Here is a 287,134-nt window from a genome sequence, read left to right as displayed (position 1 = left end):
TTGAGGAGCACACATACACACAGGTCCTGTGTAATACTCAAAATGTAAGGTGCAGAAATAGGGAGGACTGTTTTCTACATTGGGAACAAACTCACATTTAGTGAGTGTTCTTTACATTTCAGATTTCCAAAGATGAACTGTGTCAGGCTGGTGACGTGGATTCATGCGGATTCTGTTCAACCAACCCTTGCAGAGGTAATTTTGGTCTCCATCGACCAACTTGTTCTTTAAAATAAAGTAATTGAAATGATATTAAGTACTGTTCAAATACATAGGTGTTGTGTAATACTAAATATGTTAGCTGGATTAAAAGGGAGGACTGAGTTTTGAAATTACTAGTATAGAAGAATGAAAATTACATTTAGAAGCACACATACACTCCTGATCAAAATCTTAAGACTGTCATGATCCGTGTTTCTATGTGTTTATTTTCTAGTTTCTGTGTGATCCTGTTCCCTGTTAGTCCTGTCTCTGCGTCTTTCCCCGTTGATTGTCTCCCAGGTGTGTCTCGTTCCCGTGATTACCCCGTGTGTATTTAGTCTCCCCTGTTGTCTGTGTTCTTCGTCGGGTCCTTGTCTACTGACTGTCAACTGAATGTCAATTGATGTCACCTGTCTCCGTGTTGCCAGTCTCCTCGTGCTGTTTTCCCCGTTGTTCCTTGTTAGTTTTTGTCATTAAATTCATCATTTTCGCTACATCCTGGTTCCTGCCTGCGTCTCTACTCACCACAAACCACCGCCTCATGACAGAAGGACCCGACCACTAAGGGTGAGGAGCGCAGCCTACTCCGCCATGGACCCAGCAGACCGTCGTTCCCTGTTAAGGGAAATCAGGAAGTATGACGTCGAAATGGCAAATCCGAGTTCCCTGTTCAGCCGTCTCAACGCCACCACACGTATGGCGGTCCACCTGGACAGATGGATCCCATTTCTTCCTCTGCTGGGCTTGGAGGACTTCTACAAAGAGGTAGAGCAGGAACGGCAGGCAGTGGTGGCGGCGCTGGCTGCGAGACCTAAGCCAGCTCCGTCTCTTCCCACAGCCTGCCCGTCTCCAGCCGCCACAGCCTGGTCACCCTGTCCTGCGCCCGCTGCCGGCGTGCAGCTCCCCGAGCTTCCTGCACCCGCTGCCGGCGTGCAGCTCCCCGAGCTTCCTGCACCCGCTGCCGGCGTGCAGCTCCCCGAGCTTCCTGCACCCGCTGCCGGCGTGCAGCTCCCCGAGCTTCCTGCGCCCGCTGCCGGCGTGCAGCTCCCCGAGCTTCCTGCGCCCGCTGCCGGCGTGCAGCTCCCCGAGCTTCCTGCGCCCGCTGCCGGCGTGCAGCTCCCCGAGCTTCCTGCGCCCGCTGCCGGCGTGCAGCTCCCCGAGCTTCCTGCGCCCGCTGCCGGCGTGCAGCTCCCAGAGTCCCCTAGCGTCCCTCCAGAGTCCCCTAGCGTCCCTCCAGAGTCCCCTAGCGTCCCTCCAGAGTCCCCTAGCGTCCCTCCAGAGTCCCCTAGCGTCCCTCCAGAGTCCCCTAGCGTCCCTCCAGAGCTTCCTAGCGTCCCTCCAGAGCTTCCTAGCGTCCCTCCAGAGCTTCCTAGCGTCCCTCCAGAGCTTCCTAGCGTCCCTCCAGAGCTTCCTAGCGTCCCTCCAGAGCTTCCTAGCGTCCCTCCAGAGCTTCCTAGCGTCCCTCCAGAGCTTCCTAGCGTCCCCCCAGAGTCCCCTAGTGTCCTCCCGCCCGAGCTCCCAGCACCCGCAGCAGCCGGCGCTCCGCCCGGGCTCCCAGCTCCCGCAGCAGCCGGCGCTCCGCCCGAGCTCCCAGCTCCCGCAGCAGCCGGCGCTCCACCAGAGCTCCCAGCGCCCGCAGCAGCCGGCGCTCCGCCAGAGCTCCCAGCGCCCGCAGCAGCCGGCGCTCCGCCAGAGCTCCCAGCGCCCGCAGCAGCCGGCGCTCCGCCAGAGCTCCCAGCGCCCGCAGCAGCCGGCGCTCCGCCAGAGCTCTCCGAGTCCGCTGCCGGTGCGCAGCTCCCCGGTGCTACTCCCGAGACTCCAGCCGGCCGTCCTGCCGGTTCCCCGGCCTCTGCTCGGTCCGAGCCCCAGTCTCCAGCGCCTGCAGCAGCCGGCGCTCCGACCGGCCCGCCGCGGCTCAAGCTCCGCCTCCAGCGTCGCCTCCAGCGTCGCCGCCCACCGCGGCTCAAGCTCCGCCTCCAGCGTCGCCGCCCACCGCGGCTCAAGCTCCGCCTCCAGCGTCGCCGCCCGCCGCGGCTCAAGCTCCGCCTCCAGCGTCGCCGCCCGCCGCGGCTCAAGCTCCGCCTCCAGCGTCGCCGCCCGCCGCGGCTCAAGCTCCGCCTCCAGCGTCGCCGCCCACCGCGGCTCAAGCTCCGCCTCCTGCGTCGCCGCCCACCGCGGCTCAGGCTCCGCCTCCTGCGTCGCCGCCCACCGCGGCTCAGGCTCCGCCTCCTGCGTCGCCGCCCACCGCGGCTCAGGCTCCGCCTCCTGCGTCGCCGCCCACCGCGGCTCAAGCTCCGCCTCCTGCGTCGCCGCCCGCCGGACCTCCCACGAGAGGTCTACCTCCTGTGCCGTGGACGGCCCCCGGAAGGGTTTTTGTGTTTGGATTCCTGTTTGGATTTGTTTTTTTTGTTTTCTGGACTCTGGCCCTCCTACCGTCGCCCCTCCGCCCACCCTGTTGGGATCTGGTTTTTGTTTTCTGGACTCTGGCCCTCCTGCCGTCGCCCCTCCGCCCACCCTGTTGGGTTGTTTTTTGTTTGTTGGACTTTTTCTTGTTGGGCGCCTGGTAGTCGCCCCTTGAGGAGGGGGTACTGTCATGATCCGTGTTTCTATGTGTTTATTTTCTAGTTTCTGTGTGATCCTGTTCCCTGTTAGTCCTGTCTCTGCGTCTTTCCCCGTTGATTGTCTCCCAGGTGTGTCTCGTTCCCGTGATTACCCCGTGTGTATTTAGTCTCCCCTGTTGTCTGTGTTCTTCGTCGGGTCCTTGTCTACTGACTGTCAACTGAATGTCAATTGATGTCACCTGTCTCCGTGTTGCCAGTCTCCTCGTGCTGTTTTCCCCGTTGTTCCTTGTTAGTTTTTGTCATTAAATTCATCATTTTCGCTACATCCTGGTTCCTGCCTGCGTCTCTACTCACCACAAACCACCGCCTCATGACAAAGACCAGTTAAAAAACTGCAAGAATTTACATTTCGCACTATTGGATCTTAAGAAGGTTCTAAGTAGAGCTTCACAATGTTAAGAGAAGAAATCAGCATAATAGACAAAAACTTTTGAGTGGGGAATTCATTGAAAACTGCATTTACACTCAAACATGATTTTTTTCAGCTGATCAAAAGTTTAAAACCATAGCTCAAAAAAACCAGAGAAACCCCCCAAAACAGAAATCAGAGTGTCAAAAAAAGGACTCAGTAATGAGTAGCTCCACCATTCTTGTGGAGCTACAAGAATGGTAGCTCTTCAAGAATGATTGAAGTTGATGACTTCAATCATTTAGGCATGCTTGATGCCAATGTTTCCAGGAGGCTAGTGGAAACGTTGCTCCAAGTGTTGAAGATGGCTTCACGAAGGGCATTCACTGTCTGGAACTGATGTCCAGACTAAACTTCCGTTGCCATCCATCCCCAAATGTTCTCAATTGGGTTTAGATCCGGGGAACATGCACGATGGTCAAAAAGAGTGATGTCATTCTCTTGGAAGAACTCCCTTGTCAGGCAGGCATTGTGAACTGCAGCATTGTCCTGTTGAAAAAACCAATCATTACCACACAGACAAGGGCCCTCAGTCATGAGGGATTCCCGCTGCAACATCTCCCCTTATGAACCTGCACAACCTGAAGCTCAATTGTTCCATTGAAGTAAAACGCACCCCAAATCATGATGGCGCCCCCACCACTGTGCCATGTAGAAAACATCTCAGGTGGGATCTCCTTGTCATGCCAGTAACGTTGGAAGCCATCAGGACCATCAAGGTTAAATGTTTTCTCATCAGAGAAGATAACTTTCTTCCACCTTTCAATGTCCCATGTTTGGCGCACCCTTGCAAAGTCCAAACGGGAAATTTTGTGGCGTTAAAGAAGACATGGCCTTTGAAGACGTTTTTTGTGTTTTGTTTCTGAAGCCCTTCTTTCTCTCGCAGATGCGGTCTGATGGTTATTGGGCTGCAGTCAGCACCAGTAATGGCCTTAATTTGGGTAGAGGATCGTCCCGTGTCTTGACGTACAGCCAATCGGATCCTGTGACTCAGAGCTGGTGAAATTGTTTTGGGTCTACCACTTGACTTTTTTGTTCCATAACCCTCAGGATCATTTAAAAAATGCAAAATGACTGTCTTACTGCGTCTAACCTCAGCAGCGATGGCACATTGTGAGAGGCCTTGCTTATGCAGCTCAGCAATCCTACTACGTTCAAAGTCAGTGTGCTTTTTTGCTTTTGCCATCACGAGGTCTTGACAGTGTAAAGACTTGACAGAAAATGACATGGAATCCAGAGTTTGGCACATCTTTTGGCTTTTAAAGACTATGGTCTTAAACTTTTGATCAGCTGAAAAAAATCATGTTTGAGTGTAAATGCAGTTTTCAGAAAATTGCCTGCTCAAAAGTTCTTGTCTCTTGCACTGATTTTTTCCTTTAACATTGTGAAGCTCTAATTTGGACTTAAGATCCAATAGTGCAAAATGCAAATTCTTGCAATTTTTTGACTGGTCTTAAGATTTTGATCAGGAGTACTCACAGGTCTTGTGTAATACTCAAAATGTAAGGTGCAGGAATAGGGAGGACTGAGTTTCGAAATTACAAGTACAGAAGAATGAAAGTTACATTGAGAAGCACAAATACTCAGGTCCTGTGTAATACTCAAAATGTGAGGTGCAGGAATAAGGACTGTTTTCTACATTGGGAACAAACTCACATTTAGTGAGTGTTCTTTACATTTCAGATTTCCAAAGATGAACTGTGTCAGGGTGGTGACATGGATGCATGTGGATTCTGTTCAACCAACCCTCCAGAGGTAATTTTGGTCTCAATCGACCAACTTATTCTCTAAAATAAAGTAATTGAAATGATATTAAGTACTGTTAAAACACATAGGTGTTGTCTAATATTAAATATGTTGGCTGCATAAAAAGAGAGGACTGAGTTTTGAAATTACAAGTATAGAAAAATGAAAATTGCATTTAGAAGCGCACATACACACAAGTCCTGTGTAATACTCAAAATGTAAGGTGCAGGAATAGGGAGGACTGAGTTTCGAAATTACAAGTACAGAAGAATGAAAGTTACATTGAGAAGGACACATACTCACAGGTCCTGTGTAATACTCAAAATGTAAGGTGCAGGAATAGAGAGGACTGTTTTCTACATTGGGAACACACTCACATTTAGTGAGTGTTCTTTACATTTCAGATTTCCAAAGATGAACTGTGTCAGGCTGGTGACGTGGATGCATGCGGATTCTGTTCAACCAACCTTGCAGAGGTAATTTTGGTCTCCATCGACCAACTTATTTTCTAAGATAAAGTCTTTGAAATGATATTAAGTACCAGTGGTCCCCATCCTTTTTATCACCGCGGACCGGTGAAGACTTGGCCATTTTTCTGTGGCTCGGGTTCTTCTTTTTTTACCCCGAATTTCCCCTTACAACAATCTTAGAACGTTGCTTGCGATAATCGTAACCATTCATCCTGCCATCTATGGCATGCTAAGACTGATCGCATCCAGTCGTTGGAACATTGGGACTGCTCCGATCTAAAATCGGGCATATTCTCACAGCTTGTAGGGTTTTCCTTGATTGGGAGCTAGAACTCAACCTGTTCAATTTGACAGGCAGCCAATCAGAAAGCGCTGTGACGTAGCTCATGGAGGGGAATCCCAAACAGCTGAGCTGACATGCCCAAAATGAGTCCGGTGGACATCGGAGATATGTAGAAACAGCATGAATGTTTATTCAGCATTTCGTACAAAGAATATCCACAGAAATGATGACGAGTGGAGTTGGAGCAAAATTGCTACCACAGTTGATAAACCCAGTAACTTTTCAGCTATCCATCATTAAATTAACGTGACACAAGGCTATTCATTCAGTCAAGGCTTGATGCTTACACTAGCTATATGCATTGCAGGTAGATTGTAGTTGTGACATCATTTTGTACTAAAGCCTGCTCACATGGCAAGATTTGCTCCTGTTATGTGGCTGGACACATAAACCTGTTGTAATTTTATCAGCTCTGTGGTCACAGAATTTGGAAAATCGTCTGACAATCCTAAAATCTTGCCATGTGAACCAGACTTAAGACTTACAAGCTGTACTCCTCTTTTCTCATCTCGATCACTGCCATAATGCTCTCTGACTCTAGTCGCTATGCTAACGTTCACACATCCCTTCAATATAAGATTTGAAAATGCCACAAAAACGAATATTTATTTTCATGAAAATTTTAACTTACGACAATGACAAATTAATGGGAGTCCTGAGCTTGTTTCTCTGCAATGAGATGATCCCACCTTGGAAACGATGACACACAATGCAGAGGGTGTAATGGCAAAGCAGTTTGAAGCTCCATTGCCTCATTTGTAAGCCGGTACATATTATGCAGAGTGGGCTTGGAACATGGGAGTCACCTACAAGTCCAGGATAAATCCACTCTCCTGTCTCTGGTCCTTTTCCCCTATTCCAAAGAAACTTTCCAAACATATCGCTTTCTTACTCATTGTGGGCTCAATGTTGGTGAGCAAGACGTAACCGAGAGAATCCGGTTAAAGGGTTTTCAAAATAAACGATCCTCCATACTCAGACAATATGTAACACGAAAATATTTTTCTTGTGCGGCCCGGTACCAATTGGTTCACGGACTGGTACTGATCTGTGGCCTGTGGTTGGGGATGACTGTTAAGTACGGTTCAAATACACAGGTCTTGTGTAATACTTGATATGTAAGCTGCATAAAAAGGGAGGACTGAGTTTTGAAATTGCATGTACAAAAGAATGAAAGTTACATTTAGAAGCGCACATACACACAGGTCCAGTGTAATACTCAAAATGTAAGGTGCCGGAATAAGGAGGACTACGTTTTGAAATTACAAGTACAGAAGAATGAAAGCTGTTTTAGAAGCGATCATACACACAGGTCCTGTGTAATACTCAAAATGTAAGGGGCAGGAATAGGGAGGACTGTTTTCTAAATTGGGAACAAACTCATATTCAGTGAGTGTTCTTTATATTTCAGATTTCCAAAGATGAACCGTGTCAGGCTGGTGACGTGGATTCAGGCGGGTCCTGTTCAATCAACCATCCAGAGGTAATTTTGGTCTCCAACGACCAACTTATTTTCTAAAATACAGTTTTTGATATGATGTTAAATACTGTTCAAACACACAAGTCTTGCATAACACTTGATATGTAAGCTGCATAAAAGGAGAGAACTGAGGTTTGAAATTACAAGTACAAAAGAATGAAAGCTACATTTAGAAGCGCACATACACGCAGGTCCTGTGTAATACTCACAATGTAAGGTGCAGGAATAGGGAGGACTGAGTATTGAAATTACAAGTACAGAAAAATGAAAGTCACATTTAGGAGTGCACATACACACTGGTCTTGTGTAATACTCATCATGTAAGTTGCAGAAATTTGGAAACCTGAATTTTGAAATTACAGGTAGAAAAGAATGAAAATTACATTAAGAAACGCACATACACACAGGTCCTGTGTAATACTCAAAATATAAGGTGCAGGAATAGTGAGGACTGAGTATTGAAATTACAAGTACAGAAAAATGAAAGTCACATTTAGGAGTGCACATACACACTGGTCTTGTGTAATACTCATCATGTAAGTTGCAGAAATTTGGAAACCTGAATTTTGAAATTACAGGTAGAAAAGAATGAAAATTACATTAAGAAACGCACATACACACAGGTCCTGTGTATTACTCAAAATATAAGGTGCAGGAATAGTGAGGACTGAGTATTGGAATTACAAGTACAGAAAAATGAAAGTCACATTTAGGAGTGCACATACACACTGGTCTTGTGTAATACTCATCATGTAAGTTGCAGAAATTTGGAAACCTGAATTTTGAAATTACAGGTAGAAAAGAATGAAAATGACATTTAGAAACGCACATACACACAGGTCCTGTGTAATACTCAATATATAAGGTGCAGGAATAGTGAGGACTGATTATTGAAATTACAAGTACAGAAAAATGAAAGTCACATTTAGGAGTGCACATACACACTGGTCTTATGTAATACTCATCATGTAAGTTGCAGAAATTTGGAAACCTGAATTTTGAAATTACAGGTTGGAAAAAAATGAAAATTACATTTAGAAACGCACATACACACGGGTCCTGTGTAGTACTCAAAATATAAGGTGCAGGAATAGGGAGGACTGAGTATTGAAATTACAAGTACAGAAGAATGAAAGTCACATTTAGGAGTGGACATACACATGGGTCCTGTGTAATACTCAAAATGTAAGGTGCAGGAATAGGGAGGACTGTTCTCTACATTGGCAACAAACTCACATTTAGTGAGTGTTCTTTACATTTCAGATTTCCAAAGATGAACTGTGTCAGGCTGGTGACGTGGATGTATGCGGATCCTGTTCAACCAACCCTCCAGAGGTATTTTTGGTCTCCGACAACCAACTTTGTTTCTTATATAAAGTCATTGAAATAATATTAAGTACTATTCAAACACACTGGTCTTGTGTAATACTCATCATGTAAGGTGCAGAAATTTGGAAACCTGAATTTTGAAATTACATGTAGAAAAGAATGAAAGTTAAGTTCAGATGAGCACAGACACATGGATCCTCTGTAATAAACTGGATAGGTTCATATATTAGGTGGACATTGTTTTATTTTTAGAAACAATCATTCAGTGTTTATCCCTTCATTTTAGCTCTCCATAGAGATGCCTTGTCAAGCTGCTGAGTTGGATGCATGCAAATTATTTTCTGGCAACTCACCTGACATAAGTTTTATCTCAATGACCTTTTTATTTTCTAAAATAGTCATGAGAATACTAAGTACTGTTCAAACACATGGTTATTGCGATTCAAAACAATTAATCATAACAATTAATTGGTTTTGATACCTACACAAGTGTCAGGATCAAATTCTTATTTTAAGATTACACTTTTTTCGGTTAACAGTGGTTAACTGTGTGTGAGATCATGATATCATCCATGATGAAATGTCAAGTTTAGAAAAATGTTTTATTTGAAGGACTGTTTTCACCTCTGAAATGGAGTGGTGTGTGATGTAAAGGTAATTTTTTTGAGAATGGGAATTGGGTTCATCTTTTGAATATGATCTTCCATGTCTAGTTGTGCTGTATGTTGAAATTGAGTCATAGTGCAGCACTGACTTTTTAAATACTTATGCTACCTCCCTTTGTCAATTCTTACTTTTCTCTGTCTAGTTTGCAACCAGTCCCTGCACAAAATGTGTTATTGTAAATAAAAGGAGGACATCACTGGTAAGCTTTTAGTAGAAATATTCTTGCTGAAACGCTTTCAATGTATACAAAATATGTTTTTAATCAACAGGTCTGTCCAGAACAAAGTTCAAGTGAAGCGATATCATCAGAAGAGGAGTATGCTCCTGATTCCGTAGATGATTCAGACATCTCATGGGATGACAAATGCACTCCACAGAAATATGGACTAGTTATAGTCCATATTTCCATTTTTGGACTTCTTAATGCACATAAATTTTATGTTTTTTGTATGTGTATGCCATGGTCCTGATAAATAAAATTGGCCCTGACAATTACTGTTGGTGTCATGGGCGGAGCCAAGCACCTCATTATCGTTTGTCCTTTTAATACAGCATTGGGTCACATTCTTGTATTTTGAGTTCTGAAGTGTGTATCTAAATTTTTAAGTGAGATCTATGTTGTGTAGCTCTAACAAGATTTTTGACAACTTACTACGTCTTTCTAGCATAAGTGGAAAGGGGTGTCCGTTTAGTGTTGCAAAAAACTGGTTTGAAAAAAGTGTCCTGCTAGTACACCAAAACCAGTATAGGTGTGTGTGCGTGTGTGTGTGTGTGTGTGTGTGTGTGTGTGTGTGTGTGTGTGTGTGTGTGTGTGTGTGTGTGTGTGTGTGTGTGTGTGTGTGTGTGTGTGTGTGTGTGTGTGCGTGTGTGCGCGCGTGGGGGGGTGCGTGCGTGTGTGTGTGTGACAGTCATTCTACTGTCCTGTACATTAAGCTAAGTGCTCCCTACCGCTCCTGCAGAAGTAAATGGAGTCTCATGGCTTGAGGGGGGGTTTGTTTTACAACAGAAACAACCACAGCAAATAATGGCACAGTCCTAAACACCAAGTCACTACTTCCTGGTTCAAATTCAGGTAAAAAAAAAAAAAAAAAGAACAAACTGCACTTTTCTTTTTATCCATGCATTTGCAAGCGTTTGTATTTCCCGTTTACACAGTGTTTCTTTATTATCCTGTGATGTTTGAAGCGAAAATGATGCACTCTCCTATCTTTGGTGTTTGCACCAGAAATAGCCCGACCAGATACACAATCATTTTTGCAGTGGACAGTGCAGCAGAATCTCTAACTGTGTTGGTGTAGCTTCAAGCCTTCGGTGGTATGAATACTGTAGAGCTGGATGTCCTGGTGCTTGCATCAGTTGGCTATTCCCCTCATTTCCCTCCCTCTATTCTCTCAGGGAATCAGTCTTCGGTTTCAAAGGCATTAGGATCGGAAGTACCGGGTTTAAAGGGAGTCACTGTTTCACACTTCAGCTAAAGAGTCAGCTCATCTATTGAGAATGCTGTAATGTATAAAATAGCAGTAAAAAGAAGAAGATAGACTGTATAATCTCTGTTATTTGATATTCAGTAGTTTTACTCTTCAGCTGAGAAAAGTGTATTATGGCATCTTATGGGAACTTTATCTATGAATGAAGTTAGAGAATGCAGTTTTTTTAATGTGATCAGATTCCCGGAGCAAAGTCTGGAGCCAAAAACTTGTTTTTCCTTAAGTTGAGAGAACAATATCTATAAATGTTAATATTGGCCTCATGAATTGTTAATAACGATAAAGTAGGCAATCAGTTTCAGTCACGGAAAAATTGCAGATGTTTCTCAAATGAGTAAAACTTTTCTCAAATTGTTCAACATTTTTTCTTCAGTCCCAGGAGATAAGAGAGCATCGTTCACATTCCTCAGCTATTTTGTGATTACAGATTTTGGGGGTACTGGAGGGGAGGGTTGATCTGTGATGCAGATGCTCAGCTGGAGTCTGCCGCTCCAAGGTGGCGCTGCGTGGAAATAGGTGGCGTTTGGTGAGAGCAAACGTTTTACGCACTCTGAATGGTTGCCAAGGGAGATTAAAGGATTCCTCTAACATCCACAAAAGAATCAAAGTAGCACTACATGTATATTTTTGATGAGTGAATAACTTTATAACGTGATATGAAGCTGAAAAAACAATCTACTTTCATTATTATGTACTTTATATTATTACTCTTATTTTGAATGCTTTATGTTTATGTGTTTTAGACACATTTGTAAGAGCTGCACAGTGGCGCAGTTGGTAGAGCTGTTGCCTTGCAGCAAGAAGTCTCTGGGTTCGATTCCCGGCCTGGGGTCTTTCTGCATGGAGTTTGCATGTTCTCCCTGTGCATGCGTGGGTTTTCTCCAGGCACTCCGGTTTCCTCCCACAATCCAAAAACATGACTGTCAGGTTAATTGGTCTGTCTAAATTGTCCCTAGGTGTGAGTGTGTGTGTGCATGGTTGTTTGTCCTGTGTGTCTCTGTGTTGCCCTGCCACAGACTGGCGACCTGTCCAGGGTGACCCCACCTCTTGCCCAGAACGTTAGCTGGAGATGGGCACCAGCAACCCTCCCGACCCCACTGAGGGACAAGGGCGAAAGAAAATGGATGGATGGACACATTTGTAATTTTTTTTTAGACAAACAACTAGAAAAGCAAAAAAGACAAAGAAACTAAATATTTTTTTCTACAGATCAAATCTAGTGAATGTTTATGGTGTTGAGCGTATTGTGCTATTTTCCCCCCCACCAGATATGCCACTGATCTCTTTTCCATTTTATTATTCAGAAGATTATCTACAATTAGGGTAAAGGCTTAAAAAGGTGTTTCAAAAAAAGTGCTCCTTTAAGAATGATGCACAGGTTCATATTTAACTGTGCACCTGGATTCTGAGAGAAGTGGTGACAGTAATGAATAATACATAACAGAAGCTTTTTAATTGAGGCCCAAAACCGAACCACTCAGCTGCTAAAATGCTCAGGTGTTGATCTGTTTACACTACGGACGGTGGCAGAGATAAATATACACGCAACGTGCAGCTACAGAGATGCTTCCAAGGTGCAAAGTCAACTTCCAAATAGTGTCTAGCATGAACGATTAAGGCTGATCCAGAAAATCACAGAAGAGAGACAAAAAGCAGAACATATATGCGATTGAAAGAATTGTGCAGAATTTGCAAAAATAACCCTCTACTTATAGTGAGGTCAGCTTATTTGCTCAAAATATTAATTTAAAAAACGGATCTGCAGCTGATAAACAACAGAGCTCAGATATATCCTATCAATTCTGAGCAGCTTCTCAGGCTCATTGGAAAAAAAAGAAAATCCACATTGCATGCCACTGCCGCTACCATACTTCACTAGGGATGTCGTTGAGACTTGCAACAAAACGTACATTTCACCTTTGCTCCTATATTAGCCCAAAACATATTGAGCTGGAGTTCAATATGTTAGAGAGAGCCAGCAGCAGCAGCAGCAGCAGCAGCAGCAGCAGCAGTAGCGGCTCTTCCCGATTTCCAAAATGACACATTTCCTTCTCTGTTTAGCATTCATGCGTTGCAGCTTTTCACGTCAGTCTCCTAACGAGATTGTTCCATCAGACGGAATTACCCGCATCACTCAATGAAATACAATTATTGATTACACTGCCCCCTCTCTCTGGCTCTCCTGCAGCCACACTCTCTCATCTCCCGAAGTGCTGCATGCAGCCAGAGAGGACTGCATCGGAGGGGGGGAGAAAAAAAAAAAAAAGAAAACCCTGTCGTGTGCTGGCAGTTTCCTCCGATCCTGCTTCTCATCGGAGGGGGAAAAAAAATCCCAGAAAGAGCTTCACTATTTACCATAAAGGGATAACGGGGTGTGATGCAATGGGTTACTTTCAGCTCAGTCCACTCTTCACGCCATAAAGACGGTAAGGAAAGTACTTTTTGTTTTAAAGCTGCTGAACGTGATGACTAAAGAAGAGCATGAGTTGGTGGTTTTGCGTGCGACCCTGTTTGCACTTTTCCAGCTTCATTTCCAAACATAGCGGATGTTGGGATAAGTTTTTTTTTCTTTTTTTTTTTTTTTTTACATCGTGATTTATTAGAAGTTGGTTTGTTTCCTGTTGTTAATCTCCGTAAAGCGAGGATTTCTGCAAAGAAAAAAAAAAAAAACTGGCAAAATGATTAAGTATATAAAATACGCGTTGTAGAATCCAGTATATTTTTTTTGTATATGCCTAGTTGCAAACATTTTTTTCTTATCTCGCTCTAAATGTCCAGGTTGTGTAGTTTGTGATAGACTCCGCTGTACTGTAAGTCTTATCCGTGGAGCGGAGCTGGCTGCGGATCGTTCATGCTTTTGTGCCGTGAAGCCACCTGCCCTGAGGCGGTTGAAGCACTCTGCACTGCCGCCAAAAAGAGGAGAGAGGATGTGAGAGCAGGCAACTGAGTCATCCCTGAATTGCACCTCAAGAAGCAGCGAGCGATTGACAGGCGCACAGCCGGTGAACTGGAAATATGTGGCAAAGTGCTTTGTTTGCATCGCTATGGCTGCCCTGCTGGGTTAACACTGATGAGAGCACTCGAAGAAAAAAACAAAAAAAAAACAAAACACAAAACTTTGGGTAAAGTGACTGCAAGCTGCTGAATGCATTATTTATTCCTACTTAAAATTCATTAAAGTTTTTGTCTGTAAACAGGAGTCTGTTTACTTACTCTGTGGTGGTTTTATATGGACAGTATGGGTGTCCACTCAGGGTGTCATCCCTTCTGAAGGGCAAAAGGAAGCAAGAAAGAAAAGTTTTAGTCAGTTAAGGTTATTTTTTCCATCAACTGTGTGGAGGTTGAGTGTTTACCAATCTGTGTCATTCATATTGTAAGCTTGGTAAGAAAAGATGGTCTTACACCTGAGCTGCCTAATGAAGCTGAAGTTAGTATCTGATTCATCCTTCCTTCCGTTTATCCAGCTATCCTGCGAGTCACCTTTGGAAGCAACTGTGTTACAATGTTTCACGGTACATTCTTACTCTGTCTAAAGAAAAAGTACTATTTTACCTTTTAATTGTTTTTCTTGAAAACATATTTTAAGAGTTGTAAAACCTTCATTCTGTTCGTGAAAAAACAAACAAAAACATTTATTCAAAGATGTTTAACTCAGCCATTGTTCACATTCATTGAGGCATTCGTTGTTACAAGGCAAGACAAGTGATAAACCATTGATTTATAATCTAACAACAGTATTTCAAAGTTTATTCTCTGGGCCAGAATTCCAGCGTAAGGCCTGTAGAACTGCGTTGATGTGCTCTGTCTTCTTGGTTTTATTGAGAACGTGAGCAGCAGCGCTCTGGATCAACTATCCTTTTAGGCATTGTTACAATATTCAACTAAAAATTGCAACCCATGGTGACTAAGACAGAAGTGGACTGTGTTATGAATAAGTGCAAACCTATTAGTAAGGAATGGTTACGACCAGTGGGGAAGTTTTAGTGATGTAGTAGCATTGCTCGAAGTCAGTTTAATGGTTTTTATTGCTAACTTGCCAGCGAGCTTAGCTTTTGAGACAGTCATCATTACTAATAATCTAAATCTTAGCTGTGGTTAAGTTTAAAAAGAATACTACTTCAGCCATTTCTTTTGCCTTAATCACAAACCAGAGTTTTATAAAAGATGTGGTTGTGAGGAACGGCTTTCTTGTCATGAGGACAGAACAGAGATGTGTAAGGAAGGAGAGGATCTTCTGCATACATTATACATGTTTGTACAAACAAATTGGCTGCAGCCATGAAACTCTGTTTTAGTATCGATCTATCTGAGCTTGAAGGTTGTAAATGTGTATTTAGGAAGATGATCTGGACTGATTTTAGATGCGTGCTGTTATCATGTTTATAAACTTTCAGTTGTGCAGATGCTTTCTTTTCACTTCCATTTGATTAATAAGATACAATTGAAATTGTTTCTTAATATAAAAAAACGTAATATAAAAAGTTGAACAATTAGACACTTTTGTAAAGAGATTTTATTTATCAGTTTGAGTTGAAAATTTAAAAATGAATTTGTTTTGAACTTATTTTCTTAATTAAGTACATTTTATAAATTATATTAAATTATTTAAAAAAATGTCTTTTAGCTGCTGGACCTATGCAATTTCTACACATAGATGTTGAATAAAATGACAAAATATATCAAAATTCTACATCAGTTAGTTAAACTCCACCTCTTGTGGTTTATAACACATCAGTGACAGAGAAGCTTACACCTATATTTTCCTTTATGTTTTGTGATTTAAAAAATTCTTTTTTTATTTTTTTATTTTACAATGGATCAGAAGATTCCATCATATAAATTATTAACCTTCTGCTGAAATGACAGAAAATATAGGTTTAATGTTAACATTTCTTACTTTGGAAAGACAAATGTCAGCCTGTTCTGGGGCTCCACATATTTTATATGTACTGTAGCTTAAAATCACTTGATCTTGTGAAGTCACTCATAATTCGTGGGATGATACAATTCCTATGAAACACCCAGCGTTAAACGTTTCTTTACTTTCGACAGCCATCCTCTCTTCTTTGTCTCTGGAGTCGGTAATAGCATCAGCGTTTGATGAAATCTCCTGACGTCATAGGCTGCCTCCGCTTTCCAGATGAGGTCACGAGCTTTCTCTGTCGATGGGATCATGTGCGGTTCTATCCCCTTAGGAAACGGACCTGCTTTTTCTGATGCCGATGGAGCAAACCGCCCATCGGACCTCGTCTTTGAAAGCAGCAGGACAGGTCGGATCTTACTGAGGTTGCAGGAATTCCTGTTTTATCGAGGGACATTAAAGTATCCCATCACAGAGAAATAGTTTTAACATGTAAGGAAACAAAGAACTTTGCTTATCAAAAACCATCACTGTTTTGAACTTTCGCCACTTTTGACAAATGACAGAGAGGTCAATAGATAAATTTTATGAAACTCATAAAGTCTTTACATTTAAAGTATAACATTATTTTCTTCCTGAATGAAGACAATTGGGTATGCAGCTCTGAACCTCGAACATCTAAATCTTTCATCTTCTCTTGATGGCCACATGTTACTTAAAGTAACGTAAAGTTTCTTTAAAATGCATTTGTTCACCTAGCTCACTTAGCTTTACTATAAAGTGAAATGATCATAACATCCAGTCATCGAAAATGAACCTGTAGAAAAGGAAAATAAAAGCTAGAGAGCTACAAATTGTAGTTTGAGAAAACAGAAACTAGAAATGGCAGTGTCGGGGTCACAGGATTTGATTGTGATTGCTCAGGCTGTCTGAGATGTCGGGGTCTCGTCAGCTGTGGTCAGGTGAGGGCGGGTCGCCCGTGTGCTTGCGGGTGTCCTCAGAGCTTCATCACAGCTGACAGCACGCCTCACCGTACACTCGGCTGATTCCCTGAAAGACAGGGTTCACCCAGATCCACCACATGCTGTGTTTATTAAGCTAAAGTTGTCCATCTTGCCTTAATCCTAAAGCAACAGGTGATTCCGGTTCAGTGACTCTTTGACATGTGCAATTAAGAAGTTCTGAAGTCAGAATTTAGTTTGCTTTCCTTAACAAGCTTGTTTCCTCCAAACAAACCTAAGATGTATCCATTAGAACATTTCTGGTTGCTTAAGGAAAGGAGAAAAAAAAACCCTAAACAGTATGCACCTATTTGGAAGGATCAGGAGTGAAATTGTTGTTGAAAAGAATAAATTAGATTACAAAAAAAGCTGCAATAGTTAATATTGAAGGCCAACCTCAATGCAGACACCATCGGTCTTTGAGCAAAGGGGGTAGTCGTTACTACAAAACCCTTCCTTTGAGCCAAAAGAGATTAGCAAAGTCACCTTGAATAAGCAATGTCATTTTGCCCAGTAAAATTGCATTATGGAAGCTGGAGACGGTCCTGTGATTTGTGTCCTCCTGACAGGGCTTCAGTGTTCATTAGAGGCTGCAGCAAGGAGCTCTTAGACTCACTGGAACCACAGACACAGCTCTGAGCATCCCCACCCTTCGCATAATTATGCAGCTTACCTTATGAAATGTTTTTGACAAAAACATTTCATGATTCTTTTAATATATTAGAGTCTGTGATACATCAACAATGGGGGCAGGACATCTTTAGTTTTTTAATGTTTTATGTTTAGTTGCCATCACTCTGATCTTTAGTTCCCAGTGCAGACACCTCATAAAGCGCTTTATAAATAAAATTGCATTTTATTGAAGTCTGAAATTCAGAAGAAGAACTCTGTTCATTCGTCATGTTTAAATTAATTTACACATGGATGTAATTGCTTTATATTTTCTTGGTCCAGAAAATATTTGGTATACTTTCAGTAACATAAACATGTAACTCTTCAAATACCCTGACTCTATTTAAACACGTTAAGTGGCTGCCTTTTGATCAAAAGCTGCTAGATGTTTTGTATCTACCATAAAAATAACATAAAAAAACCTCTGGTTGATAAAGTACAAATATTTTTGCATTATTATTTTTTTAATCTTAAGAAGCTTTTATTTTTTTCAGTGAATATGTAGCCTTATAAATTTTAAAAGTTTATAAGGCTGTTTATAATTTAATAGTTAGATTCTCTGACACCTAGATGCCTGTGGATAGTGAAGAACATGTGCTAAGCTACAATAAATAAATAACTTATGAAATAATTATTTAAAAGTGTCATTAATATTGCACAGAAGAACCAAAGACAGCAAATACATCGACCCAGAGTTTTGGCAAACTTGTAAGAAAATGTCTAATCCTGCCCACTGGATGGGTAAAGTTTACAGGTTAAATTATTTAATGTTGTGATCCAGAACAGGAACATTAAATGATTTATTAAATGGTGAAATAATTACATCTAGCCTTTAAAATAAAATCTAGACATTTAATTGAGGCACACATGATTAATTCTGTATTTATTTATGTATTTATTTTCTGTATTTATTTCTAGTAAAAAAAAATTATGACACATTAAAATAATTACTTTGGAAGTTATTTATTCATTGGCACTCGTCGCTCTCCATAGTTTCCACTCTTTTCTGCTGCATCCTGCTAACTGTGTCTTTACACGATTAATATGGTCCTTAGCCCAGTTTAGTGTCCACTGGCTAAAAGCAACATTCCTCTGTCTCAAGTCATATTTACACATTTGTAAAACAGAACATAGTTTAATTGTTGGATGTTCTAATGAAATGCTTCAGGCTAGCAAAGTCGATTCTGTAGGAAATAATTATGTGTTAATGTGGTATTTCCTCATTCCTGTTTATTAAATGTTGCCTGTGAAAGTCTGAAATTTTCTGAAGTTATTTAGTGTGAGTTTGTTTCTTTAATAATGTTTTTTTTACTATTAGTTTTATCTATAGTTGAGCGCTTTACAGATCACGCTTAGCCATGACAGTGAATTAGTATAGAATGGTGATATATGCGCCTTTAGCAAATATGTATGACGTACATATTAAGTCATTTGACAATGACATTATACAGTCACTGCGATAAGCGCACAGATGCGTGCCTGCGCCCCATTAATTGCATTTCTTACTGATCCTTGTTTATTAGATTCCTTTTCACAGACCCGATTGTGAGTCAGCAGATTCAGCATTTCAGCCTGAAATAATCACCGCCTCAGAACCAATGCCAGCTCATGAAATATAGAACAAGGAGAGACTCTCTGGAAATTGAATTTTTATTTAAATAAAAACTGAGCTTTACAAAAAAAAAAAAAAAAGTGTTGCTGTCTCACATCAATCCAAATGATTAAAAGGCCTAGGAGAAGAGTGTGAGGATGATTAAAGAGGCTATGAGCCGTCGGTGGGAAGTTGTCTTTTCTTAGAGGATGATTATGGATGTAGTGGTGGTATCTATTAATGATCTATTAATAATCTCACTAGATCTGACTCTCTTTCTCTTTTGTCTCCAATCTGTCCTTCCCTGCTCCCTTCTTGTACTTATTTGTCTGTTGTTTATCTTCCCCCTGTGTCTTTTAGCCCAGCTGATGACGGTGATTGCCGGAGACTTTGAGGGTTATCTCCTGTTGTGACTCAAGAGTGCAGCATCTCTAGATCCTCCGATAGCCGCAAATCTCCATCCTTCTGCACTCAGCCCTCCAACCTGCCAGAAAAGGTCAACATTTAGCGCCACTATGGAGGACACGTACAATAACAGGACTTCTCTGGTTAAGGGAGCCAAGGACATGGTCAAGGAGGCCAAGCGGCACACGGCGAAGAAAGTCAACAAGGTGGTTGACCGCGCTGCCGACGAGTACTCATCTCATCGCAACTACGCGCGATTCCAGGATGAGGAGGACGAAGACGAGGATTTCTACCGCAACCAGAAAGGACACGAAGGAGAGAGTTACCGTGACAACGAGGAGGGCTCCAGCGATGCCACGGAGGGCCACGATGACGAGGACGAGATCTATGAGGGGGAGTACCAGGGGATCCCCTCAGCCGCAGACAAGAAGCATAAGGAAGGCCAGGTGGCGCTGGGACAGCCGACGTCGGATGCAGCGAGGGACCGCAGTGAGCTGGAGCAGGAGAGGGATGCAGATGAAGAGGAGCTGGCCCAGCAGTATGAGCTGATCATGCAGGAGTGTGGCCATGGGAGCTTCCAGTGGCAGCTGTTCTTTGTACTGGGACTGGCGCTCATGTCAGATGGTGTGGAAGTGTTTGTGGTGGGATTTGTCCTGCCCAGTGCAGAGACAGACATGTGTGTCCCAAACTCCAGCTCAGGATGGCTCGGTAAGATCCCAGTGTTCAGATTTTGCTTTTCTACTGATATCATCCAGGAAGGCAGGCAAATGATCCACACTGTTAAAGTACTTATGGCACTAAATCTTTTTTTTTCTTCACATTTTATCACGTTACAATCACAAAGAGCAATGTATATTATTGGAATTCTATATCAGACCAAAGGAAATTAGTGCTTACTTGTGACCTGAAAGGAAAATAACACATCGTCTCAAGCTTATTAAATTAAAATTTGAAATGTCTGATTTGCATTTGAGGTGACAAACAACCTGACCCTGAAGGATGTTTTCTTTTTTTTATCACCATGATCAGAGAAGTTGCTAAGAGTTGATTTCAAGATCGATAGAGCCTTTTCTACCAGTAGGACACAAAACCCAATACAAACAGTCAGGACTGCAAAGGATTGGTGAGATCAGAGTGTTGGAATAACCCTGTCAAAATCAGGAGCTAAATTCAATTGAAAGTCTGTGGCAAATGTAAACAGCAACAAGCAATCTGACTGAGCTTCAGTGTATGGCAAAGGAAAAAAGGGGAAAAACTTCAGGTTCTAGACTTGTAAAGCTGGTTGAACCAAAATATCTGCAGCAGGACAGGCAGCAAAAGCTGTGGATCCAGGTATGAATCCTTGTGCAAGGCCCTGCTCAGCTGGTATGATTCTGAATCAGGTGAATGTGTTTCATTGATCCACACTGTTACTGGAGCTCAGAGGACAACATCCACCTGACTGAAAAATAAGATTAAACGTCAACCCAGCTGAAGATTGGTTAGAATCCTAAATGTCGTGTTGGAAGTGTTTCTGTCCAGTGGTGTCTGTGTGTTTTGTGTGTGTGGGTTTGCGTGTGCGCGTGTGTGTGTGCAGCTTAAGAGACAAGCTGGTATTCCCTGTGTAACTCTGTGAGTTGAAGTGGAGTTTCAGCAGTCCCAGTAGCTGCAGGTGTATAATCCATCACTGCAGAGCTGTTTACAGCGTTTGACTTGCTGTGACAGAACCAGAGTGGAGAGGACGTTAAATCGGACTTACAGCCCTTAGATACTAACCGCTACGGCAAGGCATGACAAAGCAAAACACCTGACGCAGACAGAGTCATGGAAACGTTGAAAATCTGAACTACAACCAGGAAATGTATCAAAGATGGGCATGCAAACTCATATTTGTCTTTATTACTACCTTTTTTGTTAAGTCATCTTAAAGAATTTGAACACAATTTTTTAGTGTTCGAAAAGAGAAACTGAAAAAACAGGCATGTTTTGAATTGAAGTGACAAACATAGATGTGCAGCAACTTTATATTGTAAAAAGTGTTTTGAAGTATCACTGTACTCCACGATAAACCTCGTAGATATTCATGCTCTCTGCCTCCTCTTGTTTGTACCTCTCTCCTTTATCCCCTGTCATCCTCCATTTAGTGTGCCTCTCTTTTCATCTTCTGTTCTCACCCATCCTTCTCATCTTTTTTCCTCTGATTGCCCCCTATGCCCCTCCTCTAGTGATGATCACAGTAGGTGTGTGTGCGTGTGTGTATGCATATGTACTCACATGATTGCTGTGACCTTGTTGCTACCCATTTTGTGGCTAGTTTGTTGTGCAACTATACTGTAGCATAGTTTAATCTGCTTTCGGAGTGTTTTAAACATTGACATGAACAGGTAGTTTCCTTGGTCCTTCTCAAAAAATGTGCATATTGTGATAAAGTTCATTATTTTCCATAATGTAATGATAAAAATTAAACTGTCATATATTTTAGATTCATTGCACACCAACTGAAATATTTCAGGTCTTTTATTGTTTTAATACTGATGATTTTGGCATACAGCTCATGAAAACCCAAAATCCCTGTCTCAAAAAATTAGCATATTTCAAGCGACCAATAAAAGAAAAGTGTTTTAATGCCAAAAAAGTCAACCTTCAAATAATTATGTTCAGTTATGCACTCAATACTTGGTTGGGAATCTTTTTACAGAAATGACTGCTTCAGTGCGGCGTGGCATGGAAGCAATCAGCCTGTGGCTCTGCTGAGGTGTTATGGAGCCCAGGATGCTTCGATAGCCTCAAATCTTTTCATGATATGCTAATTTTTTGAGACAGGGATTTTGGGTTTTCATGAGCTGTATGCCAAAATCATCAGTATTAAAACAATAAAAGACCTGAAATATTTCAGTTGGTGTGCAATGAATCTAAAATATATGACAGTTTAATTTTTATCATTACATTATGGAAAATAATAAACTTTATCACAATATGCACATTTTTTGAGAAGGACCTGTATATCTGTGGGTGAATATACAAAATGAACAGATTTAAGTATTTCATCAAGTGGAAACACAAACCAAGATTAAACAGGTTTTCCAATAGTAGTTATAGTAGAGATAGTTTTCACCATCTCAAAGTTAGTTTTAGCAGTAGTAGTACATGATGCTTGGTTTCCGTGTACCATATAGCAGATTTAACATTTTGTTTTTGGCGCTGTCTGGAAAACAACAACAAAAAAGATAGAAGCAGTGTGAAATAAGTAAAAAAAAAAAAAGCAGTTCTTTTGTTTGATGCATTGCAAGTCTTTTCATCCATTAATATGTCGACCGTATCGGTTTTTGATTTCCCATGATTTAGCGTGATTTTATTGAAGTGGAAGTACTGATTATATCATATAAAAAAAAAATGCAGTTTCTGCAGGGTTGGTTGCTCTGTGATTGAGGGCAGCCTGGACGTTACACTGACAGGGAGGGATGGTATAAAAATACACAGGCACAGAACTTGGTGATCAATAGGCAACACACAACAGATAAGTCTAACACAATGTAAAAATAAATAAGTAAATAAATATCATTTTGTTACATTTGATTTTTTTCATTCTTTTAGTTTAAAGTAAACCTGTAACACTGGAATAATATTCAACACAAAGTACATAGCAAAGGCATTTACCTCTTTGAACTCTTTCACATTTTGTTATGTTACAACCACAAATGTATTTTATTGGGACTTTATTGTGAAAATGTTGCCTAAATAGGAGGATAATAGAAAAAGCTCAATGTTTTTCATGATTGCATAGTTTGCATTTCTGGTATGGAAAAGGAAGCAGATTAAAAGCTATTGTTGAAGAAAGCTACAGGAAATCCTGATGACTGTTTTTCACAAGCCACGTAGAGCAGAGAGCATGCAGGGAAAAAAATGCTCTCAAATATAAGCATTACAAAAAAAAGTGTTCTTTCTCATGCCATAATTGTCTCTTTTTTTTAACTGAATACAGTTAGATCTTTTTTCAGAACTACAACAATAGATTTGTTCCTAATAATACAAACATTTCCTGAGTTTTGCTGTGCAGCCTTTATTTCTGAACAACCTGGGTTAATATGCATCTCCAACATTTACTGTGACAGATGGAAATAAGGAAGTGGAATACCATGTGTTGGAGAGCGGGAACGTGTCTGCGTGTAGAGTTAGCTGTGAAGGTAATTGACCCATGCAAGTTAACCGCAGGCAAAAAAAGATTTTCCTCTGCCTACCAAAACATTAATACATTTTAAAGTAAATTAGTGGCTAAACGGCAAATTGTATTTTTTATTTTCTGGACAAAAGCAATAAAAATATGGAGAAATTAACGTTTTGAAACACTTTGATTGATTCTATCTGCACTAGTGTCATGTGAACCTCGGTTCACCATAAAACAGTCACGCACAAGCACAAGGACTCAGCTGAAATAAAAGGGATAATTCACAAAAGCCTCTGCCGTTGACTCAGAATGCGTGATGGCACTGCAGGTTTGCAGGGGGGTGGTTGCTGTAAATACCACAAGCAAGAATTATGGATAAGGAAAGGCACAGAAAGGAAGAAGAACCATATGCAGTGCAGCACGTGAAAAAAACAGGGAGGGATGTAGCTGGAGAGAGTTTGAAGAGGAGAGATTACCAAGTCAGGGAGGAGTAATGGGGTAGGAGGTGTAGGCGGACTGAAGTGGTGAGGTGGAGACTGATAGTATGTAGTACACCAACACAGTGAGGGAGAGGCTCAGCTATTATCTTTGACACAACAGACAAAGGGATTGCATCACCCTATCATTACTTGTTTCTTCTTGTAGGCTGACTTTTTCCTCCTGAGACTCCCCTCGTCTCATTTACTTTCGTAAACTTAACAGTTTTTATTTCTCTTCATTTTTGTCTTGTGTCAGCTGACCTCGTGTACACTCTTTGCACGCTAGCTTCTCTCTTTGGCTCCATCGCAACAGCACTCGTACTATTTTTCACTTTTTGGTCCCGGTGTGAAGCCTGCTGGTTGAATGTGTGGAGCTTGTGTGGCCCTGGTGCAGCTGAGCGTGGCTAAACTGCGGGAAGATCCCAACGTCGCTGCAGATATTAGGCTGCTTGAATAGTGCAGCTAGCTCTGGATTGTGTGTGCATGTATGTTGAATTAAAGTAAAAGAAATTCTTTTTTTTTTTTTTCATCTTCACCGTGTGGAGGGCTGGGCATGGAAAGGGTGTGTGTGACGGGACTTAATGTGGCATCTTAAAGAAGAAAGCTGATGTCTCCAGCACGCTCTGCAACAAGCCTCATGGACAGATTTTGTGGGAACCCTGAGAGTGAAAATCCTTAAAATAAATTCCAATTTCACTATATTTGCATCATTTCACACTAAAAAAGAAAAATATGTTTTAAATTCTGACCTTTAAGCTGAATATTTATCAGAAAAAGAAAAAAATACTCTACGTTAGGAAATAAATTCTTTCTATTTTTTTTTTTTTTCAAAAATCCCCAGTGGTGCAATTTTGCTTACCTTCAAAAACCTCTTAAAATAAATCTAACTGAAAGAATTAATTAATTTTTTTTAAAGTAGAGCAGAGTTTTGCAAATTTTAGTCATATTCAATAAATGTCTTTTTTCTTGGGGCAAAACTATGACATGACATATGAGGCCATTTTTGCTAGCCACTCTTCACACATCACTTGCAATTCAAGTGATGTGTGTTGATCTTCATGAGTTGATAAATGGTTACAATATAAAATTACTTCTTGCTTGGACTTTCCCATATCGACAGTCAAAGAGTGGATCTTTGATCCTATGGGCCACCAGATCACAGGTGATTCAGCACCACTAAATAAATCTCCTCTCATGATATTTCAGTCCCCAGACCCAGAAGTCTTGTTTGAGCCACAAAATCACAAAAGTAAGCTGATTAGATTTTAGGAGTCCCTGCTTTGTAAAATGTAATTGTTTTATTGGCTGAATTAAAGAAGTACAATCTTTAGGTGGTACAACAAACTTTCACAGGTTGTAAACAAATGTTAAGCCTTCCTGGAAAACTTTATAATGGGTTTCTGTCTCTGTCAAACTGCCTTTTTTTCCTCCTCTCATTTTCGACCATGCCTGTATTTGTATCTGGAGCCCTCTGCGATGACTGGCTGAACACTTCAGTTTTGTTTCACTGCGGAGGTGGCAGGAAGCAGAAGGGATGAATCCCATCAAAGTGGCACGATGTAGTACAAATATGATTACATGCTGCTCACGCATAAAGGAGCCGCCGATGGTGCAAAAAGCAGAGAGGAAACTAAAGCAAATACTCTAAAACAGAGAGGAGATCGGAGGAGTGTAAACTGTGTGGAGACAAGAGAAATAAGTAAAAAGCAAACTGAATGAAAGAGAAAGTGTAAAAATGGAACACAACACAGAAAGGGTGATAGATACAGGTACCAGGGCGATGCCACAGGGCGTGCGACGTACAATGTTGTGTGAATAAAACAGCACGGCTGTTTTTGTGTGGTGCCGAAACGGTTTGTGTTGCTATGAGTGAAGAGCATCAAAGCATGAAATCACAGAGGAGGTGGTGATGCAGCTCGGCACTCGATCGTCTCGGAGGGGCTCCTTGGTGACAGGGCAGAAAACAACGAGTGGGGGTCCGCCCTCACCCTTCTGTCGTGGCTGTGCATCTTTTGCTTGTGCCTGAGAAGTCTCCAGGCTCTGACAGACTATACGGGTCTCCACCTATGAAGTCAGCAGCTTCATTTATGCAGGGATATCGAAATATTGAGCTTTAATCTATACGACTTGTCTCCTTGAAAAAGGCAGCAACTAAAATTCACAAACTGGGTCAGCTGACTTCCGGCTGCATGCAGTCATTGTTAATATGAATGTCGTGCTACTTTTGGGGTTCTGGTTGGTTTTCGAGGTTGAACCGAGAAAATATTTGTTTTATTGTTGCCAGGTTTTCAATTTATTAGGGATTTTCTCTAATCCACACAGATTTGGCTCACATCCCCAAACAGATGCAGCAATGAACTGCAGTAATGTATTTTTAGTTAGAGCTGGTTGAATTGGTTCATTTCCTTTATAAAGTTTTTTTTTCCATTTATTTTAATGTAAACTATCCAAAGCCAGTTTTGATGTGAATTTGGTATGATTACTTGTTTACCAAACACTTGTCTTCAAAATGACTTAAGGTGTCGCTCAGTTCACCGGTAACACTTTATTTGAAGGGGTGTGCTTAAGACTGACATGACACTGTCATAAACATGACATAACACCTGTCATGAACATAAAGAAGTCTTTATGAATGTTTATGACAGTTGTCATGAAGTGTCATTCGGTAAATTATGACACTTTTAATGCAAAGTTGCTCTAAAAGTTGCATTGAAAGTCCATTAAAAATGGCAACTTTGCATTAAATTATCATAATTTACAAAATCATGCAAAGTTGGCACTTTTGATGGACTTTCAATGCAACTTTTAGAGCCACTTTGCATTAAAAGTGTCATTATTTACCGAATGACACTTCATGACAACTGTCATAAACATTCATAAAGACTTCTTTATGTTCATGACAGATGTTATGTCATGTTTATGACAGTGTCATGTCAGTCTTATGCACACCCCTTCAAATAAAGTGTTACCCAGCCTCTAGTGGAAGTTTAGGGGGGAGATGGTGCACAATATCTTTGCCGGAGTCTCGTAGAAAACAAACTGAATTGTGTTAGAGGATGTCTGTGCTATTTTTGGATTATATTTCACTACAGTGCAGTAGTCTCCTCTTGGTCGGTGCCAGCCCTGCTGACAACATGCTGAAAGATACTGTGGAGCTCGACTGGGACAGAACATCAATAATTTCATTACGCAATTGAGTGTCCTGTGAGCAATGTACTCACAGCTCCACTGTTTGGGGGGGATTCTCAAGTTTCAAAGGAAATAGATCCTTTTTTTGTACTTCCCTAAAATGTTCACTGAATGTGATATATGGTAAATATGTGAATTTTTATCTCACATAAGCCTGGAGCATCTACCGGAGAGGCCTGTTGTATTTGAAATTGAAAGATGTCACATTTTTCAGCCAGCTCAGCTAAAAGATCTGCAGTGAAACTGTCAAACAGGCGTCTGCTCTCAGCAGAGAATACACCTGCATGAATGAAGACTGAAAGTCGATGCTTCTTTCTCCTTAATACACTGCAGTGGCACAAACTGAGCGCCATCATGTCTGAGTAAAATCTAAAATATAATGTTTCTTTCTGAAATTGAAGCGTCTAAAATAGAGAGAAATGCAGCTGATGTTGCTCTTATAGCAGCACAAAATCACACACAACAGCAACCGAAGCAGCGCTACGGCCTTTTTCTCCTCGGGGCAAATTCATGATGATCACTGAAAGAAATCAATGCTGTTTTGTTGGAGCATTGATCTTGTCAGTGATGACCAAGATTAAAAGAGAGCCGAGGCCTGTTTTGTTAAACTAACCTGGATTGTAGTTCACATTTGTCTTTTTATTGTTCAAAGTCTGGTTTTTTATTTTATTTTGTCCTCTTCGTTCTGTGTTTGTTGTTGCATAAGAAGATACACACACCAGCACTTTTTTCTGTGGATTTTTTGAACAATTTTTCATTGCTTAAATAAAAAAAGAAAAAAAAAAGAAAAAAAGCTTTTCAGAAATGGGTTTGTAGTAGAAACAATTGTGTTAATGTTGATCCAAAGTAAAAAAAAAAACAAAAAAAAACTTCTGGATTCTAAGTTCGTTCTAATTCCTTTTCTGCTTTGAAATAATAGGAGTCTCTCTGCATGATAATCTAAAAATTAATCTAAGAAGAATAATTTTAATAATAATTGTTATCTTCTGAATAGCCACATATTGTTGTTAGCCACCTTTTGTTGGTCTTTAAAATAAAATCCAAACAGAACTAAAGGACTTTTGTGGTTGCAATGTGAAAAAATGTAAAATGGGTCAAGAAACAAATATATTTCCGCAATGTGGTTAATATACTATAGTGAATACATGATAGATTAGAATAACAAATATATGAGAGTTCAATCTGTTAGTATACACAGTGTGTAATTTGTAAAGGGAAATAAAAAAGCTGCTTTGTCTGCTCTTTTTCTAGGCAGCATTGTATACCTGGGAATGATGGTTGGAGCTTTCTTCTGGGGAGGAATGTCTGACAAATTGGGCCGCAGACAGTGTCTCCTCATTTGCATGTCCACCAATGGCTTCTTTGCCTTCCTGTCATCTTTTGTCCAGGGATACGGACTCTTCCTTCTCTGCCGTGTAGTCGCTGGCTTTGGGTAAGTCTGATAATGTCAAGGTCAAGACGCAATCTTGTAAAGTAGCGGACGGCGACGCTAGAGAAATCTGCTTCGACGTCAGTGGGACAACTGGCGGCTCACTGATTTCAGTCGGTCAGAGGTTTCATTTGTGAGACAAATAATTTAAAAGTGGGCTTCCCAAATTTTTCTTCATTCTTGCATTCAAAAATATTCGACAGGATTCCTTTGATTATACTTTCACTTCATTCATCAGTTTTGATCCTGTGAAACTTTGCTTCAATATTTATTGGTGTATCATTTTTTTATATTTATTTTTTAAATCTAAAACAATGGTTATTTTTCGTTCGAGCTGTATAGTGTGTCCTGCACTTACATCAGACACTTGACAGACTGTGATTTAATATCTTGGCAATGTTGCTGTTCGTTAAAGAGCTAATTCAGTAATTGCACCTACATCATTCTCTCCAGAGACTCTCAGAGTAATTGAAACAGCGGCCAGAAGGAGATCTGTCCCTGAATGAAGGCAAATTCGTACTCAGGCTTGTTTTCTGCCATGTTATATGAAAACAGGCCAAACAGTTTCACAGAAAAAAAAAAAAACAACACCAAAAATGATCTTTGTAAACTGACAGATTTGAATGATATCAATAAACGTATCATAAAATAGATAAAGCAAGTGTTGTATTTGCTGTTGTAAAAACGATGCCTTTTCAGAATCTATCAGGGACAAAGGAGACGACCTGAGTTATAAGAACCACATATAGCACAACATCCCTACACAACCCATGTTTTCAAAAACCAAAGCAATCAATTGGGGGCCTACCTGTTTATTCAGTTTTAAACGAGTTATATTCAGACAGCTTGAGTATTTTCAGTACTTGAGATTAATAAATGGACACAAGAGTCTATATTACCATATGATGCCCTTTATTTTGTTGTAATTTTCTTAAATAAACCTAGTAACGACCTCACTGCCATGTTCTAATGCTTAAAAAACCAAATGAAAGAGGGGTGCTATTTGCATTGTAAAAACTAGGTATTTTAGGGAAGTTCGACAATTTTTTTCTGATTGGTGCGGAGTTGCGCTTTCTTAAGTGATTTTCCTCTCGTTCTTGCAGGATAGGAGGTGCTGTGCCCATTGTTTTCTCCTTCTTTGCGGAGGTGTTGTCCAGAGAGAAAAGAGGAGAACACCTCAGCTGGTTGTGTATGTTCTGGATGATTGGAGAGATCTATGCATCTGCCATGGCCTGGGCCATTATACCGCACTATGGTGAGTTCACAGGTCCACCCAAATAAAGGAGGCACTTAGAGTTGGGAAAAAAATAGCTTAAAATGAAATGGTTCTGTTAGTTTCTTTTAAAGACAATCAGCTCATTAATAGCAGAAAGCACACAGACTTAATAAATAAAATAAAAGCTGAAGTATGCTGCCGGTTATGCTTTAAAAAAAGCCTTGTTTTACAGATTGAGTGTAGCAGCACACAATTTAACTTATGTGTCAGTTACCCATCTGCCCCTGCTCTCTCCGTAATTAAAGTTTGAGGTGTTTGTTTCCTCTGCCGTGTGAATCAATCACCTAAAAGCCCTCGGTGTCATCCAACTGGGAAAGGTGGGAGTCAGGAGAGAAACATATAGAGGTTATTAGAAGATAGGCTGCCAGGGTGATGTCTGCAGACTCCAGTTTTAAATGTAAGTGAGGTCATTTCAGAATACGGCCATATTTCATGGAACACTTTAACAATGTTTATCATGTTTGTTAACTTGGACGGCTGTTAAAAATTTGGGAAATTGTGGCAGTACAGAGAATGAGAATATTGTGCTATAAAAGTGTAAATGTGGCCTTGAAAGTATAATTTAATATGTAAAGTGGGCTGTGATAACATAAAATCCAGGGTGTGATGAAAACAAGGCTAATTGATAAAGAACGCAGTGTCCTGCCAGACTTTACGTTTATTCAGTTCTGAAGGAAGTTATTATTATTTTTTGCTTTGTGTTCTTTACTTCACGTAAACGAGATGTTTCTGACTGTGCAATCCTGAAAATTTTTTTTTATTGCAGTGCAATGCAATAAAACTAGTTAATGTGTTTTGTACTTCAATGCCAGACACATAATCTACTTCGAAAATTTTACACAAGAGCTCTGATAAGGAAGACATGAGGATCATTCTAATACTCCTATTAACATTGTTTTCTTCTCCCAGTTAAAGGGAATAATATGATTTACCAATTTCACCAAATTAACAAAAGGTTCAGGTGATCCCAAAGGTTTGTTAGATCTTTAAATTGTATGCTATTAGATTAGAAAGCACCATGTTGAAGTCAAGATGGCAGCATATTGGGGTTGTTCTATTGCTTTCATTCTGCTTTATTCTTTTTAAAACCTATCATTTATCATTTTTTTTGCTAAAACATTGCAGTTTTTAAAAAAAATATTATTTCTTCTTGATTTGGATGTTGCAAAGTTGAAAGGATTTTCACTTTTGGACAGCTGCTGTGAGGCGTAGCCATGGCAGCGAGGTGTTTGTTTTACATTCAGGAGCAGCTGATTAACATTTCAAAAGATCAAATAAAAACCTCAACTTCAGGTCTGTTGCAGTACTGACAAAAACAGGAAATCCCACAGCTACAACTCTTTGGACAATATAGGACAATATGGGTTATAACAACAGTCAATTTCCCTTTTGGATTAATAAAGAATTTTTGAATTAAATATGAAATTAACTGAATTATCCCCACTATCGTGTTTCAATAGGATGGCAGATGTTATTTTATGGTGACTTTACAATCATGTTTTTGTGTAGAGCACAGTTTTCACACTAGGACAGGATGATTTAAAAAAAAAAAATTGCTGTTCTGGATTTTGTTGAATTTAAATAGCAGAATAATAATAATAGCTAAAACAAATATTCTGTTGAAAGAGGGGATTAAAGAGTTTAGGTTGCGTGTCACCTCATTAAGAGTTAACTAGGAAATGCCTGTCTATCTCCCTCCACCGCGTGTTGTTTTTATTTCTTGCCTGGGTTTAAACCTGCTGTTCCTTCCTTTTACTGGATGCTATCTCCCCCTGCTTTGTTCCCTCCGCAGCTCCCCGTCTAACTCCATCCCTCCTTTTATTACCACTCCTCTCTCCGTCTCTGCAGAGTGTTCTTCTTGATCAAGCATAATTAGATTTTTCTCCTTGCTCTAATAGGACAAAGCTACATCTAGAAGTGATTTATGACCAGCCTATGCTTTAGCCAACCCATGACGTCACTCAGACAGAAGCGCAGTGTGTGTGTGTGTGTGTTGTGCATATTTGTGTGCTCATGCGCCGCTACACGTTGCAGTGGGTGAGATTTTACGAGTACAGCAGACACAGGTCTTTCTCTGGGAAAGTGAAAGAAATAAAATCTGACACTGGAAGAGGTCAGACGAGTTAAAACACACACACACACACACACGCACACACACACACACACACACACACACACACACACACACACACACACACACACACACACACACACACACACACACACGCACACACACACACACACACACACGCAGAGAGAGAGAGAGAGAAAGAAAGAGAGAGAAAAAGAGAGAGAGAGAGGACCACTAGTAGAGTTTTAGTTGAGGGCTTGTTTTATTACATGCTATTGCCTGAGCTCTGCTACAGATTCTTTCATCAGGATGGGCAGAAGCACACTGATATAGAGTTAGTATGATAGCCCTCTAAAACCAGAACTTGACACGTCTTTAGAAGGTCACTGTGCTGTCAGATCTGTTGTTGTCATATTAAAAGGATAGTAGTCGCCTCACTGTGCTCTTATTCTTAACTCGGCTACTTAACGTAGATTGTCTCTAAAGAATCTATGCATTACACTGCACACAAGTCAGTCTGCACTTGCAGTTTTTTTTGTGTTGTTGTTGTTGTATTAGTCAAAGAACTACACTCTGTGCGACCAATTTAAGGAGGCGTTTAAAATTGAACCCCAGCCCCAGTTCATCCAGGCTCTAGCTTAAAGGCAAATAAAGTGAAATTTGAGGTGCAATGTGTAAAGCATGACTGCCTCCTTCATGACTCTGCAATGGATGGATGGATGGATAAACCATCTTAGTGGTCTTCCATGCTCACTATATCAATATTTTGCATGTTAAAAGACTGAGATCCAATATTTGAGCTTAACATAACCTCTACATTGAGAAACCATCTAATAGCCAGCATGACAAGATTTAAATGGCCAGACTTAATTTGGCTTTATTTTTTATTTGCACATAAAGAACCTCGTCAGCTATTGTTGGAAATGTATTCGAACAAACATGTTGTGAAAAAAAAATTGCGTTGGAATTTATTTTGCATTATATATTCTCTCTTGACACAACACTGCTCAAACTGGATGACAAAGTTTGCATCACCTGTAGAGGTGACCTCATATAAGACCAAAGAAAAGAGAAATCGAGAAGAAGCTCAGCATGAAGGTGTGCACACTGTTTTACGTGACATTTAAGGGAAAACTGTAATGTAGGAATTCCAAGTATGAGCTACAATCTGAGTGGAATTGTGTGACTTAATTAAAAAACCTTATTAAGCAGGATCACACTGAGACTATTATCCCTAAATACTTAATTTTAAATAACTCAGATCAGTATTAAGGGGAAAAATTAAGACAATTACATGCTGAGGATGATGCAGAACAACTTTGCTTGTATTTAATGTGCTGAATGAAATATGTGGACGAAGATATCAATGTAGGACTCAAGCCTGGAGACATCCTCTGGTGGTGAAGGCTGTAGATTGTAAGCCACGCCTCGTTGTTCCATCAATCACAGCAATGAATATTTACACAACCTGCGATCCTCGGGTATGAGAAGGAACCTCAAAAGGGGGATTCGTGGTTGTGTTTTTATTGTGGAACCATGATATGAAACAAGCTTAAGATATTTATGCTTTGCATGTATTTGAACCTCAGACAGGAAGCAGATATTCCCAAGTGTCAATTTTATTTCTTCCAAGACATCAGGGCCCAAAAAGACGAGGTTCCAACATATCCCGAATACAACAAAGGAACTTTCCGCATGTCTGTAAATTACATAAATCCAGTCCTACATATAACAATGTTTTAAAAAACCCACCCTATTAAGTCCATAGATGTAATCTTGAGACCGTAAAGAATGGATCCATCTGCCCATCTATCTGTTCATATTTAATCCAGCTATCCATCTCAGCCTGAGACTCGGACATCCTCAGACAATTATGTGCCTAATTCCTATAATGAGATTTCCAGTAGTATGAAGGGAACACTATCCCTCGGTGGCAGGAAGTTGTACTATATTTCTGGAGATAGCTGAATCTGTTTCTCTATCTTAAGCCCTTCAGATATAAATATCAAAGAGCTTAAAATGCTGAGCATGACATTTGATGCAGTCAAAAACTGGCTTCGACTGCATAGTTTTGGTGCAAGATTTACAAAACTAGATATTTCTTTGTAGTTGTAGTATTTTATTTTCAATTCAAACGCACTACCTCTCTCCTTCAGGATACTGCTGCACATTTCTTTTTACAGTCAAGTTTTGTTTTTTTTACTATGTTCTTTGATAAAATGCCGCAAATGAATCTGATTACATTATAGATAAAATACAAATAAAATCAGAACTGACTTGAATCAAAATTAGCAGGTCATACAGAAAAGAGAAAATTAGTGGATTCTGTTTTGTAGAAAAAATATTTTGCTGCTACTGTAACCTGAAAATTTCCTTCCCTTCGGTATGATGCTGCCACTTCCATTTTTCACCATGAGGGTTGTGTATTCATGGTACTATGCACATGTTAGCTATTGGTCAAGTCTGAGCCGAGCATCTTCTTCCATATAAAAAACTGTAAACACAACTTTTATGGTTCTCTTTCAACTTCAGCTTCTCTTTCTTCTAGTTCAGATTAGTAGGTTACGCAACAAGAAGCTTTTTTCCAAAGTAACAATGACTTTCTTGGCTGATTACTGCCTGCCTTGTGAATTTAACTATGCAGCGCATTTCATTGACGCACTGGTAATACAAATACATTCAGTGATAATATCCACTTAATGTGCTACAGGTGCATCACAATAAAATTAAATTTCATTGAAATTTTCATTTATTTCAAGAAGTTAATTCAGAAACACAACATATTATATAGATTCATTTCACACAGATTGTTGTTTTCAAGCCTTCATTGCAGCTTTTATGGTTACTTTCCACATATAGCTCACAAAAAACAATATTAGAGGTCAGAATGTTTCATCAGACCAATTAAAATGATGATCTATTATGGAAATGTGGGCTTAGTGTTTAACTTTAAATCGGGTGTGTTTAATACCTGCTTAAAGGTTGTTATATTCAAAAAATATCATCAAAACACAACTGATTTACTGAGAAGTACCTCTATAAGAAAGTATCTTGTGTCTCCTTTAGACCGGGTGTTTAATTTTATTTCTATGTGAATAGAATCTGTGAAACAAATTGTATTTTAAACTGTCAGCACGTTCATCAAAAACTCTTACAAATGGATAAAAATCTGCTTACGCTATTTAATGTGTTTTAGGGAATGAGGCAATAATGGACACTTTAATGAAAATTATTATACCATGCTAATGTCTTATTTATTTATTTTATTTTTTTTACCATTGCAAGTCATTGTTTGGTTTTTACCTTGATAACAGTTGTTTTTAGCTGCCATCAGAACTGGATTTTGACACACTGTGGGATTATTCCCAAACAGCCGTTTTCTGCCAGAACCATTAGCATTAACCCCCTCCCTACCCTGTGGCTCCCCTCCTACGCCTGTTGATGGATAATGGTGCCGCATTCCCTTTGGAGCTGTATCTCCATGAGCCACGATCTGTGGAGAGACGTGGGAGGTCACGACGAGCATGCGGGGCCCCCCCATTTTTCTGCATCCTGTGTAATTTGTTTTAAAAAAGCGAAGTCACGAAGAGCACTCACAAAAGTCAGCGTGTGGCAGACTGTTCGCGTTGAAGTTTATCCTTGCTGCTTTTAAACCTACTCACACGTTTACAAGTCCATGGATAAAATAAAATGGGTGTCAGTGTGCAAAACGCCACTAGAAGTGTGTGACAAGGCAGCACATGTGCAAACTTAAGGGCATTGCTTTGCTTGATGCATTTGCGAAGCTCCAAATTGTTAATAAGCTTAAAAAGATGCAAATGTGAAATTGTTTCATGAAATATCCTACACTTTGTGAAATGATTTGCACAATAGAAATAAAAATATGTCTTTGAAGTTGCACAAAAACTGAAAAACAATTTATGACCTGCAGATGCATCTATTTGCGTTTTCGTAGGTGGAGAGTTGACATGGCATTATGGTGTGTCAGTATAATCTCTGTGCGGTTATCCATCTTATTTATTTCAGTTCTGCTATTCTCCGTTAGAGTGTGTACCCACACATTTACACGCACCAGTGTGTGTGCTTTTCCCCCTGCATGTTGCAATGATTAATGAGTCTGAGAGACTGCCTGTGGGCTGAGATCAGGTGCAACAAGATTTAACTCAGCAGAAAACACTCAATTCTATTCCTACGCATTCAATTAACCCGTCCCTGTGTTTTTTTTGTTTTTATTTTACTTTTCTCTGCTTACCCTGCAGACTCATTCATCTCTGAGTGTTCCCATCACTCTGCTTAGTCAGAGTCATCATGTAAATGTAATTTTTATAATTTCTTTTCTCAGAATTAGACTCACTCTTGTACATGAGCTATTTATGTAGCACTTAGCCTAAATATAAATATTTTAAACATCTTTTTTTGAGTAATTTATGTTTACGTGTTTTAGGTTGACCAAAATCTCTGGAAAACGTTCAATGGCAAAATAATTGCTCCAAAATATGTGGCAAAAAGACCCATTCATACATTATGTTTTTTTAAATTTCTTTTCTGTTCAGCGCTGCTGCCCACTGAGGGAAGCTAAGGTTCTTTATCGATAAGACTTGATGAGAATGGATGTAAATAAACTGATTTTGAAAATGACTGTTTTCCACAAACTGCAGGTTGGAGCTTCAGCATGGGGTCAGCATACCAGTTTCACAGCTGGAGGGTTTTTGTCGTCGTTTGCGCCCTGCCGTGTGTGTGCGCTGTGGTGGCTCTTACCTTCATGCCGGAGAGCCCCAGATACTACCTTGAGGTAATGAGCCCTTTCTGAATAACTAGAAACCTATTGTTGCTCGGCTGCGTGTGGTTTGTTAGTCGTCATTTCTACAAAAAAAAAAAAAAGTTGTCCACAACTGTTCAAGAGCATGGATTTTTACAAATTCATGGATTTGATCAGACTAAAATGGTGTGAGTCATGCACAACTGGTCTCCTGTATGTTTGGAAAACAAAAGCATCGAGATCTCTACCAGCTGGCTGTTCTGCTGGTGGATTGTTATCCTGTGAGTCGCCTCTGTCGTGAATCACCGCCGACGTATCAAAGGACCGACTTCGCGCACAGTAATTGCTGACGTTAAGTTGTTGCTGGAAGACGCGTCCGGTGAATGTGTGTCTCGTCTTTGCCGTCACCCGTTTCTCTCTCCTTCCTGACAGGTTGGGAAGCACGACGAGGGCTGGATGATCCTCAAGCAGATCCACGACACCAACATGAGAGCACGTGGGCAGCCGGAGAAAGTCTTCACTGTGAGTGTTTGCGACGGACGTTTCCCAGTCTCGGCTGGGTTTTTCCTATGCTTAAGGAAGCAAAGAGGCTTATTTTCTGCCACCACAGGGACAGGTTTGGATTCTTTCACTAGGCAGGATCATGTCTGAATTACGATGGGGTCTAAGAGCCGTTTCTTGTCATTCAGACTTATTTGCTGCTTGGGCTGCACTTTGGGAAAGCTGCTTAGTCAAGACAAGTTTCTTGAATTAATTCTGCACTGCATATGCATATTTTTGACTTCACTGATATTTCACATTGAGTCACATGGAAAGATGAAACCATACTACATAATAAGCACACGAATTGTCTAATTAGGTACAATAGTGTTGTCCGGCGCTCTGCTGTCTAATTAGTACATTAGAAATTGGGAGAAATGTAAAATGTTTCACAAAAAAACAATTTGCAACCATAGAATATGGCCTATTTGTTGGGGTTTTCTGGGAATAAGGCGTGCATAACTATGGAAGTAGGATAATTTAAATGGGTGGTGCTGAGTTGGCTTTACCCCCCTTTACTCTGAAAACCCAAAATAAAACCCAGTTCAACCAATTTAGATTCAAATTTCCCTACATGTTAACTTTTAGACGCCTTAATGGCTTAATGGCACCACATTATTTATCTGATCTGCTTCACTCTCACAATCCAGCCAGCACACTTGGATCAACAAGTGGCCCCCACTCAACACAGCTAAGCTCCAGATGTTGCAAAACTTTTTCTATGACTTTGAAAATCAGAGCTTCGCAAACTGCAGATCAATTTAAGTCTGCTAGAACAACATTTATTTTCAGTGGCTTTTAACTCGAGTTAAGCAGTTTTGTGTGTGGTTGTACTGCAACTTTTGATTATTCAGATATTTCTTTTTACTTAGTAGTTCAACATTTATTTTTAGCAAATTCGTCAACATTTGTATTTATCTATTTAATTTATTGACAACGTTATTGTATCGGATCATACTGAAATAGTTGTTCTTGTAATACTTTAATGTCTAATTACTGTGCACCAATTATTGAAATATATTCTAAGACATTCATGCACTTGAAAAATATAAAGACACCATCCTGAACTTAACTATTGTACTGTGAATATTTATGACTACTTTTTATTACTAATTCAACAGGTAAACAGGATAAAAATCCCTAGACAACTGGATGAGTTGGTTGAAATGGAATCAGAAACTGGAAACCCAGTTTCCAGATTTTTCTTCAGGATGAAAGCTGAAATACATGGGGTAAATATATTTGCTTTTCGTCCTCCTCTACTCTGGTTGGATAATATGGTTTTATCACAATATGAATGTGAAACGTAATCTGATCTTTTTTTCTCTCTTTTGTTTTTAGATCTATCTAAACCTCATGAAGTGCTTCAAGTATCCTATGCAGGAAAACATGATGCGACTGGCCATAGTGTGGTTCACTCTGTCCTTCGGGTGAGATGTTCTTCTGATCCAATCTTTGGTATAGATAAAAAAAAAGAAAAGGTGTTTCCTTTTGGTCAGATAATAGCTTCAGGGCCACATCACAGTTCTGTCATCTTTATCTCTCTGCTGTTCAAAAGTTGGGCAGTCCAGACATGAATCAAACCCCGTGTGTCGATAAGGATCCACTGGAGAGGCGGAAAGACGTACAAATAAAAACCATCAAATCACATTTTAAAAAAATGGTGTCCACTGGTCTTCCACTACCTGCTTGTTTTTTATCAGACCATATCCTATCCCCAACAATATTTGGTTTTACCTGATATTTGATGTGGAGCAAGACTATTGTCTTTTACCATTGCAGGTATTATGGTCTGTCTGTTTGGTTCCCTGATGTCATCAAGCACCTTCAGGCGGATGAATATGCTTCCAAAGTGCAGATCCACATTAATGAACGCATTGAAGGCTTCACCTTTAACTTCACCCTGGAGAACCAGATCCACAGAAATGGGACATTTATTCACGACCAGTAAGATGTCTGTTCAACTACATGAGTAGTAGATGCAATATCTTTAAGAAGTATCTATATTAAAGTATGACTACTCTGTATGTAGACTATAAATTTAATTATATGTTAACCGCTGTACCAATGTCGATTAATTTATTCATGATATAATGGTTCTCATTTAGGTTTGTCAACATGAAGCTGAAATCCGTCACCTTTATTGACTCCACGTTTCGTTACTGTACCTTTGACGATGTGACGTCGGTGGGTTCCTTGTTCAAGAATTGTACATTTATTGACACTTTCTTCTTCAACACAGGTGAGAACTTTCCTTCAATCATAAAATGCTGTAGAGGTTGTGTCAAAATAATATAAAACCTCACATTACATGCACCTCATGTCATAAAACTCATGACTGACACGACCACATTTCTAAAAAAAAAAAAGTCTATCCTGATTTAAGAAGTTGCCTCTTTCAGGAAACATTTTGCATGTCTCAATAAAACAAGTCCAAAATGTTTTCTTTTCCATGCGTCGCAGAAACATTGGTTCTTCAAAAAGGTTTTTCTGGAATCAAATTCAGACGAGGACTCAGTTTTTAACACAGAAACATGTTTGATTTGCTTTATCTGCAATATTCCTGCTAATGATAGTTTTATCGTCATTTCTTGTCAGATTACTAAGAATCCTTAAGATTTGCTTTGCTTTGTTCTCTCTGCAGATATCGATGAATCTAAGCTGGTAGAGGGCACAGAGGTGATTAACAGCACTTTCACCCACAACAAGACTGGCTGCCAGATGACATTTGTTGATGACTACAGTGCCTACTGGGTTTACTTCATCAACTTTCTGGGAACACTGGCTGTTCTTCCTGGCAACATTGTGTCTGCTCTTCTGATGGACAAAATCGGGCGTTTGTCCATGTTAGGTATGAAAACGGGTTGGATATGTCATTGATTAGCCTTTTTTTTTAGCACAGTTGAAACCCGATATTTACATACACTAAATAATAAGGCAAAAATATTTTTTCACTCTGGTGTAAATCAGCCCAAACTTCTTCTTTAAAAGTTGGTTAGGGTTGTCAAATATTACTATATTTGCTGAATTCCAGAATTACGGAGCCCTCCAGGGGACATGGGGAATTTTTTTTCTTTTGCGTTCCCTCGCAAAAGGTTTTGTGTTCCCTCGCAATAATCTACTGATGACATGCGGCATAATTGAATACTGTAAGCCTTTTTTACAGTGGCTGCCGTACTTTCTGCTTTAATACAAGCTTATAAGGTTTTTCCATGGACTATTGAGTTATTATCGCGGGGTAATAAGTCATCTGATTGTGTCTGTTGTGTTCGTGTCTGAATGGTTTAAAGGGCTGCTTTCAGTGCCGTTCCATCTTAGCCTTAACAGACATGAACATACAGTAAATAAATCGATTTTCAATCAGTTTTTTGCACCAAAGAGTTAACTTTACGACTTGGTCCACTGTCTTAAGAATCCTCTAAAGACAGGATTCTAAAGACGCCTCTCACGCCTCTCACTTGTTTACTGGGATTTTGGCAGATTAATGTTGCTGTTACTGGTCTAATCTGCCAACAATTTTTCTATGGGACTAAAATTAAATCTTTGTGATGTCCACGCCAAAATACAGACTTTGATGTCCTTAGGTCACTTTGTAACTAATTCAGTTTTCCCATTTGGAAAAAGATTATTTTTCCAAACAGAAAAATTGTCTGCCCAAAGTTTAACCCTCTCGATGATGTCTTGGCTGTTTTTTTTTTTTTTTTTCAGATGTTACTCTTTCCATGATGCTGCCACCACTGAACTTTACAGCTATATTATTTTCAAGCTTGCAAGCTTCATTTTTTTAAATTAACGACTTGTAGTTTCCAAAAACTAAGTTTCATCAGAAAATTGAAGGTATTTGTCCCTGAGTACATTTGCTTATTATACTCTGGCTTTTCATCTCATTTTGGGAGCAATGATATCTTTCTCTTGGAGTGGCCTTTTGTTCTGGATCATTAACTTATAATACCAATGAGCCTAAAACAGGATAAGTTAATTTAATTGAATCACATATATCTCTATTCTATCTAGTTCTTATCTTTAGATATTGACAGTTAGATACTAAACTGACAGAGATGAAATAAAGTGTTTTTATCTGGTCATTTCCATCAGGTGGCTCCATGATCCTGTCTGGTATCAGCTGTTTCTTCTTGTGGTTTGGCACCAGTGAGTCCATGATGATTTTCATGTTGTGCCTTTACAACGGTCTGAGCATTTCGGCCTGGAACTCCCTGGATGTGGTCACTACGGAGTCTTTCCCTACTGTCAGGAGGTGAGGAGAACAGGCAGATTAATCAAAGATGTTTTTTGATCAACTGACATTTCAGATGTTCTTTTTTACCTTTGTTTCCATTAACTCTCATTTTGTTCCTGACATTTCTCCCTGCAGAGGAACAGGCTTCGGTTTCTGTAACGCCTTGTGTAAGCTTGCTGCTGTCCTGGGGAACCTGATCTTTGGTTCACTTGTTGGCATCACCAAGGCCGTCCCCATCCTCATGGCCTCTTCGGTGCTCGTTGGAGGGGGGCTGGTGGGACTGCGACTTCCCGACACTCGGTCAAATGTCCTTATGTAACTCCATCAACTTTGATGAGTCCTATAAGTTCTCAAGAAGGCCAAAAGAGCTTTTCATAGGGAGTGCAAGTGGCTTGGTTTGCCCTGAGTGTGTTAATTTTAAGAAAAAATAGGATTTTTTTCCACATACTGTCATATTATAACAAACTTTATTTTACTAATTGGAACTTACGTGACAGACTAACAAAGAGGAAATCTGAAAATTGTGGTCTTCATGATGATGTTTGTTTGCTAATGCAAAACAGAGCAGGTGCATTTATATGGAGACTAAATTACATACAGGTGGACTTTATTCAGTAGTGTCTGCAGTCAACTGATTTCTCTGGATTGTATTAACGAGGATCAAAGTAAAGGAACTCTGTACTTCTCAGAATTTTTGAAAATTTTGAAAAATCGTCCATAATTTTGTCTTTTATTTTGACTATATCCTACTTTGTGTTGGTCTATCACAAAAAAACAAACAAAAAAAAACAATACAAGCATTGACGTTTGTAAGGCAGTGGTGGTGGATATGAAGCACCATGTTGTAATGTTTGGTTCTAGGTAGGAGCAAAGTGCAGATAACAGGAGGCAGCAGGTGGAGTGCAGAGGCTTTATTGTTAAATCCAAAAAAGACTTCCAGCGAGGCACGAGAAACCGGCAGGGAGCCGACCAGAGAGCTTGTGAAAGGAATCGCAGAATATCACAGAGTGCAACAGAAGGATCCAGTGGAGACCCGACATGTACTGAGGAAGGAGTGCAGAATAATATGACCACCAGAAGAGGTAAACATGAGTAGGGAAGAGAGGAAAATTAGGAGATATGCATCAGCTGAGCTGAGAGACAAGTCAAGGGAAGGAGGAGCATAAGTAAGGGAGAAAATCAAACTAAATGAGAAACGATTAGCTGCTTTTAAAGCTAACAGCAACAAAAGGAACACTGATCTAAGGAACCCAGATTTAATACTCAAATAATAATAAACCAAGATGTAAAACACACAGAATAAAAAAGATCAGATTTAAGTAACTATTAATGATTAAAACTGAAAACACAAATGAAGCTAAATGTCCAAATAGCTACACATCATTACAACATAAGGCAGTAAAAAGTGCTTACTAAACAAAAAGAAAAAAAACATGTTTTTTTCTGTAACATAGAGCTTAATTTGTCAAGCACAGAGAAGAAACAACTATTAAAATGCAGATTTAAATCCAAATTTGAATTCAAGTATAATTTTGAATGATGAAGAAAACAGTTCATGAGTCAGATTTTTGAGTTGAAAGCTGCATTATTAAAATGTTTTTTTGGTCATGATTTGAAAGAAGTGACACTTTCTGCACATCTCAGGTTTTTAAAAAGTCTATTCCAGACACAAGGAGCGTAGAAACAAAATGCTTCCCCTCTGTCAAATTCTGGAAAAGTTGACAGTCGTAACGTGACAAAATTTGAAAATGTCCAAGGTTTTTTTTTTTTTTATACTTTCGCAATCTTCTGTACTTCTATTAAAGCCACTCACTAGTAAATCACATCTTCACAAACCCAGAATACTTATTTGAAGGTTAACATCTGCTCAGTTTTTTTTTTGACCGATTGCAGCCTCCAGCTCCAGTCACAACCTTGCATAGAGACGCAAGCTTGAGGCTTTTAATATTGATACAGTCTTATTAAGACGGGCCAGATGGGGAGAAAAGTGAAAAACAAGCTGTAATGAGCACAACCAAGCTGTTGTGCGACAACATGGGAGCTCCTGATCAGACAGAGAGGACTCATTGACACCTGGCTCACCTGCAGGACTCGCACTCTGAGCAATGAACATTTGTGCAGAAAGTTGTAAGTAAATAGTGAGAGATGAGTAAACTTCTGACATATTGACACACTTTTATTCATCTCTAAACCTGCACCACCTAATATATTTTTTTGAGTATTTTGCTCAGACTAGACCAACATTTGAAAGTAGATCATTTATTCAGGGAACCAAGCCATTTGCATAATCTCAACCTTGAATTGAAAAGACCATAGTATAAATTATATTTTCTTGTACCGTTAAATGTATGTGATGTTAAATATGAGGATGACACCTTTATTACCCGGTGTGTGACTGTGTAAGCTGAAAAGGTAGTAGTTTTACTGCAGATATAGATATTTTCCATTCTGTTCAGAACTTGTTTTCTGATGTAAGTTTTGTGTTGAATCCTGTCTCTGTGACTGTTCCTGTCATTTTCTTAAAAAAATAAGATAAAATAAATCATAAATACTGAATGGCCTTTTTTAGGATGTGCCTCTCCTTGACAGGATCAGTTTGCCCATAGTCTTGCACTTTCCAAAGGTTATAGGAAAATGAGAGAAATAAACCTGAGGATAAATGGACATACATAAATTAATGTTTTATTTATTTATTTATTTATTTATTTATTTATTTATTTATTTATTTATTTATTTATATTCTGTCTTGGATTATTCAAATTTCCAGTGATTTGCCAAAGTGTTTGTACTCTGTGATAGACCAACGCCAAGTATTGCATAATTTCGAAGTAGATAGAAATTTACAAATGACTTCCTTTAGTTTGTTTTTTAAAAATTCGAAAAGTGTGGCTTTCATGTATATTTAGCCATCTGGATCAATTCTTTATAACTTGCCAATCTTTATTGACATGTCTCTTCCAGCTTTAGCTCCATCCATTCTCCCATCAACTCTGACTGGCTTTTATATCCCTGCTGAGGAAAAACCTCCCCAAACAATGACACTACCACCACTATTTTTACTGTGGGCGTCGTTTATTCAAACTGTAAATTTTCGTAGTATTTTACATGTAGGTCAAAAGGCTACATTATCATTTAGCTCTGGTTTGTTTCTCCCATGGTGCATTTTATTTTTTGTACACAATTCCTCCTCTGCCAGACGGTCTTGCTACGGTTCCAAGACTGTACCAAGACGGTCTTGGACCCGTCCTGGAGCTTTTCATTTGTTTTGTGAATGTGACCTGACCCCAAGTCGACACAGCTGCCACCTAGGCATTCACTACAAGCCTGAGCAAAATGCCAGACTGCCGAACGAGTTTTTCTTAGAGCATAGACCCCCATTCAACTTTAGGATGTATTCTTAAAGTACATTTGTGAATAGCTATAAACAGACTCAACATTTTTGCCTAGTTTGTAATGCCAATTTTTGTTTTGCTTGAATTTTGTGAAAAAAAGAAACTAAACCACAAAATAATTACAAATAAAGTCGATGAATTTGAACTAATAATATGCAAATTACAAGTTAGAAAACACCCTAAATTACACACCCAGCTTGACTAATTTCAAATTGCCAAATTCAGGTGACTTCTTAAGGGCGCGGGTTTAAACAATTTATTGGTACCAGAGTAAAAGGGGCTGAATACACATGTATGGCACACTTCAATATATTATTTGTAAAAACCTATACTGATTTCTCCTCCTCTTCAGTTATTCAAGACTTTATGTTGGTTTATCACCAGCATTGGATTGTATTGGGATTATAAAATCCCAATAGAATCCAATGAGGTTTGTGTTTTTGATGTAACAAAATGTAAAAATATTGCAAGGATGAATATTTTCACAAGGTACTGTGTGTGCTATATGTATGTTTGCAATTTCAAAACAAAAGTTGTTCATTTCAAGTAGATTGTTGTGACAGTTTCCTATAATGTGCTTTTAAAAAAGTGACACACTTGTGAGACTCCTTGTGTTACAATATTTTGTTCTGTTTCCTCAATACTGAGACCTCCAATACACTGTTGAAGAGAAAATACGAGAAGAGGTAAGACATTGAAAATGAATAAAACTATGTTAAGGTCATGTTGCTATTTCCATAGTTACATAACTCCAAAATTGTATTTTCTCATATATTGTTTCTCCTTTTGTTTGAAAGGGTAAACTGACATTCTCATTCTTTCATTCTTGTTTGTTGGGTTTGTGCCTGTGATCTGTTTTCTGTATTTCTCTATTTCCCCACATTTCTTTGTCTTTGTGGTATGTCGACTGTAGTTGTAGGACACCCTTCACTGAAGCCTTCTTACATAGGGCCACTTAAAAAACAAAGAACCCCCCCCCCACCCTCCAGGCCCCACTATTGTTTGTGTAACCTTCACATTTATCTCTATTTTGCAAAATGGGTTGAAAATATATACTGAAGTATTGCGCTGTTGCTCAGCCAGTCCTGCTTTAACTATTCTTGAACCAAGAGCACTACAGTCAACAAAAAAATAAATACAATGCAATCATTAATACCCAGCACTGCTGACTGCTATCTGTAGCATAAGTGTGAGACCAACCCAGCGATCTGCCTGGGTGTGGATATATTAAAGGCTCAGTGGCAGATCAGGCTGGTTTGGGACAAATGATCTGTTACCTGTCAGGACTGAAGGATTTGGTATAAAAGCTACATGTACTGTATTTGTGTGTGTGTGCGTATGTGTGTATGTACATGGATGACTGTATTCTAAGAAAGACAGAGACTGAGCAAACTGTGTATGTTGGTGTGTGTGCGTGCGTGTGCGTGCGTGCGCGCGTGTGTGTGTGTCTATATGGATGAATGAATGTAAATATTCTGTACATATCAAAGCTAATATATGTGAATTTCTGAGTTAAATGTGTGCAAGCTTCCTCTGATTCATTTGTCTCCTGGTGATAGTCCCTTTATTGTCCTGTATCTCTGTTGTACATCTATGTGTGTGTGTGTGTCTTTGGCTTTCACCCGCTATTGCTCTGTGTGCGTGAGCAAACTTGCATGTTTGTAGGACCAGCTCCAGGGTTCATTTCTTTTTACCTTTGTGTTGTTGCTGTAAATTTTCCTGGCAGAAAGTGATGGCAACACTTTGAGTTTGGTGAGGAAAAATGTGAATGTATCTCTCTTGTAAGTTCTGTTGATCCTTTTTTTGTTTTTGAAGGTAGTCAAACGTATGTGGAGAATCAAGCCGTCAATAATATTGCAAAGGCAGCCAGAGGATGACTGAGATGTGTGTTCAGGTGTTTAAAAGTGTAAAAAAAAGAAAGAAATGTGAATAAAGATTTGCCAAATGACTAGCTGTGTACGATATGAGACACTGGAAAGACAGAGGCTGCTGTCTGGGTTGCTTTTGAACATATGCAGTATAATAAAAATTATGTTCTCTTCCAAACCATGTTGTGCTTTCATTTTACTACCTTAATTTGGTAAATTATATGATGACATAATACACTGCCCAAAAAAAATAAAGGGAACACTTAAACAACACAATATAACTCCAAGTAAATCAAACTTCTGTGAAATCAAACTGTCCACTTAGGAAGCAACACTGATTGACAACGGGGACCCTCGTCGGGTCAATCAGTGTTGCTTCCTAAGTGGACAGTTTGATTTCACAGAAGTTTGATTTACTTGGAGTTATATTGTGTTCTTTAAGTGTTCCCTTTATTTTTTTGAGCAGTATATTTGTTTTGATTTTTATTGTATTTTACTTCACTTAGCCTCTTACATTTTTCACCAGTATGGAGTTCTGTTTGTAGTTTGCAGAAAATACACAATTTAGCTCACTAATACAGTTCCTTTGTTCATCCACTGATTGGTTTTGCACATGCAAACATGTAGAAAACCATTCTGTAATGTTTTAAAAAGTGAAACTTGAGAGGTTTGTTGAAAGACTTCCTCATAAAAGCCTGATTTTAAAATAAGTATTTGGATCTGAAAGTTATATCAAACTCGTACATTAAATTTAGGAACTGCCATATGTAAACTGCCAGATGACGGAGTGAAGAGAAATTTTAAAGTGTTATGTTTTCTGTCGTAGTGTTCATTAAGCTTGAATTATGCTGCCACCTACTGGATAAAAGTTGAGTAATTAAATCCAGTTAATTGCAGCAGGATTTATATATATTACACCCCGAAATATATTCAGTTTTCCATTTATGTGCATTGTTCAGAAACAAATCCCTTGCACTGTCTTGTAAATACAGGTAAAGCACATAACTCTTGAATCTTGAATTCAGCTTCAGTCCCAGCTGCAAGTCTTAAGTATAACGTTACCACTTTTGAAAACTTAGAGATTGAAATTTTCTCAATTTAGCTTGAGCTCAGTCACATTTAGTCAGAGAGCAGAACAAAATTTTCAGTTGGTTGATATTTAGGATTGTTGTCCTACTTAAAGTCAACCTCAGCCTCAAATAAAGTCATTTTAGGCATCTTACAAGCTTTTTTTAAAATTAACTTGTATTTAGCTCCATCAACTCTTACCAGCTTCTGATTTAAAAAAAAGCATCACCATAGCATGATGCTACCACCACCATGTGCTATGGTGGGAGTGGTATGCACATGATAATGTGCAATTAGTTTCCTATAACACATTGCGTTTTGCATGTCGGCCAAACTGTATGCAAAACTGACCAGAAAACCCCTTTTTTGGATGTTTGCTGTTTATGTGGCTTTAAATGGGATTTCTAGTAATGAAGGCTCCAGTACTGCAAAACCTTCATTAGGTTTATTTTCTCCTTGCATATTTCCATGTTGTTGACTTCAAGGTTGCCAGACTTTGTGAAACAGAACAACTCAAGTCATAGACACAATATCAGTAACATCTCTGCCATAAAGAACTCCACTATACAATCCTTTTAAAAAATCAATTTGTGTCCCAAACCTTTTCCTGATGTTCTGCCAGTTTTGCATCTCACCTTGTCATTGAGTTCATTACTTTATATATCACATTACATTTAAAGTGTTTGTCTTCCACTGAAGTCAAAAGTAAGTGCTGCTAAATGCAATATGGGGTTTTTCATTATTAGATACTCTATATGCTCTATTTATGTATGTTTATCAGTAAAGTATTAAAGTAATTACCAAGAGCACTGATTCCAAAATGTATACTGATTCTCATATTATGGTTTTCAGAAACATGTGCAAATTTAGCATCTGATCCACTGGGAGGTCATTAATATGAACAGGTGTAGCTGTTAAAATTAATAAACATGCTTTTATTGTTAGACTGTAACTTACAGTTATTGTGAACATGACAATATTTTTTGTATTGGTAATATTTTTCAGATTAGTTAATCATGGGTGAACTAATCTATGATTTAGTTCATGAGTTGGAAAATACAAAAATATTTGTAGGGCTGGCATGCAGTACATGAAATAAAGACTTGCATGTAAGATAGTGGACTAAGCATGTAAAAAAAACAACAACTATATATTTAGAACGACATTTTTCAACCCAACAGCTGATTAAAAGCAAAAAGAAAGAAAAATCTTGAGCGAAACTGTAATGATTCCTGCATGGAGTTTCATTCTTTAAAGTGTTATCACACCCTTTGGCCACCAGGTGTTGCAAAGGTGCTAAATCTACATTCACTGTCCCGTCAATCATCTCATGTCAGCTCGTAGTGGAGGACAGATAACGCAACCAGGAGCACTTTGGACAGGACTCAGACAAAAGTGGTGCAAACCATGGGGGCTTAACCACAGGAGGTCGTAGCGCAGGCACTTTATAAAACTTTTTAGTCTTGTTTTCGGCGTATTCCTCGTCCACGCTCCGCCGTCCCAGCAGTTTCTTATTCATCTCATCAGTACATCCTGAGAGGCGCGGCTCTCTGCTGGTTGTCTGGCTGAAACGTTAGCTTCTTGGCTGAAGTGGTTTCCAGTTCAGACGAGTTTACGAGTGGAGGAAGCGAGGCAGGATGTACCATGAAGAAACCACAATGTTGCAGAGGCCACGCTATGGAAGTAAGTTGCATGTTTTCTATCGGGTTTTGGCGTTGAAACGCGTTGACAGGGAACTTTGCAATGAGGCATAAATGCAGGCTAATGATAGAGGGATATGATGAGCAGCAGGTGGTTCACCTATACCTGACTGCACTTAGCAGCTGGATGCTTTTACAGTTCTTCTCTCATTAGCTTTTGTTTAATGGGAAAACATATGAAGAAACGAATTATTGGCGATAAAAACGATATAACATTGACATTTAATTTCTTTTCTTCCCACATGGTGTCCCTGAATGCACCACAATCATTTTTACCTGTGTATTTGGCATGTGACAACACCCAGTAAATCAGCATTTCCACGCAGCAGGCTTTTTCTCATAGGTTAGCCATTAACTTTAGACTTCTGCTGCTTTATTGAATTCTGCAGCTGACTCTCAAGAATGCAGGTGAACTGATAAGATTTTTTGAAAGCAACAAAGTACAGCATTGTGACACTGATCAATGACCATCAATATTTTTTTCCCCCCTGACGGGAATCTTGTGACACGGACTTAGTTGCGTTTTTCATTTTCAGAAAAAAAGGGGGGGAAAAAACAAACAAACCAAAGTTACCTTTGTCATGTGTTTTAACTTTACAGCATCATTTTGGGACAAGTCACTTCTAGGTGGTGATGTCATAACCCCGTAGTTTATGAGTTTCTTTTCAGCATCCCTCTCTTTTCCAGAAAAAAAAGAGATTAAAGGGAACCCACTGCAGCCAAAAAAAGCATTAGTCATAATGACATCCCCCTGTGATCCTTTGACATACAAAAGCATTGAGCCCTAGTTAAATATAAATTTGGTGCAGACGGGCTCTTCCAGGAAGTGTGTGACTGAGTCACTATAGGCTGTTTATAATGGCTGCTGCCACTGCCTCAGCAGTGAGTGCTCGCACACATTTTTTTCACCCATGTCATCTGCACAGCTGGGTTGGCTAGCACAGGCAAATAATATGTTGATTTCCGTGTTGGACCTTTCAGCCAAGTGGCGGAGGCAGCCCTGCACATGCGTGACTTGCGTCTGTCCTAACACGTGAGGATTGTATGTCAAGCCTCTGCTAAGACTTGGCAAATGGATGAGTCTGCAGGTGGCTGCCAGAATTTTACAGAGTGAACCTAGAGAGGTTTAAAAGATTCAGACTGACCTCAAACAGAGTTTAGTTTACTTTCTCAGCTTTGAGAATGTTTTAATTTCCACATCATAGTTAAAGATGCAACAACCACATACAAGATAAAAATGTAAAGCAAGAATGTAATATAAAATGCATCATCTGCTCTATTTTATTTACTTTATTTTCATTTATAGGTATTCTTCTGTCATTGCTGAGGTAGACCAATGACCAATTTTTGAAATGGATGCTGTATATTTTGGAGGATTGTCACAGAAATTGAGTGTTCTTCATACACAACAAAGAACTGAATGGAAAAATATCTCTTACCAATCGTGTCATTATGAAAATGTTCACATGGAAAACCTTTAAAAATGTGTCTTTATGTAAAATAATTGATCCTTTTATGTCGCACTTGGATAGATATCTAAAGATCTTTGGAGCCATAGGTTGCAGATATTTAAACCATTCTTTTCTCGTTCCTGTTTTATTAATGATAGTTTTTCTGCTAGGCCACAAATCTGCACCCATTTCTTAAGTCTTTCACAGCCTTTAAACAGGTTTTCTTTCAGAATTGCTGAATTTAGCTCCATGTTTTTCCCATCAGCCATTCATGTACCTACTCAATAGAAGCATCTCTACAGCATGATGTTGCAATCATGGGTCATCTTTAGCATGGTGCGGCAAGGATGATGATGTGAAGTTTAGCTTCCCGACACACACATTCTTTTGCACAGAGGCCAAAATGTTGGATCCAACAGTTGCCTGACAGGTTTTCGTGTCGGCCGATTATTCCATATGAGCTGTGGCTCTCTGCAGCTCCTCCAGAGTTACCATGAACTGGCTGCTGTTTTACTGGTTAATGCGCCCACTATTTTAAGTGAACTGACATACGTTTGTAGCTTTGATTGTCATAAATATGGTACAGTGTATGAGTGTATGAATACTTTTGCCATAGTAGTTTGCTCAAATTAGCTGAGCAGAGCAGCAAATCTTCCTGAGTGCCTTGACCGACTGGTATATTGAGCTACCTCTATTTGTGTATGAGCAGAAAAGATATTTTTCAATACTTTTTTTTTTTTTCAGATTTGCTTATCTTAAAGGAGCTTACAGCTGGGTTTGTTTGTGTGAAGTTCTTTATTGACAGACTGAGAAAACCCTTTTAGCCCCTGGATCTGAGATTGTATGTGCACTCAGTCAGAAGTAAAAGGATTTAATTGGATTAGAGTTGAGGTGAAGTGCATAGGGGGGAGGAGGCGATCTCATTAAGCTGCAGGTGTCGGTCAACTCCCAGCAGAAGTCACCTGGGTTCCTACCCAAACCATAACTATTTGTCACACAGTTTTTCATTACAGCTTCTAATTTAAAGCTGCAAACCCACTTTTACAGGAACTGCTTCCATAGTTTTAGTGATCTGGTTGATCACTAAACCAAAAAAAAAAAAAATGGAGCATCAATAAATTTCTGACTGAAGCTGTCACGCAAAAGGAATTTGTGATTCAATCACCGTTTCTAAAGCCGGCCCAAGATACCGCGAGTTAAAGGACTGCTTAGGCCCCAACACCATCAGGCCCCCTTGATGCATTTGTTGTGATGCATCAAGGTTTTCACATTTTACACATCTGTTTCAAATTTATCAACAAAGGTGTTTGTCTGCAGATGTTACTTTCAAAATATTTAAATTAATATCCCACACTTAAATACCGTTGTGCATTTCAAAATACAAATTAGAGCATCTTCGCTTGCTTGCTTCTACTGTAAGGTTAAAATATATAAATGTGATAGCACCAGTATGGCATAAACTAATTACAAATGACACTATAGCAGGTATATTACACACATAGCATAGCTAAGGAATGATAAAATATCCGGTGTTAAAATGTTGGTATGGGGGGGCCCCAAGTTAAAATTTGCTAAAGCTCCAAAACGTTTTTGCCCAGACCTTACAATTTCACTGTTATACTTGTTTTATTGTTTGACTGCAGTTTTATAAATGCTGCTAAAAGCAACAATATATCCATTGAAATTGTTCGTAGGTTTTCAGATTATTGTTAAAAATGTAGTTGTGAGGTATTATAGTGCAAATATGAAACAAATAAAGCTGACCTGCCAAAGAATAGGCCTGTAATTTCATTTTTTATCTGCTTGTTTTTTTTTCTCCAGCGATTGAGGATGATGAGAGACTGTCAGCAGAGCAGATGGATGAGAGAAGGCGACAAAACATTGCCTATGAGTACCTGTGTCACCTAGAGGAGGCCAAACGGTATGACGTCATCCCTTTTGCCCTGGTTCATCCTACAATTTTCAGATGCCTGAAAGTTCAACAGATCTGTGTGAGGCCTGGTCCGCAGCTCTTTTTAAAACAATGTAGCAGAGATATTCATTTTTATAAAATAATCCACACTTGATTCGTTTAAGAAAGGTTTTCAGTGTAGAGCAAAACTAAAACCTATGTCGGCCAATCATGATTCCTAACTTCCTTTTGGGAATTAAACGCGGCGCCAGGAGATTAATTTGTGTGGACAGACGGAGAGGTTGGACTACTTTTAAATTCCATGGATGGAATATAAAGTTAATAAAACGCAAGATTGTGTTGGCTGGGAATCATGTAAAAGCAAGTGTGCATTGTGCCTTTATTGGGAGGGACAGCTGATGCTTGAATCCCACCATTAAGGAAAGGAGATTGGAATGTTTTTTGATGCAAAATGTGTGTCAAGGCTGGAACAGAATCAAAACGCATAAAGAGGCTTACTAAAGCTGCTGTATGAGTCTCTGTCTATACTGAAATTGACTCCATACTGACATGGACTGAGAAGGCACTCGGAGACGAAGAATCCATTTCTTCTGCAGCACCACAAAGAAGCCCAGTTATAGTTTGTAAATGCATCCAGAGACCAAGATCTTTGTTTTTCGAGAAATATTGTTTGGTTTGAAACAAAAACCATAGAATTGGCCAAAAATAACTGTTACTTTTAAGAGAAAAAGGGGCTTTTTCTTTTAAGTCCAACACCATACCAAGTGTGAAGCACAAAGGTGGTAACGTGTGATATTTGGCCCTCTTCCCAAATGTTCAAATGGAAGGCGTATTGACTTTTTTCTGAAAGATATTTGTCTTTAGCCTTCACAAAATAGACGACATGACAAAGAAGATTGTACAGCAATATTAAAGCAGTATCTCAAAATGTCAAATAGAAAGTGGAAGTTCTAGCAAAGATAAGTTTTTCAAGTGAAGAATAACCCCTCAGCATCCCACAATATTGTTCATAAAGTTGGTTAAGGACAGCAAAGTTAATGTTTAGGCGTGGCCATCACAAAGCCCTGATCTGAGGCCTTTACAGAATTTGAGGGCAGATCTAAAAAGATGTGTGGGAGCGAGGCAGCCTACAAACCTGACTCAGCTATGTCAGGTCTGTCTGGAGGAATGGGCTAAAATTAAAGAAAACTATTGTTGGAAGCATATGAAACTATACCAAAACATTTGACCCAAGTCCTTCAATTTAAAATTAAATCCTACCAAATACTCCATATGTATGCATCTTTTTGAATTTTAAGAAAATGAAATGTTTCCAAAACATTCCCTTTTTATCCCAGTATTTAGAAAATTTTAATAATTTTGGTAATTTTCACAGACGTCTAAATCATAAAAAGTGTAGTCTGGTTTAATGTCAGACAGTTGAGAATAAAAGTTGTCTTTTTGTTGTGTATTTTAAAATCTGTATGCCCATTCAAAATTTAGAGCTGCAAGCTTCATGAGCACAATAGTGAAGTCGGTGAGGTGTGAACCTGATGGAAAAACTTGTCTAACTGTATAACAGCACTGATTACACCATAAACTTTGATTTTTTTTTTTTTATAATTGGGCATGCCTCTCCGATTTCAAGTCAGCATAAGTCTTGTGAGTCTTACAGGGACGCCTGAACAAAGTTTAAACCACTTCCTGCCTTCTATTCAAACGCATCCTACTGCACAGGAAGAAACAGGCAGCCTGCTTGTGCCTCTTCTGCCATCGTGACACTCCCTTTTAGACAGATCCCCCTCAGCTGCGTTGCATCTCTTTGCTGTCTAGTGGCGACTTCTTTCTCTCTACCATTGCTCAGACATCTGGGCAGTCTGGCTAACCTGGATAATCTGCTTATGTCACTGGAAAGTGAAGGTTTACTAGAGATAGACTGATCAGATTCAGACATCCATCATAGATTACAACACTTTTTATAGTTTACTGGGTGAGCTGTAACAGAATTGCTCAAAACGGAAAGCTGTCTGATGAAATACCAAGGCTAACCAAAGAGACCACATTCAGTGGTGTCACTTTCATTCACCTGCTTCTTGAATTTAATCTCAACTGCACTGACTTTCTGTCATCTTTATAAACTGTAGTGTGGACATTGTTCCCTCTCATGTGTGCCAAGTTGAATTGGGATTAAAACAGCCCTCATCCACAGGGAGCAGAGGATTAAGCTCTGGGCTCGCAAGTCTGTTCTTTAAAATAAGATTTATAGTTGGAACAGCAGTTTTGTTATAGTCGCTTCTGCTGACCAGTCAAATTGTTCAAGGGATTTTGTTTCTTGATTTCTGTTTTGTTGCCACAAGGAGAGTAACTGTAAATAAGACATCTTAGGAAAGACGGTTCATCTTATTTACCGTTTTTAAACCCAACATTAAGAGTCTGCCTTAAGATAAAGAGGCCCCAAACGTAAGCTTAGTGTTGTCCAAATCTTGTACTGTCCACTAGATCATTGGTGCCCAAAGGTGACAAATACATTCACAAACACTCTGCCTGCTGTAGCTTCCATGGAGAGAAAAACATAGAGAGAATGTAAAGTTATTGTTAGCAATCACTGCACAAATGGAGAAGAGTTGGAAAAACCACAGAGAAAGCTCAAGCTACTCAGTAGATGGAGTGTCTGCTTCTCAGACTAAAACTAGGTGCTGGTTCCACAGGAGAGGAGCCTGATGATTAAAAGCTCTGCCTCCCGTTCTACTGTCAAACCCTCTGGGAGCCATCAGCAAACCTGCTGTCTGAGAGCAAAATGCTCGGTTAGGAACATGTGGAACAATTTGGTGTTTGATGAAGACTAATTAATGAAGCAAATGAGGAGAAGACTAAACTCAAAACACAGAGATGCACTGATCAGAGAGCTGCCAAAACCAACATTAGCAGATTGGAAATTTTCAGTAAAAGCTATTAATAAAAAGTGTTTGAAATAGGTCTTTCTATGCTTTCTGCTGTAATATAACATCTTTAATGCTTGTAAAAATATAAACATGACTTGTTAGTTTTCCTGTAACTAGTACTGTAGCTTCATTATGCAGCTATAATTTCAGGATCGAGCAACAATCATTCTGCTAAATTAGTTCAGTACTGAGAGGGTATTTGGTGCCAAACTAACGCTGATACACAGCAGATGTTTGAAACATATTCATTGAAGTTTTTTTCTTACCAAATCCATTTTGGGCTGCTACTTCTGAAGTTGTTGATGTCCACATTAAAGGGGCTTCTGCAAACGGTAACACCCAGATAACGAAAGAGGAAGAGAATGCAGCTGATGGCAGGCGTTTCTCCACAACTGATACTCTACGAGTCAGACTAAGGTCACTGTTGCATCACATATGTATGTACCTTTTGCAAGTATTAAAAAAAAAAGAGAGAATTGAGAATTTCATTTAAATGATGAATGATCCAGCTGAGACCTTTTACAGAAGTCATAATAACCTGCATTTTTCTGACCATTTTGAACTGGGTTCCTATGTCACATAAATATTCTTATGTAAAAATTCCAAATCTTTTAGTTTTTAATTCTAATTAGGTGGTTGTTTGACTGCTCTTTGATCAAAACATATCAAGAAACCACTAAAATCTCTGTACACCAAATTTACTTGGTCTAGAGTCGGAATTAGTTCAGACAAGTTTAAAAAGTAGAATTGTACTTTAAGTAGATTAATGTTTTAGATGTAAACAAAATCATTTTAAAACAACTTCTATATTTGGTGCCAAAATTGTGAAGTTCTCTGTGTGCAGAAATAACTTTGTTAATCAGTCAGCTACAGACAAAGCCAGCAGAGACGGGATATTAACCCAGTTTGACTTGCCACAGCCATCTATTTTAAAGTTAAGTTTGATAACTTTTCTTGGCATGGTTGGGACAATTATGTGCAACTTGGTATTCCAGGAAAATGCCCGGCTGGATTTTGCAAACATTTGAAATGACATCAAGCTTCAGGTAATAATAGCTCCAAGATGAATGGGATGTTTTTATTTTCAAACAGTCTGGACAGACGTGAAGGCATAGAGCTAGTTGTTCTTATTGGTGGTTACTTTGTCGTAAGAATGCATAGGAGAACACAAAGTTGCATATTAAGGTTGTTCGGATCTTGTTAGAAGATTACTTTTATTGTTTATTGTCTTAGATCTATAACTTCATTGAAGAGTTGTTGGTTTAAAGACACACCCTCCTAGGGACCACACATGCTCCAGTTTCTAACAAGAGACTTTGTACCCTCACTGGAGAGTAAACAAGAGATGATTTACGCTCGTAGCGTGTTTTGTTAACTGTGAACCTTTATGACAGTGGTCCCCAAACTACGGCCCGCGGGCCTAATCCGGCACGCCTCCACATTTGGTCCGGCCCCCTGAACATTACCAGAGAGCATTCAGATTTTAGTTTAGTTTAAAAAAAAAAAAAAAAACTTTGGGGTTGTGGCTTATAGTCCGGTGCGGCTCATAGTTCGGAAAATACGGACTATAATCCTTCCTGGATTTATTCTGTGAAGAAGGTTATTTGGTCATTTATTTCATTAATAGTGTTGTTATTTATTTCCTGACTTTTGTTATGTGAAGAACCCAGAGAGAGTTATTTGATTGTGCTTTTTGGAAAACGATACATTTTTACATTTAGGCACTCCTGCAATCGTCACTTTTTCTGTTACAAACTGACTCCGACCCCCCACCAGAAAAGGGAACAGTTATTTGGCCCTCACAGGAAAATGTTTGGGGACCCCTGCTTTATGACTTGGTCTTACATATTCACCCATGTCATCTTAAGGACATGCCCACTTTACAACATGTGCTGAGTATTTCTCATGATCCTCACATGTTTGAATCATCTGGATCAGTTATACTGCACAAGTGCAGTCTTCCTGATGGATTTGGTTGAGCTTATGCATTTCGATAAGTTTTTTTTGCTCTGTATCTGCCACTTTTATTCAAAGCTTCCTCTTTTTACTCTGCTGATTTTATTTGGGAATTTCTTGCAGGAAGTTGTGATCCATATTTTAAAAAATTGGGCTCTTTGTTTTATTTGTATGTTGGATTGCTTGCTCTTTTATTTAGGTGCCAAATAGTTTTCTGTAACTGGTCAAAGATGAGTTTTGCCTTTGTTTCCTGGACATGGCTGGTCCTCTGAACTTTGTTCTGATCTCGCCGCAACCATTCAGGCTATGCTTGGTTCAAGTGCAGAAAGAAAGACTTTCATAAACAGTTTCTTTTTTAATACTTCAGCCTGGAAAATGTTTCTCAAAGGCAGATAAAACAGCAAATTAATATTATCACTTGATACAAAGACTTCAGATGGATCACCCCAAGGCATACACACAACTCATGACCAGCATGATGAAGCTCTGTGACGCAGGCTTTCATTAATTTCCCTCTGTGAACAGAAATAATGCTGCTAAACGCAAATGAGTCATTTACTAATAAGGTGCCAACATTTGGAAATACCTGGGCTCTCCAGAAGGCGGTGTTTTGTTTTCCACTTTGGATCGCAGCTTAGACAATGACAGGAAGGCCTGTTTTTTGGGACTGTTGTAAACACAACAAGCCTGTCCTGCTTCAGGAGACAAGTAATTCTTTGTTTTAAGTACAGGAAGTGACGTTTAGCTGGAGAAATGTATAACCCATGCAGCATGTTCCTAGGATTTACTGTCACGCTTCAGTCAGCTCCTTTTTTCTTTGTGTTTTTGACTATCGTCAGCATTATTTATTTGATTAAATTTGTCTTCTGTAGAAGATAAAATCAAACTTGATGTTTGAATTAGCCGCTGATTATTTAATCTCATCATTCTTTTATGCTTTTAGAGTTCTTATTTTGTACTCCCTTTTTTTATATGGAAATTAACCTTTATTAACGTGATGCTTTGAACCATAACCCCATTATGAACTGGGTTGCATCACTGCTTTGACTACATTGACTGAGAATACACGGTTTCTATGTGTTTGTATCTGTCTAATTATTACTACGTGCATAATAGACACCAGTCTATTGCATCAGTGTTGTGTGAATGCTGAACAATATAGTATATTATGGCTTTTAAAAGTATTCATACTCTGAGATTTTTCACTTTGTAACCACAAGTTCCAGTAGCTGGGGGTACGACTTGGGCAACTTAAATTTCGACTTTGGGGGACATTACAGTTTTTTATTTTATTTTTACTTTTTATAGAGACGCACCCAAATAGACATGTAATGATAATTGCAATAAAATCAAGATCAGAAAAGTATTCCATCAGGTGGATTAAGCAGAAATACAGCACATTTTTAAGAGTTTGTAAAAAGCTTTAAAAACCATCTTCAGCCATTTCCTCCCACCTCATAATGACTACCTTATGAGGTAGTTCCTTGTGTTGGTCTGTTGTTCAAAATCCCAATAAGACGCATAGGAGCTTGTGGCTGTAATGTCACCACGAGTTGAACGAGCTCAAAATTATTGAATGGTTTTGAAAGGCAATTTTATAGTGATGAAAAACATCTTGTGAGAATTTAAATGGGAGCCAAAACTCTTCAGTCACCTTTTCGTTTCCAAATTAGCCTTTGACAGGAGTCAGAAAGTAAAAGTAATTGCTGGATATATTTCATGCTATGTTACTAATATAAAAACATCCACGTTGGATGTAGAAAACTAAAGCAGACTTTCCATTTCAGTGTGTAGTTCAGTTGTGCTTTCTGAGTCATCTGAACCACTGGTCATTACCATCAAGCTATTTGAACACATTATTCCTCGGGGAGCCTGATGCACATACTTCATTGGCTTTGATTTGAAAGTACACCGTGCACCTTGAAATGCTGACACATATTTTGGTAAACTGCCTCTGAGCACCTGCACTGCCTTAATGAATCTAAACAAGGCGCCCTGTGCGTGCATGTGGGAGAGACTGCTAAAAGTGAAAGGAGGTTTGATTATCTGGCATGAATTAAACCCATAAATGCAGCATAAGCAAGTTAAGTCACCATGAACTGCTGTGTCCTTGCAGCCTTGGGGTAACGAGCAGCAAGGTAATACCTTGGTAAGATTTGGTGTTATTAGGATCGAGGTAAAAGCATTGTAATAAATAGTGACATCACTTCCAAGCTGAAAGATAACGTGTAACATGCTCATACAACAATGATTCACCATGCTCACAAATCATTCACTAGTTTTTGGAATAATTTTTTTTTTCCCCTGCTGATTTCACTGGAGATAATCTGGTAGAAACTGTGTCCATGAAACAGCTGTTGATCTTTTAAAGGAAATTACATCAATTTAAAGTGACAGGAGCAAATACGAAACACTGGTAAATATGCTCAACATTTAGTTTAAACAAATGTTGTTGATCATTTTGTTGTAATAAAATTCACTTTTTTCATTTTTGTCCTTCAAATGCAGAAAGTTCAAAGGAGTGACTGTAAAAGTGTCTGCAGCCTCCTTCCCAAAGCATGCAGGACTCTGTGTGGGGGTGTTGTCTGTAACAATGCCCTTTTCCTCTACACTGGTACTTCAACACAGTGTTTAATTTTATAGAGAATGAATCATTATAGCCCTTTCAGATCTGAAAATTACCTTTTAATGGGTGTTCCAAGTTGTTTTTTTACTTGCTCAATTCAAAGAACAAACTTAAGGAATTGTGCAAACATTTGTTTGTATTTTGATTTAGAATTTATTCGGTTCTGCACAATTTCTTTGACATTGTTACCATCAGAGTTCAGATATATTTTGTGATTTAGTTTTGGACGCACAAAGCGAAAAATTTTCCAGTTTTGCTGGAACATACAGGGCAGCAGGTGCAGGAAAATCCAATATTGACTCGTTGACGACATGGAGGCATCCGACCGCCAAGCGTCTGTGAGCTGGAATGTGTGGATTTCAGATGGTTGTGTAAAAACAGAATAGTAGCTGAAGCACTGCTTGGAGAGAAGTAGAAAAAGTTCACATCAGTTTCAACTCGTCCGTATTTTAATACATTACAGCTACAAACTTCAATGTATTTTACTTGGATTTTATGAGAAAAGAAAAACAAAGTAATGCGCAATTATGAAGAGAACAGGAAAAAAATTATTTTAGTTTTCACATCTTTAAGTTTTTTTAACCCTAAAAAAACCCCAAAAAAATTTTTAGGGGAAAAGAATTTCGTTTTTCCATGTGGAAAATAAGTTTTTCCATAAGTGGGAATATATATATACCTGTAAAATTAAATATATATATATATTTGTTAATTTTACAGGTTTTAAACAAATCTGTAAAATTTATCTGATTTGCCAATATGTGCAAAACCATCTCTTTTGAAATTCCAGCTAAGTTTTTTTGGGTGTACGTCTGGGGATATTGTTACAGTGTTTCACATTAAATCTAAATAAAACACAGTGTGACTTTGAAAATGTTAAATGTTCAATGTGTATGAATGCTTTAGGAAAGTTATGAGCCTGTTTTACATAAACTAACTGGGCTTCTCTTATCCTGTGGAGAAATTATTTTATGATACGGTCATTTTTCATGTCAAGAGTTTACAGTAATGAGTTCAAAGCAGATTTATGCTGAATTTGCTCAGGTTGAAAGCGATGTCTCTTAAAACCTTTTGCGTTTTTGTTTTTCTCTGCAGGTGGATGGAGGCCTGCTTGGATGAGGGCTTGCCCCCCACCACCGAACTGGAGGAGGGACTCAGGAATGGAGTTTATCTGGGAAAGCTTGCTAATTTTTTTGCCCCTAAACTGGTGTCTGCAAAAAAGATCTACGACAGAGATCAGGCTCGTTATAAGGTAAATCGTTCAACTTCTCTTAATCTGCTTCATCTAATCAGATTATAGACTGCTTGGTTTCACAATCGTTTTACACTTCCTGACAGGATTCAGCCGAACTGAAACATGCAGCTTTCATGCTGGGAACCTTTACATTTTTTATGTACACATTGCATAGCTTTTACTTCATCTAATAGGTTATTGCTTTTAGCTGTCTCAGATTGAAGACTAGTTGAGCACATGCTTTATTTCTTGTCCTTCACCATTTTTTTTGTCCTCAGAGCAAAGGGCTACATTTCAGACACACTGACAACACAGTGCAGTGGCTCAGAGCCATGGAGTCAGTGGGCCTTCCTAAGGTAAGAAGATGGTCTCTTTTTAGCAACATAAGCTTTCAAGTAGCTCCAGTTAGTTTTGTTAAAAAATTTTGGGAAATTGGAGCAGTAGATTTATAGACTGATTTATGAAGTGTGTGCCGTGATACAAGGACGGTACCAGTCTTTTGTAGTGAAGAGAGAGCCGAGGTGAAACGCAAAGCTCTCGATTTACCTACTAGCTGATCCACATTCCTGCCCTCACCTATGGTCATGAGCAGAGCTGGACTTTATGGCCATGAGTACTTACGATATGCAAGTGTAAGTGTAGCAGACTTCAAGGAAGAGAGTAACCATGTTAAAAAATGTATACACTTTCTTTACTCGGACACTTTCATCTTAGGAGAGTTGGCTACAGTGTCACAATTCCCCATCTTGAAAGTGGAAGAAACACTGATGGAGATGAGATTTCATTGGATCAACCCAATGTCTTTCAAGAAAATCCACCAAATTGCAGTTGTGGTCAAAATACAACTATTTATAATAATATTTTTTTTGATAAAATTATGACAGCTCTTGGCCCATAAATGTACAGACGCCTCTCTGGTGATGTGTTCTGGACATGTCTCACCTTGAGGAAAACTCAGGACAAGTTGGAAGGACTGGGAGCACCTTGGGATTTTCCCAGAAGAACTGGCCCAAGTGGCTTGGGAGAGAAGTCTGGGCTGCTGCCCCTGCGACCCAACCCCTGATTAACCAGAAAATAATAGATGGATGGAATCTGAGACAGAAAAACAACATGATAACCCGTCTCCTTCCTGAATATTGCATCTGAGCATTCCCATGGCGGAGATCTTGTATTTGTTGTTCTTGTATTTTTACCTTTTTATTTAAAGACTAGCTAATTTTGGTCTATAAAACCTACTGGAACATTTGTTGTTCTGCTCTTACTGGAAAGATGTGATGAACATAGTTCCCCTGTGGTAGCATATTAGTTTATAATACCAATTATGGTTTCTTATTTCAGATATTTTATCCAGAAACCACAGATGTGTATGACCGCAAAAACATGCCCAAGGTGGTGTACTGCATACATGCACTGAGGTAAGATGGAAACAGATTCTTTTTATGCATTTCTTTGTTCTTTCAGATAAAATGGAAATTAGTTACTAACTAGATTCAAATAAAAACTAGCTTATTTTGTTCAGCTGTTTGCTTTTTATGTTCTTGGCAGTGACACTTGGTCTAAATGAGATTATGTTACCTTTACACTTTTGTTGCTGTGAAAAAAATATTTTGGGCTGTCATGAAAAGATTTTTCCATCCAAAAAAAAAGAAAGAAACGGAGCCAAGAAATTTAAGTGTAGCCATGTTCCAATGCTGAGTTTTTGTTTTTGCTTTAAAATACAGCTCACAAAATGGCCTAGGATAAAGTTTTGCAAGGACCTACAAAATTAGGCAAAACCTTCCACAAATTGGCTCACTGAGCGTGTGTAGACATAAGGATCAGACTGTAGCGTTGTAAAGTCTGATGGAATCATGGATCAGGAGATAAGATTAGTTAGAAATACCTTTACCCATATAAAAATAAACGGTAAGATAACCCAAAAGTAAATAAAGATACAGCTTAAAAATACAGACCTAATAAGCATCCTCCAGGATCCATTTAATGTTATTTTAAAAGCAGAAATGGTGCTGGGAAGGGATATGAAACTGAAACTGAAAAAAAAACAACTGTATTTCTGCTCTGATAATGCAGTGGGTTCACTTCCTGTCCAAGAGACATTTTACAGTTTGTAGCAAATGAATATAACTCATACATGACATCCTATGGAAATAGGATGGTAATACAATTTTCTGTTTCACAGTCATTTTCTAAGTTAAACATTGTTATAAACAATAATTTAAGTCTTCCAGCTGATAAATAAAAAAAAAAAATTCTTTATAAATTTAAATTTGTACAGTTTATTGTTTAAGCTGCAGAACAGTTCTTGTCCTTATAGCTTCATTACTTGGTTTCCTTTTTGGTGTTTAGGAATGTGTTTAGGGTAAAAATAATTCTTACTGTTGTAAACAAATGTATCCTTATGTGAGCCGCTTACTTTTGATTTGTGAAAACCAAATTAATTACAGGATCTATTTTAGTCTTTTATCCATGTGCTCATCCAAACTGCGTTTTAGGGAGTGGGTTTGTGAGCTTCCTGGATTGTTTTCTGTGTTGTAGTGTTTCGGTCAGGTCCTGGGAGAATTGGTTTCCTTCCCTCCATATTCACACACGTGCACTTCCTTCCTGCATGTCCAACAAAAGTCCTGCAAAGCAGAGAGACAAAGTAAAAGCAGTAGGTGTTTCACACGTGGACTGTTAAAAACTGAAGTGAAACTAAAATTCACTTGAGAAACATGGTGTATTTTGAACCTCTGCTGAGGGCACTATTGGAAAATAATAATAATTAAAAGCAAACAGACTGGGGAGAGGCAGTCGCTCCAAGCCCTGTCAGGTAATTGTTAGCGCTGCCTTCATTACCCTGAGTCAGCTGTTAGCATCGATGTCTGAACCTAAATCAGCTGCCTGAGTGTCAAAACACTACCCTTTGTATAAGCAAATTTTAAATGGGTGTTTGAACCCCCCCATGTTCCAAGGACAGAGTGCAGCGAATGTTTACTCAGACACGTACAAAGTGATCAAAGGGCAGGATAGTTACAAGCTGCTGACCTACAACTCCTCTGTTTAGAGCTGTCCTGATGCCAAACCTCCACAAATATCTATAATTCATCACCACTTATCAGATACCTGAGGGAAGATGAAAGTTTAATGCAGTTTCCAGTCACCTGCCTGTTGATTTCACAGCTTTGTATGTAGTCTGCTGGCTGTCCTCAGGTAGTGCACTGTGTAACACGATCCAATGCTACCCTCCAGTGGTGTAAGGCAGGTGGGCCTCAATAGCAACAAGCATGAGAGAAAAACAAACATGGGTTGTTCAACTTTGTGTCAGTGCTCCTTATTGTTGAGGCTTCTGATTGCTTTTAACCCAAGTGTTTTGTGTCTGTCACGGTTTGTCTCAGCTTGTACTTGTACAAACTGGGGATTGCACCACAGATTCAGGACCTGCTGGGGAAAGTCGCCTTTACAGGTAAGAGAATGTTGAAAACATGGACAGCACATAAAATATTAAAAAATGTTCTTAAAGACAAAAGTGAACTATTTATTACTACCCTTTTAGATAACTGTTTTGCTCTGACTGCATGACACCCGTTTGTAATGTGTCTTTAGGACAACAATCACTTAACGAAGTTCGATTTGTTTCATTAAACAGCTCATGTGTTCACATTTATTGATACATAATGATGCCCTCATTGAATAAACGGTAAAAAAAATACTGAAACTATACCAATAATACGGACAGATTTTGGGATTTATTGTGAAAACGATAAATCTAAATTATCATGATTTTATTACGATAAATGATACACAATACAATAAATGCTCACCCCTAACAGAAGCCATCATAAACTATTACCATTCTAGAGGACAGTTATCTTTTCAATCAAGTTTTCTTTGTTTTTAAATTTATTTTAAAAACATAAATCACAGGTGCTTTCAAGCATACTTTGTGTGAGAGGGTACACATGTTTAAACAGCTTGTTACTATTGGCTGTAATTAACTTAGAAAATTTTCTCAATGACAAATGACTTTGGTTTTCCCCTCTGTGCCCTATTCTGAAAATTTGTAATAAACTCTTTAAACAGTTCTTAAAACAAACGGGGGACCCAACCTGGTACAATTAATTCACCAGATAAAGTGGCTGGTGAAAGTATCTGGTAGTTTTAATGAAACAATTTTGAAAATGATGCATTTAAAGTTTTTGTATAAGAGCTTTGACTACACACACCTGTTTAAGGGAAGTGTAAAATGGAGCCTAATATTTTGAGAGACATGTTCTTAAGTCCCTCAGACAAACTGTAAAAGTTACATAAATAACCCTTCATATAATGTATTGCAGCATTTAATATTCATATTGTGACTTTCTGTCTTGTAGAGGAGGAGATCAGTAACATGAGAAGTGAACTGGATAAGTATGGTATTCAGATGCCAGCTTTCAGTAAAATTGGAGGTATTCTGGCCAATGAGCTTTCTGTGGATGAAGCTGCTTGTGAGTCATTGTTGCTTTTTAAGAATTTAATGACATATTAAATTAACTATACAACTAAGACTAATTATTTTAAACACACTTCTGCTGCAGTACATGCTGCTGTGATTGCCATCAATGAGGCAGTCGAGAGAGACCAGGCATTGGTGACGATGGGAGCGCTACAAAATCCCAACGCGATGCTGAGGAACACGCAGGAAGTCCTGGCTCAAGGCTACCAGGATACACTGAAGCAGGATAAGGCTCGGAAGCGAGATCAGTCATCAGGAAGGGTGAGAAGACAAACCTTTTACCTGATTTCATTGTTTTGTTTTGTAGCATTGTAGGTCTTGCTGTAAAAGATAGAAACTGTAGGTCTGTAACTTCTTGTTTAGAAATAGAAGTGCTTATCAGAAATGAGCCAAATTTGAATTAAACTCTAAAGTATATGAATCTGAACATTTAGGAGGAAACTTGTAATTATTTTTGTCTTACCAGTAGAAGTAGAGTGTTTGTCCTGCTGTGTCAGCTCAATTTTTCTCCAACTTGGCCCTTGTAATGTTTACTGACTAGTTCTAAAAAGGTTAATGTAAACATTTTTCTCATAAGTCATGTCAGTTTATGCTTTTTGGAACCGTTAAATTGTAAAGCGAATCCATCTGAAAATACAAAAATACAATTACTTCTTTCTTATTAGCATATTAGCAGCTGATATTATGTCTGCTTTCCATGGACTTGGTGCTAATAACCTTACTATAAGAATGTATACCTCTAGATATTTTGCTCTAAAGTCAAGTCAACAAAAAAAACTAGACAAAATTCACTGTTTTAGGCCATATAAGTGATTTTTTAAAATGAATTATATGAGGGATCACATAATTAAACTGAAGTAGTTTTTCACTCCGCATCCTCTGCTAGCACATTCCAGTCTCTGCAGTGTCAGCTGTATTTACCAGACTTTAGACCTCCACTGTGCCTCCCGTCTCGCCTCCCACTCTCTTTACAAATACTGTACAAACAGGAACTTTGCATTTTCTTCACATGACTTCAGATGTGATATGTGAAATATGAAAGCCACTGCAACTCCATGTGAACTACAGTTTATGGAACAAATGTAAAATAAATGTTAACCTGTATATATTTTTATTTTCTGTGTTAGCGATCTTCAGTTGCTACAGAAGAAAGAGATGTTTATGAGGAGCTGCTCACTCAGCAGGAAATCCAGACTTGCATTGATTGTGTCAACAGTAAGGATGTGCACACATGACATGCTTATGCTTCCCAAAGCATTTGTCTTTGCATGAAGTCATTATTCCCATGTATAAAATTGATCTACTTTTAAGTGAAACACAAAAAAATTTAATTGGATTTTTTTTTAATTTTATGTAATGTTGAATGAAAAGTCTGTTGTGCATAACTAAGTTTTGTCTCCAGCCCAGGCAGCAGTGCAGAACGTGAATGAAGCAGTGTTGCTCCAGGATGAAGCTGCTCTGCTGGCTGCTCTCAGACTTGAAGCCCTGTCCCTGCTGGGGGTCCAGGCTGCAAACAGTGGCTGGTATATGGAACATTTTACGGCTTACATCCAGCAAAAGTCAAAGGTACAATTATTTTTGAGTCATTTGCTGAAATTATTACATTTTAAGGCTTCAGAAGTCTTCTTTGCATGATTTTTATTTATTTTTTATTGCAGTTTTTAAAGAAACTGCAATAAAATGGTTGATGGAAGTTGTTCACTATGACCCTGAGTACAATCATTTGATTAAGTTAATGTTAAGATCTATGGGGAAAAAAACAACACCATTTTATAAATTTCACTGAATAAATACCACTGATTTGCAGAAATAATTAACTATAGGGTAAAAGTGTGAAAAATTCATAGCATAAAGCATTTTTATATATAGAAGTATAGTATCACAGTGAAAACAATAAAAGGGTTACTGGTACCCCTAACACTTTAAATTAAACATAACTACTGCAGATTTTTTAGATTATGCCTTCCTTTTTTATTTTAATCCAAGTTTTTAGAAACCTTTAATTAGTAATCAATCACTTTGTCTGACTGGGGTATAAATACAACCATGAACAGAGATACATCATTTCTATCTGCTGCCTGCTTGGCTGGATGATGATCCATGTTTATTCTGCCATTGCATACAGTGGGAAGGATCATGGAGAGCTCTGCATTTGAAAGCTGTAGCAAAGAGAGGCATCATATCATCCCCAAGTCTCCATAGTAACCATTAGAAATTGTCTACACATCTTTATATTTTTATCAAGAAAAAAAATATTCTGTTCCTCTAGCACAAGTGTACATTTCTAAAGTTTGTTAAACTCTTGTGGGTCTGTGAGATTAACAGTTTGTCAGGTGACATGAAGATTAAAATGCCAGATGCAAGAGGGGGACAGACCTTCTCTTGCTGATTTAACAAATGCTGAATAATTGAATTGTCTTACTAATATGTTTGAACCACAGAATGGAGGGAGGTCAGTCGTCCTGGACCAAGAAGAGATTCACAGAATTATCAGCACCTGCAATGATTTTGCTGAGGCAGAAAAACGAAGTGAGTCCAGTTCACAACTTACCCACTTTATTTCCAGGTGATAAAACTTAAGATTTTCTCAATAATTGCTAAATACAGAAACTGATTGCTAGTAAGGTTTAGTCAAATTCCCATCAATACTTATTTTCCTTTTTGTGTTTCTATGTGAGATTTAATGTTCACTCTACAAGAATAGGTCCAAGTCCTATTATTAAAAATGTATCTTTCTGCAACAACTTACTGAACAGAACTCGAGGCAGTTGCACGCATCAACACAGCCATTCGTCTGGGCAGTGCTGTGGAGACGGTGGAGGAGCTGCTGAACCCTGAGGCGCAGCTGCCAATCGTCTACCAGAGTGCTGCTAACCTGTATCAGGCTGAACTGTTCAGTTTGCAGCTACAAGGAGGACGGGTGAGTTTGAGTTTAATACTGCAGCTCTGTGCACATGTAAGTGCTAAAACACCGTTTCATTTAATAGCTTTTCTTTCATTTCAAAAAGGCAGCGTTTTTCAGTGATGATCTGTCGTTTGTGTCTTAACAGTCTGGACTGAGTCATGAGGAGCTCAGCGTCGCTGTGGAGATGCTGTCGGCTGTCGCGGTTCTAAACGAGGTGCTGGACACCAAAGACCCGCAGGCCGTTATTGAACAGCTGACAGACTCTCCTCTGGGCTTCACAAATATAGAGCATGACAACCTCAACAGGTATGACAGATGGGAGTAAATTACTGTAAAGTTTATTTTGTCAGGAAGATTTCTCCGTGGGTGGTTTTTTGGAGATCAGTAGACGTTTGCCAACCCCTGGTTACAGTGGAAATGAGTGGATTTTAGAAGAGGAGGGAATTATCCATCCATCCATCCATCTTCTTGCACCCTTGTCCCTTAGTGGGGTTGGGAAGGTTGCTGGTGCCCATCTCCAGCTAACGTTTCGGGCGAGAGGCGGGGTACACCCTGGACAGGTTGCCAGTCTGTCGCAGGGCAACACAGAGACACACAGGACAAACAACCATGCACACACACACTCACACCTAGGGGCAATTTGGAGAGGCCAATTAACCTGACAGTCATGTTTTTGGACTGTGGTAGGAAACCGGAGTACCCGGAGAAAACCCACACATGCACAGGGAGAACATGCAAACTCCATGCAGAAAGACCCCAGGCCGGGAATCGAACCCAGAACCTTCTTGCTGCAAGGCAACAGCTCTACCAACTGTGCCACTGTGCAGCCTAGGAGGGAATTATTTTCTGAAAATTGTTTTAGAACCTTTAGAAGGATCCAAATACAATTTATGATTCCTCTGTGGAATCTATTTTAAATTCCACATAACTCTTCTTCATAGGTACGCTGACATGCTAATTGAAGAGCGAGCTGAGACGCTTTCCAAGAGCCAAGAGTTTCTCACTTGGAATGATGTTCAGAAATGCATCGACATGGTTAACATTCAGGTCCAAGAGGAGCATGAACGTAAGAAATACTCATTTTTGGTTCTAGTTTTTTCCTTTTAATAATTAACCCGTGTAACCCTGTGTTAACATTGTTTTTAAGCATCCAGGGATGTTTAAAAGAAAATAGACTTTGATGGGTTTTTTTCTCAAACTTTCAGGTATAATAGCTATTGCAGAGATTAATGAGGCCCTCAACTCGGGGGATCATCAGCAGACTCTTGCAGCTCTGCTTCTCCCTACAGCCAAGCTGACAGGAGTAAACCCGGCCACATCGAAGCACTACCATGATGTCCTTCATTATTCTAAACATCTTCTCTGCCAGGTAACATAACAACCACCTTGATCAAAATATTTTAGTTATTTGGAAACTGGCTTTTGAGGCCTTCAAGTGCATATGAAAGATTTAGCTTGGTGCAGCTTAAATCTGCAGGTTTTTAAAACTTCATCCACATAACTTACTGCACGAAACACATGTTGTGTTTTTATTAGCTGTTTCCAGAAAATCATCGCCAACAGAAAGCTGAAAAACATCCGTCTGTGTGTATTTAATCTAGATAATGTTTTCAACTCAACCCCAGGTGTCCCCACTGGAATGAGTTACTTAATTTAATACTTTTTTGTATTATTGAAATTCATTTAATATGGCTGTATTACTGGCAAAATAAAACTTTACAGATTTTTTTGTCACAATGATTGATATATTTGACAAAAGAGTGGTTTTCCTCTTCTCTCTTCTCTACAACACTCAAGGAAGCGGTCTTCTTTTTTCCATCCTGTTAGAGATAGAAATGTCCAGTGTCATGCTATAACTGCTGGCCTCCGTAGTATCCTATTACAAGAGATGAATTGTATCTCTGAGTCTCCTGTCAAGGAAAGGAGCATGCACAGGAAGGGATCCAGGCAACTGTGGAAACAGCAGAGACAAACTGCTAATCTATAGTATCCATACAGTGTGTCATCCCCACTGGAAAACAGGCGGATGTAGTGGGCAGCATGCAGAACACCACTGGGGAGAAAACACACCAGGAAGATGATAAAAACCAGAGTGCTCACTCTGGTGAACAATTTCCAGTCGCAGGAACTTTGCTCCAGGTGGTAAATCACGGCGACGTGGGTGTAAATACAAACCATGAACGGCAGTAAGAAGCCTAGAAAAACTAGGATCAGTTTGCACAGCACCAGCGGCGAATGGGAGGGTTCTTCTAGAGGAAGTACATCATGGCACGTCGTAATCTCCAGCCTTCTGATGTGGTAGCTCTGCTTGACCAGCAGCTCAGGCACGATAGCTGCTCCATACAGAAGCCACACGACCACACACATCCACACTGCCAGGCTGGTTTTAGCCATCCTTCTGTACAGAAATGGCTTGACCACGGCCAGATAGCGCTTCAAGCTGATGCACGCGATGGTCTGAGCCGAGCAGTAAACGTTTCCAAAAAATAAAGCCGTAATAAGCCGACAGGAGATTTCACCAAATATCCAGTTGTTTCCGCTTAGGTGGTAGTGAACTCGCAGAGCAAGAGACAGGATGAGCAGCAGGTCCGACAGGGCCAGGTTCAGGTACAGAACCACTGTGGATAAAGTCTTTGAAGTGAGTCTGACTCTGAGGAACGCCAGAATGTAGGTGTTGGATGGGATTCCCACGAGGATCGTTAGGATGTATGATGAAGGTATGATCCAAGTGCTGATGGCCCCAGTGGTGTATGCTACCACTGGGCCCTCGGGTTCCACATCCAGGTGAGGGACGATGGTGGAGCTGAAAAGGTCAAGCTGCTGGATTGTGTCGTTGGATTTATCGAAGAATCCCTTCAAACTCTTTGGTGGAGCAGTCTGTCTCCCTTTTCCTATATTGAAAGAAAAAACATATCAATAGTTTAATTAAGTCTTATGAAAGCAATCCTGAACTTGAAATTGTTGTTTTAGTCCTCATAATTCATGTCGTTTATGGTCTTGTTAAATCATAGATACCTTAAAGTTATGCACAACATCATTCCTACTCCCAGCAGCTTTCCTACAGAAACATATTTCTGTAGGAAATGCATCTCTCAGAAAACAGTAAACGTGTATATATATATTTTTTACAAATGTAATTACTTACCTTTGACCTGACTGGTCAGAGCCACCATTAAACATAACAGGAGTCCCCTCAGAAGGTTAGCCATAACGCTATCAGACTGATTTCCCACGCTTTCCAAAGCTCTTGTTCTTGATGATGGTTCCCTTCAGCAGTTCTCCACTGGTGAAATTTGCTCTTCTACATCTCTGCAGCTCAAAAAGTTTAATCAATCGTTGTTTGTTCTCCAGTTCAGCTCTTCATTTGTCTGTGTGGCTTGCTTATCGGTGCGTGATGTTGTGAGCGCTTTTCCTGCTCTGGCCTGAAAATTGAATTCCCTTCTGCCTGCGTCAGGAACTTCCCTCTGACTCACAAAGGGTGTGGAGTGGCTTTGTGCCTGCCTATCAACAACTGTGAACAATAAGCAAATGACTATTTCTTTCAGTATTTTTTTAATAAGGTTTGGGTTGTTTTTAAATTTTTCATTTTTTGCTGTTTATTATTGTTTCTGGACTATAGAATAATATAATCCTTTTTTTTTGTTTTTCTGGAAAGATTAAAAATTTTCCAATGGAAAGCAACACAATTGTGAACGGTGAATTTGGATACTTGCTGATCTCTCAGCTTTAGTCGCACTGTTGAGTTTGTTAAATTCAGACAAACAAACGGCAGCTGTTTGCTGTCTTGCGGTTTTATAACAGTTACTTCCTTTCTCAGGAATCTGTGGTCAAGGAGTAACCTTTGACTCAAACAGGGGTCTCTAAAATTAGCCTGAAAGGAAACGGCCTCTAAGCTGTGTAAACAAAGTTTGTACTGAGGGGATCAACAAGGAGTCATATTTTCTCGTTTTTGAGATCCCTCAGTTGATTATCATGTAGTTACTGTGATGCAGTAAAATATAATCTGCTTTGTGCATTAAAATGCCATACTGCAGATGCACTGATCAGAATTTTGTCACCGATTTCTGATCTCTAGTTTTTGTAAACTTTTGACCTGCCAATACCAATTTTAGCAGATTGCTGTTTAAAAACGATCTAAAAACTCATTTATATTATTTTACCAGCATACCAGTAGTGAGCTAAAAATTATGAAACTGAATAGCTTTCTAGTGGCCTGCTTAAAGTCTTGTACTCTATTGCTCTCTCTCTCTTTCTGAATAGACAGCAGAGATGTCTTGATATGTCAGAAAATAGTTTAAATGGCTTCTGACATTTCCTCTGACTCGATTTTAAACACATAACCAATGCAGAATGAGGCTAAATCTGAGTCGTTTTTTCCCCAGTAACTGTGTCAAGATGTTGCTGTCAGTACAGCTAGTTTGTGGTCAGATGTTCTGATCACAGACTGAAAACAAGTTTGGATATTTCAGTTTCCAACCAGCTAATCACCAGTCAGAGAGAGTTGAGCTGGAAATTGTCCGATTTGCATTTCTAACCTGAACAGAAAATTAATTTAGAGTTTGAATTTTATTTGACTTAAAACCTTGTATATTTTTAATGAACTTGGTGCAGTTTGAAAACTGAAGTGACCTTTGAGCTTTTTCCTTATTGTAGAGCTCTGGAGATGAATCGGCAGTGCTCTGGTTGGACCAAATCCAAGAAGCTATCCTAACAGCCAATCAGGATGAAGAAGAAGCCCTCACCAGTATGCATCAGCGGTTTTGGGTCCCTCATGAACATCTAAACTAGTTAATTGTTAACTAGTTAATTTCTCTGTGTGCCAGTCACACCTGAGTGTGTAGACTGAAGTTTTTTTCAGTTTGGTTTTGATAAAATAACCAGCATATTTTATTGAGTTTTTGAATCTCTACAAAATTCAATAGCTTACACAACTGCTTCAAATTCTGGCATAAAATTAAATACATTATTCTAAACTTTTCTACACACTGGCTAAACATTTGTTGTTTTAAACCTTTTGTGTTCATGACTTATCTTGTGTTGCTTCACCTTTAACATACCCAACCCTGTTTCCTGCAGTGAATTGGTTTTTATTCAGTTGATCCTTCCTCTACCTGATCTTGTATGTTTCTAGTGGCTGGAGCTGTTGCTCATATTAACATGACTGTGGAGGAGGGAGACTCCCAGAAGACCTTGCAAGCTTTGCAGATCCCCAGTGCAGGACTGAGAGCGGTGCATCCCGACTGTGCTGACGCATACCAGGCTGAACTGGCTCAGAGACAAACGGCAAATGCTAGTAAAGGTAAAGAAGCAGGCGTCATGTAGTAGAAGAAAATAAATTAAACTTTCACCCTCGTTCTGCTAAGTTCTATGATCTATGCTAAGCAAAACGTAACCGTCAGTCTATCCCGTGTTTTCTACTTCCTGCAGTAAGAATGTTCATGTAAAAGAGACAGTTTAAGAAAAAGCATGACTCTAACCCTGAATAAACAGGGTATAAATAGAGCTCATAAAACCAGCAAAATGAAGTTTGAGTAATCGCATGTTGATATTTTTACATTCTTATGTTTTATACTAAATTGATGGATTCAGAGGAGATTAATTGCTCTGCCTGTAATTATATTTTATATTCAATTTAAATTAATATTTCATCAAAACTCACTTAATGTATTTTTTCATAGCTCTGGTTGAGAACAGTTGAGTGTGAAAAGAAAAATCCAAAATCAAATCAACAACCATTCAAAATGCAAACAAACATTTAAATATCAAAGCTAAAGTCTGGGAAAATGTTCATAAAACCTGCTAGATCATGATTTATTTTTAATTCTCCCAGAACGTTTATTACAAATTTTACTCTGTGCTTTAAGTATCCTCATCAGTTTCATGTTACCTAGATTTGTTTGGAGACATGTTGTTATAACATTTACTGTATCACCATGAAAGATGCTGATTGTTGGATAAACTGATCCAGAAGCAGTAGAAATTTGTGAAATATTGAATTGTCTACTTTGCTCTAGGCAGCAGTGATGGAGTTTGGGTCAAACACAGCATCAAGGACAGGTACGACTACTTCTACAATCTGGAGTCGGGGCAGGGCAGCTGGGAAGAGCCTGAAGGATTTGAACAGAAGGCAGATCAACTCAGCAAAGAGGAGATTCAGGTACAACTCTATGGTTTTAGCAACCAATAACATTTTACACAACCAAGTAAGGACACTTAATTGTTGTATTCACAAAGATTCAGTAGTGAGGCTGCTACTCAGATTGACAGGAACATTGGTCTCACTACTTCTGGCACTGACAAAACTTGTTTTCCTCCTTTCTGTCAGAGTGTAGTCAACTATCTGACTGCAGAATATAACCGGGAGCAGCTATGGTTGGCAAATGAATCCTTCGTCACCCAGCTGCAGGCAAGGATCAGAGGTCACCTGGCCAGAAAAAAGTATTTGCAGAGGATGGAGTTTCTTCGCCAACAAGAACCTCATGTAGTTAAAATCCAGGTAATGAAATTTCAGAAGGTAGAGCATGGACTATTTTTGCTTTTATCTTTCAATATAGTAGTGTTCATGGACCAGCTGATGAAGCTCACATTTCAGCTTATGTGCAGGGGTGGGCAACTCCAGGCCTCGAGGGCCGGGCTCCTGCAACTTTTAGAAGTCTCTACTTCAACACACCTGAGTCAAATAATGAGGTCGTTAGCAGGACTCTGGAGAACCTGACTTCACTTAGGAGGTGATTCAGCTGTTGGACTCAAGTGTGTTGGACCAGGGAGACGTCTAAGAGTTGAAGGACACCGGCCCTCGAGCAATCCCTATAACAGGATTGCCCACCCATGTTATAGGGGACGATATAATAAGAATGCATTCGTATTATTGTTTAGAAGGCTATATGTCTGCTATTATACAAAACTATTACATACAGTGGCAATGAAAAGCTTACTAACACTTACATGGGCATGAATTTTATACCTTTAGGTATACTCTTCAACAATCTTTTTTTAGTGGTAGATTGTATTGCTGCCTCATAGCATTTTTGTCTCTGACTATAAAAACACATGAGGTGTTTGGTTTGTTCTGTGGGCAGCTGCAAATTTAGGTCGTGCTTAAATCTGTCCATTTTAGACCAAAAGATTCTGTTTTGATCTTCAGCCTTTCAGATCTGTGGTGATGTAAAACTGTCCTTCCTGTTTAAAGTGATGCTGATGTTCCATATTCTCCCATTTTACCATTAGCTAGGGTTATTTCCTGATCCAGGATTCGAATGCATAAAGACTGATTGACATTAGGTTTCTGGAAAAGCCCTGACCTTGATGATGGATCATAATTTATGAACTTTGCTTCCAAGTTGAATCTGTGCAAACAGCCTTTCCACTTCTGTTTAGAAGAGTGGTCATCCAAATATGCATCCAGAATTATACATATTGTGTACAATAAATTAAAATTGATTCAAGTACATTAATCGACCATTTCACCCTGAAAAACATTTGACTCATAACGAGTGCATGTAAACCCTTTTCTGATGCAGTTGAGTTGCCGTCTCCGAAACTTGTAAATCCTGATACATTTGTTGACCATTTCACCACATATACATTTTATATTTGTTACATTTTAAACAGATTTGATAAATTGCTTTGGCTTTTATAGGTTTAAAAAAGACCTATAACATTAAGAGTGTTTGTCCCTTTCCACCTTCGCCAGCTGATCATGTGATGCCATTTATTAAATGTTTCTTTTATTTTAATGCATCTTTTTCTATTTTTAGGCTTGCTTCAGAGGTTATAAACAGAGGAAAATCTACATAGCTAGGATCAATTTGCTTCAGAAAAGTGTTGCATCTGTGGTCAAGGTAATTTTTTACTGTTAATAGTATTGCCTTAATTTTTTATTTTTAAAATACATCCGTAATTAATTATACAATTGCTAACCCCCCCCCCTCACCCCCCCAAAAAATACAACTATATCAGCAATATCTGTATGGCATCAGATATTTATGACTTGGTAAAAAAAGTGTACTTAAATAAAAAATTTTCCAATAAACCTGATGACATATTCTGCTGTTTTCAGATTCAGTCTATTGTGAAAATGTGGAAAGCAAAACGCAAGTATAATCAAAGGCTGCAATTCTTCAGAGACCATGTGAGTGATCATAGTTCACAGATGTGTTTTTGAATTTCCGTACATTTTTCCTTCTGTTAATATCACTCTGCTCTCTCTGTGTATAGGAAAAAGAAATTGTGAAAATCCAGGCTTTCCTAAAGGCAAACAAAGCAAGAGATGACTACAGAACCCTAAGTGAGTCAATAATACATTTATACTTTTTAATCACAGCACCTTGTTTACCACTGCAGCTGAGCTTTTTTGTGAAGTTATAAATGCTTTATTTTTGTCAAAGTTCTTAGTTAAATTCATATTTTCTTGGTCTAACTAAATAAACATGAATATAAAAGAAATCCCCAGTGGTTCTGGATGATATTGTAGATGCTAAAGTATTTAATATACAGCCGTATAAAACATCTTGAGTGACTGTGAAGCAAAACCTATTCAAGGTTTTTATTTTTGGGAGATTCACATGGTAGAATTGGAGCTTTAAGATTTAACACGTGGGATCAATTACTCAAATTAAATGATCAAGTATGTTCTAATGTTTTCTTACACTTGTGACTCTTTGTATGTGAAACATTAATAACAGTAGAACCACTAAAAGGAAACCGCGGTTCTTGTTTTAAACATTTTAGCTGGAGCCAGTGATCCTCCGCTGTCGGTGGTCCGAAAGTTTGTCCACTTGTTGGAGCAGAGCCCCCTGGACCTGCAGGAGGAACAAGAAGTGACTCAGCTCAGGGAAGAAGTCGTCACAAAAATCCGCTCCAACCAACAGATGGAGAAAGACTTGAATCTGATGGACATTAAGATCGGACTGCTGGTGAAGAACAGGATCACCCTGCAGGTTGAGAACTTTTAATGAAACTGTTTGGTTAATTACACTGGACTGGAAGTATAACATGTATTCATTTAATTTATTTATTGTACAGGATGTCGTTTCACATAATAAGAAAATGAAGAACAAGAAAAATAAAACAAGCAAAGATGACCAGACGGCTGGAGACGGACTTGGGATTAAAGGTCTCAATAAAGGCAAAAGAAGGAAACTAGAAGCTTACCAACATCTCTTTTATCTGCTGCAGGTATGGTGGCTCTGCAGCTTAAACAAATGAATTTGAATTATGCAGTGGCAAAAAAAAGCTTACCTTTTTTCTATTCAAACAAACTAATTATAATTTTTTTAATCCACCACTCTGTTTCAGACGATTCCCTCCTACCTGGCTAAACTGATCTTCCAAATGCCTCAAAACAAATCGACAAAATTCATGGACACAGTGATCTTCACTTTGTATAACTATGCTTCCAACCAAAGAGAGGAGTACCTGCTGCTCAAGCTCTTCAAGACTGCACTGGAAGAAGAGATCAAGTGAGAACTTTAACTCTGACCTAGAGATCATAATCTCAAATTTGCAGCCAATGATCCTCATTTATTGAATGTGTGTACTAAAGTAGTTGTATGCTGACACGACTAGATATTAAGCAATATCTGCAGAGATTTTGTGTGAAAAGCTACATCACACATAACATCTATCATTTATTGGAGTCACAAAATTTGTGTGGGTTGGGCGCATGAAACTGTGAACAAGTATCAACATCCATTTTGTCATACCTTGTGATTGGCTACTAAATTCACACAATTCCTCAATAATTTGTTTTTTTTATTCTTATTTCTGAAGCAGTTTCTATCATGGGTCATTTTGTGTTTGTCTCAGTTCTAAGGTGGATCAGATCCAGGACATAGTGACGGGGAATCCTACAGTCATCAAAATGGTGGTGAGCTTCAACAGAGGGGCACGAGGCCAGAACACCCTCAGGCAACTGCTGGCTCCAGTAGTCAAAGAAATTATTGATGACAAGAGTTTAGGAATCAACACCAATCCTGTGGATGTGTACAAAGCCTGGGTCAACCAGCTGGAGACGGTGACTGGAGAGGCCAGGTAGGAGCAAAGACGACGGGTGAAAGGCTTAGCTTTAATTGGGTGCAAGTTGCCTTTGTTTGTCCTTTGAATGCATAGAATGTCCTATTAATGCTTAGCAGGCAGCCATTGCTTTTAGCCAATTAGATTCTTAAAAAAAAAGAAAAAAAGATAATGAACCATTATTAATGCTCAAACAGTTCTTAAACCTGCTTTTCGTTGCTACCCTTTAGCAAGCTGCCATATGAGGTGACTCCTGAGCAGGCCATGTCCCATGAGGAAGTGCGCAACAGGCTGCAGGCCTCCAGTGTGGTTCTTCGGTCTGCAACAGATAAGATGTTGAATTCCATTGTGTCCTCGCTGGATAATATCCCGTAAGTTTCAAGATCTGTTAACCATAACTCTCGTCTTTTAACCTTTTTTGTGTGACAAATCTGCATGTTTGTGACTGTTTGTGAATCTCCTTTATTTGCTGTGGTATGCGTCTGTCTTTATGAGGTCATTTTATTTATGCTTTTGTTGCCCCTTATCTTCCTTTTGTTCAGAAGGCTCTGCTCTTTGCCAGGTCAAATCTGCCTTGTTAAATAAAGTTAAGATAAAAATAAACACAATTTTCCTCTTTTTCATCTTGCTAAGCATTTGAAATTTTTTTCTTAGCTTTTGTTTTTATTTTGACGCATTTTGTTTTTAATTGCAAATATTTTTGCACTTGTTGCTAAGGTCTGACCAACCTTTTAGGGAAATTATTGCAGAGTTAAGAACTCTGCATTGTGTCTGTTCTCTAAACTTTACCACCAGGTGGTGCTGTTTCACTAATGGCAGAGTAGAAGGAGAAAACACTGAAACCCTTCACATACTTGAAGAGCTAATTGTAGTTTTAAAGGGCCATATACCTCCTCAGTTTCCCTCTTGCTGGGCTTGTTTCACCATTTGCCTTATTGCATGTAGCTGCATGTTGTTTTGTGTTTGACGTCCTACCAATGCTTTTTTTTGTTTTGCATGCAGTTATGGCATGAGATACATAGCAAAGGTTTTGAAGAACAGCCTCCATGAAAAGTTTCCAGAAGCCTCAGAGGATGAGCTGCTGAAGGTAGAAGCATTAAAATGTCGAAATCAAATCACAGATAAACAGTGTTGATACTTGATTTGTGACCTATTTTCTGTATTAGATTGTGGGAAACCTGCTGTACTACCGCTACATGAACCCAGCCATCGTGGCACCGGATGGCTTTGACATCATCGACGTGTCAGCAGGAGGCCAGCTTCACGTCGACCAGCGACGCAACTTGGGATCCGTTGCGAAGATGCTGCAGCACGCTGCCGCGAACAAGCTGTTTGAGGGCGAGAATGAACATATGACACCAATGAACAACTACATATCTCAGACGTATGAGAAGTTTAGGTAAGACGGATTAGATGAAGGTGCCTAACCTTGCTGTACTGGGAGAGATTTGTGTGACTTTATGGCCATATTCCAAAAAATTCTGTCAGAGGAAAAACACAAGTTGCAAAAAAGAATTGACCTTTCTACAAAAACAAGGTCAGGAATAATAAAAAAATGTGACACAGTGGATGCAGAGGTAACCCTGACAACAGAAATAACTATGTGCCGTTTCAGCAGATTTTAGGCAGTCATCTGTCAACATTAACTTCACTTCCAGATGGGAAAGAGAACAATGCGTGTATGTGTGTGTGCTGCCATCTGCCCCACTTTGAAAAGTAACTGACTCATCTTTACTGGAAATCCACTTTCGACCCAATTTTCTGGGAATCTTTCAGTTCGAACTATTCACCCTGTCTGGAAAATAGATTATCAGATGTTTTGTTGATTGATGTTTTTTTATTCTAGTGTTATGTTGTTTACTTTAACTCTACAATATGTTGGTGTCTAAGGCAACCTAACTATTGATCTTCTCCATCAGGTTATTTTTCCAGGCTGCATGCGACGTCCCTGAACCAGAGGAGAAGTTTAATGTTGACGAATATTCAGACATGGTGACTCTGAGCAAACCAGTCATCTACATCTCAATAGAGGAAATCATCAACACTCATTCGGTAAACCCTGATAAAACGCACAGATCCTTCAAAAAATAAAAAAAAAATCCTGTACTGCATCAGTAGGCTGCTTCCTTTGTTATATTTCCTCAAGCTTTCCTTGGAAAACAATTAAAAATTTGGGATAAAGCTAGCTGTGTTCTTTGTCATAAGATTTGCTCTACACAGGAACTACATTGAGATAATTGTTAAAACTGATGGGTTTTTTTTCACATTAGGACAACTTCATAAAATATTCATTCACTATAATATTTAGGGAACAAATAAATTTGAGTGGAAACATGTATTCCCTGTATATCCATTGCTTTAACATTCATTGCTCAACTATTAAAATATGAAGTAGTTTACATCCATGTTAACATCTTGATTTTCAATTCCAGCAACCTTGGGAGCACTCTGTCTATTTACCTGGTTCTTTGTGCTTTCTCTGTTCTTTAAGTAGCTAACTGCAGGCGTGTAGATAAATAAAACCCCATATCTGTTTTTACACAGCTGCTTCTGGAACACCTGGAGGCCATCTCTCCAGACCGAAACGACTTGTTGCATGAGCTGCTGCAGGACCTGGGAGATGTGCCTGATGTAGATACTTTGCTCGGTATTGTAACAAATGACCATTTTATTTAATTCCAGTTTGTCCACATTTTGCCTGGATTCACTAACATGCTGCTTTATATTTTCAGGTGAAGGCGCCGTAGACCCAGATGACCCAAACAGAGAAGTGGCTCTGAGCCAGCTGGCAAAGACTGAGATTTCTCTAACATTAACCAACAAGTTTGAGCTGCTAGAAGGAGACGACAAAGACTTGAAGACTCTCATGACAAAGTAAATTTATTGTTGGAACTGTGCTAGAAAAACTGAGCATAATAATTTTTCAAGTATGTTGTACTTGAAATTATTTCATTCTGAGGCTTCAGACTTTGGACGCTGCCGTGGTTATAGAACCGTTGCCATGAATCGCACTTAGTCAGCGCTACTCTGTTAATATTCTGTAATCCACTGACTGTATTAGAACAGTTAGTGCGTCTTTGCGGTTGTCACTCAGTCACATATCTTTGTTGTCTTTCCTGCTCCTCTATCATGTCCTGTCACAGAGGAAGGAGTAACAAGGTTAGGACTATCTACCCTGTAAACCTGCATCCGTTTGGCCTGCTTTCTGAAAAAATCCACTGCAGTGTTGCTCTTTTCCTTGTTTTCCCAGCAATATTAAAATATTCCTTTTTCTGACTGAATACACATACCTATTAAAAAAGCAAAAAAGACTATCTTACCATGTAGAATGCAAAACAAAGCATTAATTTTACCAAAGTAGCAACTTGTCATCAGCCTTGTTTTTGTTTACCTTGGAAAAAATAGTAACTAAAATACAATCAATAAAAAGGTAAAGTAATAAAGCTTAAGCTAAGACTAGTGACAAGATATCACTCCAGTAACGCTTAAAATATGAAGTACTTTAATTAAGCAAGGCTGATCTAAGTGCTGCACTGGACAACCAACAACCAGGAAAAGCCCAGACCAAAAAGATAAAACAAACATAAGAGACATGAAACATTTTTTTAATAAAACACTAAACAAGAACTTTATAATAATTAGGCCACAGTCAAAGCCTGAAAAATAAGTGAGATTTAATACAGTTCCTGTTTGACATACGAGTAATCCACAATTTAGATCATTACCAAGACCATAAGTTAAGTCTTGTTCTAATCCAAACTAGCATTTTGTTTAATCTAAAGTTGCTTCTTTTTTGTTTCTCAGGACAAAGAAGCTGATAGTTGATGTGGTTTGGATTCAGCATGGAGAGACGTTACCAGAAATACTTGAGACCCCAGCTACTTCACCACAGGTCACATGTTTTCTTATTTAAACTCCAAATATTGTTTACCAAAAGGAAACATTTTATGCAGTTTGCATTATTCATTCTCTCTTGCAGCATAGTGCGATAACTTTTTTTGAACCTTTGTTTCTGAAGGAGTCGGAGCATACAAAGATTGTGCAGCGCAGGGCGGACCAGGATGCTCAGACACCAGAGGGACTGAAAAGCAGTCCAGCCGTGTTGGAGGACAGTCAGCTGCCTCTGGAGCAGAAGAAGAGGAAAATCTTGAGGAATCTCCGTAACCTTGAGCAGGCTGGACTCGTCACCGCCAGTAACAAATACCAGGACCTTATAAACGACATAGCGAAGGTTTAAAAGCACTTAACCCTTTTTTTTGTCTGAAAATAACACAAAGCCGTATCAGAATCTAAGTGAAATCTAAATCTCTGACCAACAGGACATTCGCTATCAGAGACGCTACAGACAAAGGAGAAAGGCAGAGCTCACGAAGCTTCAGCAGACGCTGATGGCGCTCAACTCAAAAACTGACTTCTTCCAGGAGCAGATGAACTATTATGACACCTACATCAAGACCTGCCTGGATAATCTCAACCGGAAGTCAGTGTGGATTTCCAAAAATAAAAACATTTATGAAATCAGTGTGTTGTTTTGTTTTTTTGGTGTATTATTTTTGCTGAATTGTTATATTTCTGGCTGTTTTGTCTTTAGGAATACACGGAGATCCATAAAACTGGACAGCAAAGGGGAGGAAAAGGGCAGTAAGAAGTGGAAGCCACAGTCTCTGAAGTACACGGCGGCCAGGCTGCATGAGAAGGGAGTCATCCTGGAGATAGAAGGCCTTCAGACAAACCAGTAAGTTACCTTCTTATGGTGACATAATCAAATTTACAGTGCTTTGCAAAAGTGTTCGTACAGCTAGATTTTGTCATGTTACAATTGCAAACCTTAGTGTATTAAATTGGGTTTGGCTTTATGCCGTAACACAACACAAAGTAGTGCAAATTTATGAAAATGATTCATAGTTTTTATAATTTTTATAAATGAAAATCAAAGTGTGGTCACTCTGAGTCTGCTGTATATACATAAACCACCTTTCATTGCCATCTTGTGAAATTCCAACAAACTGTAGTGAGGTTTTGTTTTGAAGTGACAATTTGTGAACAAGTTTATGAATGTGTTTGCAATATGTTAAAATGCATTGCCTTTCAAAATTGAACAAAAACATGCTGTTACATCTAAGAACAGGTGTCTGTGGATTGAGAAAGCACTTCAGGTTTTTTTTGTTAAATAGATCTAGTGTAATGATTTCAAACTGAAAGTTAGGTCTTTATAAGTGTAGTCGAACCTTGAACTACTTTCATTCTTTTCCCTGAACCAAAGGCAAAGGTGTGAAACTGAATTAAAATGATAGTGATTTGCCTCATCAGCTCGTTTTCCCATTTCATGGAAAGAAGGTTTTTAGGATAACCACTCCCACCTTTTATTCTCACTGCAAAATCACTGTTTATTCAGGCATCACCAGAAAGGAAATGGAGAGAAATTACACATCCACTGTTAAAATTTTAAATGTTCTTTACAATTTCATTTGAAGCTATATCTTATGTTTCTATTGAAATGTGAGATTTTGCCATCAAACATACTGCTTTCCTCATACCATTTTCTGAGTTTTCATCTTTGTCTTTCTCACCTCCAAAGGTTCAAAAATGTCATGTTTGATATTTCCCCCACGGAAGAAGTTGGAGATTTTGAGGTGAAGGCCAAATTTATGGGGGTTGAAATGGAAAAGGTCCAGCTTCACTTCCAGGTAATTATTTCCCAAGTGTGTCTGAGTTCCATGGAGAATAGCCAAAAAAAGACATAACTAGAGCAGAATGACAATCGGACAAGTTTCCTGTTTGTCGGGGGATGATGGCAGGAAGTGCGTGGAAATGAAGGCATTGTTTTCTTTTTTTTACTCTCCTCATGAAGCAATAAAAATTTATAAAAAAAGAACTGCTTTAATTTAGTTCATGAGCCAAACGTCTTTAAATCATTCATAAGTTTTCTACTTTGTGTCCAGGACCTTCTTCAGCTGCAGTACGAGGGCGTGGCTGTCATGAAGATGTTTGACAAGGCCAAAGTAAATGTTAATTTACTCATCTTCCTTCTCAACAAGAAGTTTTATGGAAAATGAACGTGGAAGAGAAAGCAGGAGAACTGTTGGGAGGAAACTACTTGTGCCTTCACAAAACATCTCGTCGTTTCGTCTGCTTTTAATTTAATGGATCACATCCAAATGAAATGTCAATTTATTGTCCAGTTTTTTTTCTATGTCTTGATTGTAAATGTAATGTACTTTTAAAAGTGAAATTGTAATGATATTCATGTTTTATATGTAAAAGACACGCCTTCCAGAAACCTTTGCATTTTGAGGAAACTGTCAGGGTTTTATGAACATTATGGAAAAAAGCTGCAGCACCATCAGGTGAAAAGTGATGTTGCGACATAAAAATGTGTAATTCTACAGTTTATTAGTGCCTTTTAAAATGTCTAAATAAAATGTTTTAATTCAACATTAAAGCTAATAAGATCTATTTTAATGTTGCTATTACTTTATAATTATTTCTCAATCTTTGACTGATATCCAGAATAAATTACATTTGTGAATAATTTTTATTTATCAACCTTTATTTCACCAGGAGAATCCAGTTGAGATTAAAGAGACCTAAATACCTAAAGTGGTATTTAAGTTTCCAAAGTTAATTCAAGGTTGTCTTATTATAAAGGCATTGCAATAATAAAGAATTGAGGAAATGGTGCATTTTAAAGATTTTGCCATTTCAGGAGAAAAATATTTCTGGTTTCATATTGATGCTTCCTTTGTTAGGGGAGGAGATCTATGGAGTTGAGAAGGAGGAGGATCCTCATGACTAATTTGCTAAATGCTCACAGACAAAAACACTTTAGAAACTCATCCGGGAAACTGATCATTTCAGTTCACTGGCTATTTGGAGGATGTACAGCAACAACATGTTTCCTCTAGCGTTCGGCTTGCTGGTTTTGTCTTTAAGTCAAAGCTCGGCACACTCCTCAGAAAATGGTAAGTACTTCTTTTAAAACACCTGACATGAGAGCATAATGTGTGCAAATTTAACATTCAAACTTTCATTCTTTGTGTATAGAGCGATCCTTTAAAATGCGTCAAGTTGACCAAAATGGCATTTTTCTTTGTAAAATAGCGTTGCCATAAAATGAATACTATGTACCTCAAATGCAAGTTTCCATTCACTGCTGTGGTCCATGTTGGTCAATTTGGACTGAAAATGAAAGTGAACTCAAGAAAAACAGCACATTTTATATAATGTACTGCTGGAATGCAAGTAACTTTCTGGTGAAAGAATCCATTTTGAATTATTCTACAGAACCGTATCATTCTGTATAGTTAAAAAAAAACTTGAATATAATTCAAACGTTCAGCCAAAGTCTACTGTAATTCCCTTATTATATTTTGCATAAACCATGTCTATCTGTTTATGTGGGGTATAAATGTGATGGGACATGGAGATCCATTTTCATTTAGTCTTTGGCGTGTTCACTTGTAGTCGTCTTACTGTTTCTTTAAACCTCATTTTTAAATGAATGTTGGCATCTTGGGGTCTCTTAACAACCAATGTTGACACAAGCAGGTTGAATAGGAGTGACGAGAGCAAATCTGTTTCTGTTCTACCATCGTGAACCGTTTTTGCCAAATTGAGATTAAAAATGATATGTGGAAAAGCATCAGATGCCCACTACTGCAGTACCAGCAGAAAGTATTCACCCCTTTGTCAAATAAGTCAACAACATTTGGGTTATTCGACAAATTTTGCAACAACAAAAATTTTAATGTCGAAATGATAAATGATTTCTACAAAATCACAATGCTTAAATAAGAGTTTACGTCCTTTAAAGAGATTGACCTAATTCAACAGAGGTCCAGCCAGGTGGCGCTAGAAGACTCTCAGTGAGTGGGAGATCATCCGAGTGCAGTGACAGTAGCATAATACAAGTGACTTTAAGTGGAAGTAAGCTACCATTACCACTGTACCATTAAATCTGAAATTTAAAAAATATATATATTTTTATCATTTACAATGTAACCATTTCACCAACCAAACCAGACTTTCAATATGATGCAATTCAAAGAGTATTTCAAAGTTGTTTATGTATTTATACTTGAATACCTGAAATGGGTCGACGGTTATTTCGTTATTGCTTTGTGTCTCTCTAAAGGCTCCGTGTTGCTCCCTCGGACTCTATCGGGCCGCTTTGTCCTGGTGACCGAAGAACCCATGGAATACATTGACCTGTCTGCTTTGGACAGTTTGAGTGATGATGACGACGGCTCAGGTTCTGAGACGGAGCAGAAACTGTTGAAGAAACACGACCAGCATGATCGCTTGCAGAAGCGCCTCGTCGTGTCTGAGGAAGCCAAAGAGTTCCTCCAGGGTCACCTGGCGACGGCGTTCATCCCCACCGTTTACGTCCTGGTCTTCATCATTAGCGTGCCTCTCAACCTCCTGGCCATGGTGATGTTCGTCCACCGAATCCGTCCCAGAAAGCCTGCGGTGATCTACATGCTGAACCTGGCTTGTGCAGACCTTCTGTTTGGCCTGCTTCTCCCCTTTAAAATTGCCTACCATTACAATGGCAACAACTGGATCTACGGGTCCTTCATGTGTAGGGCGGTGACGGCGGCTTTCCACTGCAACATGTACTGCTCCGTGCTGCTCGTCATGTGCATCAGCGTGGACCGGTTCCTGGCCGTGGTTTACCCCATGAACTCCCTGACGTGGCGGAGCCCTCAGACTGCTGCAGCCATCTGTGCAGCCATGTGGCTCCTCTCCCTGGGAGGAGTGTGCCCCCTCCTGACCTCAGAACAGACGCTGCATTTATCAGACCTTGGGATTACCACTTGCCATGATGTGCAGGATGTGGAAACCCTGCAATCCTACTATCTCTACTTCTTCCCCATATACTCCTCCGTCTTCTTCTTCGTACCTCTTGTCTTCACTACCGTCTGCTATGTGCGAGTCGTTCAGGCTCTGGCAGCAGCCAACTTGGAGAACCGCTCCAAGAAGACGCGGGCAATCGTGATGACTGTGGTGGTGCTGCTGGTGTTCGTTGTCTGCTTCGCTCCCACAAACATCATCCTGATGATTCACTATGTTCAGATCAGCCACACGTCCAGTGACGGTTCCTACCAGGCGTACCTGCTCTCTGTGTGCATAGGCAGCCTCAGCTGCTGTCTGGATCCTCTCCTCTACTACTACGGCTCCTCTCAGTGTCAGAAGCAGGTGGCTGCAGTGCTCAGGTGCTCGCCACTGGCACCAGCAGGGAGCAGCATGGACACGCGCAGCACGCAAACGAGTGGATCGAGCAGCAGATCCTGCAAGATGGAGGGTGTGTACAGTGGCCAGTATAACAAGCTGGTGACTTAAGGAGCCTGTTTCTGAGAAATAATGCAAACTTTCACAAAAGTTTTCATAGCCTTTTTAACTTTTTAACATTTCATCACGTTCCAGCAGTATTTAATGTGTCATTCTGGGAGTTTCGTGTAACGCAAAGTGGTGCATAACTTGGAACTGGAAGGAAAAGGATGTGTGGTTTCAGTAAAATAGATGAAGCTGTAAAGTGAAACATTCTTTCTTTCCATCTCCTCAGAGTCAAAAGTCTGGAAAAACATCAAATCTGAAAGAGAGTATGTGTCTACTGGCTTTGTTTGTCAAGAGGGTGAAACTTTTGCCCATTCTTCTTTGCAAACCAGATCAAGCTAAAAAAAAAAAAAACCTTGGATGGAGAAAATCTGCGCAGAGCACCTCTCCCCAATCCTCAGGTCCAGACTTTGACTGGACCATTTAGTCTTATCTCCCTGCATTCATACAAACCCATCTATTCTATCTCTGGCTGGATTTCGGGGTTAACCTGTATTTAACTCCATCCATCTTCTTTCTCATCAACACTGTTTAGCTTCTCCAGCCCTTATGATGAAAAGCCTCCCTGCAGAATGATGCTGCCACCTTGTTACTCCCTGGGGATGAGGTTTGCACTGTACACTTTGTAAATGGAAAAAAAAAAAGTTCCTTTTATGACGGCATGCTCATTGTTTCCCTGCATGACTTGTAACAAACTTTAAGCAGGACTTCTTTAGCCTTTCTACTACAATGTTGTTTTTTCTTGAGGCAAAAGTTTCAGAGCACATGGCAAATAACCAGCATTTTCTTTCCATCTGAGCTGTGGATCTGCAGCTCTCAGTAACTCCCTCCTGACTTACCATGAGCTGACGGACTCTACATGGTAACTCTGCAAACCGATGTTAGCTGACGGTTTGCAGTTGTTTCGTACTTTTAACATTTTTGTATGATGGATTGGACTACGATGTTCACAGAGCAGCTGTGGTTCTGCTGAAAATAATCATACTCAGGTGAAATCTGTTTACTATTTGAGGGTGTCAGAGTTAAGGGGGTCGAACCCTTTATATGTGTAAGAGAGAAAACCACCCTTCCACTTTACACTTATGCACTACTTTATCTGTCATAAAATCTCAAAACATTAAAGTGTGTGTGTGTGATGTGACGACATGTGAAAAAGTTCAATAGTGCTCAAGTTGGATAAAATAAATTCTTGGTTTGGGGTTTATACAGAAAGCTTTTACACTGTATCTACCTTATAACTCTGTCACTGATTTTGCTTTCCTTGTCTTCTCTATCAGGGAATCAAACCATCAGTATCTGTTTCAGTATCATACAAATTACAAGTTGCAAACATAATGTAATATTTAATAAAAAAAATGCTGATAATGTGTGATTATGTACAGGAACTATGTAAGAAAAAACCAACAAAAATGCCATTTGAGTCATTTAATTTCTTTGGTTGTACATTATAGGCTCTGCATCAGAAGAGTAACGCTCCTGGCCTGTTTTTTTTTTAATTCCTCACTTTCCGAGTGTTTTTTGTTCATTTAAATGACACTGACATAATACGGCCAGATGATAACACAAGCATATTCAAACCTCAGAGTAAAATTTCTCTTCTGAGAGGCAAATTAGTAAATTATTGGATTTTGACAAACCTTCAGTTTCCATGAATAGTTTAATGTCGTAACTTTATCACCTTTAGGTAATTAGTGGAAAAATAATGTTAGGAAAGAGCTTCACTAAACTGTGAATGAACTTGCTTGTGGACGTCCACCTCTCAGTTTGAACATCTCTAATGAAAGACAGCGACTGAGTCAAAGATAAAACTGTATGTTTGGGTTTCGCCTCTGTGACTCTGCATTTTCTTTTATTGCTGCTCAACTTTTCGTTTCTTTGTCGGGACACAATTCTGTAAGACAAAAGAAGGGAAGAATGATGCTTCATCAAATAAACAATACATTTGAGAACCAACAGCCACTCGTGTCTGAATTCTTAATTTCCAGGTCTAAGACCTTGTGGTGGTTTCTGCACTGACCTGCTGTGGTGTCGTAGCTGTGGAAGTTCTCTGGGAAGTTCAGACACTCTGCTTGCTTCCTAAAATGTTCTACATCTGTGGGATGTATTTTTCCAGTCCTTGCTGCGCAAAAAAGGAATAAATGTAAAATATGCATGTATATTTCAATATTTTACAGAGATGTGCAGAGGACGGCGGCTCTTACTAAACTGCATGATGTATCTGCCTGTGACGTCCACGTTACGAAAAGTGTCCGTCCACAGAAGGCAGTCGGAACAGGTCTGCAGGAGGTGTCCTTTGTGGTCCGACAGGTTTTCTGAGAGTGCAAGAAAAAGTTGAACTTATCGTGAAAGGCCGTAATCTGTTGGAGGCAGATGTTTTTTGTTTTGGAGGTAAAATGGAGGACAGATGTTTGTGGTTGACGTACTGCGAAATGTGGCAGTGAGTCCAGAGACGGTTGCATTTACTTTCCCAAAGATGCAACGGTGACTGAAAAACAATACAAGTTTTATGAGGCTGGTCAGAGATGAAATGAATGAAGCTAAATGCAGGTTTTTTTTTTTTTTTACCTCAATTGAGGTAAAAAAAAAAAGGGTCAAGATGTTTCAAACTTGAATGGAATGGTTTAGATAAAGTATCTATTTGTTTGAGCCACCTAGCTTTTCATTCAAACCACAATATGCGAAAATACATGGAAAATGTCAAAAGTGAAAAACAAAAAATGAGGAGAGATGCTCCAGAAGACCAACATCTGCAGTAAAAGATGTTTACATGACCACTTTGAATCAGATGTGTTGAATACACATGCACTACAAAAACAGAGAAAAAACATATTTTTTTAATTTCCACTTAACAATTGCAAGGCAAACTTGGTTAACATAAAATTAAAATGTACATAAAATCCCAAGAAACGTGATAAAAGTTAGTGACTAGACTTACAAGCAGTAGTCCCCCCATCGCAGGGTCACAGTCAGGTTGTCGGCGGTGGGCTGCAGCTCAATCCACGAACTTTTCATGTACTCCAGGGCTTTGTGGTACGTCACTGGATCGCCTGCTCCCATCACATAAATCCATTTTCCAAATAACTTCAGCCAAAAGTGTGAAAGAAACACACACGAGCTAAATGATTCTCTGAAACCGTCTAAAAATAATCATAATAACAATTTGGAGAGGAGACAAAAAAAAAAAAAAATGAGCAGGACTCACCTGCTCTGGCTCCTCTGGCATGTAAGGCTGGACCAGATCCCGGCAGTCCGGAGCAGACGCTGCGCTCAGGGAAACGAGGGTCAGCAGAAAGCCAACGGCAGACAGAGCCATGGTCAGACAGATGTTACTGATCCTGCAACAGAAACCTTCTGATGCCGACTCATTTCACCTCCAGGCTTTCAGACAAAAAAAAAAAAAAAAAAAGTTGTTGTGTAAGTGCTAAAAACAAGGGAGGAGGGAGGGTGGAGGGCGTTGAACGCTCAAACGCTCCTGCAAAGTCTTTTCCAGGAACCACTCGGAAACATGCAGATTTCTTTTGGACGGCTCTGAAAGAGCGGCTCAATGGTCCTCTGTTGCAAACGCCTCGGCTCCTGAATGAACTCCGGCAGAGAGCCACAACCTTTCAAATGTCCAAATAAAGGATCGGACTGAGTTTTTGCATCAGCAGAGGAAAAGGCAATTGTCTTGCTGGGGCATCTTTCTCTCTCCCGCTGGGTGTTACCCGGCGACAGTCTGTGTCGCATTAGTTTTATTGAGTAGGGAACTCTGCACAAAATGACCAGGCTGTGAAGAATGGAAAATAAAATAAAATAATAATAATAATAATAATAATAATAATAATAATAATAATAATAATAATAATTTGCCAGAACATCATTCAGGGGGATTAAAAACTGCTTTTATTCACCGACAAATACATCAACCAGGAAAAAAAAAATAACACAAATTAAATCAGTTTTAATGAGATTTAATTGTTCAGGCTAAACTACAGCGAGTTGATCTACTGCAACACGATCATGCAGTTTAGTGAATGTTAAACTGGATCCATGGAGGCTCCCCGCAGAGCCGGGACGACTCTGGGCTTTAATCCTCAGCTGGCCGATTCTCGGCTTGACCCGTCTCTGTGTTCCTACCAGCAGGTGGTGTGCTCCCCCCCCTGTCGTCTGGACACAGATCTGAAAAAGAAAGAAAGAAAGAATGAAAGAAAAAAAAAGAGAAAAACAAGGAGAAAATAATCACAAAATAATTAACTGTTTCCTCTGAGTCTCATCCTCGTTTGAGGTCTCGGGATAGGGAAAAAAAAAATGGCTGACCTGTGCTTACGAAGTGATACTCTGGGAGAAATCCGAGGCATTCCGCTTGCTTTTTGAAGGTTTCCAGCTCAGATGGCTCCAGAGCTCCGGTCCGAGCTTTAAAGAAAGGAGACGTGTCACATTGTAACCCCCCCAAAAAACACGCTGCGTTTCTGTTAAACGGCTCGGTAGAGAGGATAGGTAAACTGTCTCACTGAACAGAAACAGGTATCGGCCTTTTGATTTCCCATCAGGCAGTAGGGTGGTGTCCTCAGACAGGAGGCAGTCGCTGCACGTCTCGTAATATTTCCCATCGTGATAGGAAGTGTGACCGTTGATTATAACTGGGAAACATGGGAGAAATTGTTTGTACAATTTGTACTTGTAAAAATCCACCTAAACATTTAAATGTGGGTCCGTGAGCACGACACACCCGCATACAAACGAGTCAGCAAGACAACGTTTCCAAAACAAAAAAAAAAATACATACAAGTGGTGTGGCTTGTTATTCCCGATATGGAGACATTTGCTGCACCCTGAAGGCACTTCTCTTCGCTACTGTGATGAAAAACGACAAAAATCACACAGGAGATCATAAACCACGAGTAACTCGTATGACTATCCGATAAGGCCATCGACGTTCAGCAGAGCTCTTACAGACGGTCGGCCCAGTACAGGGAGATGACTCCGCTGTCGGAGGTGGGGGACAGCTCCACCCAGGAGCTGTGCACCGACAGCAGGTCGGTCTTCAGGTCGTGCTTGTCCCAGGAGCCGACATGGAGCACCCACTTTCCATAGATCTGCACACATACAGCCACTGCACCTTTGACTCAGATCTAACCCGCTTTCTTTATTTATAAGCGAGTTATTGCCGCGATTTTTGAAGGGGTTTGGTTGCACCCTCTTTTACTAACTAAATTCTAACAGCGTGATTACTCTCGTATAATAATTTTATTTATTGCATTTCTGTCTTAACTCACTTATCTTATTGTTTGTTTCACAATGCTGCTGTAGTTGCTATGTCTGCAATACCTGTTGGGCTTTACAGGTGCAAAAACAATCATTTCTGTTACTTTAAACCCCAAACGATACACTGTGACCTGGGAAAGAGAGGGAAAGAAAACAATAACAAAAGAACTAGAAAGTTTAAAACAGTGGACTGACATATATCCTTGAAACTGAAGTTTCCATTGAGAATAATAGAATAAAAGAGTGATTAAGTAAAAAAAAAAAAGAGAGAGATTAAAAGATTTTTGACATCATAATAGATCCTTCCTCGGAAAAGTAAATAGTACGAGATGCCGTGATGCAGGCTAATGCAAAACTGTATCTGTGGCAGAATTTAACAGTCAGAAACTTGAAGCTACATTTTGCTTGAAGTAGCTATGTTATTTGTAATGTCTGCTTTTATAACAGAATATGAAGCACAATGTTGCATGTTATTATCTTCAATAAAAATCACTCCTGATTCAAATGAGTTATTGAAAATCCTCTTTCTCTGTGTGTGTGTCAGCTGTAACCTCCCCAATAAACCTCCCAATAAATGTCCGAGTCCTTTAATCAGAGCAAACGGTCAGCAGTCGGTTGTTTGGAGGCTCTTCACTCATGTCATGATCTCCTAGCGAGCCATGTCAGACATACTCACAGGGCTGTGGCTGTCCAGCACCAGAGGCTTCACCAGCTCCTTGCAGTCCAACTCGGACGCGGCGGCGCTCAGGGAGGTGAAAGCCAGCAGAGCTACAACCAGCTGTGCGGCCATGGTTGGAGACAGCAGGCAGCCGGGGAGCAACACTGATGTCAGGGATCCTGCTGCCAGCTACAGACCCCTCAAAGGAACCGAGGGACGCCTTCTAACAGGGGGCTGGGCCACACACACAAGATGGGAGCTTTGTACCCAAAGATGTTCATTTTTTTCCTCCCCCCCCCCTCTCTGCTTGTCCTTATGCACCCCAAGATCCCATGAAAGAGGTGATGTCTGTTTTAACTTCTTAATAAAATAATAAAAATAATAATAATAATAAAACAAATGCTGTTCCCGAAACACAGTATCACACAGATGCACAGCTGAGTACACGTGCTTTGGTCTCTGTGGGAAACGAATGTTTAACTTTTCGCCTTCACTCAGCAGGAGTTTGAGTCCTATTGATCTTGTTACATAACAAGCAGCTGGCAAAGTGTGAATAGCAGGACCCCCGCATGTCTCAGTGTGTGAGCAGAATGTCGCACAAAGTGTCAGGCACTTTCACATACACAGAGACACAAGCGCATGGACCCCCCCCCACTCTGGCTTCATTTCTTCTGTTCCTAGCAAAAAAAAAATTTAAATCTTTTAAACTGTTGAAAAAATGAAAGAAAAACTGACCAACTTTTCTGATTTATTCTTTATTATTCTGTTTCTGATGAAACGCAAAAACAAAGCACAGTGCAGATGAGCAGAATTTTCTCGATGCGAAGCGCTTTTCATTTCTGAAAGGGTCGACACGGCTGGCTTGGCACGGGGAGAGAGGGAAAGCAAAAAGGGAACAACAAATTGCTTTGCATTCAGGCCACGATCCTTAAAATTAGAACCAAGATGGAGAAGTTTTCTGATCTTGTGACGGCTTTGTTATCTTAGAATATTATATATCTATATGTTTTCTGCATCTCAGGACTCTTGTTCGTGCCAACAATGAGAATCTGCTTTGAAATTTAAACTCTAACTTTACTACAAAGCTCTGTTTGTAAGCATTATATCTTGTAAAGCACAAACTGCTGTTTTGACAGTTCTTTCTTACCTTTTTTTTTGTAGCGCACAACTCAGTCTTGCTGACTAATCTTGTATGAATAAATTGTCCAACAAGTTGCAGTTCTGCCATCAAAAGGATATTGTTTGTGCACATCTTGGCATATCTGGCTAAGTGGAGTGTGAAAGGTGTGAAAGGAAGGCAAAAGTTGGAAGGATAAAGATACTGAAAGACATTTTTACAAAAAATCCCCACAGTGAATGGGAAGTCAGTGGAGAGATTACATGTTGTTTTTTCTCTTTTATCTCTTTTCTCGCAATAGAACAGAAGATGCAGGTCTTTCCTTTTCTGCTCTGTAAATCTGCTTATTGAACTTAATAGACTTGTCGTGAAACCCCTGGCTCACAGAAAAGACAAAACTTGAATTAAGGCTTGTCACAAAGTATCATACAATGCCACTTCCTTTCATGCTTAGTCAGACAGAACTGTAGAGTTTGAAGCGTAGTTTGTTACAAGCAGGGTTCCCCCACGCTTCTCATGTCAAAAATCCATTCTCTTTCTCACTCGAATCTAACACTTTTAGCCAATTTAAAACTGTAAATGCAAAACCTAAGAAGTTATTTCCAGCCGATACTTGCGCATAGGTTTGCGCAATCAGCAGATTGAGGGATGGATGGATGGATGGATGGATGGATGGATGGATGGATGGATGGATGGATGGATGGATGGATGGATGCTGTTCAGACAATTTAAGGCAAGAAATATAAATTTGTCCTCACAAAATTTCTTTGTCCATACCAGATCTACGAAATTGTCCAATCAAATTTAAGACATTTCCAGATTGCGCAGAAGCTCTACTGACAAAATAATCTTCCTCTTAGGAGGGATAAGCTACCTATAAGGTACCACTCACGGCTTCTTTACCGCAAAAGAAAATATATCAGCATAATAACTTCTGTTTTACATGCATCGCCAAGGTTTATCTCGAAGTACAGTAAACAGACAGCAGCGAATGGTTTGCAGCAGACTACATAGTTTATTTCCAAACAATTAAAACAAGTTATGCTTCAGAGAGTTAACTAGGAAATCGCATGTGAATAGTGATTAGATCCAGAGAGTTCAGGAACAGCAGGCGCGGAGGCGGAAAGCAGACGGTAACTTGTGTTCTTCTATTGTTCTTCCGTGTTTCCCTCTGTAGGTGCAGTGGTAGGTTCCCTTTCCTCATGACAAAGGTCTGAAACACAAGGGAAGGCAAGTTATGGTAAGTACTAAATACCGCAGACAGCCAAGTGCAGACAGAAAGACCGAATCTTACCAGTGGTCTCCAGAAAATAGAAATCAGGTAAGAGGTTCAGACACTTGGCCTGTTTCTTAAAAACCTCCATGTCGGAGCTGTCCAGTTTCCCCGTCTTTGCTGATATTTGTGAAAGGAGAAGTTGAACATTATTACAATTTAAAAATAACTACTAAATCTGTTGGCTTTTTGTTTTGTTTTTCTTTGGATTGTAATTGTTGAACAAATAAACCTGGAACTCACTGAAGATGTAGAGGTTTTTGCTTTTTCTCGTCTCCCCGTTCACCTCGGCCACCGCGTCGTCCATCCACAGGACGCAGTCGGCGCACGTCTCCAAAAAGCGCCCGATATGCTCGTATGTGGTGGAGTTATAGTAAACTGGACCAGATGAAACAGAACAACAAACATGGTTTTATGCTACGAGAGTTGGTGGTGCAGCGCATTAAAGCAGGGATCTTACTTACAGATCACCTTGGTCGCATTTCCTGAAGTGCTGGAGTTAAGGGCCCCACAAACACATTTTCCTTCACTGCCAAAGGGAATTAAGATAGCTCACACTTTAAAATGTTACCTCGGTAAAGCATCGTTATTAAAATGATGTGATAGCAATTTCCAAGTGAATATATACATTTTGTCCATGTAGTGCATACTGAATTCGTCGCTGTCAGGTATGGTGGCGAGTTTAACCCAGGAGCTGTACACAATCTTTTTTGCATTCAGGTTCTGTTCGCTGTCTGACGCTCCAGCATGTAAAACCCATTTTCCATAAATCTGTTCAGATGAAGGAACAAGTGTTGACGTTACTTTTCAGGAAGACACACAAGAACCCCCCCCCTCCGCCTCCCACCAATGGTAAAAATCATCCAGTTGTTGATATAATGATTTGTTGATTCTGAGCTGCAGCTGCTGCCCTGCTTACCTTGCTCCGGTCCTCCAGAGGTTTAATCAGTTCATCACAGCCTGGATCAGACGCGGCAGTCAGAGAGGAGAGAGCCAGCAGAGCGAAGCAAAACTGAACAAACATGGTGGGAAGCTGAATGGAAGTCAAGTGGATGCGGTTGCAAGGACAGGACAACTGAGCTCTTTTGGGAGGGCCAGGATTAAGACTAGGAGACAATAATCACGTAACGGAGAGAGAGGGAGAGGTTTGATGTGGGCGGGCTGTACAGAAATGGGACTATGTGATATAATCATTTAAAGTTTACACCAGAGACCAGATCTAATGCCAGGTGCTTCTGGAGTCTTAGTCCATGTTGACTACATCTCATTTGTTCTTGAAAAATGTCACGTAGTAAAATGTTGAATTTTACCTTTCTGTAAAAGGAACTATATTTTTATACCCATCTCAGAAGTGTGTTTAACCAGTACGCAGCAGTACCTGTTTGGAAGCAGCATTATATGAGATTTCATGTAGTTAAACTTTGCATAAACACAACATTACCAATATGTCAGCGATGTTTTAACCCGAGCATCAATTTCATGAGTTTAATGAACTGTGCGTTCAGTCAGTCTGAGTCCCATTAACTCAAACTGGCTGCACTGAAACAAAGAAGACGGTCTGGTATATTCTACTGACTGTTTTCACAGTTATGGATCCAAACAACAAATCCTTAATCTGAGCTTCTGCAGTAGCTTTAATATTTCCAAATTGATACCGATATCTAGACATGTCACCTGTTGTTCTCATATTTCTTTTTTTTTTTTTTTTAACTTGTAGAAACCCATTTAAAATTCACACATTTGTAGTTGGTGTAAAGGAGGCAAAATGACACTAGTAAAAATAAAATAAAACAATACTATGCCTCTAATATGGGCTTTAATTACATCTTACCTTTGTTGAGCTGTGGAAACAGAAGTATCTTTTGGCCTGAAAGTCATATTAAACTTTCTAATGTGACAAATTAAGTCTGGAATAAAGGATCATGAGTGACATTTCAGCTTACATAACATTTAAATGAATACTGATTAAGTCATTAAGATGAACTGAATGCACTCACTGCAGGTCAGACCCTCAATTCAGAGGATCTTAAAGAAGAAGATGTAACCAATGCATTGCTTACATGTAAACAACACATATACAAAGTGTGAATAACATGTGCTATGTCACAGAGTGCTTCACATAATTTGGCCCTTCCAGGGTTTTCCATCCAAAGCTAATCATGTTCATTTGCAATGTTTCCATTTTTATAACTTCTTTTTTCTTTCATAAATACTTGGAAGGTGAAAATAAATTCAACATGTATGCTGAAAGAAGGCAGAAACGAATCACTAGGACACAGGTTGTTTTCAGGAAAAAAAAGATAAATGTTTAATCACATTAAAGACCATGCTTTAAAGTAAAATACATTTTGCAGGGTGAAAGAATCGCCTGACTTATTCCAAGAGATTAAAATCATATGCTTGAAATGTCCTCTAGATGTTTCTAACAGTAAAGCCAAAACAATATTGTCATTCTAGACATTTGCAGCATAAGGAAATCAACAGAATACATCAAGAACATAATATTGGATTTGCACCTGACAAGAGATTTCTGCATTTCTGTCTAACTATGAATGTGTATCTGAGCAGATTTATTTCAGGCTTCAGAAACAGAAACAATGAAGGGAATGAAGGTGATAACTTTATTGTACTTCAGCGTTTGCGTTTGCTGAGGCAGCGGTGGGCTCACTTTCTTCAGGACACAGATCTAAAACAGAAAGGAAATCAGGACTCATTACATACTAGAAAACACAGACAGTTTTGGTACAAGAGACAAAGAAGCAATTTTACTTGTAGTTTCTGGAAAATAGAAATCTGGAAGGAGGTTGAGACACTTGGCCTGTTTCTTCAAAGTCTCTTGATCGGACGGATCCAGTTTTCCTGTCTTCGCTGAAGGTTACGAAAGGAGAAAATGGACATCATTTCAATATCTACAAAAAAATGGCGTTTTCCTTTTTTTTTAGTAAATCATCTCAAGCGGTAAAATAATAGTAAAGCAGGAAACTCACTGAAGAGGTAGAGGTTCCTGCTTTTTCTAACGGCCCCGTTAACCTCCGTCAAAGCCTCGTCTGACCAGAGGGCACATTCGGCGCACGTCTCCAGATAGTTCCCAACATGCACAAAAGCAGTGGAGTTAAAGTGAACTGTAAAAGACAGAGCAGACGGTCAAACTTTCGTCATGCAGCTCTAGTAGGTTACGGCCTGCAGAGCACTGCTGTCTACTTACAGACCACCTTGGTAGAGTTTCCTGAAGTGCTGGAGTTAGCACTACCATAAACACAGTTTCCTTCACTGTTGAGTAGAAATAAGAAGAAGATAAACATTAAAGATGTAAGATGATACTCTTTGGAGACAATCACTGTTTAATCAACTAATTATAATAATATATAGTAATTTTCAAAGGACCACAGCTTACATTTTGTCCACGTAGTGCATGATGAATTCGTCACTATCGGGTATGGGTGAGACTTTAGACCTGGAGCTGCTGGTGATTTTGTTCAAGTTCAGCTCTTCTTCATTGTCAGATGTTGCAGCATAGAAAATCCATTTTCCATAAACCTGCATGTAAATAGGGAAAGGTGATTTTTCAGGAAAGCTTCCACCAAAAAAAAAAAAAAAAATCTGGTTTAAAAATGAGAACAATCATCGTTTTCTTTTCAAACCAGATTATTTTAACAAGAAAGGCATCAGTCTGTGAGGCAGTGAGTTCAGCAAATTCTGAAATTTCTTCTGTTCCTCGCGTTTACTCAGATTATCTTTGAATATTTCAACACTTCACCCAGATCAATTGTTTGTGTTGTGTGAATGCATGGAACCACAGACCCACCGAACTGAAATAAATCGATGTTATTGTTGGACTGAACAGGAACTGAACTGTCAATGGGGCCTGTTAGACAAAATGCAGCTAAATTCTGCTTCACACTGTCAGTGCAAAGCACCACTTACCTTGCTCCGGTCCTGCAGAGGCTTTATCAGTTCATCACAGCCTGGATCGGATGCGGTGGTCAGAGAGGAGAGAGCCAGCAGAGCGAAGCATAACTGAACAAACATGGTGGGAAGCTGAAAGTGGACGGTGCTGGACGGACAGGACAACTGAGCTCTTTCAGGAGGGTCTGGACAAAAGACTGGGAGACAATATCTTATGTAAGAGAGAGAAATGGGAGTTGGCAGAGGGAGGTCTGTGCAGCAATGGGACTGTGCTACATAATCACAGCAGTGACTCAGATGCCCATTTATTTAGGTCATTGTTTTTTTCTTTTAGCTGATATTTGTGTGTAGAGGACAATCTTTATTATCTGGTCACAATTAGCAAGGCAGTCACGAGGATTCCTTTGCAACTGGCCTGTTGGATGGACATTTATGGGATTTTCCTATGTAGTCTGCAAAATTTGTGGAGACCATAATCAAAATAGATCATGCTGGTTTTAAAACTATGAGTTTTACTTTAATTCAGCTGAGGGTTTTAAAAGTTCTATAATAGGACACATATAGTTTTTTTTTCCTTTTTTCAAATGGTTTTCTTTTCTGCTCTTCTGATAGTTTGTATCTCATTAAAGCGACTGCACACTATGCTGTAGAATCTGTATTTGTTTGCACGTCATCGTTTAAACCCATAAAATTAAGTTATGTTTTACAAATTAAGACCTGATTCGGAGTCATTTAGAAACAAGGTTAATTAATTGTCGCCATTAACCTGTATTTTAAAGTGGTACCATCATCAGTTTACCTTACCAGGTTTATTATTTCAAAGTTAATTTTCACTGACATTCTACTGCATGTCAGCTTACTGCTCTATCAAACATCACTGCTCTCAGGGGAGAAGCAGCAAATCTGTGACGACATAAATTATCCTTTAAGGCATATTCAGGTTTTAGCAACCATAAAACAAGATTAAGACCAAACCAAGACATGATGATGACGTAAAGCACCTTGAACTGCCTTGCTGCTGAAATGTGCTACACAAATAAACTTGATTGATTGATTTGTTGCTTGATGACACAATTTGGAAGGAACATAATTTCTGCTAACAAGCTGCAAACATTCACTTACAGCCACATCAACGCACTGATTGAAAAAAAAAGACACAAATGACTAAGGGAAGAGAAGCTTTATACCAGCAAATTCAAAACCCATGAAACTTCTCCGCTTATTTACAAAAACATAATACAAGAATAAAAAAGAGAAAAATGAACACATCACAAACGAAGTCCCACATAGCGTCACAAAACAGAAATGCGATCTAATTTACAAACTTATCTTCTTGTACTCCCACTTTATGGCTTCAGTCTAACACACACGCACGCATACACGCACGCACACACACGCAAAAAAAAAAAGATTAAAATGTCTCTTTTCAGCTGTGATGGTGGCTTATCAGTCCATTCCTCCCACTTCAGTGATTCTCTGCAGAGTAACATTCAAATAATAATTACATCAAATACACATACAAGAGAGAGGAGCTACATTTGTGACCTGTACATGTTGAAGCATGGAGAGGAGCATGTTCACACAAATATTGACCTTTGTACATAGTGGCAATCATGGGCACTGGAAAGTATTGTTTTTTTTGGTGTTTTTTTTAAATGAGTCAAAACAAGCTTTTAGCTTTCTGTACCAAATCACATTTTAAAATCATATTAAAATCACAGTTTAACCGGATGACAATTATTCAGGAGTAGTCAGTGCGTTCTGAGATCAACATTTGCCATTCATCCGTGTCTCAGCTGGATACAGAGAATTAGACCCACTGTGCATTCTGTGGTTCCAGGATGTAGACGCAGGAATACTGTGAAGCAAAATATTCAAAGCAGGAGAGGTCAGAGAATCCGCAAAAAATATATATATATGCAAGTTCTAGTCGCTTTCACTGAAGACAGTATAGGTTTTTACCAACTCTTGTTCAAATGTTGTATTGCAGGTGAACAGAGAACAAAGCCCGACACTATGAGCATGTAGATCATGAGTTACATCACAGCAATGATTTTCAGCTAAATACAGAAAGAGGCCAAGTCCCCTCGCTTGGAAAGCAAGTGACAACTTTCTGACTGCACAGTAGTATTGCCTAAAAACTATAATCAATTATCTTTGCTGCTCTTCCAAATTATTATTTTTTCTTTTACAAATGAATTAATCAAAGCATAACATGATCCATTACATAGAGGTCAAGTGGATATTAAAAAAAAAGTAAAGTAAAGGTGGCAGTCTTTTGTTTCCATAGTAACTGATTGTTGTCATTAGAAAATTATATTCAGAGCGAGTGTTGAAATGAAAATTTGGATCATTGCTGATTGTAATCTTCTCTCATTTGACCTGTTTTGGTGAGACGAACCGAAGGATTTGTGCCATATTTGTGGTTGAGTTCAGAAAATATCCAAACTCATTTCTTCAAAGCACAAATAAATAAAACGATGCAACGCTGTAGACGAGCACGGGTGTTGAAAACGTGTCTTAAATAACTGCAAAAGACTGAAATAAGGCTAAGAGGCTTGTGACTGCGGTGGGTTTGCTTTTATGCTGTAGTACAAAACAGAATTTATCATTTAAAAAAAGGCTGAAAATATGTTTAACATTTAGATAAATTAAAATGAAAACAACATTCTGGATACTGTGGTTTGTTTTCATTGATCTTCAGTAGAATGTATTCTATCAGTCATTTGTTGGATGTGCATATGCTGCTCCAGACACATCGGATGTAAATATACAAAGAGTTCTCCCTCTTGCTCCATTCAGTTGGTTTCCTTTGTACAGTCTCGTAGTTGTAAGAGGAAGAACTGATGAATGTAGCAGAGTCACCACTTTGAAGAAACGGAAAAGAAGAGACAAGGGCAGAAACCACGCAGGGTTTGGGGTAACGGGGCGCCTGGATGTCAGGGAGGGGGGAACGATGAGTCACTGGCCTAAATGATGTCAAATTGTGTCTCTCTGCTTCATCATCTGGATTTCCCCAAAGACAGGTTTGTGAGCGACTGAGAAAAACCTGCTTTCTGAGTCTTCACACGCTCATCGTCATGTTCGGAGAATACTGCTGAAAGGAGATAAGGACAGAGAAGAAGAGAAGTGTGATTGTTGCATTGATGGGTAACAAGAAGCCAGTCAGGATTCGCAACTGCCTTGCAAAAAAGTATTCATATCCATTTTCACATTATAGCATTTTACAATTGCAAATTTGTGGTATGTATGAATTGTACCCAACTGGTCAATGCAAAGTAGCACGTACTTATAAAATAAAAGAATAGTTGGTTTTATAAATAAAAAAATGAAAGGAAATACCAGAGCCCTTTTCTGGTAATCAGGGGTGAAAGTAAGGGGGTACGGCAGGGTACTGCGTACCCCTAAAAGATTTAGTGGGAGTACCTGCAAGAGAGGGGAGCGGCTGTCTGCTGTAAAACATCAATGGGTTCACTGTGCAGCCGTCAGTGCACCTACTAATCAGCCGTGACTGATTAGTTTTTCAAGAACAATCTAAAACACGACTTAATCAGTTAATAAATCACTTCCCCGCCCCCATTTTATATTGTTTCTGAACTGTTCTTTGTTAGAGCAGGGGTGCAATATGCTGATTGCGGAAGGTTTTGAGTCGATCTCGGCATTAAGTGACAAACTGAACGCAGTCAGGAGGCTGAGAGCATCACGTCCTCCTCTGAATCGCTTAAAACGTTCATAACTTTATTACAGAACAACAACAACAAAAAGTCAACAAAACATTTTCAAATTAATGACCCAACAACAATAATAATCTCAGTGATTATTGTTTCTACAAGGTGTTGCACAATTCTGTGTGTTTCGGTTCCATTACCAAAATAACTAGCAGAGCAGGAGTTTAAAATTAACTAATCAACCACCGCTGTGTTCATGAGAGGCTTATTAATGATCGCAAAATAAATATAAAGCCTGAAAACTTAATATATTGTAACGGACTGAATGTTTTAAAAGTAATCTGTGCTGGGCTCGAGGGGCGAGCGGTTGCCACAGCAACGGGTGTGCTTAAATGACAAAGAGAGAGAGAGTAAAAAGGTGCGAGTGGTTTAGAGTTGATCACCTGTTCAGTTATTTTACCTTTGTTTACCTTTGCTGTGGCGCATCACAGCCGCTTTAGTTTCTGAACGTTCAATAAACGACAAACTTGGACTAATTATCTCGTTCGTCTGCGGGTATATTTCATTCACAACAAACATCAAACAAGGTAAATATGTTTAATTAAATATTTAACAAACAAATGGCTTTTACTGTGATAATTATGTTAAATTAAATTGTCTAATTCAAAAATAATAGTTTATTGCTCTCTGGCATCTTGCTTTGAGCTCAGAGTCTGAGACATTTTTCCTCTATCAATATTTTCTTTGGTTCTTATTTTGTGGAAATATTGATGTTGATGAGATTTTCTCCAAAATAATAACCTTTTTCAACCTTTATAGCTCCACTGTTGAAAATGAGGCTCTAACATTCACAAATGACATTGAAATAAAATCCAGTCCAACATCTGGTTTGAGGTGATTCCTCTGGAACCTGTTGGAGGAAAAATATCCCAACTTCAGAAGATGAGCTTTAACTTAACCCTTGTGCATGCGAGGACTGAGGCAAACGTAGAGGATTGTGGCAAATGATACAAGTTTTACGTGTATGGGGTTGGTTGGACCCCATTTCTAAACACAAGGGTTAACAGAGCTCTGTGGTTCCTCCTATCAGTATGAGAGTCAGGGTGAGGAGGCACCATGTTAGGAAGAGAAGTGGAAGCTGTAGGATCTTCAGAACAAACAGGTCATGATGCTGGGCTACCGATTATCCCTCTGTCTGGACACAGGATCAATAGAACCAGTTTAAAAGCTAAAATACATGGTTATATGCCAGACATGGAAAACTGGGATGCACTCCATGCCATGATGTTCAGGATTTACGTCTCATGGCATCTCAAGGTGTCAACATTGCAGCCAGTGGGCTGAAGGACATACGGCTTTATTTTGGAGCAATTCAAGAGCTACTCAGCTTTTATTGCTTCGCAAAAGAATTCATCAGCACAGAAACTCCAACTCCAAAGCACACAAAGAAGCAGTATATATATATATATATATATATATATATATATACACTTTTGTCATAGTACCCCCAAGAATTTAAAACTACTTTCACCCCTGCTGGTAATCAAAAAAGAAATCTGGTGTAAACAAATATACATATGGAACCTACCTCATTAATTAAATATTAATATACATGCACCTTTGAAGGCCTCATAGGTTTAATAGAGAACATTAGAGAATAAAGAAGGGCAAGACTGTGACCTTTCATAAGGGCCACCCACACACAAAAATGAAACCATTTATTTTTTCCACTTTAGAATTAAGCACAGCCTTGTGTTGGTTTATCATGTAGAAATAAATAAAACTCATTAAACTTTTCAAGTAGCATCAGAAAACGTGAGGCGTTCATGAGGCTTGTACAGTTTCTCTTCCTGAACAAACTTTCTCTATGGCAACCAAAAAAACTAAAGTCAGGAGCCGCTGAGCTTGGCAAAAAGAGAAAGTTTGTTTCTATCGACACCAATGTCAGCAAATCAAAGTGCCACATCGTGTTTGTGATTGAATGTTACTTTGTGGATCATTACCATCGCTGTGAGACTGCTAGGCAGCCAGCAAAAGATCGTACAAAAATGCATTGTTTGTAGCCGAGGTGGATCAAGTAAAAACAACATCTTTGAAAACTGATGGAGTTTTTTCTGGGAAAAGAAAAAAGTTACTCCCAACTTTTCTGACACATATGAAGAAAACCTCCTGAACAATAAATAACTTACACTTTCATTTTGAAATGGATTAAGGAAGTTTCCTCCCATCTCTCCATCCTCTCTGGGCGTCCCTGGTTGGTTGCTCATGCTTAGGTTACCAGGAGAGTTCTGGGAGGAGTAAAACATGTTGAAAGAAAACGGGAATTTTTCGAGCTAGAAGAAGACAACACCTTGATGTGCTTTACTAACCTTGGAGAGACTGTCCATGTCGCTGGACCCTGAAACACAGAGCAGTCTATCACAACCCTGCATGGATTTTATGTGACGCGACAGGAACAAACACGATCACAAATGTGCAAAACATACAAACTGCTCGTCCTTTTACCTAAAGATCCATTCATGTGATGCGGCTCCATCCCTGCCATTCCCCCCAGTGGTCCGTCGCTCCCGCCTCCCATTGGGAACTGAGCCGCATGTATGCAGGAGAGACGGAAGCAGCAAAACACACACACACACACACACACATCAAGATCTGACCTCATTCTTTAACAGGTCACACATAGTGTAGAGCAAAGAGATGAAAAGGTCTCACATTCGGCCGGCTTCCACCAGGAGGGACTGTGTTTATCATGGTGTACATGTTGTCACCAGAGTTGGTTGAATCTAACAGAACAAAGAACAAAAATCGTAAAGGGAAAGATCTTCGACATACAGACATGAAAAGATGGACGCAAGGCTCACCCGCTGGACTCGGCATTATTGGGGTTCCAGGTGCACCCCCTCCTCCTGGAGGTCCCTGGAATTAAAAGTTTGGTTTTTATTGTGTGAATTACCAAGCAGCAGGTCATACAAAGAGTGCAACACAGTCTTATATCTGTCATACGCACCACATAGCTGCCTGGGGATGCAGACGAGTAGGGAGTCTGGGAAAAAATAGAGAAGAAGAAAATCAAAGTGATGAAGTCAGAACTTATTTTTTAAGGTCTTTTTGTTTGAGGACTTACAGAGTTTGAATTTGGAGGATTTGGCCAGGGTCTCCCACCTCCAGGTCCCCTGCAACACACACACACAAACACACACACACATCGGCATTCTGCTTTTATGCAGGCCTTGCCGTTTCTGGTCAGAGTTGGCAACAACAACGTGTTCTGATGCCAGAAGAAAAGGTGGTGGGAACAAGAAGGAGAGAAAAAAAGCAAAAGAAAAGAACTTTGACAAAAGAAGATAAAATAGTGGAAAGCCAACTCCTGGATCCACCGTAAATAACCAGAGAAAAGAGTAAAAGTCTGAGTGTGGGGACAGATTTAGAATATCTGACATTTGTTTTTGCTCTTTAACCGAGAGAATGTGTCATTTAATTTACGGTTTGAAATGCAGACAAACCGTAAACTGTGCTGGAGCAGCACAGTGCTACTTTTATGCCAGCACCCGCAAGCTCTGCACATTTTGTCACATTCCACAACACAAGATACAATTTATTTTATTGGAACTTTATGTGATACACCAACATAATGGGCCATTATGTTGGTCTATAAAGCAGAAGGGAAAACACTTTGTCAACGTTGTGTTCGTCTAGTTTGTACAATTCCAATAAAATACATGACGTTCACAGTTTAAATGTCATAAATTGAGTACAAGGTTCAGGATGTTGGGATATGTTTTCCACTAGTATTACATAATGATGTGTCCATCACTCACATGCTCATACCAGGCATCCCAGGACCCACCAAAGCATTCAGCGGGGGTCTCATCCCACCTCCATAGTTCTTAAGAGCAAAGAAAAAAAAAACAACCACTCAAAAACACATTGCTTTATGTAGATCCTCATTTGATGGTTTCCCTCGTACCTGGGGCCCCAGAGGTACCATGCCTCTAGGTGGAGTCATCCTCTGCATCGGTCCTCCCATGCTTGGATGCCCTGCAACATGAACACCACACAGTCAGTGTTAACTTGAGACTTTGGACTGAAGGTTAACAGGACCATCAGATCAGAAACATTTTCAGCAATCATGTTCCTCTAAACAGAAGGCCATAAACTGAAGAATCTCTTTGTCAAAACACTAAAACGTCATCATATGTATTTTACATTTGCTCCTTTAAAATTAAGAAAAAAGCAGCTTCCTATGGTTGATTTTCATCTCAGTAAATTTGAATAAATCTTCCAAGAGATTTGGAAAATTTCATATTTGAAATTTAGCCGATATCTGACAGGCCTGCATAAAACCTTTTTTGCACAGCGAGCTCTATGAGAGCCAATTTTGCTCTTCAGTGATCAAAGACATAATTATGCAACCAAGCTGACTCTGATGACAAAAATTGCCTACCAATGCAGGAGTGTCACTTTTCATCATTTTTTTTAAGTCAAGCAAGCTTTTAGCTTTGTCAAACTTTTTAGACTGATTTTTTAAAAATGGTATTTGATCATTTGTTAGAATTTCAGGTGATTTGGGCTTTGCGATCACACAAGGAACCATAGAAATTATAATTCTCCTGCTGCATTAAAATCAGTTTTGTTTTGGAGCAAGTGTGACTCATAGAGTTATAAACTTTGTTCTGTAAGCTTTGAGTTTCACTTTCATGTCAACACTTCTCTCAAGCATTGATCTCAAAGAAGACACTGGAACAGAAAAGTGAAGTCATGCCAGCTCTGTGTATTGTAGTAGTAGGGAACCTTGCTGTCTTGTGGGGTCCATCCCGGTAGGTAACATAGGCTGGCTACCTGGAACTCCTCCAAGGCCCTAAAGAGAGAACAACGTCCACAAATCAACCACATCATCAGAAATGCACCAGAGACTTCTTGTTTCAACCATCCAGTTTTTGTGTCAAAACCCCCACTTTTTTTCTTTCTTTTTTGTTTTTTTTTTACCCTGAAAAGTGAGGCATGCATATTTATACAGCCTGATACCAGAAGTCTTATTAGTTAATAGTAAAGATAATTCATCTGCGTGTAAATTAATTTCAGTTTAATGCAACTGTTCAATGAATGTCTCAAAGTTCATTAATGTTATCTAACATTGGTGAACTAACATAATTATGGCGTCCAAGAAACTCTAGCAGCTAATATCTTAACATCTGGCAGCAGAGATGGTATTCCACAGTAACATGTCCTGGATGACACCACCGTTTGTTAGAAATCACTGCTAATCCACCCAAGTTGCTTTTGCTGCTCCTCTTTAAATCGCTATTAGAAAGCATGGCTGGATCAGAGAGACGTTGGAAGTGGGATATAATCTTTACCCATTATGACTACTGGATGTAGTTGTTTGAAATTCCTCCTTCTCTCTTTGGTCCCACAGTCGCCCTGGTCAAAATCTAGACCCAAACCCACAGAGAATCTGTACAGAGCCTTAAGAAGTGACACTTCCCATTCATCCCGGCATAGTTTGAGATGTTTCGTAAAGAAAAATATCAGTTCTAGATGCAATGAGCTTTTAGAGACATACCCAAAAAGATTTGCAGCTGAAATTTCCTTCACTTTTTTTTCACTTTTTTTTTCACTACTCTGTGTTGGTCTATCTTGTGATGTATCAAAATGTGAAAAAAAGTTTAATAGGTATGAAAAACTTTTGCCATAGGCCTGGAACTGCAGGTGTCAGAGCAGCCCTCACCTGATTGGGTAGTCTGAGGGGCGGCCTGGGTCCTCCAGGGTATCGAGGTGACATGAAGGGCTAAAAAATAGGAGGCATATAAAGCATGAGTCTGTCAGATTTTCAACAAAACAACCATCAGGTTAACCTAAAACAAACAGCTTGAGTTGTCAAGCAAGAGGATGATTTTCCTAAAAGGAATTTATACAAGCCAGGGACGACAGTACAGATATAGAAGACAGTATAGATAATGCATACGGACCAGCAGCAATGCTGTTGCTGTCAAGTTAACTTCAGTGTGGTCAAAAAGGCCTTCCTGCAGTGTGGGGGGGAAGCAATGCTGCAATGTCCCACTAGAGGGCAGTAGTCCTCTTTCTTTGATCAGGACCAATCATTGAAAGCAAGAGTAGAATTAGATCAAATCTGAAATTTGTTTGGTAATGCTGTATATTGAAGTACCAAACCAGTCCGTGTAGATATATGTAAATATGAAGAAAACCTTCCCTACAATACACAACTCATCTTCTGTCCAGACTCATGTTTGATTTTCTAAATGCAGGAGTGGAAAATGTCTTGCAACGGCTATTGATCTGAATGTCTGAAGCCGTCATCTGAATGTGACTGATAATGACAGATAATCAATCATTCAGAGCTGACATGAAGCACCGCTGCAAGTGCTTGCTACCTTGACTTTATTTCCACTTTCAGACCATTTTTCTTTTCATCATGTGGGCTAGCTTACACATACAGAAACCGAGACTATAAAAGCCCTTTGTGTTTAGTGCCGCGAAAGATTTAGAAAACTACAAATCCCTCAAACTGCACCATCGGGAGACGCTCTCTTTCACTTTCTGCACTTTCTGAAATGCCTTGTTTGCTGTTGAGGTTTTTCCTCCTTTGCGAGTGTCATTCCAAAAGAAACATGCTTAATGCATGTGTACATTGAAACAAATAATGAGTCGTTGCCTCGTCACTCTACAGGATCAGTGGTAGTTTCTGATATGGGCGACATGGGCAACAGCCCAGGGCGGCATCCTGTGGGGACCAGCATGAGCAAAGCACTGTCAAACAATGTGTAAAAATGATAATTCTTGCGTTTTGCTTGAAGTAATTTTGGAAGACAGACAAAAATAATAAAAAGAAATTGGCTAACAATTTATTTTAAAGACCTAGGAATCCCAAATGCCATATGTTTACTAAAAAGTAAAACAAAACAAGACTGTGTGTGTATGTGTGTGTGTGGGTGTGTGTGTGCGTGTGTGTGTGTGTGTGCGTGTAAATTGCACACCTGAAAAAATCCTGGAGGAACCGGCCCCACTGGCATGCTCTCTCCTGGGGTAAGGTTCCCTAGAACCGGGCTGGGAGCTGCAGCAGCACTCTGAACGGGTCAAACACACAAAAACAGAGTCTTAAGGCACCTTTTTGACCACATACTGATTAAAAACTACAGCACATCGCAAAAGTATGTATACCCCTTTTGTAGTTTTCCACGTGTGGTCACAATGAAACCAAAAGTGTCAATGTATTTTATTGGGAGAGCTTTGTGTGACAGAACAACAATAACCGAGGATAATTGTGAAATGAACAGAAGTGGAAATGGCTTTAAAAATTTCTAATTTGAAAAAAACCTGAACATTGCAGAGTGCATTCAGAGGTCCTTTACTCTGGCCTCATAGAGAAACAAAAATAATTGCAGAATGAGAGCCTTCGGTGAGAGCCCTCGTTCACAGCTTACGACAAGCCACTTAGGGGCAAACAGATGGAAGGAGGAGGTTTGGTAAAACAGAAACTGAAATTTTGGCATGAATGGAAATTTCAGACAGAAAACCAACACTGCCATGACCATGAAAACAATATAATCACTGTAAAGCATGGTGATGATGGCATCATTCTGTGGTAATGTTATTTTTTTTTTAGCATGGAAGAGAAAACCAGTCAGTGTTAGTGGGGAAATTAATTTATCTAAATACAGTACAAACCTGCTGCTGAAAGGTAATCTTTCAGCAGTGATATGATCCTAAACATATAGACATAAACATATAAATTAACCCTAACCCTACAGTGGAATGGTGTATGTCAAATAATATTCAAGTCATAGAATGATCTAGTCAAAGTTCAGCCCCAACTCCAACAGAAAATCTGTGCCAAGTTTTTAAAATGTTGCTCAAGGCTCTTCTCCCAAAAGACTCGCAAGCCTAATAATATTTATTCATCTCAAGAGCTAAGATTTTCTCAGTTAATTATTTGGATATCCCAGCTCTGGTATTTTACAAGTATTTCAAAATGAAAGGCACCAAATATCAAGTGAAATTTGTAAAAAAAATAAATAAAATGGGTGTCATCTGTGGCTTTCCTGCTGTCTCTCCCTTAATGGGGTGTTTCCTGTTTCTACCGGTGCCCAGCGATGCAGGCCCAGGTTTATTTTTGTACTTTGTAATTTTTTTTCTGTATGTGTTGTTGTGCTTGTCCCAGACGGGTGGCGCTGGATCATTTCAGTAGAGCCTCCTGACTGCTTCCTGTGGTATTGTGCTATTAACCCCGTGCTACCACCGAGTCCTGGCCTCTCGCCCATCCTATTCAGGAGTCCAGGGCAGGAAACAACCAGACGTCTAGGCAAAACTCCCAACTGTGTCTAGATGACGACGTATGGAGTCTGTGTACACATGTCCTTTGTATCTGCTGCGAGTTCTGTGTTTCTGATCTTCTGTCTTGCTGTGATGGATGGATAAAAAGAAGAACTCTGGCGAAATTCAGCGACAGTCTCTGAAGTTTCCGCCAGCTGACTTTTTAGGTCAGACAGGAACAAGGTTTAATCAGAGCCGAGATAAAAGCAAACTGACGACACTCCTGTATCCTGCGCTGCTCCACCCCGCCACGCTCGCTGCTCCCCCTGCCTCCTTCACATCTCTCCGTCATTAATGTCGGGCAGCAGGGAGCGGGATCCGCAGCAGCTTTTGGATTTTGTGTTCTGCTGCAAACATAGCCTGGGTTTGTCCCAGCGGACGAGTGTGCAGATGGACACAGATGGCTACTGTGTACCTCCATCGGTTCAGCGATGACTGGCTGGATTTGGTTTGTTTTTGAGCTTGTGTGTGTCTGTGTTCTGGTCTAGTGTTTAACATCATGCACATTGTGCTTTTTGTAAGTCACCCTCTTCTTGTTCTCACACTCTATTCCCATGCAGAGTGGATTACCCAGCATGCCTTGGCTCCCCAGCAGCCTGGAGGTCTGCTGAGTTTGCCTTCACGTTCAGAGGAAGAGGCAGGGAAAGGAGGACAAAAAGGGAGATCACAAGTGTATGCGTGCATGTGGAAGAAAATGTGTACGGGACCAGAAAAAACTGAAGGAGAAGAGGAAAAAAAACAAAAAAAACAAAAAAACATCTACCTGAACTGCTGACAAAGCAGCATTTTATGAATACAGCAACTAGCACAATTTAAATAGTTGCAACAACGAGAAGACGAGCATGTTGGCTCCCCCAGAACAGCGAACCATTCGATCGTCTATAGTAAAGAAGAAATCAGAAATTCAAGCAGAAATAAATTAAAGGTTTGTTCTGATGGCACAGATAAATTGTGGGAGTCCACTGGTTTCCATGGAAACGAACATGCGCAACTCATAGGATGGAACTTTGAGATCTCATTGGTAAAATCACTGCCCGTCACATAAATTGGAAACTGATTTGTGAGAAGGTAAAAATGATCTTCCATAATCAGTAATTTTGTGTAGTGAGTCAAAGACAAGTGAGGACATAAGACTCTGGATGAACTAAGTGTTGCAAAAAAAAAAAAAATATATATATATATAAAAGGATGGGCTAATTGGTGTCCTATTGTTCAAAGTATGACAGTTTGGATAGCAGTAACGGTGCCACAAGTGATTTTATTAAAAACAAATACTAAGCTATATGAAATGTGCTTCCCACTTACTAAATGTACTCAAATTAAAACTTGTACTGATATGGAAATCATCCTAAGTGTCGCATACTCACATAAAGGCAATTCACACGTTTTTGATAACAATATAGTAATAAAAGGAGCAGAAATAATTACACTGGCAGGAAGTCAGTTCACTGAATGAAACCTATAGATTGATTACCTAAAGTGTGATGTTTTGATGTCTATTTCTGTTAATCATCACGATCTTCCACTTTCAGTGACTGTAAATGCAGCATTTAAGATTAGAAAATTCCATCAGACCAATAAAAACACTTAATTAATACAGAAATGCGTTAATAAAAATCATTTTTAATACCTGCTTGAATAATGTTATTTTCAAAAGGTGTTTTAAATCTTACAAAACACTTTTTGTTGGAGTCTCATTAGAACATATATTCTAAATTTGTTGAATATAACTGCATCTGCATCTCCCAAAGGCTGAATGCTGCAGAGACTGATCTATGCTCACATTAAAAAACAATCCAGATGTAACATTTGCGAACAAGTCACACAATATTTTCTTACATTCGTTTTTTTGTTTTGCCAATTATCTTTGCAAATCTTGCCAGCTTTTTCCAGTGTAGAAAGGCAGTGTTGAGTGTGACCTGGCTGTGATTGCTGCTGTGTAAACAAGGTGCAGACATTGTTCAGCACCAGGAGGAGGAGACAGGAAGACATTCACTACTTCAGATGCAAAAGAAAAAAAAAAAGTTTTCTATCCCTTAGCAGTGTAATTTACCTACACAACGAGAACATATAGAAAATTATTGCATAATCAAAAGAACAATTTAATCTAGAACACTTCCTAGAAACTGTGGTTAAAAATAAAACTCAGTATAGACATATTTCTTTTTACCCATTTTGAATGTCAGTAAAGATGCCATCAGGTCTCCGAGATTGATGATTTGTTTTAAACTCCAGCTCTGATACACTGGGAAGTTCGCTTATGAACCTCTGAGGTTACATTTCAAATGCCTGAAGTTTCTGGCATGATGGCTGTTTTAAAGATTTTTCTGAAAAGGCTGCAATAATAGACAACTGTTAGAGAAGTCAAAAAAAGCGTTTACTATCTTTGTTATTTCAGAGTATTTTACGGTTTTATATCCTTGAAAAGTGTAGGAAATTGTTTTGCATTCAGTTAAAATTAGAGAAGGTAAAGAAATTATCCTTTGACGACTGTAAACTAGAGGTATTTCCTTTAATTTTGGGGTGGAAATTTAAGAAAAGAAAACGTAGAATGTTCTCTCCAAATAACTCAGATTTACTCAGACCACAGGAATTTAATTAAACACAGCGGCATTTGAACATCTTTAGTTTTTAATTTTAAAACAATGTCAGGATTTGATTTGTTAAGCTCTTGTTTGCCAGCTCTGTGTAAATACCAACTCCCAGCCAAGCTTAGCTTATTATAGCACTTAACCTCCGTCAACACAAATGGCCCACAGATTGTTAAACACTGTTAATGAGTCCATCATTTTTGCACCTCTCTTGCATGAAAGTTTGCCATGTGAGGAAAAAGTGCAGAGCGAGAACAACAGCAGCAGGAAAAAAATGCGTGGCAGCTGAACAGATCGTCACTATAAGACAGTGGAACTGGGTAAAGAGTCTTTAGGTAAATCTCTGGGTGAACGTAAACTGCAGATTTTTATCACTCTTGAGCTGATCAAGTTCACTGCACTTTCAATTTGTGCACACATTGTAACAGCCATTGCAAACCCTGATTGTTCACAAATTAAATTCTAAGCTGTTAAATGAAAACTAACTTATATTTGTTTTTTACACTTCATTAGATTTAATGAAGCAAGTTGTTTCAACCCTCCTCCAAGTTATCTGCCCAAATACGTCCGTTTTTTTGTTTTTTGTTTTAAACAGTTTTAACGCTCTACTCTTTGTGCATTTGAAGCTCCTCGCAGATTTCCTCTCTCTGAGCCATCCCCCCAGAGACGAGCACAACGACTTGACTGAAGTGCAACACTTCTGACAACAAGCTGATCTGCAATTTTGTGCAACGTTGTACACAATAATCCATGCAATCAGTTTTTCTCATCGAAAGCTGTTTGCAATAGATTCTGAAGCATTGCAGAGGCACCAGTCTGTTCTCAGATAAACACCTGCATCTTCTGGTAAAAAAAAAAAAATGTTTGTTTCATAAATTATTCAAAATACCATCCCCGAGGCAAGTATCACAGATACGCAACAAGACAGATCCTAGTGAATACAACAGCCCCACGAATGGATCTGCAGGAATAGTTCAGAAAACAGTCAAATGAGATTAGTGTATTAAAGATGTAAATAAATAAATAAATAAATAAATAAGGTGATCAAGGATTTTTAAAGCAGGGAAGACAGTATTCTATTTTCCTACACAGATAACTTAAGACCCAGTTAAATATTTTGGTAAATACTGTCTTTCTGCAACCCCCCCCCCAAAACTCTAGGAATGTTTGAACACTGTGCTGTTATTTGTCTTACAAGAGGATGCAAACCATTCATGTTTGCTTTTTCATTTAGTAACATCTTTTTCTAAGGTTTGTAGTACTAATGATATTTATTGCTTAGTAGATGGACAGGAATAGGGGCAGAGAGAGAAGACATGCAGTAAACGGCACAGGGTTGGGACTCCAATCACAAACAGCTGCGTCGAGGATTTTAGCCGCAGCATATGGTGAGGCTGCTACACCATGGAGCCATGTGTGGCAACCCTAAAGCCACCACATTGTATCCTACTGGGATGGGATGTGACAGACACAAAGTAGAATGCATTTATGAAGAGGAAGGGAAATAAAAATGCAATTACAACTTTGAAAAGTGTGCCAATGCATTTGTTCAACACTGTAGAACTGACCATAAAACTGCAATTACAGCTGCAGATCTGTTGGGGTTCGTCTCCACCAGGTTTGCGCATCAAGTAGTTTTAATTTGTAAAATATCTCAAGCTCAGAAAGATTCTATAAATTTGTAATAATTGCAGAGATCCATATATCCTTTTCATTCAACTTTATTATTATTATTATTGTGACAAAATGTGAAACAGCTCAGGGGTTATGAGTAGTTTCTCAAAAAAAAACAATGAATCGCGTGGTGAAATCCAAATAAATTACTTAAGTAATAAGATTCTGCTGAAGACATAAAACAAAAATGATCCAATGCTCAAATCACAAATAACTTTAATGCAATAAAAGCTCATTAGCTTTATTTATGGAGCATTTCTGCCATTATGGAAGGAACATGTTCAAACATCCACTTCCAATTCTGAAACAAAACTACGTTTCAGCTCTATTCACTGAATGTTACTCTACTTCAGCTCGTCACTTTACGACTTCATTAGGCTTTCTTTATACTGCACTCATGGTACACTAACCCTATTACATCACAGGCACAGTAATGCCGAACGAGATAACTTACAAATTCTTCCATCCCTATACGTGACCAGATACTGTCCTCTTTAATGTGTATGCTTAATGCATGTGTACATATGCGTGTGTGTGTGATGGTGGGGAGTCATTTTCATTCAATACTGCAGAGACTGAGAGCGAAGCGTGGGCGGAATCTCAAAAGACTGTCTGTGTCTATCTTCCCTCACCGTCTCAACCTGCATCGCTGTCGCCGTCTGCTTTCTGCTTTCTCCACTCCGCCGTCTCTCACGAGAACACAAACCAGGCCGATCTCACTTTTGTGCTCATATATTGGCCCCTTACTGTACCAATGACTTTACATTATGAGCACATAAATAGAAACATGCGAGGTCATGCGGTATTACGTGCTTTTGTCTGGCCAAAGTCTGTCTGTTTGATTTTTGTTCTTTAAATAAGAAGTCAACAACGTCGCACCTGCTCTGACCTTCATCATGAGCAGTGTATCTTTTTTTTTTATAAATCTATCCACCACATGTTGTTCAGCTACAGAAACTAAAAGTAGAAGAGAGAAAAACTTGAAAATTGACACATCTAATTGTATCTTAAAAATACAGTTAATCATGAAACCTATATGTATAAACCCAAGGAAGTAACGGTGAGCTAACAGTCTACAAGTAAAGTTTGCTGCAGGGCCCATCAACACAATTTGTGCAAAGCCCTGAGACAGCATGAGGGGCCAGGCTGGGATTAGTCATATTTCTGCTGATGATGGCTGAAACAGGCTGCCTTTAATAAATGGCGGCTGCCATGCTGTTTCACTAGCTTTTACTTTTCCCCTTTTTTTTGACTGAGAGGCTTTGTGACTTTATTTCTTAATAATTGTAAGGAGGAAATAGTAATTCGTCAGGAGAGATCCTAAATGGAAAAAAAGGGCAAGCTTCATAAGTTTCAGCTTGGTAGAAACAAAAAGCAGACTTTGGTTAAATTACAGGGTAGAACATATTTGGTGTGCAAAGGAACTTACTAGACAACTGGGATATTATCAGTGGCTAATCACACCGCTCCAATGATTGATACCGGTATCAGGCTTATTACACAAGCTTAGCATGTAGTGACAAAGTATTTTAGGTTTTCCCCAGAATAACTCAGAAATCTAAAACTGCTTAACTAAGCAAAGGTTGGGCTGCAGCAAGCATTTTTGAGCTCAAGTCTAATTCTATTTTTCTATTTTGCTTAAAATCAGTCTAAATTTGAACTAAAAGTCAAGTGGGAAATCGAAATGCAATAGTGAAAAGATGGTTTCAATTAACCAAAAACCTAACCAGTCCTATTGATTTCCTGAACTCACCTGAATTGTAGATTTAGTGTTTGAGATGGGAAAGCCACTGCTGTCGAGCTCTGACTGGTGATAAACATTATTCCCACAATTAGGCGGTGAGTAAATGAAGCATTTATACTTTTCAGGGCAATAAGAATGAGTTTGTGGGCTCGACTTGGACTGCGGTCAACTGGTTGATGAACACACTCCGTTTTGTGAAAGCAGAGCTATTAAGAGTAAAACTTCAAAAAGAAAGGAGATTTGCTAAGATTGCATTTCAGATATTCAAAAGAAAATCAGATTATACAGTTTTGCTACCCCAAATGTCATGGCTTTAACTGAATATCAAGAATATACATTGAAATTTATTTCAAGAAAACCTGTAAAATGCATGCATACTTTTTATTACTGTTTTTTGTTTATTCATAAAGCTTCCTTTTTTAGCTGTAGCAGTTTTTTTAGATCATTTGCATATATTTGTTCTATTAGAAAAAGTGATTATATTAATTAAAAGTATGTTTTCCTAATAACCCCTAAAAGAAGTATAATTTAAAAAAAATAATAAATGTTTATCTTAAACTTATACAAAATGTTGTGGGTTCTTTAAATGTTTAATGGACTTTGTTTAAGAAGAAGGAAGAATTCATCCTTCAGACACATTTTAAAAACATTTAACACCAAGTTTTTGTGTTCTAGCGACTACAACACTATGAATAATGCCAGTTCACACACATTTCACTCCTCTGACCTAAGCCTTAGCAGGAGGCCTTTACTATGCTAAAGTAAGCTTGATCCTGCACATTTCAACTCTAGAAATGAAAGTGTTATGATTTTGATGATGACAAGTTAATGACTTGTCATAATGCCGTTTAAAGTGAGCTCATGCAGCAGATTAAAAACTTAGTTAGCTTTTCTAATGAGCCATAATTAATTTGTGATCAGTTACAACTTAAAATTATGATTTAGATCAGTTCTGAATGCACACTTTAACTCAGATCTATTTAGTTTATTTACAAAGCACTAAATAAACACACTTTACAAGAAACCTTGAGGCAGACACGTCTCTGTTTATTCTTAATGTTTGAGTTTCCTGAAGATATTCTAATCCAATAATTAAAAAAAAAAGCATTTCTCTAAATCTATTTTCAATTTTACCATTTTAATGAGGACATGATGTTACCACGGTCAGAGCTGAGCATGGTGACAAAGAAAATGGTCACGCTGAGATGTACAAGAGCCACAGCACAAAAAAAAAGCAAAAAAAAAAAGCCCAATCCAAATCAAATTATGCTTTATCACTTTTGTGCAGAAACTGGTTGCAACAAATAACTGTTTTTCTTCATTGTAGTTTTTATTACTTTATTTTTGAGACTATGGTTCAAACTTTTTTTCATAATTTGACTGTTTCTGGTGCAGCTAATGTTTGGGTTTTTTTCCTCCTTGTGACACGCTTTTTTTTGTTCTTTTTTTTGACTGACGTGCTAAATGTTAATTTATACTGACGGACATGAAACAAGGATAAAACATTTTTGTTTCCAGCCACAAGGAAAGCTGAAAGCAAGATGCCCAGAGGTGGAGGAATGAGTCCACAGATGCCGTGTGTCTGGTTGTTACCGGCAACGCAGCACAGTCGTTCTGGACCACCTTGGTTTAGAGTACGGATATCAGAGCATCAGAATCTGCCAGGAGACTTTCAAACCAAGGTTGACAGTTTTCACAAGTTTGTTGAACAGCAGCTATCAGAATACAACTTGCCACCGGATTATATTCATTAGCATAGACAAGGTCCCCCTCACGTTTTACAATTTCTAAATAATTGCAACTTATAGTCCAACACTACTATATTATTTCCTTTTCTTTTTTGACTGATTCGGCTAATACTGCAAACTGACTTATAATCTGGAAATTCTGGGGCTTCTTCAAAGCTTCTGCAAAGTTTTGTCTTGCAGAAGCAAGACAAAACTTGCTTTGTCTTGCAAGTTTTGTCTTGCAAGACAAAACTTGCTTTGTCTTGCAAGTTTTGTCTTGCAAGACAAGACAAAACTTGTCTTGCAAGTTTTGTCTTGCAAGACTGATCGCGACTCTACTAAACTTGCTTTAGTACTAAACTTGCTTTAGTACTAAACTTGCTTTAGTACTAAACTTGCTTTAGTACTAAACTTGCTTTAGCGATCAGCACGCGTGCTGATCGCGACTCTGTGGCTTTCTTTAGGAAACTTCTCAATTGCATCCGAATCCAGAGTGAAGAACCACCAAGACATCCAGAGACTATACCAAAATAGAAAATCTGCACTTCTAGAGCGACAAAAATGCTGCTAAAGCTGCTACTGAAACAGACCTGAAGGTGGTTTAGAGCACAAACGCTTCTGACCCAGTAAAGAACCACTAATATAAGTTGTGCGTCTGGTGATTCTAATTCTGGAAACTGACAAATGCAATTTTATAAAAATGTAGTTTTTACCTATTTGTTAAAGCTACCACAGTCAAATATGAAAGAGATAATCCACGAAAAAGCAACCATGCTCCTCTGTCTGTTCCCCATGGTCCTATTGCTGCAGAACTGCACTGCTGTCATAGAAAACATTATAGCTGCAATCATCAGATTATTTGAGCTGAAGAAACACTTTATAGCTAAGCCCAAAGTTATTCATACCCCTGGCAGACTGGATGAAATATTAATATTTCATCCGATGGAAGGAGCTGTAAAAGATTTCTCCAATGATTTATGAAAAGGGACAAAATAATTTGACATCCAGTATTTTTAGGCAGCATGTAATAATTTTTAGCTTAAATGTAAGATAAGCCAGACAAACCTTGATGCATTATTATAGTTTTTGTAGTTTACTCTTTGTTACAATGTTCATTCATATAGTTTAACATAAGTTATCAATGCTACACACTACAACTAGTACATGTGCCTTTAGAGCCTGTTGTAGTGGTTCCTCCAGGGTGTTGGGTTTCCGCAGCTCCAATCGGAACAAGAGTCAGTAAACACCCACGAGAGCAAAGGAATTTGAAGTGGGACTGGATGCTGATTAAAGCCAATTCCAAATAAACAAAAATCAAATTCTGGCATGCGTCTGAGTTTGTTGTGTTGCGTGAATGAAGCTGTTTAAGATAGCTTAACATGGTGTAGAGTGGTTAGTGTTAAGTCTGTGGGCCACATGGAGTACATCAGGATGTATAAATGACAAACCACGCAGGAAGGAACTCCATCTCTCCTCCCTCACGCTTTTCCCCTCTCCCTCCATCCTCTCAAATGCCATTAGTCCACTTCCTGAACGAGGGAGGCAGGAATGGAAAGAGGAGTTGCTGTTATTCTGCGTAAGATACAGTCTCACTCGTGTGAGCATATATGTGCATACATGTGGAATTAAGATGAGCACTAATTTAAATGTGCATATTAAAAGAAAAGAAAACTTAAAAACAATGTTTTGCCAAGCATTTGATCAAGTATTACCCCCTTCAACCAGCCAAAAATGCTCCACTAAGCGCCACATCCAGAAACAATGATTACCAAAACTAAAGGTTCAAATTTAAAAGCAAATATGGGACTCTCTGATACTCACTGCTCCCTTTCTTAACCAACACATGCCATATGGTACAGCAGAGAAAAAAGTTGCTACATGATAAAAAAAGGGCAATTTATATATAATTATGCCGTGACTTCACTGTTGAGCCGTACTATACAAAAGCAGCTAAATTACACAAGAAAACACTAAAATCTGTTGAATCACTCTGTCACATCTCAACTCGTTTTGTCACGATTCAGTAGACATCATGACAAAACAGGTTTATGATCATGATGTAAACTTTAAAAAATATATTGCCAAAAAAAAAATAAAACTAATAAAAACTCCTTATCCAAAATCATACCACATTCATATATATAAACAAACAAAAACTATTATCTGTCAGCACAAAACAAAACAACAAAGGTCACGACAACAAAGCAGACTGGTATCCCCAGAAATAGTATTGGATTTAGTCATTAATGTGCTGCAAACTTGAGAATACCGTAAAAAAATGTGACATTTTAAATACATTCAAGGTTGCATTCACCAGCATGCAACCACAATCTTCCATGTAAATGCTTCTTCTGATTAACACCTCTTAAGTGTGTTTTTAATTACAGAAACTCCTGTAACTTTTGTAAAAGAATCTATCAGGGTAAGAAAGAGAAAGAGGATGTTACATGAAACCTCAGTGACAAAAGAGTTTTCCTTTTTTTCTTGCACATAGAAATAGCCAAAACCAAAATGCAGAAAGTTTTGTAATTTTCCAGCTGCTTTTTGCTGCCTTTGCTGAATTAAGAAGTCCTCTACACGATTGCTGAGATTAATCAAAAAAGGAAAAAGAAATAAAATAACAGTATCAAAATGACTCAACCATACAAGCTACAAATATGTCTGAGAAAAACAAAATCCTGAGTAAGATATTTACATGAAATTATTTCTCTATCTATCAGCATAATAGAAGTACAACTATTACATATAACAATGCATTAAACGAGTCTCTGTTTCACTTCTACTAATGAATGAAAGCGTCTTTTTGAGACTTCAAAGGAGGGCTGAAACTTAGAAATGTCAGACTTTTGCAAAGATTAAAGGTACCATGGCTTATTTACTTTAGTGGGTAACTTGTGATGTGAACTTGAGGTTTCTATGTTAGCTAGTTTTATATCATATTTTTATTACTATAACAAAATACAGTCTGGCCTTATAGTTCACTGTAATTAGTTCCAAAATATTACATTAATGTTAACTTAAATACATAAAATAGGACTGAACTATCTAAATAATTACTTTCTTATAGTTGAGAAGAGACAAATAAAACACACATGCAAGAAAACATTCCTAAATCTTCAACTGATGGTTTTTGCATTCTTAAGTCCATATAGCAGAGCATAATTAGAAGGTAAAGAAACTAAGTTTGTGTGTAGTTTAAAAAAAAAAAATAAAAAAATCAAGCCTTCCCTTTTATGCATTTCAAAATTAATCTTGATCCAATCAAATCCTTGCAGTTCTCATCACCTCTGGCAAACATTACCCTGTTCAACAGCATTCCCTGCCACATTTGACACTCTCCTGTGCAACATTACAGCTGATTACCAGGTAAAATGGAAGCAGAGCACTAATCTACTTGGTCTCGCCGGGCGACTGCAGGTACGGCGATATGAGCTACACAGTGGGACGGCAAGGAAAGAGGGGGAACATTGGCTGTGTTTCCCTCATTACTAACATCATTATCGACCCATGTAAACATCCCCGAGGCTGCGGGGAGCAGCATGAGGGGAGCCACAGGTTGATGCACTGTCAGATACTCATACAAAGCTGAAAATGATAGTCACTTTGTGTCTGGGGAGTCACTACTCCTGCTACTATCTCACGTAGTTCCACAACAACTGAAGAGATAAGCGAGATGGAGTGAACGCAGAGGAAATACAACACAAGCAGATTTAAATGTCCCAGCTGGAGATGAAGAAGAGGGACGACTATCAAGGTCTTTCCTATCTAGCAGATCATCGCGAAGGCAGAACACAGACTCTGAAATCTACAGATGGTGTCTGGTTTATCACCATTATTTTAATTATTTTAAAATACCAAGCTGCTAATGCAAAGTTCATGATGTTGCTAGATGGACACGAAGGGAGAAAAAAAAAAAAAAACTGCCATGTTTTAAGGTTTCTCTAGTGCTGGAAGGCCAGGCACAGGAGAAAACGGTAGATAAGAATATGGATGTCGACAACAGTGAAAAACCCACAGAGGTTAGTTGGGGTCAAAGAGATAACGTGCCAGACTGATCGAGTCAGCATTCTCCTTTTTACTCTTCTGCTTTCCTGGTACCGTTCAGCCACAATTTCAACAGCTGAAAGTCATGATTATTCACCCGGCTTGCTAGCAGAAACAGCCTCTGAAGGTGCTTCAGACATTTCACATATTTAATTGCATCTTCAGAGAAGGCCAGACATGATTCTAGAGAACACAGAGTGGAAAATTGCTGAAATATTTGATTTTAAAAAACACACCAATATGAAGCATCATTTTGGCCACAGAATCTAATTCTGACACTTGACATTGGAGTCTGAGGTCTTCCTGACAAACAATACAACAAGGACATGTCTTATAGAAGCAGTAATTCAGAGTATCACAGGGAGCTTTGACAGGCCTTGATGATGAACATACTACTAATACCTTTGTTGGGACACAGCAGGGGTGGCTATATGTGTATGAATCACAAATATGAGCCGAGTAGCTCACATGGACCTCTATGTGCCATTTGTTGCAATTTTACTGACTTATTGTGAGACAGCATAAAAATTTCTTAGAAAGATTTTAACTTCTGAAATGCATGCATGATCTGTAACCTGAAAAAAACAACAAAAAAAAGGCTTGACACAACTTCTTATTTTAGTAGATCGATTAGAATCGGCTCGGAAAGTTTGCGAGTTTGATCTAATCGTTTTTTCTCTTGCTAAAATTATTCTTTTTCGGTTGAAATTACTATGACACAAAATCCTGTGTTTAAATGCTTACTGCAACAAATGCTCTATGACAAAGGAAGACTATTGAACTGGTGTTATTGGGGAGAGCAAATCACTGAACATAATGCAATGGGCATAGAGATGCAGGCTGGACTTGCAAAATATATATATATATATATATATATATATATATATATATATATATATATATATATATATATATATATATATATATATATACCGTTTCCGGTGAGAGTTGGACTCCGCCAAGGCTGCCCTTTGTCACCGATTCTGTTCATTACTTTTATGGACAGAATTTCTAGGCGCAGCCGAGGTGTTGAGGGGATCCGTTTTGGTGGCCTTAGGATCGCATCTCTGCTTTTTGCGGATGATGTGGTCCTGTTGGCTTCATCGGAACGTGATCTGCAGCTCTCACTGGAGCGGTTCGCAGCCGAGTGTGAAGCGGCCGGGATGAGGCTCAGTGCCTCCAAATCCGAGGCCATGGTCTTGAGCCGGAAAAGGGTAGAGTGCCTTCTCCGGGTCAGGGGGGTCGTCCTGCCTCAAGTGGAGGAGTTTAAGTATCTGGGGATCTTGTTCACGAATGAGGGAAGAAGGGAGCGGGAGATCGACAGGCGGATTGGGGCAGCGTCTGCCGTGAAGCGGGCGCTGTACCGGTCCGTCGTGGTGAAGAGAGAGCTGAGCCAAAAAGCGAAGCTCTCGATTTACCGGTCGATCTACGTTCCCACCCTCATCTATGGTCATGAGCTTTGGGTCATGACCGAAAGAACGAGATCACGGGTACAAGCGGCCGAAATGGGTTTCCTCCGCAGGGTGGCTGGGCTCTCCCTTAGAGATAGGGTGAGAAGCTCGGTCATCCGGGAGGGACTCAGAGTAGAGCCGCTGCTCCTCCACGTCGAGAGGAGCCAGTTGAGGTGGCTCGGGCATCTGGTAAGGATGCCTCCTGGACGCCTCCCTGGTGAGGTGTTCCGGGCACGTCCCACCGGGAGGAGGCCTCGGGGAAGACCCAGGACACGCTGGAGGGATTACGTCTCTCGGCTGGCCTGGGAACGCCTTGGGATTCCCCCGGAGGAGCTGGAAGAAGTGGCTGGGGAGAGGGAAGTCTGGGCCTCCCTTCTGAAGCTGCTGCCCCCGCGACCCGACCCCGGATAAGCGGAAGAAAATGGATGGATGGATATATATATATATATATATATATATATATATATATAGATAGATAGATATTTTTGAGATCCAAAGGATTTTCATGTTGGGATGGAAAAAAATGCTTTCCCAAACACTGGTTTCAAGCACGTCAGCATTTTACACAAACACACACACAATATTTTAACGCTCTCATCTATTGAGGTGAATAATAACATTGGATATCACCTTTAAAGACCCTCATTTCAAAGAAATGCCCTCTTTAGACGCTGCTGCTTTAATCAAGCTGCAGTATGATTATTAGCTCAAACAAAAAGTTTCTAATTACACCTGTTCTTAATTTCGGAAACAATCGGTATTTCCTGCAGACAAACCAACAATAACTGCTCCATCCTAAAGCTCCGTCTCCGGCTTACTCTCACACCTTCCTTTCTGTCCTGTCCTTATTTAACCTCTCCACTCCGCAGCATGGGTTCATCTTTGCTCCAGCCCACTGCAGAGCGGCAAAGCATGCACAGATCAGCATCACACAAACACTCCATCTTGGCATGTTTAAACACGCATTTGACATGACTCAGCGTAATCCACCAGTGGAAAACACACTCCTCTGAGACTGGAGGGCTGCGTGCGACAGGCTAACAAAAAAAAAAGGGGAAAAAAAAGAAAAGAAAGAAGAAAAGCACAGCAACAGACATTCAGTCAAATGTGGAGCAGAGGGCAGAGGGAGGCAGAGGGAGTAAAGGGTGCAGCAAAAAAAAACCCGCTGATGTAAAAAAGAGAGAACGGAGCAGAGCAAAGAGGGATGGAAACAGAGCAAGTGATTATAATGATTTTTTAAATTATTTTATTGTAGAGTGGATTCAGATCTAAAATATAATGTTTTTGTACGAAAAATGATCTGAACATCATGATGACCCTTTCTATCTTGGTAAAAGTGTGGAAATACCCTTTCTTTCTTTGCTCCCCTGTCTTGCATTGCACTTGGCTCCCTCTTCATTGCCATGGCAATGATGTTACAGTGAGTCACCTCCACATCTCCCTCCTCCTCCTCCTCCTCCTCCACACAGCCAAGGAGGAACATGGGAGCGAGAGAGAGGGAGACAGACAGAGAGATGTGGACAGAGAAGACGAGAGAGAGAGAGAGAGAGAGAGAGAGAGAGAGAGAGAGAGAGAGAGAGAGAGAGAGAGCTGGGGGTGCAGTTTCCGTGGAAACAAGAGCGCGGGGGTCTCTCCCCAAACCCCATTGGTTCCCTGCTAGTTGGAATCAGCTTGCTCCCCACAACATATGCAGCCAACAGAGTTACTGTTTCTGGGTCTCTGTCCACTCTCCTTGTTTCTGCAAATGCTTGCAGACAGGAAAAAGAAATGGTCAAAATCTCGTTTTCTCTTTCATTCTACACACTGCAAATTTGCAGTGTTGGTTTTATTAAGTTCCCCCCTGATCAAATAACATCATTCCCAAACTGAAATTTCTTTAGGACAATGCTGCTTTCCAGAACAAGATTTGCAACTCTTACAATCAAACAAAAAAGCAAAATCCCACAGTTTTTCAGATGGGAAAGCTGGGAGAGACTATACCCCAATTTGCTCCTTCAGCCTCCCATTAGCAATGTGAACTGATCCTGCAGGGGTTGGAGCATATTCCATCCTTTTACCTCTCGGTTGTTATGTAAATATGAAAAAACAATTTCCATGTGTGAGAAGAAGAGTATGAATTTAGGATGTATGAGCATGAAAAACATCATTTTCATCAAAGATTGTTGCTGCCGGCAATCGCTCTTAATCTCCTCTTCTCCTCCGACTGTGACGCGTCTGCCGTCTCCCACAGTGATACCACACAATGACACCGGGTTCCTCCGCCCCTGCTATAATACGTCTCCCTGTAACTCTGCTGTCAGTCTGCAGCACACTTTTCATGTCTGCTTCTTCTCGGCTTCATCCACCTCTCTCTTTGTTCAGCTTCAACAGTTTAACCTTGTGCAGGACGCCAAAGACGGACTTTCGCTGTTGCTGTTTTTGCAAATAAAGAACTTCCCAAAACTCTAGAGATGCACTGATCAGGCTTTAAGTGGCCACTGCTGAATAACAGGTTGTTTTTTTTTACTTATTTATATAAAAAAATCTTGTAACTGAATAATTCATTTGTACATCACTCTTGTTGCGTATTCGTTTATTTATCAGCTCTTAAAAACAAGTGGATGAAGTCAACTGAAGTAGCTTACAGGTTCACACTTCAAGACAAAAAAGAAAAAAGAACCCTCCACAGTTTGATGCCGAGTGACGTGGCAAAATATCTCCACAAGTACTTTTCACTCACAACAATCACTTTTTCCAACCTCCGACTTGCTTCGGTTACTGAACGTTCTTATCTGGAGGCCGCACTGCATGACCGGTACGACTGTCAGATACTGATAATCTGCTGAAATCGGGTGGAAGAACTGTTTCTCTGTGGAGCTCGTTAACAGTCTTTGACCCCACCGACACTTTTTGCACCTGGATCTTAAGAATTAATGTCGACTGTGAGAATTGTGTTGGGGTGGAAATTTACTCCAAGCTCCTCAGTCAGGCACATAAACACAAACAACAATACATTTTCAAATCAAGTAAGATATTGTCTGAAGCAAATGAATCTGGAGTTCTGCTAAAAGTCACACAAAGACAGAAACAAACTGAAAGGCTTAGATCAGACATGAAGTTATTGCTAATGGTAATCCATCCAGGAGTGTTTTCCAGCTACAGTAGAATGTCTTGCAAAGTCTTTATAATTTCTGATCATTTTCTCATTCTGTAATATTGTAAACTATGCTGCTACCGAATTCTGGAAAGTGTGATTTGCATATGTTTTATTACCTTTTGTTATGAAGCTCACAATGAAAATCAAGTCCAATTAATTACCTTCAAAGGTAACATGTTTGACGGTGTTGGTAATTTGAACTAAGTATAAAGACCTCAGAGATTTGTTAGAGAACATTAGTGAGATAAATAGAATAACTAAGATGGAGGAAAGTTTTGAAGACGATTAGGTCATAAAACCTGCATTTCTATTTTTAAATACCTCACAAGCAATTTGCATTCCACCAAATGAAAATAGAAAGACTGTGGCAGCTGCAAATAGAGGTAACATTTTATTTGAACTGAAGGGGGTGAATAAGACCGTCATGACACTTTCATAAACATGACATAACACCTGTCACGAACATGAATAAGCCTTCATGAATATTTATGACTGTTGTCATAAAGCGTCATTCGGTAAATTATGACACTTTTAATACAAAGTTGACATTATTCAAAATGTCTTTGTTGTAACAACTTGACATTAACCAATAAATCATTACTGTTCAAACTTTACCTTAATAACATAAAGTTACCTAATTTTTAAAGTGCAATCAGTAATACTTTTATAACAAATTTATATCAGTATGTCATGTTTATGACAGTGTCATGTCAGTCTTATTCACCCCCCTTCAAATAAAGTGTTACCAAAATGGAAAAAATATGGCCATCAATCTCAGGACAGGAAGATTTCTCTGCAGAAAACCATCAATAGTATCTGTTGATGAGCTGAAGGGATCCGTCAGTCTGGTAGGTTAACTATTAGTTGTGCACTTAAAGAATCTGGGCTTTGGCCTTCAAAGGAGTGTCAACAAGAAAGCCATTAGTGAAAGAAAGTTAGAAAGAGTCCAGTTGAAAGCTTATAAAAAGCCACATAGTGGCCACAGCACAAGAACATGCTCTCGTCAGTTTAAAGTAGAAGTGAAGGTGGAGCTAAACACGAAGTAATCCGTAGAGGTTGCAGAAGACTTGAGACCATGACGAACATTCACCCTGCAGAGGGACAAAGTCTTAAAAACACAGACTGGTTAATAAAACGGCCCTGTCAAAGTCCAGGCCTAAATCCACCTGAGAATATGTGACAAACTGATGTGCAGAGATGCTCTTCGCCTAATCTTAATAATTTTAATTTAGTTTACAATTATGCTCTACTTTGTGGTGTTGGCCTTCCACATAAAACCCCAAGTAAATTCATGAAGGTTTGTCGTTTTAAAGGTGAAATTCTTTTGGAAGGTACTGCATTTCAAAACGACAACACAGCTCATGTCTAAAAATGAGCACAGCTTTGCATCTCATTCCGTAGAGTTAGATTTTGGCTTTTGTCTCCAATAAGGCCATTTCCGGGGCAGGAATTTAAAAATAACCTGTTTTTATGACTGCAGTAGCCAGAGCAAATGGAAATTGCTCATTTAGTATTGAGTACACAATTTACAAAGCACTTAACCGAACTGTAAACGGCCTTTCTGATGTCTGTAGAGCCTTGCCCCAGGACAGAAATCAATAACATTTCTTCTGCTTTTTTTATTTTCTTTCATCTGACTTTTCTTTTTCTTCTCTTTTAACATTAGACTAATGTCCCAGAAGGCTCAAACCTAGCTGTGGGAACAGCGTCTCCATTAAACCAATCTCCAAGAAGTAAATAGAGACGAGATAAAAATCCAAGTGAAACTCCTCTCTAAGACAAACTCAGAAAGCCAATCGCAGAAGCAATAGACGGTTAAAAGTGCGATAAATGAAACCGATGACGGTGTGATCATTTCATCAGTTGTAAAATAGAAAGGAACAAAAGGGCAATTCATGTGAGCTTTAACGTCTCCCAAGAATTACTTAGGGTTTCGCTCTTTAATTAGCAATCTGAAAATAATTACTAAAACAAATGTCTGATAGACATCTCTATTCGTTTTGATGTTGATAGACTGACAGGGAGACACAAAATCTGAACCGATGTTTGCTTCTGCTTTCCTCTGAACTTGCCCGCTCCTGGTTTAACTGAGGGACGGATACGAGCCAAGTCAATCCGACCTGGGCGTGCGACACTCTGCAGCACTGAAACAGTTCATTGAATGTGACTTTGCTCTAATTGCGATTGTACTAATTGTAATTTCCCCGTTACATCCTGGTAGTAAATGTAAGAATAAGACACTGCCGATGGCCTTTTCTATCGATTTGAAGATGCACTGATATATCCTCAGTGATATATTTTTTAAATTAGGCTGAGTCTAATCAGAAACTTAAAACATTTCTAGTATCATCAGATTGAATCAGTCGTTTTTGTTTGTCGTTTCCCTATTCTTGTTAACTATCCCAGTGCTCTTTTGCTTTTCCCTCCCCAGGATATTTGTTTCACAGGGCTGAGGTTATGCTGCCCTCCAACTTTAATTCCCAGAGCCAGAATGACATCATCACAATGCTGCCTCATTCAAGGAGTGCCTATTCATCACCCTGATCATCATCACCAGCATCAGCAGCTTCACCTGCATGCACACTCATACGCAAAGCGCACACACCTCGCTGGAAGCAGATAAAAGACATGAGAGCCTCTGCCAGAAGCAGACAACTGCAAGCCGCAAAGAAAGAAAGGGAGAATGAGGAACAAAGAGCGAGAAGATCCTGCTGGGGTAGGCAGAAACCCCTGACCTTTGCACTTAAAACAATATATCTCAATGAAACCTCCGTAGACAAATCTGATGAGTCAGACTTTAGGCTTCAGAGGGAAGAACAACAACATGAAAAGAAGAAGAAGAAGAGAGAAGCCCTGCATCCCGTCTAAAACACAAAAGACGCACAATTCCTCCCTCAAACATCCAGAGCTCTGTGTTCGAGTTGCAGAGCGCTGAGCATGATTATTTGCATAATCAAATATTTCTGTTTTGTTTTTCTTTACATGCATGTGAGCATCGTTTTGTGCTTTAGCGACTTGTCTTTGACAATAACCTGAAGTCAGAAACATCAGTGCAGACTCACGTAGTCATGGAAGGCCTTGGCTTCACTGGAGTGTTCACACGTGTCTCTCCTCTCTGGAGCTGCACAGTAAAGGTCCCAGAAAACACTGAAACACACAGGAAGTGATGCAGAGTCAAAAAAATAAATATCAAGAGAGAAAGAAAAAAAAAACCCAAAAAACATAAGGTAAGAAAAAAACAGTTTGACCTTCTTTAATGTCAGAAAGGAACCAGAGAATGTTAACACATTTGCTTGAAGCAGTTCATTTTAAAGGCAAACTTACCACCACCATGAATGGAGGAACCCTGGAGGTTCTCCTAACGTGATGTTCTTCTCCCATCGGATCTTGACAGACACAAAGAGAGAGAGAGAAAAAGAGAGAGAGGGAGAAAGAGAGAGAGGTACTTCAGAGACATCCTGTGTATAAAACATGTCTGACATCTGAGTGACGTGCTCTAAAGGATTGAAAAGGGTGCAAGGAAATATCTATAAGATGTGCCATTAGGTAATTATGTTATGAATCTCTTGGATTCAAGAGAGGATAAGTGGGCCTATGTGTGCCCTCGAGCTTATCGACACATATTTGAACGCGTGCGTGCACAAACGAGTGTGTGTGTGTGCGCGTGAGCATGTGTGTGTGTGTCTCTTGAGTCAGAGTGTGAACAGAGCATAAGGTCAGAGACATGTACCAGCCTGAGGAATCCACTCAAATCTCTGAACAACCCCCCCCCACACACGCACACAAATCTGGAAGCTCCACACCGACTTTAATTTCACTTTCAGATCATTTCGATGTTTAGGCTTTTCCAAACGTATGGCCTGTTTCTATCCTAGCTTTAATATGCAGTTGGACGTTATTTACTTCAGAAATGATCTCCATCTTGAAGATAATTCATGTTGACACACAAAGACCACAGTTCTGGATCTAAAGAACACAAATCCGTGCAGCCATCAGTGGCAGACGACTCCAATAAAGCCTGGACACTTATTATGTCTGAGGATGCCTCTCAGACCTTCCCCTCCTTGAAATGTTTTATCAGTGCCAAATAATAAAACTATTGTACCACCTGGTCCACCAGCAGCATGACCAAGCACTAGAGTAACAGGAAAAACTGAATCACCACAGTTTCAATCAGACTGTCCTGACCTCAGTTCTCGAACAGATGATGGAATGGCATGCTTTGAAGTCTTTCTCAGGGAGGGTCAGGAACTGCCTCCATTTGTTTATTCCACATTCTTTGAGACCCAGCAAGCAGTTTCGGTAAGTTCATCTGTCGGCTCGAGATACCGGCAGGACATTTTCCTTAATACTTGGAAAAAAGTAGTTCATTTTATTCTACCACTGACTAAATAGCAGAAAATGTATAATTGTAGGAGCTTCAGCTCAGTCCAAATAAGATTACAGGCAGTTCATGTCAGGACATTCTCTTTCACGCTGCCGTCATTTGCAGAACGTTTAAAAGAAAGCACGGTGTGTGCCCGCATATCCTGTTTTTTTGTGGTCTGAACTCCTTGGAGTTTCTTTCATTTACCTCCGACGTGCTACAGTGAGATTCCCTCAGCGTGATTACTGGCAGATGTCGACAGGCGGTTACGGTTTTCTGTCTTACCCTCCTAAAGTTTAAGCTTACAGTATAATATACCTGAGCTACGGTGTTAAATTTAAAAGCAGATTTTTTTTTCATACTGCTGCTCTATTTGGTTGCGATATAGCATGTTAAGTGTGGACATGAGGGCCTGATTCGCAAATATCATTCAGGTGTCTTCGAGGAAACACACTGGATAGCAAAAGAGAAGAATACACCGGGTCATTTGAGCCACACATTTTCCTGTTGCAATACACTTCATAGATTTTGGAGTGATTCCTAAGTTAAATCATCTGAGATTTAGGGATTCGAATTCAAGAAACTATATAATGATAATGTACAGCACTAAAAATCAACTGGTTTCATAGATGTGCTCACTGTCTGCTCTGCATCTTTGTTTCTGTTTGTAGTCATAAAAAATAACATTTTTATAGAAATGATCTTAACCTTTAGGTTAAGATCATCGCAACTTCGCCTTCCAAATCGCAACTTTTAATGTCAACATACCTACTAGCACAGAAAGCTTTTATGCAGTGAGCCTCAATTTGGTCATTTTTCTATTATTCTCTGTACATTCACAGTTTTTTTTAAAGTGTGTACTTTGGAAAGCATTTCTCTTGGTATACATTTCAGTCATCAAAAATGGGAGAGATTTGTAAAAAAATGCAGCAGAAAATATTTGTTTAAAAAATATCAGCATTAACATGGACAGTGCCTTAAGCAGTAAATCCCACTAGTCCAAAAGGAGATGCATTTTAGCTAAATGCATACCCAGTTCGCTTGCACTGGTGAGCATGTGAACTGTACATCAGCAGCTGTGTTTGTACTTTGTGCATCAATAGCTAATGTGTTCCCACACTTGAATGTAACATCAACCTATCCTTTGCACCTTCTGCTTTTGCAAAACTGTGGACAATTGATATGGCAGAGAGGAAAAATTGTCAGTGTGAGCACACACACAGACACACACACGCACACACACACACACACACACGCACACACACGCACTCATGAAGTCAGAGTGATGAGAGTCAGTGCCAGCTGATGAGGTAACCTTTTCCACCCCCTTCTCTCAGTTGCTCTTGTCCCTCTGGCTGATGTACAACAAGCCTCTAGCTGCTGTCTTCTGCATTGTAATTTGCAATAATTTACTCCCAGAGCAGAATGATCAAGTGGCCTCAGTTTCACCTCGTCCCCTCGTAACCCAGCAGAATTAAAGTGAAAATGAGGTTGCATCTCAGAGCAGACAGAAGAGTCATGGACATTGTGAAAGGCGGGGATAAAGCTGCACCCAAAACATCAGCTTTAGAATCACAAAACTCCTCTCATGCTCCAGTTCAAGCCAAACTAAATGCGGCGTTAAAAAGCCTCTTTGCTGCACCAACCTGCTGGCACAAGCCCAAAGCTGAGCTGATTCACTTCATTGTAGCGCGAACTGGACGTATCGAAAGAGACAACCCTGGAAACATAAAGTCTGTGGCCCGCTGCTTGACAGACACAAACATGGAAAGCATTTTTGTGACTTACCTCTGAGAGAAAGGTCTGTGCCGACTTCTGTGCTCCTACATGCAGCAGGTACTCATACACGTAAAGAGCCAACCTGTGGAAAGAGAAACGAGAGACGATGAGCTTCAGGTTGTTTATGAGGAGTGCAAAAGCTTTTATTATGGAGGCAAAATCGTTTGTTCTTTTGCATTTGGAAAATATATGGTCGTTTATAAAACTATTTATGCCACTTGAACGGGCACATTTTGTCACATCACAACCACAAACTTCAATTTAAATTATCGGGGTTTTACGGTAGAGACCACCAGAAAGTGGTCCGCAACTGCAAAAGTGGGAAGAAACATGTTCAATTACTCCCCTTCGCTCACTAAATAAAATCCAAATGAAAGTAAATGCCTTTCAAAGTCCCCAAATTAGAAAATAGGGTCAGTCTATGTGTTATTTAATCTCAGTAGAAATGGAGGCGTTATGTGAAGGGCTAAGCGGTTTGGCAGAGAACAAACAGTCTCATGAAGACCAAGGAACACAGTAGGCAGGTCAAGGAGAACGATTTGGAGAAATCTAAAACAGGTTATAAGACACTCTTCCAAGCTTTTAACATCTTAAAGGGCCACTGTTAAATATCTCTTCCAAAAACAGAAAAAAAAAAGCTGAACTGCAAATCCACCAACACATGACGGTGACTCCAGACTGGAGGATAAGGGCAATAATCAGAGAGGCTGGCAAGAGGCCTAAGGTAACTCTGAAGGAGTTCCAGAGATCAACAGGTCACATACGAGAAATTGTTGAATGGAAAACTCTTAGTTGTAAAGGCAAAGAAGGCGGCTATGCTGAAAGAAAGGTAGGTGTAAGAAGTCTCTGCTTTCTGTCAGCTGTACAGGTGACATGTGTAAGACCGTGCTCCGCTGTGATGAGAACAAAACTGAACTTTTCCTATAAACCACACAGTCAGGGAGAAGGGAAGATGGATGCAGCCAAACACAGGGTGCAGATGTTCTTACTTACAGATGAAATTGCAGCAAAAGGTAGTTTCACAAAGTGTTAACTTACAGAGATGAATACAAGACAAACAATTCCTTATTTCATTCAAATGTAGAACAGTGAATAATTTTTCCTCCAGATAAACAATTATGCGCGACTTTATTTTGATCCATCACATAAAAATCCTAGAAATGCGTTGTAGAGTCAAATGTGAGCAAACATCTGGATAAAAACAAGCCCAGGATGCAACATATGGTCGCGTAGACTCTTAATGGTTGATCTAAAATCAACACATAAAAAAACAAAATGAGGTTGTGATGATGCTGTGAAGACCTCATCTACGTGCCCAGTTGTCTACATGGACTTCCTCCCACAGGTTGGAACAGAGTGAGTATTAATTACACCCTTGATTTGTAAATCAATGATCCTCCCAGTGAATCAGTGCTGGTCCTTTCTTAAAAGCAATTTAAATGCCTGTGGGACAGGTTGATCCAATAGTCTATAAACGGTACATAAAAAGTGTTTGATACAGGATCCACAGCACCTACTCAGTTCTGTTAAAATCTATGTGATGCTTGGAATTAATAAAATATTAAAGGGAACAAAAATAAAGTTTACTCTAAATCAAGAAGTAAGTTAAATGACATCACGCCGTTTATTTTCTCTCAAGGAAGAAGATGTTAAATAGGTCTAAATATCAGATTTCAGATGCGTGGTACAGTGCTTCAGACTCCTTCGACATGTACGAAAGATATGTTGGAGTCTGGCTTAGTTTGTGATCATCAAACTGGCTGCTACAGCATCAGAAGAGAAAGAAGGTGAGGTTAGAGCGTTATTTACACCAGTCACATTCTCAGGGCATATCTATAATAAGCAGGGACATAAAGTTATAGCGGGTACATTAATAAAGTACCTATGGCACTACTGGAGAGACCTGAGTGTGTGTTCTTCAAAGTGCTTTTATTTCACAGCTACAACCCTCCATGCATTCAATTAGTTTACCTGAAAACTTGCAATATATTAACTGGTGTTTAAAGTTCAGATTTAGACTCAATCATTTTGCTATTGTCTACATAAAGTAAGAAAATTAGATGTTATGTAAAAAGAAATGTTCAACAGCTAAAACACGTTTTCGACTTTACAAAGCAGCACAAGCTATGACCTGGGACTTTTTATGTTTGTCCTTGTGTGTTGGTGTTGGTACTGAAAGTCATGAGAGATGTTCACACTGGGACGACATCTGTTCAGGAACCCCCACTGAAAGGTGCTACCAGCTTGGCAACCCTGATCCAGACTCTTGCCTTGAGGTAAAAATAAACTCAGACGACAGTCTGAACATTATCCCGCTTCTCACACAGGTACAATCCACCTCCGTCCATCTTTCTCTATCCCATTCTTCTCCATCTTTTCTCCTCCTCTCTCCTCCAGTTTGTTTTTTGGATGTTTTCCACAAGTTACTTTACTCTTATGCATTCTTTCTTTTTAAAGGAAGACAGAACAGAAGCTATCTTTGTTGTTGTCTTTCCTACTGTCTTTCATTCTCTTATTTCCTTTCCCTCGTGGCCTGAAAGTGATGTTTAACCAAAGAAACAGCGACAGGACATTTTACAGGGACAAGGTTAACGGAAAAATGAGAGGATTGACAAAACTCTTGACACCTTGTCAACTGAGCATGAATAAAAGATGTGCTCTTTTTTTTTTTTTTTTCCAAGGCACTGTACGGCTCAATGTTCAAGGAACAAACGTTTTCTGTCTCTCTGCCCTGCACATCGTTTTCCTGTCAACCCATCAAAATCTGTTCCCCCTCCTGTGAACCGCAGTGCCGACAACAGCAGCGTCAGTGTAGAACAATTTAACATCACTGATAGAGGTCACACATCTGCAGTGGATACTTTGTCATCAATGATGAGGATGCTGACAGGTTGCATAAATGAATTCGGTGCCTCAATGGGAAATATTAGGAAACAAAAGCACGTCCTGAGGAGGGATGCGGCGAAATGTATTTCCACATAAAAACACATCTCTGCTGCCTTGGAGGCAGACTAAGAGGTTTAACCTGTAATTGATTTCACAGAGTCTCCAGGATGTGACCTTTGCAATTATGATGGGCGAGAGGAGATGGATGTGAAGAAAGTCAAAACAGGTGAGGCCAGAGGTATGGATCATTCTGACACTGTAAAATAAATCAAAACACTAGTGAAGCGGAAATAAAAGATTAAATCACGCCTAAGGACAAAGGTCAAAAAGAGAAATAGTGGAGATGGACTGAAGTTTTGATGGATCTCAGATTTGCACGACTCACATGTTTGTGGTTATTTTGGCACTCTGTGAGTTTATTTACGTAGCTTAATAATTGTGATAGAAGTGGGGAAAAGGAAGAATAAATAACGTGTGATTATCCAGGGTTCGGTTTCAGGCTAAAGAGTTTAACTTTAGAGCTCAGCCATGTTAAAACATGGCATCTCACTGGCAGGCGTCAGGCTCTCCACACCGAGCCCACAACATGTTCATCTCTGAGACACAGAACCCATCTGCTTTGTGAAAGACATGTGGACATTACATGGTGTTTATACTCAACTGTTTCCACAGACAAAAAGGAAATTAGGAAATTCTTCCCGATATTGTGGCTGATTTCTTTCGATTTTCTCATGATTTCAAAATAAGGAAGAAGTCTGTTTGCGGTATGGCCTTAAACTACAGCCAGGTGGATCTACTTAACTAATATATTCTAAATTGAACATCATTACGTGAGATTTCCTAAACTGCCTGAAGGCATACTAGTCTGAGTGTGTGTAATCGTCATAGTTTAATTCTCCAAACGAATTATTTTAGGATTCTATAAACAAAAATGCCTAATGCGTTCCAATATTGTCAGAATCTGAGCTTTCAATAGTGGGGTCAAACCATTTCTTCCTTTAGTCTCTCTATTTTTTTATTTATCACAAGCCAACAATAGGAGAAGCTGATCCAGGAACAGAAAGTAACAAAAGAGTATACTTTGCTAGCATCCTGTATCTTCTAAACTTCACTTAAAGCTTTTAATAATTCAGTAATATGCTTTGAAAACAAAGCATATGTTTGACCCTTGTTGATCTGCCCCTTGTTTATGTGAACCATCCATGCTAACAGGAAAAAGTAAAGTACATGGCGCTGGACTGACAAAGCAGCGAGCAGAGTTAAGGTTTAAGGACAAGAGACGGGAAGAGACGTTGAATGTTAATAAGCTGCAAAATGTGGACGCATTAAAAGGAAAACAATTATTCTAGTACATTAAGCAAATGATCAACTTCAATTGTCTTAGCAAGCAACAGAGATAAAACTGAAGAATGTTTGTCTGTAATCTGTACAAGCTCTATAGGGCTTTATATGCTACCCAGATCTTGTGGAAGCACGTCAACGTTTTCATTATTACCCGTTCATCCGTGCAGTTTGTAACCGACTTATTTTCTCTCAAATTCCAGCAGTCAGGTTTTTAAAGAACATCCTCTACCCAGCCCTTAGCTGTAAATCTGACCCGACAGCAGCAGCGAGCTAAAACAGTCGGAGTTGATCTTAGTTTAAAGCATGCAGCTTGCAAAAACACTAACTGGCTTCTGTGCTGGGTTGTTTTGAGGCCAGTGGGCCGCTTTTGCTCTTACTGAATGGTTGTGCAAAGAGATTTTGAAGCTCAAACACAGCGTCAGCTTAAAGCAAATACATGAACTTCTTTTCCCAGGATCAGCATTTAAGGAGACCAGTAGATCACTGCTAATCAATTTACCGCTGAGGCGATCAAAGTCTGGCAGCACTTCAAATCACAACGGGCATTTGCTTCAGTGATTGGATTCGCCTGTTATAGATTAGGCCCGGATTATTTCACCCTTGTTAGAGATGAAATGGAAAAGCGATTATCTGAATCGACATGTTAAGTGACATATTTACAGGACCTGCCACTATGCTGACATAAGAAAATGTAATTAAATGCTTAGTGTAAGCAAGAAGAAAAGCAACAAAAGCCTGGAACAAATGCAGCATAAAACCAAAAATCTTTCTAAACAGGCTAAAATCCTATCAAACATTAATGTTGAATCACACATCTGTAGCCACGCTAAAGAAGTATAAAAAGTCATTTGAAGTTTAGTCGTTTTGCCAGTAGTAAGGGGAAATGATCTGTTCTCAAAGTAAGTCCTTTTCCCAATCTGCTCACCGTCCCTCCCTGCTTCCTTTATCAGTTCTGTTTCAAGACACCAAAACACTAAAACTCCTCCACTTGAGCAGAAAACTGACCCTCAACTCGTAGGAAGCCGTCCACCACTTCCTGGTGGAGAGCCACAGCCTCTGGCTGATGGAAGCTAAACCTCATGCTGGCCTCTTAATGCTACCGTCATGCAATTAATCAAATTCATTGTTCAATTTAGATTTTTGCTCCAACCAATCACAAAAAAACAACTTAATCTTAAAAAAAAACAAAAAATTATAATTATTTATTATTTCAGCATATTCCTTGTAGCAAATATCTTATTTTGCAATGTCTTCCGTCTGATGTGGCTGAAATCACATGCTTAGTGCAGTCGTTTTTTGAAAAGTCAGCAAAAGTGTACTTGGCACGAAGAGGAGCAACAACAGCTTCACAGTGAACAGTTATGAAATGAGGTATAGTCGCTACAAAACACAGCAAAAAGAGACCATTTCATAGCAAAACGTGAAAGCCAAACAACCAAAATGGCAGAGGAATGAAAGGCCATCTGTAGCAGCAGCATTTAGCAACCAAAAGAAGAAAGTGTGTGTCTTTCTGTGTTCAAACATTTGGTTTAAAGCCACAGATGCTTGATAATGTGCAAGATTTGCTACTCTGTGTTGTCTGCATAACTTGACAAGACAACAAATCTGTTCAGCAACTTAAAATTCATAGATGCAGGGATCTAATACGGAAAGTGCTAAAGTGTACTTTGCCAAAGAATGGCAGAGTATCCTTGCCATTCTTAGGTAAATATAACTTACTGAACTAATTTACGAACAGATTTGTTTAATTGCAAATAATTGCATATTTTGTACTATTTAATAGGGTTAGGGACTTTGCTTTTTACCAAGTGCCATATTTGTGTTATTTTTCCGTATCAAATGAATAATTTATTTTTAAATAATCATTAGTTTAATTTTAGCCTAAGTAAGCCTGATGGTAATTTTTTTCTTTAGTGGATAGGGCACCAAAATTGGCTCCAGCCCAGGGGCTCTCATCCTTATAAATCCAACCCAGTATGGGACCACAGAACAGAACCAACATGACAATGACTGGAGCAACAGTCATTGTCATGTATGGTGTCTTACATAAATTACCATATTTTCCGGAATATAGTCGCACCGACTAATTTTTTATTTTTTTTAAACTGGAAACTTACACATATAAGCTGCACCGGGCTATAAGCTGCTGGTATCTGCACCACTCTCGGTTTTAATAAATCTGTTAGGATGTAGCCCTCCGTCTCCAACGCCGAACCATGGAGTCGTTCACGCCAAGCTTACCAACTTAAAAGCGGCATCATATGAACTTCTTTGTGTGGTTTCCATGATGAGAGGGTATGACTTTGAAAACATTCATTCTTCGTGCCTGCTGCTAGCATGTGCTTGTTCTAAATGAAAATCAGCACTTTCTTCTTTGATTTCCAATTTTGACTTCCAATGATTCACTTCCTGCTAAAGAGCCCCCTGGTGGTTGAAGAAAAATCCACAGAAAGGCCGCACTGGGCTACAAGCCGCATGGTTCAAAGCGTGGGGAAAAAGTAGTGGCTTATAGTTCGAAAAGTACGGTATGTCTTTATTTCGGTTCCAGTAGTGCCCAGAACCAAACGGGACATTAAGTAAAGAGACAACAGATTCTCACATACGATAAAATTCAATGGGTTAATGAACTGTTACTCCTAACGCCTTCAGCTAAGTTTGCTAGCTAAAACATACAAAAAACAAAAACTGGTCATTATCTTAGCTGTTCAGATTTCTAGATATCCAAATTGTTTGAATTCAAAAGCTCTTTCACAAAATTCACAAAAACCTCTTTGTGTAGAGACTAACCTGTAATGTCTACACAAAGAGGTCAAACAGGTTCAATTCAGCAACCCCTGTTACGTCAAAGTATCCAAAAATACATTCAGTTTTTATATTTGGGTAAAATATACCAAGTGACTTATAATAATAGCCTATTGAATATAAAAAAGTAGGAGCACGAAATAGCCAGAGATTGAACTACACAACTCTCTTTGGGTCCAATATGGAGTAAAATTAGCAAGATATTTGACAGAATCAAGAGTGTTAGAGACCAAGATAAAGGGATGTGAGACAGAGGAGCAGGGATTAGAGAGAGAAGGAAAAATAAGATGGGTTGAAGGTTATGAGTGATATTGGGTGAATCCCAAGAGGAGTACTCTTTGAATCTATAAACTTTCATATTCTAATGTCGAGTATTCTCACTGAGCCGACTCTCAGTTAGCCCAGCATCCCTGCTGTGACCTCCTTCGGTAAATTAACACAAAGTGCCATGCTGCGAATACTCAGACTGAACCAGACAGCTTTTCTACTGTTTTCAAATAGGAAGAAAAAAACAAATGCTTGTCTCATACACAAATTAAGTACTGAAAACCATCAATATAGCAAGCTTCATCTATCTATATACAACAAACTTGCTCATATTTTCCTAAACAAATGCCATGGACTTCTTTAAGATGTGATTATAATTGCAAAATAACCTACATTTGGTGAATAAGTTATAAAATGCGATTATCTCTTGCATATTCATCTGACATTACTGTTTTTTTATTTTATCCATTCACGACAAAGAATAATGTCTACAGAATTATATTGTAAAGCATCTGCAGCAATGTTTTTGAAGCACTTTGTTTTCAGTGAACAACCAAACTAACATAACAAATCATAGAGAAGGTTCAAACTGAATTGCTAAAATCACCTACAGCAATGATTCTCAAACTGTGGTACAAGAATTTCAGGATCAAAGTAATACAAAATAACAATATCTGTAACAAACACAAAAATATATAATATTTGCTTAATCTGAAACTATTCAAGGGTAAGATATACACATTTACCCCTTGAATCAAGAAAATACATTAAATTCATCCCAACAGTGTTCCAGTTTCTAAATTTGAAAATCAATGGGATTTGCAAACTTATATGATTATTTACTAGACTAAAATTAGCAATGCAAGCTAATAATGTATTGCTTTGCCTTTTGTATTTTCAAACTAGGTGGCAATGAACACAAAGGTTTTAGGCTCAAGCTGGTGAAAAACCCCTGAATTTCTAATCTATAAATTTTATCTGTTAGGAAAAAAAAGGAGAGCATAATGAAACCACATTCTTTAGCCACGAAGGGCTATTTTTCACATAAAGCATTAAACTGGAATGTTGTTGTACATCATGGAAAGATATGTTGCCTCAGTTAAATAATGTTCCAGAATCACCTTCCTTTGCATTTATTACCATTTTTTGTTACTGAAGCACAGGCCTTCACAACAGTAAGAAAGCTGTTGACGCAGCCAATATGTCAATATTGTCAACAATATTGCCATTGCAATATTGTCGACTATACTGATTGCAATTAAAACACATCTAATCTTTTTATCGTGGATGTATCTTCACAGCTCTTCCAGAGGTTTAGGATCTAGATGAGCAAAATCCATACAAGTCAAGGGCATTAATTATAATGAATGTCACCTAATGAATTATTGGTGAGCAGAGTTTTAATGCAAAGCACCTGAAACATGAAATATTGCATCTAAGCAATCTTCTACAGTTGCAGAAGCAATGCAATAGATTGTGCAGTTCAACTGAGGGGGACGTTACTAGAACCAAATGAAAATAACACTTCCAGATTGGTATTAATCACAATACATTTGCAAGTCCATCTTTATCAACTTTAAATGAGGTATGGATGTTGGGAAATACCAGGATTTTTCCAACTTCTTTCGTTGATATGTTACATAAGTTTGCAGCATATTTGACTGATGCAATACAGACAGTGACAGCTGTAACTGCAAGTACAAAGGCAGCAAACTTTCACCAAACTGGGGCAAAGATAAACAAGTTAAATGTATACATCAGCTGTATCAATCCGAAACTGCCAATAAAATGCAGCCTGACTGCTGCATATCTTAAGCAAGTGATTCCGATACATTTTTGCCAATCACAGAAAAATATCAGGTTTATTTTTAAAGAACTTAACTTTCAGACGCAGACCGAGACTCTTGCTTTCAATCTCCAGAAGCGTTAGCAACTAGGGCCCCTGACAGCTTTGGTGAGAACAGAGCGGGGACCCCGGCGCTAAAATAAAGAAAGTACAGCTAGTGAGTTGCTGATCCTGCACAGGACAGGCCTGTGTGCGTGTGTGTGTGTGTGTGTGTGTGTGTGTGTGTGCGTGTGTGTAAGAGAGAGAGACAGAGAGCCAAACACTCTCCCTGATTAATCAAACCCAGCAGCAGGGCTTTATGTGCCATTAAGAGTCCTGCTAAATGACTTCACTTCATTCATTAATGTGAAGCATCCTCTGTGGGTGAAGAGGCCCCTACTTGCCAAACAGACAGAAAAACAGACACGTGAAAGCTGGAAGAGACGCTGGCGGGGCAGCAATGATGGTGGTAGGGGCACCGAGGCAAGATAAACAACGACAAATATAGACCCATTACGTTGCTGAATAATTCATTGTATGTACGTAGGGCTTCAGGAAAACAACGGAGGAAACGAACAGGAGCCCAAACAACCTTGGAGCCTTTACATCAAAGTGCAGATTCAAGACAAGACGTTTCATGCACACACCTCGCCTGCACCAACCCCACCAAAGGTGAATCACTTCATAGAAATTATTGGGTTAAAGTAGACAAAACGCACAAGTTTTTTTAGTTTTTTTAAAGTCAAAACTTTAGCTTTACTGAATGTAGAGAAGGGTTAAGCAGGTGAATGTGGAGGTGATGCTCTTTAATAGCTTCCTTTGAACAACTCCATCAACTTTTGCAAAAATAATGTCAGCCTTTTAAACTAATAAAGCCATCTGGGAGGATATGAAACGGTGAGATTTATATGCACAATAAAAAAATTAAAAAAAAACTAGAGGACGGATTCATTTGAACAACTCAGGAAGGGAGACCCAACAATATGCAAGAATGTCTAAATTCATTGGAAGGTTGCTGAAAAGTTTTTTTTATTTCAATAATTCTGTTAAAAATGCACATTACATAAATTCAGTACAAATAAGGTAATAAATTCAACAGTTTCTATTCGTTTTCATGATTATTACTGGAGATGAGGTGTTAAGAAAAACTGTTGACTCATTGTGTCTTGACAAATACTCCACAAAGTCTCTTTGGGTGTTTAAGTAAAGTAAAATCACTGGTCAAGTACACATAGAGATACCTTAGTCATGTGACAGATTGTATGTTAATAAAACATATTTTGGGATTTCATCTGTAAGCTAAAATATTCAAACTTAATGGAGATAAATGCCTTAAATGAACCGGTCTGTGTGCTTTTGAATCAAAATTGTGTTAAGTCATACTCTAATTTATTGAGATGTCCCTGTGGACCTGACAAAATGTGAAAGTTTGGAAAATAAATCACCATTCAAAGAAAAGATAGAGGGTGAAGTGAATGAGAAAGACATGAAGGATACGGAGATTGAGAGGAGGAGAAAGACTTCTGTGAGAAGTAAAAGAATGATGGTGAGAGTAAATGATTGATGATATAAGCTGAGGGAGGAGGAAAAGGGTTGATGCTGCAGCATCTGAGCCGAACCAGGACAACAAAATAAACAGCTTCCTACTGACTGCAACACTGGATTTTGAAAATCACAACAAAAGTCAAAAGAACAGCACACCTTTCCCCTCTCTTTCGTGAAATAGCCTTCACATCTTTGTTTTGTAATGCAAAAAGCTTTTATGAACAAGTATCCAACATAAACAAAATAAACAAAGATGAAGTTATTACATCTGTTTTTTGTAGATGTAACAAACATGCTTGGCATTAATCACCTCCTGGCAGTGCTTTGCAGCTATCTTACTGGCTACCCCCACTGATGCTTTTCTAATTGGCATTTTTGCTGATGGTCACAAGTTAAATCTATATTCTCCATTACCCTTCCATAGTGTCCCCTGGGATTCCTCTAATGGCTCATTCTGAAGACAGACCACTTGAATGAGAGTTATTCATATCAAGTAAACTCCCTCCATCTTCAATGCTGACTTTCCTCTGACTTCAGCTGCTGCTGCTTTGGTTTGTACTGAAAGTAAAGAGAAGCAGTAAACCTTTAACTGCAGCTTTGAAGATTAACAAAGCACATGTTGTAATCCAGCATAAAAAAAACCCGTAGCCCGAAGTGAGACACTCGTAGTCAAATAAATTAGATTTTTTCGTGTTCTGCGTTTTGTCATTGCTGTGTAAATGTTTGCCACACCCATTGTTCCTCTTCCACATTACATAAAGTGAGGAAAGCTGGCAGATCTTTAGTCACTCCATGGCAGCTCTGTCATATGTCATCACTAACACAGAGCTTTTGCACATACATATACACAACATACATGACAGGGGGGGAACCCAGACTTTAGACACCAACAGAAGTTTTGACTTCTACTTTATTAAGACAGAGTATAAAGGGTGCGACGCATGACAGGCATGAGAAGAGAAACACACAGCTTCAGACCGTTGCTCCAATAGTTTGATGTAGTAGTAGAGGAGCAATCACCAGGGGAACACACCCAAAGCCACAGGTGTATCCCACCTTCAGTTCAGTCGGCCTTATAGAGACCAGAGCTGGACTACAGCCACTGACAAGCGTAACACTTTTGCTCAGAGGCTTGTGTAATTTGTGATAAGCAATGTTTGGAGGCTGGTAAGCTCTAATGGTTGATTCATACCTTGTTAGTGTTAGATGTGCTTAATGTTAATGTGTGTTGTAGGACACATCACCAGTTACAAAGTACATCATGAAATATTTGCTAAGACAAAACAAAAAGTAATTTTAGTAAATTGTTTATGACGTTACTATATATTTAATTCCAATTCTGAATTAAATTCAATTCCGATTTATTTACTGCAGTAAGTAATACATAAAGATCTTCAAAAAATAATTTACTTGATATGTAACAATTTCAATATTTTGTTTTTATTATTAGATTTGCATCACTTTTAGCTTAATATGGCAAGAATATAATCTAGAAACAGTTCTACACAGGACAACAACAAAAAAATCCAGGTTTTATTATGTTTCTCAATGCCACCTAAAGCACATATAGTGACATGCGACTAGATACAATTTCCACATATAAAGGATAAAAGGCTTTTTTTAACTGCCTAAAGATTTATTCTGTAAAGAATTAGAAAAAAACATCCTGATTTAAATTAAAATTTACACTACATTTCAGGAATATGTGTGAATATATCACTCAACAAAAAACATAACTTGACTTCAGTTAAGCCACAGAACAGCAGTCCTAAATAAACTCAGGTTACAATTACAAAGCTGCTTCCTTTGTATTTTTACATGGTTTGTTGATAATTTGGCTTAATAACATATTTTCATTCAGTTTCACTGAAGACAAAACATAAAGGAAATATTTTGTCTACTTAACCAAATGGCTTGAATGTCATAATTTTTTACTGTTATTTATCTTTAACAGTATTACTGCTGTGATACAGTTTTACGACGGAAGAATGCAAACATAGGCTGACTGGCTAAAACTGCGATAAAAACGTGCTGAAAGTGGTTCCAGTGAAAGAATTCGCCCAAGGTGAAAAGTCACACATAAAAGTACAAGTCAAAAGCATGAAGCTCATATCCTGACAGAGAGGGGAGAGCATTCCTTGGATCACCTCAGAGCAGACCTTGTGTTTACCTTTCATTAACTGGAAATCCCACAAGTATCTCCTCATCCCTTTGCCCTCAGGACAGTCTAGGACAAGGTGAAAATAAATGCTTTGAGAACTACTTTAGAAGCAAATATTATCACAGCAAAGTTTGAGTTGTAAGCTCTTTTAAGGGTGCCCCTCAATGCATAAAGGACAAGAGACAAAGTGGCACCTTGTATTACAGCAGAGCTTGACACAAGATGTAGCCGGAAGCCAGAAAACGAGTCTTAAAAATTTGAACTACTTATTATACTTCGTTAAATTTCAAAAGTTTCCTTTTTTCTTTAATTTTATTCAATTTCGCACTAGTTGACTACTTCTTATTGCAACATTCCCTTCAGCAAAAGGGTTATTATTTTCAATACATAATGTTGTCTAGATGGAATTCAATTTAAACCGATTAGATTGTTTGTGTGGCAGTACAAATACAGGCGACATTAAGCAGGAACGCCACGACTTCCATACCGACGACAACAAATTAGAGCAGATGCAATTAAAAACTTGAACAGACAACGCATTAAAAACGAAGCATCTCCCCCCCCTTCTGCCCGAAGCGGACCCAATCAGACAAAGTGAAACAGCTTTAGTTCAGTCAGCAGAGCACAGACTCTACTGTCTCACGGAGCAGACAACAATGGCCAGAGCTGAGACAACAGGAAATGCCTACTTATCCCAGGGAGGGAGAGGCAGAGAGATAATGAGAGGGCGTGATGGGTATACTCGCTGTTTACCAACAGACTGAGCAAAAAAATAAATTAATAAAAATAATATTGTCCTGTCTATAAAAATCTGGCATTTGTTCAATGTTTTCCTACAACTGTAATTTGTTTCGAGGAGCATGTAAAGTGGATGAATCAAATAAATGCGGTGGGAAATCCATCATTTTCTTAATTTGAGTTCCATTTCATTGGCTTTGATTTGTTTAGATTGAGTCACCTCTCATAGGGAGTTTGTTTAATTTCACAGTTGAAAGAACGGCAATGATTTTTTTTCCCTTTTTTTTTCCCCTTTGCTCAACTTTCTCTACAAGCTATTACAGTAAATCTCCAACACAATCCAGCCATAAAGTCCAGAAAATTAGACACGTGTTTACAGACAGAACTTAAATGGCAACACCTATTGATCATACAAGGTTAATTACCCTGTTATTTAACATGTATTTATGTTATTTACTTTTATAGGCACACTGAGCTGATCAAAATGCAACCAAAAATCTCCAACTGTGCTCGCTTTACTATAACTCATTATGATATTTTATAGCATGTACTAACAGCTCAGATTGGATAATTTACTTGTAAAAACTGGTGTGTAAAATGTTCATTTCATCAAGATAACTTCTTACAACTGCATGTGTTTCCCAGCAATCTCCAAAATATGATGATTATATGACAATGCTTGTGATTTGTTTGCCAAAGTTATGAGACAGTGTTGTGCATGCAGATGGTTGATTGTTTTAGTCCCTCTAAGTCATGGATGTAATAGAAAATATTAGTAAAACATTCTTGTAATTGGCTGCCTAATGTAACATATGTCTTGCATTATTTTGTATCCATCTCTGATTGGTGATGACTTCTGGAAGCAAAAGCGTCTGAGCAGAGAATCATCTAAGTTCACAAAGACAAAACCATTGAATGAAATAAGAGGCAGAAAGGCCTGATCAGCCTTTGAGAATCAGTGCATAAAGATTTTTTTTTTTTTTGTAGTTTGCTTGCATCATCATGTGCTACGCTGCATTTTTCCTGATTTCAGACTAAAGTAAGGTGCTCAGTCCTTTTTTTCTCTTTGTGGTGCTGGAAATTGTAATTCTTCCTCCATTTATTCTCCCCCTTTTGAGATTAAACATGAGACTACAAACAAAATTAGACAATACTGGGAATAAATGTATTCCCAGGAAGGATCTTTTAAAACTTTAGATGTTCAATTAGCTAAAAAAAATCTGCCCTTTAATCTGAACTGTAGTATTGGAGGCTGTTTTGCTCTTTAGATGAGTTTGTGTTTGGTTTATTTTAATAATCATTAATGAGTAGTAGTAAAGATGAAAATCTATTACATAATTTATAATCATCCTGAAAAATTATCATATTTGTAGAGTTGTATTCAGTTATTTTTGTTACTTTGCCTCATGCAAATATGGAATCCTCTGGTCACTCAAACACTTTCTGTCGCATTAAAACTAATTTGAACAGTATAACACGTTTTCAAGGATATTTCAGCAGCGTTAAAAGAATACTTAAAATCTTTTTTGATGTTTGTTGCTTTGATGTGCGCTACTATAATAATAATAATAATAATAATAATAATAATAATAATAATTCCAGATCCATACATCATTGTTCAGTCCATCAACTATTGCTAAAAGAAAATCTACAAAAACATAAAAAGAAATAGATGAGAGTAAAAAGCACACCACAGTAACTTCTGCTGGGCTTTAATATGCTTCTACTCTTTAAAGAATAGAGGAGAGAGATCTAAAAAAAAACCTGATATGGATTAAAGCCATCTGAAGCAATTTGGGAAAGAATGGAAAATGATCGAGCATGCATCACTGCTGAGATTACTTAAAATACATTTTTATTAAGAATCCAACAAAGAGACAATACTTAAAGACGCCATAAAGTCAAGTACCGTCAGCAATTTAAATACTCCAAAAGTGAACTACTTTGCATTCATTAGGTAGAAAATGCGATTGTGGATTTGAGATGTTTTATGTTGTTGGAGGATAGTGCATTCACTGAATTTAGTCCTTTGCTCGAGTGAAACATGGGGAGAGGTGCAAGACACTGCGGAACTGAGGTACGGTGAAGGCAAAGGAAAATAATCTGTGTTTTTAGGGGTGAAAATTGGAGAGAAGTATAAAGAGAGAGAGACTGTCTGAAGCAGTTCCTAAGCTTGGGCGTCACGCATGCTTAACCTTGCGCCAGAATCTGTGCGATGCGTCTTGCATGTCAATGACAGAGAAATAGCAGCAGAGAAGCTTCCAATCAACCTCCAGTGTACTTGGCGGGGGATGTGGGGGGGGAGAACACAGCAGGATGTGCAGTTATGCTAAGGTATTTAAAATTACAATGTAAGTTACACTGGTAAAACATAGAGTAGTGGTCGCTACCACTGAGAGCGATGGCATGCAAATTAGGAACTCTGGAAAAACAGCAAGCAGCGCTACGTGTCATGTACTTTGAACTTTTTTGTATTTTATCAGGATTTTTTGGGATTAACCAACACTATTAGCCATGTATAGTGAGATGTAAGGAAAAGGTTACATACAATCTAAAAATTGTGGTATGTATTTATATTCAGCCCCCGTGAATATAGATATTTTGTACAACCACTTTTTGTTGAAATTACAGGTGTAGGTCTTTTAGAGTCCCTTCACAAGCTGTGAATCTCAAGACCAACATTTTTACCCATTTTTATTTACAGAATTGTTCAATCAGATAGGATGATAAGATTGTGAATATCGACTTTCAAGCTGTGCCGAAGATTTAGGAGAGGATTTCAACAGGGTCATAGTGTAGCATTTTTCATGTGTTCCTAACGACTTTGATGGTCTAGCAGTATATCCAGGAACCTGTTTATTTACTAAAAAAATGCAACCTCTAAATAAAATTGCTCACCCTGGATTTCATGGCGGAGCATCAGATTAAGATACATTTAAAAACCACTTGTCCTTTGCTTTTGCTATTTATAGATAAATAGATAAAAGGGTGTATGACTGTTGTTGGACAGAAGCTTAAAAAAAGAGAAAAAACTCAAAGAAATTCTTTCACCTCACCCGACGGACAGAACAGTTTAACTGAGCCTGCATGTTCACCGGCAGCTTTCTGTTTTGGGAGAATCTTCTCAGGTTACAGGAAGTCTCAGGGAGGGAGAGCATCCCTGACTGCGCTGTGGTCTTAGGGCAAAACTGAACATGTTTGGAGTCACCATGGGCAACAAAAAAAACTTCCCGACTAAACCACAGGAGCAAGCACTAACAAGAACAAAACCAGATAGTGGTTTCCAGTCACGGTCAGCAGAACCTCGACCTCATGCATGGCACACAGCTCTGAATCCTTTACTCCCCAAATGTCAGTGTCTTTATCCCACTGCTAAACTTGGTGCACTCACCACTACCAAAGATAAAGTAGGAGAAAGAGCAAAGAAGAAGACAGAGATGAAAAAAGGAAGTGACTGCATTTCTAATTAAAACAGGAGCTTTCAGGGACAACGATGGGGTCTTGAGGGAGCAACGTGGTGTGATAAACTCACTCATCCATAAACCTCTTTTTTTTCTTTCTTTTTTTTTTTTAAGGGTCGTGATGAAACACTACCAGGATCCTGAGCTACCAGATTGAAACAGAAGACATCTGTCGCATCATTTCACCTTAAAGACCACGACCCATTTTGCAAGTGTTTTAAACACTGTGCTGCCTGCCATCCTATTTTTCAGCCTGCGTCGATCCCAGCCTGTCTCCGTTTGGCTCAATAAAAAAAAGGGCCCCTGCTTTGATAGCACTTCTGTGGAAAGTTACATCTCTGACAATGGGGATGAGAGGCAGACATAGGGATGCTTGAGGATAAAAGAATACTGATAACAGCCCCTATACATTAAGAAAGCTGTTTTCTATCAGTCATTACTATAAAGGGGAAGCATATGAAGGCTTTTTTTTTTTTAGCTTTTCTTGTAATTCCAGACAAATGATAGTAGTTTGAATTTTTGTACCCTCTCACAAAATATCAGAGCCAGTGAAAGACAACAACAGAGTGGAGATAGTTCTCCGTGTTCTCTCCACTGTTCACGAGCATCCCTAGAGAGCTGGAGAGGCTATTAGCTGTGTAATAATCGCTGGATGTTGTAGTTTACAATCACACAGAGGCAACATGATGGGCAGACAGACAGACAGAGGATGATTTTTGAGGGCCCAAACATATGGGTAAAGTGCTATGAACAGACACCCCAGTCGGGATTACAAATTTACACATACAATATGCAACCCGTTAAAAGTCACGACAGACTTGTGTTGTTGTATCTGGACTTGAACTGAGAGGACGTTATTTTCAAACTAAAGTCCAGCAGGTAGTTCTTCTGTACGGGATGCAGCAACTTATATAACCCAACTGAGCAAAATATAATAGACTTTGCTGTCACTGTGCGTCAGAGTGCAACAAAACTATGAATACACAAGAGAAAAAAACCATTCAAGAATGCAAATATGCAGAATAAAAAATAAGAACGTACAAAAATGACAAAATAGTTCAAAATATACACGGAAACTAACTTCAGATGGTGCATGCTCAACAGAGCAATTGGGATTTTTGTCCTAAGTTACAGGTTTTCCTTTATAAATTATTTGTATCCAGATTTCAGACAAAATTTTGACTCAGTACTTGTTGATGTTTTTTCTGTGATTGTGTCATCTACATCTCCAGTAAGCCAAGCAACTTTGTTACACACAAGGTTTAAGCAATCTGGGTCTTTAAACAAATGCACAGCTTGCAAAATTGTATTTTAGGCTGTGCCCATTATTTTATTGATGTAACAAATTTGTGGTTTTCCTTAAAAATCTAAGCGTCTCCTTTGAAAGACAATCTGTCTCGTCTTTCCCAGCTTCCTGTCTGCCTGTGTGTCAAGTGGCCTGCTCTGCATACTGCGTTCAGACAGCTTTCATGGTGAGGTTGAGCAGCTGGAACAATAAACTCAGGATGCAGCAATTAGTTTTCATAATCCAAGACATCCACTACAGTAATCCCATTAATCTAATTAGATCAATATTTTTTTTCCTTAAACTTTTCTTCAGAAGTAACATTCACAGCTCTGTGAAGTAATGACCCCCTTCCACAGTATGCAGCTTGTGTTTATGCTGATTATTACTTCAGTTAAGTTCAGCAGCAGTCATTGGTCAGCTCTATCCAAACTCTATTTGAACAACAAACATGGCAGACTGAACGTTCAAATCTGTTCTTTTTTTTTTACATTTCGGTATGCCAGTAATTCAAGTGCAGCGATGATAAATGCATGTTTTTGGCTCCTTGCAGAGTTTAATAGTTTAACATGGAACAAATTCCCACCATAAATGCCAGATGCCAATATTGAGCAGACAGAAAATATATAGTAATTATCTTACGCTGCTGAATGATCTCATTGTATTTCTAATGCATTTTTCACTGAATTTATGTTTGAACAATCTTTTAAACAAGAATGTGGGTCTACATCTGGTTGTTTAAAGTGGTGCCTGTCTGTTTTGTTGTGCAGACATTATGTGATGTAGCACACAATATCTGTTTTACTTCTGTATTGTTTCAGCACATTAAACGGTTCATGTGCAATCTTAGTGCAAAATATTTAAAACAAATTTATAAGTAGGGCTGCAACTAACGGTTGGTCTAGCAATAAATGTTCTGTGTGCATGAAAGGGTTCCCTCCAGTTACATCGCTTTCCTCCCACGGTCCAAAAGCTTTGCAATTAGGTCAATTAGTCTCTTTAAATTTTCCTTCGATGTGTCTGCATGGCTGTTTATCATGAGTGTCTCTATGCAAAAAGAGTTGAAAATTATCAACAGCTACATCACATATTCTGTGTTTTTGATCCATGTATCCCCATTAAAAATACATTCTATTCTGTTTTATAAAGCATTTGAAAAACAAAATAACTCAAAAACAGTCAATAATTTAACTTAAAAAAATGATTTGCTAGTTGCTGCATTACTTGAATCATAAAATTTCACAATGCTTAAAGTGATAACTTCTTCACATAGTTGAAGAGTGGCAAGACACAAGTCGATTGAAGAAGTGCGTGTCAAGTCACGTGTATTTTCTGTGCACTAAAGATAAAGCAGTGCCTGTTTTAGGTGATGTGTAGCCAGAAATTTCCATACTGTTTTTAGCTGAGTTGTCTCAAATTAGAGCAGCAAATTAAAGCTGACCTGGAGCAGCTGCATTGGGACAAATGATCAGTCGCTGATCAGAGGATGTAGCATCACGAATGTCATCGGTGAGTGGCTGTAACACTGATGAAATATAGGGTAATATTTTAATGCAGACAGCTTTGATTTTATTAACTTTAAGTACTATCGGACTTGGATTCTGTATCAAAGACGCCTAAACTCAAACGACTTGCATTAGTATCGAGGAGAAGAAAATCCTGAATAGAAAAAAAACAACAAAAAAACAACAGTCCCATATTGTTTTTCTAGAAATATATTTATCCTCTGGGTACAATATTGTATTTATGCTACAAATTGCATTCATGTTTTTTCTAATGAGCACATCTGTGATAGTTTTCAGAGCCAATGAACAGCATACCAGTGTATGTGTGTGTATGCAGATTTATTTTTATTGTAGTTCTCCTGTAATGCGACTCACACAGAAAGCAGGAGTGGCAGCCTGAATTGCTTCTGTCAGATAAACGCTCCCATCATGCACTGCTCTGCCTCAGTCTGTGAAGTACTGCATTGGCAGCCTACTAGAAGGATCCTGAGGTGTTTCAGTTGCGAAGTAGATGTGTGTGTAAAATGATAATCCTCACCTAAACCAACAATCCGTCATCTTCACCAGATTTATGGATGGCAGATGAACTAGGAACTTAGCAAAACGACACATATCGTAATAGTACTAAAACTACAAGTTAGCCATTTCACATACTGACTTAGCAAAAACAAAGTGAAGAGTTAAATTTGGGAAGTGAGAGGGGGGCGGGGGATTACACGGAACAATACGTGCTCTGATAAAAGTTAAGAAATAAAGGCCCTCCAAGTATTCTTGTGTCTCCCAGGCAAAGTTTGTTTTTTGTTTCGTAAACACAGAGAAAGGAGGAAAAGAGGAATGTGCACTATGTGCTGCAATGCTGTTCAGTCAGGACCACAAACCCAGAGCTATGTGGAATGTGTCCTCTGACTGCCAGTGACTGAAACCTACACTCATTGAACAACTGCAGTACACAGTCAGTGGTTGTGTACTGTCACTTCCTATCAAAATCAAATGCAGACCATAGCACAGGTACAGACAGAGGAGGGGGGTGGGAGTGCCATCTGAACGCTATGGAAGGTGCCCTTTGGACACACAGGTGTGAAGACTGCCATATACTCTGCGATACGCCGACACAAACACATGCAGGCTGGTTAAAGTTGGATATCAAGGTTTCATGAAACATTAAGCTTGTTTTTTTATTTACTTCACACAAGATAGAGGAGATATTGCCTGCATTTTGGGAATGAAACTACAGTAAAAAGTACTGATATACAAATATATATATATACACCACAGCACCAACACATTGAACAGAAATCCATAAAGGCCAGCTGGTTTCAGAGCTCTACATCTACATGGGCTAGATGCCAGAGCCCCTTGTCTACAGGGGTCCATTCTAAGGTCAATACGACAACACTGTAAACTAATGATCCAGCAAATTCCCTCAGTCCCGCTCCGTCTCCTCCTCCTTCGTTTTCCTCAATCTGTTGCTACCCTCCATCTCTCCCGCTGTCCGATCCCCTGCTGCGCCGCAGAAATGAGAAGCGACTGAGGGCTCAGCAGTGGCGGGCCTGCTCTGCTTCTCTGATACAGACCACAGATAAACAAGTCTGCTTGTTAACAGACAACAAAACTTTGCCTCACTTGATCCCCCCCACCCTTTTCATCTAATGTCTCCTTGCTGCCCAATCCTTTCTTCTCCTTTGTGGCTTGTAGCCAATCGACTGCGACTTGTACGGTGAAATGTAAACACAGATAATGAGTCGACCTGCAGCAGCATTACTTGAATTATTAACTGGGAAATTTATACATTATTTGCATAGTTTTTTTTTCCTCTCTCTCTTATTGTGAAATGTAAGATCGTATCAATAAATATATATGTAGGCAAATACATATAAGAACTTTATATACTTTTGATATATTAGGGTTATACAAATTAATTATTCAATCAATTTGTACTTCGTTACTGTACTTAAGTACAATTTTCGTGTATCTGTACTTTACTTAAGTAGATTTAATAATATAGTGGAGTAAAAGTAGAAAGTAGGGTACTTTCTACTTTTACTCCACTATATTTTACAGTAAGTATCTGTACTTTCTACTTCACTACATTTCTACAAAACTGTCGCGTTACTCGTTACGTCCAAGTCGCGTTGCTTTTTTTTTCCGTTAAAATGTGAAGTTCAGGGACTTAAGGTGGCGCCGTAAAATCCAAGCAATAACGTGACTTAGTGTCTGTTGTCACCCATAGCCTCCACCTTTACTCGCACGCGGAGCTCCAGACATGCGCAGTGGTTTCCTCTGAGCGGGAGGAGATGTCTGTCTAATCGTCAGTAATGTAATAGCTGCATAAATCATAAGATATGGCGACATGTAAAATCAGCAGCGCTTCGCTTTCACAGACGGTGGGGACTTCGTCCAATTTTTAGCGTCACTTGGAAGGAAAGCTTAAAGAAAGGTAAGCTCAATGGACGTGATGCTAGCAAAGCTAGCTGTATTGACTGAAACACATGTTGCATCTGCCATGAAAAAAAGTTGTCACTCATGTGCTGAATTACTGTGTGGAGGTGTTGACTGAGGTGTTGCACATATGGGACAACGCTGTGACCAAAGTGCAATATAGTAATATGACATTCATGGACGATCCGATTCTTCTGGACGGATCTTGACCAAGTCCTATAGTGCTGAAGCCTCACTGAGAGCCGTTCTTTGTTCTTGTAATACTCTGCGTACACTGCAGTAGCTATTTTATTTCATTAAAATATCTTTATATTTAATTGGCGAATAAATAAAACAAGAACGTAAGAACACAGAGCATGCTCATTGCTCTTTGTTTTTGTCACCTGTCATGGTGGCAGACGTTGCAGCAGGAGGATGAGAACAGTCACGGTGCTCCTCCTGCTTGGTTACTTCTTGCTTATTGGGCCTTGGACAGTGTTCATAGTTGAGCGTTGTTAATTGCTATGTTTAATGGTGCAATTTCTGACATTGGCAATATGGGCAACCGCCCAGGGTGTTATTTCTTTAGGGATGGCAGGAGACCTCTCTGTATTGTGGCACAGAGATGAAAGCAAAACAGAATGAAGAAGAGTTTGAATTGTCACTGGTTAAATTTATTTCAGCTCTAAGTATTTAATATCTAGGTGTTTTTATGGGAAAGTGAATCTTTCAGATCAATTTGAGAAGCAATTTTGATAGGTGCACTTAATTTTATTGTCATGTAGCATGGGGTGCTGGTTTTGATTTGGTCTTGGGTTCGGTGGTCCAGACTACAACTCTGCTACGAGGCTCCTTGGTTCTATGTCCTCCTCTGCTAGTTGGATTTCTTTCAAAATAAATGTGTGGCAAAAAAAGTGAAGTTCATGTTATGTTAGGACAGGAGATGAGATGTTTCCATCCCTGAAATTATGATGCATAGAATCACATATCTAAGTCTAAACTATGTTACAGAGTAAACTCAATAAAAACATGCTTTATCTGTGGCATTGTTCATTAAAATGGCACATTACTGATGTATTAAAATTAAATACGATTGGTACACTTAATGATAGTAGTGATTAGGTAATGCATTCAGCAAGTACTTTTACTTTTAATACTTAAGTATTTTTAAAAGCCAGTACTTTTTTACTTTTACTTAAGTAAAATGTTAATGTGGTACTTTGACTTTTACTTAAGTACATTTTTGTCTGTGTATTTGTACTTTTACCTTAGTACATTTTTTGAGTACTATCTCCACCACTGGTTATAATATGCTCACTCAAAGTGGGTAGAATGGAATATTCCAGTCCAATATCAGTCACATTGAATTGCGACTGATTTTCATGTGGAAATTATTTTCACAAGTGTCTACAAAAATGCAATGAACATTCAAGTTAAAATTTGTAGGTCTAACAGCAGCCAATCAGAGTGGGAAAAATATTCTTGTTCTTTTCCATTTTCTAGTTGTTAAATATTACACAAATGATAAAAAGATAAAAAATGTACAACATGTCAGTTTAAACTTTGAACTATTTGCAAACGACTGAGCTCTGCAACATTAAAACATGGATAGAACTGTAACTACATTAATCACAGCTCTTCTTCTCTTCAGTGTTTGTCAGTTTCTGGTGTTGCAGCTCTGTGCTGCCTTCAGGAGAATGGGACATCAGAGTATCATCCATAAAATTTCACCCACATGGCATTTATTGTGCAAACCAGAGCTTTCAGTGGAGAAACAAAATTTCCAGATCCTTTTAATGCCATACAAATATGAGACAGAAACATGGATTATATCTTTATATAGATCTGTCTATTGATTTATAGATTGATAGTTTTACTGGGCAGAAATTACAAAGAACAAATCTGGTTCTTAATCAAATCCTAATGAGTGAAATTGAAAGTGTCATGGAGTCGTCAGCTTCATGACATTAACACTGACATGAAAAATAATATTGAAGAAATAAATATATCAAATCTAATTAAAAACATAAATACGTGATAAGTTATTTACTGTTATGGTCTGTAAGATATATTCATTCTCAGTACTAGATGTGGTCTCAACAAACCCATGGCACTTCAACAATATTATTTTACCATTTATCTGGAAATAGTGTCGGTTTATTCTTGCCATAGAGTCTCTGTATTAATTATTGCTTGAAAGGTCTTGCCATACCACTGTATTCCTCTGTATTTACTTTAGTTTCTTAGTTAATTCTTGCATTTTGTTCTTCATTCATTTCCATTTAGTTTCCTTTGATTAGTATTGTCCTCTCTTGGTTTATTGCTATGTCCACTTTAGTTTCTGTCCTGCCCAGGGGAAAAAAAGTATACTTTAGTATACTTCAAACATACTTAAATTTGTGAAAGTACACTTTAAGTATAATAATTATTAAGTGCACTACCATAAGTATATCTGAACATACTAAAAATACACTTGTACCAATTTCGAAATTAGTACTTCAAACTCACGGAAACATAATTGTACCAAAAACACTTTTAATATATTAAATAAAAGTACACTTTAAATAAACAAAATATGAATGAATATGTATGAATTTTTAAGTGCCTTAATAATCTTTTACTATTTATTAAAATTGCATACAATAAAAAAATGATAATCATGATGTAATTTTTAAGAAAGTATCCAATCAATTTTCAGACGTGTGATGTAAAACCTTGTAATCAACGGCATTAGCTCCAGTTCATACTCCCGACCAGATGGTGGCGGTATTGCACATTTTCATTTCTTTTAAAAACGCCACAAAAAGAAGAAAAAACTTGAACGCAGGGAAGATAACAGACGCTGTTCAAATTCGCCATTTTTACTCGCATAATATTGTCTTCAAAGTAGAGAGGGCCTTGACAATAGTTACTAATTTTGGTAAATTCAAGCTGGTGACGTCCTAGTCCGAATTAGACGACAACACAACGGGACAACAACCGATGGAAATGAAATGTGTGTCACAAAAGGAGCCCGGAGGGACGAAGGCTGCTAAGTGTTGCTAGCTGGTGGTAAGTTTGCTTATTAATTATCTTCATTTAATTATAAACAGTGCAGTAAAGATATATAACTTACGTTGGTTTCATAAATAATTATTTTATCAATTTTATTGTGACGTATGATTATTACAATAGGAATCATTCAGCTTCATGTTATAACTGCATGGAGGCTGTTTGTTGCGACTTATACTTTAATTCATAAACTAACCTGGTTTTAATTAAACTCCATAAGACAGAGAGACTTTGATATTGTGAGGTTGTTGTTTTAACTCGTTCATCAATGATTTTATCTTCAACATATATTTGCAGTCTAACTAAGCAAATGAAGACGAAAGAGGAAGCCAGATAAATCAGGTGTTAGAAAAACTAAAGACTTTCTGTCTCAGAAGAAGCTCTGACTCCACCAGATCACCAACCAGCTCTAAGGAAGAACCTTCACATTGTCTTCATGATGTAAGTTTGTTTTTTCAATGAGGAGCTAGCTACATTTTCAACAACAAAAACTGGTGTGTTAGCAAAACCAGGTGCTTAATAAACATGATTTGATTTAAAGATAACGGACAGACTTTTCCCCTTGTTAATCTAACATTTATCTTTCTTTTTTTTATTTGTTGCTGACTTTTAGGGCCCTGTGATGGACTGGTGACCTGTCCAGGGTGAACCCTGCCTCTCATCTGATGGCTGCTGGAGATGGGCACCACCAGCCCCCCCTCACCACCCTGTAAGGATCAGTGTGTTCAGATCATGGATGGAAAGATTTTAAGGTAGTTTGTCTCCTTAAGTCCACACTTAAAACAGCTTCATGGTTAATGCCAACATCAATGACATTGCTGACTATTTTTTCTACTTCTAACATAAACAGGCAAAGAAGACACCCAGAAATGTTTTTCCACTCCAGGCATCTGGTCCCAATCATCATCATCAGTTCTGATGGTGTCACATACATGGCGAGTCCGCAACGTCTCAAAATTGTATTATTTTTTAATTTGCCATTTTTCTGTTCTCTTTAAATACAAATATTTTCTCTGTTTAATTGCTCTATTGTTCTTTTTTGTAGGTTCCAGTAAGATGCAGTGAATGGGAATGTTCTGTCGTTGATCCTCACTTTCATGTTTTATTGTCACACTTAAATTTTCATGTTCATGTGTTCACTTTTGACCTGAACACTTATAATTTGTTAAGTTTATAATGTTTTGTTTCAAGTTAGACAGTTTTAAAATGTCTGTATTAAAACAATATTTGAATTACCTTGAACATCTTGTGTAATTAATCTTCCCATGTAATTTTAGCCTAAAACGATGTAAGTACTGTAGTGTGGTTATGCATGTCATGTACAAAATAGGTACGTAGGAATAAAGACTTTGATGAGTAATTAAAATTGTAGTTTATTATCAATAGCAGGAAATCAAAAATAAAAATTAAGTGTAATTTAAATACATTAATAATATATTAATAGTATATTTAAAATATATTTGAGATATATTAAATATATATTTTTAATATAATTCTGAGACAGAATTGTTACACTCAAAATATAATAATTATATCAAAATATAATAATAAAGCTCTGAAATATTATATTTTAAAAAGTATACTTTTAAGTACACCGAGTACACTTGACGTTGTTCCAAAAAAGTACGTATAGTATACTAAAATATACTATTAGTTGTAATTTAATACTATTTAAATACTACTAAAGTATACGGAGCACAAAATTTGTTGTTCCAAAATAGTACAGTTTAAGTACATCGATAAAAGTATACTAAAGTATGTTAAAATTTAGCATACTAAAGTATACTTTTTTTCACCTGGGTGTTGCTAGATTTATTTGATCGTTTATTGACGCTCACCATCAGTAATCTTCACTCATCACCTGCTGCGCCGCCTAATCGTCATGTGTTGATTTTTCACTGTTCAGTGTCGGATTCTCGGTTTTTATGCCATCATTCACATCTAGTTCGTTGCTCCGTTTCATGTCCCAGTTCTCCTGTTTCAGAGTTTTGCTCAAAGTGCGCTTCATCTTTTATTTTTTATTTTTTAAACCCCTAAGGTGCAGGGCGTATCGATGGGGAAAAGGCAGACTCACATAAACCTTTTAAAACTATGGAAACAATTTCGGTATCTTGATTATTGAAATTTAAAAGTGCTGTGGTACCGTTGTTCTATCACACCCGTTTCATACTGGACCACTTACAGCACCGGTGTTAATGCTATAAAATGAACGCTCTCTATTGTGGTATCACCCATGGAGGGCTTTCTTTATTTAAATGAGTTCATTTTTTCAGAGGGATTCAAAGTGAGGGTAATCGTGATTTTAGTAATTACATGTTTATAAGTGCGATTTTCTGTTGTCCTTCCATGGAAGCGGGCAGCTTTCAAACGGAAATAAAACACGTTTTAATATAAGTTGCTGCTTTGACATGATCACAGCACTGCCAAAACATATGTACAAAAATCCTCAATAAAACATGAAGTATTTTAAAATCAGACTCCAGACAAGCGAATCACAGCAACGTCATCAGCCGGTGTAACGCTGAACTGTTGGTGAGCTGTGTTAGCGTGGTGAAGCTACCAGGAGCAGGAGCGGAGCTGCGCCAAGAAGCTACAAACACTGAATAGAAGAAGAGCTGCCATCGATACCGTTGCAGCCAAGCATGTTTTAATGTTACACAATACAGATTTAGAAAGTTGCTCAAAGTCTAAACTGGTATTGTTCATATAAGGTGTGAAGTTTACCTTCGACCAAAAGGCCCCCCCAAAGGAATCTTTTGTAAAAATGTCCGCCAGCGCCCCCTGCCGTTGGCCCACGTTGAGAACCGCTATTCTAAACTATTCTGTCATACTCCGGCTATAAAGGTTACTTGTCCTACTAGAAGGTAGAACCCAGTCTCATGCCTTCATCTTCCCATCAACTCTGACATCTTTCTCCGCATCTTCTAAACAAAACCACTCTCACAACATAATGCTGCCGCCACCACATTTCACTGTGAGGGTGCTCTTGGTGATGTGCAGTGTTAGTTTTAGACCACTTGTGTCTTGCATATAACCAAAGAAATGCTTTCATTTGGCCAGAAACTTCCATAAACCTTTTGCAGCAAAATGCAAATGGGTTTTCTATGGATTGTTTTTTTTTCCAGCACACACTTTTTTTCTTACTGTTCCTCAATAAAAGGCCTGATCTGTGGAGTGCAGAACTACTATAACAGATTCTTCCACAGGAGTGGTTTTGGCAGTATGGTAATGGGTGGCCACACAAAAAAGTAAAAGACAAGTTTGGCATATCATGAAAGAATGAAGAGTGTTCATGTGCAAAAAAACGTTTATACTTTTAGATTATTTTAGTATTGCTGATATAATATAAAATGTAAGTTGTCATCAATATCAATCACACTGTTTTCTTTATAACACGTACAGATGTTATTTGTCACAAACCCCATGATATGAAGGCATCACTGTACAGATGTTCTGCATGTCTCTAAGCAACTTCTACAGAACAAGTATCAGTTCGTGTCCTTCCAGCAGAGATGCAGCGTTCACAGGAAGTGTCTTTCTGACCTGCAGCAAGCTCTCCACCACTGCCTCAGTCAAAACACGCAATAAGCCAGTGACAGAGCAGAACCCACTGTTCAGTCCTTTTTATATTGATCTAGAATAAAGAACTTGGCTAAAGGTCTGAGATGAACACTCAGTCACACTGTTTACCTACTGGATTCAAAGCACACAACAAATGACCAACAGTCATTAATCGTGCATTAATGTAGCCTTTTATAGACTTCTCCTTGGATTTTACTTAAACAGGAGACACAAGCATTTTTAACACACACACATTATATATATATAACTCAGACATTTTGGACAAGCTTTCACAACTCTTCAAGTTCAGGAGGTTTGAACACTTAGCCTCATCATTAAAACATCACCCAAAATAAAGAGAAAGGTATAGTGATAGTTGGACCACAGGGAATCATAGAACTTCATAATAAAAATAAAATAGCTATCTGTTCAAATTCAAGGAAGCCAAAGCGTGATTTTTGATTTTCTAAAAATAAAATTTTAAGTCATCATACTGATAGTCAAAACTCACTGTCAAACTGTCTGATTATCAGCAATATTTCACCTCAAACAAGCTTGGATAATTAAAGTCTTTCCTCAGGAGAAAGAAATTATTTCAAATAGGATTTACAAAAATAATTTAAACCCATGGTTCTTGCATAAGGAAAAAAACACGATGGTCATATAAAATGAGTGTTTTCATAAGTAGACCACAAAATTAACTGGGGTGTCTTTTTTTTTTACGTGTTAAACTTGAACCAGGCTATAGTCAAACAAAATATATAAACTGCAAGTTTAAGTAGGAATCAGCTGCTAAATTTCTGCTCAAAGACAAGGACCGGATGACTGCTGTGTGTTTGTATGCGAGCATGGTTTGGTCATTATGAAACACATTTTTTGTAAGTTATGGTAAATAAATAATGGGTGTGGGAACTTCACTTCACCTTAAAGTTAACTATATGAACTGAAGGCTCAGGCCTGAACCTCCAAAGTTATCGGATTACGCTGGGCTGCTTTTCTGTTCCTTGGTTTTGCAACACTCTGTGAGAGCCTTTTCAGGCAAGACATACGCCAAGCTGTGTGGGTTTGCAGGTACACCAGAAATGAGCAGAGAAATAATGTCACATCTAAGTCCATTCTGTCTCTACTGATTTTTGTCGCAGACAATTGTACAGGTAAGTTCAGCGAGAAATAACTTCACAGTGCTTAACATGGGCAACAAAATAGCCTCATTAGTCCACCAGAAAGTCTTTATATAAGCACTGTGGAAAATGCAGTCCTTAGAGAACAAGATGTAATTCTATTAAATATCTTATTGTGCAATGACATTATTAAGATACTAATTCATTATTTTTAGCTAAAAAGAACATGATGAATGAATGAGAACTAGTCTGTGTGGCTGTGAATTATGTGTGAACTTATAACAAGTTCATGTTAAGGGTAAACTGGCACAACGTCAGTGATAATCAACCTTGTCAAATTCCCTTCAATTACTGGTCTTACAAACCATCCACCCTGTCAGAAAGGTTATTTTACTGAATTAATCTTTTATCAACAAACTCTCTTTTGTTGCCAGGTTTACTCTATCCTTCCTTTAGTTGTAAATCATCAAGTGTGGATTTTTCAAGTTTTTAAGTGGTGTAAAACAACTACAAAAACTGTACTACAGGCAAACGCAAACAAACCCAACCCTGGCGATTGCCTATATTCAGTTTCGTTCGATTCGCATCTGCCTTCAGTGCTCCGTCTAGGATTTCTACCATTGTACTACCAGTGGATTTCTACAGTTGTGAACGATTGATGTTAATTTTCTGTGCTCTTTTTGACTTGCAGTCTGCCTGTGGTTGTAGTTTAGCAATGACAGAGGAGGAAGAGAATGAGCTCATTCAGTCAGTGTTGGCCATATTTCCAAATATTAAGCAATTAAAATCAGGGCAAACGGAATCTATAAGACATTTTTAGATATGGGCCAACTCCCCACGAGGTTGTTTGCACTTTAGAGCACGTGCAACTTCTGGTGAGCTGTCTTAAGCTGATGCATTACATACATTGCTGCCAAACGATGGCAACTGCATAAAATCAAATCCAATCATTTAAAACTTCAACACAGTTCACGCCTCCAGCAAGCAATAGCTCCAAAAGGTCCAAACGCTTTGTACAAAAAAAGCCTAGAACCATGTGCTGTTATTTAGCAGGCTAATAAACTCTTAGCATTTCTACAGACTTCAATACAAAAATATTTGTTTCTCTACAACTTAAACCGAGGGTGTCCAAAGTGGAACCCTGGGGCCATTTGTGGTGCTTTGACTGAATTTGTGCGTCTCTCAAACTACAATCTAAGAATGATACAGAATTGTTCCGTCCAGCACAGGGGCTCGTTGTAGACGGAGACCTTTTATTTGTAATAATGGTAAAATGATGATAGTGTTCTTAAAATGGAAAATGTTAAGTACGACAAAATTTTAATCTTTTTATAACCCAGTTTTTATCCAGTGACTTTTACTGAAAAGCTGACTTTGCTGCACCAAACTTTCATCTGATTTATCCAACTTGGCCAGCTAACATTTTGAAAGAAAGTGATCCAAGTCCTGTTCTTTTACGGAGAATAAATTTGGACAATTGAGCCAAAAACAAATTGAAAACGAGATGCCTTTCTTTTAATACAAAATATATTTTTCTTTACTTTTTGGATCTACAATGAATAACATCCCTTTCCTGCAAAAGAACAACTTTATTTGCTTGATTTTTTTTTTTTTAGTTTAGTTTAGTTTTTTTTGCTTGGTCCGTGAGTACCTTTGACTCAAAATTTTGCCACAAGTGACAAAATGTTTAGACATTGACTAACCCTAACCCTACCCTAACAACAACAAAAAAAAAGTTTAACAGGATAATTTAAAAAATGCTCATCTATATAAATATAGATGTACTAGAAAATCGGCAAAATCTAAAATGTTTATATTGGCGCAGAAATAAAGGGCACTAAAGAATTTAAACCCGCAGCCTCACAATGGTGATGCACTAAAATGTTTAGCCTCTACCTCAGAGTCAGACGTAATACATCAATGTAGGTTAAGTATGCATAATAACAATAAACATTCTTTTATATGAGCAACTTAAAGAGCTGCAATACAAATAGCTGAATACAGGGGCACTTGCATAAAGTTTTCCAAAAGGTGAACTGAGGAAAGGGGGCATGCACTAAAAACTTCAGGTTGGTATACTGAACCCAGTGATTTTATGATGTTGTAAAAGCTGGTAGGGAGCAGAGCTGCGATGGAGTGATAGCGATTAAAAAGTTTAAATGCTACACAAAACAAACAAAAAAAAGACATAATGAATAAATACTTATATAAATAACTCAGTAAATAAAGCCAACTAAAACATAAAAAAAACTCATTGAACAATCTTTGAAAATTAGTGGCGATGTTAATTGGGTAATGCAAATTCTCATAAACAGATGTTTAAATTGTCAGTTTCGCCTTTTTTTATTTATTTTTTATTATTTTTTTTTTTACCGAAGCTACAATAAAAGCTCCCGTCTGATGGGCATCCTGGGTCAAACTCAATTTGAAGATAATTAAGCACAGCTCACACAAAACAAACACAAACACCATTTCGGATATTTTCAGGTCAGCCTAACAGAACAACATCTCGGTCTGCTGCCACACATTTCACCCATCGCTGCAGGTGAACTGACCGGCGTTGTCTCAGCGAAGCGACCCCCCCGAAGAGCCACACATATAGCGGCGTCTGGGAGCCGAACGCTCCGACTTTCTCTTTGCTCCAGTCGACTGTGAGCGAGCAGAGTTTCGCTCCGCATGCTTACAAATAAACTATTTATGTAGCTACCATCAAATCCATACCAGTGTCGCAATGCCAAAAAAATACACCAAATATGATTACCAATTGCCAATACATGTTACAAAATATATATATATATGCGGAGAAAAGCAAAGGCGTCACAAAGAAGGACGCTGTTGGATATCAATTAAAATCGTCTTAGAATAAATAAATTTAGGAAAGTCTGAAGATTAAACTAAAGACGGCTTTCTAACCTTCCAACCCTACCACCGTCTTAACCTCCTGACAATATCTCTATCTTTTCTCAAATAAAGGAAGCGGTGAACTTTCCAGGGCTTGCAGAGCGCTGGGCACAGAGCTCCGTGCAGCTGACTGAGTCTCGTTGCGCCCTCCCCTGCCGCAGCTCAGTGTGTGACTGCCCCCCGGCCGCTCATGAACTTCCCTCACAGCCGCTGTTTCCTCCCCCATAAATAAAACTTACTTTTCTCTGGCTTGGCTGTCGGACGGCACGTTGCTGCTCTTGCCTTTGGCGTACATGCTTACAGAGAGCCTCCGATTGTCACGCACCTGTCAACCCATCACAACCTCCTTGGGCACAGCCCCGTCACCATAGCGACACAAGCAGCGTCGACTCCCATTGGATGTCCCGCTGTGCAGGACCGCCCGCTCGCCAAACAACCACCGCTGATTGACAGTTTTAGCCCCGCCCACTTTAAATTAACCCCACCCCTCTCTCTCTCTCTCTCTCTCTCTCTCTCTCTCTGTGTGTCTCTGTCTCTCCTTTCTTTTTCTCCCTCTCTCTACCCTGTAGATCTGTGTCTCTTTCTGTTTGTCTGTCAGCATCTCTCTCATTCCTTCAGTGACTGGAAAGGCTTTACTGACATATAGAATCCGGCACACATGTACTTCTAGAAAACATGCTCACATACGCACATCTGCAGTACCTCCCTCATATTCTTCACTCTGAGCCGAGTGGGGGATTTGAAACCGTCCAACAAGGATTTTGAACGACTGGCTTTGGCTGTTCCCTTTATAGTCAATCACACCCTCTGCTGACACACACAGCACAAACAGCACATCCATATTTCCATTATTGTTTTACACACAAGTGTAAGGTCATCCATTAAGGTGTGGAGCATGCTAGGAACAAGACAGAAAAAGCATAGTCTATATATTGCTGCTGCAGTGTGAATGGATTCTGGTCAGTTCCAAACCCCCCTTTTGCCAATTGGTACCCCTACTGTTTTCCCACATGTTGCAGTTTGTTGCCATCATTGCTTCATCCATTTCAGGTTGATTTCAAATCAAAAATATGAATTGAACGGATACACTACTTACTATTTGACGGTTCATGGGATGCACCATTAAGCTATTTCAGAAAAATGGTTAATAACTTCATACACTTCACTGGAGAAAGTTAAAGATTCACCTAGGAGAATTTTCTAATTCAAGACAGATTTAGAAAAAAAATCTAATTGAAATATATATACATGCTTTACATGTTATAACAACTTGTTCAAACATTTTGCATGCTAAGACTTGTGCAATGACCTTAAGCATACATGTGGATGATGGGACTATTCAGCAGATACCAACACAATACATTCTGATCAACATGACGACAAAAGCAAATGAAAATGTTGGAAATGTTTAGAAGAGGATTATACAGTATCGTTTTCATGGATGTACCATCATAGCATTTGCAACTTGTTAAAAAAAAATGAAAAGCACCTTTTTTGATGTACATAAGTGACACAATAATTTAAAAATTGAACAAGTACTTTTGAGAATTTCAATTCTGATCTTAAAAAAAAACAAAAAAACAATGACCAGAGCGACTAAGAAAAATGTAACTGAGCTTTTTCCATAGGGTGGAGAATGCACCTATATCTATGGTTCTCATCGTTCCAGATAGGGTGAGGAGCTTCGTCATTTGGGTGGTCTCAGACCAGAGCAGTTGCTTCTACACACTGAATGGTGTCGTTTGATGTGTTTTGGGGTATAGAATCAGATCAGAATGACTCCTGGATGCCTTCATGTGGAGGTTTTCTGGATTTGTCCTGCTAGGAGAAAAGCCAGAACAAGTTGGAAGGATTTTATTATGATTCTGGCCAAGCAACACCTCAGGTTCCCCAGGAATGAATGACGCCAGGGAAAGGAAAGCTGGAGTTTTCCCTCCTTGACCTGTTACCCCCCACATCCCGATCTCAGTTAAGGGGAAGATTGTTGATGAACAATACACCAGTTGCCTTACAACAATCTAACGTCTCCAGAACCAGTGGCGTGGTTGTGCTTTCTGATATGGAGCTTCAAGTGCTGTGTCATGCTCCTGTCCAGTTTGGCAGTTAACAGACAAGATAGTTCACTCTGCTGCCATAATGTACTCAAAATAATTCATCCAAGACAAAAAAAAAGGATAAAAAGAGAGAAAGATGAGAAGAAAAACTTAGTTTGATGCCATTCAAACGTTATGAGCACGACAGACTGTTGTACAAGGTGCCTGATTCCCAGACAGAAGTGAGTTCTGGAAAGACACAGATTGTTGCAGTGTGATTGTGTGAGCGTGCGCGCGCTAAGGGTACAGCACAGGGGCAGCAGTGTTTATGCTTACGCAATGCTCCTGCGATGTGACCTAGTTGGAATGGATGTATGCTGCCTCATTCCCTCCTGTTTTCTCTCTCTGTGCCTGTCTCTCCCTCTTCCCCTTAATGTCTCATCCATTTTTCTTTTCCTTGACTGAAACATATCACGTTCTCTTTTCACCTCTCTTTGTTTCACCCCTCTTCCTCCTCCTCAAACACGCAAGAGCAACCCCCAAAAACCCCGACCCCGGAATAAAAAAGTGATTCAGACGAGCAAAACTTTCGGTTTTGGGATCAGTCCCCGAGGGTCTATCGCCATGACAACCAATCAGAGGTGATAAGCTTGAGTTTCAGAGGATGGAGGAGGAAAAAAGAAGAATGGCATAACAGAACAAACTGAACTGAAAGTGGAATGTAAAGAAAATATAGAGGTTATTAGGTCATCTTTGGGAAAATATGTCATATGGACGAACAGAGGGATGGAGGATCGGATGATAGACAGACAGACAGACAGACAGACAGATAAAAACTCAGTAAACTGTAATTCATTTTCTTATTTGTTGAGAATAAATATAATAGTCAAATTCAGTTGTTTGTTGAGAAATTCCTGCTAGACCTTTATTCCTTTGCCTTTTCAGTTTTAGTGTCCTACATGATTTTTTCTGAAATACAGTGGAACCGTCTACTGCAGGAGGTTTTGTGTTGACCATATGTCAGGTTTTGCTGACAGGAGTACATTCTGTACCAACCTTGAGAACAAAATAATTAAAGTAAATTCTTATGTTCTGCTGATAGTCTAGATTACAGTCGTCTCAAACCTGCAGGTCCAGAACCATGTGTAGTTCTTTGACCTCTCCACTAGGGCTCTTAAAAAAATCAAATTAGAAAAGCTTTTAATTATAAAGGCAATAGAAAAGGGCGGTTATGCATTTTTTGATATATCTGAATCAAACATTTACAACAGAAGGGTAGCAATGGTATAAGGCTTTTGGAAGGAATTGTATGGGGTTTTTTTTGTTGTTGTTGCTTCAGACTTTGTTTAGTTTAAATTCATTAGCTTTCAGAATTATATTCAATACCTATTTATAAACTCTGTCTCGTTTTGTGGCTATAGACAGGACGCAAATACCAAGGTGGCCAGAGCGGGAATCAAGCCGGCGGCCCACCAAGTGCAGGGCGAACTCCTACTGCCATCGCCCCCAGTGTCACATGAACAATATAACTAGACACAAAAGTCATTCAAGATCGCACAGTGGAGCAGTTATTAGGACTCGGACCTCCAGGTGCTTCCTCCCAACAAACTAACCAAAACATGCATGCTTTGGCTAATTTGCTGATCCAGTCTGCCATTAGGTGTAACGGTGTGAATGGACGTTTGTTTTTTCTCTGCATTACTATTACGGCCTTTAATGGATAGGTACACTGTACATGGTGCACTCCACCTCTTTGACATAAACTTGGAGAAGAGCATTAACTTCCCATAGTCTTGCAACATCAAAGCTGCTGTAAAAATGGATGAATGATAAGCTCTTTCCAGTCTTGTCATTGGTAGCCCTAAGCTTAGACAATGTGCACTTGATCTTTGGAATTGAAAACCTAGTCCGTCACTCAACCCTGTTGTATCAAATCAACCCAGGCTTGGATCAGTTCAGTAGATACATATTACTAGTATATTCAGAGAAACATATTTACCTAAAATCAACTGTAGGAATATAATTACTATTATTATTTATTATCCTTTACCAGAGTACTTTCTATTTCCCTTTTAATGCCACACACGACTTCCCCAGCTTTTCAACAACTACTGTGAAGTTTTGGCAAACAGCCGTTGTTAACTGAGTCTGTCGATGGGCTATGTAATCGTATATTTCCACTGAGAGTGTCAGTTAGTGAGGACGCTAATTAGCAAACGATTAAGCCTTCACACTAAAGAGCTTCTTGAGATTAATTGTTCTGGAAGTTTACAAAAGCACGAGGCTCAAAGAATACATTTTGTTGCATTGTGGACGCCTTATCGCCTTTTTGTGATTTTCAGTTTTAGTTCTGACAAGGAGCAAGTAATAGTGATTTTTTTTCTGCGCTCAGTTTAAATCAAGGCGTAAAAACTTCATTTCACAGTGAGAAGTGGGGGGGGGGACCTACTCTTTCAAATGCAAATATTACCAGCTGCACTTTTAGGATCTTCCAGCATAAACTCACTAATATAATACTCACAACACAGATGGGTTGCATTGCCACAATTTACAAGATTGTCACGTATGACTCACTATAGCAAACATGTACAGATGTGGTGACTACACATGCAAGAAAAAAAAATGGAAAGGACACAGAAGGAAAGAAAACAGCCCCTTGGTCATAGCCTCCTCTGGTCATGGGGCATCTTGAAACTGCCTCCTCCAAACAACATTAGCTGTTCCCTCCACCCTCTTCTGTCTGCTGATAAAACACCAGCCCCAGCCAGAGCTTTCTGTTAATGACGGAAAAAGTTACAAACCCCTTACATCTGCCTGTAAAGACTAAAATTGGATGGTATGAAAACTGAAAACTTCCAATACAGCCTATTTAAACAGCATGCCTCTATAGGTGTGTGCTGCTCAGGGTAAACAGAGTCAACTTGTAAATAAGCTCTGTAGTTTATCGGACAGGAGTCAGCATGACAGCGCGCAGCAGGGGGTGAAATAAACTCAGCATTCGAGAAAAAAGATGTTTGCTCTCAAAGCGTGATGCAATGGGAAAGCAAGAGATGAGAATATTCTAATAAGTGTGATTTCGAACCTCGCTGATTACATGATATGAAAAAGTTGACCGGTCTTCTGCTTCCCGCTGTGCCAACCCCTCTGTTCTTATGCTGGTTCACTCAGCGGATTAACGCACGTCAGGTCTTTGCAGGGAGTCAGCCGTCTGAGACGTGTTTAACTTGGAGGACTAGTTCAAGGTGGCGTGTATTACACAAGCAGTGTCACACATTGTGCATATTTCCGTCAGCGCCGCATCGAGTTCAGCACGAAATCACACAAACATGTTCATAAAGACAAAATAAAATACCTAAACAAAACCAAACACAGTAGCTGAGTAGTTCTGAGAGCTGAGCAAAAGCATTCTCTGTACATGTGCCTCTCGTACCGCCAGCCACATCTGCTACTGATTTCTAAAGAGATGCAGCACATCCAGCTCTTAAGGTGCTTTGGTTGATAGAAAAATAAGAAGCAGGAGATTATAATAAGAGATGGGTGCATAAACTTATTGTCTATGTCACGTATAATGATTCATGTAGAAACGACAATTTAGAGTGACCAGTTAACCCAACAGTCATGTTTTTGGACAAGGGGGAAGCTTGCGTCCCCGGAGAGAACCGGCACATGTACAGGGAGCTCATGCAAACTCCATGTAGACATACTGCAACCAGGACTTATGCTCCAGAACTTGGCATGCCATACAACTTGTGCAGGTATACACAAATGTACATGCCGACCTGCTGCCTCATTTCTCCCTGATTCCTTCTCTTTGCAGGAATTCTCAAACTGTGAGTTTTTGTCTATGGGAACTGAGAGTGTCAAATAAAAAGTGGCAATAGCAATTGTGCCACCAGTAATTTTTCTCAAAATAATTTTTGTGTCCATCACTGTAAACATAACATACATAAATTGGTTTTCTTATTCTAAAAGTATGAGACGGTACTGCCATAAAAAAAACCATAGAAAACTAATATATTTTAGTTTCTGACACAACTTCATCTGAGGTCCAATTTTTTGCTTGTATATAAAGAATTATAACGGCTGTGATGCAGATGTTTGCATAGCTGGTGAACCTTTGTAATCATTACAACATTATTAGAGTGAAGACCATGGTCACAATTGTGATTCAAATATACTCCATGTATTCTATCTTATCAAGGAAGCAAGGAATCCAATCACTGTCATTTCAACATGCAAAGCAGACTTTTTGGAGATTTAATGTCTTAAGTTAATTACACCGCTGACATGAAAGAGCATTTCATCCCGGGAATAAGTTGAGGAAAAGAGCAGTTGAGCCAAGGTGGAAAACTCCAACACAATTAGATGCATGCAGAGCCCTGTTCTGAATTCTGAGCAGGCTTTCCATCCGCGAAACTCCTGATGATCTGAGCCGGGGAGAGCGTGTGCTGGGTGCTGATGTGACTGACGGAACAGCAGTGGAGCGCTGGTCGGGCTGCCGCAGAGGACTCTGGGTAATTAGGCTGCAGATGAGTGTGACCCAAAAAACAACGCAAGAGAGGGGGGAAATGGATGAGGACATGTGTGTGTGCGTGCGTGTGTGTGTGCATGTACAGAGGAGGCACCTCTTGTGCTGCTGGTCAAAAGCACATTTTTGTGCAGCACAAAAAGGACAACATGCCAAAGGATTGGATGCAGTCTTCAGGTGGTGTATATATTTGTGAGGAATACTGACCATCACAGCATGGTGCTTATTGTCAATCCTTTGTTAAACTTAACGACATGTAAAAACTAATCCAAGCGTTCTCCTTAAATTCTAGCAGAGCAGCATTTCCCCATGTGTGCTAACGACAAAAAAAATCAGCTTTTCTTCTATTCCTATTTGTCTGAACTTGCTATTTTTTAATAGTTAGAGCACAACACATTTATTGTCAGTACTTTGCAAGGTTAAAGACTGAGTTTCATCATTTCTGTAGTAACAGAGGTATAAAATTGTGTCAGGAATTTCCTTTACCACTCTGACCCTCAGTAGTTATTCTTGGTAAAGTTTTGTTTGTAGACCAGAAGGCAGAAAGCTATTTAGTGTACAAACCATACATACCGACGCTACACTGCAAGACAAGCTGCTGCTTGAGTGATGGTTACCACTAATTCCTCCAGTGGCAGTAAGGATGTGTGAAGTATATTGTTCAAATAACATTGATACACCTCGCATAATCAAGTGTTTCTTTCACTTAGCCAAATCAAAAATAAATAAATAATGCATTGAGCTGTAGCAGTACACATGAAGATTACATGAAAAATTTTAGCTTTTAATGGACACAATTACAAACGAATAAATAGTGGATGAAAATGATCTGGTTGCCATAAAAACACATGGGAGTTTAATTTAACTCTACACCATGTCCATGCCTGCTCATTTTATTTCAAATTAAGTTACTCTTTTTCTGTCATATTTATTGAAGGAATGGAGGTTTGTTGCTTTTTGAACATCACCAGACCACTGCATAGGCTAGATCTAGGTCTAGTCATACCGATAATGCCTCAACAGGTGTGAACTAAAGATATATATTTTCTGCTTAAAAATATTGTCTGAACCTGTCCACTTTTTAACCTCCTTATTGGCTGATGGCATGCTATTCTTTTAGTGGAAGATGAGCTGTTGGTGCATAAGCAACTTTTCCATCAGAGCAAAACTTTGAAAATGATGCCTAACACTTTTGGAATTATTGAAACTGATTAAGTCACCACTGATTAGTCACCACCACCACTTTTAGAAACTAGAGATGATGGATAATATGGTGTCAGGCTCAGCACAGTGGTTGTGGTCCAATATCAAGCACTTTCTTTGAAAATTTGAGGGATTAGCATGAATGTGCTGTTTGTGTCAGAATGACCAACACAAGTACACTGGCTGAGTGGTAACAAATACAAGGAACGAGATCACACCCCACAGCAGTGTGTGACCAGTCTGCTGAAGATCATGGAGAGCGGTGTCAGGGCTGTGTATCATTCTCCTTCTGTGGTCTCTGTTTGTTCAATAAATAAGTTAAATAGCCAGTTTGACTAGTTTCTTCATTTTGATCATTTTATCCAGGAAGCGCCACCAAACCCAACCCAATAGCAGAACAAGCTGTTTGGCATTGGCAGAGCTGACTTGGGAAGTTTTTCAAAGGCCCAACTTACAAACTGAAACAACAAATACACTTCCTTACAAATGTGACACTATTTCAAGAAAAATGAATAAAATTTCCAACCACATAATATATATTGCCATGAGGGATTGTTGCAACAACAAGCAAAAATAACCAAGCAAACAATTTCCCTCGCTTTTTGTGCTAAATATACAAAAATCACCTAATATAGCTGCAGTATGCAAACTAGCTTTTACATATTTGTTGAAACGGTCACAAGTGTTTCCCCTCCCATCATCTAAGGGTGGGGGCCACTCCCTGCCAACAAGACCGACCCCTCTTAACCCCCTCAGAAGTCCCTGAATGCAGTAATTCAAGGTATTAACAGTTAAAATTATTGACCTTATTATTGGGCATAAATGATGCAAGCATGCATAATTTATGTGGAAGCTCTGCCCAAGCCACACTGCTTATTCAGCTAGCACTAAGTGATTGTGAACTTTCTAAGCGCCAATGACAAACTTGACTAAAGCTGAAAGAAAACATGCACTTAGCGCTCATGTGAGCTAAGTCAACTGCGCTTGTATGCAGGTGACTTAGCTAAGTTATGTGCTTGCACATGACTTTGCACCCTTTCATGTAACTTAGCATGTGCAAGCGCACGTCTTTCCTCTTCCACAGCAGACAGATAGAAAAAATCTGCAAAAACTTTCAACATATAGGCAGGTACAACAGCGCTTTTTTAAATGTGCCAAATTTTATTTTGATGGTAGCACTTGCTCTCCTCTAAGTAGTAGCGAGAGTTACTCTTCTACTTATGGTTCATATAGCGAAGGTACAAATATAAATAACCTAAGTTTTTACAAGACATGTTAAAGTACTTCTTCAATTTCTTCAATAGCTGTTAAATGTGTTTTGTTTATATTAATGGTCATTACACAATTTCTCTTCAGACTTATTGCTGTTATTGAAGACAGATTATCTGTTTGTTATTACACTGTCACAGCATAGTATTAGTTTTAACAAAATATGTAAACAAACGTATTTCTTATGAAAGTTACATGCTGCAGTTTTAACTAACACCTCCAGTGTGTTGTAAAATAGTATAACGATTTTCTTTAATCTGGTCTACCATTATTTAATTAGTGAACATTAGATTTGTAACTGTTTAAAGTCACCAGAAGGTGACTCTAAATCAAATTAATGGTTTAAAAAAACAATATAGCACTGGCATTCTGTAAACTTTGTGGTCTAATGTGTTTTGGATTTGTAACCACTGAGCGCCGCTTAGTCCACTCAAATAAAAGAAAATGTAAAATAAAGGTCAAACTTGATATTTGGGAAGACTGATGTGACACATTTTCTCAGTTAAACCCCTATATAATTGGTACCAACCAATCACCGCACATGCTGCTGCAGGAATAAAGGGAGTCGTAATGTTTTGCAAAAAGCTTGAGTTACAGCCAGCAGAAAAAGGAGAGCGGTTCAAGCTTTGCCTGTGGAGCGGCAGTGTCTTCACGCTTCACTGGCTGCTTTAAAAGAAAGTGTTGCTCTGTTCCTCACCGAGGTCTTTGGAAGGTGAACGGTAATTGCTAAGGGAAGATTTAGAATGACGACGGAACAAAGCGCCTCCTTTGTCTTACAGTCCCAACTCTCATGATTTAAGACGCAGCAGTGATTCAGACACAAACTACAGACAGTAACATGAAGCTCCTCTTCGTGTGGCTGTGTCAGGGAGTTTGTGTGTTGACCAGAGACTGACAGAAACTGATTTGCAGACTACATGGTATTGTTTCTGACTCATTAGCTGCTGTGCCGGCGCTGTGGTAACATGACATCATGGTGGCATTGGCTTTTAAAGTCTGACCACAGGGTAAGACGCTCTGTTAGGAATGACTTCTTTCGATGTGACTTCATCATGTAAATCTCACTGGAAACCCCAAACAGGTCGCCTCCATTGTCTGACTTGTGTGTAATAAAGTTGTTGGGAAGACAAACCGTTTCTGAACCACCCGACAGACAGGCTGACTTAATCAGATCCCACGCAAAACAGACGAAAAGAAGTATATGAAAGACATGATTTTATGTATAACGTTCTCAACAAAAAAAAAAAAAACAAGAACAGAGAAAACGGTTTAGCATATAATGTGCTACAAATTAAAAAAAAAGGAAAAAAAGGAAAGGAGCAACAGAGGATGTGAAAGACTGGGAGGCGAGACTGTTAATGCCATCTTTTCCTGCTCCTAAATGAGCCTGTCTGCGTGTTAATCAGTCAGAAGCTGACAAAGAGCCGGGTTCTGCCTGGTTGTCGGATCTTTCAGCACCCTTCAGGAGCCTCCTCTGTCCTGACCAGCATTGTTTGGGAAGAAGAAAGCTATCAGAGGATCTGCGCAAGATTAGGGCTGCCAACTGTTCCCTCTGTGGCTTCCTGTTTTGCCGCAGGAATTCTTTTAGCGGGTGCAAAAAAAAAAAAAAAAGGAAAAAAAAGCCACATAAGTGAACAAATCCAACAGATTTAACCCTATCCAGCAAAAAGGAAGATATTTAAAAGTGCTTGTTTGGGGAAAAAAATCCTCGATTAACAAAGTCTACAAAATAAAGTGTTTCATATTCAGAGTTTTTCATATATATATACATATAAATATGTATAAAATAAATAGATTTTTTTTTCAACGCCACATAATCTTGAATTATAAAAAAAATTATTTATAGTTTTTAAAACTGTGTTGGGCATTTTTTCATACCTGTGTTTTGCCACAGATGACATGTTGTGTCTATGCAAAATAGGATCACATCTTGCCAGAGCACCTCTCTTCAGATGTTTGCTGTGTATCTTCTGCTAGCATGTGGTCATTTTTAACCTGGGCATCTTCTTCAGACTTTCCTTTAAGGATGGATTTCTTTTGGTCTCTCCTCCTTTAAATCCAAATATGTGGAGTGAACAACGAATAGTTGTTGTCATGTTAGCAGATTTTCCCACCTGAGCTATGCATATCTAGGTTTCCCAGAATTACCATGGATCTCTTAGTATTAGCTCCAGTTCATACTCTCCTTGTCATCCTTTACATTTTTTGGGTAGCCTAATGGATGAAAAGTGCTCTAATCTTGTTTAAAAGAACTTCACAACTTTCTCCCTGACCTGTCTGCAGTGGCTCTTGGTATCACTGATGGTACCTGTTCACTAAGGTTTGCTAACAAACCTCTGGGGCTTCAGAGAAGAGATACATTTATACTGAAATTGAATGCCATTTAAGAGGACTCTATATACTGTTACTTTTGAAAGCATTTAGGTTAACTTGATTTTATTTAGGGGTTTTGGAATAAAGGGGATGAAAGTTAGATCCTCCACATTTTTCAAGATTGTATTATTTGTAACAACATGTATCTTTCTCCTACTTGCATACTTTGTATTGGTCTATTACATGGAATCCCAGTAAAAAAAATACATCTAGTTTGTGTAATGTGACAAAATGTGTGAAAGACAAAGAAATATGAACACCTTTGCCAGACACTTTAATCTACTTTCTAGAAATGATGAAAAATTACTTTTATTGTTATAAATGCAAAATATATAAGATTTTACCACCAAATCTAAAAAGTCAGGTGTGTGGTTCATCTTATATCATTCTGTTTCCCTCACTCCATCTATGTTCCACTTTACCAAGTATTTTTTTCTTGCAGTGCTTCCACACTACCGCCTTTTTCTTTTCCATCCTCTCTTCTCTTCAGCCTACTGCTGCTCACTGTCAGACTTCTTCATTTTCCTCCAGTTTTAACCCACCACCTCCTGCTCCTCCCTCCCCTTTCCTCTCCATCTAAATTGCAAATAGCAGCAGTGCCGACTGCCAGAAGAGCTCCTCAATGTCATTAGAGCTGACCCTGTGGATTAACCAGCGGAGGGAGGTGCTGTGCACAAAGTACAGATCAATAAAATGCTTATCCTCTGGGTTCTTTTACTTCACTCTGGATTTAGATCTAACTATCTCAAATGTTTACTCCAGTCTTGAAAAAAAAAAACAAGCAGCCAAGGTTATAAATGGCTGATGCAGTTTGAATGTTAATAAAAAAGCATAAAGAGCGAGGAGTGACGAAAGGATGGGTCTCTACGATCATCATTTGGCCGCGACGGTGAGCTTTGTAATAATGACTGAAACAAGTTGCATGGATCTGACGGATCAATGAAAACGCCAGTCACTGTTGTCAGGATCAGCCAACTGTTTCATGAGGACATTTAAAAGTGAAGATGATGAACCATGGGGGCATTCGTCTTTGTGTGGTTGGTGTAAACTCGTTGGCTGACCTAGACGCCATTATCAGAGACTGATGAAGCTAAGTGCAACAAGAATGCATTAAACCATTTTCTACAAACACATAGAAACAAACCCGCACAAGCCAAATGGACATGGGGAAAATTTGTTGCCACTGCAGGTAAGAAAAAGTAGAGCTGTATTGCAGCAGCACAACGTCACATTGTTTTTGTTCTTAATAGATTTGCTTAGCAGGGACAAAATGTTAAGAGTAAATATTGTTTAAGACATCGCTTGTTGTACAATCACACATATGCACGGTTCTCTAAAATCTATTGGCACTAATTAGAACCATGTGCTTTACTGATGAATATTTGGGATCAGTGATGCTGCTTGTTTCTCTTTCAAAGGTTCTGAGTGCATTGGAACGGAATGATAAGCTTTCTGAAATATCACAACATCATAAATAAAAATATGAGAACCCTGCCTGAAAGCTAAACATTTTTGGTTGTTGAGTCATCAATAAAAATCAAATATTTGAATATCCAGAACTTTAACTTTACAGCAAATGCTTTTTCAACTTAACTGCACTAGCGTTAGTAGTAGCGTACCAATCAAACGCTACTGCTGTATGTCCATACACTTTTAAAAAACATTCCAGGTCAGCTTCATCTTGTTCTTATTACAAACGACAGGACTTTGTTCTGGCTGAGAAAGAGACAGGAGGTAAACACAACAGATCAGCAGAGTGTCACTGTAAAGATACTGACTTCAAGTACAGTCAAGATTTATAGAAACCTGTACCAACAGATGTATTGTGCCAAAGCAGTGTGTTAAAACACTGCTCTGGTCTAATCCTGAAATATATTTAGTTTGGCAAGTCTAAAAACGAGAACAACAAAATATTATATCAAAGGTTTATTTTTCTGAAACTGTTGTTACTGGAAAAAGAGCAGGTAATAGATATAATGAAGGTTTTTTTGTTTAAAAGGCGACACTGTGACACATAGTCCATCAAGTTCTGTGCTGATACTAGTATCTAAGTGTTTAGGGCCATCTAGTGGTTGATTTTAGAAGAGCCAAACAAGTACAGAAAATAATTTATTAACATTTGATATTATTATTATTATTATTATTATTATTATTATTATTATCATTTAGGAGGAGGGAAAGAGCGTTGTGTTTACATATCTTCAAGGAGATTAGAAATATGCAGCCCTTCCAAGGCAAAACAGGAAATTCCAATTCATAAACAGAAAGTCTTAGGTCGAGAAGATTATAAATTTCAATCTTCCCTAAAGTCTCTCCGATACATCCGAGTTCCCAATTATCCAAATCAGTCTGGTCGTTCCACTGAGCCGAAACTAGCAAAAGTTCTTAATTTTAATGTTTGAAAATGCCACAGAACATTGCATCATGTTATCCATCTTTGAAAACATGAGAGGAAAGTAATGTTTTCAAATGATTGTACCTTAGAAGAATCAAATTTAGTGTTCCCTCTTCTGCTGTTTCCCCAGAATGTTGACTAAGCTACCCTCCAGCATGCATGCAGTTGTAGCTCCAAAACTTAAAATTTGTTTATTCAAATTGTTCAGACAGGTCATCTGAAAAAAAAAAAAAAACGCCTCCTTCAAATCCCAGATTAAGTCACTGTCATCCTCATCTTTGATTATGGGTAAGTTGTTCTTTAGCTCATTTTTCAATTTTTATGTTAAACGTGCCTTATGGAATATCATCCCAAATATTTTCTCACAAATTTGATGAAGATTGTTGCCATGCCTCAATATTTCCTTTGAAAGAAAAAGCGTTTGTTTTACAGTTCTGCTCATTTTTCCAGAGATCTCGAGAAAAACGGAGATTTGTGTCCGATGCAGAACTCAGACTTAATTTTGCTGCAGCTCCATTGCATTGTTGTTGCGCTCTTGGTGCCATCTTAGTGTTTAAAATTCTCAGGAGGAGATTCAGTGCTCCATCCACCATGCAGCCTATGGGCCGAGCTCACGCAGAACATTTCAGCTGGATTCATAGGAGGAGATTTACCTGGGTCTGATGACCTTCTTCCAGAATGTTTCTCCTCGCTTCCTTCCTTCTGTGGGTTAACTTACTAGCTACCGGAGTTAAATAATCTGCCACAAATCACAACCGTTAACGGTTGTTCTCCTCATTCACTTGATTCAGGTGTATTGAAGGAGGAGTGCATTGACACGTTGCTGGATAGCAGACCTTGAAGGCTGGACTTGGTTACTCCTCTTTTTTTAAATTATTGATGACTAGTTTTACTGTCCATTGGCATACATAGTTATTTGTCAATATCCTTTATAAAAAGTGTTATTATAGTGATCAAACTTTTCCTGTACTTGTTGCTGCTCTTTTGTTAATGCATGTTTCCACAGGTGTTTTGATGATTCATCTTTGACGATGAGCCCCGAATCTGAGGTTGGATGACCTCTCTGCCATCACTGTGATCTTTAACTCTATCTAAATATACTTTGGGGTATTACCAAATATTCATTTTATTTATTGTCAGAAGGAAAATATTTTAATTTTTTTAGGACGAGGAGTAATTTACAGTAAATCTCTCTATACTGCTGTAGATTCTTTTGCACCATTTTTGACTGATGTTTGTGTGGGAGAATCCTTTGGAGCTTTTGTAACCTTTCGTAAAATCATGGTTTTAGATCAAAGCAAATAAGCAAATGTCAAGAATGAGAGAAAAAAAATTATGCTCAATAAATTGATTATATATACAATATTTTTAGTGGGTCTACAGATAAGGAGATGTTAATTGTAGGGCCATTTAAACTCCTTTTAATACCAACACCTTGTCTTAATTGGGCTTCAACGCTTATGTTTTATCCAGTGCTATGGTACAGATTTGCATGTTGTGTTTGTAGCTTTTTCTTTAGGCCAATATTTACCTTTCTTCATAATTGTAGCATGAAAGAAGAGGGGCTATAGAGTTTCTGTGCAATGTAACTTAATTGAGATTGGATTTATTTTGTTTGCTCTGCATGACGTACATCTGAACTATTATGAAAGAAAAGATAAACAAACAACTGGAGAATCAAACCTTCCAGGTTTTCTGCAGCACCTCTGTCACTGTGATGGTTTTCTGCAGGTGCCGCTCTCAGGATCGAACTTCAAGACATTGTGCTCCCTGTGGTGTGCGTCAGGTCCCATCACAATGACAGTCAGGTGGGAGAGGAAAGCCTTTAAACCTGGTATGATTGCCTTCCCCGGATCTGTTACTTAACACACCACAATATATAATTATTTTAATTTAATTTTATTTTTTCCATCAGGAGAAACGGCAAAAGCAATGTGCATTTTTAGCAATGCTTCATCTAGAACGGTTACTCCAACTGTCACGCTCCAGCAGCACCAGACGTTCTACACCCACAACAGGACGAATTGGACAAAGGTGGTCAAGCAGCTAGCCAGTGTCACTGGGAACCCCCTCAGTGCTCACACATCAGATGTGCAAACTGAGATGCCGCTCCTTATTCCCTCATCTGCACCCCCGACCATCTCGAACTGCATCATCCTGCAAGTCGAATACATTTTAGAGGTTAGTTCCCCAGAAGGATTTATTATTTGATAACTCAAAGTTGTAAGGTGATCTGGCTCGCCTCAGCTTTGTCTCTGCTGTTTTATTTGACAAGAGCTAATTTCGATTAGCATGACGGTATTCATTTCCCAGAGCCTCAGGGTGTTCTTGTTTCTTGTAGGTAAGCCTCTGTCTATGGGGATCACGTGACGTCACTGTGGTGTTTCCCATCGTGCTCTGTGAATTGCCGGCATACTGGCATCCAGCAGGGTATTAGTGAAATGCATAAATGATTAAATGAATTCTAAAAGTTATAGAATGTAAGAGGAGATCCACTCAATTTGTCTGCTTACAAGGTGAGATGTTGTATTTAAAAGTTAAAGAAAACACAATTGTTGTATTACATCTTTATCGGTGTGTTCAGATTTTTATTTTTGTGCTGGTTTTATGTCTTTCCATTGTTGAACATCATCTATGTCTATTTGTATTTGAGTATAATTTGGAATACCTTCATAGTGTCACTAATTTGTTCTCCTCTATTACTACATAATGGCTGTTGCATTTTTTTTTTCACCACTATTCTTCTACACTGTGCCTTTAATCTTTTCAGTTATTTAAATGCTTTTGTAGATTAAGATTTTAGTCTGAATGTAATTCCTAATGTCTGCAGTTTTACAAAGACAACATGCCAAAAGCCTGTGACTGTGTGTTATAAAGTGCCTCCTTATTTCCTCTATGCTATTAGCTAAAGGAAGCAAAACAAAAACTCTGTTGATTACTAAATGTCTAAAAGGAATAATGTGGGTCGACATGAGCACATCCTGACAAGCAGCACTTTCATTGTTGATCCTGCATTGTGTTGGTGGGAAGTTTCTAAACATTGTTCAGTAATCCTGCCAGAACTGTGTTTGACACATATAAACAACTTTTTAAAACAGTTGTTTATATGATAGTGTTTTTAAAAAGTTGCATATAAATAATATAGTGTAGTGGAAAAAGGAATTCTGCTCTAACTTGAAGATGTGCTCTTTGTATGAAATTAGCAAAAATGTGCTTTAAGTTTTTTTTTGTTTTTTTTCTCTCTGGGTGCTTATCTAGAGATAAGATGTGCTTTCGTATTGTCTTGGTCGTGTGTATCGCTTATTATTTAAAGTTAAATATTGGATAAAATGTTAAATATTATTGCCACACATTATTTTTAAACTATCTTCATCTATCATCTTTTAACTATCTTTTTTCTTTCTCTTAAATTTTATAGTAAATATGACCACATCTGTATAGTTACTTATGCTCAGTAAGACTTTAAGCACTTTGTGTTGCCTTGTTGCTGAAAATGTGCAATATAAATAAAATTATCTTTATCTTTAATGCACCCAAATGTGTTTTTCATTAATTTATTGGATTTGTTCTTATATCTGAGAATAAACTACATAAATGTTTTTGTTTAGTCAAGTTCAGAAGAATTTGCAAACTGGATTTCTTTCTAAGAAGACAAACATTCAAAACAACTAGACATAATTTAAACTCAGTCATGTTACTCGCTCAAAGCAATATGTTGTATACCAAAATTAATTTTGGTTTTATGCACTTATGCATGCTCATTAGTGTGTCATGTGGTTTCTCTTGCATGGTTGACGAAGGTAATGTGGTTTAAATATTAGCAAAGTGTTTGTATCTTTATTTTCCGGCACACCTTGGAACATAAAATCGCTGACTTTATTATCTTGCCTTGCTCGGCTTTTGTTTGCTGTGTCATCATGTTTGCTAGTGTAAAGACCTTCTTTTAAACTAATATACAAGGATAGTTGTTTCTGTGAAATTGCTTCCCATTCTGTATTTTTAAATATATGGTAGTTATGACATATGCCACCACATTAGAGCTTTCAATCTATTTTATAAGTTTATTGTAGTAAAGGGGAATGAATACAAATATGGACATGCCACAAGTTTAAATATGTAACCTATCTCTTTTCTCCCAATTGTCTGTCAGTCCACCCATAAATTGCTATTAAAACACCGTAGAGATTAAAGTTAAAATATTAGAAAAGTTCAAATTGTAAGGCACTCCTTTCTGAAAAATCTCCACTTACTCGAGCAGCTAAAAGCAAATAATAAAAGTACTTAGTTCATTAATGAAATTACACACATTTCTCTATGATCAGTCATTAAATCAACTTTTAATTTCTAATACTGTAATCAAAGCCATTGGAAGCCGTTTTCTCATTCAACATCCAGACCCTGTTTAGATTGACTCACAAACATTCATACAATTTACTTTCAAATGCTAAAGTATTGGAGATGAATTATAAACAAGTCATTAAACACTAATGAGTATACATCAAGTTTACAGCAAATGTTCAATCATTACCATGAACACACATTTATTGAACCAAATCTGTAGCTCTTGATTTTAGGAACATAGCAGCTGTCGGTAAATGTGATCTGTTAAGGGCAGGTCATTAAAAAAAAATACAATTTCACAATACTATAAAGAGGCTGATTGACCATATGGAAATCTTTATCACGTGGAAAGTTTTTATTGTATGAAGATAAGATAATATTTGAGACATGTTGGAAAGTATTGACCAATAAATGCAAAATAATATGTCCTAGATTTGACTGCTAAAACTTGCTTTACTAAAGACAGATAGACTGTAGAAAAGGTAATACATTTGAGTAATTTCTTAATACAACCATAACTTTGCATAACTCTCACCAGCTGCTCATTTTGTGAATTTTAGCATTTTAGTATGTTGTAAGGATTAGTAAGGATGGGCTCAAGATCTAATTCTTTCCCCAAAGTCTCAGCTTTTATCAATATAAAACAACATTTAAGATAAGACAATGGCTTACTGTGATGGCAGGAGGCGGCGCTGCACATAAATCAATCCAGTCCTCTTCTTTGTACAGACACGCCCTCCTACTGTAGGCGGAGGGAGACGCCTGCTTTTAGTGTCAGGTTTCCTCATCTGCCATCGACTTTGGTGCGTAAATCCTGTCAGGATGTCGTCGTCAATAAAGAAGATAGAAATTACTTATAACCCCATCAATGTCAGCAATACCTTTACAAACGGAGACATTGTTTCTGGTCAAGTTTCTGTGGAAGTGGCCAAGGATTGCCAGATCAGCTCCTTCTACATCAGGTTTAAGGGGAAAGCTGACGTCTTTTGGTCGGAGACCCACGGTCAGACCACTCATACGTACCACGCCAAAGATAAGTACTTCAGCGTGCGGCAGTACTTCATCAGAGACTCAAACAGCAAGGGTGAGGCTTATTTCTCTGGGTTTTCTTAGAAACAAAGATGACAAAACAAACAACCATAAATAAATAAATTTAAATAAATAAATAATTTGTTCAATATTATTTTAAAACACAAAATAATATTGTGTTTTAGAATAAAACACAATATTTTAAAACACAATATTTTGTGTTTTAAAATGGAGCTCCAGTTGTATTTGGAACTGGAGCTCCAAATACAACTGGAGCTCCAAATACAACTGGAGCTCCAGTTGTATTTCTTTTTGTTACCCAAAATGGATAGGAAGAAACTTTTAAAGGTAGTTCTGCTTTCCTCATGATTAAATCATGGCTAACATGAACCAGAAAAAAAAAAAGAAAAAAAAAGATTTTTGTTAATATCGCTAACCATACAAGCAATTCTGCGAACCATCATTTATTGGAACTTTAGGAAGCGTTATTTCTCCTTTGACCCGCCATTAAATGATAATAAGCGCAGAGTTAAGCGTCAACAATTTTGCCCTAATAATAAAAACAACAACAACAACAACAACAGCAACAACAACAACAACAATAATAATAATAATAATAATAATAATAATAATAATAATAATAATAATAATAATAATAATAATAATAATAATTTTTAAAACATGGTTTCAAAGTGCTATACATTACATTGTAATAAAAGAATGCATAAAACACACAACACAGGTAAAAATATTGTCCAAAATCAGCAGTAAAAAACCAAGATTATATCACTATAGAGATATAGTGATATAAGCGTAATTAATTTGTAATAGAAGAATATGAGATGGTCCATAAATGATGCTGCTGATATTGCAGATGAAAGCTATGTTCTGTTTTAAATATGGCTGAAGCTAAAAGAAAAAAAAAAGTTAAGAGGAGAGTTTAACTATTTTGTTAACAACTATTCAACATGTGTTTCACATGGAATAGTGACCAGCTGTATCAAGAAAACAGGAATGATCAGAATGATTCACAGCAACTTGCTTCCTCACGTTAAACATTTTTGCACAATGTTCTGGATTCTTTATAATAACAGGTCACACTGTGAAATATTCATAAAACAGTTTTTGTTTTTTGTTTTTTGCCATTAAAAAATATTTATTTTAAATACTGAATTTTTGGGTCGAGCTGGTTTCATTCGTTGCATTGTAATTCCTGTTTGTCTGCAGATGACCAGATTCCACACCAAAGTGGAGAAACTTGTAAGTCTTTGTATTTCTCTGTCAGGCTTTTGTTTTTTTCTTTTATTACAATGAAAACATGCCAGTGGTTTAACTTTGCTTTTTGTAATAATAACACACATTTTGACATGCGTCCAGGTTAGAAAAGCTTTATATGCGTTGGTTTAAATGAGAGCTGCAGAGCTTAAATGGAATTTTATCTGGAAGGCCATCCCAAAGCCCCCCACAAAGGAAAATTAATTGTGTTTTCTTATTTTTCTTTTCTTTTGTTATACTTCTTTGTTTTGTATTCCTTGTTAGACTCCAATGTTGTGCGTCCACGAATCCATGTGTATCCATTCACCTTTCAATTCCCTCTCCAGTAAGAATCAATTCTGATTGTTTTTCTTTTTTTTCGTTAGTTATTATTAAGGCCACAATGTCCTACATATGCATTATGTTGTGGTGGGGTTAAATAAGGACACTTGAATTAATATACCATCTAACATTCTTTTTTTTCTGTTTTTTTTGCTTGTCACTTTTAAACCTGTCTTTCATTAAGCCATTTATAAAAAATTAAGAACAAAAAGTGATTCTCACTGTTATCTGTCTCTGTGTTTTTCCTCGTTAGGAATATTCCCTCCACCTTTACAGGTGCAGACGGTACAATTGTGTACTTGCTGGAGGCTGTTTTGAGCAGGTCGATGAGGATGGACAGCAAAAAATCAACCATGATCAACTTTGTGGGAAGAGGAGACTTGAACCCAGTTCCTGGATTAATGGTATATTTGACATCTGTGCCATATTCTGTCTCTTTAGATGTCAGGAGCATTAAAAGATGATTTAATGTAGTCCCCCACACCCCCCACATAGTGCCTTTAGCAATATCTTCTAAAATAAAAGGTATTTTCTACATTCCACATCCTTTTAATATGAACTCATCCAATTGTACAAACATAGATCTGAACTTATTCACCTCGGTTTTACTTACTGTATATTTTCACATTAAAAGTTTGCCAGTATACGCTTTAAGTGTTACCAACCTAATAACTGTAGAAAGCTACAAATGATAGCCATGAATTTTTCACTTGGTTAAAAGTGTTAGCATGAAAGTGATCACTTTCTGCCCTTTGTATTTTAGATCCTGACTTGACCAAAATGCATGTTACTTATGTTGCCTGCCCCTTGACATCTATCTGCAAACTTTACAACATTAGAAAGACTGTTATGGTGTTTAAGGTTCCCACTTGTTTTCTATTTGCATTTATTACCTGAGCTGTGTTGTAGGAACCCCAACATGAAACTATGGATAAGAAAATGAAACTTTTCACCTCAGGAACTGTTGCCATGGATGTAAATCTTGAAAAGTCGGGCTTTTTCCAAGGTGAGACACTTTTATATTTGACAATGACTGCGATTCTGGAATAGTCTTATACCAGCTACTCTGACCATTTTCTTTTTCTCACAGGGGAAGGATTAAAAGTTAAGGCCTTCATTAAGAACGATTCATCTCGTGAGATCAAGCCCAAATACTGCATATACCAGAAGCACAGCTTCTTTGCCCAGGGAAAGAGAAGAGTTCACACAAAAGACCTCATTAAAGAGGTTGGAAAACCCATCCCTGCTAAAGCCTCAGAAAATGTCACACATGTCATCGCCATTCCTCAGGATGTGGAGCCCTCCATTCTCAACTGCAGCATCATCAAAGCAGAGCACAGACTCAGGGTTAGTATCAGCATTAAAGATATTTGAATTGCAACAAAAGCTGTGTTGCAGAAGCCACATGTCAACTCAATGCTTTTCAGCGCCTGGTCTTATAATTTATGGTGCTTTTCCAAAGGCGTGTCTTATGTGCACAACACGTGAAGAAAAAACCAGGGCATAGGTTGATTACCGCAGCTCATTCAAACGGAGCAGATAAATAGGAACTGTAATAACACCTGCATTTCCGAATTATAATCAGTTCTATTCTGAGGTTAAACATTTCCAATTATCTAGAAATAACTTTTAATTATTTCTAGACAATGTAATGGTCAAGAGAAACACCATGTGATTGCAGCCTATGTCTTTGTGTCTAGTTTTTACTTTTAGAGATTTGCCACCTCTTTTCAAAAAACCAGAGCATTTTACATCCAAATCTCTAACTTTTTCTGATTCCAAAATCCATCCATCCATTTTCCATACACCCTTGTCTCTAGTGGGGTCGGGAGAAGTGCTGGTGCTTGTCTCCAGCAAACGTTCTGGGCGAGGGGAGAGGTTCACTCTGGACAGTCTGTCGCAGGCCAACACAGAGACAGACAGGAAAAACAACCATGCACACACACCTAAGGACAACTTAGAGAAACCAATTAACCTGACAGTCATGTTTTTGGACTGTGGGAGGAAGCCAGAGTACCCAGAGAGAACCCACGCATGCACAGGGAGAACAAGCAAACTCCATGCAGAAAGACCCCAGGCCAGGAATCGAACCCTGGACCTTCTTGCTGCAGGGCAACAGCTCTACCAACTGTGCCACTGTGCAGCCCTGATTAAAAGTGTTAGATTTAAATGCTTTGAAATTTTCTTAGAAGCTGGAATCCATAATAAAAACAGCATCCCTCTCCCCAGGTCTACCTTGATGTGAAGTACGCGTCAGACCCAGAGATCAAATTTGACATCGTCATCCTGCCGGTCCATCAGGTCCCTGCTGTGGCAACGGCACCAACAGCTGCTTCTGACTTTGGAATCGGACCATTTGGGAGCTATGGAAATCCAAACCCTCCCATGTGGGGCTTTGGACCCCAACAACCACCACCAGGGTATCAACCTGCTGGTCCTCCTCCTCCTTATGGGGCACATTGAATGTACCCTCCTCTGAATGAATTTGCTGATAAATATTAAACACCTTTACTGTTGCTTTTAAAGAGGAGAAAGATAAAACCAAAAATATACAGCAATTTTATGTAGACAGAACATTTATCACTGATTCTCTGTGCTTTCAATTTATATTTGTATAGAAATGTAAACTGCACAACGCCATGTCTTATAATAAATGTCTTTCTAATAATAATTGATTTCAAGTTGTGCATTTGCAGTTGAATGAACAGATTCTAGTCATTTTTTACTACATTTTTTTATCCATTTCCATGTGATTCTTTTTTCAGTTAGAAGCAACAGGACAGTTCAGGCTATGATTCAATATCTTCTTTCTTTATGGATTTATTTGGCCAATGACAAGCTAAAGTAACCCAAATAAAAAACTACAAGCAAGAGCAGGTAGAGGGATTGCTGCAAAATTAACAACATAATGCAAGCAATTATCTGCTCACCAGGAGCAGTGAGTGCTCCTGCTGCCCAGAAAAATTAACCAATTTGAAAACTTAATACACTGGACCAATAGCTAGGACCTATTAGGATGATTTATTATCATACATCCAATTAGGCATGCAATGCCTTTTACAAAGTGCTTTGAGATGACGTGTTGTCAATAGGTGCAATAACCTATTAAATTAATTGAATAAAATTAGAGATATTAGTTAGCTGGAAAGCGCAACTTCTTCACGGCATCTCTTCCAAAGCACAAATACACACAATTATGTCGTCATTCAACCTTGTTACACATTTCCCTTAGTGTTCAATTTCTATGGGTTTAATTCAATGCGTGGTTTACTGTGGTTTTTACGAACACTTAGTGAGTTTTATGTCCATAGTGCAAAATGGATTAACCAAGACAAAAACTGATGTGTTCAATACTTCTTTTCCCTGCTGTGTCCTGGGTATTGAGCCTAAAAGATCTAAAATACTGCAACGCCCTATACTACCAGAAGAAGGTGCTGCATGCTCTATACTACCAGAAGAGGGCGCTGCAGCATGAACGTGAGAGGTTCTGAAAAGTCAAATGTACTATAGACTCTGAAACAGCTAAATACCTTAAGCCTCTCCAAGTCCCTGCATTGGTTTCCTGTTTGCTCAATGATAGATTTCAAAACTTGTTGCTCTATAAGCTACTGAATGGCCATAGGAGAAAAGATATTTCAGTGATGCTGGTAAGGTAGATCCTCTCGTCATCGGAGACTTTGTCCCTCAGTGTTTTCAGGACAAGAACTAAACATCTAGTTTTTGTTTGAAAAACTTTGGCTTCTTTAAATCAAGTAGAAAAAAGCAGGACTCATTTCTGCAGTTTTCCCATGCAGCTCACATATGGACATAGTCGTTTTTTTCCCCCCTTGAATTTATTAACTCTTATGTTTAATATTTTTATGGGACGCTTAATTTATCTTTAATGTTTCAAGTGTCTTTAAGGGCTTGCTTGGAAACATGCTTTACCAACTAGACATAATTTAACCTCAGTCATGTTCCTTACTCAAAGCAAGATGTCGTATACCAAAATTAATTTTGGTTGTATGCACTTTTTACATGCTCATTAGTGTGTCTTGTATTTCTAGCATGATTTGCGAAGGTAATGTGGTTTAATTATTAGCAAGGTGTTTTATCTTTATTTTCCAGCACACCTTAGAATAGCGGTTCTCAACGTGGGTGGTACCGCCCCCCGGCGGGCGTTCAGAGGACGGCAGGGGGCGCTGGGGAACATTTTTACAAAAGGGGGGCCCTGGGATTCCTTTGGGGGGGGGGTTTGGTCGAAGGTAAACTTTAAACCTTAAATGCACAACAATACCAGTCTAGATTTTGAGCAACTTGGTAAAACTGTATTGTGTAACATTAAATCATGCTTGGCTGCAACTGTATCGATGGCAGATCTTCTTCTCTTCAGTGATGGTTAGCTTCTGTTAGCTTTCTGGCACAGCTTCGTTTTCCCTCTACTGGTAGCTTCACTGCATCAGTTCAGCGTTACACCGACTGATGACGTTGCTGTGATTCACTTTGTCTGGTGTCTGATTTTCAAATATTTTATGCTTCATTGAGGAGTTTTATATATATTGGCAGTTCTGTGATCATGTTAAAGCAGCAACTTATATTAGAAAGTGTTTTATTTCCGTTTGAAAGCTGCCCGCTTCCATCGAAGGACAACAGAAAATCGCTTTTACAAGCATGTAATTACTAAAATCACGATACCCTCACTGTGTCTCCCTCTGAAAAATGAACCGATTTAAATAAAGAAATCCCTCCATGGGTGATACCACTATACAGAGCGTTCATTTTATAGCGTTAACACCGGTGCTGTAAGTGGTCCGGTATGAAACGGGTGTGATAGAACAACACAGCACTTTTAAATTTCAATAGTCAGAATACCAAAATTGTTTCCGTTGTTTTAAAAAGTTTATGTCAGTCTGTCTTTTTCCCATCGATACTAACCGACCGCCCTGCACCTTTGGGGGTTAAAAAAAATGATGCCCACATTGTGCAAAACTCTGAAAGAGGAGAAGCGGGACATAAAACGGAGCGACGAACTAGATGTGAATTATGGCATAAAAACAGAGAATCAGACGCTGAACAGTGAAAAATCAACACTTGATGTGAAACACATGACAATTAGGCGGCGCAGCAGGTGATGAGTGAAGATTACTGGTGGTCAATAAATGATAAAATAAATCTAGCAATAGAAAAAAAACTAAAGTGGACATAGTTTCACTTTATCCCCCTCTTGTGGATAGTTTTATCCACAAGAGGGGAGTAAAACTAATAAAAAGGAAACTAAATGGAAATGAATGAAGAACAAAATGCAAGAATAAACTAAGAAACTAAACTAAATACAGAAGAATAAACTGGTATGGCAAGACCTTTCGAGCAATAATTAATACAGAGGATCGTATGGCAAGAATAAACCAACACTATTTCCAGATAAAAGGTAAAATAATATTGTTGAAGTGCCATGGGTCTGTTGAGACTATATCTAATACTGAGAATAAATATATCTTTCAGACCATAACAGTAAAGAATGTATCACTTATTTATGTTTTTAATTAGATTTGATATTTCTTCAATATTATTTTTCATGTCAGTTTTAATGTCATGAAGCTGACGACTCCATGATACTTTCAATTTCACTCATTAGGATTTGATTAAGAACCAGATTTGTTACTTGTAATTTCTGCCCAGTAAAACTATTAATCTATAAATCAACAGACAGATCTATATAAAGATATAATCCATGTTTCTGTCTCATATTTGTATGGCATTAAAAGGATCTGGAACTTTTGTTTCTCCACTGAAAGCTCTGGTTTGCACAATAAATGCCATGTGGGTGAAATTTTATGGATGATACTCTGATGTCCCATTCTCCTGAAGGCAGCACAGAGCTGCAGTACCAGAAACTGACAAACACTGAAGAGAAGAAGAGCTATAGTTACAGTTCTATCCATGTTTTAATGTTGCAGAGCTCAGTCGTTTTGCAAATAGATCAAAGTTTAAACTGACATGTTGTACATCTTTTATCTTTTTATCATTTGTGTAATATTTAACAACTAGAAAATGGAAAAGAACAAGAATATTTTTTCCACTCTGATTGGCTGCTGTTACCGATTTTAAGTTGAATGTTCATTGCATTTTTCATAGACGCCTGGGAAAATAATTTCTATTCCCATGGCTTTTTTGTTCTCTGGGGAATTATTTTTGATGATAAATACAGAAACAAGCATAAAAATCAAAACATCTACAATAGCGATAGTAATATTAATAATATAATAAAATGATAGTCAGTGTAAAGTAGCCTACACATTCTTTGGTGGGGGGCGGTGAGGAACCTGGATAAAGGCCCAGGGGGGCACTGGCCTGAAAAAGGTTGAGAAACACTGACTTAGAACATAAAACCGCTGACTTTATTATTCTATTAGTTTCGAAGTTACCAAATTGTTCTGTTGTACAATCTTTTCACACTCAGCTTTAAGTCTATCAGACTGGTGTTACTGCTTTTTTGGAAACACTGTAGATAAAGTAAAAACAACCAAAAGATTCTTGACAGATTAGATTTTAAATGACAAAATGCATCAATGATTCCTTTAATTATTCGCATGAAGACTGTTGGTCCTCATGCGAATAATGTTTTTATCTTCTTTTTTTTTCATCTCTTTCAATGTCACATGTTTTATTTTTACTTTTTAATTTCTTTTAATTTATCTTTCTCACTGTTTCTTTTTCTCACTGTTTATTCAATGTCACATGCTGTTTTAATGTAAAGAACTTTGAAATGCCTTGCTGCTGAAATGTGCTATACAAATAAAATTTGATTGATTGATTGATTGATTAAAGCAGAGGTCATTTTTCAGCTTATTACCAAGTCAGAAGGTGCAAATCAAACACAATCTTCTGCATCGTTGACCACATGGGGTGTCTGGTTTCTTACAGTACTACACACACAGCAGATGGTAGCAACTCTCCATTGGCTGGGTGAGCAAATCAGTGACACAAAACTTGTTTTGCATGTCAGTGAAGAGAAACTCTATTAGTTTGAGTCCCATAAGTTGCACCCTGGAAGGAGAGCCACATTGCACACAGACCCCTGACCTCAGTAGGAGTCAGTAAGATGCAAAAGAACCTTTGGACCAACAGGGATCTGTTGAGTTCTTTATGACGTACGCACAAATGACTAAGCCCAGAAAGGTGAATCTGTATGTTTACTTTTCTGATGTGCAGATGCAACTTCCTCACAGCACTGTTCAAAATGGAGAATGAAGCTTATTTTAAATTATGTTAATAATATGGACTTGTCCAGTCAAAGATAAAAAGTTGAATTATGTTACCTTGACTTTTTTTTTTCTTAAATACACGTTGGCTTAGATCATCTGATTTTAGTTAACTGCGATGCATTATGTTGTTAGCTTACTGCTCTGTCATTTTTAACCTTACATGATGAAGCTTTGTGAACTGATAAGTGCCAGTTAAATACCAACTCCAAACAGCATGAATTATGTTTACATTTTACTTGTCGTTTCGAAAACCTATTTTTCCAAATCCAATTAGATATGCAGATCTGTATACAAATACTGTAAAATACAATGAAACTGTGCAATCTGGACAAAAGTGAAATTATTCCCATAATAAGAGCAGAAAATGTTTGCATAACTCTCACCAGCTGCTCATTTTGTGAATTTTAGCATTTTAGTATGTTGTAAGGATTAGTAAGGATGGACTCAGGATCTAATTCTTTCCCCAAAGTCTCAGCTTTTATCAATATAAAACAGCATTTAAGTTAAGACAGTCGCTTACTGTGATGGCAGGAGGCGGCGCTGCACATAAATCAATCCAGTCCTCTTCTTTGTACAGACACGCCCTCCTACTGTAGGCGGAGGGAGACGCCTGCTTTTAGTGTCAGGTTTCCTCATCTGCCATCGACTTCGGTGCGTAAATCCTGTCAGGATGTTGTCGACAATAAAGAAGATAGAAATTACTTATAACTCCATCAATGCAAGCAATACCTTTACAAACGGAGACATTGTTTCTGGTCAAGTTTCTGTGGAAGTGGCCAAGGATTGCCAGATCAAGTCCTTCTACATCAAGTTTAAGGGGAAAGCTGACGTCTTTTGGTCGGAAAGGCACGGTCAGACCACTCATACGTACCACGCCAAAGATAAGTACTTCAGCGTGCGGCAGTACTTCATCAGAGACCCAAACAGCAAGGGTGAGGCTTATTTCTCTGGGTTTCACTGCAGGAAGAAGTTCAAAACTGAAAAAAGTAGGAAGTAGTAAGCTGTCGTTGAAATAAAATGTTGTTCGGTTTTGTTTTAAGACACAAAATAAGAGCTTTTAGATTTATTTCGTTTTGTTACCCAAAATGGATAGGAAGAAACTTTTAAAGGTAGTTCTGTTTTCTTCATGTTTAAATCATGGCTAACATGAACAGAGTTTTTGTTAATATCGCTAACCTTGCAACCAATTATGTGAACCATCATTTATCGTGACTTTAGGAGGCGCTATTTCTCCTTTGACCCGCCCTTACATTGTAATAAAAGAACGCATACAACACATAGCACAAGTAAAAGTTGTCCAAAATCAGCAGCTAAAAACCAAGCCAAATAATAGTAATATAGTGATATAAGCGTAATTTGTAACAGAAGAATATGAGATGGTCCATCAATTAATCTGCTGATCTTGCAGATGAAAGCTATGATTCGTTTTAAATATGGCTGAAGCAAAAAGGAGAAAAAAAAGTTAAGAGAGGACAGTTTATTAAATGCCTCAGAGGTTTTAACCCTTTAATTTAAGGCAGTCATATGACAATAATTTCTGTTAACAACTGTATGAGAATGAGTCACAGCAACTTGCTTTCTCATATACAATTTTTTGCATGGTGGCGCAATGATCTGGATTGTTTATAATAACAGGACACACTTTGAAACATTCATAAAACATTGTTGTTTTTTTTTTGTTTTGTTTTTTCCCCCCGCTGTTTATAAAAAGTAGTTTTTTTAAATACTGACTTTTGGGTCAAGCTGGTTGCTTTTCATTTATTGCATTGTAATCCCTGTCTCTTTGCAGATGACAAGAAAACCTTGATTGCACACCAAAGTGGAGAAACTAGTAAGTAACTTGTAACTTGTATTTCTCTGTCAGATTTTTTTTTTATTACAACGAAAACATGCCAGTGGTTTAACTTTGCTTTTTGTAAAAATAACACATTTTGACATGCGTCCAGGTTAGAAAAGCTTTATATGCGTTGGTTTAAATGAGAGCTGCAGAGCTTACATTAGATTTTATCTGGAAGGCCATCCCAAAGCCCTGCACAAAGGAAAATGAATTGTTTTCTTATTTTTCTATTCTTTTGTTTTACTTCTTTGTTTTGTATTTCTTGTTAGACTCCAATGTTGTGCCTCCAGGAATCCATGTGTATCCATTCTCCTTTCAATTCCCTCTCCAGTAAGAATCAATTCTGATTGTTTTTCTTTAGTTATTATTAAGGCCACACTGTCCTACATATGCATTATGTTGTGGTGGGGTTAAATAAGGACCCTTGAATTAATATACCATCTAACATTCTTTTTTTTCTGTTTTTTTTGCTTGTCACTGTTAAACCTGTCTTTCATTAAGCCATTTATAAACAAATAAGAACAAAAAGTGATTCTCACTGTTATCTGTCTCTGTGTTTTTCCTCGTTAGGAATATTCCCTCCACCTTTACAGGTGCAGACGGTAAAATTGTGTACTTGCTGGAGGCTGTTTTGAGCAGGTCGATGAGGATGGACAGCAAAAAATCAACCATGATCAACTTTGTGGGAAGAGGAGACTTGAACCCAGTTCCTAGATTAATGGTATATTTGACATCTGTCCCATGTTCTGTCTCTTTAGATGTCAGGGGCAAATACTTGAATTAATTTGGTACAAAAATATGCTGCATGCTTAAATCAACAAAACGTGCACAGACTAATCCAGATATCCTCAGACACATAGATCCAAGCACACTCAGTGTGAATTTGAGAGCATGTGAGGAAATGCCAAGCAACCACAATGCTAATTGGTTCACATCACACATAATTTGTGCAGATTTGTGCACTGATTAGATGAAACATTTCCTGTTTGCATTGGAAAAGGAACTGTTTGTTTGTGGTTTTAGCTGTATGTGTGCAGTAGCTTCAGTTGCATTTGGAAAACTGTCTTTTGCTGCAAACGATACCTTAATGTCTGTTTGTACAACAATGCTACTTGGATTAACCAGGCTGACAAATGGTTTCTCACCACCTGTGACTGGCCACAGTCCCAAGCACAGATCCAACATAATTGTTCTAGAAAACATAAACAGCTGATGAGTATGGCATCTTGGACCAGGAGAGTAACAGCGGTGCCTCAGGACAACTCCAACTTGCCTCCTTGCAGCAGCCTGGTTTTATTGAAAGTGGGGTGGGGGTCGGTCATAAAACAGAAACTTAAAGATAAGGAGTAGAGGGTTCCCTCTGAACTACCTGAAACCGGTTTATCCAAGGACAGGATGGTGTACCCCACCGTGTTTCAGCTTAGAGCAGAGAGACAGACAACTTATTCATGAGATAACTATTTGCAAAACTTTGACACCTCTCGTACCGTTTACGTAGCCCCCTCCTTTAGCAATATCTTTTAATTGAGTTGAAGCCATTGTCAATAAAAGGTATTTTCTGTGCTACATTTAACATTCTTTCATATGAACTCATCCAATTGTGCAAACATAGATCTGTAGTTTTTCACCTTGTACCTTGGTTTTGCTTACTGTATATTTTCACAATATTAAAAGTTTTCCAGTATATGTTTTGAGTGTTACCAACCTAATGACTGTAGAAAGCTATAAATGAATTTTTCACTTGGCTAAAAATGTTAGCATGAAAGTGATCACTTTGTGCCCTTTGTGTTTTAGATCCTGACTTGACCAAAATGCATGTTACCTATGTTGCCTGCCACTGGATATATATCTGCAAATTTTACAACATTAGAAAGACTGTTATGGTGTTTAAGGTTCCCACTTGTTTTCTATTTGCATTTATTACCTGAGCTGTGTTGTAGGAACCCCAACATGAAACTATGGATAAGAAAATGAACCTTTTCACCTCAGGAACTGTTGCCATGGATGTAAATCTTGAAAAGTCGGGCTTTTTCCAAGGTGAGACACTTTTATATTTGACAATGACTGCGATTCTGGAATAGTCTTATACCAGCTACTCTGACCATTTTCTTTTTCTCACAGGGGAAGGATTAAAAGTTAAGGCCTTCATTAAGAACGATTCATCTCGTGAGATCAAGCCCAAATACTGCATATACCGGAAGCACAGCTTCTTTGCCCAGGGAAAGAGAAGAGTTCACACAAAAGACCTCATTAAAGAGGTTGGAACACCCATCCCTGCTAAAGCCTCAGAAAACGTCACACATGTCATCGCCATTCCTCAGGATGTGGAGCCCTCCATTCTCAACTGCAGCATCATCAAAGCAGAGCACAGACTCAGGGTTAGTATCAGCATTAAAGATATTTAGAAAGCTGAAGAAATGTATTTATGATTTTAAATATTTAACAGCAAACCAAACTGATCATATCAGCCAAATGAATGGGTTTGGAAAGTGAAAGTAGATGGACGCTTTTTTTTTTTTTCCATTTAAAGGCTTGCCACAAAAGCTGCGTTGCAGAAGCCACATGTCAACTCAATTCTTTTCAGCAACTTCTCTTTAAATTTATGCTGCTTTTCCAAAGGCGTGTCTTATGTACACAATACGTGAATACAAAACCAGGCTGATTACCGCAGCTCATTCAAACGGAGCAGATAAATAGGAACTGTAGTTGTAATAACACCTGCATTTCCAAATTATATTCAGTTCTGTCCTGAGGTTAAACATTTCCAATTATCTAGAAATAACTTTTAATTATTTCTAGACAATTTAAAGGTCAAGAGAACCACCATGTGATTGCAACCTAGATGTCTTGCTTTTACTTTTAGATTTAGTACCTGTTTTTAAAAAGAACTCTTAACTTTCTTTGATTAGAATGTGTTAGATTTAAATGCTTTGAAATTTTCTTAGAAGCTGGAATCCATAATAAAAACAGCATCCCTCTCCCCAGGTCTACCTTGATGTGAAGTACGCGTCAGACCCAGAGATCAAATTTGACATCGTCATCCTGCCGGTCCATCAGGTCCCTGCTGTGGCAACGGCACCAACAGCTGCTTCTGACTTTGGAATCGGACCATTTGGGAGCTATGGAAATCCAAACCCTCCCATGTGGGGCTTTGGACCCCAACAACCACCACCAGGGTATCAACCTGCTGGTCCTCCTCCTCCTTATGGGGCACATGGAATGTACCCTCCTCTGAATTAATTTGCTGATAAATATTAAACACCTTTACTGTTGCTTTTAAAGAGGAGAAAGATAAAACCAAAAATATACAGCAATTTTATGTAGACAGAACATTTATCACTGATTCTCTGTGCTTTCAATTGATATTTGTATAGAAATGTAAACTGCACAGCGCCATGTCTTATAATAAATGTCTTTCTAATAATAATTGATTTCAAGTTGTGCATTTGCAGTTGAATGAACAGATTCTAGTCATTTTTACTACATTTTTTATCCATTTTCATGTGATTTTTCTTTCAATTAGAAGCAACAGGACAGTTCAGGCTATGATTCAATGTCTTCTTTCTTTATGGATTTATTTGGCCAATGACAAGCTAAAGTAATTTACAACTCACTGCTCACAGTGAGTTGTGCAGTTTGTGACCCAAATAAAAAACTACCCAGATGTTTAGCCACTGATCTGTAGATCAGTTGATATAAGAAGATCAACATAGAGGTTAAAATGCTTTTTCACTACAATAGCAGTAAATCATAGGGATGCTTCAATAAAAGAAATGTTTTTATTTGAGAGTTTATCTGTACTTCAAATGATTCAGGAAATGAACTGAAATAATTTTATTCAAATATACAGAAAAAGCAAATGACAATTTTCAGCTGCCCAAGACCAAGAGTGTATAACTACGCTGAAATTAGTCACACAGTTCATACATTTATGCCTGGTTCTTATTGTGTTATCAGCAGTGGTGGAGAAAGTACTCAAAAAATGTACTTAAGTAAAAGTACAAATACACAGACAAAAATGTACTCAAGTAAAAGTAAAACTACCACATTAACATTTGTACTTAAGTAAAAGTAAAAAAGTACTGGCTTTTAAAAACACTTAAGTATTAAAAGTAAAAGTACTTGCTGAATGGATTACCTAATCGCTAATATCATTAAGTGTACCGATCGTATTTAATTTTAATACATTAGAAATGTGCCATTTAATGAACAATGTCACAGATAAAGCATGTTTTTATTATGTTTACTCTGTGTAACATAGTTTAGACTTAGATATGTGATTCTATGCATCATAATTGCAGGGATGGAAACATCTCGTCTCCTGTCCTAACATAGCATGAACTTCACTTTTTTTTTGCCACTGGTGGCTTTTATTTTGAAAGAAATCCAACAGAAAGGGGATGGAACGAAGGTGGGTGGGAGAGGACATGGAACTAAGGAGTCACATAGCAGAATTGTAGTCAAGACGACCTACCCAAGAAGACCAAGTCAAGACCAGCACCTCGCGCTACGCGACACAAAAAATGTAGTTTTACCTATCAAAATTGCTTCTCAAATTGATCTGAAAGATCCACATTCCCATAAAACACCTAGATATTAAATACTTAGAGCTGAAATAAATTTAATCGGTAAAGATCCATCCAGAAGAATCGGACCGTTCCTGAATGTCATATCAATGCAGACTTTGGTACCAGCGTTGTCCCATATATGCGACACCTCAGTCAACACCTCCACACAATAATTCAGCGCATGAGTGACAACTTTTTCTCATCGCAGATGCAACATCAGTCAGTACAGCTAGCTTTGCCAGCATCACGTCCACGGAGCTTACCTTTCTTTAAGCTTTCCTTCCAAGTGACCAAGGGCGTAGGAACAAGTTTATCATTGGGGGGGGGACACATATCGGAAACTTGAAAGATCCGTAAATAGCTTGAGCAAAAATGTCAAACAATGGTGTTATCAATGTGTTACTCTAATCTGACCCCTTGTAACCCGTAATCTAACTTTTTACAATCCAATAATCAGATTAAAATTACGTATCCAAGTTAAGTATTTGTGATTATTTTTAGAAAACACATATTGTTGCTTCTTTTTCCTTGGGGAGATACGTTTCATATGTAACACCAGCAACACAAACGTAAACGATGGAGGGAAAAGAGATGCACATTTTCTAGCTGATGGATGAATTTTTTATTGAGTGATCAAATTACTCTTTCAAAGTAACTATGCCATCCATGGCAATAAACTAACTACACTATAAATCATATGTGTGTTGACCTGTCACAATAACACATTTTGATTTTTGATAAACAATATTATTATTGTTTTTAGACCATTTTTAAGTAATAAATGTTAATGGGAAAATTATAATGCAAGAACACAATCTGAAAGATCAGTAAACTTAAAATTATAAAGAACATTTAACACTGCAACTGGAAGATATCTCAAATATCCAAAATAAATAAACAAAATGACAAAAATAAAATGAATTTTGAAGTCTTTGTAAATAAAAATTTCCTTCAAAAAAAGGTTTAGCTGAGACCAAAGCACCAACCTGAAAGCTTTTATCATACAGTTTTTTGTAGAAAGAAAGAGAAATAAAAAGAGAAGTGATAAATCATGCCAATGGAAATTATTGAATTTGTTTTAATTAATCATGAGCACGTAGCTCGGTTCATTGTGCGCGTTGAAGGGGACACGCAGTGGCACAAGCTAACGCCGGCGCATGCGCAACGTGTCGCAGCGCTTCGTGCATCTCTGGATCTTTGCAACTCGGTGCGGATCACGCGCGCCGCTCTCCCAGGCGGCTCCAATGTAAACCTTAACTATAAACCTTGGGGCTGATACAGTTTATAATCAGTTAACTCACACATTGTGATTAACATTAGAGTTGCTACCTGCAACTATCCTGGCTCCCTGGCTGGGCTGGCAGTTTTGGCGGGTCTGAATCGCTGCCAACAAAAAACTCCGCTTCATCTCCAAGACGACGAACAAAATGTGTCCAGTTTTTGGCTTTACCTTGCTCTCTGTAAAATAAGTGGTATTTCAAAAGAGCGGGAGAAACATTATATTTTTTTATCAATAAGGATTTTTTGTTGCTACGCTGTTAATCTGTTGCTTAGAGATGATCGCGTTTTCTGGTAACCAAGTTCCACAAAGTTCCATAAAGTAAACGTCTGAGAGATAGCAGAAGAAATCCTATGTTTTTTGAACAATAACAATTTTTTGTCGCTAATCTGTTGCTAAGAGATGAGTGTGTTTACTGGTAACCAAGTGCCACGAAGTGAACTTCAGATATTTACTTTAGCGTAATTTGCCAACGGTAAATGTCTTGTATCTAATCAGGTAAGCGTTATTTCAAAAGAGCTTTTGTTTTATAAACTACTTGTTATTAATTTGGTTTTAAGAGATAAGCGGGGTTTTTCTGGTAACGAACTGCCACGAAGTATAAATCGAGATTTTTACTTTTGTGTTGAATGTGTGTTTAATATAGCCTATTTGCCATTAATGACAAAAAAATTACTTTTCTGCAAAATTGACCAACTGCACAATTCTTGTTAGTGTAAAATAAGTGGTATTTCAAAAGAGCGGGAGAAACATTATATTTTTTTATCAATAAGAATTTTTTGTTGCTACGCTGTTAATCTGTTGCTTAGAGATGATCGCGTTTTCTGGTAACCAAGTTCCACAAAGTTCCATAAAGTAAACGTCTGAGAGATAGCAGAAGAAATCCTATGTTTTTTGAACAATAACAATTTTTTGTCGCTAATCTGTTGCTAAGAGATGAGTGTGTTTACTGGTAACCAAGTGCCACGAAGTGAACTTCAGATATTTACTTTAGCGTAATTTGCCAACGGTAAATGTCTTGTATCTAATCAGGTAAGCGTTATTTCAAAAGAGCTTTTGTTTTATAAACTACTTGTTATTCATTTGGTTTTAAGAGATAAACGGGGTTTTTCTGGTAACGAACTGCCACGAAGTATAAATCGAGATTTTTACTTTTGTGTTGAATGTGTGTTTAATATAGCCTATTTGCCATTAATGACAAAAAATTACTTTTCTGCAAAATTGACCAACTGCACAATTCTTGTTAGTGTAAAATAAGTGGTATTTCAAAAGAGCGGGAGAAACATTATATTTTTTATCAATAAGAATTTTTTGTTGCTACGCTGTTAATCTGTTGCTTAGAGATGATCGCGTTTTCTGGTAACCAAGTTCCACAAAGTTCCATAAAGTAAACGTCTGAGAGAGAGCAGAAGAAATCCTATGTTTTTTGAACAATAACAATTTTTTGTTGCTAATCTGTTGCTAAGAGATGAGTGTGTTTACTGGTAACCAAGTGCCACGAAGTGAACAAAAAGCAGAGCACAAACATTTCTAATGTAACTATTGCCCACATTAAAAGTAGGCTTTTTCCTAAAATAAGCTTTTTAGCTATTTTGTTTATTTATTAACCATGTTTAGCACACTGAATGGAGGAAGTCAATGTAAGACAACATGCTAGTTATAGCCCACATGCCACTGGCTGCATTTAGGCTAATATTACCATTATTCGATCTTGATATTGCCTAATGTTTTGTGATACCAAGTATAGGCTACAGAACAAAGACAGAAATATTTACAAAAAGAGATGTTTAAGCAGAATCATTGCAAAGGCAGAAATGAGAAAAAAAACACAATTTATCTTAAACTCCTAGAACTGGCTTTAATTCTTGAGTTAAAGGAATTCTATTAAAAAACAGAAACACCTGCTTTACAAGCAGACTTAAAATGTTCCTTTCTGTGAGCATCCAATGTATCATCTGATATTGTTCGGACAGGTTCAGATCTGATATCACTTGCCTTGTTAAATTTCCTGTTCCTAAGTTCTCTGACGAGGCCCAGAAATTTGATAACGAGTCAGATTTCTAAGTTTTAAAATGTTATCAGAAAGGTAGAAAGTTTGCAAATTATTTTCCTTACACTTTACAGTTATGCAGCACTTTGTGTTGATCTGAAGTAATCATCTTTGTTGTAAAATATCTTGGAATTTGTGGCTGCAGCATTGCAAATGCTAGAAATAGTTATGGGATGTAAGCACTTCTGCACATCATGGTGCTTGTTAGAGAGCCCTAAATATTGTATGTTTATGTTATTTCCCTCAGTTACTCAACATATACTGTTACAGAAACTCACAGTTTCAGTGTTGGGGTCACATTGTATTTGGGAAACGTTTGATAGTTGTGCACATAAGAAAAAAATAATGTAGTTTACTGCTAGGTGAAACGCTAGTTAAAATCAAACCTACTTAGAGATACTCAGACAATGTGTATATATATTTATTCATATTTATATAAATTCCCTTCTCACCCTTCCGCAGGTGGACTCTTTCATCCTCTGAGCTTGGGTCCTCTACCAGAGCCTGGGAGCTTGAGGGTTCTGACAGTATCTTGGCTGTGCCTAGAACCTGACATTTCTGGACTGAGATGTCTGATGCTGTTCCTGGGATCTGTTTTAGCCACTGTCCAGTTTGGGGGTGACTGCCCGAGGGCCCCGATGACCACAGGCACTACCACAGGTCCCTGCGCTCCTCGGCCCTGTAGACGCAGGGTGAATCCTAGCAACCTGCGGCCTCTTTGCCGGGAGCACCGGATGCCACCTGATGGTGTAGACCCGCCGATTTCTGCCAGGATCAGTTTGGTAAATGCGAGGTCGCTGACAAATAAAACTTTCGTCATTAGGGATTTCTTTTCCTCTTATTGATTGGATGTTTTATTAACAGAATCATGGACAAGTGGTTTGGTGACTCCAGCATTTTTAATGAACTTGTACCGCGGTACTGCGGCTATTTTAATGCTCCAAGGATGTCGGGGTCCGGTGGAGGTATAGTGACTGTTTTTAAAAGCAGTTTTACTTGTAAACAGTTGCCTCTGGCCTCGTTTAGTAGCTTTGAGATCAGCCTATTTGAACTCGGCAGCTCTCACACTGTGCTGTGTGCAGCGGTCTATCGGCCACCGAAGTACAACAAAAACTTTATAAATGACTTTTCTGATTTCCTGGCTGATATTATGCCAAGGTATGACCGAGTTCTCATTGTTGGTGATTTTAATATTCTTGTCTGTCGTCCTACTTCACCTATGGCTCAGTCATTTCTTAATGTTACCGATTCTTTTAATTTTGTGCAGTCTGACTGGTGCTATCCATGAGCATGGTCACAGTCTTGATCTGGTTTTATCTTATGGTCTACCAGTTTGTAATTTAGTGATTGGTGACTCATTATTTTCAGACCATATGCCTGTTTTATTTGAGATAACGCTGTCCTGTGCTAAAGCTAAAGCATGCGCTGCAGCTCAGTTCTATCGTGTTCTTAACCCTTCTACTGATGGTCAGTTTTCTTCTGTTTTTAATCAATTTATTGATGTATAAAGTGATTCATAAATAAAGTTGGTGTGGGATGGTATGGTACTGTGGTCTTCACCTTCCAGGCCTTTTCCAGTTCCTCTCTGAGGCCCTGGTATTTCTGCAGTTTCTCGTGCTCCTTTTTCCTGATGTTGTAGTCACTTGGTACTGCTACATCCACCACAACGGCTTTCCTCTGTTGTTTATCCACCACCACAATGTCCGGTTGGTTCGTCATTACCATTTTGTCTGTCTGGATCTGGAAGTCCCACAGGATCTTAGCTCAGTTATTCTCCACCACCTTTGGGGGTGTTCCCCACTTTGATCTTCCAGTCCATATTCTGCAGATGTTCCTGTACACTATGCCTGCCACTTGGTTATGTCATTCCATGTATGCTTTCCCTGCTAGCATCTTGCACCCTGCTGTTATGTGCTGGACTGTCTCAGGGGCCTCCTTGCACAACCTACACCTTGGGTCTTGTCTGGTGTGGTAGATCTGAGCCTCTATTGCTCTGGTGTTTAGGGCCTGTTCCTGTGCAGCCAGGATGAGAGCCTCTGTGCTGTCCTTGAGTCCAGCTTTTTCCAGCCATTGGTAGGATTTCCTGATATCAGCCACTTCAGTTATTTGTCGGTGGTACATCCCATGTAGGGGCTTGTCCTCCCATCATGGTACCTCCAGCACCTCATCCTCTGTTCCCCATTGTCTGAGACATTTATTGAGCACATTGCCTGTTGAGATCTTGTCCTTGGTGTATTTATGGATCTTGGATGTTTCATCCTGGACAGTGGCTCTCACACTCACTAGTCCTCTGCCTCTTTCCTTGTGGCTAGTCTCAGGGTGCTGGATTTGGGGTGGGACCCTCCATGCATGGTTAGTAGGTTCTGAGTCTTAACATCCGTGGTGTTCATCTCCTCCTTTGGCCAGCTAATTATTTATTTATGTATTTATTTTTATTTATAACAGACAGAAAAGACAATCAAGAAAGAAAAAAATCAAATAAAATAGAATGAAACAGACTAGAGAAATAAGAGGTAAAACAAATTATGCCCAAGTGACATGCACATTTTATATTTTCTGTTTGAAAAGGAGCAGAAGATGTAATATCTTATAATGTCCTGCCCCTTTCATACTTATCAATTTATAATCAATTAACTGTCAAAACATCAAAACGAGACAACTTGTTTCCATTTTACATGACATTTAAAGATGTCTCATTATTTAAAAAGTATTTATATCATCAATAGTATTTACAGACTTTAAAACAGTCATCTTATAGAACATTTTGCAATAAGCTCCTTTTTAATCAGTTTTTTAAGCTGGTTTATATTTCTACTTTTTTGAACTCATCATTCAATCCATTCTATACATCTACTCCACGCACCGATAAACAAAAACTCTGCATGGTTGTTCTAATACATTGTTTTTTAAAATGTCCATCACCTCTTAAATTATAACTTCCCTCTCTGTCACAAAACATTTTCTGTATATTGGGTGGAAGTTGCTGATTTCTGACCTTAAACATGAATTGTACAGTTTTAATATTTCAGTATTCTGGGACCTTGTTGCTCTGCTTGGGTTCCCCAAGGTTCAGTTTTGGGCCCACTCCTCTTTTTACTGTACATACACCCAATAGGTTTTATTTTAAATCGCCACAGTAAAGGATTCCAAAAAGGTTTGGTTCCCTCAATTAAGAAAACTCAAGGAATCACCTGCCTTATTTACCTTCCTTGTTCCAGAATGCTGGATTTGGGGTGGAGCCCTCCATGCATGGTTAGTAGTTTCAGAGTCTTAACATCCGTGGTGTTTATCTCCTCCTTTGGCCAACTAGCTATTCCTGCAGGATCTCTGATTACTGGTAAGGCGTAGCTGTTTATTGCACTGATCTTGTTCTTGCCATTGAGCTGGCTTCTCAGGACTTGCCTTATTCGTTGGAGGTATTTGGCTGTGACTCCTTTCCTTGTGACCTCATCGAGGTTGCCATTTGCTTGTGGTATTCCCAGGTACTTGTAACTGTCCTCAATGTCTGCTATTGTTCCTTCTGGGAGTGAGACCCCTTCTGTGTGGACGACCTTCCCTCCATCCGACCACACTTCTCTAGTCCGAATAACATCCCAATGTCAGTGCTGTAGATCCTGGTGGTGTGTATTAGTGAGTCGATGTCTCGCTCGCTCTTGGCGTACAGCTTAATGTCATCCATGTAGAGGAGGGTTAGGGTAACATTAATGGTGGCCCCATTCTTGAGTCGGTATCCGTAGCCAGTCTTGTTGGTGATTTGGCTGAGGGGGTTCAGATGTAGAACAGCAGTGGACACTTGTGCAAGTGGTTTGCAGTTTGCATTATATATAAATAAAAAAATAAAATAACAAAACTGCATCTGCAAACCAATTGTGCAAGTGGTTTGCAGTATATATTTAAAAAAAAAAAAATACATAAATAAAAAACTGCCCTGAGACAGACTGGCGACCTGTCCAGGGTGTACTCCGCCTCTCGCCAGGAACGTTAGCTGGAGATAGGCACCAGCAACCCTCCCAACCCCACAAAGGGACAAGGGTGTAAAGAAAATGGATGGATGGATGGAATAAATAAAAAACTGCCTGCGACAGACTGGCGACCTGTCCAGGGTGTATCCCGCCTCTCGCCCAGAACTTTAGCTGGAGATAGGCACCAGCACCCCTTCCCCCCACTAAGGGACAAGGGTGTAAGAAAATTGATGGATGGATAAAAAACTGCAACTGAAAACCAATTGTGCAGTTTGCAGTATATATATTAAAAAATAAATAAATAAAAAAACCTGCAACTGCAAACCACTTGCACAAGTGTTAATCAAATGGGGCAGAAATCAAAAACTCTGGAAAGAATCATAATTCTTTCCAGGAAACTCTCTGCCCCCACTGCTGTTCTGCATAGGTCTGAATCCCCTCAGCCAAATCATCAACGTGAGCCATCCCGTCCTTCCAAACAGACTCCAGGATGGTGGCTCATGGGATCCTCCCAGTCAGAGCCGTCATGCACTCCCGCGACATCTGCCCCCGACCCGGAGTCGGTTAGGCACCTTCTGTGGGAGTGTAGCGCTGCTGTGGACCTGTGGGCAAAGGCCGGCTCCTTGCAATTCCCATACTTGCCAGTAAGGGAGGTCCTCGACACGCAGCTAGTGCTGCATAGGGTGAGCCACCGGAAAACATAAAAAAGGGCCTCATGGAGATGTGGCTCACCCTAGCCACCATATGGACCTCCAGAAACCTGCTGGTAAGCAGGCGCAGGCAGATGCCCACCCACGTTTCTGTGATCCGAATGGTGGCAAAAAAAAGAACATACAGAGCTACAGGTGGCGCGCCTGTAGCTCAAGGACACAGGCACAAAGAAGAATCGCCTGCGCCTCTTTGGACGAAGGAGCAGGCGCTCCACGGACAGAGGTCCCAGCAGCAGCGGCTGCCTGGCTCTCCGGGTGAGGCAGGTGGGAAGGAGCAATGAGGGAGGAAAGCCCCTCTGAGCACCATCGCTGTTTGGAAAAACGGGATGGCTCCAAACTTCAACCAGACTGGCCACGGATACCGACTCAAGAATGCAGCCACCAAAAGTCTCCTCCTCTACATGGATGGCATCAAGCTGTACGCCAAGAGCGAGCGAGACATCGACTCACTGATCCGCACCACCAGGACCTACAGCACTGACATTGGGATGTCATTCGGACTAGAGAACTGTGGCGGATGGAGGGAACGTCATCCACACAGAAGGGGTCTCACTCCCAGAAGGAACAATAGCAGACATTGAGGACAGTTACAAGTACCTGGGAATACCACAAGCAAATGGCAACCTGAATGAGGTCACAAGGAAAGGAGCCACAGCCAAATATGAGGGGGTACCCAAAAGTTTCCAGAATGACGCTGCTGCACGCGCAGTTTTCGTAGTACACGATTCTGCCTCTAGGTTAGCGGTTCTCAACGTGGGCGGTGCCGCCCCCCAGGGGGCGTTCAGAGGACGGCCGGGGGTTGCTGGCGGACATTTTTTCAAAAGGGGGGCGCTGGGATGCCTTTGGGGGGCGTTTAGTCGAAGGTAAACTTTACACCTTAAATGCACAACAATGCCAGTTTAGACTTTGAGCAACTTGGTAAAACTGTATTGTGTAACATTAAACCATGCTTGGCTGCAGCTGTATTGATGGCAGCTCTTCTTCTATTCAGTGTTTGTAGCTTCTGTTAGCTTCTTGGCGCAGCTCCGTTCTTCTTCTACTGGTAGCTAAAATCACGATACTCTCGCTGTGTATCCCTCTGAAAAATGAACCCATTTAAATAAAGAAATCAAGAAATCCCTCCATGGGTGATACCACGATAGAGGGCGTTCATTTTATAGCCTTAACACCGGTGCTGTAAGTGGTCCGGTATGAAACTGGTGTGATAGAACAACACAGCACTTTTAAATTTCAATAATCAGAATGCAGTATAGCCTATATGTGCTGCATCGCTTTTCCCCATCGATACGCTTCCCGACCGCCGAGCACCTTGGGGGCTTAAAAAAAAGACGTGCACATTGCGCAAAACTCTGAAACAGGAGAAGCGGGACATAAAACGGAGCGACGAACTAGATGTGAATTATGGCATAAAAACAGAGAATCCGACACTGAACATTGAAAAAAATCAACACATGATGTGAAACACATGACGATTAGACGGCGCAGCAGGTGATGAGTGAAAATTACTGACGGTGAGCGTCAATAAATGATAAAATAAATCTAGCAACAGGAAAGAAACTAAAGTGGACATAGCAATAAACCAAGAGAGGACAATACTAATCAAAGGAAACTAAATGGAAATGAATGAAGAACAAAATGCAAGAATAAACTAAGAAACTAAAGTAAATACAGAGGAATAAACTGGTATGGCAAGACCTTTCAGCAATAATTAATACAGAGGACTGTATGGCAAGAATAACAGACACTATTTCCAGATAAAGGTAAAATATTGTTGAAATGTCATGGGTTTGTTGAGACCCCATCTAGTACTGAGAATAAATATATCTTACAGACCATAACAGTAAAGAACTGATCACTTATTTATGTTTTTAATTAGCTTTGATATATTTATTTCTTCAATATTAATTTTCATGTCAGTGTCATGAGGTTGAGACTCCATGACACTTTCAATTTGACTCATTAGGATTTGATTAAGGATTTGTTTCTGTCTCATATTTGTATGGCATTAAAAGGACCTGGAACTTTTGTTTCTCCACTGAAAGCTCTAGTTTGCACAATAAATGCCATGTGGGTGAAGTTTTATGGATGATACTCTGATGTCCCATTCTCCTGAAGGCAGCACAGAGCTGCACCACCAGAAACTGACAAACACTGATGTAGTTACAGTTCTATCCATGTTTTAATGTTGCAGAGCTCAGTCGTTTTGCAAATAGTTCAAAGTTTAAACTGGCATTGCTGTACATCTTTTATCTGGTCATTTTGTGCAAGATTTAACAACTAGAAAACGGCACAAAATAAGATTTTTTTCCCACTCTGATTGGCTGCTGTTAGGCCTACAAATTTTAACGTGAATGTTCATTGCATTTTTCGTAGACGCCTGTGAAAATAATTTCTATTCCCATGACTTTTTTTGTTCTCTGGGAAATTATTTTTGATGATAAATACAGAAACAAGCATAAAAATCAAAACATCTACAATAGTGATAGTAATATTAATGATAAAATATAGTCAGTGCAAAGTAGCCTGCAAATTCTTTGGTGGGGGGCGGTGAGGGACCTGGATAAGGGCTAGAGGGGCGCTGGCTTGAAAAATGTTGAGAAACACTGCTATTTGTTCAACCACGCCTTCTCAATCAGTGTGCCAAGCGGCGTTGATGTGGAAGGTTTCATCTACCCGCAGTGAATTTTGTTGTAAGAGCTGTTTTGTCCAGCCGTCGTTTTTCTTCATGGAGAAGTTTGCGTGGCTGAAGCTTTGCTTCCTGCTCAGGAAAAAAGCATCGGAAACCGTTCAAATGTTAAAGACCGCTTACAAGGATGACGCTATGTGTCAAGCTCAAGTTTACTCATGTTCACCCGCTTTAAAAATGGTGAATTGTCAATTGATGATCAACCGCTTTTTTCCGGAGCAGGAAGCAAAGCTTCAGCCGTGTGCTGCTCATAGAACTTCTCCTTGAAGAAAAACGACTGCTGGACAAAACAGCTCTTACAAGAAAATTCACTGCGGGTAGATGAAACCTTCCACATCAACGCTGCTTGGCACACTGATTGAGAAGGCGTGGTTGAACAAATACCTAGCGGCAGAATCGTGTACTACAAAAACTGCGCGTGCAGCAGCGTCATTCTGGAAACTTTTGGGCACCCCCTCGTACCTCCAACAAATAAGGCAAGTCCTGAGAAGCCAGCTTAATGGCAAGAACAAGATCCGTGCGATAAACAGCTACTCACCAGAGTAGGGCTGTTCTAAACGATTATTTTAGTAATCGAGTAATCTATAGATTTTTCTTACGATTAATCGAGTAATCGGATAAAAACAATTATGAAATAAAATATTGGTAAATCTTCCATAACACCAGTGTTACTATCGGATATCAACATCAGTCTATTTTTTCCACATTTGTGCTTCCCTACCAGTTACTTTTTGTAGACCGGGGAGCAATACGGGATATTTACGGCTCCTCCGTTCAGAAACTCATCTACCAGCCATGTTCCGCCTCCCGTTTGTTCAGACCGGGATGATAAAAGTTTATTGCGGTTCGTCCGTAAAGCTGCTTATTACCCTGTAAGCATCAACCCTCAGCCGCCCGCCGTGTTCAGCTCTCCTCACCTGTATAAATCCTCCTCAGCTTCTTCCCGCCGTTCAACCAGCAGCTCCGGAGCAGAAAGGCTGCCGAACTCCCGGCATCATTTTAAGGATGTTTATTGGTCCCACAAAAACGATGAAAACCCGGAATTATCACCAATCAGTAAAATCCCCGCGGGCCGAACTTGAAGATTGGACGTTATGCCGCTAACACGTAGCTTCCGTCAACAACTCAGAGGCGGAAGTCAGAGCTTCGCGCAACGCAAATAATGTTCCGGCTGAAACACGGTGCGCTAAATGATAAAACATAAATTAACGAAGCTTCGAGGCAGGTCAATTTTCCTCGAGGAATTTTAATAATCGAGGTACTCGAATCACTCGAGGAATCGTTTCAGCCCTACACCAGAGTAATCAGAGACCCTGCAGGAATAATCAGCTGGCCAAAGGAGGAGATGAAGACCACCGATGTTAAGACACTCGGAAACTACTGACCATGCATGGAGTGCTCCACCCCAAATCTAGCATTCTGACTAAACACGAGTCGTAGGGAAGGTAAATAAGGCAGGTGATTCCTTGAGTTTTCTAAATTGAGGGAACCAAACCTTTTTGGAATCCTAAAGACCTTTATTGGAAATAACAAACTGTTCCACAAACAGGAGCCATAATACTGGATGGATAATAAATGACTAAAACTATATGATCACGTAAAAGGTTAAAATAAGATTCATAAATATATATGCATAGAAAACAACAAGAAAAATGACAAAACAAACCCTAATTGATTTCTATTTGCTTTTTCTCTTTCTCTCTGTCTGAGCCTCGCGCGGTGCATCTGACCTCTGACCTCAACTCTTCCCATCTGTCCTCCCATGGACCAGATGATGTCCCTCCTACAAAACCAGCCGATGAAAATGATCGAGAAGATCTGGAGGATCAAGAAGACAGAAAAGACCTCCATCACCTCCAGGGGACAACTGTCAGTCTCCTGTTGAGCATTTGGACTGAAAACTGTGAGACTGAGCTTTAACAACCTCCACTGGTCTGCTGTCCAGTATCAGCGTAGAGGAAGAAAAGCTAAACATGCTTCAGAGCTGTGAGAGAAGACGACTCTGAACTGTTGACGCTTGTTTCATCTGTGGACAACATGGACATTTCCTGAGGGACGATCTGGACAACCCAAAGATCCAACACCAGAACCAGTTGGACTGACAGGAAGCCAGAGAAGAGAGACGGGGGAGGATTTGGCTGCAGCAACGCTGAGACCGAGTGGGGGAGAGGGGCGAATGAAGCAATTCCATCCAGAATTGCTTCATGATTGATTGTCCTGCAAGCTCTCTGTATTGTGCATAATTCATAAATAAACCTGATTGAGTGATTTTACCTGAACAGTCCTTGGTAAGTTTTTTTCCACAACAATGGACAAAAACATTAAAGGCTCTCAAGTAAAAGGTGTGGCAGTTTTAGTTAATGTTGGACCCATGAGCCAATGCTAACATTAGCATATTAGCCTGCAAAGACTTTTATGCGTCATCTTTTCAAAGAAAAATTTACCTGTAACCATATATGCGAGTAGTAAAGGCATACATGACACATGAAAATATACTGAAGACGAATAACTCACCTTTAAAGAAGCTCTGTTTCTTCCAGTGGAAGCTTCCCGCACTTTACTGCGCACCGCTGAGCTGAAGCATTCACTCCAGTGACAAAAATAGTCAAATCCAGTTTACTCAAAATAATGTAGTCTTGTACTTTTCTCAGGCCAAACATGTACATTGCTCACATTACTTGAGTTGAATAAACAATTTAGTGAGACTTGAGTAAAGCATACAAACCTAATTTAAGTAAGAATAGGTATTGCCTTTTACATTGTTCTAGGCAAGTGCGTAGGAACGAGTCTGTCATTGGGGGCGACGCATATCGGAAACCTGACAGATCAGTAAATATTTTGAGCAGAAATGTCAAACAATTATGCCATCATCACATCAGTAATGCGTTACTCTAATCTGACCCTTGTTTCAGTAACAAGTATTCTAACACGTTACTATTTACAATCCAATAATCAGGATTCCAGGATGAACACTCACTTTAGCATTTGCCTCACAACTAGCAAGCTACATACTCTGGTAGCACAGACAGGCTACCAGATTCTGATATATCTTATTGGTCAAAAGACATTTGATTATTGGTCAAAATGCACTGATATAAATTGACTTGCAGTTGAACTGGTTCTACTTCTTTCTAAATCCAAAGTAAAAAACAAATAATAAAATAGGACTCGGCAGTTTTAAACTCAATACAGCAGTTTGACCAACAAAAATAAAATCTAAAAAACAAGTTTTGTTCTTCTTGAACAACTCTCTACATCAGTGCAACAGTTTGATCTACAAAATAAATAAAAATGATGCTTTTCACGTCTGACACCTTAGCTCCTCACTGTTAACTCAGTCTCACTTTCCAGCCCTGCATTCAGTAACTTAGCAAACATGAGCCATAAAAAACACTGAGGCAAAAAGCCTAAATGTTTTTATTCTCCTGTCATTTTTAGCCGCAAACATTTAATTAAAAATATCTACAGATATGTGTTTCTGTCTCTGCCTCCCTCTGACTCTCTGCAACCTGGTGTTCCTGCATGGATTCATGGATTTACAACAGACACTACAGTAATTTACAGGATCAGAATGTGAACTAAATATAAAAAGTATGTTTTTATCATACAGAATGATAATTTAAACAACTTCATTTTCAGATGTATACATTATTATACATCTCAACTCTATTTACTTTGTAGCAAAAATGTTCACTAATTTATTTTTAAACCTCTCAAGCACTTTTCTTATTGTCTCATGTAATTAATATAATTTTTATATAATTAATATAATTAATATAATTTTTATATCTTCACACTCTAAAACTCCACCTGGCTCTCCTATGCCTGATCTGCTCCTCTCATAATAAAATAATTTAGTTTATTTAAGCGCTCTGCTAATGCGCTGTAAAAGCATGCGAGTGGAAGATTTTAAAATTCTTCGCAACTGAGGTGAAATTATTGGGGGGGACGAATGTGACTCTCTTCGATATTGGGGGGGGAGGGGGGGGGGCATGTTCCCCCGCTTCCTACGCCTATGCAAGTGACGCTAAAAGTTGGACGAAGTCCCCACCGTCTATGAAAGCGAAGCGCTGCTGATTTTACATGTCGCCATATCTTATGGTTTATGCAGCGCTATTATATAACTGTCGATTAGACAGACATCTTCTCCCGCTCAGAGGAAACCACTGCACATGTCGGGAGCTTCACGTGCGAGTAAAGTTGGAGGCGATGGGTGACAACAGACACTAAGTCACGTTATTGCTAGGATTTTACGGCGCCACCTTAAGACACTGAACTTCACATTTTAACGGGAAAAAAAAGCTCAATGCGACTTGGATGTAACGAGTAACGCGACACTTTAGTAGAAATGTAGTGAAGTAAAAAGTACAGATACTTACTGTAAAATGTAGTGGAGTAAAAGTATAAAGTACCCATTATTAAATCTACTTAAGTAAAGTACAGACACACGAAAATTGTACTTAAGTACAGTAACAAAGTACACGTAGCCTACTTCGTTACTTCCCACCACTGGTTATCAGTCCCAGAAACTTGTTCTGCTGCGTTTATTATGAATTTACAAACCACAATAAATAACACACCTGACTGAAAAAGGAAGTCTATCATGTGACACCAACTGAAATGGAAAATTTGACCAACAACGCATCATGTGACATGATGACTGTGAATTACATATTCATTACTCCTCACTGGAAAACATGGCAGACTTTCTTTATTCCCTGTTTTCCATTCAGGTGCTTGTCATGTTTGCCACAGCAGTCTGATATTGAGGCTGCAACATTCAGTTTCTACTCATGATTTTTTTCCCCCCCAACAGGTTTATTTTCTTCCCAAGCTTCATTGTTCTTCCGCGATAGTATTTAGAGTATGCTAACAAGGTGTATGTGTCATCAAACGTGATGCAACCAAAAACCGGTTTCTCAGGTCCTGCAAGTTTGCGGCCGGGTATAAGACGAGCTGCGCTGGTTTAATGCAGGCTGATTTGTATCATACTCGGCCGAAAATGACCGTCAAAAAACTTCATATTGAATATGACGCTGTAAACAGCAGGAACACCTTCACAAATGGCGATACCATAAATGGACGGATAATCTTGGAGGTCTCAAAAAGAACAAAAGTTCAGTCGCTTCTTTTCATTGCTAAAGGAAAAGCGAGGGTTTGCTGGACTGAGCATTACGGCGAGAACCAAACTCATGTATACTGGTCTGATGAGAAATACTATAGTGTAAAACATCATGTGATAAGGGAATCGAGACAAGATGGTAATGTATGATTTTATATTATTAAAAAAACATGTAATGTCTTGAGTTATTTAATTGTTGACATACTAATCTGATATGTCGTTTCCAGGGACTGAAGTCATTAGCGGAGGAAAACATGTTTTTCCTTTTACCTTCAAGATACCTGACAGGTATTTTTGTCTTTCGTTGGTTTACCTTTAAATCTCCTTACTGTCTTGTACAGTAATCCTTCTTTGTTACTTTACTTAACAGGAAAATGCCATCATCTTTTCAATCGTCTGTGGGAAGAATTGTTCATAAGTTGAAGGCGGAGCTCAAACAGTCAATGAAGCTGAAAAAGAAAGCCAAGATCCATTTTATGTTTGTGTCCAAAGCCGACATGGACACACCGGGACTCTTGGTGAGAAACAGAACGATTAAAAGTGAATCTTGATAAAGTGCTGCACACCGCAAATGATTTTTTTTTCAGGAGATGGCAAGATGGTATTCAAATGTTTATTCAAGTCAAATCTGTGCTTCAGGTTCCCCAACAGGAAAGCAAGGATAAAAGTCTTGCATTTGGTTCTGGACATGTTTCGATGGATGTCCATGCAAAGAAAATGGGATACAAACTTGGTAAATTTTTGACTACGGAAGAAAAAAGGAGGAGGAAATCCCAACATTTCATATTTTGATTTGCAACTTTGCACCAAAGCAAAACCTGCGAACCGTGCTGTCATATCTGAGTAGTAGAACTTGACCAACCTCTTCACCAAGATCAATCCTGTCATAGTTGTTTTCTTCACCCCCACTGTCTGTATTTTACGTTTCAGTGTAAATGTGTGCCTCTATTTTACAGGCGAAGCCATGAAGGTCACCATTCAAATCAATAATGCCTCAAGTCGTTCAGTAAAACCCAAACTTGAACTATATGAGAAGAGGAGCTTCTTCGCTCAGGGTCGACGGAAAGTAGAGACACGCACTATTCTAAAGGAAAAGTCCGACGTTGTTGAAGGACGATCCGGACAAAAAATGGTAACAAAGATTATCACCGTCCCCAGAGAGCTTACCCCGTCCATCCTGAACTGCTCTATCCTGAAACTGGAATACAGGCTCAAAGTAAGCTTCAGTAGTGACTTATTCATATCTGGTTTGAATTTACAGACATTAGGCCTTTGATTTATTTAAACACAACAAGATCAAAAAGTTGTCACATGATGAGAAAATCTTTACATTATTCAGGAAATTGTCACCAATACAAGACAATAAATGAGAACAGAAAGGGACAAAGCCTTCTTAGTATTTGATGCTTTAATTAATTTTGCAAACACGATAATGCAGAAAATATTTGTCTAATTATAGAAAATATGAAGAAATCCCTAGCCATATTGATATGATGTGGTACAAAATCTTCAAATATCATGGAAATCAAACTAAACACCGTGACTTTTTCTCACAGGTGTACCTTGATATCAAATGTGCTGCAGACCCAAAGGTTAAACTGCCCATTGTCATTCTCCCTGAAGATAACAGCAGAGAGTCGGGTGAAATACAACCACTTCCTCCTGTCGGGTTTGGACTTGAAGCGTTTGGAAACCCAAACCCACAAACCTGGGGCACCACATCACAAGCCATGAGTCCTCCACCTCCCTATGAAGCATCTGCCATGTTTCCTTCTTTCCCCTCAGATTATAAGACTACCTTGTAATATCAGCGTATCGTATTTTTCTTCTGTCATGACCGCAATACTGTTGTGCCTGCACTATTTATTTATTTTCCATGTTGTGGTTAGACACGCTTATGTGCAGAAACTTTAAAAAAAAAGTTTCTTTCTAAATCGTAAATTAGGTCATGACACAGATTTAACAAACAACCTTGACAGTTTTGAATTACAGTGAACATAATTTTAACAAAGCAGTGCATTGTTAAAATGGTTGTTGGTTTTTTGTAACTACAGAGCAAATTTTTCAGAAACTGTGCTTCTGAAGCAAAACTTTGGTAAAAACTTAACTGAAATTAGCTAATATCAATAAAAGGGGTGAAATTAGACTTAAAAAGCACATCTTCTGTCAGAGTTCAAGCTTATATTTTCTCCAGAGAAGTTATGTTCATGAACTAGTCACCTCTAATCAGGTGATCTCTAATCTGATTGGTTGTGACACTGAAGATGTTAACCCTTGCAGCACAACTACTTTAACTAAAATGTGCTCATGCCTACAGTATAGAGTACTAATATTTCACAACATATGTTTGATGATACATCATGTCAAAGTAGCTCCCAATGATATTCTGAAATATATCAAAAGTCTCATATTTAGATTTCTACTTCTTCCAGCCTGTGAGAGTTGATAGGAATCAATGCACTTTAAATACCCCACTGTCATCATACAGTCTTGGAGATGTTTCAAGTGAAGCAACTTCAAACACAATTCTGCCATTTAAATTATCCTCACTTCAGGCAATGTTTTTACAGCTTCTAGTAGATACTATTTTCCCATTTGCTCTCATCTCTTTTTCAGGCAATTAAAAGAGGCACATAGAGCTTACATAAAAATAAATACAAGCTAAAATACGTATGTAGTAGTAAGGAATGTTAATACAATGTGCATTTACACAGGACATGGCACTTGATTCGTCTTCTCCCTCATGTTGTCCAAGAGGGAGAAGAGCAGTAAGAGGGAATTAACAACATAATGCAAGCAATTATCTGGTCACCAAGAGCAGTGAATGCTCCTGCTGCCCAGAAAAATTAACCAATTTGAATAACTAAACTTAATACACTGGACCAATAGTTGGGACCAATTAGGATGAATGTATGATTGACTTGCAATGACTTTTATGAAGCGATGAGATGACTTGTTGTCAATAGATGCTATAAATTGAAATTAATTGAATAAAATTAGAGATATTAGTTAACTGGTAAGTGCAACTTCTTCACTGCATCTCTTCCAAAGCACAAATACACACAATTATGGTGTCGTCATTCAACCTTGTTACACATTTCCCTTAGTGTTCAATTTCTATGGGTTTAATTAAATGCGTGGTTTAGTTTTATGTCCATAGTGCAAAATGTATTAACCAAGACAAAAACTGATGTGTTCAATACTTCTTTTCCCTGCTGTGTCCTGGGTATTGAGCCTGAAAGATCTAAAATACTGCAATGCCCTATACTACCAGAAGAGGGCGCTGCAGCATGAACGTGAGAGGTTCTGAAAAGTCAAATGTACTATAGACTCTGAAACAGCTAAATACCTTAAGCCTCTCCAAGTCCCTGCATTGGTTTCCTGTTTGCTCAATGATAGATTTCAAAACTTGTTGCTCTATAAGCTACTGAATGGCCATAGGAGAAAAGACATTTCAGTGATGCTGGTAAGGTAGATCCTCTCGTCATCGGAGACTTTGTCCCTCAGTGTTTTCAGGACAAGAACTAAACATCTAGTTTTTGTTTGAAAAACTTTGGCTTCTTTAAATCAAGTAGAAAAAAGCAGGACTCATTTCTGCAGTTTTCCCATGTAGCTCACATATGGACATAGTCGTTTTTTCCCCCCTTGAATTTATTATCTCTTATGTTTAATATTTTTATGGGACGCTTAATTTATCTTTAATGTTTCAAGTGTCTTTAAGGGCTTGCTTGGAAACATGCTTTACCAACTAGACATAATTTAACCTCAGTCATGTTCCTTACTCAAAGCAAGATGTTGTATACCAAAATTAATGTTGTGAATTATTAGGAACTTCATATGAGCCACCAAGGATCACCAGACTACAGGCCACCTCCACCTCCATCCTCCACCTCCCTATGAAGCAGCTGCGTCATACCCCTTGTGCTCATCTTCAGATTATACAACTATGTTATAAATACCAGCTTTACATGAAGATGTTGGGATGTTTGGATGATGTTAGTCTACTTCACTTTTACCATAAACTGCTCTACAATCCAAAGTGGCTTACTGTACGATGTACATTACAACTGGACAAACTGACAAAGTATTGTTCAAATTGTTTGTGTGCCTAAATTTCAGTTTGTATCTATAAAAACTGCTTTATTTATTTACTATCTATTTATTTAGTTGTGTTGCAGATCACTTAGGGTTAGGGTTAACCTTTGTTTTTGTCAAAGTGATCTGACAAAAACAGATCACTTTTTTTGTCAGATCTTTTGCAGCCTTGTGATTTAATATGTTGTATCAATAAACTTACAACCTTTAACTGACTTGGTAAATATCTGAATGTGGGGTTAGGCTGCAATAAAAGCTTGATTACCAGGAACATCTAACTATAACTACGGCTCCTGTTGGTTTTTTTTTTGCCGTTCACAGCGGTCAGTATCAAAAGTGAAACACTCACTGGGTCACAGGCCACCGGGCTCTTTGGTCTGATCCAACAGAGAAGCATCTGCAGCTCAAATTTACGTCTGGTTCTGACAGAAAGGTGTAAGATTTCACAGTGGATCACTGATTCCTGTGTACTGATGCTCATGCTGGTTATAATGTTTCAAAAATAATCATAAATTACTGAGAAAAAGGGTCACTGTCTTCACTGATAGCATGCAGTGTGTAATTGATCTTATAAGCAAAGGGGTTATAATAAGTAATAAGTAAAGGTTATAATAAGGAAAGCTGTTTGTCTGTATAAGATGCACCTTGATAGACAGATGATAGACGATAGGTTAGCATTGTTGGACATTGTCAGAGCCTTGCAACAGAAGGTTTGTTTGGTTTGAGATCATATCAAAACAGTGTGCATTTAAGTCTGAGATACATGCAAAATTACCTGATATGCAATTTTAAAATGTCTTTATGTATAAAGGATTACTCAGAAACAACCATGGTTATTCATTGATATAGCAGCTAAACGTTGGAATATTTTATTTCCTTTGTTAGGCTGCTCAGGCTCTGTAGTACCTCACTGACTCGCTCCACAATCTCTTCATAAGCCTTTATCCACTGATCCAACTCTCAGGAGTAACGAGAAGGCAGGTGTATATCACAAAGTCAGTTTTCCAGAAGGCCTGAGAGCTGCACCGAGATATTTTTACTACATGTTATCATAGCAATTTCGTACAAAAACATTTCACAATCTTAAGATCATGATCACAGTCTGGATCATCAATCAAGTGTTTCAACACTCAAGATAACCAAGTCTTCCTATCGACTCTTCAGAGTGTTGTCTCTGCTTCAGAAACCTTTGTTTGTTTCTCCAGGCCTGCTTTTAATGTCTCATTTATCAAAGTTTCACTCCACTGTCATTTAAATGAGATTTTTGTTTTCACAAGAATACTCTTATGTCACAATGACACAGCATAACAAAGTTTCACATTTTTAACTCCTATAAAGAGTAAGATGATCAAAAGGATGTTTTCAAAAACAATATGTGCTACTTATCTGAACACTGAATTTCAACTAAATCAGCCTTTTTTTTTTCTTTTTTTTTTCAAAAAATACTGGTGTGTTTTCATGACTTTATGATTTTTTTTTTCCCCCTGAAAGCACACCTCAAGGTGTTCCAACCAGTTACATGTTTTGTCATCAGACAACCTGAACAGGTTTGTCGGGATTTACAAGCTCACCTGCAGTGCGTGATCTTTAGCACAATTGACACTGCTGAGGAGGACTTACTGGGTTCACACAGTTTGAATCTCATCTTGGTTTGTGCTTCTCACTTGGATGAAAATGACCATCAAACACTTTCAGATCGAATACGACGCCATCAACAGAAGGAACATTTTTACCAACGGAGACACCATAAATGGACGGATCATCCTAGAAGCCGTGAAGAAAACAAGAATCCAGTCGCTTGTTTTTAAAGCTACAGGAAAAGCTTCGCTTCGCTTAGTTAATTACTACGGGAACATAATAGACAGGGAGGATGAGAGAGATGATCAAATTCACCTGGAGAAAATAAAATATTATCGAATCAAACAGGATATCCTGAAAGAAGGAGAACAAGAAGGTGACACAATTTTAATTTACTGTTCATATAATTTTCTTTCACTAATTTAACAAGATTTGATGATATTGATTAAACAAAAACCTTTTCTGTTCCAGACTGGAACGTCATTGAAAAAGGAAGGCATGTCTTTCCTTTCAGCTTCAAGGTACCAAACAGGTATGATTCCTTTATTTATTCTAGAGTTCATGTCTTTATCTCTTGTCAGACTGTAATCCTTTTTAAAAAATATTTTTATTTTGTTTAGCCGAAAAATACCTTCATCTTTCTGCTCAGTCTTTGGCCAAATTGTTCATACGTTGAAGGCAGAGCTCAAGCAATTGATGAAGCTGACAAAAAAAGCTGAAACTCACTTCACATTTGTGTGCAAACCATCCGTATCAGGACTTATGGTGAGAAAGAAAGAACTGTTAAAAAAATTGTCACACTTTAGTGAACTAAGAGCTAGAAAACAAACAACATTTATGTAAGTCACAATGATGTAATGCCATTTTAGGCCCGTCAACATGGAAGCATGAACAAAAACATTGCTCTTGGCTCTGGAAAGGTTTCAATGACCGTCCACACAAGGCAGAAAGGATACAAACAAGGCAAGTATCTGGTTTGTGAAACTGAACATGATGATTTACAAGTACAATTAGCTCTTTAATAATGCTCTGTATTATATATTGCAGGGGTTTGAAGATGTACAGAGTCTGTTGTAGGAAAAACAATGTCAGAATATTTCAAATAGCACAAATTTATGCATACATTGCTCTGGACTTTACTTAGAGGAAAAATATTAAAAGGGACTGAACATATTCTTGGTTAATACAAGAACCAAAAAAATTTAAAGTAATCGTGTCTAGTGTGTTCTTCGCTCCAAAAGCATGTTCAACTATGGGAGATATGTTTTAACCCGTTACTTGTCCCCTTGTTCAATCCATTCTGGCCTTAAATAATATTTTTATGATATTGTCTTGGTGTGTGATGCTGGAAGCTGACTATGTCTCTTCATTGTACAGGTGAGGCTCTCCGGGTCCGGCTTGAAATTGAGAATCTCTCAAGTCGTTCGGTCAAGCCTAAATTTGTACTTGATGAGAAGAAGATCTACTTTGGCATAAACCGAAGTAAAATTCAGAAACATGAGATACTGAAGGAAAAGGCAGATGCAGTCGAATCATTCTCGGGCAAAACAACGGTAATAAAGGAGATCACCATCCCTCAAGAGCTTTCCCCGTCCATTTTGAACTGTTCCATCATCAAGATAGAGTACAGATTAAAGGTAAGCTTCACCTGTGGGACAGTGTTGTTTTCTGTAGATTATGTGTTTACACAGTCCAGTCTAAGACATGACTAGATGGTAGGACTGACCATCTAAGCATAACCTATAAAGCACATATATGTGTGCTTTATAGGTGTGTGTGTGTGTGTGTGTGTAAGATCTTGCTGAAAAGAAGGAACTATTTCTCGTTTCTTTCCTCCCAGGTATATCTAGAAATCACATGTGAGACAGACTTAGTGGTCAAACTCCCCATTGTCATCATACCTGAGCTATCGGGGGAGAATCCTTCTGGACGTCCAAATCAGCCAGCCTGGATGTCACAACCAACGGTTCCTCCACCTCCCTATGAAGAATATGCAATGTACCCTTCTTTTCCTTTTGGAGTTTAAAGAGCTCAAATTTTAAGACTTCCTTTAAATGGGAATGTTATGGTTTTTGTAGGACACACCAGCAGCAGTTTTTTTCCAACCTCGTGATTGCCTGCGTTGTCTACAGCACAACTTGACAAATTTGCTGCACGGCGGAGTCAAAGAAAACATGACTGAGATTATTTCCTTTAGAGAACACAACGGCTACTGCAGGCGACTTTAATACGAATTCACAAGGTTTTCTTTTTAAAGAAATGTCTAAAGCATGTAATGTAATGTTCATGAAAGGCTCTGTGATGGGCAAGAAATGTACACAGCCAGGAAGACCAGCTCCTCTTCCCACTGAATGCTGAAGGCAATTTGAAGCCACTGAAACTTTTGATGCACTGTTTGAAATGTATCTACATCCAGCTGGATCACAGAGTCAGAAATGCTGTAAAGACAGGGAAAATGAATCCCAATCCTTGTCTTACTTGGGGGTACTGCAGCTGTAAATAATCCATTATTCTATCCAATATAACATAGCATAAATTGGACAAAAGCAGCACTAGGGCAGTTGCAATAACAGACATAAAAGATGCCAGTTTCAGCTGATTGTAGTCTCTCAGCTACAACTCAACAGAGAATTTCATCTTGATGATATTATAAATTAAATCTTTCTATAGGGGTCTCCCTCACTATCTTGTTTGCACTAAACCAATATGCAGGTTCATTTCACCAGCCTTCAGTAAACCTTTTGGCTTGGGTTTCTCTAACGTTATATAGACTTTTACTTCTTTAGCAACTGCTAGAGTTGAGATCTTGAAATGCAATGAGAATGACTCAATTTGGTTAAGATGTACCTTATTTAAGTCATAATGAGTGGGCTGTGGCAATGCCACCTATATTTATGTTTAGATGTTTATATTGACTGTTTTTGTCCGCATGTGGCACACAATGGATCAAGTTTTTCTTAAAACACTTGATGAGATGGGAATAGTGGTGGCCTGTTTCTTTTTACTTCTCATTTTTAAGATTGTACATCATTATTTTAGCATCTCTCAGAAGTTACCTCTTTAGACTACTATTTGATTCAAGTAAACTTTTACCTCAATTTAAACATACTATGCTCATATTTGTTTACATTTTAATTTTATTTGATCCCTTTTGTTCCCCAGTTTTATTGATTTCACTTGTTATAACTAACTCTGTTTAGGCTGAATAATGTATTTTGTTAAACTGCACTTTGGTCCAATTTGTGTTGTTTCAAATGTATTTTTAATAAACAAATTTTTAATTTTTTAATCTTTAACTTTGATTTTTTTTTCTCTCCACCTTTTGTTTACAATAACTACAGAATAGATAAAGTGATTTACTATTGACTGACTGATTCTTTGTACCAACTGATTCTTGCTAGGACAAAGATGAACTTGCACACATGCAAAACATCGTCCCTTTGCATATTCACTTAAACTGATGCAGCCGTCGCCATCCTGGCTAGAGTTACCTCTGTGAAAAGGACACCTGCAGGATTGATTACGTGATCTGTTCTGACACAGTTACCCGTTCTGCACTGCAGTCCACTGTTCCAGTATCGCCAGCATCCCTATTTATCAAAGAGAGGTCATCATCCTAATTTTAACTCGGTTTTAGCTGTCAGGGAGAACGTATTTAAGCGCATAGATATTTTATCACAGGGCTTTGCATCGACTGTTTGATGTCGTCCTATCATGACTGTGAAGCATTTCTCAGTGGAGTATGACAGAGTGAAGGACCAAGGCACCTACTCCCCAGGGGACGTTCTTTCTGGAAAAGTAACCGTGGTAACCACCAAGGAGATCAAAGTGCAGAGCTTTCTGGTCCGAGCTAAGGGGAAGGCTAAGGTGACTTGGTACGAACAGGAAGGACAAAACTCCATCGTTCGCAGCAACAAGAAGAAATACTTCTATTTTGAGCATATAATTCTTCAGGACAAAAACAAGGGAGATGGTAAGTACGTTTTGTAATTTATTTTCTGAGATTTTTCTTTTTCTGTTAAAATAATTTGGTGAATTCCCATTTAGTGTAACATTTTTTCTCTTTTAAGGTTCAGAAATCATGGGTGCTGGGATTAATGTTTTCCCATTCAGCTTTGTGATTCCAAGCAGGTATGAGTTATTCCCAGATATAAACTGACTTTCAGCTGCAAATAAAAACTTGGATTAAAAAATAATGTTATCTTTGGGTTCCACCCTTACAGAGACATGCCCTCATCTTATAGAGGCAAATGTGCTGAGATCACATATAGTTTGCGAGCTCATTTGACTCAATCAATTTGGCTTGTACACAAAACCAAGACGGAGTTTCCCTTTCTAACCAGCTCTGAGTTTCCTTTTGCCTCCAAATCAGAAATGATAATCATTGGGCTGAAGGTGAGAAATTATTTTTGATTTCCTTGTTTTCCACTTCATCTGAAAGTCTGAGATTATTTTCTCTGAACGCGTTTGTGTTGATTTGATAGGAGCAACAGCATGCAACCAGGATTTCATTTTGTGGCTCTGGGAAGGTTACTATGAATGTGACCTCTGAAAAAATGGGCTTAAAGCAAGGTAAATAGATTTCACACAGGCATTGGGGAAAGTAAGTATCCACACTTACAAAGAAATCAAAACAAATGAACACTGAACAACTTAACAAGAAAAGGCTGGAAAAGAGAAAGGAAAGGAAGAGAACCAGTTAAATTTGTGAGTGTTTGGAAACCATCAGTAGTTAAATAGTTTGCTCCAAGGTATGATATAATAAGCATCTTACAATGTTCACAAGTAAATTGTCAGACAATTTGACAGACTTATTGTCTGTCAAATTGTCTGAACATTATAAATGGTGGTAATTGAGCAGCATTACCACCATTAATTGAGGTAATGGTGCTCAATTACAACTAATTGAGCACCATTATCTGTGTGCTTGATAAGCACTCAAGACTTCACTGCTGAAGAAAAAGCACAATGGCAGTTCAAACGTCGACACAGAGCATTTAGAAAACCCAGTGAAACAAAGGAAGAACAGAACATATTGATGAGATTAAAATTTAACTCTTTCAGTTTCACTGCACACACGTATAGGAAATGGCATTTCACGTTACCCACAAAGCAGCACGCCAAGAGGGATTCTAGGAGGTAAAATCACTATGGTGTGGGGCTTTCTTTTATGCACAGCACTTGTAAAGTTCATATTTTTGAAGGAAGAATGAACTGAGAAAAGTGCCTGACTGAAATTCAATTAAAAAAAAAAAAATCTTTGGCAAGGACTAAGCCTCAGGAAACTCACAAGAGCCCACTTCCCATTATTTTCAAGATCTGTTGTACTAAAAAGATTTATTCAAGTTATTTTAATTGCTTTTTTTTCTTTTCAAATTTAATTCCACATTTAATTCCCCAGATTTACTTATGCTGATTTCTTTGTGTACGCATTACTTGAACTTTATGATGTCCTCAGAAATATATATTAACTGAGCTAGACATTAACATGATCAAAACTCACTGATCTTCAGAAATATATTCCTTCATTTTCTATTTCTAAAATGTTTCTTTTTTTTTTTTTACATCTGTTTGAATGTAAAACTGTAGGAGAGGCAATGGGAGTCTTTGTGGAGGTACTCAATGCCTCTGCACACTCTGTAACGCCAAAGTTCTACCTTTGTGAGAAGCTAACCTTTGTGGCCCATTCAAAGAAGAAAGTGCAAACAAAGGACATCTTGTTCGGGATAGGAGACGCTGTTCCAGCTGAGAGCATTCACACTGCAACCAAAGTATTGATCATCCCTCCACACCTTCCTGCTACCTTCTTCAACTGCAGCATGATGAATCTGGAGTACAGAATCAAGGTATTTATGGTTGTTACATAATGAATTCAGGCAGCTGTCTCACACGAGCGTTGATTAATATTATTATGGAATTTTAGAACTATACAAGAAATAAGAGGGCTACTGTTTTCAGAAATCAATACTGTTGCTTGACGTTTTCATTTATTTCGCAAACTAAACGTTTTTGAGTGCTTGAATCGAATCATGAAAAGAGCTCCAGAAACTGACTGCATGATGGGAAAGACAGCGAGGAGGAGGAGGGGTTAGAAGCCTCATGGCTCATCGAGGGAGGCGTTTCGTATTACAGCTCAACCTGTTCCATCTTGCCATCCACTCAAATAGATTTGCATGTGAGCTCTCAGAATGCAATTGCTCACTGAGGCATGCGCTAGTGTTAAATAGGTCAGTTATCCACGTGTTGTCATTTTTCCTGGGTTCATAAGATAACAATATTTTATTTTTATTATTCTGTCCTTTACAGATCACTCTTGGTGTCCCTTTGCTGAGAGATGCAGAAATTAAACTTCCTCTGGTCATCCTCCAGGGTTCGCCAAAACCTCTTCAACAAAAACCAAAAAGATCCATCTGGTTTAGAAAACTCCCTGATTGAAAGAGCAAGAACAAAAAGGGTGTACGTACATTACTCTGAGGTTGTAATGCAGGGTTTATGGCTATGCACATAGCTGTTGATATTTTTGTAATGCATTTACATTACTCACAAGAATGATTTCTGTTGCTGTCTAAACCTGAAATGCTGTTCAACACTATATGTGCATGTCCACTAGATGGAGATGTCAGCCATAGTAAAGTAATGGTAGCACGTTTAACTTAAATGGTTTTGTTGGAAATCTAGAGCTGTTTTGTTGTTTCGAAATATGTTATAATAAATCACTGGTATATCCCACATTAAACATCAAAAATACACACTTGGGTAAAATATGTCAAATAGTCCTGTTTTACTTAGGTCAAAAACCAAATATCACATTTTCAAAGAGGAAAACGTGCAGAAAAATCTGATCCCGATTGAAAAACAATTTGGGGATAACGTATCCAAATAACCAAAATGTATGATTTTTGAAAAGAAACATTTAACTATTTAACTAATTAATTTGATCATGTATAAGATTGGAGTAGGTCCAATGCCTCCAATGCAAAAGTATTCATAAATATTTCTAGATATATTTGGAACATATTTCTGTATCAATATGCTTCACTGGGATTTCTTTTGACAGAGGAGTCGAGGATAGACTTCTGGAGAAATTAATCTCCAAATCTCACGTAGAATCTGTGAAATTTAAAGGACAAATGTGCACTTTATACAAATGTGACGATAAGAAAACAATTGTTGAAAGGAAGGTACGAGAAATCCTATTTAAGACTTGCCACAAGCCATATAGGGTGCACAGCAAAATGGTGCTATCAGAGATGTTTTGGTTGTGTCAACCTTTTTTTTTTGTGGCCTAAATAAAGAAACATTGTGTTGGGAGAGTCACGCAGATGGGATGCTCTTCGTCAGCTGGGATATTGAAGCTGGTCAGAGTTGATGAGGCGATGGATGGAGCTAAATACGAGACAATAGGAAAATCAGTTAGATGATGCAAATGACTTGAGACTAAAGCAGAGGTTCACCTCTGAGCAGGACAATTAAAATGAATAATATGCAATTGAGATCCAATAGTTTCTTGTGAAATGGTTTGAACTTACATGTCCTGTTCGCTTCATATGGACCAACTATAACACTTTTACACAGCATCCAATTTCAGACACTGATTGGGAGCCAAATTGGAGTTAATTGCCGTGCTTATGGGCTCTTTAAAGCAGTAAAAGAGGCTGGAAGTGAACCCCAATTTCTGCCTACAAGATAGTCATCTTGTATCTTCCTACTGACCCACAGCTGCCCTATCATAAAATCTGAAAGGTTTGGCAAAGGGACATTTTAGGAAAATAATCCACTTGATCAGTTTGGTGTACACATGAAAGTGTCCATTTAACTTAAACTAACTTTTTATCTAGAAACTCAATGCAACATGACATTATTCTACAGCACATACAGTTAGTACCTCTACAGAAACAGAAGATGAAATAGAAACCGCTGTTATGAAATGACCTGGAGGCATATAGACAAATACACCCAGAGCTGAAATTATTAAGTTCATCTAACTATGAATTACGTGATCTGTCACTCATATCACCAGTGTAAATGACAAGGTTACGTTTTTCACATGTATATGTATCTGGTTAGACAATAGAAGTGTACATTCACTGAAAAAAAGATGTACACATTTGTTTTTATCTGTCTGAAGTTAAGTCAGACCAAACTTCTCTTGTTTAAGGTCAGTCAGACTTATTAAAATTGTTTCCATTTCCTAAATTCCATAGTAATCAGAGGAAATAGATCCCCTCAGTACGTGGTCTTGGGCCAAATGTTTTGTGTTTTCTTCCATAAGGCTGTTACAGTAGTTTGCTGGAAGTCTGATCCATTCCTCCTGACAGAACTGGTGTGAACCACAAATTCTCTAAAGTAGGAATCTCTAATTCCAGTCCTCAATGTCCAGCGTCCTGCAGGGATGTGTTCTTGGTCCAATACACCTAAATCAAATGGATGAATTATCTCCTCCTGCGATGGACTGGTGACCTGTCCAGGGTGTATCCCGCCTCTCACCTGAAATGTCTCGCTGCAGATAGCCACCATCACCCCTCCTGACCCCACTGGGGACAAGAGTGTGAGAAAATGGATGGATGTATTATCTCCTCAGTCAAGTTCTCCAAAGTCCTGCTAATGTGTGTTTGAACACATGTCGGTGTGTTCAAGGACACCTGAGTGAAACAAGGATAAAAAAAATTATACATTATTTTCTTTTTCATTTTTATAATTAAAAATAGAAATGTTTGATAAATTTTTAGCCTTCAAATTAAACCATATGGGTCAGAATAGGCTAGTTTTTGTTACTAAATATGCCAGTGTTAAACTCTATACAGAATATGAGTCAAAAAACTAAAATTAGGATTAGATTTAGATGGTAAAGCTTTTTCAGGATCATCCTTGCCTAAGCATTCATATTGCAACAGAAGAAAGAGTTCCTCAAAGATACATTTATGATTTGACAGAACATGTAAGTGAAACCAGGCTCATGTTCTTGACATAGACTCTGAGATCTTCCTGGACCAGAGACAGAAAGCACTGCACATTTCATGGTCGAGGTTCCTCCAGGAAAAGTGCATCCAGGAAACAGAAGGAGTCAGCTCAAGACAGAACTCCATGATTCACACAAAACTAATAGAAAGGAAACACTGCACTCACATGTTTTGTTGGAATAAACATGTTTTGCTGTTAGAATTTAAAAGTTTGGTCGCATACAGCTCAACTGAGTGTGTTTGAGCATCGAAGCCTTTGACTTGCACCATAAATAGCCCAAATGTAGCTTAATCTGCCTCATCCGTCTTTGTGCAGGGGATGTTGATTGGGTATTATGAGGGACACATTGAGATAGATTCATCTAATCCCCAGCAACACCTGCATGAAGACGTCTCTAGAAAATTACTCTGGCTTAGATTTGGCAGTGGCCGTAGTCTTGACTGTGCTTGTAGTCGAGCCTGCCTGGTAACCATTCTGGCTCTGTGCAGGGTGTGCAGGCTACGAGCCAGCCAGCTCCTATAACACACACAAACACACACGCAGCAACTACACACCGCCATACCACAGCCCTCTGTACTTTTGGAGAGCTGAGCACGGAGGTGTGGCCTCTGGCACCTCCCATTGCCGTAGCCAGAACGAGCGCCATGACAACCATGTGGGCCTGCCGGCGACTCCCTGTCTTCATCGGCCACGGTTGCCATGGCAACTCCCCACGGGGGCTCCCGCAGATCAGCGGGATGGGCGTCCAGTTGACTAACCCTCTCCCAGCTGGGGAACGGCTGAGAGAGAGTGCAGGAGAGCAGAGTGAAGGGGAAGGGAGGGGAGGATGTGTGTTCCTCTGTGTGATATGCGTGCGTGACTGCGTGTGTGTGTGTGTGTGTGTGTGTTTGTGTGTGTGGGATGGCACAGTAGAGCCTGGAGAGAGAGAGAGAGAGAGAGAGAGATAAAGAGATAGACAGCTAAAGAAGGAGAGAGACCTCAGACGGAGGCACGCTGGAGACGGGTAGTCTGCCCTGCTGAAGTGGCCTATCTCTGCCTACATGCAGCCTGGAGGAGAATAAATTCACGAGCTCTTCTTGAAAGGCGTTCAAAATCTTCAACTAAACTCTCTCGATGGCTACGGCCCGATCAAGCAGCTCTGATCCGACCCGTGCTTGCTTAAATAACTATGTACAAACTTAAAATGTCATTACCCTGTGTGCTTCCTCTAATGTGCCCATCAAAGATTATTGTATCAAAAACACAGTGTTTATTCCTTTCCACAGTTTTGTCAGTGACAAGTACCACAAGTTTGGATATGTTGTAAATGGGCCACAGATGGCTGCTGTTGGAAGGAGAAACTGAATCTCTTAGTCCATTGGCTGGAAAGACTGAGGGGCTTTTTCTACCCTCTAATTGCTCCAAGCTGTGTCCCCTTAAAGGTCCCGACCGAAAAGTATTTAAGAATATTTATTAAAGAGCTGATTCAGGGTCTAATCTTGTTTGCTCATTAACCTTGCTGGTTTTAGGCATGCTGGCAATACCTAAAACTACAAAAATTGAGATTACGTTCATCATAATGAAGTCTTTATTTTGGAAAAAAGAGAAAGATAAACTTCCCATCGTAAACATTTTGTGATCTATTATGAGTGCAGAAACATTTGCTTTCTTGTTTTGTTTTTTTTTCCATATAAAATGTTTACAATATTTAAATGTATAAAAAGAGATACAAGGCAATTTTGTCAGTGTTACAGAAGGCAAGATGCCAAAAACATTCAACTATTTAAAAGAATCTACAGCTTTTTTAATTATTTTCTCTATTATTCGTGCAATAATACCTCTAACCTAAAACTATCTCTACATAAAGTGTGTTGCTATACTGTGCACTTGTAGTGGTAACCTTTGGAATTAAATTTTTTTATGGTTAAAAAAAAAAAACATTAACAGGAGTTGTTTGATTACAGAATTGTAAAAAAAAAAAAAAAGTCAGTTCAGAATTATTTATGAAACTCAGAGAAGCAGCCACCCCTGCACAGGTGGACGTTGCATATCTTGCAGCCAAACACACTTTCATGTCGCAGCCCCTTGTTTGTGCAGTTCCTGCATCGCCGAGAGCGCTCCGACATGCGTTCCAGCCGATGTCCATACTCTATGGGCGAGTCCGCGTGCCTCTTGCGTGCCGCTCGCTCCATGCCCCTCGCCCCCTGGTAGTCTCCAATCAGCTGCTGTGCCAGCCGTACGCGGAAGTGGCGCTGGGTGAACTGCTTCCCGTTGAAGCCCGCTGGCGGTGTGCCCCCACGGCTCTCCCTAAGTATTACATAGGCGTTGACGATGCACAGATTCACATAAAACCACAAGAAATAGCGCCACCACTTCTTGCATGGCCTTCCGACCTGGTAGCATTCCCTCAGCTGGTCACACAGGTCCACCCCCCTCATGTTCTCCTGGTACAGCAGCAGTGGCAGGGGTCGGGGCACGCCGAAGGAGAAACTGGAACCATCCAGGCTGTCGCTCTCCCCCTCTCCGTCTGTGTCCAGATGCTGACGGCCGGGACTGATTCCCACAATCCCAGGTGTGGAGTTGGTGGAGAGGCAGCTAACCATCTTGATATCCCGGGTCACCGTGGCAACCAGGTTGCCACGCTGGCACTGGTAGAATTCTCCTTGACACAGCTTTCCCACGTTACGAGGGCGGAGGACTTCTGGGTAGCCTTTTCGTCCGGCCTGAGTGGGCCCGCAGGCGTACAGTCCATCCCTCAGCAGTCTCTGGAGGAGGGGCACAGAGGTGAAAAAGCTGTCCATGAACACATGGTGGTACTGACCCTCCAGACCTCGCACTAGAGAGCTCACCACCCTGTAACCCAAAGAGGCCGCTGCCTCATCATCGCTGGGCTTACCTACATAGATTTTCGTCCTGTGGCAGTAGCCTGAGCGGGAGTCGCACAGCATCCATACTGTCAGCCCCTTCCTCAGGGGCTTGGAGGACATGTACTGGGTGGGAGAGAAGCGCCTCTTTGTGGCAATGGCGCACTTATCTACGGTCAAGCAGCGGTTGGGCGAGTATGCATCCCACATTGTGTTCTCCACCACATCCAGGAGAGGCCTGATCTTAAAAAGGCCGTCATATCCACGCTCCCCACGCACAGGCTCAGAGTCCCGGTCACAAAGCTGGAGATACTGGGTGAGTTTCTCAAAGCGTCTGGCTGTCATAGTTTTTTTAAAACCTGCATTCCCAATAAAAATGTCACTGGCCCAGTACATGCCAGTGTCTGGAAGCTGATTGATGCCCATCAGAATATTCAGACCCACATAAGCTTTCATCTCTCTAACATCAGTGGGGTGCCAGTGGGGGTCTGATTTCCCACTCCTTCTCTGCCGATAGAGGGCGTAATTGTTTGTTTGTTCTACCATGTGTTCAAAAAGAGAATCTGGGAAGAGTATCCGGAAATAGTCACGGGTGTCAGCTTCGTCCCCGAGCGAGTGCTGAGGGCCACTGGCGGCGGAGAACGGTTCGATCGCGATCACCTGGTCCGGTTCGCCCCAGAAGTCTGGAGACGTGCAGTCCTCCTCCAGGTCCTCCTCAAAGCCGAAAAAGCTCCTGCGCTCCTCCTCCTCTTCCAGATCGGAGAAATCAATATCCGAATCGTTAGAGTTGGTGTCGGAGCAGTTAGTGGAGGTGGAATAATAGCAGTCCTCCGCGTAGTCCTCATCGTCGTGCTTGATCCCGTTGCTGCCGGTGACCAGAATAATGTTGCAGCCTCCTCCCGCGATCAGGCTGGCCGCGTCCGCAGTCTCCGCCGCGGCTGCCGTGCTCGTCACTCCATTCTCTCCCTCGCCGTCCTCCGCCGCCTCCCGCGTCTCCTCGTCTTCCTCCTCGTCCGAGTCCGGCTTTCTGTTGGGAATTTCAAACCACTTCACATCGGCCGAAAGATTAAGCGGGGCGTCTTGGCTGTCGCACTCCGTGCTACTTTCTGTGTCCGCGCTAGTTTCCAAAATAGTAAAAAGCTCTCTCCCTTTTCTTGCCGTCGCCATGTCGGGGTATTAAAGTGCCCCTGCATGAGTCTTTTTTATGTATGTGGGGGTTTTTTTCAGCGTGAAAAAATGAATAATCTCTCGAACCGCTCACCCGAAATGAACTGATGCGCTCTTAACAGCAGCCTGTTCTTAAAAAACTTGCAATTTGCGGACCTATGCGGCGCCTATAAGCTCGGTTCTCATTGTTTCCGCTCCTGGGTTTTTCTGGGCTTTGTAGCGCAGTGTGGCCGCAGACGTCAGAAGCTGCATGCATGTCCTGCTTTGTAGGGCGTTTTGCGACTGCAGCTGGTGGGGTTGCTAGTTCGTTAGGCTGGCAGATGGCCGCTCGCTGTTCTAATGCCCGCTGGCATTCACCGCCATCAATAAGCCGTATACCAATTTATGCAGAAAGCACTGTTTATAATAGACATGATCAAAAAACAAATACATTATGTGTAGTTGCATCGCAAGTGACAAAAACTTTACAAGCAAGCAGATGTGACAAACAGACACAGATCTTAGTGCCACTCCAGCATTTGTTGCATTAAAGTTTATTAAATGAATGCTTTTTTTGGCATTCATTGCAACAAAACGTACAAAAAGTGCACATGTGATGAAAGTGCAGCAGGTGCCGTTTCCCCACACCAAGCACACCTCCCCTTACTCATCCCTTTACTTAAAGGACTTCTCCCTGAACTCGGGCAGAGGAGCACTATGTTCATTCATAAACATGCTTCCTCCCTCTGACAGGTTTCCACATGAATCTGAAGCCCTATAGGCTATTGTAGAATTAGGAACCTCCCTCTAATTTATGAATGTGGGAAGAATAGTGTTTAACTTCAGAAGTGAGGATTACCCCTGCAGTTTGTGTCTGCTGACCAATAGATATCATGGTTATTTATGGGCAACACTCTTGGTTACATTTTCTGGGGGAGAAACAGAACTTGAGAGACTCAAATGTTTTAGCCATTACTGTTTTCTTCTGCACCGGGGCATGAGTCAGTTTGAGGTTTTTACTGTGTGATGACTTTGTTGAAAACATGCTCAACAGAAATGATTAACATGTACTAGTTAGTTTTATGCCTAACAGAAAAGCAGTGATTATTCCGACTGTTGCAATATCAATATATTATATTAATCATTGCAGTTCTTATAATGTTAGTTATTTATTGTTATTTTAATGCAACACAAAAAGTAACTACCGAAACATCTTCTTTACTTCTTTACTTTGTAGATTATATTTGTTTCTTACTTTGCTAGTTTTAGAGCAACACTAATGTAGCAAGACAACATTCAGGGCTGAATCTACGAAGATGTAAAGCCCTGGGCTACAGTCAGTTTGGTGCCCCCTACACACACACACATACACACACATATACATATATATATATATATATATATATATACACACATATATATACATATATATACACACACATATATATATACACATATATACACACACACACATATATATATCACTTTTTTGTAGCCCTTAAATACATTTTTTGTGTACATTGAGAATGTCAATTTATTCTCTCCCGCTGCCATGTAGATGTATTTTTATTCTTTTTAGGTTATATCTTTCAGTCTATTCATTTTTCCTGTAATTTTTTTTGTCTATTTGCTGTGGAACTGCGAAACCGGGTCACGATTTCCGACTAATCAGTTTTGTGAATCTGCCATTTTTGTTTCTTACAACAATTTTGTAGTCCAAGTTCAGTTATGCCAAAGTTTCATGTAGACATGTCAAAATGTTTGCTTCTAATGTGTATTAACGCACACTATTTCTTACATCGCTCCCGGCATCAGTGCCTCTTCGAAGTGTCTGGTTAATTTTTTGTTTTCTCTTTTTCATTTAAGGACAAGTGCTTCAGCAACCTCTGCCAATATCAAGAGGGATTTTATGAAAGACTTTGTTTGATTTAGAGTCAGTTCCTTCTCTCTATAGAAACAGGGAACACAGCAAAGTAGTAAGCTGCTAATGATGCTAAAATGACAACAATGCTTAGTTTAGACATGAATTTTGCATGTTGATAATAACATCCTGACCATTAGTTTGATAGTAGAATTGAGTCTTCTGTTTCTGTTAGCGCTGTGTGCTAGCTTTTAGCTGCCTCCTTGAGGATATAACTGTTCTGCATGTTTTTAACACAACTATTTGGCTTTGTTTTTGCAATTTTTGTCTTGGGGGGAACACATAATCCAACTGTATTAATTAACGTTCTTGAATCTCCCATTGGCTAACTCCTTAATTATGTCAAGATTTTGTTTGCCTCATTCATATTGTGGTAGCATTAATATTTTAACAGGTATCTGACAAGCATGGACGCTATAGCTAAACTACGCCTCTTACTGTATGTAGTTGGCATGGATAGTGAGGGTGTAATAACAACACTGCGATGCATTCATTTGAAGGCGTGGTTCTGCAGTTTCGTTGCCTTTATCTTCCTGCTCTGGGTCAGACTCTGGCTCCATCATGTAAGGTTGGATGGACAAGTCTTCCGCTATTGACATCTGTAATGAGCTTAGGCGTAAAAAGTTTCTCTGCTGGTAGATAATTGTATTGTTGCTATCAAACTACAAAAATGGCTGAGCGAAGTGGAGTGTAACGTCTCATTGACATTTGAAAAGCAAAACCAGTCGTTCTGAAACGCGCCTCAGAATCGGTGAAAACGATTGGTCTGTAGAGCTACAATACTGAGGAATTCAGTCTGAAGCATTTCAGTTCTACTTTATATAGACCATAAGTGACTAACCTACATGAGAAAAGTAAGGACTAAAAAGCATAATATCTCCACTTGGAAGTGTTTCAAAACATCAGGCTAATTTAGATATTAGTCACTTTGTGTTTACACAAGTAAACAAAGTGAAGTTTTTATACAAAGATGTTTATTACTAAGGGAGGGGGGTGCGGGGGAAGCAAAACAAAACCTACATGGCCCTGTTTGAAAAAAGTGATTGCCCCATAACCTAATAACTGGTTGAGCCGCCCTCAGCAGCACCAAATGCAATAAAGTGTTTGCTGTGACTTGCAAGGAGCCTTTCCCAGCTGTGGGGGAATCTTGGCTCACTCACCTTTGTAGAAATGTTTTAATTCAGTCATATTGGAAGGTTTTCTTTAGCATGAGGTCATGCCACAGCATCTCAATAGGATTCAGCTGAGACTTAGACTAGGCCATTCCAAAGTCTTCATTTTGCTTTTATTCAGGCATTCAGAAGTGAAATTACTGGTGTGTTTTGGATCATTGTTCTGCTGCAGAATCCTAGTTTGTTTCAGCTCGAGGACACATGATGTTCATTTTCTGAAATGCGGTGTTACTTTTTACGCCAGATGTAAAAAGTTGAATGTTTTGTCCCGTCAGACCACAAGATGTTTTTCTAAACGTCTTGGGGTTCATCAAGAAGTGTTCTGGAAAAATTGAGGCAAGCCTTAATGTTCTTTTAATTCAGAAGTTGTTTTTGTCTTGAAGTTCTGCTTCATTTTTGCCTAGTCTCTTATAATGGAGACTATATCATTGACCTCAAGTGAGGCCTTCAGTTCCTTGGATGTTGTTGTGGGGTCTTTAGTGACCTCATAGATGAGTCATCTCTGTACTCTGGGGGTTATTTTGGCCAGCCAGCCACTATTGTTCCATGTTTTTGTCATTTGTGGGTAACAGTTCTCACTATGGTTCACTGGAGACCCAAAGCTTTAGGATTGGCTTCGTAGTCCTTTCCAGATTGAGAGATCTCAATTACTTTCTTTCTCATTTCTTCCTGATTTTTCTTATTTTATTTTATTGCATTTCAGCATGACGATTAGGTTTTGAGGATGATTTGGTGTACTTCACTTTGTCAGGCAGGTCTTATTTAAGTGATGTCTTGATTGAGAACAGGTGTGGCAGTGCTGAGGCTTGGGTGTGGCTCCACATGTGAACTCAGGTGTGATAAAGCAGAGTTAAATTATGTCTGAACAGCAGGAGGCTGGGAGGCAATCACTTTTTCACAAAGGGCCATGTAGGTCTGTTATTTTTTCTCCCGTAGTAACAAACATCTTTATTTGAAACCAGAATTTTGTGTTTATTTGTTTTTTCTTTGACTAATTTTTAAATGGGTTTGATGTTCGAAACACATAAGTGTGACAAACATGCAAAAAATAAAAACAGAAAATCAGGAAGTGGGGTGGTTTGGTTTGAAGCACTTGCTTCATATAAAGATTAAAAATAAAATGATTTTTTTTTAAAAATAGTATGTACGCATAATTTTATTCACAGACATTTTTTTTTTATACTTTCTGTAACATCCATTTTAGGTTCATTGTTATTCTAATCCAAATGACTTTGTTATACATCATTTTATTTGGAGTAACCACATTTAGTTACAGTGGAATATTGGTAGATTATAGGAACTAGCATATCTCTAGGAAGATCTCCATCCATACAGGAAAGACATGACCCAAAACATAGATTTAACAATGTAGCAAGAGTCATAGGTGGACCAAGAGGCAACTCCAATAAGCAGCCCGCTCCCCACTCTGAATCTAAAACTTGACAGGTATGTTGATAACCTTAGCTTTACAAATCTGAAAGTGTCTCCTTGACTCTGAGTATTTTTGTAAGTATGGCTTTGAACTGATAACTGATGAGACTGGCTGCAGTGCTGGGGAAGCAGGAGAAGCTAGTGGCGGCTAACGGCTGTTGTTGCTGTTCGCTCAGGACAGACAGGCTGCCTGCTGCCAAGCTGCAGAGCATTGTCACCATAAAAGTCCCCAACAATACAAAAAAAAAAAGAAGAGTCACAAAGTGGATAGGTTGACAACATCACTTATTTCGTACTGATCGCAGTGCCATTCACTCCCTCCTCAAAACGCCCTGCTGTGTCCTTTGGCTCCGCCCATTTTGTTGGAATTTTTCAATGTTTGCCAGGGGTGGGGTTTCGCTTTCAGATGGGGACTAGTTACACTTTAATAAACCAGTGATAAACTAAATATAATGTCACATTAAATGTGTGAAGCATCATGTTTAAATATGGATTATATAAAGGAGATTTAGTTGAGCTTCAAGGTAACTGGAGGGCCCCCAAATCAAATTCTGTCCCTAAAGAGTCTGGAAAGATTTTATAAGTGTAACACAGTGGCTCAGATTTGAAGATGTTCTGAAACCTCCTCTGCTTCGGAGGACCTCAGTTAAACCATGTTTCTTTGAATGGGGGGGATGGGCTGCAGGAAGGGCCCTTCCCAAATTCTTTTAGCTGCGGCCGCAGCCTACATGGCTGGCTGAGCACTGGGCTGCTGCCCCTGGGCCCTTCAGCCGAGGCACGATTTATGCGTCCTTCCTCGCTGGCTTATTGCTCAGATTCTCGTTGTCTCAGCGGTATCATATAGCCTCTGTGAGCTGCAGGCCGCGCTGCTGTTTCTGTCTGCTCAAAGAGCTGTGAGGCTGCGGCAGGCGGCGCATGCTGGGAACCAGTACGCTGAAAAACTGTGGAAAATGAGGCAGACTGAGGACCTTCGTTATATGCAGCCCAAAAATAGAAGTAAGAGGGGGGGAAAAGAGGCTCACTCCAGCGTTTCCAGGACCCTGGAGCAGAGTGCTGCAGCAGACCCCTCAGAGACTCTGGCGGTGGGGTGGAGAGACGTCAACCAATGGGGGCTGAGACGTTCAGGGTGTATGCGTGTGTGTGTGCGAGTCTGTGCGGCAAACTCAGCTCTTCCACAGCTCAAATCTCTTTCTTGTGGATGAGTCCAGAGATGGTCTCTCTCTCTCTTTCTCTCTCTCTTTCTCTGTGTGCGTGTGTGTGTGCACGCACATCTGCCAGCATGTGAGCAAATGGTGCAACCACTGCAGCCCCAGCTGAAGACAGACCAACGCTTGTTTCTGCCATTCCCTGACATGGTGTCTCCACTCCCTTCTGTGTGTGTATCCGTGCGTGTGTGTGTGTGTGTGTGTGTTTCAGTGAGGGCCTTATTAATAATGATGTCTTCTTTGTATTGCCAAGAGCAACCTTAGTTCCAGCTGATGTAATTGGAATTAAGAAAGGAAATCATAAACAGAATGTTGTTGTCTTTTTTTTTTTTTTTTTTAGTCAGTGATTAATCAGCTCTTTACGAGATTATCTTTAATATAAATTAGCAAACCTACTTGTACACGGTTATCTAAGTCAACAGATTTACCATCACATATCAACCTGATGGAGTTGTGTATTATGCTGTTCACAAACATTCCCATCACTCTGATCTTCCACTCGACTGTGACTTTGGGATGAGAAGATTTATGAGACTTTGTTGAGCGTTTTGTGAACTCCAGAATCATCCCAAACTTTTGAAACGTGAAGCACAATGCTGACCTTGAGGAACACTAGCCTGATCACCCCCTGTCTTCATAGATTAAAGTGATACACTGCCCTCTTGTGGTCAGAGGAGAAAAGGGCTTTTTATGACAGAGTTGGATCATTGACAAAAACTTTATTTTTTGTTATCTTTTCAATGAAGAAGCTGATTCGTTAGAGTACCTAATGACAGGAAAACTTGAGATCAAACTTAATACTAACATAAGTGTTCCATTTTGGAGAACATCAGGCAAAGTGGAAATTAAAATAAATGTGAAATGAGTCCAAATTTTGGAGTACACTCCATAAATATGTTTAAATGCAGTGGGTTGATGAAGATTACAAAAGTACATCTTCAGAATAAATTCCAGAATTTCGGAAATCTTTTATATCTTGTCTTTATCTGTGCCACATTTGGAGCAAAATTCCTGTGTGAGTTGAGTGACTTGGTTGTGACCAATATACCAAATCCTATCCTATATAATGCAAGATAAATAAATAATTTATTCTGTGAACGACCTTGTTTGGTTTCATTTACTGGACTGAATAACTGAAGTTGTAAGAAAAAGACAATGGCAATTTGTTAATTTAACAAAAACAAAAAAGACCATCACTAGTGCTGCAACAGCCGACAGTATAATTTTCTTCTTTCTCGTAAGCCACAGTTTGAGTTTGAAGGCATGGAAATGATCTGATTGTATCAACTGGGAAGAGATACTGAAAGATTCACAGTATCGTTATTATTATGTAGTTACACAGGAAATATGGTCACCAATAACTGTAGAAAATAAGGACCAACATATGCAACAACAGGGCATTTTCCAGAAATATGGAAAAAATAGGACTGGACTGAAACGGCAGGGAGGTTCCCGACAGAAGATTGATGTTTTGTTTTTCCTCCACATATCAAACATGATCAACATCTGTCAACATCCGTTATAAAGCTTCCCCCTTTTAGCTTTTACTTCTTAGTAGTTAGCATGAGCATCTGTTTTCAGTTTCTTTTGACTGAACCAAACCAAGATGAATGAATAACAAGATTAAATATTTACAGCAATAATTATTAGTTCCCTATCATTTTCTAAAAGTCTTTGGTTTAAATGTAATTATTTTTTATTTGATTTGTCTTCAGATCTGCTTGCTTCTTGCTTTAAATTGTGAGACAGATGAGTCAGTGACCAGCAACTGATTATGGAACTGATTACATATTTCCATTCATATATTTTGACATAGTTTATCACTGACACAAGAAATTAGAAACATAAAACTTCCAAGCACAAAACACACATACAAACCGCCAGAGTGTGGGCTCCTAACGTTTTATCTCCCAACACACAAAATGTCAATGAATTGTCGCTGAGATCTCCACTAAAACTCGTTGAAGCTCATCCATAGATCATTGTCTTCATCTGCTTTATGAGTGAATGAGGGGGAGAGACAGACAGAGAAAGTCCCTGAGCCAGTAAAGGAAATACTCAACATTTTCTGAGAAAACTGCTGACGATGCAGGTATTTCATTCCGTCCACCAGATGGAGTAAGAACACAAACTAAAGAAAGGTTGAAAAAAATAACTTATTACATTCAGCTGCATGTTGTGCTTCTCCAGTGTATACAGTTGTCTTCTTCTGAAGCTGTGAGTAAAATTAAAATCTCTCTCTCACTGTTTTAAAGTCTGACTCGGCTCTTGGTCGTCAGACATTGTGCTTGTCCGGATCAACGGTTCTGGTTATCGTGACTTTGAGGCTATTTTTTTCAAAGACATTCATCAGTTGTGGTTCTGCTTACACTCCTTAGTCTATATTTTATAATAATTATTTCCCCATTTTCACAATAATCCTATTTGAACTTTTCTTCTTACACAAAGTCAGGTTTCGCTAACATTAATTAAGAGTCCTCAAGCAAGGAGAGAACTGTGTTCAGTACTCTACTTGCTTGATACTCTAAATTTTTTATGTTTTTCTGCACCTAATCATCATGACTATTTTGATAATGTTGGGATTTGAAAACACTTTTGAACTGGTTTGATTATTATTTTATTAGAGTGGATAAATTATGCAACAAACTTAATCTTGAATTGTGCAGTCAAGTTTGAATTTAGTTTATTTAAAATCTTCACAAAATTGCAACTATACAGACGGGCTCAACTGTAAACATGCATACACTAACCTTTGGACAAATGTCCTTTAGAAAGCTGCAGAAAAATCACATAGTTTTTGTCGCTGTTAAGAACCTTTTGGCTTAATTCTGGCTGCGTGATTAGCAAGTCAGTTTGTTGAGTTTATTGAAATTGATTGCTTTTCTCGCCATGGGTTATAAACACACTCCACAATTAGACCTTGTCACAATTTGTTGAAGTCGTGGCTATTCCAGAAACCTATTGTTGACCTTTTTATTTCAAACCCGGTTCATTGTGTGTTTGGGATCTTTTCCCTGTTGGATCCAGACCAATTATTTACAAGTTCCAACCTTCTGACCCAAGCTGTCACCTTTAGAGGAAACATTTGGTTACAATGATCAGTGCTTTGTATTTTTGAGCCAGTTTGTATTTTAAAACTGCGTGGGAAAATGAAGTTTCATGATAAATTAAAGCTTTTGAAAAAAAAACAAAAAAAAAAACTGAAATTTGTCATAAGGTTATTTTGACCTCAATAAAGTGAACTTCAGAGGTATCTTAAAATGTTCTCATTTTCCAAAACTCAAGCCCACGATCAGTGTATGTAATTACTCTTATGACCAGGAGTTAAAGATCAAATAGCTATAACCTCTTAAAATCAGTGTAATCTGATTCTGATTTCAAATGCACTGTATTCTGTTGGTTTGAAATTTTAGCCAAATGTAGCAAAATTTCTATTTGGCAGCTATATGCTGATATCCGAAAGTTAATGTCAGCACAAGAGAATCATTTATTTTGCGCTGTGTGTTAATTAATCTGTGTTGTTCCCTCTAAACTGTCAAGTAATTTTCCTAAGTTTCCAAAGCAGTGATGTTGCGAGGGGAATCCCACTTTGCCAGCCTCCTCTGGAACAGCCCAGTGATGTTGTTGACGAGTGACATAACGAGCAGAGTCAGATTCCCACAGGGATGGATCCGAGACCGCAAAATATGGAGCGACTGGGGGATTGTGCAAAACTGTTTTGTCTGCCGCATAGTGAGGATAACAAAACAAATTTTCGCACAGTAATAACTAAACAAAACAATTGTTTTAAATAATGTGTTTCCAATCCTCTGCCACATGTCAGTGATTTAGCCCAACCTTGATATGCATTCATGGGAAGAGCCGCTGCTTTATGTGTGTCACAGCTGACGCACTAACCCTTTCAGCCTTCGCTTGAACACGCTGCTGCGTTTGATGATTAGCAGTAAATCATCGGTTCGCATCGGAGCCTCCCAGATTACAGGAATTGGTTTTATGTTGTTTTTAATTGGATCCAAGCAGGGCTGGATGGGAAAATATTGAGAGAAGAGCTGCGCGTACAACGCACAACTGTCAGTGTAGATGTAAAAAAACAACAACGATGTATTTGTCTCACTGTCAGATGTTTGCAGATAGCATCCTGCACAGAAGTCATTTAATTATTCTTAATAACATGCAAGTTCCTGAAGAGGTTACTTCTAAAGTTTCACAGAGCTGCATATTTGAATAATCAGAAAATAAAGAGACTAACTAAGATGGCTTATTCTGCAAGGGCCAATATTTTTTCTTTGCGGTGAGTTTGAAAGGGAAAAATCAAAATGTTCTCCCCTGACCTGTGTTGTCTTTTTCCAACAATGTGCATGAAAATTCATCCTGGTTTTGGTGGTTGTGAAATCCCTCTTGTGAGACAGTCAGTAAGGAAAACAATAGAGGATAATACTAATCAAGTATTCCTGCCCCTTCTTTCATGTCAATGAAGGAAATATTTTTCCTTGAACTGTTAAAGCTTATTCATCCTTATGACAAATGAATTTGCTTTTGCGCTGGTGGTCTTGTGAGCTTGAGTAAACTCTTCTTCAGTAGAAAGCAGGCTTAATTACGACACCACTAGAAAATAACTGAAAATTCACATTTATATGGCTCATGAGTTGTGCATATAGTTTATATAATTGGGCAAATTAAAGTCCAGCTCTCATCATGTGCATTTAAAAAGAAATATTACCAAAAGACATGCTGTTATTGCTCAAAAAACCTCACTTATTCTACATTTTCATTGGAGATACAATGTCTTGTAAAAGTAGCTTTCTTAATGTTTTGCCAAGAAAGCATTTTTTTTTAAGTCAGAGCATAAGCCTATGCTATGCCTGGTCCAGTCAAAGTGGAGACCTAGTTGAATATATCTGGCTGTCTGTAAAATATGACAAAGAATTATCTTCACAAGTTTCAGTGCGTAGTTGGGCAAAGAGACAAACCCTAACAGGCTCTGAACTACAACTGGAGTGAAAGGTGGTGCCACAAATTACTGACTCAAGTGAGGCTGAACACAAAAAATACTCTTTTTACACTTTTTACATTTCTGCTTGGAAAACAAATTTAAGAACCATGTAGCTTCTTCCTTCCAATTCACAATAATGCTCTACGCTGGGTTGGTCCTGATGGACTTATGCATGAGGTTTTAATATGACAAAATCTGAAAGAGTTCAAAGGGTTTTGTAATGGCCTTGTTTTTACGTTTTCACTCATTAGATTTCACTAGGATCAGCCTCAGAAGATGCAAGTGATCTATGATGGGAGGAGAGGATATAAACCTTCCAGATTTTAGACTTTGCGCACATTCAAACATTAAAAGAAAAAGTTATTGCACAAAGAAGCTTGTAATTCCCTTTGTTTTGTGTTTTAGTCTTTTTTCATCCTCCAGAGAGTTAATCAATGGATTCTGTGGTCTTGTTAATACAACCTCCTCACAGTAGGGTGGTAGTGCAGGAAGTGACAGCATATGGACCTTATTACCAGCTCTTGATGCGCTCTTCAGGTCAGAGCAGAATTGTGGTTGCAGTGAGGATTCATGTGTGCGTGCGTGTGTTGGTGTGTGTGTGTGTGTGTGTGTGTGTGTGTGTGTGTGTGTGTGTGTGTGTGTGTGTATGAAGTTTACAAATTGCTAAAATTTGGTCTCCAATGAGAATTCATCCTCATTGATGCTCAAGGAAGGCAGCAATATTTTTAGCGTATCTTGTTCCTTAAAACAAAAATGTCTATTTTGTGCATAAACAATTTCACAAATTCCCCAAAAAATGTAATATTTTTTCTTTTTGCAAAGTACATGACTAGAGTAAAGAAAAATTTCCCCCCTCCCTGTTTCTGTTGTGGTACAGAGACCAATACATCATCTCCCTGTCTGTGCCTTAGTCATGTCTGAAAAACAAGGAGGGGACAGAAGAGTCTTTGTAACTCTCAGTTCCAACAAGTTCCCACGTCTAAAAAAACTTGTCTTATCTGGGGATAAAAAAGAGGATAGTTTCTCTTCACTTAAGTTTCAAACAGCTAAAAACCTAAAGTGCTCAACAGGTTGCAACACAGAGAGAAAAATCTCCGTTATCAGACGAACTGCCTGTCGGACATAAGACACTGAGAATGTGTGGATGATTTGTTTATGGGATATTGCAATCGGAACCCTATAAGACCACAACAGCTTGTGGTGATCAGTCATGTTTAATGGGCTTTCCTCCTTGCTCAGTAATCTAAACCACTTTGTCGTCATAACTTCATATAGCAGTCACACGCTGGAGCTCAAAAAAGTGTGCTCCAAATGGTAATTTGGAGATTTGATAGATATTTAATATTTGAGTCAAAGCTTTTTTCTTTTTTTATATCTCTTTTAATATACTTTTTGAAATAACATGCACAAGATGATACAATTCATAAAATGTAAGGTTTATACAAATAAAAAGTCAAGATTTGAGAGACTTGTGAGAGCAAGGGCAGTGCTACCTAAACGGCTGGGATTTTGGGAAAACTGCCTCCTCAATCTGGATCTGGGCAGTGATTCATTAATGGATGTCTCTGTGACGCATGGGGTTTCCATGATGCAGCATTCTACACAGCATCCAAGCACAATGTAGTTTGTAATTGTTGGTAACAAGCCAGCTGGGTGTGGCCTGTTGGACAGAACTTAGGAACCCAAACGAAAGTGGGAAGAGTGAAGTTGGAGCACCTGGCAAAGGATCCAGTTTGGGAGACATTTAACTCACATCACTGACTGGGTTTCTTTAATTGTCTCAGAAATCTGAATTGGCAAAGTCTAGGACTTCTAGTGGAAACCAGAGGAACCATTGTTGGACCCCAGTGGGGACGTCTGATATGCTTAAGAAAAAAAAAAAAAAAAGCAGACGTCGCAATGGTAGTTAAAAAGCTCCTGCTGGGTTTCAGGAGTAAATGAGATTTTCTCAAGTCAAGGTTAAAGACACTGAGGGTCAAACATCACCATCTTTTTAAAGTAGTAATACCTGCAGAGTAACAGACTCTGTGTTCCCGATCTTTAAGAAGCGGGGGATGAACAGTTCATGTATCACATAAAATCCCAATAAAATTAATGAAAGTTTGTGGTTGTAACTTTAAAGAATGTCAAAAAAGTTCAACTGGTATGAAGAGTTTCACAAGACCCTGTGCTTTTATTGCACAACATCAAAACTTGCAGCAAGACAAGTGTGAGAATTTTGCTTGTGGTCTTCTGCAGCATCACTGTTTGCGTCACTCTGCGAATGGAGATTTACTGTAAATCTGGCTATTGCACCAGAAAATGCTGGGACTAATTAGAAACAGTTGTATTTAAAAAAATGTTTTTGCCAGTGTTAGAAACATTGTTTATGCTCAGAGTCACTACAGACTTGCCCCATTAGATATAGTGACTGAAAAAGCAATAACTGGTGGTTGCACCCATAAGTACGATGACTCCAACATAGGCGTGTGTCTGACAGAATTTTCAAGTCAAAGTTGGCATGTTTCTTCAGCTACACGCTCTCCACCCTAGATTTGTGCCATAAATTGCCTGCTGATTTTTAAGAGCTGTACTAATCAAAGAAAAGTGTAGAGCAGCCCTGTAGCAAACATATCACTGATCTGCCCATGTTTAAAAATCCCTTAAAACAATTCAAGCAGTAAGGGACCGAAGCAAATGCCCAAGTTAGAAACCTTAAAGGCCAACAAAGTGAGTTATGATTTTGAATGACAGTTAAAATGCATTAGAAATGTGCTTGTCGAACAAATAACTATCATTTCATTCATATTAAATGTCTTTCTTTGCCCCGTCATTTCATTTTAAAAAACTAAACAGTCAGTGATGATGAGAATTTTTGTAACAAAGGATTAATTATGAACGAGGAACCATGATGAGACTTAAAAACATGTCCTATTTTCCCTACAGCACAATGCAGTCTGCTTTGACTGGGTTGTCCTCGTATTAAGTGAACTGTGAAGCTGGATTGGAATTTGAACTTAATGATTACAGTATTTTCCGCACTATAACCGGATTATAAGGCGCACCTTCAATGAATGGCCTATTTTAACTTTTTTCATTTATAAGGGGCACCACATTAAAAGACGCATAGAATAGAATATTTATGTTATATAATGCAATAATTGCTCCACACCTGACTTACTGTATTGAAGTCTGGGGGAAAGCATGTAAAACAATTACAAATCCCATTTATATTTTACAGAAACGAGCAATAAGATGTATCACCAGAAAACATTATAATCACCCATCAAATGCTTTATTTTGTCAGTTGAAATTATTGAAATTTTATGAGTTGGTTGATTACAATATTTTGCAGGTTATGTATAAAGCTCATAAAAGTTTATTACCTCTTAATATGCAATTATACTTCGTTAAGAGAGTAAGTAATTACAATCTTAAGGGTATAGAAATGTTTGTAAAGCCCAAGATTCGAACAAATTTGAAGGACCGATGTACATCAGTACAAGGCATAAGATTGTGGAATAATCTGGAAAGTGATTATAAAAATGCTGGCTCGAAAGATATATTTAAGAGAATGATAAAAGTTAAGTTGTTGAAGACGTATACAATTGTATAATGTGCAATCATAACAATTGTTGTACAAGAAGGAGTTGATGTTTTCTTTTTTTCTTTTGTTATGTTTTATTAATTGAAAATTATCATTGTTTGAATTTGTTTATTTTGGAAAAAGGGGCAGATATTAATAAGAATTTTATTCTTCTTCTGCTACCTTTCATTTTATTTGTGTTTTGTATATTCTTTTTTTGTATGAATAGCATCTGTTTTGTTTTAAATGAAATGAATAAATTCTATTAAAAAAAAAAAAAAAAAAAAAAAATAGACGCTTCAGTTTGGGTTGCCGATTTGTTCCGTACTCTATTATTACACATCCACATTTGTAAAGAAGTGGTCCTCGAGTACATTATATAGTAGTCTGCCCCAGTCATTGTTTCACTCACGGCGATATTGTGCCCAACTGCTTTCTGGGTAACACAGACCAACCGACACGCTGCCGCCACAGTCTCTGTCTCTCTTCCCCCGCCCCTCTGCCACCCTGGCTTTAAATGTATTATCAAACTTTATTAACAAACCAGCGTTCTGACAACTATCCCAGCATGCACCGGTCCGCGCGCTTCTTTTTCTATGGGCGAAAATGAAGTCGGCGGCTGCTAGACCTGTTGTGGCTCAATATTGGTCCATTTATAAGGCGCACCGGATTATAAGGCACACTGTCGGCTTTTGAAGAAATTGAAGGTTTTTAGGTGCGCCTTATAGTGCGGAAAATACGATATATGTTATTGGGTTAAAGTGGAATCATAAACTGATTTTGAACTGAAACTTAAGATGACAGTTGAATTAGAGCCACATGAACAAACTGGAAAGCAGCTGGAGTACCCAGAGAAAACGCACATGGAGAGTGAGAGGCTGCAGATGCCACAGAAAAATACTGTTTGAATTATTCAGCGCAGCTGCAAGGCAGCATTTGACAACCAAACAGGACGTCGTCATTTTTTTGTTAATTCTAAATATCTACGTTTAAGTTTCAGAATGAAATAAGTTGTACCAACAAAAAAAACTGCGTATTAAAGAAAACATGATGTGTGTGAGTACTTACAGACAGTGTAGGTCAAAATATTTTAACCCCTTGTTCCCTATGCATCGTTTTTGGGGATTTCTCAAAAATCACACCTCCAAAATTGATTCCATGTATCTCAAGAACCAGAAGGTGTATTTGAATGATTCTGGAATCAAAATAAAGGTAACACTCCTTAGAGGATATTTTAGAGGCCTAAAAATCAACATTTCCATTACTGAGTGAGAGCAAATAAATATGGTGCACATTGAAAAAAAAAATCTAATAGAATATGTTTTGTGATGTAGATTTTCCTTAAAAGTATGCAGTTGCAATCCAGAACCAGAGTTCACATTAAAAGATAATTTTACTTTCATTTGAAATAAGAACTTCAGACTACTGAGCAATAGTTCAATCTTTTAAATCCATGGCCTCAGTAAGATGTTTCTGTGGTACAGAAGTACCACAGATGTGGTTTTACACTAATAAAACATTTTACACTAAATGTTTTATTAGTGTAAAACATTTAGGATACAAAATGTTTTACACTAATAAAACATTTTGTATCCTATGTCCTTAATATGTCTGGGCAATTAAATAATTATCATTTTCATCCTCTAATTATTACTCACATGCAGTATGCACATTTTTTTCTCCTAAAACAGTTATTTAAACATACACCACTACTAATGTTGAGCGCCATGGTCTTCTTGAACAACCTTGGCTCGCTCAGCAGGAGATATAGTCTTTATTAGGCTTGATGGCCTTTGAAGTCCCTAAAACGACTAGAAGAAACTTTCAAATTTGATCAAAGAGACAAGGAAATGAAACTAATGTGCTCTGGATGCTTTAATGGACCTACATGAGTGATGATGTGTGCAGAAAAAGGGAATGCTTTGAGTTATGGTGCACTGCCTTCATTTAGTGGAGCCCTAATTGGACCATAAGTTTCTGCTGAGAGAACGCTTCTAAACAACACTAAATATATAAGAGCTCTTGATTTAGTCTGTATTAGAAAGAAAGGTGAACTAAGACTGTAAGGCAGGTTTAACGGCATCATCTGTACATGAATGTGTTTGCAGTCTGCTAGACATTTTTGGCTTTAATAGTGTAACATGTTAAAATCTGTTACACTTGATAGCAAGATTTATAAATACTTATTTTTTGTTTTTCCATTTTATCACAATGACATGTTTCAAATCTTAAAACAAGTTTCAAAGACAAGGACAAAAAGCTACCCAAAACTCCATTTGTTTGGGTGGAAACTTAGTTATTTCCTTGAATGTTGAATTAGCCTCTTTTAGATTACTAACCAGAAGTTCACAAGCCACACTGAGATGTTATTCCTGCTGGATTTGTAGGTTCAAGAAATCACTTTAAAAGAGTCTACCTGCAATCTAAAGACATTCAAGAAGAGATTAGAAACAGTCATGACATCTGTCAGTCTGGAAAGGGTTACAGTGACATTTGTAAGTCTTCTGGAGTCCAGTGAATCACAGTGAGAGGCATTATTCACAAATGGAGAAAATATGAGAGAGGGGTGAACTTTCACAGGAGCGGCCAACATACAAAGTTACTACTAAAGCCACCAAAGAATGAAGAAGAGCTACAGCGCTACAGGCTTGACTTGCCTCACTTAGGAGACTGTTGTAGTGTCCAGGCACTTCAGACAGAGACTGGATATACAGTAAATGGCATCCAAAATAAAATGCAGACAAATCCAATCCAAGACATTTTGAGAAATACTCTGTTGACTAAAATGACAAATGTGTAATCTTTTTCAAAGGCATGAGTTCTGACAGATACCAGTCATTACCAGTAAAACTATTACAAATCTGGGGCTAATTTGCTTTTTCAGGACTAGCTGTAATCTTTGAAATATATAAACATTTTCCCCTATAGCTGAAAATCCTGAGGAAGAACATCCAGCTATCAGTTTGTGACCTTTGGGCCAAAATGACTAGTTATTCAGCAGGACACTGGTTCAAAGCAAACCAGGATGTCCACCCTAAATTGCTCAGAAATGATTTTGGTTTTGAAGTGGCCTAGTCAAAGTCAGAACTTAAATCTAAAGCTGCGACATGAACAGAAACAGGCTACTCATGCTCAAAAACACTACAATGTGGCAGAAATAAAAGAAAGTGGGTTAAAATTCCTCCTTAGTAACGCATTGCTATTCTAAACTTGGTGGCACTTGTTACTGAGAATGGTAGCACAACCAGTCATTAGGTTCAGAGGCGACTGATTTTTCAGTCAGGTTGACTAATGAAATAGTTTAAAACTGAAACTCTGTTATCACTCAGGTTGTCGTTGATATTAAATGTTGCCTCCTGGTTTGAAATGTGACAACAAAAGAAATCTGTAATTGGGAAAAGTTTTCTCAAAGCATTGTACGTTATTAATTGTAAGGGTTGTTTTTTTGTTCACATGCATTTGTAATGCTTCAGACTGTCTTCTCATTTTCTTGTCCAACTAGTCAAAATGTAAATTAGCCTACCTCTTTTGCAATTTGATGACAGTCAACTGTCATAATCCAAGCAGAACCTTTTCTGATTACGTTCATGCTGAATAAATCACAGAACTATAATTCTGTGACCAAATATATTTGTGCATGCTTTCTTGCACGTTTGGCAATTTGACATGGTTTTTAAATGGATTGTTTTAGCAGCTCATTGGGAGGTAAACAATTTGGGTGGAATACAAAAGCAGCTCGTTTCATTTCAGTTTGCCCCAGAAGAACCCATCTGCACCACGTAGGCTGCAATCTCCAACCATTCTATTTAGCTCATTCTCATTCTTTATCATGGAACGACTGACGACTGTTGCTGCAATCAACAGAGACGAGCGCCAGCTCTCCCACGGGGTTTTCTTGTCAACCCTTAGTTACTTCGGTTTATTGACACAGCATGTCCTTGCAACTTACCAGTATCTTGGGTACCCAAGATAGAAGTTGACCGAGAGCTTCCTGCTCCTTTACGTCTCCTGTATCTATGTCACAGCCTGACAATCACAAGTAGAGCTTCTCTTGGTGCTTTATCTTTAAGGGAAAAAAAAGAAGTGCCGGAACAGCCACACACAATGAATCCTCAAGGGACTGCATAAGAGCCTATTGAGATTTGGATGCTCATCAGGGACTAAGTTATCAAGAGGGAGTTTGTCTACAAGTGTTGACCTTTGATAAGTCCCACACACTGACAATGTGCGTGGGACTGCCCATCGTTCAGAAGTTAAACTTCTTTGAGAATTTGATCCATAGTTAGCAGAAAGATTCTTCTGTCAATTTTTTACAAGGTAAAGCTGAGCAGGTTAACTGTGAAGTAGAGCTAAAAACCACCAACACCCCAAAATAAAGTTGTACAAGCAAACTGAACTTTGGTCATCAGAAACTTCCTAAAAGGGGAAATGCAGTGGAAAGAATTTTGAGAAATAAAAAGTTCTGGTTGCAACTTAGATCTGGAAATGACTTCAAAACCAGGTAAAACATGCTGCAGTTCCAAGTCTGACAACCAGCAGGGTTTCCCAATAGTTGTGTGGTCTGCCTCCACACTAAATACTGCTAGCAAAACAAGCCAATAATGTATTTCTACATGTTTTGTACTTTCAATCACCGTGGGATAATCTTCACTAAAGTATCGTAAGAAACACCTGATGAGAATCAAATCAATAAAAGTGTAAAAAAATATGTTTTTTTTTTCTGGCAGCTGCGTGGCAGCCATTAGGGACGCAAAGATTGGTTTAGTGAGAAGCCTCTGATCTTCCTACTTGGATTTCTGACTCTGGTGGGACTGACCCGCTAGTTTCACTAACCTGACGCTTGCAATTTTCAGTTCGTGAATAAAGGTGCATAATTAAGCCACATATTTCAACAAATCATTTTTGTGCTGTTTTGATAACAGAAGAAAAGAAGAAAAAAAAACTGGAAAACCTACTGGAAAAAAAATTGGGAACAATTGGTTTGGACTAATGGTTCTTGATATCTTTCTGCAAGTACCATTATTTTTGAAGGGCATTTAAAAAAAAACAGTAGTATAACTGCTTGTTTTAAAGCAAAAACAAACAAACAAAAAAAACATCTACAAACTGGTATTGCTTGAAGAATATTTCTTTTTTTTTTTACAAAGGCAGAAATTAAGGTCCAAAGAATCAGAAAGTACATTTTCACCCATCCAACCTCAAAATCCAATATGGCCACCTTGTCATATTGCCGTCATTACTCATATACATAGTGTATATGTATACATATACATAGTGTATATGTATAGTACTGTAGCAAATCTATCAAACTCAGAAACACTTGCTTCAGTGTTTCATACCATTTTATTTTTGACTGGGTCAAATACATTTCCAGGTCAAAAAGGATATCAGTGAGCAAATACAAAGTTTTTCTATTTTCTGTGTAAAATCTTTACTGGGTTTCACTGTACTCCTCACTTCAGTAGTTTCTGACTAAACAAAGGTCACTTTGCTTAATCAACATATACTGTTGCTTTGTGGCTTTACAATCAGTTTTTAATCCAGTTTGAGATCCATCGGATTAGGCAAAGAAGTGTGACATGCACACCATCATTGGCCAGAATAGTTGAACTTTGTGGTCAAAAATAATTCAGGCAGCATGTTCTGATAACATCGCTTTTCACCACTTTGTTAGAGCAATCGCTTGCTGAAAGCAGCATTTAAAATCCAGTGGTCACATTGTCTGGGAATTCTGCTCTTATCCTGTCAAACAGTTAAAGATTATTCAAATCAGCAGCAACATGTGATCGCAATTTCCAGAACAACCTGCATGAACTCCACAGTAACCTAGATTTTGTCCACGTAATTGTAACTTCAAGGTTTTTCTGATTTAAATGAAAACCTAACATATGTCTGCTGACGCCATGGAATGTATATAGTTATCTGTCTCTTACAGTAAACCTTGGGAACATGAGTGCTGACTCCATGATTACAGAGAATGTTATTCCATAGTCTACAGTCTGCAGGACTATATTTACACAAGAACTCAACACCTGTAAAGATCTAGGTAGGATGACATATTCTGTACTATTAATTTCATAAAGAAACAACATTGAAAGAAGATTTATTGCAAATGCATTTTCCCTTGTCTATAGAGAATTAACAACACTCCTTACTGTGTGACATTACAACGAATATAACCAAGATAAAAGACAGTACTAATCAAAAATAAAGTATTTAAAAAAAAACTGTTTTTATAAATTAAATAGCTGCAGTCTGAGTGATGTTATTTTTAAAAAATAAGAGACAAGAATAAACTTGACATGTCTACAGAAGCAAACTGGTGTTGAATGTGTTCAACTTCTTTAGATACAAGAATCCAGACAAACCATGAAAAACTTTTGGAAGTATGGAAATTTATGTGGATTTCTTTTTTTTGTGTAAAATTTAAGCTCGTTGCAATTATAAACAAACATAGTTCGCCAAATTTTCTTTGGCGAACTATGTATCAATTTATCCCACAAACAGTTGTTAATAGAAGCAAAGCCACTCCTGATTCCCGCCCCTCATGGAGGCACCTGCATCAGAGTCGTAAACATTTCAGGTGAACACAGACCCAAATCTGGAGCTCTGCAGAGAGGATTAGACAGACCGGGACTATCAGCACACCCCTGTGCTATCACACACACATTCTGTGTCTCCGTGGTTACGACATGTTAAAATTAGGCTTTATCTTTTTGTAATTTTAACACATTATCTAAGTGACAGCCAATGGAAGTCCTTTCTAGGAACATACAGTCCATGCCTCATTTCTTGTCCATGTCTTCATTGTTCCATTTGTAATTGTACCGGCCGCTGCGCTATTGTAGGAACAGTATACTGAACGCCATGATGACACAGCAGCAGGCCACCCAGGGACTCTTCCGCTCACCTGAAGAAAGGGAACAATGTCAACATTTAAGAGAATTATTTCACAATTCTAATTTCAGGAAATAGAAATTGTGGAACTGTAACAATGCATCCCGACAAATTACAACATTGAAAGGTTTATTATTTAGATTTATTTAAGTAAGTTGACTGGAATAGATCTTGATTCCCCCACCCCACCCCCAACTACAATGTCATAAACCCAATAAAAAACAAGAAAGACTTAATACAGAAATTTTATGTAATGGCCTACACTATTGCAGTAAAGGTTGCTTATTTGACACGTATCCAATAGACAGCAGCTGACTCCGTCCACATGATTCTGGTTGTTCATAGAGGGCTGTACAGAGGCATATGAAAGAAAAGTGCTTCCAAAGCCATAGCGTACAGAAGTATCCAGAACATGGCCACAACTTTTACATTTCTAATGTTAGGCTATCCCTCATTCAGACACAACATCAGGAGTAAAGAAAAGAAGACTATGGCCTTGTGGTCCAGACTCCTCTTATCAGATGAAAACAAGCTTCCAGAGTCTGGATGAAAAACAGACAGGCACAGAGTTGCTTGTGAAAATTTCAATTAGTCATGTTTTGGAGTGTTGGTCCAGTGTTTTATCAGATCTAAACTCAGGAAAGGTGTCTTCCAGATAATCTTAGAAGACTTCGTGTTTTTCTTTACCGACAAGCTTTGTAGAGATGCTGATTTCACTATACAGCAAGATTTGACACAACCTGATGAACAAAATAAATTAACTATGATAATATTCTAATTTAATAATGAGAGGCATGTTTACCAGACTTTAACATGCTTACCTATTCTGGCACATTTCCAGAAAATTCCTAGGAGTCTATAACACAAAATAAAAGAAAACATTTAAAAAATAATCATTAACATTTCCTGAAATCTAGTATTTTATAAACTCCAGTTTTCTAATAAAAACAAAACAACAAAAAAAAAACCCCAGCAGTTGTAATATTTAGTATAATAAAACCAAATGTAATGGTGTCAATGATGTGTAAATGTGAACTATGTAGTTATCTTAACTTTTTTTATTTTGGCTTCATCTTTCTTTAATAAATATTGAGAGCAGAAGTTGTGATAATCTTTGTCACCCTCACTCCATAAAAAATAAAATAAATAAAAAGAAAACCAGGAAGGCTGTCCCAATCCAAAAATTATAGTCATTCTACTAAGGTATGGTGGATATTAGGTTGTCTTCCAATATTTATTGACTAGGTAAATATCTAGTGCACAGTCAAAACAGCACATTTAAAAAAATATATATTTTACTATTACACAGATGTAAACACAAATAATATTGCCATATGATCTTATTTAAAGATTTATAGCATCTCCATTCATCAAAGAGCAGCACAAAATACCTCATTACTTTCACACAAGAAATTACAAATCCCTCCATCTGCCACCCTTCCTGTTATGTGTTTGTCTAGAGAAATGCCTCTCCCTTAATCAGTGCTGTGTGAGTCAGGGAATGAGTTCAGCTTTGGCCGCATATGGACTGTGCCAGGTTTATTAAACAAGTGAATCACAGAGTTTGCACATGAAACAACAATGAGCTTATGATTATTAAAATGTGTTCTTATGCTTCCAGACCCCAGAGACAAGAGAGAGGCTTGAACAACTTTCAATGGCCATATTGCATTACAAAAAATGATTATGTGAATAAGAATTAACTAGAAGTTTAAAACCAATCACTTTATAGTGAATAAGTGCTTGGTTAGATGAGCAATAATTGACTTTGATCATCTCCAAAGCATGATAGACCCAAGACAATGGCAACTCTTCCTGACAGTGTGTTGATTATGCAGCTTGATATTATTGCTATCCAGCTGAAAAACAGAAACTGATTTTTTTTTCTTCTTTTCTTTTACAACCAAAGAATCTGAAACACGTCAGATGATTTTTTATTTTTTTTAAAATCTGTCGGATCATACCCGGTTTTATTCTTGTCCAACAGGCTGGGAGCGAGCGCTCTGATGTAGGCACAGGTACAGATCAGCAGGAGAATCACGGTTAGCAGTGACTGGAAGTTGAAAATGGCTGACTGTAAAATAAAAAAACAAATACATATTTGACACAAAGTTCCGCTCAGTTAAGCCGTATAGAGAAATGAATCCAATTTCTTTTCAGTTGGTTATGAATTGATCACAACATCAAACGTCTGACTTTTTTCTCGCATGTTTATTAAAGCTTTCAAAAATGGGAATTGTGCACTTTGTTGTCATTTAGTTATTGCTCAGGCTTTACAAATCTGATCACCTTTAATACATATGTCACTACCAGGAGGTCTGTGGTTTGTACTCCAACTCATGATTTTGTTACTGACCTCATCACTTCTGAAAAAGAAGTTGTTTTTTTTATGTGCTACTACGGGCTGGAGTTTTAGGAAAGATGCTAAGAAAATCTTTATTATTTCTTATATTCCTGTTTGTGAGATCATCTGTGCTAAATACTGACTTCTCTCACAAGTTAAAAACATAGTGCATTAGTTGATGATTTTATGTATCCATATGCTAAAAAAAAGAAATGAAAAACCAGCAAAAACAACAATTCAACCATTTTCATGAGTACATGCTTATACTCATAGTTTATGATAGCTACAGCCTTATTACCACCTTACTATATTTATGAATAAGCTAACTTTTAATATATAAATCAAATGGAAGTTTGTAAAAGAAGGCTGTTAGAAAGATTAACATGCCTCCCTGCTTATCCAGTTAAAACAAATCTCTCTTAACCTGTAGTTAAATAAGTGTTTTCGGTCTTTATTCATGCTAATTATAAACTGCCACGCTACAGAACCAGATGCAGTCAGAGAAGCTCTGCTGTAAGTGGTCCAGCTACGTGGCACACCTTCAAAAAACATCACGGTTTGCATCGCTTACAACGTACGGGTCTTTAAACGGTGACACATAAGCTATCTAATGTGATAATACGGCTACGTTCGCAATGTATCCATTTTCGAAAACACCACAGCGGAGTTTGCTAAATCTTTAGCCGATTTTAGCAACTCAGTTTGTTGTGTTAGCATAAACTGCATGCCTGCTAGCAGCATGCCGCGCAGCTGCCAACTGACGGGCAACAAAAGCAGACTTGAGTTTTAAAATATATATCTGCACTATACATTAAGATGTTGCTAATAAAATGAAAACAATCTTACCATTTTGATAGCAATCAAAGCCACATCACACTTCCTGTCTTTTGGAATTTACGTATTATCACTAGTGAGGACGTCTCTTACGTAAACACGTATCGAACTGCGTAACACATTACGCTGTTTGCTGATTGGCTAAGAGCAAATGGTAGAACGACTTGAAGGGAGAAGCCGAGCTGTCAATGTAAGTGTGCAATGATTAGCCAGTTTTTTTCTTTTTCCAAACTTCAGCGTTTGGACGTCGCAGCAATTAACCAGTACCCGTAAGTTTTAAAACAATAAGTATTTCTGTCCGAAGAGAACATTATCCTGAAAACATACAAGCAAGCATAGTGTGCAGCAGTCAACTATGCACGCTGTTATTGCTTTTCCTGCACTATAAAATGCTACTAAAGTCCTGTGGTAAACGGATAAATCCTTTAACACAGCAACAGTAGAACCATTAAGTTATTATATTATGAGTTTTTTTTGTTTACAAATATAAATACCTTTTTTTTCATTTACAAGAATATGACAGAAATATAGTACCATGGTACTATATTTACCATGGTACAAATACTTTAGCATGCATGCTAAAGTATTTGTACCCGTTTTACATTTATATCAAGCCATTACCACGAACTTGTGGGATTGCATTGTGATTTTATGTCATAAACCAATAAAAAATGTAAAACCTAATTAAGAATCATAATGAAGAATGATACATGTCTCCCTGTATCCCCAAACAATATCTAAAAAGTGTGGCATGCTTTTGTAAGTTGCCCCTCAGAGACAGTGCTTTGCAGAGCCACATTTAGCTGCATTTGGTATGTTTCGATCAGCATTGGACATTTAGGGGTAAAATTATATGCTCATTCTCTTTTGCAGAATTGTGAAACTTGGTGAAATTGGATGTAAAGCATCTGTGCTGTAATTTAAAATATATATATTTCCACAAAACATAATTCTATTTTTCAAATCTGTTTTAATTCAAACAGTATTGTAATTTTGGGTTCTTCTGTCTTGATTTTATTCTAAGTTTGTCCTATCCATAGTCTGATCATCTTTGAGTATCTTCCCTGTCCCTATAGAACAACAAACTCAAGGCAATTCAATTCAGCTCAATAATATGTTTTTTAATCCTAAAGGAATTAAAAAAACAACCGCACAGTTGGTAGAGCTGTTGCCTTGCAGCAAGAAGGTTCTGGGTTCGATTCCCGGCCCCGGTCTTAATGCATGGAGTTTGCATGTTCTCCCTGTGCATGCGTGGGTTCTCTCCTGGCACTCCGGCTTCCTCCCACAGCACAAAAACATTACTGTCAGGTTAATTGGCTTCTCCAAATTCTCCCTAGGTGTGAGAGTGTGTGTGCATGGCTGTGTGTCCTGTCTGTCTCTGTGTTACCCTGCGACAAACCTGCGACCTGTTCAGGGGGTACCCCGCCTCTCGCCTGGATGCTCTCACCAGCAACCCTCCCGACCCCATTAAGGGACAAGGGTGTACACATAATGGATGGATGGAATTGAATATCAATATAATTCATACAAGTTTATTTAAAGACATCAGATATAGCTCTTGTAGATTTCATGTTTGTGGGCAAGAAGGATCTCCTGTAGCAGCAAGGGTTCTGAATAATGCTCAGATTGAAGACATCCTATTGTTGCGTGCAAATGTCATAAAGAGGATGGAGGGTTATCTGTAATGTTCTTTATTAGAGATGTGCCGATCAGGTTTTTTCCTGCCGATACCGATCACCCATGAGGGCTGATCGCTGATACCGATCACATAATTATTATTATTATTTTTTTTATCATAAACACTACCGGTTACATTATGTGGAAAAAGGAACCATGAATTCACCTTAATTTAGACAAAAACTTTTTTTCCAAGAAGAAAACTAAACTAAACAGGCATTGTGCAAATTGTACTGCTATCAGTAATACTATCTTTAACAGACTGATAACATATGAAGGCTCTGAAGAGGCTAAATAATGCAAAGAGCCAAAATAAAACCTCTCAACATTGCCAAAAAAATTCAAGTATAAAACTTAACATTCAAAGGCAAATACAGATTCCATTACAATAAACAATCCAGAGTTACTGAATGAAAACTTCCTGATAGCATGGCGGCTAGCTGATTACTGCTAGTTCTGGGTGGCTGTTTCTGACTGAGCGGAGTAATTATGCAGAGCAGGGAGGAGATCGATTATTTTTTTAGAAATTATCTGTCTCATGTTAGGACAGCGAAAGTTTTAATACGTATGTAAAATTTATTTTTTTAGGTTAGATGCTGCAGCTTTAAACAGAGGTTCGCTGTGAGAGTCACTACCAGGTGGAGCAGAAGTGGCGCTCCGTCTGTGAAATATTACTACCTGTAGCGCGTAGCAGTTCAACAGCGACAGCAGAACCAGCGTCTTGCATCTCAGCTCGAAGACTTAAATAATTTTGCGGGTTATTTGTTTAGCTTTCTGACCGTCATGCTAATCCGGGTGAGTGTTTGTAGCTGTGCGCTGCTTTACCTGCTATCTGATTCTCCATGTCTTTTTTTTTACTGCAGTGAGCCTCGATGTAGCCAAACTCCGTCAAGTATGCCATTGTTTTTATGTTGTATTAGCTTAGCTGTGTTGATGCATTTTGACCTGCTTCAATTTTCTGCCGCAACACGCAAACTTCCCCATTCACTCAGTGCGTTATAGTTCAACATCGCTTAGGATTTGTTGCTGCACGTTTGCGCACTGTGAAGGAAAGAGGAAACCAGCTGCACAGGCAGGCTGCGAAATGAGATGCAGGTGATCTGTATCGGCAACAAGAGCCAATGATCGCCGATCATCGATCATGCACTTTTTCACAAAAATCAGCCCGATTATGATCGGTGACCGATCGATCGGCACACCTCTATTCTTTATATAATGAAAAATCCACCTTTGCACAATCAAAATGAAATTTAATTACACATTCATATTGAAATACATTACATAGTAAAATATATTGTAGTTTGTAGTTGAATGTGAGAAATTGGGAAATAGTTCAAGGCATGTGAATACAATTGTACGCCAGTTCCTGAGCCCTGAGTTTATTGTTTGTTTGGTCATCTATGTTTCCATTTAACATTTTGTGAACCATTTTGGTAGCTGCTCTATCACTTATTTAATCCTTCTTAGCAAAGAATAAAGTAGATTTTTAAAACTGTATTTGTGAGTTGATTGGAATAATAAAATTTTGTTGACTCTTTTTGTTAAACATTTTGTATACTTAACAGTTACAATTCTTATCTATTTAATCCATTTATTTCCAATACAGTCCAATATCTTCCAGATTCAGATTAATTTTTTTTCACTTTAATATCCAAGTAAAACTTAAATTAACCATAATATTTTGCACTTATAAAGTTTTCTATGCTATTGTCTCATGATGACGTAAAGTTAGGGTTTTGTGGTTCACTTTTCATTTAACATTTTCGCAATGAAGTCTCCTCCCTTGAACAAACCACATGCCATCTTGATTGCATTTAGACCATGTTTTGTAAATCCCAATTGACGTTTCCTTCCCAGACACTCCTAGAGTGCGCTTCGCGCGCAAGGAAATCTGTCACACTGTAAACCACACATAAATAATATTTTAGATATTTCACTGGTGGGATTCAAACCTAAACAGGCCCACATTCTTCATAATGCCTTTCGGTTTTATAATTTACAGTATGCTGACTGCTTTAGGTCCTTGCGCTGTTGTCAAATCAAGGTTCAACGTAGTACCACTATGTGCAGTGCATGCTAAGTTTGATCACACACAGCGAACACCCCTGGCCCGATGGTAATTTGTAGAATGAAGCTAACTTGGAACCATGTGTCTAAACAGTCCAGACTGAGATTGCTTCTATCAGGATGGCAAAAGCAGGAAACATTTCTGAGATCAAAGTAATGGTTGAGAGGAGAACAGGTCTAAATGGCTGACTTTTGATAGCTTCATGCCAAAGAAAGCTGGTAGTTTATTTAATTGTGAAGTAAATTGTATTGGCTTTTTTTGGTAAGTTACTAGTTTTGTTGTTGATCAAAATGACCTGCTATTAGTGGTGCACCGATTGCAGTTTTTGGACCAATCCCTCAATTTTTAAAAAACCTTGGTCAAAGACATCAGTTGGAATATCAAGATTCATTAAGTATCACTCTTGTTAACACAGACAAAACTCTAGTTTGTCTACCTGTCTGCTGCTACATCTGCTGTCACTCATGAACAAGACACCAAAATACTTGAACTCTTTCACTTTAGGCTAATACTGTTCCCAGATATGGAACAGTATTAGCCTTGTCTGGTTAAAAAAAAAAAAAAGAAATATGGCAAACAGTAGTGCTTCAGATTTCTTGATTTAGTTGCATATAAAAATCAAAAGATTTTATGTATATAAGCACTAATCACTTAAATGATTAGCTTATGCAACCAGTTGACTGTAGATCAACATCAAATTAAGACATTAAAAAATAATACCATAAAGTTTCTGAATAAGGGTTCAGAAACCCTTATTCAGTGTCAGAAAGGTAATGTATAGGAAATACTAAGATAAAAGTTACCTGTCATGGTGTTCTTTTGTTGAATGTTTATTTGCTTCAAAGTTTGTATCAGAAGGTCTTGTATCTGAACAGATGCCAACAGTAAGACTGAAGAATTGGCTTTGATGGTTTTGCACAACTATCCATCCCTGACTGACAGACTGACAGACAGACAGACAGACAGACAGACAGACAGACAGACAGACAGACAGACAGACAGACAGACAGACAGAGCTGGTTGTTTAATGGAAGTGTCCTTCTGTCATTAGCACAGGGTCGTCGCTCCCTCACAACAGATGTTACAGTAACTAATGAGTAGCTGGGTTTACTTTATGGGGTTAAAGTTGATGCCTTTAGCAACGTCATTCGTTCAGCTACGCCCCTTCTTAAAGCACAAAGGGTCATCCTTAATCTGTTCCGTGTTACATTTTTACATGTAATCAAGTTTTGGTGTTTGTGTGTGTGTGTGTAGGGGTGTACGGGGGTGTGTGTGTAGGAGATACATAGGTACTTTTATGTTATCTTTTCAGATTACATCACTTTGAATGACATTGACTTTGAAACTGGAGCTCTTGCTTGGTTTTTCTGGGCAGCTGCAGTTGTCAGCATGTATTGACTCAGGGGTGATTTCAGAAACAAAGTCACTTAGTTGACGTATTAATTTTGCCTCCAATTTCAATCGAGTCAAAAAAGGCTTACATTTTTTAAAATGTAACACGGTGCCACCTTTTTGATGATGTCACAGCACAACTGTGTGGAAATAGGTAGATGTTTACAACGTTATACTTGGTGTTTTTACATTCTAATCTATATCGTCTATCTGTATTAACTTTATGGACACATATTTGATTAAATCATATACATGAAGCTTGGCTAACAATAGCTTGCAGTAACTACTTAGCAGTAAATAGCTCATCATGTCATTGCATGATTCAACGTGGCCAATCATTGACTTTTCTCCCCCAAAATTGTTCAGCTTTCTTAACTGCTAATTTGATTTGCATTGTCCTTGTTTCTCCACACTCTTTGCCCTGTGTTTAAGAAGGGAAGCTGTCTAAATCACCACTCACTACTTGTGGAACTTATAATTACATGTTTAGGATTGACTATTAACAATCAAGTAAAAGTTTCTCAAAAGGTTCGAACAGAGCACAACATGTGCATCTTGACAACTAGATAGCCTCAGACTATATTGTAACCCTGTGAACAGTTTAGGTCTTGGCTGTAGAGAAACAGCTGTTTCTAGCTGGAGCCCTCACTTTAACTACAGCCATGAGTCAGGCAGCAAAGACATTAGCCAGAGGGTTATGTGGCTCAGACTGTTTATCACCGTGGCACTGGCAAATAACAATTCAGTTTCACAGCAGGAAGCTCTTTAGCATGAGTGGGTCCCACTGGTTTGAACTTCCTCGTAATAGTCTGACATAACTTTGGATGCATAATCTAAGCTTTTCACAAAATTACAAAACAAGCAAAATTATAAATAAACTTTCCAAAACCAAAATATAATTAGGACTTTTTATGATCTTTAAATCTGTCAATGTTTTCACTGAGTATTTCTAGCTCAGGAAGCTTACAATAGCTGATCATACTCTTAAGTTGACATGTCCACATGTTTTTGGGAGTCCATGAGATGCCGCTTAGATGAGTGGCGGTGAAATGTTAGAAGTGTTTGCATATATACTGTAATAAATTAATACTCTGAATGCACTCAAGTAGCTACCTGAGATTTAATAGTCTTGTATTTTCCTTTTAACCACATGTGGTTATCTTGCTGATAATAAGCAACACACGTTCCCACAAAAAAAAAAGAAAGAAAGAAAAAAAATCTGCCAAAACCTGTTAATATCCGTGTGGTCCTACTGACTCAGAAATACCCCCACCGAAGACACACACAAGGAGCCTTGCTCACCAAAGCCAAGAAGTAAAACAATGAAGTACATTGATGCATCTGGTAGATTGATAACCCTACAACGTTCTTAGGTTTTTTTTTTTTGTTTTTTTTTTTCAAATTAGATCCTAGGATCTCCTTTAAAAGGCCAACAAAGTAAGCTGACCACATGAAAGGGAGCTGTTGTTTTATACATTTAGAATAATGCAGTTTTACATAGAAACATGGCTTTATGCTTCCACCAAAACTCGGTGTATGCCACCAGAAATTAACATTCACATGCACCTCGGTCTCCCCGCCTGCATTTTACCAAACTGGAATTTCTATTCCCGTTTGGTTAGGCATTTCTGGTCGAGCCTGAAGCAAACGGTCGACCACCAGGCTCTCACCCACAACGCTCCCTCCCACCCCCGACAGTCCAGGCTCTTGGGGGATCCCCTGGTCTGCTTAGTCTGGGAAAGGTTTTGTCTGTTATTGTGATCTGCAATTCATCAAGGTCATTGAGGCATTGCAGTCTGAGGCCATAGTTCTCAACCGGAAATAGGTTGATTGCTCTCTTCAGACTGTGGTCAGTCTCTGACTTAGGTGGAAGAGTTAAAGTATGCTGGTGTCTTTTTCACTGGTGATGGTAGGATGAAGTGCTGCTGAATGGATGGGGACTTTGAATGCCATAACATGGGTGCAGCTCTGGTCTGTCGTAGTAAAAAAGGAACTAAGGCAAAAAGCTAAACTTTAAATGTATTGCTGAGTCTGTGGTATGACTCTCAGCTCTGGCCATGAGGAACAAGACTCCAGACACAAGTAGCGAAATGAGGATGAAGAACTCAACCATTTGGGCAGAACTTCAAGTATAGCATCTTCTCTCCATCATCAGAAGGAGCTGGTCTAAGTAATTCTGGCATTTGATTAGGATACCCTTTGGGGACATTCACTGAACGGGAGCCCTGAGGAAGACCAAGTACCTCCTGGAGGCACTTAGAATTTTGTTGTAGCCTGGAAACATCTTTGCATTCCCCAGAAGGAGTTGGAGAATGTTGCTGGGTGGAATACCTGAATTTTCTGATCTCTGATAAGTGGAAAACAGAAGATGAATGCATGGAGTTTTGTTTAGGATTTGTAAATCCCTGTTTTTGATATTCTGCAGGCATTAAGGTTATAGGAGACATGAGTGGCACGGTACAGCAGATTACTCTGAATCCAGGCGTCCCCTACTTCCTAAGAGTTGACTGGGCTGTGGACCTGGGTGCTGGATTCACACTAGCTCTCACTGACGGAAGCTCAGTGTGGATCGGAGAAGGTAAGGACTTTATATTTGAAAACTGTATCTGGATTATTAACAAAAAGATACTCCAACGAGTCAGTGATAGAAAATGACTTTGTCAGCAGGTGTACCATTCACCAGGCAGCACCTGGTTGACCCCATCTCATAATGTCATGACTGTTCTGATTGCTTAACCTGAGGGACAGCGGGGACCTTGTTTCATTATTCTTCTTTACTCCTATACTGTGCAGCTTACAGGTGTAGAAACTATATTAAACTCTACAAGGGTTGTCTTTGTCAATACAAGCCAACGCTAATGTGAATGTGTGTACACACGCAACGACATATCTGTGTGGGTCTGTGGTTATGTGTGTATGAGACTATGTGTTCTCTTAAAGGACACCTGGAACATAACTACTCCATAGTTGTTTTTTTTCTGTCCATCTGCAGAGCTGACAGGTAGAGATAGAATTGCAGGAGCTATGTGTGGGCTCCTGGGTTGTCAATGTTTCTGTGTTTGATGTGTTAATTGGGACCTTCAAGCCAGCATTAGCAGCTGTGCAACAACTGATGACATCCCCCTGGGTTTCTCTGCATGCTTCCTTTAAAACCTGCTTTCACATACACTCTTGTTACTGCTTAATTAATGTTTACAGTTTTTCTTGCAATCTTCTGTGAACTCCAACTTCCATGCTTCAATTTCATGCATTTATGAAATAATAAATAATACTAATAATAATAAAAGTTAAAAAAAAAGCATTTCAAGAGTGTAATTGTCTGACTTGTGATTGCTTCTCAGTTTCAGAGGACGAGGTGACAAGAGAAGCCAATGAGATGGGAGTCATAAGGGAGAAATATGTTGAAGATCTTCTTCAAGCTCTAACAAAAGGTGAAGAAAGAGTGGGAGGAAAACGAAATGGGAAAGAGGAATATTCTTTTTGCCTCTCTTCGAATCACAATCTTCTTTCATATCAGAAGATCTGCAACAACATTTTGGTGAGAATGTCTTTCAGTATTTATTTGTTTCCAAAACATTCTCCCAGAATTCATTAGCATTTTTTTTACTTGCAATGATGACTAATTAACATAATTAACTGTGCCAAAAAAGGCAAGAAATAAAATATTTTTATTTACTTTACAAGCCATTTCACCAGAAACAATAGTTGAATTCAGCTCGACCTTTATTAATGGAGCATAAACTATGCACATTCTGCAAACAAATGTTGCCCAGATCTGACTTTTTTTTGTTTGTTTTGACCGACCTAACAATACAAATCAGACAAATTATTAAAAGGTGACATACTTGCAAATTTGTGTTGGAGGAGACACTCTTAGTGGAGCTAATCACTTTGCTCACATGCACTTCAGAGTCTGTGCTCACAGAGAGAAACATACTGCACAAACAGTTACTTCCTTAACGACAACATGGTCCATTACTTCCTCTGCCATGGATCAGATCTCTGCAAATTAAGCATGAAGACTTGCAGTGCGAACGTAGTCTTACTCATTAAGTTGATTGAAAAAAATCCCCTTCCCTCCACAATTAATGGCACCCCTGGTTAAAATTAAAATAAATACTTCAATTTGTTTTATGCTGACGGGAAACAAGCTTATTTTATAAATAAGGAATAACATCTAATCTTTAATTTAAGAAAATGTATTTATTATTAAAAAAATAACTTTCATTGACTGACAGGTCACTCAGCTGGTTTATATTACGAAACGCTCCACTGCTGCCTGACTTGTTGGTCCTGATTTTGAGTGCTTTGGATTACATGGGAAAATGTGTCAGTGCTTTTGAATGCCATAACATTATGTACTGTTATCACCGTTCCCTGAGGATAAATGCCTCTAATGACAAATAACAAAAATAGAAAGGAAGCTTTTTTTTTTTCTTTTACGGTGGGGGCTGTTTTAAAGATAAGGTTTATTGCCTCCCAACATTATAGTGGAGTTATAAAGGTTTTGCTGCCCACAGGAAACTGACAAAAAAAGTCACAAACTGTAACTTTACAAATAACATCTGTCTTGCCATTAATAGAAACATAATGAGATAGCTACATTAAGAAAAAGTGGTAGCGTAAAATATTTCCAACAGTCTCTGTTAAATCCGGAAAATGTTCAAAAAGCATAAGCTAACCCCTTTTCTACGGCCCTGGAGGATTACTCACTGCAACTGACATGTTTGATGAAGAGCAGCTCTGGATTCTCTCTGTTGATTTTCATGTCATTCTTCTAACCCTGGGGTGCTTTTGCCTTTAGGGAGCAGGTCAGTAATGGTCTGTGGGCACTGCTCAAAAGAAGATGATCACAGAAAGAGGGCCAGAAGGTTAGGAACACAGTACAGACCATAAAACCTTGATTTACGAACAGGGCTGTCCTGTCTTACACATCGGCTGATTAGTGACCTTTTCTTCTTCGGTTAATGTGTTTGTGATTTTTCTCATATGGATGGGGGTGTGTTACATGATGAGCAATAGCGAAGAAAATCTGAACCATCTGAATTAGTTTGGATGATACAATGACTGAAATCTTAATATAAAATAAAGTGACGCTGCAGCAATAGCATGTCTTGGATTCACAAAATTTAGCTGTGTGGGCAGCACCGTAAGAGAAACATGTTGACGTCTGCTTCAAATAAAGATTTTGAAACTTGATGTGCCAGGGAAGAAACATATTCATTCCAAAGCTGAGTATAGAATTTGATGTTGAATATTAAATTATAGCTGACCTGATCTGATTAATCAAATAAATGAGACTGAAATAAATTCAGCCTTGATGGGTCTAGCATTTTTGTAATTTGATTTTATGACAGGGAATAATAATGGCATTAAAATTAGTCATGATCTAAGGCCTTAATTTAGAAGCTTGCTCAGCTGTTTTAGTGCAATGACAGAAAAGGAAATCAAGGAATCAAAAGTGTGACTAAGTCAAATATACATCTCAGCCACAACATTAATTGGTACAGTCAGTTACATTGCTCTCCTTCTCCTTAAAACAATCTCAGTGTTTTATTAGGAAATACCTCCACTGGGTATTCAAATTGATGTGTCAGGCTTGTGATACATCGAAACATGCCATCAGCTTGCCCCTTCACTTGCAGGCAATCCTCTTGCAGAACAATGACATGCAAAACTTATTGTAATAGTTCAAATAATACAACAAAGCTTTAAATCTGCAGCTGGTCTCCAAACTCATCAGATACAAATCTAATGTGGTCTGATAACATCTGTGGTAAGCAAACCCCAATCCAAAAGGACCCCACCCTACAGCCCACAGGGTTCAAACAATCCCATCCCCCAGAAACCGCTAGGGAATCTGCAGATCTTTATTGTGCATCTCTGAATAGGCGTATTGATGAGGCTAAAAGTGCAACCTTCACAATATTAACCCGGTGTTCATAATGGTTTGAGTTACTGTTACAGCATCTGGACACAAATGGAAATAAGTCATGAGCATAAAGAGATAACAAATTTATTTCTTGGCTGGCTGCTGGAAGACCTTGGGATTCCTCTGGAGGAGCTGATTATATATTTTTATAAGATATAAATCCAATCTTACATTGCATTTATTGCAATATATTTATTCACTGATTAAATATAACATATAACTAAATAAATAAATATATAATATTAAATAAAAATAGCAGCTGGAAATGAATACGTGTTAAACAATGCTGTTTTTCAGCCTGAAGAAAGCCCAGCAGAAATTATTATTTTATTTTAGGTATTACAGTTGGATGCAGTTAGTAACTGTGGCACCTGTAAACGGACCTGGGTCTCCTTTTCCAATGGCACGTCACCGGAGTCGATAGGGCGATGTGTAAGTGATGCAACTTAGCTTTGGATTCCTTTTAATACTCTCAGCCGAAACCAATTTTATTGGGATTACATTTTTTAATTTGAATGAACTCTCATCTAAGCACGAGCAAAAACAAAACAAAAAAAGAGTCGGTAACCAACATCTTTAAAGTCAGACACCTCATTGAAGGAAGTATTTTGCCCTACTACCTGCTCTTGAGAAAGTCCTGTCTGGTAGCTGGTTTTGCTGTTTCTGTGAAAGTTTGTATTATCAGGACTGGACTGATTGTCGCCCCTCACTTCCTGCTCTTTGTCTGGCGCCACGCCCCCTCACAGTAGATCAGGGCACTGAGAAGACAAGCTGATTTCAACTTCTTTGCCCACATTTCCCGTACCAAGTAGCCGAGCCAAACCTTGAATACTGTCTTATCGTCATGAGAAGCTCCATGTCACCCACTCACTTTTCCTGTTTAGTAGACACAATAGCTATTTAAAGACTGAAACTATGTATAAGATATATGTTTGACAATGTGCTTTCTCAAACTACAACAATGTTTATGCTTTGAAATAGCTTAACATAGTTTTAAAAATGATTTAAAACAAAAAGTGCATTTGTGTTCAGCCCTGAGGATGTGATAAATCCCCTTTTTCAATTTTTTGGGGGTATGTCTCCCCCAGCAAATATAACCTCTGAATTTATTGTCTGTTCTTTCAAAAAAAAAAAAACTTAAGCTCAGACAGATTGTTTTGAAAACATATAATAATTGTTTTAACCACATATTTTCAATCTCAATTGGATTTATGTCTGTATTTTGTGCAATTATAATACATGATAAAATTATAATTCTTGTTTTATGTTTAGGGCTATTGTCCTGCTGAAAGATGAATCTCCCCTGCGGTCTTTTTTTGTATACCAGTTCTCTTTCTCTACATTTGGCTCTATCCAACTAACCATTAACCCTGAACAGTTTTTGTGTCCTTGCTAAACAGCAACCCCACAACATGCTGTAGCCACCACCATATTTCACTGTAAGACATGCTCAGGGCAATGTGCAGCGGTAGTTTTAAGTTCCACACAGAGTTTTACAAATGACTGTGGCTCTGATATTGTACAAGTTTCAATCAGTCTGTATGCAAACATTTAGGCCAACTTTTGTTTTTTTTTTTTTTGGTTAACTCATAGAAATCATTCAATATAATCAATGGTCTACGCTGACATTATTTGAAAGCCAAAAGGTTTAAGGCGAGATGACGGAGTGATGCCACAGAAGTGCTTTTGATTACAGGAAGATATCATTTTGAAAACAGTAACACTAAATGTTGATTTAAGTTTTTTAGCAGTATCGATAAGAAACCCCTAGTTTTCCGTACTCACGGCATGTTACATTTTCACCAGAACAGTTGTGCTGCACAGCCATGTCAACATCTGACCTTACGGTCTGACTGAGACAGACACACACAAACAAATTTCCAGACCACACACTCTGAACCACACTGTAGATTTGAGAAACCAGACTTTTTGATTTTAACACATTCTCCTAAATTATGCTATGCTACGAAAATATAATCGTACGGTATCTCAGACACAAAAAGTGTGAAAAGCATTTAAGTTTTATTACTAAGTGACAATGCTGCCATTAATTTCTTATGTCTTTGTGTCAAAGCTTGGAACACTCAGTGTTTTTTGTTAGATTTTTATGAAGGTTTTGGAGGCAGAAATGCTTACTGTCGACAATATCTTTGCTTCATTGTTGTTTCAGTTGAGAAAAAGAATGTGACAGTGGGTTTTCCATCACAGACAAAGAGTCTGACCTCCCACATCTTGGCAGAAGTTGGCAACAACATGCCATGTGACCTTTAACTTTCTGTGTCAGGAGAAACAAATTGAGACAGGAAAAGTTGACAGAATATTCCACTCCTTACTTTTAAAGGAGCCTAAGTAAAATATACGTTTACCTTGGCTTCTTCAAAATGCATTAATTACAAAGTTTCAGTAATTACAAGCATTACAAGCAAACTGTTTGAATAGATTTGAGTATTTAGAGATTGTTTAGCATATGTCTTCCTCTTTCTGTGCTATAAGAGTAAACCCTTGGTGATGTTAAGTGCTTGTGTTTACAGCTGTAGATCTTCTTAGAAAACCCAGAAGTTTAAGCATGGAGAAACGTGCAACCGTTGGTGTTTAAAAGTCAGCAGGAGCAGAATAAATAAACAACAGCTGAGGTTAGTCTAATGCTCATTCAGTAAACAAGAGTCTGACCTAGCAGAGGTTCAGATGTCTGTTTCTGGTCCATTCAGCTGGTTGAGTGTTGCTTGTAGAAGATTTATATGCCTAAACTCTGTCAGTATGCAGAGTAAAGATTTACAAAGTTCCAGGCATTAGTTTGGATTAAAAATTGCACTGCAAATGATGGGTATTAGATTGCCCTTTGAAGTGTGGAAATATTGGTGTGCTCAGCATGTCAGAGTTCACTTCTTTCCTAACATTCATATGTGGTTGATTTATTGTCATATGACCTTTCTTAGGTGGAGAGCATTGGAGAGATTTAGATCCAGATAGCAAGAAGTATAAGACGGGGTTGAAGAGAAGATGGATTGGAGGTTAGAGGAAGATCAAAGCTTCCACTAACCTTCACAAATTGGTAGCCTCCTATCTTTTGCAAACAGATGGTAAAATGTATCCTCTCCCAGTCTACAAATTCATACGTCTTGGAATTAAACATAATCACCTGAATAGTACTGAAACTTGATATAACAACCTTTGTCTGCTCTTAGTGGGTGTCTCTCCCAAACTTGCCAAACTAAACAATCTTGCCACCCATCTACCGGATCACAGCTACATCAACATGCTGATGACTCATTAAGCTTCAAGTCACACTAAGTCCTTCCATGAGAGAACACTGCTCCGGCCATCTGAGACAACTTAATGTTACTGAACATGCCTTAGTTCTTAGGATCATCCTCCATAAATTCTGGGTGGTCCTCTTCCTGTGCTCATCCTATCAAGCTTGTCAAGTCACAAGCTGCAGGGAGTTGTCAATGCACAGCCATAGTGGCCAAGTGAAATCTACTTTCTCAAAAATGCTCATTTCTGCAGAGAAGCAAAGAATAAAACCTGGGGGGGGGGGGACAACAGAAACTCCGAGTAGTTTTTAGATAACTCTTGGTTTGAACTTTTCTTCCAAATTGTTGCACATTTTAGAAATCAACAATAGGCATTGGAAAAAAGCCGACTGCTCTCTGGGTACTCCAGCATTCTCCCGCTGTTTAAAACATAATTATTATCGGCTCCTCTAAGCTGCTCTTAGATGAGTGTTCATATGCAGGGAGTCTCTGTGATAGACTAAGTTTAATGGGTGTTGTCCACATGTCGTCCAATGGTCACTGGACAAGGTCTCCAGTGCACTGGGATCGTTCAAGTGGCTATAGAGAATGAATGGATGATTGGTTATTTAGTACTGGTAAACTTGCTCAGTCAGAAAAAAAAAGATTACTTGAAGCAAACTTTGAAGCTGAAATGTACTAGAATGCAAGATAATATGTACAGGAAAAAGAAAATATCTGAGGACAGGGTGAACTCAGTTGTTAAATGACACATTCAAGTTAGTCAAAAGAGGGTAAAACAGCTGTGTGGTCTGCAAGAAATGCATCAATCCAGGTCAAAAATGACAGCTATTTTGAAGATGGCGACTTTATTACAGTGTTTCTTCGACTTCTGTACAGTTAAAGATTTAGCACTGTATTGCCTTCTGGTTTTTCAGTGTACAATGTTCTGTGTGTGTATGTCTGCATGCGTGCTAGTGTATGTGTGTGTGTGTTTGCGTGTGTGCCTGTGTGTGTCTGTGTGAGTGAGTGAAAATGCAGCTATGACCAGGGTGCCAACGAAATATGAAGAGCTGCTGTCAGTGATAAAATTGGCATTCTACATCAAATTGGTGGAGAACTCTAAATCTTTTTGTGTGCAGCATTTGCTTCTAAGTTCTTTCTCAGTGATTTCATGCCAAAAAGAAAACCAAACGTGGATTATTTTCTTGCGTCAGAAGGATGTGTTTAATTCTAAAGAGCTACTGAAAAGAAATAAGACAGAGGAAATGTCTCACTTGCATAGTTTTATTGGTGAATCAATAAGTCATCCGTCTTTTTTTCCCCAGACATAAGAAAACACTTCATTCTCAAACAGTCTCCCACTTCAGAGAAAATTGTATGCAATGTTTGTTGCACCAGCAGAACTTCTCATGATGACAGAAAGGTGCAAATGCTTACTCATTTTTCACTGGTAGCTGATTTTTGGAAGCTAGATGAGGCCAGTTAACAATTTTATGTGTCACTGTCAAGACTGCAGTGCCAAGTGGACTTTCTTCAGGATTTTTTCCAGCTTCACTACAAGAATCCACTTGTGTTTGAGTGTCAATGCGGTTATTTAGACCACGATCCATCTTGAGTTGTCAGTTGGCCTTGCTCAAAGGGATGGACGTGTTAGGCAATAAATCTGTCAATGCAAAGGAAGAGGGCTTGATAATTAAGGTCATTCTTTACTGCTGGGCCATTTGGTCACCCATAAATAATAAAGCCAGTGAACCAGCAGAAAAATCTTCATTTTCTGCTGTTTTAGTACAAAAACACAAAAAGAACCTGATGCAATTGTTCTTCCTTACTTTTCGTCGCCTTTTAATACACTTCTTTCTTTTTTGTCTGGGTGTTCTAGATACATTTGGGCTCCGTGGAGCTTCAGCCAGCGCCAGACTCTGTGGAGCTCATCCGGGAGATGATCGGGAAGTCTCTGCAGCACAGAGCAGATCTGGAGACAGAAAACTCAAGACTGTTGGAGGAGAACTGCACACTGAGACAGGATCACCAGCGTATACTGAAAGAGTAAGACGTTCAAGGGAAAAAGTCTGGGAAAATAATGAAAACTTGATCTGGCGTTAAGTATATTTGCTGATGACATTTTTTAAAGTTATGTTAGCATTTATTCATATCCATTGGTTTTTTTTAAAATAAAAACCCCCCAAATCTTTCCTCAAGTCTTTAATATCACACATCTGATTTTACACGGTTATTGATTAAACAAACATGAAGTCAAAATTGAAAATCCAAGCGTAAAAAACCAAATGCTCCCTGTGATTGACACACTCTTAAAAAAGGAAAAGTATGTAAATATTTTTTATATATTATCCATTATTTTTTTATCATTGCTTTTGACCTGAAATGTCACAAAGTGCTGCAGTAAACTTTTAAGTCCGTTTACTGGACGAATTTTGCTGGAAGATTGGGAACTGTTAGACATGTAAAAGTTTCTGTATGTCCTTGGATTCATGCTTTTTCCATCAATACTGTATGAAATTTGTTGTGGAATTTTGCACATTTGTAGTTACATTCATATAGTTACAGAATCTTCCGAAGACAATTTTTTTTCTTATTTCTGTGCACAGTCCTAAAGTTTGAAAAGTGTGCACTTTCTTCGTACCATGTGTTGGTTTTTCTAACATTTGGTTAATGCTTTGAGCTCTGTGACACGTCATAGAGAAGCTTCACACCTTGTTTCCATACATTGGGAAAAAGACGGAAGTTAATTGTTTTTCTCTTTGTGCACAGTACAAATGTAGTCTCCCATTTTAGATCAGTTACGGTATTCTGTAAAATTGATGTCCCTGTAAACACCATCCTAACTGTCAAATAAGTTAAAACACATTTTAGTTGTTTGTGTGTTCGCTTTCACATTTAGATACTGTGTGTTTGTCCCAACAGGTTGGAGCAGCAGGTTAAGGATAAGGAGATGTTGGAAAAGGAAATGTATTCGCGTTTTGTCATGGTGTTAAATGAGAAGAAAGCGAAGATCAGAGGACTGCAAGAGACCGTCCGACTGCTCAGCCACGCTGACGAGCAGCAAAAAGAGGAAGAAAGAAGACAAAGGTTTATTTTGAAAAAGTTGCTATTTTTCTGATAACAATGAACCCACAAATTTGACATCCTACTACTTTTTCCCAATGTCTTATTTTGCTATATGTTTGTGTATTGTTTTGGCATACTAACAGGCTTATTTTAACTAAGATATATCATCTCATTCTTTTTCTTTTTAACCTTGTACATTAAACTAAGCTCTTTTCTAAATTTCACTCAGTGACAGTGAGGCCTCTCAAAGTGAAGACGGCGGACATCCCTCTCAGGAGTCGACTATCCTCATGAAAGGTCTGTTGGTTTTTTGAAAAACGATGCATTAAAGTTATCACATTTTATCTAAATATAAATGACAGACCCTGACAATTGTGGGGTTCATTTTTAGTGATCCCACTTTACTGTTTTACCTTTAAATACAATATAGTGCAACCAAATATCTTCAGAAGTTACATAGTAAACAGAGTATAACATAAGCATGTGAAGGCTTCAAACATTTCTTGAAGAGCACTAGTGAAAAAAAATCCACCACAAAGATCAAGGAACACAGAAAATAGGTCATGAATAAAGATTTAGAAGTTTAAAGAAGGTTCAGGCTATAAAACGTAATTTCAAGGTTTTGAACGTCTATTCAATCAACTGAAAATAGAAAACCTAAGAATCAACTGGCTCCAGATAACTCTGAAAGAGCTGTAGACAAAATATCTTAGTCATACACTATCTTTTTATTCCACCTCATAATTAAGAGCTACTTTGTGTTTTTCTAATAAACCAAATCACTTCAAAATACACTTATGTTTGCTGCAATGTGACAAAGTAGAGAGTGAATACTTATGCAAGGTACCATGAAAGGACAGAGAGAACAAAAATTCGGAACTAGTCAAGCTTACTCCTATTACCAATATCCTCTCTCATGTGATATAGTAATGACGACAGCTCTTAGTGAAACTCTTAAAACTTAGCTCTCCCTCTGCAGATTTTACTGTCCAATAAACTGAGCAGTTAAAGGTAATTTAATATTCAAGCAGAGAGTTTGAGCAGAAACTTGAAAGTGGAGAATATACCCCCAGGTAGCTTAGTTCTGGGAAATACTTGTGAGTAAGTCTGCCATGATTGCTTCAACACGGCCAGCCGTGAGGTGGTCTTCCCCTCTCTGGATCATGCAGGGTAGCCATGTGACGTCATAAGCCCCCCATCTGCCTTCCTGCTGCAGTTCTGCAGCCTGCTGGTGTCCTGTGCTTCCACTTTCTCTATAGCTTCATTCGTAATATGAGCCAAACTCTGGCTACTCAAAGAGAAATTAACATTACAACACGTGTTGTGACTTCAGCAAGCTGTGTTCTTTGGCTCTCCACTTTCTCTGTCACAGAAAAACACACACATACACACATGCGCGCGCGTCTTCCTCCCAGGCATTTATTCACACACTTGGTTGTTCAGAGCCCTGGAGGAGTTTAAAGTCAATTTGCTGGATTTGCAGCTTGTCAGCAAGACCTTTGAGCACTTGTCTTTCTTTAATGCTTCTTTTCTTACATTGTTATGTTTATACTGGTCTAACTTACAAATAAAGAAAAGATCAAATGGTTTTTTAAATCTTCCCAACCAAGCCATTGATTCATGGCAATCTACACAAAGATGTGAAAAGTACAACATTTATCTAACTTTCAAAAGAAAACAAAAGGTCAAACGTATTTTCAAATCTTCCCAACAAAGCCATTGATTCGTAGCACAAGATGTTAAAAGTAAAGAAAAATTACCACAGTGTTATTTAATTGAATTTTTTTGCACCATGTGAATCCCCATCCATTTAGCTGTCACCAAGCTTCACTTGGATCAGACACACAACAGCAGGGAAGCCTGATGTTTTAGTGGCCTCTGATTTTTTTCCCCCTCTTCTGACATGTTGGCCCCTGTTGACCTTTAGGCCCCAGGCTGTGTTTTCATGCTGTGCAGAGCTGGGGGTGGCTTTCTTTGACTCACTCCCTCCAGGTTTAGCTTCTGATAGTGACAACACAGGAAGCATCACTCATATGAGGAGCCTCAGAGATAACAGAGATAGAGAGAGAATGGAGAAGAAGGTGAAATGCAGTCTTACTGACGGGCCGAGATTCTTAGGAGTAGAACTGTAAAGAAAACAATTTTTTACTGATTTAACTGTAATGATGGCAGCTGTAGTAGTTTTTTCTTATCTCTAAATTAGGACAGAACAAGTGTTTTTTTGTTTTGTTTTTTTTCCTAAAACAGGTTCTCAATCTGGCAATCTCTGAATGAGAACAGGCTAGTGGCAGTGTTACAGGGCAAACAGGTGTGTTTGTCTCTGCATATGTAATCTATTGCGACCCGACCACTGAGGAATGTTAGATTTCTATTAATGATAAAGGTTGCAAAGTTGTCCCAGGTTGACGAGGGTTAACAAGATAACTATTCTGAACCTGTTACAAATGTGCCACAAGTCCCCAATCAGAAACAATTTTAAACCATGGGTAATACTTTTGCTTTACGCATCACTTATTTATATTTTATATTTTAAGGTTGAAGTAATTTTGTGTTTTTAGATACCACAATGTGGAGTGCTTTGGAAATGTAGCTTTACCGACTTCAAAAGACTTCTGACTTCCATCAGGACACACACAGGCGTAAACATACAGCTATAGATACAAACTATGTATTTAAAATGGAAATTTTGAATCTGTTCTGAAACAGCCTGTTCAGATGTTGCAATGGCCCTGGCAACGTCCGAACCTAAAATTGAGAGTTTATGGCAAGACTTGAAATTTTCTGTTCAGACTCAACCATTAAACCTTTGCCTCTATTTTGCCTCCACTCTATAGCTATGTACTACTTTATCTTGGTCTATTACATAAAATCTTCATAAAAGACATTCAACATTTTTGTAAGAAAGGTATCTTGAACTTTTGGAAGGGACTGCATTTTTTAGAATGTAAAGTTCTTTACTACTATAGTTGGGAATTCAATGTTATCTGTGAGTACATATGAGCTCTTTCTGTGTCCAGGTTGTAGTTTAGTGTCACAAGGCATCCCTATCCATCAAAGTTTTTCTGATGATGAAGAGAGAGAGACAGAAGAGATGGTTGCTTCAGAATCCTAACACAGACTCCTCTGAAGAGCAATAACATTCATGGTGAGTTTTATTTACAGTGAATACTATTTAATTGGCTTAGTTACTTTTCTTGCCAATCGTGTCGATCAAAATACCGTGATGACATAAAAATGTAGAGAAGATGTTTTATTGCAAATGCTCCAACTGAAATTGTCTACAACTCAGGAAATCTTTCAATTCCTGATCATTTGAAAGTAAAAATACTCAGTTCCATTGAAAAAGTAACACAATCCTTTTAAGTGTATAGTTACAGGTAATAAAAGAATTATTGTAGTGGTAGTCCTTCATTAAAGTATTGTTTTTCCATTAAAATTGTTTATCGTGTTGAAAAAAGAGAAAGTCCTTTTCTTTTCTTTTAACACTAACTTAAACTAGTCCATAATTATTTTGCCAACTGTAACTGTTATATTAATCCAGTGGTTCTTAACCTGGGTTCGATCGAACCCCAGGGGTTCGATGAGTCGGTCTCAGGGGTTCGGCGGAGCCTCTGCCACGGAGGTAAAGACACACTTGTGTAAAGTCGTGATGACGCCCTGCTTTGCCATCACTTGCTGCAGAGGATCACGTTACATTGCTTAGCCAATCAGTGCTGCGGAGGAGCACTGATTGAAGGAGTTCCACTCTCAGCATGGATTTGAACTTTTGTCTTTAATTACTTCAGCAAAACTCACAGTTTTTACCAGATTCTATAGTCTAAATCTGCTCCTTAGTCGCATCTTTTCGGGGTTGGTACTGCCTCTAGTGGTGTGGGGGTGGTTACACAGCTAATATAATTACATTACTAAATCAGAATACCACAAAGTATTTTGTGTGTCGGCGGGAGGGGGGGAAATAAGAAGGGTTCGGTGAATGCGCATATGCAACTGGAGAGTTTGGTACCTCAAAAAAGGTTAAGAACCACTGTATTAATCGCTAACATTTTGTTGGCAAAATAGTCTCCATACTTCTCAATATTTCTAGTTGCACTTTCTCCAACTCTAGCAAACTCATAACTTTTATCCTTCATTACATCTGCTTGTGGCTGCCCATTAAATGAGTCAGACAATTGCAGCAGTGTGTGTGGTGTGGCCCAGTTCAGCTGAGCAGTGTGAAAGCAATAAGTTTTAAGCTCCATGCAAAAGCTTTCAGCCTTTTACTACACCAAATTTTATTTATGGCATTTTTCTTCCTCTTTAAATGGATAACAAGGGATTTCATGACAAAATGTACGATAGACCACTATAATTTATCCTAATTACATGTCAAATTTATAGCACAGCACACAACCTACAACAGTGTTAGCCAAGGATATAGATTCCCAGAGATCCTCCCTTCTTCTGTGCCAGATTTTTTTTATTCACAAATGTGAAAGTAGCTGAGCTAGTCGCACATCTAGTTTCTTTAAACTGATGATTTCCTGTAGTCTTAAAACTCTGGTTGCTTTTTCTGATCAATAAATCAAATGAGACATTTAAAGTTACCATCTTCTCTCTGACCCTCCAGACTGAACGTGAACACAGGCCCTTCACATTCTCTGCAGTGTCTTTGGGAACTGTTTGTATTGCTGCAAATGAAATGGAAATGGCAGGTAATTTAGAAACAAATGATGTATGCAGTTTTTCATGATTTTGGTTTTGCTAGCTGCCTGTTACTAAAATATTGCTGCCACTCAGGCTCTGTGCTGTTTAAGAATGAAGAATCAAGTTCAGAAAACTAACAAACAAATGCTTCTTTTTGGGTTTTTTGTCCTGCTTTTCTTTTTTTTTTATTTATTAAAAAAAGAATAAATGCAGTATGTTTCATTTAAACACTGTAAACTAGCACTTTGTCAAAGGTAATTTGAACTTAAATCTTTCTTCTTGTTTTTATAAGCCCTTTTATTGTCTGGAAATTTATGACCAAAGCAACCCGGTTGTCTCCACGGAGTGACTGAGGGGATGTTGTTTCTCATTGTCTTAATTTCCACACTTTGTGTTTTAACTCAGCTACCAGCTTTGGTAGCTGAGTTACTGTACTTGCATCTTTACATTGGGGCCCAATTCACCAGCCTTCAGGTTCTTTATCTCACCATTCTGCCTTTGGCTTTTAGATCCTCTTGCAGTCTTTTGTCATTTTGATGATACCTTTTTGTCTGCTTAAATCCACGGGTGGCCGCCTGGTTAATCCTCCTGCAACACGTTCTTGCGGGTGCTGTAATCCCCACAAGAATGTTCCACTCTCTCCTCTGCACTCCGCATGAATTAGGTATTTTACAAAGGAAAGTGGAGAGCTGTGTCAGAGGTTAATTTACAGATGAGTGCAGTACAAGATGATGAGACAAAGGGTGGACAACGTGGAGGCCACTGAATATTTTGTTGGTTCTATTCTAAATTTTGCTTTATAGTTTGATTTCACATAACTTTTGTGTGCCACAGTGAAATCGACTAGAAGAAACATGCTTGAATTCTTGGAGGAGCTGGTGTGGCAGGTTGTGGTACTATCTTCACATATAGTTATAGTAAAAAAGGGGGACAGCCTTTATGCAGTCTAGTTACAATGTTCTATATTGCAAGTCATGTAAAAAAAATACTTTAGGATTGTGGTATTCAGCGGTTATATACAAATATCTTCTCAGCAAATTTGGCATTTGAAAACAACCTTTAAACCCCAATGGTGTCTTTCCAAGGGCAATCTATATCCTTCAACTGAACACGTGATCATGCAGCTGGAGGGGTTAATGATGTTCGAGAAAAAGCAACGACAGCTGAGGCAGCCTCAAATTAAGCATCCATTCACTTACTTATCATCGTCATTCACTTATCGAGTGCACCTGTAGAATTCCCATCATCCAGAGAAATGACAGGAGCCTTCCTGTTTTTCCTGCCACGGAGTTGCAATGAGACAGAGCCGTCTTTGTCTCGTGCTGGGCTGCTCAGGAATCGCCGCTCTCCACCTTGCAGTGTAATGTCTGAAACAACTTGGCCTCATACAAACAGTTCTTGAAAACTGAAAATGACAGCTCACACCCTAAGGTCTATCAACAGGACCACAAAGTATAAGAAATGCAAGCCGTTCCTTTATGAAGTTCATAATAGGCCAATTATCACAGTTATTGGTTTATATTGGAGTTAAAATTTTCCCCTTTTAAAATGTCTAATTTTTGTTGGACTGGATGTTTCTGCCTCTGTTACCTCCTGCTGGTTGTCTATACAGTGGTCTATCCTTATCATCTTATTGTCTGAATCAGATTCTGTGTATTAACATATTTCGTAGCTCATAAGACAGACAGTGGTGCATATTAAATATGAGCATTTTTTGTGCAGATAATGTGAATATCACTGTATTGTCTCATGAATATCCCCAAAACTCTTGAGTGTGCTTTGTTTCACAATCTTGTTGTTATCTCTATTGTATGTGGACCTTTTTCTACCATGAGTTTTTTCTTTAATTAACTTTCTTTAACAATACTTGAATAATGACTCTTGTAACATTTTTCTTCTTTAGTAAAAAGCTTATGAGCCTTGGTTTCCGTGTGAAGGGCCATGGTGACTGTCTGCTGGACCACTGGATATTTCCCTAGTCATAACACAGCTATAGCAAAACACTTTTCTATAACAATCTCATTTATTTAATTTCCACAGAAACTGAATCCTGGGTTTCAAGAGCTGTACCTTGAAATATATGACTCTTTAATCAGTCTATGTAATACTAGTTTAATATCTCTGATAAATTAACTGTTCAATGATATTCATTGTGATGCATCTGTAAGTAGAGTAGTGTCTCTGCTGCCCTCACACAAGTTGTCACTCATACTAAAACTAGAGACAGCACCATTCAAAGCTTCTTTTGTTGTTTGAATAACGTACAAATCCCCAATCATTTCCTTCTTGCTTCAATGGTTTTCAATAGCTAGTGGCAAAGAGTAACCCCCTCTGTTCCGACGTGCTCGTTAAGACATCCTTTTGATCAGCACAAATACCGAGTGGATTTTCTTATAGCTGTTGGTGCTAACCGATTGTCTAATTATTTGAATTAAACCAAAGATTAACCAGATTTGAAGAGCATAGAACATTAAGTATTTATAGAACATTCAATGAATACACACACACATATATATATATATATATATATATATATATATATATATATATATATATATATATATAATGTGTGTGTGTATATATATATATATATATATATATATATATATATATATATATATATATATATATATATAATGTGTGTGTGTGTGTGTATATATATTGAGAGCACACAGGAACGTAGTGATCAGGAGCATCAAGTGTTTGACTGACAAAATTAAGGTTTTTCTGTTAATACACCTTTACAAGGAGTTCATTAAGTTTTTTTTTTTAAAGAATTGCAACATTTATGACATGAAAATGTAAAAATGTATGAGAACATTTTACTTGTGAATGGCCAGTGATGTACAGTAACAACCAAGCCTAAACTTTATGCAGCTATTCAAAATGGTATTCAGAAAATTGGAGCTGAGAAATCCAAGATGATTTTCCACAGCTGACTTAATTTTCTCTCATGCCTGAGATTGGTTTACATCATTATCTTGATTTCCTCTTGGTCAAAGACCAAAGCATCATCAAGCTTATCCACAATGTGTTCCTTGGTGTTGACTCATTGGCAGCTTGGCTTCAATAACTCAGTGTCTCAAGCTGTCACCCTTGTCTTCAGTGTTTAATCTACAGTGAGAGAAACATTACTCAAGAAAGTTCTGCTATACATTTTTAATCTTTTGACTTATTGTCATGTTTACATTTTTGCCGGGTTTTATTGTTGAGAGTTCTTTGCTTTGTGTTATTCTTGTTTTGCTGCCGTAAGTTTTACATATCTTCTCATTTTGATAATTGCCAAATACAGTAATTATTGTGTTGTGTTGTGCCTTACAACAGTTTTTTTTTCTTTTACTCATCCACTGTTGTTGCTCACATTTGCTCTGTTGAAGGATGTTTTGGAACAGTCTTGACATCACTGTGACTGTAATAAAGTTTGTTTTCCAAGACTTTAGGCTTCTGAGTCTGCAGTAAGTTTCTTCTCCATATACATTCATATCGAAGGCAAATATAGCTTTAAAGTGTTATGTGGAAAGGAGTGTGTCAGTAACTTTCACACAATTCCAAATATTTTGACACTTGGCTTTCAACTTCCTTTTCTGGAATTACTTGCAGTCTTCAATTCACACATAGGCCAATAACAAGATTGGTCTATGTGTGGTTGGTTGGAGGATTACGTTGCTCTAGTTGTGCCATATTATTTTAAAAGCTCTGTGCAAAGATTAATGTGGTGGTAATGATATGTTGGGGTTTTCAGTCACATCCTATTTGTTCCATTCAAATCCCTTTTGATGTGCTGAGAAGCTGTTGGACAAAATTGACTAACAGTTACATTCATAGTGAGAAACATATATTTCCCACTTATAGATTTTTTTTCTGTTTTTGCTTTGTCGCATTTTAATGTTTCAGGCCATCAAACAAATTCTAATATCAGTCAAAAACAAAAAAAACAAAGTAGTTTTCAAACAATGATTTCATGAATTAAGTAGACACAGTAAAAATGTAAAACTTCAACACAATTCACGCCTCCAGGAAGCAATTGTTACGC

The 287,134-nt window shown here is 38.7% G+C and overlaps 16 protein-coding genes, 2 long non-coding RNA genes and 1 pseudogene across 24 annotated transcripts; 13 read left to right on the top strand and 6 right to left on the bottom strand.

Moving 5' to 3' along the window:
* Positions 1-126: 126 nt before the first annotated feature.
* On the top strand, positions 127-9,791 carry LOC145552790 (uncharacterized). Of its 3 annotated transcripts, XM_081610626.1 has the most exons (7): positions 127-195; positions 4,915-4,986; positions 5,382-5,453; positions 7,202-7,273; positions 8,534-8,605; positions 9,408-9,464; positions 9,535-9,791. In XM_081610626.1, the coding sequence occupies exons 1-7, from the start codon at positions 133-135 to the stop codon at positions 9,733-9,735; spliced, it is 609 nt and encodes a 202-aa protein (XP_081466752.1). In that variant the 5' UTR covers positions 127-132; the 3' UTR covers positions 9,736-9,791. The 3 variants fall into 3 exon arrangements, with proteins under 3 accessions (XP_081466752.1, XP_081466754.1, XP_081466753.1); XM_081610628.1 differs by lacking the exon at positions 9,408-9,464; XM_081610627.1 differs by having other exon boundaries at positions 9,408-9,791.
* Positions 9,792-12,733: 2,942 nt separating this feature from the next.
* sv2ca (synaptic vesicle glycoprotein 2Ca) lies at positions 12,734-46,844 on the top strand. Its single transcript, XM_008418864.3, has 13 exons — positions 12,734-13,178; positions 19,238-19,990; positions 28,346-28,526; positions 29,627-29,778; positions 36,529-36,662; positions 37,062-37,151; positions 38,291-38,401; positions 38,511-38,599; positions 38,952-39,116; positions 39,278-39,411; positions 39,814-40,020; positions 41,265-41,424; positions 41,542-46,844. Exons 2-13 carry the CDS (start codon positions 19,393-19,395, stop codon positions 41,723-41,725), a joined length of 2,205 nt encoding a protein of 734 aa, XP_008417086.2. The 5' UTR covers positions 12,734-13,178; positions 19,238-19,392; the 3' UTR covers positions 41,726-46,844.
* Positions 46,845-49,041: 2,197 nt separating this feature from the next.
* iqgap2 (IQ motif containing GTPase activating protein 2) lies at positions 49,042-85,377 on the top strand. The gene is made up of 38 exons (XM_008418867.3): positions 49,042-49,417; positions 52,707-52,806; positions 61,393-61,549; positions 61,810-61,887; positions 62,870-62,946; positions 64,906-64,973; positions 65,881-65,994; positions 66,085-66,263; positions 67,130-67,217; positions 67,405-67,568; positions 68,444-68,531; positions 68,759-68,922; positions 69,053-69,213; positions 69,849-69,973; positions 70,113-70,276; positions 73,561-73,651; positions 74,039-74,206; positions 74,922-75,064; positions 75,233-75,403; positions 76,665-76,748; positions 76,967-77,038; positions 77,125-77,194; positions 77,638-77,846; positions 77,932-78,084; positions 78,205-78,368; positions 78,715-78,939; positions 79,152-79,292; positions 79,924-80,008; positions 80,088-80,320; positions 80,841-80,973; positions 81,466-81,568; positions 81,654-81,795; positions 82,726-82,813; positions 82,940-83,152; positions 83,241-83,401; positions 83,513-83,656; positions 84,500-84,608; positions 84,864-85,377. The coding sequence occupies exons 1-38, from the start codon at positions 49,372-49,374 to the stop codon at positions 84,975-84,977; spliced, it is 4,989 nt and encodes a 1,662-aa protein (XP_008417089.1). The 5' UTR covers positions 49,042-49,371; the 3' UTR covers positions 84,978-85,377.
* On the bottom strand, positions 68,542-72,340 carry f2rl2 (coagulation factor II (thrombin) receptor-like 2). Of its 2 annotated transcripts, XM_008418866.3 has the most exons (3): positions 72,053-72,340; positions 71,083-71,798; positions 70,763-70,960 (listed from the first exon to the last, which is right to left on the bottom strand). In XM_008418866.3, exons 1-3 carry the CDS (start codon positions 72,114-72,116, stop codon positions 70,910-70,912), a joined length of 831 nt encoding a protein of 276 aa, XP_008417088.1. In that variant the 5' UTR covers positions 72,117-72,340; the 3' UTR covers positions 70,763-70,909. The 2 variants fall into 2 exon arrangements, with proteins under 2 accessions (XP_008417087.1, XP_008417088.1); XM_008418865.2 differs by having other exon boundaries at positions 68,542-71,798.
* Positions 85,378-85,478: 101 nt separating the features above from the next.
* On the top strand, positions 85,479-90,210 carry f2r (coagulation factor II (thrombin) receptor). The gene is made up of 2 exons (XM_008418869.3): positions 85,479-85,883; positions 87,056-90,210. The coding sequence occupies exons 1-2, from the start codon at positions 85,799-85,801 to the stop codon at positions 88,261-88,263; spliced, it is 1,293 nt and encodes a 430-aa protein (XP_008417091.1). The 5' UTR covers positions 85,479-85,798; the 3' UTR covers positions 88,264-90,210.
* Positions 89,668-265,871, bottom strand: LOC145552788 (uncharacterized). Its single transcript, XM_081610625.1, has 7 exons — positions 265,868-265,871; positions 91,460-91,580; positions 91,193-91,338; positions 90,681-90,742; positions 90,459-90,569; positions 90,275-90,376; positions 89,668-90,148 (listed from the first exon to the last, which is right to left on the bottom strand). The coding sequence occupies exons 2-7, from the start codon at positions 91,568-91,570 to the stop codon at positions 90,117-90,119; spliced, it is 564 nt and encodes a 187-aa protein (XP_081466751.1). The 5' UTR covers positions 91,571-91,580; positions 265,868-265,871; the 3' UTR covers positions 89,668-90,116.
* LOC103470431 (saxitoxin and tetrodotoxin-binding protein 1-like) lies at positions 92,117-94,407 on the bottom strand. Its single transcript, XM_008418870.3, has 6 exons — positions 94,178-94,407; positions 93,190-93,332; positions 93,023-93,090; positions 92,748-92,876; positions 92,554-92,649; positions 92,117-92,415 (listed from the first exon to the last, which is right to left on the bottom strand). The coding sequence occupies exons 1-6, from the start codon at positions 94,289-94,291 to the stop codon at positions 92,324-92,326; spliced, it is 642 nt and encodes a 213-aa protein (XP_008417092.1). The 5' UTR covers positions 94,292-94,407; the 3' UTR covers positions 92,117-92,323.
* LOC103470432 (uncharacterized) lies at positions 96,269-97,640 on the bottom strand. The gene is made up of 6 exons (XM_008418871.3): positions 97,469-97,640; positions 97,178-97,320; positions 97,014-97,078; positions 96,793-96,927; positions 96,571-96,669; positions 96,269-96,489 (listed from the first exon to the last, which is right to left on the bottom strand). The coding sequence occupies exons 1-6, from the start codon at positions 97,571-97,573 to the stop codon at positions 96,425-96,427; spliced, it is 612 nt and encodes a 203-aa protein (XP_008417093.1). The 5' UTR covers positions 97,574-97,640; the 3' UTR covers positions 96,269-96,424.
* Positions 101,621-168,262, bottom strand: ssbp2a (single stranded DNA binding protein 2a). Of its 2 annotated transcripts, none has more exons than XM_008418873.3 (17): positions 168,077-168,262; positions 134,976-135,048; positions 132,146-132,207; positions 131,884-131,968; positions 111,119-111,208; positions 109,852-109,911; positions 108,915-108,981; positions 108,091-108,161; positions 107,942-108,009; positions 107,248-107,296; positions 107,131-107,166; positions 106,985-107,039; positions 106,836-106,906; positions 106,629-106,707; positions 106,493-106,521; positions 106,313-106,411; positions 101,621-103,552 (listed from the first exon to the last, which is right to left on the bottom strand). In XM_008418873.3, the coding sequence occupies exons 1-17, from the start codon at positions 168,130-168,132 to the stop codon at positions 103,520-103,522; spliced, it is 1,083 nt and encodes a 360-aa protein (XP_008417095.1). In that variant the 5' UTR covers positions 168,133-168,262; the 3' UTR covers positions 101,621-103,519. The 2 variants fall into 2 exon arrangements, with proteins under 2 accessions (XP_008417095.1, XP_008417096.1); XM_008418874.3 differs by having other exon boundaries at positions 101,621-103,549; positions 168,077-168,260.
* LOC145552789 (uncharacterized) lies at positions 159,763-161,300 on the top strand. The gene is made up of 3 exons (XR_014088905.1): positions 159,763-160,695; positions 160,868-161,006; positions 161,105-161,300. It is a non-coding gene; the product is annotated as an uncharacterized LOC145552789 (long non-coding RNA).
* On the top strand, positions 180,100-184,233 carry LOC145552952 (arrestin domain-containing protein 3-like). The gene is made up of 4 exons (XM_081611139.1): positions 180,100-180,132; positions 183,199-183,472; positions 183,554-183,819; positions 183,980-184,233. The coding sequence occupies exons 1-4, from the start codon at positions 180,100-180,102 to the stop codon at positions 184,073-184,075; spliced, it is 669 nt and encodes a 222-aa protein (XP_081467265.1). The 3' UTR covers positions 184,076-184,233.
* On the top strand, positions 186,768-191,275 carry LOC103470652 (arrestin domain-containing protein 3-like). The gene is made up of 7 exons (XM_017306492.2): positions 186,768-187,063; positions 188,236-188,268; positions 188,548-188,608; positions 188,858-189,008; positions 189,514-189,610; positions 189,695-189,951; positions 190,834-191,275. The coding sequence occupies exons 1-7, from the start codon at positions 186,802-186,804 to the stop codon at positions 191,065-191,067; spliced, it is 1,095 nt and encodes a 364-aa protein (XP_017161981.1). The 5' UTR covers positions 186,768-186,801; the 3' UTR covers positions 191,068-191,275.
* Positions 196,245-201,112, top strand: LOC103470435 (arrestin domain-containing protein 3-like). The gene is made up of 7 exons (XM_008418875.2): positions 196,245-196,780; positions 197,638-197,679; positions 197,955-198,015; positions 198,256-198,406; positions 199,626-199,722; positions 199,807-200,063; positions 200,671-201,112. The coding sequence occupies exons 1-7, from the start codon at positions 196,519-196,521 to the stop codon at positions 200,923-200,925; spliced, it is 1,125 nt and encodes a 374-aa protein (XP_008417097.2). The 5' UTR covers positions 196,245-196,518; the 3' UTR covers positions 200,926-201,112.
* On the top strand, positions 203,975-206,408 carry LOC145552787 (uncharacterized). The gene is made up of 2 exons (XR_014088904.1): positions 203,975-204,564; positions 206,045-206,408. It is a non-coding gene; the product is annotated as an uncharacterized LOC145552787 (long non-coding RNA).
* LOC108166556 (arrestin domain-containing protein 3-like) lies at positions 217,889-221,070 on the top strand. Its single transcript, XM_017306517.2, has 6 exons — positions 217,889-218,201; positions 218,290-218,350; positions 218,433-218,580; positions 218,702-218,795; positions 219,019-219,278; positions 219,619-221,070. Exons 1-6 carry the CDS (start codon positions 217,910-217,912, stop codon positions 219,865-219,867), a joined length of 1,104 nt encoding a protein of 367 aa, XP_017162006.2. The 5' UTR covers positions 217,889-217,909; the 3' UTR covers positions 219,868-221,070.
* On the top strand, positions 222,814-227,031 carry LOC103470653 (arrestin domain-containing protein 3-like; annotated as a pseudogene). The gene is made up of 7 exons (XR_014089098.1): positions 222,814-222,867; positions 223,649-224,111; positions 224,207-224,267; positions 224,356-224,500; positions 224,605-224,698; positions 225,113-225,372; positions 225,576-227,031. The product of XR_014089098.1 is annotated as an arrestin domain-containing protein 3-like (transcript).
* LOC103470436 (arrestin domain-containing protein 3-like) lies at positions 227,129-230,484 on the top strand. Its single transcript, XM_008418876.3, has 6 exons — positions 227,129-227,708; positions 227,806-227,866; positions 227,959-228,130; positions 228,220-228,307; positions 229,325-229,581; positions 230,042-230,484. The coding sequence occupies exons 1-6, from the start codon at positions 227,450-227,452 to the stop codon at positions 230,168-230,170; spliced, it is 966 nt and encodes a 321-aa protein (XP_008417098.1). The 5' UTR covers positions 227,129-227,449; the 3' UTR covers positions 230,171-230,484.
* On the bottom strand, positions 257,059-261,193 carry tmem167a (transmembrane protein 167A). Its single transcript, XM_008418878.3, has 4 exons — positions 261,060-261,193; positions 259,834-259,943; positions 258,691-258,725; positions 257,059-257,882 (listed from the first exon to the last, which is right to left on the bottom strand). The coding sequence occupies exons 1-4, from the start codon at positions 261,060-261,062 to the stop codon at positions 257,812-257,814; spliced, it is 219 nt and encodes a 72-aa protein (XP_008417100.1). The 5' UTR covers positions 261,063-261,193; the 3' UTR covers positions 257,059-257,811.
* Positions 261,162-285,637, top strand: LOC103470437 (DNA repair protein XRCC4). 2 transcript variants are annotated; one of them, XM_008418877.3, is made up of 8 exons: positions 261,162-261,237; positions 268,610-268,762; positions 269,526-269,722; positions 277,232-277,398; positions 278,275-278,439; positions 278,648-278,715; positions 281,436-281,563; positions 283,025-285,637. In XM_008418877.3, the coding sequence occupies exons 2-7, from the start codon at positions 268,630-268,632 to the stop codon at positions 281,528-281,530; spliced, it is 825 nt and encodes a 274-aa protein (XP_008417099.2). In that variant the 5' UTR covers positions 261,162-261,237; positions 268,610-268,629; the 3' UTR covers positions 281,531-281,563; positions 283,025-285,637. The 2 variants fall into 2 exon arrangements, with proteins under 2 accessions (XP_008417099.2, XP_081466750.1); XM_081610624.1 differs by having other exon boundaries at positions 261,231-261,316.
* Positions 285,638-287,134: the final 1,497 nt, after the last annotated feature.

This window comes from Poecilia reticulata, chromosome 9 (assembly GCF_904066995.2).
Source record: "Poecilia reticulata chromosome 9, P_reticulata-male-v2, whole genome shotgun sequence".
In the NCBI taxonomy this organism is placed as follows: domain Eukaryota; kingdom Metazoa; phylum Chordata; class Actinopteri; order Cyprinodontiformes; family Poeciliidae; genus Poecilia; species Poecilia reticulata.
Note: the sequence above shows the minus strand (reverse complement) of the source record. Positions and strands in the feature narration are given on the sequence as shown.

Bases quoted from the DNA above. Each gene is read 5' to 3' on its own strand.
- ssbp2a (XM_008418873.3), bottom strand. From the start codon at position 168,132: ATGTACGCCAAAGGCAAGAGCAGCAACGTGCCGTCCGACAGCCAAGCC. The intron at 108,010-108,090 runs GTACGAGGGAAA...TTTGCTCTTAAG, and splicing joins TGGTACCTCTGGGGCCCCAG to AACTATGGAGGTGGGATGAG. The intron at 106,708-106,835 runs GTGAGACCTTTT...CATGCGGCTCAG, and splicing joins CTGGTGGAAGCCGGCCGAAT to TTCCCAATGGGAGGCGGGAG.
- LOC145552952 (XM_081611139.1), top strand. From the start codon at position 180,100: ATGGGTCTCTACGATCATCATTTGGCCGCGACG. The intron at 180,133-183,198 runs GTGAGCTTTGTA...GCATGAAAGAAG, and splicing joins ATCATCATTTGGCCGCGACG to AGGGGCTATAGAGTTTCTGT. The intron at 183,820-183,979 runs GTTAGTTCCCCA...TGTTTCTTGTAG, and splicing joins AAGTCGAATACATTTTAGAG to GTAAGCCTCTGTCTATGGGG.
- LOC103470436 (XM_008418876.3), top strand. From the start codon at position 227,450: ATGACTGTGAAGCATTTCTCAGTGGAGTATGACAGAGTGAAGGACCAA. The intron at 227,867-227,958 runs GTATGAGTTATT...CCACCCTTACAG, and splicing joins AGCTTTGTGATTCCAAGCAG to AGACATGCCCTCATCTTATA. The intron at 229,582-230,041 runs GTATTTATGGTT...TGTCCTTTACAG, and splicing joins ATCTGGAGTACAGAATCAAG to ATCACTCTTGGTGTCCCTTT.
- f2rl2 (XM_008418865.2), bottom strand. From the start codon at position 72,116: ATGGCTAACCTTCTGAGGGGACTCCTGTTATGTTTAATGGTGGCTCTG. The intron at 71,799-72,052 runs GTAAGTAATTAC...CTTTCAATATAG, and splicing joins TCTGACCAGTCAGGTCAAAG to GAAAAGGGAGACAGACTGCT.
- sv2ca (XM_008418864.3), top strand. From the start codon at position 19,393: ATGGAGGACACGTACAATAACAGGACTTCTCTGGTTAAGGGAGCCAAG. The intron at 36,663-37,061 runs GTAATGAGCCCT...CCTTCCTGACAG, and splicing joins GCCCCAGATACTACCTTGAG to GTTGGGAAGCACGACGAGGG. The intron at 38,600-38,951 runs GTGAGATGTTCT...TTACCATTGCAG, and splicing joins TGGTTCACTCTGTCCTTCGG to GTATTATGGTCTGTCTGTTT.
- LOC145552790 (XM_081610626.1), top strand. From the start codon at position 133: ATGAACTGTGTCAGGCTGGTGACGTGGATTCATGCGGATTCTGTTCAA. The intron at 196-4,914 runs GTAATTTTGGTC...TTTACATTTCAG, and splicing joins TTCAACCAACCCTTGCAGAG to ATTTCCAAAGATGAACTGTG. The intron at 7,274-8,533 runs GTAATTTTGGTC...TTTACATTTCAG, and splicing joins GTTCAATCAACCATCCAGAG to ATTTCCAAAGATGAACTGTG.
- LOC103470652 (XM_017306492.2), top strand. From the start codon at position 186,802: ATGTCGTCGTCAATAAAGAAGATAGAAATTACTTATAACCCCATCAAT. The intron at 187,064-188,235 runs GTGAGGCTTATT...GTTTGTCTGCAG, and splicing joins CAGAGACTCAAACAGCAAGG to ATGACCAGATTCCACACCAA. The intron at 188,269-188,547 runs GTAAGTCTTTGT...ATTCCTTGTTAG, and splicing joins ACACCAAAGTGGAGAAACTT to ACTCCAATGTTGTGCGTCCA.
- LOC108166556 (XM_017306517.2), top strand. From the start codon at position 217,910: ATGCAGGCTGATTTGTATCATACTCGGCCGAAAATGACCGTCAAAAAA. The intron at 218,351-218,432 runs GTATTTTTGTCT...TTTACTTAACAG, and splicing joins ACCTTCAAGATACCTGACAG to GAAAATGCCATCATCTTTTC. The intron at 219,279-219,618 runs GTAAGCTTCAGT...TTTTTCTCACAG, and splicing joins AACTGGAATACAGGCTCAAA to GTGTACCTTGATATCAAATG.
- LOC103470435 (XM_008418875.2), top strand. From the start codon at position 196,519: ATGTTGTCGACAATAAAGAAGATAGAAATTACTTATAACTCCATCAAT. The intron at 196,781-197,637 runs GTGAGGCTTATT...GTCTCTTTGCAG, and splicing joins CAGAGACCCAAACAGCAAGG to ATGACAAGAAAACCTTGATT. The intron at 198,016-198,255 runs GTAAGAATCAAT...TTTCCTCGTTAG, and splicing joins TCCTTTCAATTCCCTCTCCA to GAATATTCCCTCCACCTTTA.
- LOC145552788 (XM_081610625.1), bottom strand. From the start codon at position 91,570: ATGGCTCTGTCTGCCGTTGGCTTTCTGCTGACCCTCGTTTCCCTGAGC. The intron at 91,339-91,459 runs GTGAGTCCTGCT...TTTTGGCTGAAG, and splicing joins TGCCAGAGGAGCCAGAGCAG to TTATTTGGAAAATGGATTTA. The intron at 90,570-90,680 runs GTACGTCAACCA...TTGCACTCTCAG, and splicing joins ACTCACTGCCACATTTCGCA to AAAACCTGTCGGACCACAAA.
- tmem167a (XM_008418878.3), bottom strand. The intron at 258,726-259,833 runs GTATGATCCGAC...TTTGTGTTATAG, and splicing joins TTGGACAAGAATAAAACCGG to ACTCCTAGGAATTTTCTGGA. The intron at 257,883-258,690 runs GTAAGCATGTTA...CCCTTTCTTCAG, and splicing joins CTGGAAATGTGCCAGAATAG to GTGAGCGGAAGAGTCCCTGG.
- f2r (XM_008418869.3), top strand. From the start codon at position 85,799: ATGTACAGCAACAACATGTTTCCTCTAGCGTTCGGCTTGCTGGTTTTG. The intron at 85,884-87,055 runs GTAAGTACTTCT...GTCTCTCTAAAG, and splicing joins GGCACACTCCTCAGAAAATG to GCTCCGTGTTGCTCCCTCGG.
- LOC103470437 (XM_008418877.3), top strand. From the start codon at position 268,630: ATGAGTGGCACGGTACAGCAGATTACTCTGAATCCAGGCGTCCCCTAC. The intron at 277,399-278,274 runs GTAAGACGTTCA...TTGTCCCAACAG, and splicing joins CACCAGCGTATACTGAAAGA to GTTGGAGCAGCAGGTTAAGG. The intron at 278,440-278,647 runs GTTTATTTTGAA...AATTTCACTCAG, and splicing joins GAGGAAGAAAGAAGACAAAG to TGACAGTGAGGCCTCTCAAA.
- iqgap2 (XM_008418867.3), top strand. From the start codon at position 49,372: ATGTACCATGAAGAAACCACAATGTTGCAGAGGCCACGCTATGGAA. The intron at 64,974-65,880 runs GTAAGAGAATGT...TCTGTCTTGTAG, and splicing joins GGGGAAAGTCGCCTTTACAG to AGGAGGAGATCAGTAACATG. The intron at 77,039-77,124 runs GTGAGTGATCAT...CTCTGTGTATAG, and splicing joins TGCAATTCTTCAGAGACCAT to GAAAAAGAAATTGTGAAAAT.
- LOC103470431 (XM_008418870.3), bottom strand. From the start codon at position 94,291: ATGGCCGCACAGCTGGTTGTAGCTCTGCTGGCTTTCACCTCCCTGAGC. The intron at 92,877-93,022 runs GTATGTATTTTT...CATGTTTCCCAG, and splicing joins AATAACAAGCCACACCACTT to TTATAATCAACGGTCACACT. The intron at 92,650-92,747 runs GTGAGACAGTTT...CTTTCTTTAAAG, and splicing joins CCGATACCTGTTTCTGTTCA to CTCGGACCGGAGCTCTGGAG.
- LOC103470432 (XM_008418871.3), bottom strand. From the start codon at position 97,573: ATGTTTGTTCAGTTTTGCTTCGCTCTGCTGGCTCTCTCCTCTCTGACT. The intron at 97,321-97,468 runs GTAAGCAGGGCA...TCATCTGAACAG, and splicing joins CTCTGGAGGACCGGAGCAAG to ATTTATGGAAAATGGGTTTT. The intron at 97,079-97,177 runs GTATATATTCAC...TCCCTTTGGCAG, and splicing joins ATGCACTACATGGACAAAAT to TGAAGGAAAATGTGTTTGTG.